The 244,673-nt window shown below is 39.3% G+C and overlaps 2 protein-coding genes across 4 annotated transcripts; one reads left to right on the top strand and one right to left on the bottom strand.

Moving 5' to 3' along the window:
• The first annotated feature begins 2,670 nt into the window (after positions 1-2,670).
• Positions 2,671-63,549, top strand: plppr1 (phospholipid phosphatase related 1). 2 transcript variants are annotated; one of them, XM_074691011.1, is made up of 8 exons: positions 2,671-2,859; positions 24,973-25,082; positions 40,827-41,015; positions 51,194-51,326; positions 55,135-55,385; positions 56,622-56,798; positions 61,399-61,530; positions 61,886-62,124. In XM_074691011.1, exons 2-8 carry the CDS (start codon positions 25,023-25,025, stop codon positions 61,889-61,891), a joined length of 948 nt encoding a protein of 315 aa, XP_074547112.1. In that variant the 5' UTR covers positions 2,671-2,859; positions 24,973-25,022; the 3' UTR covers positions 61,892-62,124. The 2 variants fall into 2 exon arrangements, with proteins under 2 accessions (XP_074547112.1, XP_074547111.1); XM_074691010.1 differs by lacking the exon at positions 61,886-62,124 and adding an exon at positions 62,131-63,549 and having other exon boundaries at positions 2,675-2,859.
• A 5,751-nt stretch (positions 63,550-69,300) lies between these two features.
• grin3a (glutamate receptor, ionotropic, N-methyl-D-aspartate 3A) lies at positions 69,301-202,520 on the bottom strand. Of its 2 annotated transcripts, XM_074691042.1 has the most exons (11): positions 202,476-202,520; positions 198,299-198,358; positions 117,419-118,164; positions 96,922-97,591; positions 95,450-95,833; positions 93,140-93,285; positions 87,499-87,614; positions 86,158-86,309; positions 82,066-82,227; positions 81,711-81,781; positions 69,301-71,152 (listed from the first exon to the last, which is right to left on the bottom strand). In XM_074691042.1, the coding sequence occupies exons 2-11, from the start codon at positions 198,329-198,331 to the stop codon at positions 70,585-70,587; spliced, it is 3,048 nt and encodes a 1,015-aa protein (XP_074547143.1). In that variant the 5' UTR covers positions 198,332-198,358; positions 202,476-202,520; the 3' UTR covers positions 69,301-70,584. The 2 variants fall into 2 exon arrangements, with proteins under 2 accessions (XP_074547143.1, XP_074547142.1); XM_074691041.1 differs by lacking the exons at positions 198,299-198,358; positions 202,476-202,520 and adding an exon at positions 129,046-130,450.
• Positions 202,521-244,673: the final 42,153 nt, after the last annotated feature.

Raw genomic sequence — 244,673 nt, 5'->3', positions numbered from 1 at the left:
TTTTTGAGCTACTGAGACCTGTGCAATAGTATAGGAGGTAATTTTGTTTGAAACATCTTTCAAAACACATTTTTGATAGGTAGTATTTGGCCCTGTTTTTATAAGCTTCAACCTTGCAGACTAAATTTATGTAGGGAAGAAACCAGCTATGAATCAAAAACAACAGAGCACAGTCTGTATTGTTGCATCTATTTCATTTAGCAAACAGCTTCTTCTGAGTGTGTGCAAAACATCTGTAAACCAAAACAGCTCAGGTTCCTCTTCTACAGAACACATTCCTGGAGCAAACCCATGGGAACCTGGACTTTCTAAAGAAGTTTTGGCCCAGACTGGCGAGACTGGGACACTTACAGAGATTTTGCTGGTTGCAACAATAAATGGTTCTCCAAATTTGAAAACTGAAATGTACACCAGAGAGGCAATAAGTGACAAAAATGGTCAGATTTATAACATTATGCACACACAGTGCAGAGGAGATCAAGGAAGCTAATCTTTATGGTATCTTTCCATCATGTTTAGAGCCTGGTTTAAAACACTGATTTGGTCTCATTTCTCTATCCACACGTAATGTACTTTGGGAAATACTTTTTTGAACTCATACTTTCTGAAGAAACTTTTGAGTTTTGCTCATTTACAGGTATGACTTGACTGAAAGTAGAGCACATTGTAGCTGTAAGCAAAGAAGCTAAAGGCCTGCCTCAAATCCAGCTATTTACCTTGTATTAGGTCAACCGAGGGTTAGGCTGAATCAGCATTCCAATATGGCGTGTCCCGACAACAGGGTTCCAAACTCTTCCTCAATAACAAATGGATGATGTCATAAATATGACCTTCCTGTTTCATGAAGTCTTTGATTACAAATAAAACAAAACCTTTAGAAAACATTTAGAAATAAGAAGGAAAAAATGAACCAAACCAACTATGATAGAGGGAAAACACAACACTATGGTAAGGAAATGGTGATGGATTGTACTTGCATGGTGCTTCTTAGTGTTCTGACCACTCAAAGTGTTTTTTGCCCCACACATGCAACAAGATAAAGCACTAACTTTGTTTCCAACACATTTGGAAACTAGTCTTTGATTTGTTCATATTTTGATTTTTTATTAGTTTGGTGAAATAAAAAGCATATTTATTTTTGCCACAGATATTCTACCTGAAATGTGTTTGAATTCATTGACATCCCTCAATTCCACACATTTAACTATATTTTCCTGAGTTTTTCACCTCTTTTTTGTCTCTTGGTCCGTTTCTCTGTCTAATTCTGTGAATTTATATCCCTCAGCCCTGTGGTCACAAGCCTGATATGCCTCAAGGCTACCACTGCCCTTGTTAGGATTCTGTACACCGCACTAAATTCATGGCAAAATAATCCACCCAATCTTCCATAGAAATCAGTGCTATTGTTAATTATAGCTCGTGCTGGCGACACGTCTTGATTTTACAGTATTTCTAAATTTTCTGCACAGTTTGGTTATTGTAACTGAAGGCTTCAGACAAGAGACGAAGGGAGGAGTGAGAGAACTGTGCTGAAACAGCAGAGGACAGGATGGGGGGAGAGCCAGAGCACAGAGTTTAATGTAGCGTGCGCCCTGAATCTAGATCACTGAACACACCAGTGTTTCTTCAGTAAATTCTTGTTGTAGAGATGAGCAGCCAGGTTTCACTTTTTGTCTGTCCCAATTTTGGCAGCAGAGCACTTACAGTGCTAATGCTACAACTAGCCAGGTCACAGAGGTGAAACTGAAAATAAGACCTTCCTTTGAGAACAGAAGCGTTATGCAATAAGGTAGAGCAACAGCCTGATGAGAAGGCAAAATGAAAGATGACAGTTAGCGTCACTCGCACTGAGCCTTTAATTATTTTGCAAGGCTTGGGAAGACAAAGAAAGATAAATCTAATTTTATTTATTTATTTTTGAAACATATTTACATGAACTTGTGCTTTAACATTTACCCATCCACACATGGTTCACACACTGATTGCTGCAACAGTACAGGACCATCAGTACTAGCTCATCTCAAACACATTCACACACCACTGACCAAATGAAGGTGCAATTTTGGGTTCAATAACATCAAACCAACAACCGTAGGACTGAGAGACAAACACCTGTACCTCTACTGCCGCTCCAAGCCGGTAAATTGGTTACCGCTCAAAAAAAAAAAAAAAGCTTATTTGTGTTTGTGAATATCACTGTGCTTTAGGATGTCTATCCATTATATCCCTTATTTGGTCCCTGATGTGAGAAATTATTTGATAGTTTTTATTCACAAAATTATGATTTAAGAGCATGAAACCCCCAACTATTTGGCATCGCACCATGATCGAAAGAAAAAAAAATCACTCCAATAAAACAATTATTTCTTATAATGAAAGTCCCCTGAAAAAATTAATGGATAAAAATAAAATTAAAAAAAAGAACCAGTGAAAATAAATCTTTTGACTCCACACAAGAAATGGGATCAACCACTTGATTAAAAAATTTAACAAACCTCACAAGTAAACATAAGATGTTTCATGCACTCCAAGCCGGGGGATCTGTTGAAGTGCTCCTTTAGGTCCTGGAGGTCTCTGGGGCAGTTCAGATGCCTTACTTGTAACACAAGGTCCCTGCACAGAGTCGAGTACGCTCCAGCAGCCCGAGAACGCGTCTTGGCCCCGCCCCCCGACAAGGCACAGCATCCATCCTCATGCGTTCACACGCTGCGTGATCCTCATCACAAACCGAGCAGTGCTGAGCCGATGGAATAGTAGTACGAATAGTAGTGGGAGTGCACACGGGTTCCTTTCGCCCTTTTCCCCACATACCTTTAATGGATTCGCATTTTCTCTGGAATATTGCTTCATCACACCGCGGTAAGTGTGTGTGTGTATGAGCGTGTGTGTGTGATGCATGTAGACGCTGTATGTGGGGGAGAAGTAAGAGGAAACGGGACTGTGCAGCTATTGTCTGTTGCTGAGGCAAGTTCGGACCTCGATCAAGTCACAGCGCGGTAATCTGATGAGAGGAATCGAGTCAAAGACCGTTTAGAAGCTGTTTTATGAATGAAACGGATTGGAGATTGGTTCTAGTTGATTTTCAAGGGAACCTACTGAAACGATTGTAATGGATCGATATCGGTGTTAGATAGACACCTGTCTCTACCAGTAACAGTGACCGCCCTCTGGCGCTTAGTAGAGCTTGTGTATTTGTGAATTTCGCAGATTTAATCTGCCATTGATGCGCATTCTTAGTAAAAATATTGAAGAGTAACAACAAATCTGTGTAATACGGGTCTCATTCGTTGTCGAGCAAATGTGTCTCGTCCAGCAGGAAAATTTTGGCCCATCTCCCCGCCCCCAAACATCATAGGGTGGATGTTCCTCCTCAACAAGCCCCTTAGACGAGCACAGCGCAGTTGATATGTGCCATCACCTCTTTCTGATTATCTCCTTTTTTATCCTAAAGCCTTTCATACTTAAAACGAAAAGCGTTGGCCTCAGCCAGCCAAGAGAAGTACAGATAGGAGTAGCAGTAACAGTTAACCCATCATTGTCAGCTAAAAAATGCTCATACATTTTGATTCAAACTGAAATGTACCATTTGAGGCTTTATTTTCATTGATTTGTTGGGTCCTTAATTTGTTTTGTCCATTGAGAGGTCACGGAGAGGTTCAGGTTTAAAGATGCATTTAAATGGGACTAATTTAAAACACTGTAAAACTTAGGTGGATATACTGATATGGTCAGCAGGCCTGCAACAAAATGGTTTGGAAACTCTCTATGTTGAGAAAGTCAATGTTGTCATTATTGCTCAAATACACTCAGGAGTGCATGAGTATGAAAGGTCCCATTCTATACTTTTCAAACAGAAGGCCATTTGTTTGTGTTTCATGATTCCTTACAGGATTATGTCACTGACCAATCAGATGACAAAACAAGCTGAGGTCAAATGTGACATCATTATACCAAGAAATGACATACTGTACATCTGCTCACATGTGACATCAGCTCATTAGCATTAGCACCTACTGTTACTAACAAACCACTGCTGTCCTTACCATTCTTCATCCATGTGTGATTCACTGGCATCATTTTGGTTCTACTTTTATTTAAAGTATTTGCCTTTCTAATTCTTTTTTGTTGATTTTTTTTTTTTTTTACTTTTTTTGTTCAACATTGACTGAAGTAATGCAGATGACATAGAAAACTTCAAACGTAATGCTGCTTTATTTATCCAGACCTTAAGATTAATATTGTTGCATATTCTATTGTTGTTTTCAAATTTGACTTTTTGCAGTTATTGAAATCCCATCTTTCATTTGGCTCAGGATCTCCAACATCTATTCCTACAAACCTGTTTAACATGAGAGGCGTACTGATTGAGATGTTGTAGCAGAACTCTGCTTGTATCAACATCCTTCTTTTAAGGAGAGGACTACACGAGTGTTGCTTGAAGCAGAGTGGGGCATCCCATGAGATTTATGTGGAAATTTTGCTGTAGCATATAATTACCCCATCACACAGAGATTGAAAAACCAAAACATACAAGTGATTTGCAAGAGGCCTTGTGAGCTATGGGAAATAAACTTGAAAAATAGAAGAAGGATGTGTCAGTTTTAAAAACATGTTAATAAAAAGTGAATTTTATTAAGTAATTGGCATACATCAGCGCTATGGTGGAGTTATTGCACCAGAAAGAAAATATACTATGGTATGCTGCTGTTTTTAAAAAAGAAAGAAAACACAAGATGGGTTGGGAGTGGCTCTGCAGACAGGTCTGACCTCTGAACCCTTGCCTTGATATCCTACCCTCCCCTACTCACCCCGGAGACTGGTTATTGATCATGTGCACACATACACATTTAAACACATAGATAACCTTTCTATGTTCAAGTGTTAGCAGGTATTTGATTACCAGCAGATGTGGGGGTGGGTTATTGGACCAGAGGGGTTGTCCTGATTGGGCAATAGATCTGTCACTATGATGTCCCAGTGGGAAGGATTACCTCTGAGGTGAGACACTACCACCTCAGAGATTGAATGGCCCTCCTTTATCCCTGAAAAGCAGACACTTGCAGGTGATTTTGCAGCAGTATGATCCAGAAATTATTAGAACTGGCTGCTTTTTCATTGTTTTGCCAGATTCCAAACAATAAAGTTTCTTTAATGTGTCTAAACATTGAAGTTTAAGAGATTTGTTGTTGGCTGGGACGCACAAAAACAATTATTTATGGCACGCCAGAATGCAAGGGAAGCCTCTTAGCTCAGAGTTTTTGTACATAATACTTTTGAATGTGTGCCAACTGAATTGAAAGTAAAACCTCATATCTTTGTTGGCCACATGGAGGGGGCAAAAAACATACACAACCACACCACTATAATGAGTATCCTAGTGAAAAGGCAGGCTTTAACATTTACACATTGACTGGGAAAACCACCTTTCAGTGTACATAACCAACTAGAAAAGCACTCAGAGAGCACAGACCACCACCAAGCATATTGTGATTGTTACCAACACTTTAGTCCTACTTTAATGTTATACTCCCTTTCAGCAGATTGTCTGCTACAATTTGGTGTTAGTTGCAGGTTTGTTCGATAATTTATTACCTGACAGTGTTGAAAATTATGATGACCGCTTACATATTTCATATTCCAGATCTTGGTATCCAGAATGTTGATAGGATCTGGATCGTACTTTTACATCAGTCAGAAATTATGGTGACCTTGTCTTGTATTGTTTTGCAAAGCAATCCAACCATTTATGGTAGTGTTATAAACACATATGGTGAAAACAGCCCTATCTCACAATGATAAAGAATCCTCTAAAAAAATTCTGGATCCAGACGGTGATCCAGATCACCTCCAAAATTTAACTAGGGGGAGTGGTGTAATTAGCAGGGCTCTGATGTCATCTTTGGTCATACATACAGTTTAAAAAAAAGTATCAATAACAGTAACTGTATGTGAACCCTTGGATTTAATTACTGGTTAACCTTTCTTTGGTGGTGATAACGTCAACCAAGAATTCTTGGGACGCCTTGAGGTCATGCCACAGAATCTCAAGTGGGTTGAGGTCAGGACTCTGACTGGACCACTCCAGATGATGTATTTTGTCATGTTGAAGCCATTCTGTGGTTGATTTACTTCTGTGCTTTGGACCATTGGTGTGTTGAGCTTCAACTGGTGGACACATGGCCTTAAGTTCTCCTGCATAATGTCTTCATAAACTTGGGAATTCATTTTTTCATCAATGACAGCAACCTGCGGAGACCCCAAGGTAGCAAAGCAGCCACAAACCTTGATGCCCCCTTCACCATACTTCACAGGTGGTCTAGAAGTAAGCACTGGGATGATTTGAAGGTTTTGTTGTCGATTTGTTGAGGGGACGGATATAGTTTTGTGAGGAAATGAAGACAAGATAGAAAAGATTGAAGTTTCCTTCTGACAGAATGGTTTGTGTTGATTGTTGGACGGAATACGAGGGTTGTACTTATGGTTTTTTATCTGTATTGATGAGAGAGTGACCGCAACTTGATGGGAGGTTTGGTCTTTGTTGGGTTTAAGTGACAGTGAGATTGATCCAGTGTTTATGTTAGACAGGAATTTGGACCTTTGTTTGATGTCTGCCATTAGCCAGTTGCCAAAATGTTCCTCAAGTGTTTCAGAAATTCAGCAGGAAAGCCATGAAGACCAGGGGCATTGTTGTTTTTTATTTATAGAAATCAAAATGTCACTGACCTCAACAGGATTTTTTGGGGGCGTCTGAGTCACAATGTTACTTTGAGTTTAGTTTTGATGTATGTGTGTCATTATTGTGGACTATTTCAGCGATGTATGTTCAGAAAAGTTGGTCAAAGCATTCAGTGATTTACTCCTCAAAGTGTTCCAGGTTGGTCTGTTAGGCATGTCCACTTCTAAGGTGCTGAAATGAAAGTCTGTTTGGTGAAATAGAGTGAAAAGTGCTATTGCCAGAATCTAGCAGTAGGCTGCTATTTTTACTCTTGCATGTTTCTTGCACACACAGCTATCTCAAGAGGCAATAGAGGTTTGCAGTATTAAGAGATGGGTTAAATGAGAAGATAATACCAAGAAGAGGGCTTCATGCAGGTGTTGCTGCTGTTTTCTGCAGCTGTTGAACTCCAACCAAAGAAATGCTAATGCACACTTAACGGTGAATGAATATTTTCTGTTCAAAGGGATTGGGAGCAGTGAAGCAAGATATTTACACTTAACTGTCAATAACTAAAGGGAAGTTAACTTGACTTGTAATCTGACTGATTAATGTGCTGTTGCCATAGAAGCACTACCAACCTTCAGAAAAACTTCTTTTTCACTATGTTAACACATTTTACATGAATAAGATTATCAGCAGATCAACACCTAGCATACCTTCTCTGTATACTGAATTGGCATCCAGTAGGCCTGGACAATATATCGTTTGAACGTCGCCATTGCAATATGCACATGCGCAATAGTCACATTGCGCATGTGATGGGACTATCGCATTTCCCCCATTTATTGGAGAAATGGAAAAAAAGCAACTGAAATTGAAACCTATTCTATTTTGTACAGAGACATGGCCTCCTGGATCCCTTTCATATACAGCAATCTTCATCATTCACAGATAAACCCCCTTAGTCCGGATTAAACGGTATACAAGGAATACAATGGTGTCATTGTGAGTCAACCAAATTCTTCCCAAACAGAGCTATTCAAGTCATCTGGTGAAAATTATTATTTTTTTAATATTGCAATATTTCGCAACCCCCCCAAAAATCGCAATGTCAGTCTTTTCCAATATCGTGCAGCCCTAGTATCCAGGCAGTTAATTTTCTCTTTTCAGGGACGTGACTGACTAGATGGACAGGGGAGCACACTGTGGCTGTTGGGAGATGTTTCTTGTTGTGGTTTTCCCAGCCCTCTGTCCACTATAAGGAGTGTGCTTGTCTGTGTGTGTAAATGCAAGCAAGGGCACGAGGAGAAATGTGACCCTACGATGTACAAATGACATCCCGTCGTGTGAATTAAATAAATAACATAAGGCTGTTTAGTCTGTTAAATTATAAAATGAAAGCGTATACATCTGATTTATGAGAGAGGTAACTCTGAATTACTTCTGCAGTGATCTGGCGCTTTGTGGAAAATGAAATAAACTCGAGTTCTTGGGGGTGGGGGGATGGTGGTGGTGATGGTAGTAGGGGTTGCCTCAGTTGGTGGAGTTGCCCCCCTTCATGTAGTGGTAAGAGGAACACAGGTTAGGCGAAGTTGATATTTCCAATATGGCAACTGATTGGCTTTAAAACTCTGCTCTGGAAATCACTCCGTGACATAAAAAAAAAGTGTTCATGTATTACACAAACTACACTGGCCAACACTAGCCCATGAAATATGCAGGGGGTCAAATCTGTTCATGCTTTGCAACTCTTAAAGCCGACAAATTCCCCCTTGTGTAACTCTTACAAAAATAACAAAATACAAAAAAAAAATATCAAAATGAGCAAACCTTCAAATATTTGGAGAAAACAGAAATAAAAAAAATAAGACAGTATTTCATACTACATTACCTTACATGCTTCATTTAAAAACTCATAAAAGCAGGTTAGGATAGAACTTATTGACTCACCAACAATGCTAAAACCAACCCAAATTGTTGCTTTATGAGTAAAAATAAGCTCCATCTTGACTCAAACTCTTTGTCAGAAGAAAGAAAAAAATACAAACTGAAAACAGCTCCCAGAAATGTTGAATCTACTTTTAATTAAAGTGAATGATTGAAAGGATGAGGGAAGGCAGCACTCGCATGATACTGCAGGAATGTTAAGAAATCTCAGAAGGAAGCAACTTCTCTCCCTGCAGCTGCATCAAGATGACTGTTTTGTGATGGGTCTGATGGATGAAAAATAGCTGAACACTGTGAGATCAAGGGCTCGTTTGATCTTAATATAGACTGAAATCTGGAGATGTTACAAGGCAGCATGGGAAAAACTTGCATAACTTGCATAGCAGCAGAAAGTATTAAACACAAAGACACGAGCACACTCAAACACATTGCACACACGCACACACACCGAAGCCTTAGGGCACTTGGGAAAACACATTTCCCCGACTTAAAAAAATTACATTCATACATATGCAAAAATACATAAAGCAATTGCATTTGTTTTCTATTGGCTGTTTTTGGGGTAGCAAAGTAATGCCCGTAAACTTACAGTGTTGACTTCACCAGTTCTGTTGTTTTTTTTATAATGTATTTAAATTGAGAAGAGATTGGGAAATCAAAAGAAGCCTGAAGCACCTTTTGAAGAAAAAATGCTGCACGTTACACAGAGTTGATTGTATTAAGTTAATGCAAACTCTTGGATATCACTAGATTTACTTTTACTCATCACTAGTGGGATAATTAGAGGTTAAATGTAGGTGGTAGGGCTGCATGATTTGGCGAAATTAAACATTTATGGTTGTATTTCACAATGCTGTGATCTGCGAATGCAGTCTGTGATTTTATTGAATAGTATCTGCATGTATTTATACCAGTGGCAATTGCTCTAAGACTGCAAGGGAAGCTCAGCTTCCCCTTAAATGTCCCCCAAAAAAGTGGTTATATGTACTGCTGTGTGTACATTTCATTGGCAAAATGTGCGCTAGAATTCCTTCATCTTTTGTTCAGAATCAGCTCCTATCACAGGTAACTGGCTCCACCTCCTTCTCATTCATCCCCACAGTGTCTCAGCGCTTTAACACAGTCAGACGCTGAGCGTCTTCTGACTTCAGTGGGGTAGCGTAGAGTGGGTTGTTCCACAGTGGAAACTGGACGGTCATTGGATAAACGCTGGGCTTTGTCCCGCCCATTGGATGCTCAGCATCTCTGGGGGTCTATGAGGCAGTGGGCTGGTCTGGACGCTGGGCTTCTGCATGATGATTGGATGACCTGTCTGAGGCCGAATCCCTTTTTGATTGACAGTGAAATGAGCCAGTCAGCGATCTTGAAGTATAACCCTCCACCGGAGCATCTTCTCACTTGTTCTGGACTGATCCGGAGGCTTTATCGATCCCCAGCAAGTATACCTTTCGTAAAAATGAGAAGTGTTAAGAGAACACTGTTAAAGTCCTTGGAAAAAACACCTGCTTGGTACGACAGGGTCACAGATCATTTTCTTAAAAAGAAACAGAGGGTATGTAGGCTGGAAAAAAAAAAAAAAAAAAAAAAAAAAATATATATATATATATATATATATATATATATATATATATATATATATATATATATATATATATATATATATATATATATATATATAAACAGAATATTAAAGGCAACAGGTTTGAGTTTTACGATAGGAGGTTTGGTTGGCTCTACTGAGATGAGTTTCCATTAGCTCTCATTTACAATAACCAGGCTGCACTCGCACAGAGTCAGAGCGGCTGATTGGTGTTTGGATGGTTGTAACGTTTGTTAACACAAAGGCACAGATTTAGCTTTTTCAATCACAAATGTCAGACTGCTGTGTGGTTAAACAACTGCACATTCTCAAATTGTGATTGTGACTAGTTAATTGTGCAGCACTAGTAGGTGGTAATGCTTTGCTTTCCTTTTCCCAGTTGAGAAATAAGTGTCTGAGATAACTTTGAAACAAAAATAATTTAGGCTGGGGGGACAAACCTCATAGGCTTTTAACAGATTAGCTACAAAATGTGGAGGTGACAATCAGACCAGAGGCCTTGGCAAATGCTTGGTACCTGGAAAACCTTTTGACACTTGATGTTTGAATGTGTATGGTATGCAGTATCTGAAGGAACAGACATTATACATCATGGCAAGCTCTTTTGTACAGCTTCTCTACTTTTCTTACACCCTCCTCCCCCACCTACCCGAGATGTGTCTCAAGGGAATGTGTTTTCTTTTTATTTCCAGTTTTCAGAAGTTCTGGTTCTTTTTAAAGGGTGTTCCTGAATTTGTTCAATACATTTTGTTCTTTTTGCTGTCTCATCTTACTTCTTCTGGTTTAATATTTTAGAAATTTTGGATTACTCATGTGTATATAGACAAATGTTGAATTATCTTTTTGTCCCAAGCTGCTCTCAAAGGGCCCCAAAGTGAGTGAAAGCCAAGCCAACATTTACTTTCATTTAGGAACAAGCTTTACTTGTGTAGAGTTTTGTCTCACTTTGATGGTGTATTTCTTTCTCAGTGTTACCCTCGCTATCCTCACTGCTTGGAATAGCTTCAACTTGCCATCATCGTCACTCAAAATCATTTGTGCACTGGGTGAGCTGTGATAGGCTGGGGTAACTACCCAGAAACATCCCAAGACAATCAAAGCATCAACATACAGGCAGAGGAGAGGGTTGAGGCAGATGCACAAGTATGGAGGCCCATAGGTGACAATTGAGCTGTGTGGAGATGGATCTGGTGCCAATCTGGTGTGACAGTGGAGGTCTGCAGCCAGACCCCTTCTGAGCTGCCACAGGCAAACAGCTTTTGCCAAAGTTTTGTGTTAATTCCTTTAACACCGGGAATACACCAGGTTTGGCTTTGCTCTGTTGTGTATTGACTGTATGCTCTTTCATCCATCAACATCAAGCTGGCTGCCTGTTAAGTTCAGCATATTGCAGGTAGGGATGGGTACCTTTCACATTTTAAACGATACAGCACCGATGCCCGGTACCTGGAAATTGGTACTGGTACTTAACGGTTCCTATTTTCTGTACTGTTTTGTGTTTATGTGTTAAAAAATATCAATTTGTTAAATAAGAAAATTCATGAAAAAATAAATTTAACATAAATATTCAATATATAACCTTGCAATGCTGTGTTCATGTACAGCATGGAAAATTGCCTACTTTTGTACTTCCCAACGACACAAGAATGTGTTTAGGTAGCTTAACATGGCACCTTTTGATTTTACATGAATCGATACCCTGTACTTTTGACAGAATTTGGTCGGTACCTATGAAAGTACCTAATTCGGTACCCTTCCCAATTTCTTTTTTTATCCTCTGTAATGTGTCCTTAAGACCTTAAAGGTGTTTTATGAGAAAAAAAATATTTTTATCATTATTTTTAAGCCTCAAATCAGGCATATCTGGAGTCAGGCCCAGTGTTCATTTTCTAACTCTCATCTTACCTAATTCGGTACCAAGCGGCAACCTCCGGTCTGATAATATAAGACGATGCTGAAGTGCTAAAATCTGCTGTTTCTCGAGTGTTCGCTTGAGGCTGGCTCCGGAAGTCACACACACACACCAAGCCACAAAAAGCCATTTTCAAAGCAGAAATTAACCTATTTACAGCCTGGTTCAAAAAACGTCTCCTGTCTGAGTCGCTAATTTTACTACCGGCTCCCACTGTACGGGGGGTGAGTTTTTTTCTAATGCGGCCGTTCAGATGATATCAAGATTGCGAGCTCCTCCAATCAGAGGCACAGCTGAGGGTCACGTGACGGCCGGCGCCCTATGGCTGTAGGCGAAGCCCTTGCCACTACCAATATGGCCGCTATAGCCAATGTGCTTCATTTTCAGTTTCAGAAACAGGTGGGTGACGTTGGCGAGACTACGTCCATGTTTTATACAGTCTATGTTCGGTACCCATCCCCAATTTCAGGACTGCCAAATGGTTGGAATCGTGAGACTGAGGTGTCTCCTCGATTTTCAGCACAATGATGAACCTCTCCTTGTTCTTGTTTGGCTGAACACCTCAAACCTGAGACTTTTGGCCTGGTTGCTTTCATTGTGTCAGTTTGTTGTTAAAGTCAGGCTAAAAATGACTCTGGGTTTGTTTGATTTTGAAAGTCACTGAATGTTTGCTGGTTGTGGTTTCATCACTCATATCTGTGTCCCATATTTCCCAGGTAAATGTACCTCTATGAGACTATCACAGTGCGAAGGATTTACTTGAGTTCCGAATTTTTGTAGTCTTGTCAATTATGAAAATTTGTTTCATTCACGTGATTAATTTGCACCACTTTGAGTCTTATTTGCTTATCTGGCACAAATTTGCTTTGGCCAAGATGTGCAGCCTGACAGAAATTTGTGTCTTTACATTGACTTTACATGAACTTCACTGGTGTAAATGATTTTATTCGAATTTGGTTTAAAAGCACCACTAGAGCTTATATTGTGTGCAAGCGTTAATTGGATTCAAACAGCGACATTGGTCAGCTGTGTTGAATGAATGGACAAACTGATTGGCGTGTAAGAAAAGACACAGAGCCTCCATCAGTGGTATTTTCAAAAGAAAGGGTCCAAAGAGCTTCACAGAGCTTGTATCGTTTTTTTAGTGACACTCAGAACACTGATTTACTTATTTATGATGATGTGAAAATTAGTTTAAATGATTCAGGAGAAGAGACAGTCCTTTTATTTCAATAGTCTTCATAATTGTCTTTGCCAGAAACACAGTATTTCAGAGAGTCATACAAGGAAAAAGATAGAATATCAATCTGCTTCTGCTAAATGTCAGGTTATTAATACATGTAGCTCACCTTTAGCAGCTTGCAGAAACCTTGCCCTGAATGAGCTTGTTGCATTAGATAATATGAAACTATTTTTCTACTTAATTGTAAGATCAATTTTAAGTCTTGGGCTGCACGGTGGTGCAACGGTTAGCGCTGCAGCCTCACAGCAAGAAGGTCACCGGTTCAAATCCCCACCTCGGCCGGTGGGTCTTTCTGTGTGGAGTTTGCATGTTCTCCCCGTGCATGCGTGGGTTCTCTCCGGGTACTCCGGCTTCCTCCCACAGTCCAAAAACATGCTTACCAGGTTAATTGGTCACACCAAATTGTCCCTAGGTGTGAGTGTGTGCGTGCATGGTTGTCTGTCTATGTGTCAGCCCTGCGATTGACTGGCGACCAGTCCAGGGTGTACCCCGCCTCTCGCCCAATGATTGCTGGGATAGGCTCCAGCCACCCGCGACCCTAAACAGGATAAGCGGTATAGAAAATGGATGGATGGATGGATTTTAAGTCTTGAAACAAGCCTGCCTGTGAGGGTGAATGAGTGCTTAAGCAATGCATCATCACTGTGAAACACAACAAGACAGGTTTAAGTTTTTTCAAAAATTAAACTTTGAATTTCTCCTCCAGACATGTGGAATGGACAACTGCTGTTTGCAAGCGAAAAAAGCCATTAGATCATCAAAATAAATGTACTGTAAACAAAAAACTTATTACAACATTTCATGAGCTCAGATAGTTGGTGTAACTGGAAAATGAGCCAAGACCTGAGGCTGCCAGGAAGAGGAATCATTTATGAATACTTTGCCTGGAACTCCTCCTGAACATGACAGCAGCACGTCCCAGAAGAGGAAGGAATAGTTCCTCTGCCCCAAATGAACCATTCTCTGAAAAACTATTTATGCATCATTTTACCCTTTCGTCCCCTGGGTTTCTCCCTCATATAACACTTTTATCTGTTTTTCACTGTTTTGTTCACTCTGCTTGATTTAGTGTGAGTCACCCTCCTGTCTGTTGCTCAGCTCAGAGGGAAGCAAGAAGAGAACAGATGACACTTCTTATTTCCAAGTTTATTGTACACGTATGTTACTGCACTATAGAAAAAGTTCCAACAGCCTAACCAATGATGACCTGATTATCCATGGGAGATCTTCAGATGTCTGAACAGTAAAATGCATATTGATGAATACAAAACAATAATCAACAAATCCCCATCATTATTGTCAGCTGAAATAATACATTGGTTTCCCATGGATAACTGTGAGACAGCCACAAGGGAAGCATGAAAATAGACTATTTATAGCATTAAAGATGCTTGCTTGGCAAGAGTGGTAGCCATGGGAGAGCTCTTTGTTTGTGTGAGAGAAAATGTGCTGTCCTCTGTGCAGGCAGCAGATAAGGACTTTAAAGGCAGATTCATATGTATAACTTGTTGGAAGTGAACTTTTGCCTCTTGTGATTTCATGAACAAGTTTAACAGATAAAAACTTCATCATCTCAAAGGGTTGCATAACAATATGTGTAAAAAAAACAATTTAGTGACAGCAGGAGTAATTTCAGTATTGAAGTGCTCTGAAGTCAAGTATAAAGGCGCAAATAGAGCGTGGGCAAGGCTTGGACACAGAGTAAAATGCTGACATGGCATAAATCCCAGCCAAACACTTTCCTTTGTTTTTTCCATGAGAACAAGAGAAACTCAAAGTTGTCTAATGTATGAGGCTCTAAATTTGCCTGGAAAAGTAAAAAACAATGATAACATTTACATCAAACGATGGTAAAAGCAAAGCTGATTGTACGATAAGATGATAAGACTCATAAGAAATGCTATATGGCTTGTTCAACACCCGATGAGAGTCTCCCATGTGAACGTCATGTTACAGCCATCAGCTGGATTAAGCACAGAGACTGAAAAGATGGGAAATGAGGAATGTTGTCACACATTGTCTGAGATAAAGGAGATAATGTTTTGCTAGCTCGTGGTTATGCTAGATAGAATCCCTTCAGTTTGGATAGAAGGGCTCGTTGAGTGAGACAAGGTGACCGGGATGTCATGTTGACTGTCTGCTCTCATTAAGCTTGCTTTCTTAGACTCCTTTGGAGTTGACAACCTCTGAAGAACAAAACATACTCCAATTCTCACTTCCTCAAGTTTAAGTTTTCACTTTAAGCGAGAAGAACTTGTTTGTACTCTCCAGTTCATCTGCTGTTACTGATCAGGATCTAAGATACTGTTTGTGTTGTTTAGCCTACTGACTCAGCAATTCTGCTAACAGACTCCAGTGTTGTTGCCACAGTGTTAACCAGTATGATGACAATGGAAAGCTTTGATCTCATACTAAAAAGAATAAATAAAATATGCTTGAACTATTTTCTGTGGAATAATTTAATATGTTGTGTGTGATCTGATGTCTCTGGTGTTATAGTTAAGACTGTTGTCAAGAGATTTTGACTAGAGGTCGACCGATATGGGTTTTTTTGGGGGCTGATGCCGATGCTTTCCAAATTTGGGCAGCCGATGCCGATATGCATAGCCGTTTTTTCCAATTTGATATTCAGGCCGATTGTTAAATAAATATACATTTATCACATTTTTGTGAAACGCAGCAATTTCTGAGTAACTAAAAGAAATCTATTACAATAAGTTGTGTCCAGTCCTCTGAACATTTATTCAGCTTTCAAAACAATGAAATATTTTGTCTGAGTAAACACACAATGTAACAAGCAGTAGTAAACATTCACACTCTTTTTAAAATGTCAAAAAAGAAATTTAAACTTATTAATATAATTTGAACAAAAGTACGTAATGTATCCAAGTGGTTCCACAAGTTTGAGGTGCTCATCTTTTTTGTGCCTGATCAAAAATTGCATCATTTTATACAACGGATCAAAAATCGGCTTTTTAAAATCATTGTGAATGATTAATTTTGTATTCATATTGACTGCAGGGAGGGAGTCGGGTTGCCGATGGGCTACATGGACATCAGTGCTTGGAAAGTTATTCGTCTGTTACCAGGGAAAGTTGAGTTCTGTCTGTCACTGTTGCCCTGTATTCCTTCCAGGGATTGACTAAGGTACTTTTATAGGTACGACCCAATTCTTTCAAAAGTACTGGGTACCGATTCATGCAAAATCGAAAGGTGCCATGTTTAGGTACCTAAATGCATCCTTGTGACCGTGAGAGTGTGGAAGAGTAGGCGATTTTCCATGCTGGACATGAACACAGCATTGCAAGGTTATAAATTGAAGAATAAATGTGTAGAAATTGAAAAAAAAAGTATTTTATTTTCAGACAAATTGATATTTTTTACCTCATAAACACCAAAAATTGGAACCGTTGAGGACGGATACTGATTGCCCAATACTGGGCATCTATACAGTTTCATTTCTAAATGTAAAAGGTACCTATCCCTAATTCCATCAGCCTACGTTCAGTATATAAACATTTGTTGATGAGCAAAGCAACATAACGTACTGGCAACGTGATATGCATTGACAAACAGAAGCGTGACCAGACATTTTAGACTGGGGCGACCTGACCAGAGCACAGACTTATGCTGTGGGGTCAAAAATTAAAGTAGATTGAAACCAAGCATCTAAAAACAGCATGTTAAAAACAAAAATGTAATTGAACAGTACTGTAGTACACCCCAAAACAAGCTTTTTTTAGTTGTATTTTAAAAATCAAAATGTATGAAATTGATGATTTTTAATTTAAAGTACATATTTGACAACTACCAATAATATCTGCATGTTCTTTTATAACTCTATAGCCCCATGATATATTTTTGCCAAATTGCACGGAATTATTTTTGAGACTGTCTCTATTAAATTTAAGTTTAAATTTATTTTCATGCTAAGTGTATGTGAATATTAGTGTGTATGTAGCGTTCAGGCTGTGTCTCTCGCATGTTCACAAAACCTTAAAGCAGTGTGACACCCCTGAGCCAACATTATACCCTGTTCAAAGAAAAAAGCCTTAGTGAAACTTTTCCTAACACTTTTACGGTGTGTGGTGGGCATTTGTCATTGTGACAGTAACGACCCATCCAGACAGTCAGGTAGAGAAAATTATTTGGAGTTAAGGAAGCATAAGATGGTCAATCAGATGATATGCCTGTGCTGAATGTTTTATAGTCCCCTTCTTACAGAGGGAAAAGAGGAGAATAGTTGGTCTAGACAAAGCCAACACCGGCCCGCTGGGTAGACAGGGGATACTGATGAATCTTGACAGCGTCTGTAGGCCACTCACTTGATGAACCAGCCTTAAAAAATCAACTGATCACATTTTTATGCAACTAATTAATTGCTTCTTGAAATTGTTAAAAACAAAAACTGATGATTTTTGAAAATCTTTTGAAACTGAAGATAAAAAAGAAATAATGTTAAGATTTGGCGGTGGTTTGTCAGATTGTTCAGTCCTGTGACTCCTCACAGCTGTGAGGCTATGCTTTAGAGGCAGAAATAAATGAATGGAGTGTAAACTCTTTGACATTTGAATGTTGCCCACTTGAATTTTCTGATTCGAGTCATCTGTCTCAGAGCTGCCAGTCAAAATCATCAAGCTTATAGTTGACTACTGCCAAAACGCCAGTTTTCTTTTTTTCCCTACTCCCTGGGTAACATTGGCGATATAATAGGACAATATGAAAGCAGTGACTGCAAAGCCTTTTTTAAAAATGAAAATATGATACTCAAGCAAAGATACTCTGGATATTTAAACAATGAGAGGGACTGTTTGATTGTAAGACAGACAGCACTTTCCTTTGTTTCTAGGCTAACCAAAAGCCCTCCTTCCTTTCTTCTCCCTCATGATGATACAAAATTAATATCACCTGGAAATGGACTCCTTTAATTCAGGAGTGTCAGACTTCTTTAAGGTCAAACATCTCAAGTGAACCTGACCAGTAAAACTAAAGCTTAATGACCTTTAAATGACAAGAACTACATATTCTTTTGTTTTTGTGCAAAATGTAACAAATACTTTCTGAAAATGTTCAAATGTAGAGAACTGTCTTTGGCATTTATCATTTATACATGTGCATTACAAATTAGAGATCATTGTTTGTCTATAAGAGATGCACTGATCTGACTTTTTGAGTGCTGCTACCAACACCAACACTTAATCTTCAGTATCAGATGATACAGATACTGATGTGATACCAGTATCATTAAAAAAGGATGAAACAGAGAAATATGTTTTGGCAACTTTAGGCTTTTCTAACTTTGTAAACTAAAATGAAATAAGATTTGTTTTTAACTATTTGCAATATTTAGGGATTTTAAATATCTACAGGAATAGCAATTTAATTGTAAACCTCAGCAGTGAGTTTGCGGCTGAGCCACTGTAGTGATCTCCATTTGTGCTACTTTAGCCTTACAGAAGAGCATAAAACTGAATTGAATTGATCCGTCCTTTAGATCAACCCTTTGTAACTGATATTCAGTCTCACTTTTTGAGTCTGTGTTGGAGCTGAAACTCGATGCCAGGATTTGATGTGCCTCATGAGGCTAGCCCTCAGTTGGGCAGCCAATATTTAAATCCAACTTATGGCCCCTTTTCCCTCATGTCAGAACCCAATCTCATCCTTTTTGTTAGATAACACCATACAGATAAAACATTTTTTTTAACTGAGAGAAAAATCAGTTTGACCTGTCAGGTTTTTGTTTTTCTGGTTTAAAAATAATGGCTCAAAGGTGCAAGCTGGAGAAATGATGAATAATTAAACTCAGTAGAAAATATTTGTTAAAATGGGTTATATCTTTAAATATCAGCAGTGTGACAAGGTAAATGTGATTAGTGTGGTCATTTAATTTTGGGGGCTTTTATCACATTACAAGCTTGACTACCTAATTTCCTCTCTGTGGCTGATGTTTCTGCACCTAACCGCCATAATCTGAAGAGCACTGAGTCACTGGGGGCAGATTACACTTTTAATGTGCACTGAGATGGATCATGTGGATGTGTTGTAGTGGAGGTTTTATGTTCTCTGGGATAGAAGTGGGGGAGTACGGTTATTAAAAACTGCAAATGACAGGGGAGACCAGAAACATGCCCCTCATTGAATGTAATGAAATTTACATGGCCTGTATGACTGGTAGGGTGTCGAGTGGACTAGTTTTACAGCTTAACAAGAACAAGGAGATGCTTATCATTGGGGTGGGAATCGAGAAGTCCTTGGTCTCCAGCTGTCTGGTAGTCCAGCAACGTGCCAGACTGAACATGCAGCTGGTGTGAGTCAAAGGATTAGTTTGTTCCCCCTACAGTAGAGATGTGAATGGCAATATCTTGTGATACTGACCTGTGACACAATATGGATATTATAACTCTTAATAGCAATATTTTTATTAAAGTAAAAATTCACATTTTAGGTGAGTTGGAAGTACAATATGTTTTCTGAACCTCCACTGCAGTAGATGGCGCTGCAGAGCTACTCCGCTGTTTGTTGCCCATAAACTGTATAATAAATATAATCTGAAAGTATATTCCAAACTTCACTAAACTTGATGGTGTGGGTTTTGATGCCGTAAATATCAATGTTTTCTCTCTATTCTTGGGTCAGTTAGATTAAAATCATTTGAAGTTTCATTTTTTAAAGTGTAGTAGACTAATAAAATAATAATCATAGTCATGTTTTCTGCAATATTAGATTTTCTATGAGTAACATTGGTTACACCAAGTGACATTTATCAGTTTCACCAACTTAGCATGACTTTCACAAAGTCATTTTATGCAACCTTAGTTGCATGTCTCAGTAATCTAAGTGACAAACTTCATGCACTTTTTGTTTTCAAGATAAGTTTATGTATAAAACACGGCATCTGACTTTCTTTATATCAAACATAAAAGAATAAAAATCTGTTTTTAATCAAATAGTTAACTGTGTAGAATATCACTATACAGAGCAATATTGTGATCTTTTGATGTGTATTGTATCATGAGGTTCTCACCAGTACTCAGCCCTATCCTGTCCTTTGTTATACATAATCAGCTTAGCATGGAGATATGGACAATTATATGAGCCACCAAAACAAATAATGCATCATTTTTTTGGCACCATGTCCAGACTGTAATGGCTTCCAAGACAGAATAATCAAAAGACAATAAATACCTTTACAGAGGGCTTATTAGTAAAAATAAACATGCACTGCAGTAATTTCAAAATCTCATAAGCCAGGGCTCTAAAAATTAGGAAGACTTTGAATATCCCAACATCTACAATTTATAAAATGATCAAAATATTCCTACAATTACTGTGTTCTATTTTGAAGATTTTTTTTTACTTGGGACATAGAAAAAAAGGAAAGGATTTTTGTAAAATGTGCAAAGCATATGGCAGTATGTTTTTAGACGATGAAGCAGAAAGAGCAGAAAATGATTGAGGTGGCACACTTTCTCAATATACACAGTCAAAAAAGAAAGGTTCAGCAGGATAAATTAAATCCTGGATTCAAGGTAGATCTTACCTGGCTGTAAATACTTTAAACGCTGTCTCAACACTGTATCAGCATCACAGAAGCAAAGTAGAAGCAGAGCTTTGTGCAGTCGCCCACTTTCCCATAACAGACGTGTGGTCAAGTTGGACAGCGGAGTCACTCCTGAGCATAACTGTGCGTTAAATCAGTGATGAGTGGGAGTTACACAACTTGCTGTACCTTCAAGAATAATCTTAATGCAGGTTGATAACTCTGAATTATTTTATTTGTTAAATAAAATTCAGCAGTTTTCATTTGAGCTTTATGTGGATTAATATAATATTTATTTAAAGAAAGATGTTTCTGTTTTATCTGTGGACCCACAAGCAACACCCCTGACACTGAAGAAGTTTTAACCATTTATTGTCCAAAGTGAGTGCTCTGAAGATGGAAATGCTGGCAGAGAGGATGGGGGCAGGCAGGTGGAGAAAAAAGGCTCTGGGTGAAAAAACAAAGGCACCGTTAGTTCACTGCCTGACTAACAACGAGACTCAAAATAGACTTGACTTCTGTGTTCAATAGATCGACTCTGAAATACCATGAGTGTATGGCAATCTGGCCAGGAGTAGATGAAGAACTGGTGTTTTGACTTGGGATGGGTATTAATAAGATTTCATTGATACCAGTGCCCTATTGATTCTGGTTATCTATCTGATTCCTTATCAATTCCCTTATTATTTCCTCCTGTGAGTGTTCTGTGTACAAAAGTAGGTTTTACAGGTTTTCTGTCAACAAAATTTTATTGAGTTTATTGACAAATGTTTAACATGTTGGTGGTGTTGCCATGCTCGCATGATATCACAGCGTTGTACGAATTGCACTTTGCGTTTTCAGCATGCTTTTTGGTAAAGTGAAGCCAAACTCCCAACCACTTCCATCATTGTCTTGGAGTTTCTGTTACTGACTGAGGAGCATGATTGTCGTGTGGCATGTCATGTGATATTGATATAAGATCCAGCTGCTTCAGTATAATGTTAAGGATCAATAAGGGAATTGTTAAGCACAATGGCTAATGATGGTGAAAGAATCAAACATTTCTAACCTGTTCTTAACAGGAACCTGTAATTGATACCAATCCCTGGACATGCTTACAGGGACTGATTTGACATGTCTGTATCTCTGTCCGCCGCTGTGCTATTCCCCTGTGTCCAATGAATTATTTAGATTGAAGTGTTATGTCTTAGAGAGTTTAGAAATGTTGGATTCTTTAAGTAGAAGAGATATAGGACAGTATCTTCACACAGGTTAGCTGAGTGGGCACAAAGAGATGAGGTGTCTTTGATTGTAATGATGTGTACTCGCTGGAAGGAAAAAACAAAAATTTACATGAAACTTTTAAATCCATAGTCTTTTGGATGCTAACTGCCACTGAAATATTTTTTCTATCCTTCCTTCCGTTTTGCCATAGCTGGAATGGCTTTTTTGAATCTTGTGCATCTTAGTTCAGACCAGAATCTTACAGCTCATAAAACTCTATGTTAGTACTGGCTTCCTCTTATTAAAGCACTGTTTAACATCTTTAAGTTGAGTAACATAAATATGCCATCCAGCTGATTTCCATGATTCTAAAAAAGAGTCTTGTATGTTAGGTGTAGAATTTTGAAAAATCAGCTTTTTTTTTTCTCTTTGACCGAGCTTGACCACAACTTAAATGCTGCGGTTTGTGATTTTTTAAATTTTCAATGAGATTTTATTCTCATGCTGAGGAAATAGACGTATGTAAAAAATAATGTGCCTGTAGGGCAGAGTTGGACTGTAGCTAACAGGAATGTGTGAGTTGTTACAGAATAAAAGACGCAAGTTAGAGTGAACAGTCAACACCTGAACAAAGTCTGTCAACTGCATAACAGGCAGCCAACTTTTGCCAAAGTGCTGTCACAGTTATTATATCTATGAAACTTTTCTAAGAAAGTACATTTCCTGGATGTTACAAACACATCAGCAAGTGTGTGTTACTTTCAGCCTTACTGATGGTGAACAGAATGTGCCCTGATAGCTGCTATTGGTGGCGAGCCAGGCAACGGGGCTATGCAATTGGTCTAGAAGGTGTTGACTAATAAAAATTTGAACACTCAAAATGTAAAACTGAGCATTAACATTTTAACTATGTACTGAACAAGTTAAACATAATATTATTATGATAATAAGAACAATAGCAACAATGAATATGACGGAGACATGTGTGAAGTGATTGTATTATTTAACTAGAAAAGCACTCAGAGAGCGCAGACTTCCGCCAAGCATATTGTGATTGTCATAGTCCTACTTTAATGTTATACTCCCTTTCAGCAGACTGTCTGCTACTATTTGGTGTTAGTTGCAGGTTTGTACGATAATTTGTTTCCTGACAGTGTTGAAAATTATGATGACCCAGTACACATTTCATATACTGGATGTTAGTATCCAGAATATTGCCAGGGTCTAAATCGTACGTTACATATGTCAGAAATTATGGTGACCTTGTCTTGTATTGTTCTGCAAAGCAATCCAACCATTTATCATGGAGTTAAGTACACATATGGTGAAACTGGCCCTATCTCACAATGATAAAGAATCCTTTAAAAAAAATCCTGGATCCAGATGGTGATCCAGATCACCTCCAAAATTAAATCACTTCTTCCTTATCCCATTTTGATCATTTCCTGAAAATTTCATCAAGATCTGTTCTTTACTTTTTGAGTTATGTTGTTCACAGACAAACACACAAATATTGAGAGTATTATGGATCTCTCAATGGTGTGAGTCTAGTTCTGTTAGCGTCAGGCAGAGGAGCTGATGTTGTAAAGTCTCATTGGAGACGGGAGGAATTATCTGAGGGCACTGAAAGTAGACCCAAGGTCAGGCACAGGAGACCACAAAGGGATTAAATCTTCTGGCAGCTCTGAGAGTTCGTGTGACCCCCCCTAAAGAGAATTTACAAAGGAAAAAGGTCAATTGGGCTTTTCTTCTTGTCCTATGGTAATGAGACCAGGGATAAACAGCTTAAGTCTGAATGGGTGGATGAATGTCCCAAGTAGAGATGTTTTTCAAGGTCTTCCTCTCAAATTTAGAGAATCTGATGCACATTAGTTCTTGCTTTTTTATTTGTCTGCAGGAAAAATGGCTCTGGGTGCTTCTAACATAAAACTAAGCATCAGTATGACACCAGAATTTTAAATTTCCTTTAAGATGTAACTGTGCAGCATAAAGATACTTGATTACTATTGAAGGCATGGCAAAAAACACAATCATTCCCAAAGCTTGCATTAGAATGAAACATGTGGTAAAGGGGGTTTTGTGAGTCCATTAGGAGGTGTGACAAAGCTCCTGGGATGACACTCTTTTGTATGACCCTGGATGCACAAGGAACTTCAAGTTAATGACTGTCAATGAGTGTGGCACTGGGCTTGGATGAATTTTGCAATTTCAAAGAAAATCTGTCACTGTCCATCATGGCAGAAAGAAGGTGTGAGTGACTATTTAAACACCCTAACAAGTGAAGTAGTAGTTGTCAGAAAATTCATTGTACAGATGACATTGTTTAAAATTGAGCTACTGACAGAGATGTTGATACTTTTTTTAACTTAAGTACAACTTCTCCAAGTCCATTTTTATGCTTTCATTAGACTCAAACAGTATAAAAAGATTGATCAAAAGTAGGACGATGAGATGACTTTCACTAACTTTTCTCGTGATGACTTATGAATATGATCTGAAGCTCACTATTCCCATTCCCTCCTGCTGATCCACACGATCAGACAGGCTTTTTTTCATGTTTGCCTGTGAATAATTCTTTTTATGATTTGTTGTATTGGACAGTCTTTTGAGATGTGTTTATTGCACATGATCATGTTCCACTGATGATAAAAATGTGTTTATTTATTCAAGTTTGCCTTGATCTTCATCTCTGTTAAAATCCAAGCAAGCATGAGTCTTAAATGGGTTATTCCTTCCAGTGATCAAACACCTCAAAGTTGTGGTTGATTGTTCATGGTTAAGAATTGATCTCAGTAACAGTGGTGTTGGCATATTTCTGTTATTTAAAGATAATGTATTCTAATGCTTTACTTTCTCCTTTTTGCAGAGTGAGCTGCTGTGAATCCTGCAAGGAGAAGTCTCCTGACAGGAGACAAGATGGCGTCCAACAACACCCTGCGCAGCTACTCCATCATCCCATGTTTTATCTTTGTAGAGGTGAGAGACACTGTGTGGTTGCATGAGACTGGCTAATTTTATGTGATTTTGTACAATAATTACATTTTATGACTATCTGTATGTGTTTATGAATATCAGTCCTGGTTTTGAGGATGGTTCAGGGCAGGAGCTTGTGTGTTGTGACTTAGCTTTTGGCACATGACCACTTTTTGTTCAGCATCAGCTGTTAACTAGAGCTTGAAGTTTTGAAATGAGTGGAAACCCACTTACTGTATGTGTGTGAGAGTGTGTGTGTGTGTGTGTGTGTGTTACAACTCCTCCATATTTAATTACCATGTCAGCTCAAAGTCTTTAATCAGAGAGATGTCTCAGGACACCGTGCATTTCTTTCTCTCTGCTCCTGCTCTTTCTCTTTCTCTCTCACTCTCTCTCTCTCTCTCTCTCTCTCACACATACACACACACTCACACACACAAAAACCTTTTTCAGTCATATTGTAAATGAATCTACTCGTCAGCTAAGCTGGTAAGTTGAGGACCTTACTCACTTTTAATGTAGCCTATGTCGACTGATTACATATATAGCTATAAACAACATCATTAGTGATGTAAATCACACAGAAAAGGCAAAAGTTACCTTCAGTTCTGACAGCATTTCATGGATTCTTCGCAGGGGAATTTTCTGTTTGGAAACTGTAATTTATTCTCTTATGTTGAAGGGAAATTGGATTTTGAAGACCTGGAAGTTTTCTGTAAGGAAAGCCTACGGTAGAGGCCTCTATTATTAGCCCCCTGTTATAAAACCTTTTTTATTCCGTATTGCCTTTCCTGATTAATTTCTGTTGTTTACAATTATTACTGACTGTTTTTACTGTTTTTTTTTATATTTTTATGTTTTTTTTTTAATTTTTTTTATTAATGTTTTTATTGTTTTTATCCTTCCTTCTTGTGCACTTTGAGATTTGCTTCCAAATGTAAAGTGCGATATAAATAAAATTCATTATTATTATTATTATTATTATTAAAATCAGACAAAACTCCTGATTTCTCCATGTAATGACCGTTTAAACAAGTGCTTATAGTGTATCTGTTGTCAAAATTGCAAAGACGTAATTTCCACTAAGTTTTATGGTATTTTATCGATGCACTAAGTTGAAACAAAAAACAGCAAAAATGGGATGTACAATTTAATTAGCCCCCTGGCTATTAATAGTCAATAGTGTAACGTTTCTGGAGTACAGTATTTCTGAGGGTTAAAGTCCTCTTTTTTTTTTTGATAAGATATACAGTTGAGGCCAAAATTATTAGCCCCCCAGAAATTATGGAACATTTTCCTAAAATGCTGTCCAGTGTTTGCAGCATTGATAAAAAACTTGATATAATCAAATATTCACCTGTGCTATGTAGTAGCTTGATGCTGATGAGACTAAACTGGAACTGTTTGGGCACATGGATGTAGCTTACGTATCCCTTAAACCCTATCATGACCGGCTGGAGAGCTGCAACAAAAAGGGAGATGCACATGCACAAATTAAAGTTTTACTGAACATATTTTATTTAATCAAATGTTAAAGAGAGAAGACGTGGGGTGTGAGTGTCAGCATCAGTAGTGTGTGTGAGTGTATGGCCGTAGTGGGTCATGTGTGGTGCATGTTGTCTGTGCAAAAACAAGAAAGAAAGAAAGAAAGAGCAGAGCAATCAGCTGCTGCAGTTGACACCAGGGAGTGGTTGCAAGAAAGAGGGAGCCCTCGGCGCCAAAGCAGGCAGTCCTTAATAACCTGTGCACCAGCCAGGTGCACCTAGTCACTAATCAGCACCTGAAAAAGACAGACTCATGGACAACCAGTAACCAGGGCAACTAAAAACAGACCCAAAGGCACCCCCAAGGCCGTAACAACCCTAAGAACACAGTTCCCACAGTTAAACATGGTGGTGGGAGCATCATGCTGTGCAGCTGTTTTACTGCCTCAGGTACAGGGAGCCTTAATCAGGTGCATGGCATCATGAAAAAAAACCCATTATGTTGAGAATCTGAGGGACGACATGAAGAAATCTGCTCGTAGTCCAGGCTTAGGTCGTCGCTGGGTCTTCCAAAAAGACAATGACCTGAAGCTTACATCAAAATTGGTCCAACAGTTTCTAAAGGACACCAAAACTAAGGTCTTGGAGTGGCCCGCACAGAGCCTAGATCTCAATCCTATTGAGAATCTATGGCAGGTGCACAAAGTGAATGTCCATGTTCTGAAACCACACAGTTAAGACTAGCTGGAACAATTTGCAATGGAAGGATGGGCCCAAATTCCTTCCAGGAGACCTGTGCCAACCTGGTAAAGAACTACTCTAAGAGGTTGCAGTCAGTCGTGGCTCAGAAAGGGTACACTATTGACTATTAATGGCCAGGGGCTATTCATTTTGCACATCTCATTTTTGCTGTTTTTTTTTTTAACTTAGTGCATCAATAAAATATCCTAATTCACCTTAGTGGAAATTTTGTCTTTGTTGTTTTGGAAACAGATACACTATACTAAACTCTTGTTTTAATGGTCATTTCCATGGAGAAATTAGGAGTTTTGTCTGATTTTATAACAGGGGGCTAATCATTTTGGCCTCAACTGTAAGTGCTAGTACTGTTTGCAAAAGACATCTTTATTTTATCCACTTGGATGCATATTGCAGGGTCTACTTCTTTGTATTTGTCTCAGTAACTCAGACATCATCCTTAATATGAATTACTGACAAGAAAATAAGTGTTATTTCAGATGAAACACACATTTCAAGCTCCCTTCTTCTCTATGTTTTTTTTCTTGTTGTAACCCATGACGAATAATCAGACAGTCCTTCAGCTCCTGAAGAAAGTCCTTCTGTTGGACAGCCTGTCATCTCTGTACGGCAATTTGCTCATTTACAGTCTTCAAGTGTCTTGGCTGGAACACAACACAACACGCTCAGCTAATCACAGCTGTGGGGTTTGTTTAATTAGAGTTACTGAGAAGGGTTAATATGCAGATAACAATGTTGGAGACAATGCCCAAGATCGACGTGTTTTTGTAAGACTCTATCTACAGGATGTTTTGGCAGTGGTGGTATGGGGGTCTCTACAACAGACATGAGGTTTTCTTTAAAGAACATTCAACAAAAGTTGTATCATAACCACTTCATGAATAAACTAAATGCTACTGGAATCATTTGAAATAACAACACTTCTAAAAGATTAACTGTTAAGCTGTGATGTTCACTTTCACTTTCATTCTAATTCTTCTCAGACAAAGGTTGGAATAATTTCTCTTTTAAAGAAAGGTGACATATATTAGCCTTAAAGTATGTAGTGGACAGCAAATCAAACTTGGAAAGTTCAGTTTATATTAAGAAGAACTTACAGCACAAGACTATATCTTAAAATGTAATACTTACTGGCCAGTGCCAGTAGGAACATTCACACCTCCAAGTTAGTCAATAACAGGTATTAGGATCACACACCTTGGCCAGCAGCCATTATTGATACCAACAAGTATCCACAAGCTTTATTCTGTCTGATGTTACTTTTGGAGATGACATATTAAAGTTATTGTTTGTCCCACATTCATGGCTTATTTGTAAGACTTTGTTAATTAAAAATGCAGGATATGATGGGAGACTAGAGATGACAGGGTTATTAATAACATGTCTCTTATTCAGGAGATATTAAACCACTATCTCTCCTAACACCATTGTGTGCAGTGTTTTCACTCAAAGTATGAGTTGGTGTAGAGTATTTGGAGAAGGCAGGATGACTGAGCTCGATTTTGAAACAGTGCAGCCAAAAAAGCTCAGCCCTCTTCTCTGGCCTTGTTCCTCTAAGCCTTCAAAAACACCTGCATTTTCCGACAACAGCTGGAGGTCACACTGACAGGAAAAGAAGGCTGTGCTGCATTGTTCATACTATTTGTTCCCAACAAACTCATGTCTCATTCTAAGGTGAGAAAACTAATATGTTAATACACTGCCTGGCAAAAAAAGAAAAAAAAAAGTCACCACCAAAAAAAAGGTCACACACTCTAATATTTAATTGGACCGCCTTTAGCTTAGATTACGGCGCGCATTCGCTGTGGCATTGTTTTGATGAGCTTCTGCAGTGTCACAAGATATTTTTCCATCCAGTGTTGCATTAACATTTCACCAAGATCTTCATTGATGATGGTAGAGTCTGACCGCTGCTAAAAGCCTTCTCCAGCACATCCCAAAGACTCTCTATGGGGTTAAGGTCTGGACTCTGTGGAGGCCAATCCATGTGTGAAAATGATGTCTCATGCTCCCTGAACCACTCTTTCACAATCTGAGCCCGATGAATCCTGGCATTGTCATCTTGGAATATGGCCGTGCCATCAGGGAAGAAAAACTCCATCGATGGACTAACCTGGTCATTCAGTATATTCTGGTAGTCAGCTGACCTCATTCTTTGAGCACAGACTGTTGCTGAACCTAGACCTGACCAACTGCAGCAACCCCAGATCATAGACTGCTCCCACAGGCTTGGACAGTAGGCTCTAGGCATGATGGGTGATCGCTTCATCTGCCTCTCTTCTTACCCTGATGGCCCATCACTCTGGAACAGGGTCAATCTGGACTCATCAGACCACATGACTTTTTTCCATTGCTCCAGAGTCCAATCTTTATGCTTCCTAGCAAGTTGGAGCCTTTTTCCAGTTAGCTTCACAGATGAGTGGTTCTCTTAAGGCAAAACAGCTGTTTTCTCTCAATTTGATTTCACAAAACGTTTAAGTGATCACCAATCATGATCATCCAGGAATTTATTCCAATCACATTTCTACCTGTTAGATGATGGGTCCCCACTATCCTTCCACTTTTTAATAATATGTTGGGCAGTTCTTAACCCAATTTGAGTAGTTTCTGCAATCTCCTTAGATGTTTCCTCTGCCTAATGCATTCCAATGATTTGACCCCTCTCAAACAGACTAACATCTTTTTTCATGACCACGGGGTGTGTCTTTCCACATATTTGTTTAAGAAATGAGAAGTAACTCATTGCACCAGTTGGAGTTAAATAACTTGTCAGCTGAAAGATAATCACCCATGCAGTAATTATCCAATAGGAGGCCTGTACCTATTTGCTTTGTTAAATCCATGTGGTGACTTTTTTTTGGCCAGGCTGTGTACGTTACATCATTAAACACACTCCAATAACATTTCTTGGGCTGCAAGGAAGCGCAATGGTTAGCGCTGCAGCCTCACAACAAGAAGGTCATTGGTTCGATCCCCAGCTAGGCCGGTGGTCTTTTCTGTGTTGAGTTTGCATGTTCTACCCCTGCATGCATGGGTTTTCCCCGGGTACTCCGGCTTCCTCCCACAGTCCAAAAACATGCTCATCAGGTTAATTGATCACTCTAAATTGTCCGTAGGTGTGAGTATGTGCATGAATGGCTGTCTGTCTCTGTGTCAGCCCTGTGATTGGCTGGCGACCAGTCCAGGGTGTACCCCGTCTCTCGCCCAATGACAGTTGGGATAGGCTCCAGCCACCCACAACCCTGAACAGGATAAGCAGTATAGAGAGTGAATGAATAAATGAATGAATACCATTTCTTTTGTTAGTGCACATAGGTTTCAAGCTAACATGTTAGCTCTGCAAAATAGTCACACAAAATTAAACCAAAACAAAACCACAAATGTCAGGAATAACACAGCTACAGTTTTGCCTCCCTCTGCTGTCACCACCACTGAAAGGCAGACCCAGTGTTTACTCGTTTATCCTCTTTCTTTGTCCATTCTCCTTTAAGAGGTAGTGTAGTCTTATCAAATAGTGTATTCACTTTCTAGCTTTGTGTACCAGTGTTACTGAAAGTAGAGCTTAAAACTTATCCTGCCTTTTCCCTGCAGTTGTTTTCCAGCTATAGGAAGAGTTGAACTTGCATTAGGAGTGTGCAATGTTTATACCAGAGTTAAAATGAAGTTCATGCAAAAACTTTTGAGGATGAAACAGTTGCACATTTTTTTTACCAAACGTAAGATAATATGTTTCATTAAAGTTCTGTTTTAATCACTCATTGTAATATCTCTTTAATAATCATAAAGTAAAATACTAAATGCCTATTTACAGCTTGCAGGGTGTTATTTATAAATAGCCAAGATAACAGATAAAAAAAATGTATATTGATTTTGTTCTATTGTACTTGACAAAACACAAAAAGTAAAATATCTTCACTATTGATTTTCAGTGTGAAGTACAAATTAATGTCATACTTCTTAAAGGTCATAATTGGTCAAATAGTGTCAGTCAGGTAAGTAATTTCTAAACTTTTAAAGTTGCTTCAGACAAACATAAATATTAAGAATTTTTTGGACTTCTAAGAATCCAGTGAATTAGAAGACAAGAGAAACAAGATGTTATTGTACTTTCATGCAGCAGAAGTTAAGTTCTCTTCATATTTCAGTTTTGTATCGGCTGTGCTCCGGTGAGAGATAGCCCTCTGTGAAGGCCCTCTGTCTTTAATTTCATTACTCAGTTTTCAGTTAGTCCCTCTTCTCTGCACAAGCAACTCTCAAAGGCATCCTCTCATCTCCTTTTCTTCCTTTTCTTCTCTTTTTGATGTCTTTGTCACATCCACACAGGCCCATTCCTCGCTCCCTCCTCCTCCTCCTCCTCCTTCTTCATCTGCTAAGCTCCTTTCTCCCTCAATCTCTCCTCTCATCTCCTCTCATTTCTCATTGTGTCACATGAAACCGTTCCTTCCCTCACCTTCATTATCCTTTACTGTAAAGCTACGTCTCACAGACTCACCTCACTTTTTCCCTCCATTTTTGATTTTTCTTTCTTCATTTTCCTCTTTCTCACTCACCTTGACAGTCACAAACTCAGCGAGGCAGGGAAACAGTGCAGCCACAGGATGACTACGTATAGTGATTTGTTGATGTAGTCTTGATTTTTTTTGCTTCTCTTTATTAAATTTCTGAACATTGTCTTTATTTGCATTTTTAGAGCAACTGTGGAAGGAAAGGACTATGCTGTGGGAATTATAATCATTATTTTTTAATGAGAGGGACTTAGATTGTGTAGAACAGCAACACGGGACTCAAGAACGGAGACAGATAAGATGAGAAAGAAATGAATCAAAAAGGACAGGGGTGCTGCATAAAGGGAAGGGAGCTGATATATCCTGCTTCTTCCAATGGATAGGATTATGTCACACAGCCCCAGGCATTTGTTAATTTAACTAAGACCGCCAACACTTTCAGATTTCATAAACTCATATAAATCTAGCTGCATTCACTGCTAATGAGAGGTCGTGATGCAATCTCTTTAATGTTGTTTAAGTAAATTTCAACTGTTGACCTTTAAATAACTTTAACTATTATCTATTATATTTTATTTAATTCAATCTACTATAGTGAGATTATAATGTTACCATCAATTCAAAACAAAAAAATCCACCCCACAGCTCTGTTTGACACTGCTCTCTCTCTCTCTTGGCAGTCTTAAGACAATGTGATTTTGACTGGGGAGGATTCCGAACATGTTTTTTTAAATTATTATTATTTCAGCTTAATTAAATGCTGTTTTTATGTTTGAATTTTGCATGGAAACAGAAATGCAGTCTGTAATGGCAATGGTTCTTGGTCCATATCTCTTTGGGAATTATTTAGGTATATCACTCATCAACTCCTGCAACTCCCTCCTCGGAGGCCTCCCTGCATGTACATTTAAACCTCTGCAGATTACCCAGGATGCATCAGCACATCTGATCTTTAACCAGCCCAAAAGAGCACGTCACCTTGCTGTTAATCTCTCTTCACTGGCTTCCAGTGGCAGCTCCAATCAAATCCAAAGCTCTTCCTTTGGCTTACAAAACATTGACAAGAACAGCTCCTGCCTACCTGGGGTCCCTCATCCAGGTCTACATGTTTAGTCTCGCCTGCTACACTCTGCTTTTGAAAGACGCCTGGTGCTCCCAGCCCAGCATGGCTCTAAATCTCTAGCCAGACTCTTCTCCTCTGTTGTTCCCAAATGATGGAATGAATTACCTAACTCTATACGATCCACAGAGTCCCTTTCTACTTTAAGAGATGTCTGAAAACTCATCTGTTCAGGGAACACTTGAGCACTTAGTCTGACCCTTCTCTTTGTCCTCAGGGTAGAATGAGTCTGAAGGTCTCAGACTCAGCTCTTGGTGAATTTCAGCACCAATTACTGAATGATGTTAAAGGTTGAAATATATTGTTGCAGCAATTAATAGTAGTAGCTGGTTAATTCAACAAAGTGATCATATTTAACCATGTACCATAAGGTAAAAATCTTTTACATTGTCCACTTTCAGTAAAATAATTGATTTAGATTTATTTCAGCTGTCTGAATTTATTTGACTGTGTGAACAGTAATAATGTTTAATCAGTCTGCTAGATTTACATCCATGATGATCAGGTACTTTTTGAAAATAATATTCACTCATGCTGGATGCAGTAACACTGGCAAACCGTACTGTGCTTAAGCATGCTTCAACCCCAAAGCCCAGGTCAGTGTGACTGAAAGCTTGCCATGATTGAGCACTGTTCACTTCTCTGCTTTGGCACACTTTGGAGAGGTGGGCTTCAGTGCGGTTCATTTCATGCATGAGCACAAACATGCAGGCGTGAGGTACGATCCATGACATATGATGGTTGTGTCGGACCAAAATGACTTAACATCAGTCAAAAAGTCTCTAAAGTTGTAGCAGTGCTTTCTGTTTCTCATTGTGCTGACTTTGATGAGATCGTGCTTCATGTAAACAGACTCTTCATGATGACGTGGGTGGGCCATGCGTATGCCTTAAGTCTGGTTCATACTGGAGTAGCGTGCTGGCCATGCTCTTCAGCGTGGAAAAAGCGCTGCAGGGAGTAATCGTACCTGAGTACAGCAGTTTGAATGGCCAGTGTGCCTGTGCCCTAAGTCAGCTACCTGGATATTGTTGGCCATGCTGAAAGGCCTCTGCCGCTTACTTCTGTCTGAGTGGTGGGGGGTGGCTGGCTGTGATTCAGGTTCAGGGATTTCTATCTCTATCGGTCTTCTCTGCAGCTTGGACATCTCTTTTGGGTGTTTATTTATTTTTTATTTTTTAGATGTTTTGTGAATTTGTAGTGTTGCCACAGTTCCTTATTTGTTTTTCTGCAAACATTGCAGCTTGCAGTATTTTGGTCTGCAGCTGTAAAAGAACACCAAGCAGCTCTACTCTTCTTCCATGCCATCATGCTGCCAGCAGGGCGCTGCTGAGTGACTGAGCTGCTCGCCAGAAACACTCACAGTGTAGCAGCGGAGGAGGGGGAGGGGCAGAGTGAGCATGAGCAAAATGAGTGAAAGGAGCAATATTTGCACATGCATAACCACAGGAGACTGAAAATAGAGAAGAGAAAACGAAACTTAAGTATCTTACATTAAGCAATCAATGTTTCCTCATCAACGTTGGTCTTAATACATTGGTATTGTGCATTGGCACCCCACCACTAGTTGCAGCATCTTCATTGCAGGCTTTGAGCGTCATGAAATAGATTGAAGGATCTGTGAAAGACAGATTAACTAAAACAAGTTTTGTACACTCAGAACAGAAAGTTCAGATTAAACAAGGTTCATTCATGCAGCAAATGTTGTATTATTAACAGAGACCCAACATGAAGTCAAGATAAGGAGTCTCATCACGTCTGAACCCACCATGAGAAGAGTGGCTAACTCTAATGTTCATGTAGCACGTCCAAAGCTAATGATTGTGTGACTGTTAAAACGACAGACATAGAAATAATATAGAATAGTATAGAAAGCCTTTATCATCATTGCATATCTTGCATACGAAATTAGGAAATAACAATAATAGCTACAACAGATAACATTATTTCCAGCCCTGACAGTGAAGGTACATCACAGTGGAGGTCTGCAGCAAGACTTGCTAGGTTAAGTGTTTGTAATAAATTTAAGCATGTAACTTAATACTTTCTGTACATTTTTGGTGTTGGTGTGACACCACAATTTTCATCTTTTTTTCACAGCTCAAGAAACGTGTTGCTGTTTTTTGTGTCAACCACAGACAGGATGGACATCAGAAGTGTAATATTAAGGTCTAAATCCAGGCAAGCTGGGCCAACATGCCCATATCTGTCAGTCTGTTGTGTCCAGTTCACTAACACAACATGACAGGGAAAGGAAAATCTAGGACTTGGTGTTGGATTATATAACTATATTTTTTCTGGTTGTTTTTGTGGTGTGAGGGTGGAGATGCGTGTAAAAACTGACCGTTAAAAGACTCTGGAGTGAGGGAAAGAAGACATTGGAAGATTTGAAGGAGGATGAATCAGGCTACACTATGATGAAATCAACTGTTATGTGTCTTAATTAGGACACAAAGCTATATTTTATTTACACAAGAGGAAGATGAATCAGAACTCATTTTTAAGCCTTTAAAATTAGACTACATCATGTCACTTGTGCCTTTGATTTGTTCCTTTGATCACAGGTGCTCAGACACAGTTTTACAGGAGTCGTCATCAGCCAAACTGATTATTGTTATATCTTAGCTTTTGAAACCAGCACACTCATGAGTTTTACTTGTAGTTGTTTTGATTCATCTTAGCGTAGATGGATTCCAAAATATTTCTAACCCGTGTTGCCAATGTAGCTGCCAAACGCTAAACTACACTCATCAGTTTGTTACCAAGGTTTTCAGATTTGTGTCTTCTCACAAACAATATTGGCAGGTCTAGACCAGTGAATGTTTTGAGAAAGAGTCTGAGATAACCTCTGTTGTGTTTTGGAGCTATATAAATTAAGAATGATTATTGATTGTTGATGGTTTTAGAGGTGAAAAAGTAGAAGATTTAATCTGCGTATGGGTTCATTTGTAGTTGTGTCTGAAATGGTAACAAGACAAAATTCATGTCTCCTTCTTGGATGCGGTGTATTTGTCGCACAGGCAGTAAAGTGTGGCTTCTGAAAACCCCGGGGTGGATGGCTGAATCAGAATGCCCTGCCAGGATGTTGGGTGAAAGGAGAGAACTGTGCCCTCCAAAGAAGAGTGATAATGGTGTGCTGTTGTAACTTTGTATTACCATTTTACGACAGCCAGTCTCCTCAGTCTGGCCTTCACACAGCTAATGTAGCGTGGCACTGACTGTGGAGTGAATATTATGGAGCCACAAGTTATGCTTTACTGTGAAAGAGACACTTGTCCAAGTGTACGACTGTCACACAAAGAAAGCTCATGAAGAAATCAGAGAAATAGCCTCCAGCCTCTGGAAACCCACTGCATTCCTCTTTTTCATTTATTAGTGTTGTTGGCACTAAGGTATAGACAGACTCAGAGTCAAGCAATGTTTGTGCAGGGGACACAATCAGAAACAGTATGAAGATCAAGCTGTCCATGCTCACTTGTCCTCTGTGGCTTGATCTCCTCAGCTGGATGACTCTCACTGCTCACTGGTTGTCCATGGATTTATTATTTTCATCCTGTAGAGAAGTAGAAGGTGGTTGCACAACAAAAAAAGGGTGTTTTTTTAATCTTTTCAATCAGCTCAGTGATTGCTATCAGTAGGGATGGGTACTGAATGAGGTACTTTTATAGGTACTGACTGAATTCTGTCAAAAGTACCAGGTACTGGTTCACGTAGAATCAAAAGGTACCATGTTTAGGTACCTAAATGCATCCTTGTGACTGTGAGAAAGTGGAAGAGTCGGTGATTTTCCATGCTGGACATGAAGACAGCTTTGCAAGGTTATATATTGAAGAATAAATATATTAAGTTGAAAAAATATGTATTTTAATATCAAACAAATTGATACTTTTTATCACATCAACACAAAAAAGTACCGAAAATTGGTACCGTTGAGGACTGGTACTGATTGCCAAGTACCGGGTATTGGCACCGTATCGTTTCAAATGTGAAAGGTACCCAATCCTAGCTACCAACAACACTAACCTCTGAACTACTGCTGGATACACGCCGCTGAATAATCAGACTTATTTGTTGTTAACCTGCCACTCAGAGTTTGAGATCTCACTTCATATTACAAGACATCAGTGTAGCTGAGGGAACTTAAATATTTTATGGAAGACAAAATGTTTGATTATCTTGCCTAAACTTGTTTGTGACACAGCCCAGCGACCCGCATCAAATATGAAACCTAATGCTCAAAAACCTGCAGTTCATCAAGCATCCACTTGAGGCAGGCTGCAGAAACACCTAAAAACATGACACACCAGTTTCAAAAAACTGCTATGTACTTCAAAATATTAACAAATTTACAGCCTGGTTTTAAAGAGAAAAGCTTATTTCTTTTTCAGCACACTGAAGGTTGATGTTATTTTATTTATTTGTGTTTTCAGTAACTTTCAGACTTATAACTGGTTTTAAAACTCGGCATCACATCACTCCAGTTTTAGCCTCCCTACACTGGCTTCCTGTGAGTTTTGGAATTGATTTTAAGATTATATTGATTACTTTTAAAGCTCTCTTGGACTTGCTCCTAGATACATTTCAGAGCTACTTATACCATACGAGCCACCTGGCAGCCTCAGATCCTCTGGCGTAGGCCTTCTGGTCGTTCCAGAAAGGAAGCTCAAAACCAAAGGTGATGGAGCCTTCTCCATCAGAGCTCCTCGACTTTGGAACAACCTGCCAGAGGAGATATGGTGTGCAGAGTCAGTTGCTTCCTTTAAGTCTCTTTTAAAAACTTACTTTTATAGACTCGCTTTTATGTGATGCTGTCTTTTTGTCCTTTATCTTGTCTTTGTCTTTTATCTCTTTTATTTCTATCTTAACTTGGTTTTACTGTTCTATTTCTTGCTCATTTTTTCATCATCACTTTTTTTTATTATTTCATTGTTTTTTTATTATATTAACACTCTTAACATTGTCCTTTTCAATACCTGCTGTTCTGTTCTCTGCTCCCAACCCCTTTTTGCCTTTTATTTTATCTTATTTTATCTTTATTTTCTTTTTCCCGTTGGTTGATGTTTTTAGCTTTTATCTTGGTCCTCAGGCTCTCATTCTATATTGCATGGTTCTTGTACTGCCTGGGTTCATATGGGTTGAAGCTTGTGTTTATTTTTATGTTCCGGCTGTTAAAGCACTTTGTAAACTTCTATTTTAAAAAGTGCTATACAAATAAATTTATTGTTATTATTGTTAAACTTATAAGTTTTGTCGATTTAAGGGCATGGCTGATTTGACTGACAGGAGAGCACCCTTTAGTAGCCGTCTGCACAGGAGCTAAAGGTCTGCCTCACTGGTACAAAGCCATGCTGAGTCAAGCTATTTTAACCTGCCTAAGAATGGCTTGAAATCTCTCTAACAGAAATGAAGGGGTGTAGTAACAAAGACTGCATCCATGCCAGTATCTAAATAATAAATAATTTATTTCTCTGTTTAAGGGGTTTACTTTATATTGTTGTTGTCCTTTAGTTATGTGAATAACTGTAAAGTGGGTGGGTTTGGTTCGCAGCCAAGTTGCCTGTGTATGGTTATAGCAGCAGTTGTTCATGTCTGTGAACTCTGAGAGAAATGGCCTCCCAGCAGGGTGCCTCTTTAATAGCAGCATAAAGCAAAATATGTCTAACTAGCATAGAGTTATTTAAAAAGATTGGCACAATAACTGGTAAAGCACATGCACACACACAGGCACACACACACACACACACACACACATACACACACACACACACCTGGACATGTCCACATGGCCATCTGTCATTTGGCTGGATCTGCCAACATTTCTCTCCTGTCCTCTGTAAACACAGTTAGTTTCTCTCTGTCTTCTCCCCACTGGCCATATTGTGCAGTCTGGTTTACACTTTACCATGCTCATGGTAGAGGATATTACTGTTCAATCCTGGCATTTTTTAACAACCAATGTGTCACACATCAAAAACCTTTTCTATGGACCATGGAGAAAAAGGTCATATCAGTCGTTAATCACTTGTTCCAGCACTTACCATGGCTTTCAGCAATAGGATATCAACTTATTAAAATATTCATTTTTCTTGCAGATAGTTTTGTTAGCTTAATGAACTCAAAAAGAGGCATAATTAATTTCAGTCTGTTTCATAACAATCAGCAAAGGTCAGCAACTAATGAATTACTAATCCTAACATGAGAGCTTACCATGATACAAACACTAGTAGCCTCCACAAAAAAATGAGACAATCGATCTTTTCAGCCTTATGAACACCCATAAATCCTTCTGTAACTTTTTGTTACAAAGCAAGTCTTACCTGGAATAGTTTCTTAACAGGGTTTTAGTTTTGTTTTTGTTCCATTGCTCAGTGATTGAAATCCATCCTAGTACCAGCTGTGCTATCTGTGTTTCTTGGGCTACATGTAGGTTAAGATTAAAGGAAAGTCTTGCTGTTTATTGACTTTTAAATTGCACTAAATTCAGTATTTTGAAAACAGAGTAATCATCACAGCTGAAATTGCCTGGAAGAAATGTAATGGATAAAACATTATCTCCTCAACAACTTGGACAAAAAAGTATTTGCTTTAAATGTTATCATACAGACTTCAAAACCTCAGGAACTCAATTCATTGTTTCTCTCTTGAGGCAGTGCTGCTCTTTCTGTGTGTGCATGGTGACACCTGGTGTTGTAGAGCAGTATTACAACCGTCTGACATGGTCATTCCCCGGTTGCTATATATATATGTCTACACAGTAGTGAAATAAAAACAGGAAGTTGTCTTCAACAACCAATTGTCAATCCATAATAAGGCTTATTTTCCTGTTACTTGCTCATTCAGTCTGTACCTGATCCAACACTAAGAGATGAATAAAGATTCATACTGGTGTTCCTCCATTCTCCTTAAGCAAAGCAACTGCTGTTATATATGTATCTATATAGATATATTTTTTCCTAGTATAACTTGATACTTTTTTCTGGCGTATATCAGGGCTGCGAAGCTACAGCTTCTGTGCACAGGACGCAACACTGCACTTCAAAGCCAAACCAGGGCCACCTGTTTTTACTGTGATAATAGAAAGCCGAGGAGCTGTTAATTTAATGTTACACCCATGTGACAAATATTGACATTTATGGCAGTGCTGTTGTATGACTAAGATCCACTGCTCCTTTTAGAACGAGTGACGTTGTAGGGCTTCTCTTCCAGCTGGCAGCCTCTGTTGAATCCCATCTCTCTCCTCTGATTTTAAAACCTCAGAGTAGTGACACCTACAGCGGCAGCATTTGCGTATTAGTGACATCATTATACAAATGTAGATGTTTTATAGAAACCAGATGAAAAGCCTTCCTTTGCACTGTCTCACATTTTATATTCCTGTGTTTGTTCCTTATCAGTGACTAAGGATAGCATACGTATAAACAAAATCGCCTGCAGCCATTTCTGGATAGAGAGCGAAAGGAGGCCAGAGACAAAAGATGATGTTAGGAGGATAAAAGGATGAGGGGGTGAGGGAGGAGAGGAGGTGGTAAGTGATGGTGGTGGGGTGGCTGAAGATGACGAGTGAGCAGAGAGAGATAGATAGATAGAGAGAAGGAGGGAGAGAAAGTAAAGAGAATGTTTGGGAGGATTTATGCGGTTGTTTTGTATTAAAACCTGGTACACAAGTCACAGCTGAGATGGGACTGGAGTGATGTTCAGGGAACAGCCAAGGACAAGCCTTTCAAACAAAAGACTTTTTCATACAAAAACTGAGTCTCAGAGGAAAGCCTCTTGTTAACTGGATATACAGCGAACAAGTCCCTGCTTCTGTCTTCTCCGTCTTCTCCTTTTCAACTTTCTCTACACTCTTCATTTATCTTTCTCCGACATGTTTTTCTTCCAGCTCGTCATCATGTCCGGCACGGTGTTGTTGGCCTACTACATGGAGTGCACGGATCTGTTCAGCGTTCATATTCAAGGTTTCTTCTGCAATGATGCTGAGCTGATGAAGCCGTATCCAGGCACAGAGGAGTCCAGCTTCATCCCTCCACTCATCCTCTACTGCGTGGTGGCTGCTGCACCCACTGCTATAGTAAGTACAAGCACATTTGCTCACTGTTTACATCTGCTGTCTACTTCAAGAGGCTGTGAGGAGTTTGAAAGGGATCTTGAAAAAGTCTCACTTCTAGATTTATGCCTGATCATAATCTGCACTTTAAAATGAGATTATCAGCACCAATATTACAGATTATGATTATTTTGAAATGCTACTATTTAGCTTCTGGACTGGGTTGAGCTGGACCACCAGTTGACAAAGTTTAGCAGTAAGAAGATAGAGCCATGTTTTCCTGTGCTGAAAATGATTTCTGTGATTAATTTTGTAGTGATGGTGGACAGAGGAGCCTAATTGTCGGACAGAAAAAGGACGGACGAGAAGAAAAAAGCTAAACAGGAGAGTGATAGAGCACGAGCTAAAGGCTAAAACAGAAGCTAAACTGTTTGTGATATTTATTCCAGCCCACAGTCAGCAGTTATTCTGCAGTGGTCTGATCAAACTTGAGAGTCTATCAATAAAATAAAGAGTGAGGTTACGTTAGCTCTGCTTGGTGGATGACTGGCACGATTCACTCGCATTACACATTATGAGCACCGGGCTGCCAGTAGCGCTAAATATAGACGGCTACTAAACTATGGAACAAACTTAAAACATTTTCTTGTTGTCATGTTTCAAACTGTAGCCCTATGTAGCTGTACTGATCAATACCTTAGCTCGTTGTATCCAGTAAAAAGAAAGAAAGAAAATTTGTTTGATCTGATCTCCATTTAATGTCACAAAAACCACACATGTTGCTAAAGGTCGTGTCTTCGCGACAGTGTGCGTGAGACTCCAGGCCAGGAGGTGGCGAGGCAGTCCAATTAAAACAGATCCTCCTCATAGCGTCTTTGAGTTGGTACCTAACGTACGTACCTCACACCTCTTGTTATGCAGAATTCATATCCTTAACTTCTATTAAAAATTAGTTTTGAGAATAATCTCCCCTACTAAGTGTATATACAAAGAGAAATTAATTATTCAAACTAAGATCAGATATGTAAACATGTTTCCTTTTATATGGCAGCTTCAGTCAGAAACTCCGGTCACTTCATTTTTCCACAGTTTAACATCAGCTTCATCCTTCACCCTAAGTTCACTTGCCTGAAAGGTGATTGAATTTTTTTCCCCTGTTTTTTTCTCAAAGACATACCTGACAAGATTTGAATTTTTATGCCTAAGTCTGCCTGATTGAAGTACCTCTGTCCTAGCTGAACAGAGACCTTGATACTTGAAAAAGATTAACAGGTGCTATAGGGGATGTAATAGACCAAGAAATAACAGAGCTTTTATGTTGCAAACATAGACGCAGAATGGGAAAGAAAGTCTTGGCTGAAAGTGTTTTTCATGACTGCTGGCTACAAATATCTGAAAAGTTTGCATCAGTTTCCAGAGCATGTGTAACCTCTTGTTCTCAGACACTGATAGATGATGATTACTGGTGGAGTCTGAGACAGACTATAAAATAACTGTTACATACCCTGTCCTAACATAACCTTCTTCAGTAAATTCATCTTAGGTTACTCTGATGCAGTGAGCCTCAGAAAATCAACAAGTTTTGAGATACATTATTGAAATATCAAACAAAACACTTTTGTGTTGACACTGAGAGCAGAGTCAGGACCAGAAAAGTGTGTGTTTTTCTTTCATAATATTTGATTTGTCATCACTGCAGTTTTAGAGGTACACTGCCCATCTGCCATTACACCTGCGCAGGTACTTTTTACCTACATAGGGGTTTTGTGACGTCATTCCTAACTGAAATTAGTCGTATGTGAAATCAGATTTCTCTGTTGAATTAAAATGAAATGTCATTAATTTGTTCCAGACCCCCCAAAAATACCACTTTTTGTTACATGTTTTTAAATAATGAAAATATACTTATAAAAACACAGTATTGTATAAAAATAGGATAAAGATAGACTAGAATAGAATGTTCTGCAGTAAACTGGTTTTACTAAGCATAATGTTCAGAATTTACCTTGGAGTTCAGACGACTTGAAGATGCAGACAGGGTTGGAGGAGAAAGGCTGAACTGAATGACCAAATCTTATACGCTGATTTTTTCCCTTTCATTACGCTTCATTCACTTTCATCTGCAGGTGTTTTACAAAAAAAACCTGTCCAATGAGCTCTGTTTTATCCTCCCTTTCGGGATATTTTGAAACAGAGACAGGCAAGTGTCAATAAATTGCGCCACCGCACGCCAAGTTAAAACTTTTTTCTGAAGATTTCTTTTAAATAAAGTTTGAAAGTTTTGGGATTTAACTGCAAGAACAACACTGATGCTTCCATTATGAGCTAACCGCAAGTTATGCAAGTGAACGACCGATGCTGGGCAATCACTGCAGCGTTCACTGTGGTGTTCTGTGCGCCATCTCTCGGCCAATTTTAGCTTTGAACGCAAAGCAAAAAGTTGGCTGAGAGATGGCTGGTACCTTGAAAACTCAGTGGCATTTGGAACTAGACTTGGGACAAATATTGGACTTAATTACCTTTAATCATAGAATAAATAAATAAATAATCCACCTTTGCAGACTTGAAATTAAGCTTTGTATCTCATTTTCCTTCAGAAAAGACCATTTGTTCATTCTTGTTTTTTTCTGATACCTAGATTTGAGTACGGACTGAAATCCAGAATTACTCCCATAAACAAAATTACACACCAGGATTTTTTTGTATATGATAAGATTGTTTTTGCTACGTTAAAGAATCTCTAACCTATAGCTGGCCACAAACTAACTACAAGCCAATGTTTGGCTAGCTCAACTCAAAGCCCCTTCTGAATTCCCAAGTCAGACATATAGATTTATTTTTAATTTATCACATACAAAACATGCTTTTTTATTTCAAACAGCTGAAACTTTCTGAATTACAATAAAAAGTTGAGCTTAGAAGTTTATGATAAAAACACATTGGTAACATTTACTAGCTTTGACAGATGCTTTGATGTTTCACCTCCATGTACATCACATCAAACAGTTTTCAGTCCCTATTGTCAGAAGATACTCTCATGGTTCTTTTAAACTTGTAAAGATAGATTGTAGCAGACTCTAGGCACTGTTTTGAAATATAAGATGTTGAAATTGTCCTGGCAAACGTGTCCAGCTAAGTCAGTTTAATACCTGTATATGTGTCTCCTGCGATATCTGGAATAGCGCTGAAAGGATGAATTCTGTGAGCTCTACATTAGACCTTCTGTGTGATGTCTTTTTAATACCTAACATCCTGCTGCAGGTGTAGTGTATGTGGACTTAATATTACAAGTAAATATGTGACTTGAATGTGTGGCTTCTTACTCCCTGGCTCCCCTGGCCATTAAAGGGAAGAGGATCTCCTTTTACTTACTGTTTCACCATTCATCCATAAATCATTTACTTCTGCTGAAGGATAGCCATGCAACTGTGAGACTTTTTGAGCAAGTCTAGTTCCCTTCAGCCCACTGCTTTTAAAACTGTCCCATCACATCAACCGGTAAAACACAAAGTATCTAAAAGAACAAAATAACCACATGAGTTTTAACAAAACCAGTTGTTTTTTAAGTGCTCTGATGAAGACTTCTCCTCTCCCTTTGTGCAACATACCAGAGAATGAAAGAGCTCATCAAGCTGTAATCATTGCTAATTCATTGTTTGAGAAATGGTGTTAATTTTCAAGACAGTCCTGCCAATGTTTCTGTGAAATTTGATTGTGATGGCAGATATGACATTGCAGGAAGACTACTTAAGATTCATTTGACACTTTTGTACTTGACAAAGCAAAGAAAGCACAAAAATACTGCTAAAGGTGGTTGTTGAGCAAGCAAAAAACATGTTATTTGAGAAGAACTCAGTCACTTTTAAATATATATTTAGTGAAAAGGGTCAGCTTGAAATTATTTATTAACCAATCACTCCAAGGCGTCGAATGCTGAAGCTAAGTGAAAGCTCTAATGCATTTAGAGTGAGAGCTACTTCTTCACTGCTGGTTAAAATTTTCATTAAGGGGCTGCAACATTCAGCCACAAGGTGTCACTTCAGCTCCATGCTGTTGGATGTGTCTCTGGGTCTCTGGCACCGTCCGTTTTTAAACCCATTTCAAATATTTGATGAACTCTCCCTGATGTGTATTTGCAAGAGTGTGTTTTATGTAAAAGATAATCCAAATTTTGAATAAAACATATTTTAAGGAAACGAGGAATCAATTCAAATGCATACAAACAGTCCTAACAGCCTTGGTTTATTTTAGCATTTTTTCATCATGCGGCAATAAATCTAACATACTGCAGGTTCGCACCATGCCAAGGTCTGTTTTGTAGGATAATTAGAACAACTGTTTCTACTCACAACTTCTGGCTTTCGCTTAAAGGAACATCTGGTAATAAGATGCTGAGGAGAACAATCTGTAAAAACCTCACAGAAGATAAATTAAAAAATACATGAATCATGTATTGATGCAACTTGTGTTTTTCTGTCTCTTCTGCTGGGAGTTATCTATCTGTGTTCCCAGTGGAGTATCAGGAGTAATAATGGCTTGATGTCATGACAGAACAGACAGTTTAAAGACTGGTTCATGTTTCATTTCCTATCTTGGTTCAGCACCAACAAGTCATGCTCAATGAATACTTTGAAAGCAAATTTTAAATTTTGTTGTGTCAGTTATTAATTTTCACATTTCATAGCCATTAAATTTCAAGCTGCATTAATTGAGTGAATGGCTTATAGAAAGGCTTTTAGCAGTATTGCGTTTTATTCCCCAGGTGCTAATTTTAAACAGACCACAATGTTTGCCTTGCAGTTTCAAGAAGCACTCCATCAGAGCTTTGATTGTGAAAGAAATCTCTATCTTGAACAGAAGCAGCTACTTTTTGTGTCTCCCAATTTTTGTGTGTATTATTTTGTTCATTGCATTAAGTCTGAATGTGGAGCTGACATGATTAAGTAAAATGTTTATTGTGTTTTTCAGTAAAGAAATGAAGCAGGTCCTGTGCACTCCAGATTTATAAGTTCTATGTTAAAACTCCATTCTTATGCATAAACACACTTAGTTTTACTGTAAGCAACAGTATAAACTGAAGTGGGTAAAATCTTGAAGAGTGCTTCAGTTTGTTGCAGTCCAACAGCTGATGTGGTTTGAGAGTACATGTGGATAGTTTTGTATCTTTTGTACAGTGTACTTCATAAACTGAATGTACATAGTATGAAGATGGTTATGTTTTCTTATTTTTTGTGTGTTTTGGGATAAATATTCAGCTTGCTTCTCTGGAGCATTTTCTTCACAATTCAGCCCCTTATTTTATGGCTTGTTTCACTTCACTTCACCGCATGTTTTAGCAGCAATACTAAAAATGATCAGCTCATTAGGAAGCATTTAAGGGTCATTAACTGTTTTTCCCCAATTAGAGGCAGCATAAATAAGTTCTTGACGTAAAACCTTACATATTATTCAACTGGAGTGCTGTGTCTTGTCTTAGTAATGAGGGTAATTCCAGTATTAAGCATTATGTCTTCAGCTGTGTTTTAGTTTTAATGACTCCAGGGGGTCTCTGGCTTTAACTGTTAAATGTTCCACAGTTTGCTTCAGGCACTATTCAGTGCTGTTATGTAGCTGTATAGTAGGTTTATCACAGCTTGTTAGTCAGCCCTCTGAGAAACAACAATGATAGGAACTGTAAAACCCTTAGACTTTATAATTAATCGACATATCCTCCCCAATGTCACCCGTCTGTTTCTGAAACAGATTTTTGAAGTAAATCGGCCATGTTGAAAGTGATATAAGCTTTGAGTCTCCTCACTAACTAGCATAGGGCGCATGTCAGTCATGTGACCTAAGCTATGCCTCTGATTGGGCGAACTCACAATTTTTATATCTTCTAGAGTGTAGTTAAAAAAAAAGTTCACCCCTTGTACAGTGTGTGCTGATAGAGACATTAGCAATTCAGACAGGAGATGTTTTAGCACCAGGCTGTAAATAGGTTAATATGTAAACAACTTTTTTTGTCTTGGTGTGTATATGGCTTCAGGTACTCCCTGAGCCAGCCTCAAGCAGACACTCGAGAAACAGCAGATTCTAGCACTTAAGCATTATCTTATATTTTTAGACCAGAGGTTGCTGCTTGGTAGAACCTCATACAGGGTTATTGTCCAGAAGAATGGGATGAAAGGTGCTAAAGCTTTGTGTGCTACAACCAGGGATGGCTATTGATAACCAGGTTAATAGATTAGACATGGTTCAATCCATCAACATATTAGCCTTTATGCTTAATGATTCCCTTGATGATTTTTTATATTATGCCAGAGCAGCCAGACCTTACGCCAACATGTCAAACATGCTCATCAGTAAGCAGCAGAATTTCCAAGACAGTGGTGGGGATCGAGAACTTAGCTTCACTTCATCAAAAAGGGCGCGAACAGTGTACAAAGGTTATTTGTTTATTTTTTTAATTTCATTTATGGCTTGTAATCGAGAACCCAGAGACTGTGTGCAAAGATTTTTACATATTTTTAGGTATTCACATCATAGACTAGGGATGGGTACCAAATAAGGTACTTTTATTAGGTACTACCAACCAAATTCTGTCAAAAGTACCGGGTACCGATTCACGTAAAACCAAAAGGTACCATGTTTAGGTACCCAAATGCATCCTTGTGACTGTGAGGGAGTGGAAGGGTAGGTGGTTTTCCATGCTGGACATTATTACAGCATTGCAAGGTTATATATTGAAGAATAAATTTGTCAAATTGAAAAAAGATATATGTTTTATTTTTAAAGAAATTGATGTTTTTACTATAAAACACAAAAAAGTACTGAAAATCTGTACCGTTGAGTGCCAGTATCGATTGCCAGGTGCTAGGCATCTGGACCGTATCGCTTCAAATGTAAAAGGTACCCATCCCTTTCATAGACTGTATAAAACATGGACGTAGCCTCCAGGACATCACCCGTCTGTTCCTGACATATGAGATAAAACCAATCTGTGGACGCAGCACCATTTGACATGACGCCGGCTGTGAGTTTCCTTTCGGACAGCGATGGGGCGCCCACCAGTCACTGAGCTGTGTCTCTGATTGGACAATTAAACGATCTTAATAACTTCTAAACTTCAGAGTTACGAAAAATTCACTCACTGTACGGTATGTGCCGAAAGTGAAATCACCGTTTTAGCCCCAAACTGTTTTTTGTGGCTTCCGGTCTTTCTGCAGCCAGCCTCAAGCAGATTCTTGATGAACAGCAACTTTTTGCACTTCTTCATAGGCTTCATTTTTACTAACCGGTTGTTTCCCCTTGATTTACATCCAGAGATATTCAGATCCAGTGACCAACTCAACAAAGTGTTGCTGAGACAAAAAAAACTGTAAAGCTTACTTTTTGTACACAGAAAATTCAGAGGAAGAAATGATAAGAAATGATAAGAAAATCAAAAATAATCAGATCTATGAATAGAATCGATAACGGTATTGGTGTCGATATATTCATATCAATACCCATCCCTATTCACAACACATATTACCTCAAGGCTCTCTACTAAAAGAAAAGGTCTAGACCACAGGTGTCAAACTCGTGCCATGGAGGGCCAAGAGGCTGCAGGTTTTCGTTCCAACCATAAACTCCACCAGCTGAATTCACTAATTAGTCCCTGCTCTCTGCTTGAAGGTGTGGTAATCAAGAAATCACCTGGCAGGGTTTTTGGTTGGAACGAAAACCTGCAGCCTCTTGGCCCTCCATGGCACGAGTTTGACACCTGTGGTCTAGACAGTATCATATTCTATATTATTAAGATAGGATTAGACCCAGTCTCGTTTTACAAGCATTATTATCTTTCTATAATCCAGCACGAGCAGAACACGTTTTAGTCAGAGACAGTGAAAGAAAAAAACCCTTTCAAAAGGCAGAAACCTTGAGCAGAATCAGACTCATGTTGAATAGCCCTCCAGCCTCAAATGAGTTGGCATTGGAAAAGGGATTAAGGGAGACAGACAGTGAGAGAAGGAGAGAGGAAGAGAGAAGAAGAGGAAGATGGAAAGTGACTAAAAACATCAACAGCAAACACAATAACAGAACGCAGACTTGTGGTTACAGCGCCAATATTCATGATGTGTGTGTGCACTTATAGAAACCAAATGATCAGAGCAGGAGAGTTTTTCTTCAAATGTGCTTTTTTTTTGCTCTGGATAATTATGCTGATTATGGTGCTTGTTACCTGCCTGTTGTTTGTAGTTTCAGCTGAATTTATGCAGAATTGGAGAGTTCATCAAAGACAAAACATTTTTCTCCAGAAGGCATTTTTGATGATTCTGGTCCTGGCTAGTCAATACATTTGCATCGATTCTGATATTTCAAATCATAACTCACTCTGTCTGCCCTGCAAAGCACAATCAACAGCACATTTTCTGCAGCCTCATGTTGCATTCTTGAGCAGGTTCTTGATCAAAAACTGCTTTGTTGTGGCAGTCAATAGAACACAATGAACAAAACTATCAGTCATTCACTGGTTTCTAAACAGAAAAGTTGTCAAAATGGATAAGAGTGTGTGAGCATGATGGAATAACTTCAAAAAGTTGTGCCTCAAAACTTTGGGGATTTACTTACGCCTGTTGAAACCCCAGCTCCTGTTCACGGCCTTCGAGGGTATTTCAGAATTCAAACCCTTCAAATCAGCTGCAGTACTGGATGGGTCAGTGTTATTAAGACGGCAGATGGACCAGAAATGTATTTCCTGACGTTGTTTATGTTAAACAAATTACTCTCAAGAACTTGTCAGCCTTCAGACAGTTTTTATTGCACATTCGTATCTGTGTTCCAGCCTTTTCATCCCCTGCTCAGACACCGGTGTCAGCTGAATGCCAGTCTGCCTGTGTTTCTGACGCGTTATGTCGGAGATGGTTGTTTTCAGTCAGTTAATTTCAGTTTCATGACATTTGTATAAAGGAGAGCTGGTGTTACAGGAGCTGAAATAAGATGATCAGTCAGTGTTAGCTAACCTTTTCAAAGCTGATGCAGACTCTAGTGAGACAAATACCTCAAGGCAATTACTAGTTGCCTGAAAATGTCATCATTTATAGAGAGTACCCAGAAATGGCTCTCTGATTAGCAGCATTTCACAGAATTCAAAGAATTCAAACTGAACTTTATTACCAGCTTTTATAACTCTGATATTCACAGGTCTGATGCTTTATTTTTTAATTTAGATAAACTTTATTTTCAAACAGCCCCATATTTGGCCTGTGGTGAAATCGTGTCAGCTGCTTGCTACGCTAACAGCTTCTTTCCATTTCTGCTTCTTCAAAATGCATTTTGATTTGTCACAACCACTGCTAAATCATTTCCAAACTGCACGACACAAGTTTGGTAGCTTTTGTAGTTTTAGTAACTTTGAACATAAAGGCTTTTTTTTCTGGGATGTGGTTGCGTTTGATGACAGATGTTTCTGGGTCATTATGGATGAGAAGATGAATTTCTCTGTATTATGCATTTGATGATTCTTTCCTTCTGCACTCACATGCTAAGTCAGTCATCAGTCAGAGAAAAAAATAAAAATGTTCAAAAATATTAACTTTTTTTGTGGTGAAACCCCAGACACGTCTGAATCTAGTGCCCAGCTTTAATAACATGTTTCATGTGACTGCTGTCAAATGCTCTTTGTACTGTTCTCCCATGTTTTTAAATGTCACATCATCTGTTTCGTTCGCTAATTTTAGTCACAAAAAGAAAAGTTTAAAGTCCCATTCACAGAAATATGTTGGCAGTATAAAAGTATAGGATGGATAGAGCACAGCTGAGGGATTTTGTTACCTGTCTTGTGCCTCAAAACAAACTCCACTGTGAGCAAACACACACCCGCTCACATCAAAGGCCATCCATGTGTGTGCACAAATATGCTCTGATAATATACACACTTCCCGACTCAGACACACACACGCTTTTTCGAGCAGTCTGCATCACCCAAGGCAGCCAGCAATGACTTTCTTTTTTTGTTTCCAGCAGCAGTTTTTCCATTAGACCTGATGTAATGTCCAGTTTATAATGGACCCAGAGAAAGGCTGCATTAAGAGACAGTGGTTTATGTTCATGGGCAAGAAAGGAGCAAAATGCTCGACCCAAGTGATGCTGTTTTTTTTTTCTCTTGCTTTCGCCCCGATGATTTTGTTTTTATCCTTTCCCGAACTTCTTTTTGTTAACAAATATAATCTATTCCACAGATTTTCATTGGAGAGGTGTCCATGTACGTGATGAAATCAACAAGGGAAGCTCTCCTGGCCCAGGAGAAAACGATTGTGACAGGAGACTGCTGTTATCTCAATCCACTTATCCGCCGCATTATACGATTCATAGGTAAGAAAGTTTCCATGTCTGGTGTTGATGACTGAACCAAGTGGTGCAGATAACAAACAAACTGTGTCTCCAGTTAGAGCCTCTTTAAACCAGAGAGTAGCACGCTTCATGTAATGCATAAGCTGACAGATGAATAAAAGTGCTGTCAGTCTCCTGCGAGGGGAGCTCCAATACTGAAAAGCTGCTTCTTCAAAATGCCGCCCTGATAAGTCAGATGATCTGGTGTCGTGTGAAAATGACGAGCCGTACACTGCGTGTGTATCACACAAAGGGCAAAAGGGGGCGGCTCCATAACTGTTTGCTCCATTAGCTGTGAATAACATGATATATGGCAGTACCACACGCTTTTGTGTCTGAGACGGGCTGCTGCACAGAGAGGGATGAAGTGAGGAACTAAAAAAAGAAGGTTGGAAAGGTTGGCCAAGCGAGGTCAGCGGCAGCTCCTTGTAGTCAAACTCCTGAAGTCTGGGGAATAAAAACAGAAACAAACATCAGAAGAGACTGAGAATAAAAGAAGTGTGATCTGAGGAGAAATAATTCTATTAACGACATTTACACTTCAAAGCATGGCTTAACAGAGTCTGGTTAAGTTCTGTCATTCATTATATATTGACCTGCTTGGATCCAGAGAAGCATGACATTGTGATTTTTAATTTAAATGTCATTTTTGGTGAGGTTTGCAAAGGTAACTAGCTCACTGAGGCATTTCAGTTTAAATACAGCAAACCCCCTGACTGAATGGATTTCAGTAATTCTTCAGTGAAGGGAGCCAATTGGGATCGAGTCCAGCTGTGATGCCTTCACTGCAGCTCCTCTGAAACTGCATCATCCACTGAAACAAATCTTAATCAGAAATGCTGGATCTCATGTTGGGTTATATAAAATAGGTTCTTTCCTACAAAGAGACTGTTTATACCAACATAAGGTGTATCACGCAATGCACTTGTGTCACCATGAAGCTCTATTTTTAGAAGACATTTCAGCAACCTTTGAATCCACATTTTCCGCAATTCTTAAGAGGAACAGGGTAGCCTGACAGACTCTATCTAATACAGGAGATAACCTCCTGGTATAATCCCAACTGCATTGTCCATTTTCAGATAATACCCCTTCAACTTGTACAATTCACATCATAAGTTCCTTTAGTAATGCAGTTTAGTTATTAAAGTCAGCTTCTTAACAATATTTCAAATTTGTAGCATCATTGAGGCTTTTCAGTCCCCACTCTTTCGCTTGTTTTACCCCAATTTCCCTGTCTCTGTTTCCTCTCAATGCCCTTCACACAACTGTGTCCCTGTACCCCTCACAGGCATCCGGAACCCTCCTGTTCCCCCTCTTATCCCTGTGCAGCCCTCCCTGGATGAGAATACAAAGCAGTGTAATTTCATGGCTAAGCAGGCCAGATAATCAGCAGTCATATTTCACAGCAAAAGAATTGATGCAGACACTGGTCAGGGCCTGGTGAGCTGCAAGTGTCAGTGCAATCATTCATATGAGATGCAATTTTTTTCAGTATGTTAATATTAATTAATGTCTTCCTGTTGTCAATTTTTCTATTTCCTCGTGTAAATTTATTTCATTCCAGTCTTCCTGTTCACACGTCTCAATACTTTTAATTAGAGATGAACCGATCTGACGCTGGTGTTGGGTATTAGTCTGATACCAACTCAAAAAGTTAGATCCTACGTATAATATAATATAATATAATATAATATAATATAATATAATATAATATAATATAATATAATATAATTTTATAAAATAGAATAGAACAGAATAAAATAGAATAGAAAACACTTTATTTATCCCCCAAAAGAAATTCAGAAGTCACAGCAGCAATCAAGAAAATAAAAGTAAGAAAGTGTTTAGAAAGTGCAAAAAGGTCCATAAGAAAATAGACGCTGACAGCTTGTCCATCATTCTCCAGTTCAGCCAGCCTCCACCTCCACAGGGTCCAGGACTGAGCTTCTTCAGCAGTCTGTTCAGTCTCTGTCTCCTGGATCCTGTCTACTCACAGCAGTTGAAGGTCTTCTAATGTGGTGTTCATGTCCGATGTTAGCTCTAATAGCTACGCTGTGAATAGCATGATGCTACTCTGCCTTCTGGTATTCCCTCTGTTGCTGGATTAGCACAGCTAGCTTGTCCATCATATTGGAGATAAATCTTAAGCCGCGTTTCCAACGAAGCAGACCAGTTCGGTTCGTCTCGGTACGGTGCGCTTTTAGTGGCGTTTCCACTGACTCATCCCGGGACAAATCCCTAAAAACCGAGACGAGCCGGCCTACTTTTTTGGGACCCTTTCGTATGGGTGCCAGACTGAACCGATCCACTCTCGGAAGGTGGAGCAACACACTGCAGACGGTTGATTGGTCAAAAGAATCGTCACTTACCCCGACACCGGCTGCATTTCTTCTGGCGGCACACAGACGTCTCTGAAACACAGCTTGATTGCACTTTGTAACAGAGAGCTTCTTGACAATCGAAATGCGAGAAGACGAAATGCTGCATGTCTTCCATCCATGCTCTTTGTTTACTGTGTCGCATTTTCTTCTTTGTTGGATTTAATAGCGGGGTCAGCTGCTACGGTGTCACGCTATTGTTTAACAGCTGCGGCTTTCTGCATCCGACTTACACGCCGCCCACCACGAGAGGGCACAGTTTTGCTGTGGAAACGCAAACGGGATCAGGCTTAACTGTACCAAACCGTCCCAAACCGTACTGAACCGACCCGGACTGCTTGGTGGAAACGCAGCATTAGGTTCCCAATAATGATGGATGGAAGGACAGGTCGATGTCATCACTTCTTAGCTCACACCTGAGAACCAGCACATAGCCTTCACTTCTCCTCACCTTGTGGGGAACACCAGGCCTTGCATCAGTTAGCATTAACATGCTACAGGCTACTAACAGCTGATTTCACATGTTTACAATGGAGGATCTCACTGGAGCAAAAATAGTAAAATTGTCACTGAGGGCATAACCAAGTTGGTGTCCGTGACCAACAAATGAGCCATAAAAAGTAATGACCCACTCCAAATGCAAAGATGATGAGAAAGAGATGAAAAAATTACAGGAAACGGACAAAGAAGAGAGAGCTGCCTCAACAGGCTGCCACAACGGGGTGGCACTTTGCAACTGTCTTATATCTGTGAATAAAAGCCAATCTGTAGGGCAACTCAGTACTATGCACTCTTGTGTTTACAACAACCAGGTGAACATACTATGTCATCAGTGCTGTTAAGCAGTTTTGCTTGGCAAAGCTAAAATAGCATGAAGGAGACACAAAAAAGCCTGATTAAGAAATCAGATTAGTAAATAAATAATGTGAACTTAATACTGGCCAAAACTGAGATATCTTTTTTTTTTATTTTATTTTTTTACTGGGGCTAAAAATGTCAGAATGGTGCAAACTCTCAAATTATTCATTTAAGCCTGCAAAAACCAAAAACCATAAAGAGCTGCTTTTCTTTTCTACTTTGATTTGAGATGAAGGCAGCATTAAAGAAAACGCAGGTGCTTAGGCAGCTGCATGTTAATTGGAATATTTCATCAGTACGATTTGCATTCAAGGTTAATGTTTGATTGTTCAAGAAAGATCCACTGGAGACTTATCTCAGTGAGTAGTACTTTTTTCCCCCTGTAGTTTTGCACATAGTCTCAGACAAATTTAACCCCATAATTGACTTAATGTAATGTATGATAGAAATATGGAGTTAGTATCCATGTGCAGACTTGTCTCTGCTGTGAGTGTGTGAGCTATTTGGTGCCATGAGTTCTCATTGTGTTTCTGTTTATCTGTGTGCCCTAGGTGTGTTTGCCTTTGGTCTGTTTGCCACAGACATCTTTGTCAACGCAGGCCAGGTGGTGACGGGAGGTCTGTCGCCCTACTTCCTCTCTGTTTGCAAGCCCAACTACACAGGCACAGAGTGTCGCTTTAATCATCAGTTTATTGTCAACGGCAACATCTGCACTGGGCCCTCTGGTGTCGTGGAAAATGCCCGCCGATCCTTTCCTTCTAAGGATGCTTCACTGAGTGTTTACTCAGCCGTTTACCTGACGGTAAGCAGGCTGTGAAAAAGCACACAGCAACACATTGAGGTGTTTCACAGAAAGAGATGTTTAAACAATGGCACACACACATTTAAGTGGGTTAATAAAGAGGAATTGTTTGACTTCTTTTTCTGGCTTGTGTATTTACCAAACATTTTTTCATCTTCAGACTTTCATGTAAGAAAATGAAACCCTTTAAGAAATAAATGACTGTTTCTAGGGTTGGCTTTGACAAATGTTTGACAGGTTTTTAAAGATACACCAGATACCAAGATTAAGTAAAACACACATAGTGGTGCGATGTATTGTGCTGTGGCCTCACAACAACAGAGTTCCAGGTGGGTATGGGTACCTTTCACAGTTGAAACGATACGGTACCGATATCCGGTACCTGGCAACCAGTACTGGTACTCAACGGTACTCATTTTTGGTACTTCTTTGGGTTTATGTGGTAAAAAAATATATATTTTTTTCAGTCTAACATATTTATTCTTCACTATATAACCTTGCAATGCTGTGATCATGTCCGACATGAAATATTGCCTACTCTTCCACTCTCTCACAGTCACAAGGATGCATTTAGGTACCTAAACATGGTACCTTTTGATTTTATGTAAAACGGTACCTGGTACTTTTTACAGAATTCAGTACCCATAAAAGTACCTAACTCAGTACCCATCCCTAGTTCCAGGTTTTATTTTCCTCCAGCTGATTCTTGTACTTGTGCATGTGAGGGTTATCTATGGCTACTGCGGCCTTCTCCCACAGTCCCACATGCTCATAAGGTTAATTAGGGACTCTAAAATTGTCTGTAAGTGAGTTAATGGTTGTTTGTGTCTCCATTTTAGCCCATGAGTATAAACGTTAAGTTTATCAGCTGCAGGGAATGAAATACAAAGACGTATTGACATAAAGATGATTGAAAGACACGTTTGAAACATTTCAGCTCTGCAGGAGATAAAAGCTCAGCAAGTGTGAACATATGTAGGAATACTAAGTATACATTACGCAGCACTTACAGTCCTCTCACATCTTTCAAACTAATGTTTCCTTATCACGTGAATAGAGAAGTCTTCTGTTGTCATACTGTGCAGATGTTTTTCTCTTCTGAATTTAAAATAGTGCCCAACTCTGTTTTTGTGGGAAGACTTCCAGCTGATTTGCTCTATCATTAAAACTTTAAGAAATAATAACCTGTTATTTCTGGTCTTTAATTGGAGATAAATTATTTGTCCTCTCTTCTAGATGTACATCACCAGCACCATCAAGACCAAGTCCAGCCGCCTGGCCAAGCCTGTACTCTGCCTGGGCACTCTCTGCTCAGCCTTCCTTACAGGCCTCAACCGAGTCTCAGAGTACCGAAACCACTGTTCGGATGTAGTAGCTGGTTTCATACTGGGATCAGCTGTTGCTCTGTTTCTCGTGAGTATGATTGAAGACTGTTGGGCTGGGGATTAGCAGAAAGTTAGATTCTGGTCACAAGTTATTTTTTGATTTTTTTTTTTTTTAACAAATTCTACTTTACCTTTGAAAACAACCCAAATCTTTTAATAAACTAATAACTGAGGCTGCAGACCTTACCAAAACCTCCAGTATTTTCTCAGCCAGAAACCTCTATGAGAAGTTAGGCTTGGGAAATTTGTAGACGTTCTCTACTTGATCTTATGTAGTCCTTGAGTGGTGCCTTTAATGATTTTGTGCTGTGGGCATCATGCACAGTGCATGAAGGGAGTGTGATCTCCATATCCCTGCAGTCAGCAAAGTGCTGCTATGTGGTCAAGGAAAAGCACAAGTAGTCAAGTGACACTGCAGTAAATCTTTTTTAGTCAAAATTATGCTATAATATATGTACTTGAACTAAATTTAAGTTCCTCATTAAAACTTTACAGTTTACTCCAAAAAAATGCTGTGGAAAGTTTCTGACTTTGAAAATTCCTGAACATGTTTGTATCACTTCAGACATGTGTAATAAGTGGCGAAACATTAGTTTGGTAAAGAATTTAAAGAGCAGTTCATGAAGAGGTGATGGGGGGATGTAAAACAGGAAGAAGCATGGTTCAGTCTGAGCTTGGTGAGGGTGTGTTTGGATAGAGGGTAAAGTAAAGGATCCACTGGTTGGGGAAAAGGGGGGAAAAGAAGAAAGGAGAAAACACTGAGGTGGCATGTGGATTTCTACTGAAATCAGCACTGCCGCTGGTTTTGAGAAAAAGCTCAGGAAGGAAGAATTGCGAGAGGCAAAAGAAGCGAAAGAAGTGAGCTTTGGAGGAGGAGGGGGTACACTTCTTGTGACTTTTGTTGTGTCTTATGAAAACAAATGACTCAACAGGGTCCACATTCTGCAGACTGCGCTGGGATTGCTCAACAGGGCAAGTCCCTGCCCTGCTGTTATGATATCACCAGCCTCCTGTGAAGTGTTGCCAAACAGTTGTTTGGCTGTAATTTGAAATGGCTTTGTCAAAATTAGATTTTGCGCTGAGTTAACAGGCGATGTGGTGCTCACAGCTGTATCCTTTTTTGTGAGGAGGTACCCAACAAAACAAAAAGGAAGTGGTTTACCATCTGAGAGGTTTGTTCAGTGTTGCCTCTGGATGTTGAGCTTCAAAGCAGGAAACAGTGAGAGAACAGAAAGGAGGGGGAAGACATGAACTGAACGTAGTTAAAAATAGTTTCAGAGTTTGTTAGGTTTATTTGATGTGGTGGCTTTTTGATTCAAAGAAGAAGAGAAATTATAAAACAAGATTTCTCACAGAAGAACACATCGTATAAGATTCACACCAAGGTCAGAGGAAATCATTTGTGCTGGCAAAAAAAAATGTTTAAAAAACATGGCCTTGAAAAGATATATCTATTTTTGAACTGCAAAATACTGAAAGGTTTTTCTAGTGGGAAACCAAAGTGTTTGACAGATCATCTGTGAAACAAATTATTACAAAGGTTGGACAAAAGAAAATAATCATCAGACACGTAAAATTTCAGAAATAGTTTTACATATGTAACCTATTGTAAGCCTGACATGAGTAGTGTGTCCGGAAATAGTGGGTTGCAGTAAACTTGGCAGTTTTGCAGGACAAGAAAATATGTATCTGATGTTAAAGGTAGGATCTGCAGGAATTTTCATTATTTGTTAGTAAACACAACTTTCAAACTGGGCTCCTCCTCCTTGGCTCAGTGCCAGCGGCAGCACACACCCATAGCCTCCGACCACTCCACTTGCTAATCAGCACTCTAAGTCACTTGCGCAGTGGGCGCGCTGTGATTGGCTGAGGTAACCAGGCCTACTCTTTGTCCAGAAACGCCTCGAAACAACCAAAAAATCAACATACAGGCTGAGGAGGGGGTTCAAGGCAGACGCAGACACTGACACTACAAACTCTATCTTTAAATAAATTAATATTAAATTCATTCAGTGCTAACTATCCCAAAAAGAAAGAAAAGAGAGGGGTTTCTTTTTCTATGCAGATCGTCCACACAGTAAAACATTACACTGCAACAACCCTAGCAAAATGTAAGTGCAAGATGCTATGTTAAAAAACTTTTTTCTGAAAAATGTAGGACGTTAAAGAGTGAAAACAGGGAGCTTTAAAGAAAGCTTAACAGGAGCTTTGGGGTCCAGATTTGTATGAGTGATAATCCATGGACAAAGATAAATATAAAAGTTTGATTGGTTTTAATGAATGAAAGCAGGGTTTACTGGTGAATTGTTTCAATCAGACCTTTTCTTGCATTTGTCTTTGAAGCTAAAAGCATGTTGGGTGTAGTGTGGCTCACTTGGAGAATCTTGTCCTTGGAGCACGAGAGCACACAGCTTGCAATAAAGGATATGAGCTTTTAATGATTGACCCATGAAAACTGACTGACTTTCAGTCATTGGTCTCCAGAGAGAGATGAACACAAGAAAGTCAATCACCACCTCAGCATCTTTGAACCTCCTCATTTCCACCATATTACCAGTAAATCATGAAGCGAGAGTAACTACACATCTGTCTAATGGTCCTGATGAAGCTTATCAAGATCTTGTCACCAAAAACTGAGCCGATGTGATGGACTACTACCCTGAGAGAAATTAATTGGTACAAAGAGAGTAGAAAGCAGGTGTAGCTCAAATCCCTGTGCTATCAGCGCCCACAGAGAGATGATCTGAACGGACTCATCAAACACTGACTGCCTTTGAAGAGGTTTGTCCTCTGCTGGCAGATTGAGGGATCAGTGGTAAGCACTCAGTTGAGGAGCTGCAGGATGATGTTCAAGAGACAGAAGTGCCCACTTGATCCAGGACAAAACAGACAGACACGCTGACCCTCTGACAGGCCTTACAAAAGCAAAGCCACTTGAATATCAAAATGTCTTTTCATCTAAATCCCTAATTCCAGGCTTTCACGATTTTGGTGTTGCAATACAAAATAAATTGCTGACACATTTTTTTGTTTGTACAAAGCATCAGAGTCCAGATCTTGTTGTTTTCTTTTGCAACTGTGACAGGCGAAGGAGAATGGGATTTCCACTTTAACAAGTCTGTCTTAGCACAGATGAGGGGATGCAGCAAAAAGGAAGGAAAGAAAGAAGGATCCTATTGTCTTTTAGATAAACCTCGGCTGGATGAAATCAGAGAAGATGAAACCAAACAAGCAGTACTTTGTAGCTCTGGGAAGTAATACACCAACTTTATTCAATAAACCTCAGGTTTAGTTCATACCCAGACTTTATTACTTTTTTTTAAGAATTCATATGTTTTGGGGAACCTGCAATGATGGCGTCTTGCATTCAGATTGTTGCCCATGAACTCTAACTCATTCATTTGATTGGTCTGGGAGCAATGTGGTCGCCTTCCCCATGAACAGCCTTAAACAAGGAAACCTCACTTCTCCATCAGTGAATCACCCGCTAGATTTTCTCCTTTGCTGATGCCGGAGGGCACGGTTGGCCTGGGGGTGATATTCCCCCGCAGACTGCCTTCTTTGATCAAGGGGTGCAAAAATGGGGCAACCTTGGTGCTGTCTGTACTCTTTAAAGATCCAGACAAACAGACAGAAAAGTGAATTTTTAAGTAAAATTAATTTACAAGATTTATCTGAAATATAAATGTAGGATCAAGGCCTCGGCTATAGTGAGACAAGAAGATGAACACTTTCTCCTTTTAATGTGTTGAATGAGAGCGGAAGCTTTGGACCCACACATAGTTTGATTGAGCATTTACACCCATATAACAGATACTGAAAATCACAGTAATACTATTTAATGAAATTTCTGTATCGTAATTTTTAATGTCTGTAGCCACTGCAGGAGGGTTAGTTTCATACCAGATGATCAACAGCTCACTGGAAAAAAAAAAGCTTTTTGTCTCTTTTTTTCTCAGCTGCAATGTATGGTGATTGATATATTTAAGTGTTTATAGAAAGCAGGATGAGCATTTTTGTCTCAGGTAAGAGAAGGTTAGGGTTAGGAGTTATCACTTGTCCATAGGGGAAGTGGAAATCATCACAAACTGAAAGCCTCTCGCAGGAGCTTCAGAAAGAACCATAGTTTAAACTAGGGATGCAACAATCCGATCCTTGTATCTGGTATCGGCACTGATACCTGATCCAGCCCCTTAAAGCTGGTGGGAAAGGGTTAGTCCAAACTTGACACTAAGGCTTAACTATGATTTAGTCTACAAAGTGTAAAATGTACAATCAAATGGTCATTTCTGTAACCAAACTGCTGTTAAACATTTAAAAACTTATAGTTTAAATAAATAGCAACTTCAGTAATTCCATATATCCTCATTTTTGTCTTTTACTCAAAACAGTCTTATCCCACAGTGGAGCATGCAGGTTATTATTTAACTCTGGTATTGGATCAGAATCAGTATCGGTGGATACCTAAAGCCCACGTATAGGTACCGGTATCGGGACCAGAAAAGTTGGATTGGTGTATCCCTAGTATAAACCAGCCTTTCTGTCCTGATCTACATGGGTTTTTTTTCCCCATATATCTGAGTTTTGAACTTGCATCACTGTTAAAATTACACTGTCTTTGTTTTCAGGGTATATGTGTTGTGAACAACTTCAAAGGCGTCCACAGTGCAGTAGTTAAACAGAAAACTGAAGACTACCGTGGTCTGCCACTGATGACTTTCCCTCGTGTAGAGAGCCCTCTTGAGACCCTCAGCGCACAGGTACCTCAAAACACTTAACCCGGCATTCAAAATGTAATCTTCATGATGCACATTATCTCCCTCCATTAATTTGAAGAAGTCCCTCAAGACTGTGGGCTGAAATGAAGGTCCCTCTTCAGATTTGGACTTCAGTGTACTGTATTTTCCTTTCCAGTGTAATTTTATGTAACTGTAATTCAATTTGTAAGACCCTAAATTGTCTGGAACTCCAACAAAGTATTCAACGTAAATCAACGCACAACTGGAGTATGAGTAACACATTTTCTTTCTTTCTTTCTTTCTTTCTTTCTTTCTTTCTTTCTTTCTTTCTTTCTTTCTTTCTTTCTTTCTTTCTTCTGGTCTTTTTCTCTCAAAGCTATGACATATGTTAAGAAGAACACACAGGCATGCCAATTTGCACCACACCATTGTCTCACCTCCCAAATGCACAGAACAACACAAGGAACACAGAGCACTCCTGAATCTCTTTGACAGTGATTTCCCTCTACTTTCATTCCTTTACCTTCCCCCTATCATGTCTCCTTCCCTTTTATATCCCTTCCTTCCTCTCCCTGTCCTCAAACTGGTGTCTTCATCCCTCCTCCCACATTCATTTTTCAGAACCACTCAGCATCGATGACGGAGGTCACATGACTAAGGGGGCAGCACCGGGTCACGTTTGCGTCTCCACAGCACTTCCAGACACAATGACAAGGACGCATGCCACGTGGCTCCGAATGCTTAACAAAAACACTCCTGATATATCTGTATAATTCACTGGGGGGACAAAATACACCATGTTTCTGGAGGTTCTCATTTAGATGGGCTATGCTCAATCAACCTGCCAAGGCTCACAGATTGCATTAGTGGCAAAATAACCCAAGGCAAACTTAAGCACAGATTGTTTTTCCAGATATCTTGGGCCATTTAGAGCATGGGGCATTTTTTCCCTCCATGGTGTGCTGTTTGTAGTTAGAGGATGCTGTTTTGTACATTTTTTGTATGAGCGAGTGCTGTAGCCTATTCTGATGGTGTTAACCTGCACACTTCCAGTCAGCTGACTCACTCTGTTTCCCATCACATCCTGTAAGGCGACTTGCCTCGTCAATCACCACATCTCTCCCCCTCAGTCTGAAAATATTGCTATTGGAAAACATATTGATGTTGTTGTTCTGTGATGTTTGTCATTTGTACAGAAAAAAGACAGAATCCTTCTTTTTATTATCTCTTTGTGAACAATGATTGACCATGTCGGGTCATATTTTGTAAAGATTTTTGTCAATCTGTAAGACTATTATGATCCATTTGGACCTGTTTGCCTGCTGTAAACCTGGATATGTTTTGGTATCAGTTTAGGTGTTTAGCAGAACAAGCCCTCTCCCTTTTAGAGGAAGTGACGAGGAAGAGTCAGTGACATTCTCTAAGTCAGAAAATGGGTTTGGCACTTAAAGTGCTCTGTTTTCAGCAAGAACAAGAAAGAAATATGTTTGGTTGAGTGCGTATCACCCCCATTTCCTTGTTCTCTGTGATGTTAATAGAAACTTTTCTACAAAGTGGTCTAGTTAGGCTTGCCTGTGTCAAATGTACTTTAACGATTTCTCTGGGATGGCTCTACAGTTTAATTTAAACTGCAATCCCAATGGGAAAAAAAACTTGCAAAATACGTAGGGAAAAGAAAAAAAGGAACTGAAATGCTCTTTTTTTTTGAGTGGAACTAAGTGACTTACTTAAGGTCTGGCTAGCTCTGTTAATGGAACCCAGGCTCCTGCGTCGCTCTTCCTCTCTAAGGCACCCCTCCCCCTTCTCCAGACCTCCAGTGGATTGTGATGCAATGTTGTGAATCCATTTCCCATTGGAAGATACGCCCAGCATGACAAGAAAAGTCAAGATGTTTTATAGATATTCATTATTTGAATTATACTCATTATCATTGTGATTATAAATGTCTTTTACTTTGAGAAACAAAAAAAGCATTTCATTTGAAATGCTACGAATATTTTTTTTTCTTGGTTCGTTCACAAATTAAATAGTGAGTAGCAACTGTGTTCTCTTGTGGTCTTTTAATTTGATGTCCAGTGCTCTGGTTGAAGTGATAACCCTTTTTGTTTTTCATTAAGAAAACTTTAAGCCAGGTACAGAGGGGACATTAGATTAGAGCTGTATAAAGAAAAGCCTCATTACCCATGTTTTGCGTGGCAGAGTAATGAGGAAGGGTACCTTTAACATTTAAACGATTACATTACCAATGCCTGGTACCTAGCAGTTGGTATCAGTACTCAACAACACCAATTACTGGTACTTTTGTGTGTGTTAATGTGGTGATGAATATTAATTTGTTTAATGATAAAATCTCTGATTTTTTCAATTTAACATGTTTATTTCTCAACATATTAACTTTCAATGCTGTGTTCATGTCTATTTGGTTGGTATTTGGTTGGTACCTATAAACGTACCTAATTGAACACCCATCCGTACAAAGCAAAGTGCTAGGCCAGATGCGAGACATCTTTCTAGTCAGTCATGGTGATAACTACTTCGCTGAAAATCCCAAGAACGTGGGCTTCTTGTGTCCACCTTTTTACAGAGCTACTGTTATATGAGAATAATCTCCTCTGCCAAGGAGGTAATGCACTCAGGAGAGTTTGTCCGCCTGTTTGTTTGTGAACAACATAACTCAGAAAGTAACAAACAAATCTTGATAAAATTTTCAGGAAATGTTCAAAATGGGATAAGGAAGAAGTGATTAAATGTTGGAGGTGATCCGGATCATTGTCTGGATCCAGGACTTTTTAAAAGAATTCTTTATCATTGTGAGATAGGGCTGTTTTCACCATATGTGTGTATAACCCCATGATAAATGGTTGGATTGCTTTGCAAAACAATACAAGACAAGGTCATCATAATTTCTGACAGATGTAACAGTAGGATCCAGATCCTGGCAATATTCTGGACACTAAGATCTGGAATATGAACTGGGTCATCATAATTTTCAACACTGTCAGGAAAGAAATTACAGAACAAACCTGCATCTAACACCAAATTGTAGCAGACAGTCTGCTGAAAGGGAGTATAACATTAAAGTAGGACTTAAGGGTTGGTGACAATCACACTATGCTTTGTGGAGGTCTGTGCTCTCTGAGTGCTTTTCTAGTTTAAGATATAATAAAGTGGCTTATTTGCAGTATATAGTAAATCAGTACATCAGTACTCACAAGACTGTGAGCCTGATACTGGGATTGCTTCCTGTCTTGAATAGTCACATAACTCTTTATAACCTAGCCCAAAATGTAATGCAGTTTGTGTTTCGTTGATCATTCCTTTGTTGTAACAATGCTTCTTGGCAATAAATCTTATCCTGTTGGCAAGTTTGTTCATTTTTCTTTCAATGGTGCCACATTTGTGAGGAACATGCACTTGTAGAATAAGTAGCAGAGCTGAGTATGTGGGTTGTGCCCATGAAACTTGCCAAGTCTTGTCATAGCCAAACCAAGTGGTGGCATCTTTTGGACCAAGTCCTATTACCATCTCCAAAGTGAAGGCTAAGTTCCATTCAAGGAGGGATGCCAGAGACAGGCCAGGGAGTGGGCATCCCACGAAGACAACACCCCAAGAAGACTGTTTCCTCGGCCTGTCAGCACTCAAGACCTGTAGTGTGTCTTCTACAGATTTGCTGTCAAGGTTTGCAAGATGATATGAGCAACAACTCTGCTGAGACAACTCAGAGCAGATTGCACGCAGCCAATCACCAGTCTCACAGGGCTGCAAAGACGACTACCACGACTGCCCTTCACCGTCAGGCTTGATCTGGTGTCGGCAAAACGTGCATGGAACTTGAATATGTGAAGCAATGTTCTGTTGAGCGATGAGCCCAGATTCAGCCCAAGGCAGCTGGATCAAAAGGTCACAGTGTGGAGAAGACATGGAGAACGCTATGCTGATTGCTGCAGCTGTACAGTCACATCCTTTGATGAAGGCAGTCTGATGGTATGGGTGTTGTCATCATTCAAGGCAATCTCAGTGCAGAAGTATATCAAGATGAGATTCTGAAACCAGCGGCAATCCCATTTCTCTTCAGTCTGGGGCCAAACTCTGGTACTACAAGATGACAACGTTCGTCCCCACAGAGCAGGATGTCCAGGATTTCTGGGCCACCTCCAGAATATGAGAGTGGATAGGATGTAACAACCTGCCATTGAACTGTTTGTGCCAGAGTAACCAACACAACCATGTTAGCTGAACTAATCGTGGTTGAAGAGTTGGTTCCATCCCACGACAGTGTGACCATGCTGGTGAGGGGTAGAAGGCTGCTGTGGTTGTGTACAGTTCTTTTACACACTACAGAGGCTCCTTTTTGTTAGATAAAGAAACTATTAATTTACCAATTTGTCTTGTTCCTTCAAACTTCTATCTTCTAATGCATCAAGCAAGCAAAGGTCAATGGCTAAATAAGCTATTTAGCATTGCCAATGAGAAAATTTGGCAAATGTATCATAGAAGCAACCCATTCTGCTGCTGATCCTACAAATGCATGTTCCTTACAAATGTGGCATCATTTAAAAGAGAAATATACAAGCTTTCTAATTAAATATTTTTTTGCCAATAAGAATTGTTACAACAAAGAAATAATCCATCAAACAAAATTTCCTCACTTTTTTTCTAGGTGTTGTTAACCACACATTTTTATGCTTACATCATGTTAATGTCTAAGCATTATTATTATTAAAACAGTCTAAAACAATGGGGAAAAAAACTGCTCAGAGATTCTGCAGAGGTACTCCATGCTCAAAATATGCTGAAAATAAAGCATCGCAAACTGAAGCACAGCAAGCAACAGCAGGTGGGCATAATGACCGGAGTTCAACATAACTCAGTTATGCTGAGAAAATGTTGCGCTTAAATTTAGACTGGTAAAAGTTAATTCAACCTCCTGGTGCTTTTATGCACCTTCACACAAAACGATGAACCTTAGGTGTCACAACAACAGATGTATTGTGAAACAAGTACCCTGCATTGGCCATAAATATCTATGTATCTATCTATGTATCTATGTATCTATCTATGTATCTATGTATCTAGTATCCGGTGAGTAATATATATATATATATATATATATATAAAATTTTGAGGCCACCCCTGTCCAACTACTCCTTAACACATATTTCTTATCAATCAATCACATGGCAGCAACTCAATGCATTAAGGCATGTAGACATGGTCAAGACAATCTGCTGCAGTTCAAACCAAGCATCCGAATGGGGAAGAAAGGTGACTTAAGAGACTTTGAATGTGGCATGGTCTAAGTATTTCAGAAACTGCTGATCTACTGGGATTTTAACCCACAACCATCTCTAGGGTTTACAGAGAATGGTCCCAAAAAGAGAAGATATCCAGTGAGCAGCAGTTCTGTGGGCCAAAATGTCTTGTTGATGCCAGAGGTCAGCGGAGAATGGACAGACTGGTTGGAGCTGATAGAAAGACAACAGTAACTCAAATAACCACTGGTTATAACCGAGGTCTGCAGAAGAGCATCTCTGAACACACAACACGTCCAACCTTGAGGCAGATGGGCTACAGCAGCAGAAGACCACACCGGGTGACCCTCCTGTCAGCTAAGAACAGGAAACTGAGGCTACAATTCACACAGCAACACCAAAACTGGACAATAGAAGATTGGAAAAATGTTGCCTGGTCTGATGAGTCTGGATTTCTGCTCCACATTCAGATGGTAGGGTCAGAATTTGGTGTCAACAACATGAAAGTATGGATCCATCCTGCTTTGTATTAACAGTTCAGACTGCTGCTGGTGTAATGGTGTGGGGGATATTTTCTTGGCTCACTTTGGGCCCCTTAGTACCAACTGAGCATGGTTTAAAGTCCACAGCCTACCTGAGTATTGTTGCTGACCATGTCCATCCCTTTATGAGCACAGTGTACCCACCTTCTAATGTCTACTTCCAGCAGGATAATGCTCCATGTCATAAAGCTGGAATCATCTCAGACTGGTTTCTTCAACATGAAAATGACTTCACTGTACTTAAATGGCCTCCACAGTCCCCAGATCTCAATCCAGTAGAGCACCTTTGGGATGTGGTAGAACGGGATATTCTCATCATGGATCTTCAGCTGACAGATCTGCAGCAAATTTTGCCATTTAGTGGTCATCCCCAGGATTGCAGGTTAGTATCACAGAGTTAAGACAACATGGGAATTTCCTCAGAATACAACAGCAGATCATATGCATAGCCTGCACTAACGGGTCACTGAGTCACTAATTAGAGTAATCTCTCAGAGTCAGTCATAGGTCACCAACAACAAAATGAAAAAATGAAGTTTCATACTAAAGACACAAAAAGGAGGCTCCACCTTGTGCCTCTGTTTGTGAAAGCGGCTCTGTCACAACTAGACAGGCTGCGGGTTGAATCACTGACATACTGTCAAAGATCACAGTGTTAATTGCATGGTTGAATTGTGGCATTGAAATGAATTTGCACTGATATGTTATTGAAGAGTTAACTTTGACATCCCTTATTTATTGGGCAGCAAATTAGGCACAGAGGGAACATTTTCTGAGCAGACATTTGATGCAGCTCTTTTTCCAAATAGGTTATTGGTCCTCATAAAAACAACTGTAGCACAGGAGCCAACATAATATATAGAGATGAATTCCTTCACAGGCTAACATCTGAGAAAAAACCCTGTCTTGCTTTTAATCAAGGTATGGTGTGGCAGACTTAACATTTCTGGGTTAATTGCAAAAGTACGTTTTTCAGCTTCAACAAATGCTGCAATGTGCAATTTGAAATGTGACACCTGACACCTCTTAAATTTGCACATCCACCACTCTGAAAAAATGTGACTTTTAGCAAATCTAAGTTTAGACAGGCCCCAAATACTGTAAGTCAGTCTAAGCATTATCCCCATCTGATGGGTAAATCTGAGAGGCAGACTTGCTCGACACTCAGCCCTCGTCAAACACAGATGTTTAAAAAAATTAATTAATCAAGCAAAGAAATTCTTAACCACAGCTCTTATTTACTTTTCTGTTGATTCATCCTGATGCCACTGTAGCACCTTCACTGATGTTTATGTCATAGCATACCAGAGCACACACACACACAGACACAAAGAAAGCTGACAGCTCAGCCAGTGCACTTGCTCTTTTGCTCTGTCAGGCATTCATTTCAGCTGTGACAGCCTGCGCTTACCCTGCAGACACACTGGCTAAATAGATAGGGACTGTTTGTGTGTGTTTGGCAGTATTTGACCATGCCATGTGGTTATAAAATCTTATCCTTGGCTGTTCTTGGTACAATTGCCTGTCCAAGTTGCAGTTTCCTGGCAGTGTGAGGGAAGAAAAAACGCAACAACCAAAAAACTGTTTCAAGACTTGGAGCTTTGAGAGCAAATTGGTGCAGAATTTGATTTGTGTACAGCCACTCACTGATTTTCACTTTTCATGGGCTCAACATTCTCTGTGCCAGAATTGTGTCTCTCATTAATGAATAAAAATGATATTCTGAAAAAAATCTGTGTTGAAATCATACACCAGGATTTTTGATTTGACTCGTTTGTTGGTGTTATTTCCATGCTGAACAATATTAAAGCCAGGATGATAAGAAAGGAGACCCCCAATACAGTTTCAGGATTAAAGAGGCATATAGAATAAAACACTGAGGGACAGCCACAGAAGAGCTCACTCTGTCTCAAATTATAACACAAATTATAACCTCAGTTGTAATTTTTATGGAGGATAAAGAAAAAGATTTCTATTAAACTGTGAAAAGAGGAGAGGTAAAATTTTAATAACAGAACACATTCAAATGCAAACAGAAACGATGCAGGAACATAGGTCTCAGCATAGACGGACTGTTTCAGTGGTTTCAGATGTGAATGATCATCAAATTCAAAGATGTCAGAGTACAGTTGGTGTGAGTCCACGTTACAAAATGAGTTTTTTACCAAAAAACAAAGGTTACCAAAGCACCAGTGTAATCTCAAGAAAGTGGTTGTAGATGTCCTGTTTTGGACTTTGTTATTCCCTGACAAAAAGTGACAACTCTAGGATCAATTATCATTTTATATATCACTTCTTGGGTTTTTAAACCGCAAGCTATTAAGCAGAAGTAAAACCTCACAAATTAAACGATTCTTTGTAGGTGAAGCTTTCTCTTGGGAACTCGAAGTGCAAGGTAAAATGGATTAAGATAATCTTACCGTATCTTATCTTATAATGTTCTGAAGTGTAAATTAAGATTGTGTAATGTCTTTTCAGCCCTCACAATGGTAATATGTGTCTTGTGATATTTTGCATCCTCCCCACTCAGAAAGCATCTCAAATGAACAAAACTTATCTAAGCCAAATTGTGTATTCATTAAAGGTCAAAACATTAGGTCTTTATTGGTTAACAACTAAATTATCAATATATTTCCTCCTCGTTCTTTACCCTCAAAAAGGTACAAGGTTTCTGTGAGACATTAAGACATAACGCCCTCAGCTGGACAAGCTCATTACACTATGAATCAGTTCCAACAAAAGACTCAGGCGAATAACACCATTCAACTCCAATACCAAAGAGTCCTCATTACAATGTTTAAGCTTATCATCATGGCAAGCATATCTGAACCTTTGGAGAGAAAAGACATGGCAGAGAGGGGCTGCAAGGGCTAAGAGGAAGAATTAAAGATAAGTAAGGATGGAAGAAAGAGGCAAAAATTAGGGATCAGAGGAAGAAAAGTAGGTGGAGAAAAAAGGTGTGGTAGGTACGAGGTGGGACATTTGCACAGCTCTCCAGTGACAAGCATGTGAAAACATTTCTGATCTAAGTCTCTGGTTTACCTTAATCCAGTGCTAGTGGTTTGTCTTAATCCAGTGCCTCTAATCTAGGTAAACCCAACAGTTCAGAACCTAAAAAGCTCAGTCGTATCCCTGGAGAACATTTGGGTCCAGCTCCCAGAAATTTGTAAGGATCAAGCTCCAAGTCCAGACAAGTACTCCTGTTTATGAACCTTGTGTTAGTTTTGGAAACTAGTCCCACATCTAAGCATGTGTCTCTTTGCAGGACAAGGTGAAACGTCTCAGAATTCAGGAAGTGTGTTTGTGTGTTGGTTAGTCTGCTGGTGGCACTGGGTATACGGAGCAAACTGGTTAGACTGGTGCATGGGAGGCTGACTGGGTGCAGTCTGGTTTGCCTGCTGGTTTTCTGATTGGTACTTTTCCAGCTCTCTCTTCCGCCTCATCGCTGACTGAAGCTGCTGCTTGATTACTTGGATTTGGCCCTCGAGTTCAGACAGCTCCTGAACCAGGGGATTCCGACCCAGACCCAAGCCCGGTCCACAATCCCCAACACCAAGACCTCGACACTGTCCTGACATAAGGCCTTGCCCAGAGCCTCCTGGTCCAGGCCCTTGTCCCTGGCCCATCACTCGACCTATCAGGTCAGAGCGACCATTGGCGTTGGTCACTATGGGCAGGTGTTTCTCCAGAAGGGGATGAGGCAGGGGTGATGGGGGTGGTGGAGGAGGGAGATCCTGTGAGGTCTGGTGTTCCAGGTCATTTTGCATGTCTTGTGGAAGGACCCTGTGTCTGTTGCAGTTGGACTCTGCAGGATTCCAAGATGCAGACTGGTTGTTACCCTCATTGCACCTGTAGGCAAGATGAGAATAAAAAAACGTGAGAGATTGTTGTGGATCTGACTGCATTTGTGTAAAATCAATAGAAAATAAAACTCTAGGCCTTTAACTTGTCACTTAGACTAAGAAATGCTGCTAGTATCAGTGTTAAGTTTGAGCAAGCTGAACAACAAACTTATAGTAAAGTCATCAACCTATTAAAACAATGGCCTGGGTCATTTTTCAAGTTTTTGGGAAAAAAAAAAAAAAAACTTTACCAAATACAGAGCACATGATATTTATGAATCATTTAAATAAAAAAAGGCCTTCACAGTGGATGATGGTTGGCATACAAAGAACATTGTGTGTCAATTGTGTAATATCAAAGAATAAAGTAACTTAAGCAAATTTTTCTAATATTCTAGTGAGACTTAGGCAACGTTAAACCTGGCTTAAACTGCCCTTTTTATTTATGCTCTTTCTCACTGAGCAAACTAAAAACTGAAAGTACCCTGAGTTAAATTAAACAAATGTCAGGTAAATCAAATTGGTCAGGAGGCAGTCCCTTTCCTCACTTCTCCAGGTCTTCACTGGGTTTTTTATATTGAACTTAGCCCATTTCCAACATCCAGTTTTGACAACTTTTTGAAACCTGGGCCCGTTCTGACTGCAAATAATCGTCCAGTTAACTAATTACACCATGAACGAGACACAGGTGCAGATTACATCATAATTAAGGGGAACCTCCGAGAAAACCCCATCAAACAAAGTCGAACTGGGCATGGCTACCACTCATGAACTGCAATAAACCTGGCGAGTGGTGTGACTGAGGGGAAGACCAAGAAAAGTTTTAAGCTTAAGTTTTAAGCTACAGAAATGGACATTTTATTACAAGAAAACACAAACAACTGTTAACCTTGAGTCAATCATGTAAATAAAGAGAAAGAGAAAGTTTGGAGATCTTGAATAAAGTATGTATGTAAGTATGGCTACACATTGCCACCTTTCCAAAGGCTTGTCCAGTGTCTTTGTATATTTCATCTCAAACTGTAACGTATTGCGTGATGTCTGCCTTTAAACAGCTGGACAGGTGCTGTAATCCTGCCGTTAGCACCTGTAATGGTGGGGTATACCTCCATTAAAGCTAACACCCTTTTGGGCCGTTAACCTGGCTCATGCATACCGCTAATCAATTTTTTTTCGCCGTTGGTACAAACGGTCTGTTTTCTCAGCTAATGGCTTATCATGCATATGGGCCCAGACCATTAACTGTTCAATAAACAAACTCAAAACGTAGATAACGCCAACCTAAATCAAGCAAATATCAGGTCAATCCTACACTGAGTAGGCATACTCATACAGCTCCTACCAAAAAGCAAAAACATTTCTTTAACTCTAAAACTTTAAGGGGTATTATTGTCTTGTGCTCATTTATGTTAGGTTACATAAATCCTAACCAATCCTATCCAAGAGTAGCTGGCTAGCTAGAAGTAGCTAAATCTGTAGTTATACTATACCTTGTGAAATTTAGACTAAATTACCACACAGCATTACACCCTAGCCTTTGTGATAGTGAACCTATTTACTCACCAATAGAAACTGATTCAAGAATCATGTTTACAGCTTCATCTGCACTAAAGTTTCTGTTTCGTCTTAAAGCAGCCGCCACCACGAAAGCTTGTTCTGGAAATAAAATGGCCTAAGTCACCCTCCTGATATGGGCCATTGTCCCTTAGGGCATAGAGAGCATGATCCTTTTAGCTAAAGATTTGAGCGATTTTACCAGAGATGGCCAGCATTATCAAAAGATGATTTAAGCCAAAAACTCATTTTTTGTCAAAAAATGACCCAGGCCATTATTTCAATAGAGTGACAAAGTCCATACATCTTTTCAAAACTTCAGTGATCAGTCTCTTCTAAACATATCAAAAAACTAAACCACTCTTTACCCATGCAAATCACAATCATTTCATAGAAGGAGGTAGAAAATATTTTATTTTTACTTTATGGGTCACAGAGTATATAAAAGTTAGCACCCCTGTAGGGCCTCCCCAATCAAGAAAGCCTGGCACCACTGAGTCATGCACAAGGCACAGCAGTGTAACAGCATCAATAATTTAAAACTCTGAACATGTAAAAACAGTATCAGTCAGTTTCTCTGCTGTCACATCACATGGCTGTGCAACGGGATCCTGTTCAGTCCAAGTGTCTTCACAAATCATTACGTGACTGATGATTTTATACAACCCTCATATCATCCTGTGTTAAGAGAAAACACAAGAGTGTGTCCTTGCTTTAATGCATCAGGAAAAAAAATGAACATTTTCAGGTGAAAGCAAAGCTGATCCAAAAACTGCTAGTTTTGTTTAAATATATATTTTTACATCACCCAAAGGCCTGTGTTTTGGTTTTACTTGACTTACATTGGGTTTGTTGTACTCAATTGCTTTAATAGTATTTAGTTGCTCTTGAAAGGAAACAGTTTAAAAGAACAATACAGGAGCAGTTTGGGGTATGTTGTGCTTAAAACAGTGGTTATTGTAAAGTTAAAACGAACTGATTAGATTGTAGATAAAGAGGAAAATGTGTGAAATTCCCTCGAGATTCTTTTTGTCAGCATTTGTTTTGAGTTCACATAATTCAGAGCTTTTGAGTTACTTGCTTCCCTTAATGGATACAAGAGATAAACTTTAGAGTTAAACCATTCTCACATTATAATGGTAATGTGCACAAGACACTTAGAAAAGAACAACAACAAAAAAATCTTTCTTCTCTCTCATATGAAAAAGTATTTATTGCACCTGATCTGCAAAGTGAGAAAAATATGATTTCATGAAAGAAGTGTTGCAGAGAGTTTCCTGTTATATGAACTCAAGCCTAACCAAAGAACACCCAGAGTCATAGATGCTTTACTAGTGATAAAAGAAATGACAAGAAGACTTTAATGAGATATTCCAGACATCAAAAGAAACCTTCAGGATGAGACGTCAGAATGTGTGAACATAAAAGAGTTTCTACTTTAACCTGAAATAGGCATACTAGACAAGAGGGCACCTGTGCTTACATCACAACTGTAATGGTAGGGAGAATATTTCCAATGTGGTTAACATAATCAGGTCTGTTAGGTCTAAAGACTTATGATAATCACCTCAATTACAGCATCTCAGAAGACATAGCATTTAAGTGTTTTAGAGCCAGAATAGTGCTGACGTTCATGAAGATGATGCTGGATGATCTCATGTGAGACCCTTGTGCTGTATGTGCCTCTGTGTCTAAAATGGGAACACTTTCGAGCAGATCTTTAGTGAATGTTGAAATGTCAAACCCACCTCTGCAGACGTGTTAATGCTTTTATCTGTAAAGTACTCCACTGATGTTTCCTGCTGTGCTTTGTCTGTATTATTTTGCTTTTATAATAACATATATTCTGATCATTTATCTAAAAGCATTTCAAATTGCACTGCCCCTGTTTTTTTCAGGTAATAACTCATCCTGTTATGGACCTGAAATATCATATTCCTTTACTGCTGTACAAGTCAGCACAAGAGATCAAGCTTTGTGGTAAATGACCTCTTTATTCTGACTGTCTGTGACTGGTTAGAAGACTCGGGCCCTGTTTACATGACAGTGTTTCATCTAAAAACGCTGAAACGCAGTGGAGATCTTCACAGAGTTGAGCTGATCATCTGCTGTTTTGGTAAAAACTAAGTATAGAAAAGGAGCAACAGATGCATTTTTTGTATAAAGACAGTCAGCAGATTCAGCGATACATGCACAACACGGTAGTCCGCGACTATTGTAACAATGGTACTGTTGTATGCCCTCATGCTGAGTGGAGCATGACATCGGCGTTTTCACTGAAAACGCCGGCTTACCCCTAAATTCCACCACACCCACCGCGCTGCGCCCTTGAAACGTACTGCGGAGCACTTAGCTTCCATAGTAATCAAGTAGCTGCCTGTTGCAGTAGCTCTCTCTTCTTTGTCCGTTTCTTGTAATTTTTGTCGTCTCTTTTTCGAAATATTTGTATTTGGAGTGGATCATTACTTTGTATGGTTCATTGTTGGTCATGGACACCAAACTTTTTGTGGCTTCGGCGATATTTTTACTACTTTTCTCCTGTGTTTGTCTGGAGATCCTACATGTATCCATGGCTGCATTGTTTACGTGCGAAATTAGCTGTTAGCAGCCTGTAGCATGTCAATGCTAACTAGTGTAGGGCTTGATGATTTCCCTCAAGGTGAGGACAACGTGCTGGTTCTCGGGTGTGAGCTGGGAGGTGACGACATGGACCTGTCCTTCCATCCATCATTGTTGTGAACGTGGGATCTATCTCTGGTTGGATGGACGAGCTAGCCGTGCTAGCCCAGCAGCAGAGAGGCTGCCAGAGGGCAGAGTGGCATCGTGCTGCTCACGGACATGGCTGACGGAGCTGACATCGGACGCCGGCGCCACATTGGAGGAGCCTGCTGTGAGTAGACAGGATCCAGGAGACAGAGACTGAACAGACTGCTGGGGAGGCTCAGTCCTGGACCCTGTGGAGGTGGAGACTGGCTGGGCTGGAGAGTGGTGGACGGGGTGTCGTAACCTATTTTCTTGTGGACATTTTTGCACTTTCTATACACTTTCTTACTTTTGTTTTCTTGATTGCTGCTGTGACTCCTGAATTTCCCCTTGGGGACAAATAAAGTATTTTCTATTCTATTCTATTCTATTCTATTCTATTCTATTCTATTCTATTCTATTCTATTGTATTCTATTTTCTGCGCTGCCGCTTCCAAACCTTGTAAATTCACTGTCGATAAGAAAGCACCAGGAAGTCACCTTGTGAAGTACCTGGAAGTTTCAAAATAAAACACAATGCACAATGAACTCTCGAACTAAAATTTCCCCAATATGTTATAAATACGTCACATCTGGAGGCACGTGCATCAGGTAAACAGTTGTCCAGAGGGTCTCAGATGCAACACGACACCATACATGATAAGAAGCTGATCTTGGAAGTGGAGAAGTTCAACATTCTGTATGATCCCAAACATCCTTTTTATAAGGATACAGGCAGAAAGGACAAGGTTTGGACTGACATATCAAAAGTTATGGGAGTGGATGGTGATCCTCGAAATGTTAGTCTGGAGGCCGTTTTCAAAAATTTGTGTTTTAGGTAATCTAAAACACTGTTTCTGTCTAAACGTGAGGCAACAAAACTTTTGCGTCTCACCCTAAAACCGTTGTCGTGTTAACGGCCCCTTTGTCAGAGTTTTTTTGTCAACCAAACTTCTTTAACTTACTTGTGATGTTTCAGTTTGTGGTTGTAAGCTGTGACTGATGCAGGATATCCAATCAGAGAGAAAGAAAGACAAAGAAAGGTAGCCTTGGTAAGCAGTAACAGAGCTACTAAAACCATCAATAATTTCTTTATGTCTTGCTTGCAGCACTTTAAGAGGAATTTACTTTTACACGCCAGTCTTTGTGTTTTAACTGCCAATGAAATAATCCAAGAATATTGCTGCTTTTTTATTTGCCCCCAGCTGCCTCCTCTTTAAACAGACATTATTTAGCTTCTGTTACACCTCTATGTCCTCTGCTTGCTCAAACGAAGTGAACCCCTCACACACAATGTGGCTCCAACAAATTTTGAACAGAGCAGAGAATAATGACAACCTCCACACCCACAGGAGCACATCTTAAAGACAGGAAGTTGTCTGTGTTTCAAAAAACACGACCTCATTTGTCCTCAGGGGCCACCAAAACCAACACAAAATGCAGTTTCTCTTTACAGTTTTTCTTTGTTTTATAGTTTGCTTCATACAATCCTTAGCATGGAGAAGTCTGTGTGTTACCTTCAGATCAACGGTGGTATGAAAGCTACGGTGATTAAAATGCTTCTTGAATAAATCCTTTTTTCTCCTTGCTTGGTGAAGAGTCCCACAAGAAATAATGATATCAAGGTCAGAAAGGGAACTGTGCACCATGCAGTGCTGGCAGGCGTGATGTTGTGCATGTGGCCTGATAAATACACTTTTTCTGCAATGTCAGGATGTCCTTCACATCCTTTCCATTTCCTCAGATAGTTGTATTTTTCTTTTCTTTTGGGGGAAAAAAAGAAACACATTTACGCTGAAACATCAGTCACTTCACACAAAGGGATCTGTACTGAATGAAAGCCTGATGGTAGAGCTGATTTTTTCTCAAGTATTAGATTGTAGTGTTCATTAGAGTGTTTTGCTTTGACACTAGTAGGTTTCCCTATTCCTAGTTCAAAAACAAACTGACCTCTTTGTTCACATTCTATAGATTTGGGCTTGTAGACAGTTATCAATTATTGTGTTGTTTATCCTGCAGTTTAATGAGAGATCACCTGTTTTCTGCTGAGAGGTCAGAGCCTTCCTCCATATGTTAGCAACTACTCATAGATTCTTCTGGTTAAAATATGATAAATACTTCATTTATATTATCACAAACATCCATCATCCCAGTTTGGCTTCAGAAAGAATAACACCTCTTCCATCGTAATACTTGATCAAACTGAAAAAAATAAATGATGCAGTGAAGAAAGTTGTCTATAGTATTGTAATGTTTGAACTCATACCAAGCATTTGATACTGTTTAGTTTGGCATCTTGATCAATACATCCCAACACAATGGAATCAGAGGCCTAGCTTTAGATTGGTTAATTTGTTAACTTTTTGGAAGACAAACCCGTCAATCATGGGGTTCTGCAGGGTTCCATTTTAGGACCACTTTTCTTTACTCTTCACATAAACAACTGTTAATTCCTCGTCTGTTATCATGTCACATAATTTTTGCCGATTACACAAACTTGTTTCTTTCTCACAAGAATCCACATGAATCAGAGAAAATCATAAATGATGACCTTATGGAGATAGATAATTAGTTCAAGCCCAATAAATGTTTTCTAAATGTCAGCAAAACAACTTTGTCTTTCATTCAAGGAAAGCATTAAACAAATATCTCCTGGAATAAATGGACGCAATATTTAAAGAGTCAACTCAACAACATTTTTGGGAGTTCTCAATGATGATTTCATATTGAAGATTTTACAAAAAAAAAGAAAGAAAAAGAAAACCAATCTAAATATGCTGCTTTTTTGTAAGGTGAGACGTTTGCTTGCACTTTCAGCACTACTCACCCTACACAAAACATTACCTCGATTTCCAACGGTTTAACACATTTCCAACTCACCTAAAAAAAAACCTTGAGATTCTCCAAAAGAAGGTCATAGGTGCCATAGCATGACCTGTCCCACCAGGATACTTTTCAAACATTACAATCTCCTGAGGTCAACTGAGCACAGTTTGAATGCTGGCATAATATACCATACTGTTCACAAAATGAACCACAAACTGTGAAAGCTTGTACCAGTCTTCCTACTTAAACACCCATGCCATCAATATCAAAAACCTAATCACTGGAAATAAAATACAAAGGCTAAAGTGCACTAGGTTTTGCATTGCAGGCCGTAGAAATAGAATGAGTTCAACAATGAGTAAAAAATATCACACTCCATCTTTAACCTTAAGAAAAACTAACTTACTCTTAACAATGTATGTTTCATTTACTGGTTATATCAATGCACCTATTAATCTGATGTAACCACTACACCAGGATAACCTGCTATGCGTTTTTGTTATATCCATGCATGTTGTTGTTGTATCTTGTTTGTTGCCACTCTGTTTGCTGGGATTTGTGCCCCTTGTTAAAATCTTGAAAAAGCTTCCTCAAAGTCACCCTTTCCACACATTCAGCCACTGAGAAATATTTACTGTACATATGTATATGTGTATCTGTGATATATAAGTATTTGTGATGTGTGTGAATAAACAAAGCTACACAATACTATATGTAGTACTTTTATTAAAGTCTTTGCAGCCTCCTGTACAGGTTTAGTAGGTAGTCCAAAGCCATTGCTATTTCTAGCCTCCTGTAAATCACAGAAATGTTCCAGAGCAACCCTCACAGCTTCTGAAAAGAGGACAGCTCATGTTTACCTGCAGCATTAATTTGTGACTTCCTCAGAATTGAATCAGAATGGGATATTTCAACACTGACCACCATTTCCCAACCCATCTGTCAGTACAGATGTCGTGATCAGCAGTGCTGTCCTTTAAGCAAGACGCAGGTGCAGCAGAAAGACGTGAAAATGTCTGAAGTGTCCCTCCAGCAAGACATTAAATCCAAACTCCATCTGCAGCATGTTGCTCCTTTTTGCTCAATACAGATTTTTTTCTTAATCTCTATCCTTTGTAACACTATTACAGGGTCACTCTTGTCTTTTTGATTACACTCCCTGCAAGTCGCCATGGTCGTGTGTCTCACAGGAGCTGAGAAAACAAAGTACAAGCAGTCTTATCACAGAAAAGGCAATGGTTCATAGGGATGGGTACCTTTCACATTGGAAACAATACAGTACCAATGCCAGGTACCTGCAATTAGTATCTGTAGTCAATGGTACCAATTTTCAGTACTTTTTGTGTATGTTTATGTGGTGATAAATATAAATTTTTTCAATAGAAAATCTCAAAGTTTTTCAATTTAACATATTTTTTTCTCATTATATAAACTTGCAATGCTGTGTTCATGTCCAGCATGGAAAATCCCCAACTCTCCCACTCTCTCACAGTCACAAGGATGTGTTTAGGTACCTAAACATGGCACCTAATTTGGTACCTATCCTTATTGGCTCATTCATTGTATTTTCTGTTTCACATGTATGCATACTTTCTTTACGGTGTCAAAAGAAAAAAAAAAAGATGCAGAACTTCAAACAAACAAAAACAGATTAAAAATAGAGTCTGACAATGTGACATTTTATGTTTGATCTGACCTAAATCAGTTTCGAACAGTGTAAAAAACACGCAAGTAAAAGGGGTTGACACACTGGTTTTGCCAGCATCATTTCTCAATTGAGAAAAATGTTCCAACTTAATTGTAGCTGATAATTTGAGGTACCATGGGAGTGAGAAATGACACATAACATCATTCTTAGCATGGATGAGGATGAGGCCCGGGTTTGATACTAAATCAGAAGATCTTAATTGGACATTGCAGACTGTTAAAAAGGTTTTAAACACTGCTGGTAATTCTCCCAGACAGACATTCCTCTGATGCCTTTCAGCAACAACCTTATTAGTACCCTTAAGATAAACCCATAATCTTATTCATTTCCAAAGAAGAAGTTTTAAGCCAATTATTTTCTTTCCCAATATGCTTCATTTAACCATAGCGTCTTCTTGTTGGACACAGAATTGAATACAAGCCTTTTCTGAAGCCCTGGTATGTTCGATATGTACACTTCTAAGATTTCTTTTAGGGAATGTACAAAACAGAAACAGGAGGATCATCTTTTTTTTCCATGTCTGATGACTGATTTTTCTACCGTGCAAGATTTCCGCTGGTCGCTGAGAATTTGACAGTAATAACTCCTGACTTTTAGACAGCGTGCATGCAGGCACAGTGCAGAAGAGCCTGATTGAATGAGTGTAATTATGCAGGAGTAGGTAATCTATCCTCATTACCACAGGCATCCCTCACATGGCCTTGGCTCCATAATTATTAGGTGTGTTTAATCCCCACTCTGAGAGCTTCACCTGAGTGTCCCCTCTGTGTGTGGGGCTACGTAAGGGAGAGATGTGAAATACACCACAGCTGAGTATTTCAAATAGCGAAACGGCATTTGCTCAGCAAAATGCTCCTGAAATGTTTGATCTCCTCTCACAGTCCTTTAAAATGAGTGAAAATATTACCATTTTGCTTATCCTACACCAGATATGCTAATCCAAAGCTCTGCTGCGACATCAAACATCGCAGTGTGAGCAGTGGCCAGTGTGAATGAAGCGGCTACACAAGGACACACAGTGCATTGGTGTCAAAATGACACAGACAGTTTATGTAACTACTCTGGACCATGCAACATTTAGAAACAGACTGAGAGTGACCAAGAAGAAGCTCTGATGATTTACTTAATCTTTCTCTCACCCACTGAGCCAAACAAAACTCTGTGACGTTAGCGTGAGATTATTTTCTCAGTTTCCCTTAGCTATAATTAGCCTTTAATAGACCGGCCATTTTGTTAAGTTTCTGATTAAAAATAGGTCCTTCAGCTGCCACTTTGATTTAAATTGGTGTCATTCATCTGCAGCCTGTTAATCCAACCAATGGCTGTTTCATTTTGGAAAATTAGCTTCCTGCTAACTGTGTATGAATTCGGTATGGCATTCATTTATCCTCGTTAAATTCATTTGTTTCTGCACTGTTTATTTTGCAGTTAAAAGACATGATTCTCATTTATTTTGGTGGTGGGAAAACAAGCTGCATTTGATACAACTTTGCATTTGTATTTCTGATTTGGCTCTGTGTGACTAGAGATTTAATAAACCTAAGTCCTAAGTCAAAACAAACTGAGCTAATTGTGTTATAAAGAACCAATAATAAAGCTGTGGTCAGTTTCAATTCACTTCAGACATTTAGGGATGTGGTTTTCCATAATTTAAGTTATTCTTCTTCAAAAAGAAGTTAGACTGAAAACACATCTATGTGACATGTTTGTGTACCAGATTTTGTCAGTGTCATACCTCTTCTCAGGCTTGGTAACAGTCGGTAGTTTGTCATCACTGAAGACAGAGTTGAGGGCTCGGTGTAATCTCTAGAAAACAAGCAGAAAACTAGTTGTCACATACTGTTCAGTTAATAATTATTATTAAAGACTAAAAATTCAGAGTGTGTTCTGCATTCATCAGTCAAACAGACTGCAGAACAATAAAAAGAGAGCTAAAGAATAAATGACTGAGATAACAAAATGAGTGATACACAAAGACGGCACCTCTTAGTTGCACAAACTTGCGGCCTTCGGTGAAGTGTAATGCATTTCTTCCAAAGTGAGTTTCAAGTTCTGTGTTGCATGAGTGTGTGTAGACCTGTGTTTTTTACCTGACTGGTGTGCAGCCAGTATTTGAAGCGTGGCTCCTTGACTCTTGGGATCACCAGCTTGTACACAATGTGTTCTGCGATTGTGGTCAGTAGAGATAAGGCCACGCCCACACAGAGCATCACAAACAGACCAGAAAAATGCTTTATGCCCATCTGTAGTGTCTGGAGGAACAGAGGGAGACATGGAGAGAAGTTAGCAAGATAGGTAGAAAATAAGACTTCATCAAATGAAGGGTTGAAAGGACATGATGTGCAAATAGAAAAGACAAAAAATATATAAGCCTTATCAGTTCAAAGAGATGCATAAAAAGAGTAGCAGTAGAAGAGTAAAAACAACTTTTAGAGCTTTCTCACTTAATACCATAATTGTAAATGACTTTCAAGAAAAAACATATAATAAGATTTTTGTTTATCACACTCTTGAATTGCACCTTTATATCATGTTAGTTCCTTATGTCATGTAAACATCATCCATCATCAATTCATAATTTTGCAAATAGTACAGTAATTTGAGCTTCATGTAATAATATAAATGACCTAATAAGTGTACATGTGTTTTTAATGTATACACTAGTATATAACTTAAAATGTTTTTCTTTATTTGTCTGGCTTTTGTTGCTATTTAGAATCTAGTGCCGTGTTTTATTTTGTGATGTAAAAATAGGTTTTCAAGGACTCTCATGTGTTTTTGTCAGTTTTATTTTACTCAAGAATGAATACAACTTTCCGGTTCAGGAAAGGTTCGTTGGCACTTTGTTGGTGCTGTCATAATTGTTCCTAACACTTAAAGACAGTCATAATCTGAGTCATTTATTAAATCTAAAATGGACAATATTTGTTCCTATCTCTGTTGTAGAGAGACTGGGCATTTAGAAGTCACCTGCTTACAGACTATAAAAACGTTCATTGAAATTGGCCTGTTAGGGCCTGCTTTGCAACAACGACCTGAATATAATAACTAGTCAATAATGTGACAAAAGTGCTCAGCCCAAAATGGTATAAAACCCAAAATGTGACAAACTGTTACATTTTGGGCAAAGAGTTATTAAATTTGGGGTTTTATTACATTTTTTCAATTACATTTTGAGTCATTAAATTTCAGGGCATTGTTACGTTTCATGCTCTAATAGGGCCAGCATGAGCAAACTCCTGCATTTACATATTTATGTTTCATTACTTCTTTTCTGCCCTTGACTTTTGAGCACAACAATCCTTGTATCTACTGCTGTAACAGCTTCCTGCAAAGAAAATGTAAGGAGAACATTGGTCAGGATTGCCTTTGTGCTTGTCAGAAATAAATAAGCCACAAGAAAGTTCCCAAATTCAGTAATCAACAGAGTAAGAAAAGTGTTAAAGAGAAATCTGTAATGTCTTTGAAAATCATCAGACTGAGTATTGTTCCCTCAGAGAAAAAGTAAAGACTCTCACAGATAATCTAACATCTTACAGAAGATATCACACATCCAAACTGGTACAAGTCTACTCTTGTCCAAACACATTTCCTAATTGAGCATCTGTTTCAGTTATTGCAGACGGACATTTTCATATCAATCTTTTTACTGCTGAGTGTGAATACAGCAGCAGCAGCAGCCGCTGCAATGATTGCATTATAAAGTCATGTTGGAAAAAAAATCTGTGATGGATTAAAATTCTCATTGCAGTACTGGGACTTGGCAGCTGGATATAATGAATTTTTGAAGAGTGGAAGCTCGTTGTAGAATCTGACTGTTACAAAGAAAATTTGCAGGGAATTAACAGGATCAGATCAAATATAGTGTGTTACTACCTTTGAACAATAACACATGATTAATGAGGAAACATGATGTTAATTTAATCTTAATGGTAGAAAGTGCATAAGAAGTGGTGTAATTTAAGGCACCTCAAACATTCCTCATAGTTATAGACAGTCCTCTGATCACACAGCACATAGAGCAGTGGAGATGCACACATTTCATTACACTGACCCTGCAGAACAAGTTCTTTTTAAATTCATAACCCTCCTCCATTATTTTTTACCACTGGTGCATATTTGTGTTACGCTGTCTAATTGTTTTTCTTTTGCAAATCTTATGAGTAACTTCAATAAAGCACATGATCTTCATCAGTTTGACCTCATATTATCGCTTTGTGATGCTGAGTTTGCCCCTCTTAATGTTAGATAATCGAATAATATGTAATTTATTGACATTGGTTTTATTATTTGAAATAGGATCAGATTCTTTGGGCTGACAGAGAGCTGGCTTAGTGCCAGGGAGTTTGGCTGCCTTGTTGAAGCCAATCCATCAGATTTTCCTTTTTTTCATATTCCCAGGCTCGCTGCTGGTGCAGCACTCATGCACCGGAATAAAAGATTACTTAAAAAATGCTGAGCAGGGCTGAACTGATCCAAACTTGTCAGACATTTATTCTGCTTACATCATATGAACTTTCTGATGAAATCTCCTGTGTACCTATTGACAGCTGTGTTAAACCTTTGTTTCATTTTCAAGGTGCTGATGGAAATGTAAAGGAAATTAAGAAACAACAAGTCTTAGCAGCAGTGATAAGTTCCTTACTTATAATCATTAAACCGTAGTTTTTGCATCACAAATAACAGATGTGGTTGCATGATGTGCTGAGATAAAAAGGAAGGAGAAGAACTCGAAGTGGTGAAGCAGATCCCACTGCCTTCACTGTAGGCAGGTGCAGGCGTGACACTGCAGAATGAAATGTACCTGGAGCAATTTCAATGTCTGCAACAGCAGAAAGCATCTATAACATATCTATCTCTTACACAGGGGGAAATGATTCAGCCACACTGAATCATCTGCACTGCGATGCACTGCTCCTGCTATTTAGATCAGCCCAGCAGATGACTACATCTATGAAACAGGTTTCCAGATAAAACTGCCGTTCAAATTTTCCAACCAGTAGTGCTTCTTGATTAGGAAATGATGATGAACAGGCAGCAGAAGTGATGCAACTTTGCAGACGTTAAGGTTATAGAGAGAAGTGTATCTATGGAGAACGTATGAGACAAGGGAGAAACATGTATTCTGTTTGAACGTGAGTTATTTATTCATGCCAGGCATTGGAGGGGGCAACCTGCACTGATGGACTACAAAAGAACCACTTTTGGGTTTTCCAGAGTCACAGCTGGGTGGAGAAACAGCCAGGCCGCTAAGAGTGCTAAGTGCTGGATAATAACAGCACGGAATGGACAACAGAGCCCAGACTGCTCGAGACAGAGCTGAGGGGACACAGCTTGGTTGGCAGCTGGGGGTCAGAGGGGCCTTGGTCTGAATTAGAAGAGAGCAGCTACTGAACATGGAAGCAGTGCAGGGAAAAAGAACAGCACAAATGTACGACAGAAGTCTCTGAAAATCTTAGTAAAAGAGCTTTTTAAGAGTTTTGTAAGAACTGCTGAGCTAACCTCAGAATAATCAGAATAACCTGCAGGAAAACAGTCTTCATTTTAAAATTTACAGTGATGACCGCCACTCCGCTTTCATCCCCAATTACACATTTAAAGATGCAATAAATGATAAGATCTTGGGAGACAGAGCACCACAGTGATGTGTTTTTTTTTTTTTTTTTTTTTTTTTAAATGTTGTACAGATATGTTTTCTTGCCCATCAATACACCCAACAAAGGCTGAGCGTTATTAGAAATCATTAAGGGTTGTGTTTCCGATAAGAAAACATGTTTTCTATCATTCACACTTTGTTCTCCACTTGAGCCTTAGGGTAAAACCTGCAGTTTGTGTTGTCAAGCACCTCATTTCTAACAGGAAATAGTAACTGATGGCAGTTTTTCCACAGGAAAACTACTGCCTGATTCTGGATAACAGAATGATGAAAGCACCAAATAAATAAAAGTTTTTTTTTTTCTCTGGAGAAAAATTATTGAACAATATAAAACAAAGACCCTGTGAAGAACTGAAGAGGACTGCAGAGTTAGTCAATGTTGTTTCTTCATTTTGAGCAATGCTCCACGTCAGTGATAAACAATGAGCTGCATCACTGCGTACCAAACTGCCAAAGCATTGATGTTTATCAGACTAAGCAGTGACAGTAGACTGGTGTCACATTTAACAGGTGGTTTTGCTCCTACCTCAGTCACAGCAAAGCTGCGCTTCCCGCAGGGCACAACCTTGTACCATTTGTCATGCAGCATGTCCATGAAGCCATCTGACTTGTACTGACTAACAAGCTCTGAGAAGTTGGAGGTGAGTGGAGAGTTCTGAGGGAGGCCAATCCCGTAGCCTGCCAGTGGAAAAAGACAGAATCATTATACTTTTTCAGAACAGTGAAATCATTTTCACTTTACTTCTGTGTAATGCAGTTATTTTCAATCTCTGCTTTGTAGCTCTGCACGAGGAGGGGAAAGAGCAGCTGAAAACAGACAGCCTCCTTCCTTTTTTGCTCGTGGTTATTGGAAAGAGCTATTATAACACAAAAATACAGCAGATTCTTGACACAGTAGCTTAATCTCTCTTCGTCTTGTCATGCCAGGAAAGTGTGACAACTTCAGCAAGAGCCAACAAGTACCATGACTTGGTAGGAAGTATACTGAATGATTTGTATCCTGAAGGCTTAAGTGTGCATTAAGTAATTAAAAACAGCAGTGGAATCTGGGACTACAGTGGCCTGTAATGGAAGCAACCACCAGGAGAGTGTTTTCACAGTGGGAGGAAGAGACTGGCTAAATGGAGATTAAAAGACAATGGAGGATCAAAAGCTGCTGAAAGCTTAAAGATTAAACACTTTGCAAAGTTGTGTGTTTAACATTGTTTAAATATAGTTTGTAGTCAGATGAATGGGCCAGTTAGAATCAGACAGAAGCCTTAGAATCTACTGACTGCTCATGGCCAAAACATCCCTGCAAATACTGAACTCCTGTCACTGATTTTTTCTTTGACACCTATGACCCTGGTCATGAACTGCACTAAACAAGAAAAACCTAATGTTTGTATACTGCTAAAAACCTGTGTTTCATCACACACACTCCTCTGTCTTTTTTTTACAAAGCTGTGTCCTAGTCTCTATTCATCCCAAGGACACAGAAGATCTTTACTTATTAATTAATTTATTTATTTACAAAGCCATACCTGGAAAACTAATTTAAACATTTTCACTCAAAAACAACTTTTCTCCTCCATTAACAGACCCTTCTCCAAAGTAACCAGTATTTCTTAAGATTTTAGCTGAAGTATCTCTCAGCTATTTTGTGCCCTGGTCATGAAATAACCCTCAGTTTGCACCACAGCTCGATGATTTTGTCTGTCTGAGAGAGTTCAAAGCTTTCAAATAAAACTGTCTAACTAAAGGGTTCACTTGGTATCCATGCTCCTTTCTTTAACATGCTCAATGCGAAAAGGTTATTTTTACACTTTTACGTAGTTCACCAAGATGAAGCAGATGTGATGTATAATGTTTGAACTTGTCATGTTACCTTCAATGGCAAAGGGTTTCCCAACAGTTAATGTTTTACAGTCTGCATCTATGGAGACTTCGTAGTCTAGAAGAGCTTTGTCCATGATGAATGCATCCAGTTTTTGAGGGTCAGCCCTGTAACACACAAAAAAGGAGATTCATTGAAAAGGCTCTGCAAATGTAGGATGTAGGAAAATAAGTAACATATTTGCTTTCTGTGTTCTAAACAACAACAAAAAGTGTTTCTCCCGCACAGAAAACAGGTAGGATTCTCCAGTTTCTGTTGAGTGTTCAGTGAATCTCAGTCAAAAAAAACACAACAAAACAAAACTTGTTGGACAATATGTGTGTTGACCGGAACAGCTATGCACGGCAGCATGTTGACCTGAGATTTGCCTTTACTGGTCTGGAATAACAAAACTGAAGATGGACCGGATCAGATTCATAGTGACTTTCTAAAATGTCTTGTAGGAGCAAAGTTGTTGGTCAGCCATAACATTAAGACAGGTAAAGGGAGAAACGTCGAATTTTGAATTAAGTTTTGTCCCTGCAGTAGATGTGTTGTATGAAAAACAAGTAAGCTCAGGATGTGAGCAACTATCAAATTGTGATGGCCAAGTATGGGTGGGAAAATCTCCAAAACTTCGTTTCTAGTAGGGTGTTCCTGATCTGCAGTGGTCAGTTCACACCAATGTGATTTAAAGGAGAAAGCTTGTGGACCAACAGGAGGGTCTACGGCTGCAAGGGCTCATCAATGCACATACAGTGTGGCTAATGCTAACAGTGCTAACACCACTAGCCTTTGTCCTCATCCTTGCGGCCTGAGCTAGTTATTCACTGCTCCTATGGTAAATTGGTAAATGGACTTCAACAGCACCATGCAAAGTCTTTTAAACACATTAACACATCCACACATAGCCAGTATTAACTACCTCATTTATACACATTAAAATACTACTTATTTAGAGAAAACTCTAAAACTGAGCCTCAGCTGCCCCTATTGAACAATTATATACTAGTTTAACCTGGTGCAGGACTTCATCGACACTTTCTACTGCCAAACAGTGTAATGCTAAGAGAAACTGTCCGCTGTGCTTGTTTATATTTGGGTAATACAGCATTACAGTGCGACAGCAGTAAAGTAGTGGTTATATAGCTGAGACACAACATATGACTGGCTATTTGGAGCAACAGTGATAGTGCATTTAACCAAAAAACAATTGAAATTTTATGCAGGACAGACGCTTGAGATAAAGTATCTTGTTTCCTCTTGAAATTCAAGTGCTGAGAAAAAGATGACACGTCATTGTTTATCCAACTTAAATGGTACATCCCTAAATAGTGTATACTCCAATTGAACACAAGAAAAATATCACACCTTCCAGCCAGGGCCCTGCCTTAAATAACATCATTTTGAAACGGCCTTCTAAGTTTCAGAAGATCAACCTTTCCCTGACCCTGATGGGGGAAACTGCTACTCTACCTATTTTCTTTAGATTTATCCGCACGTCACATCGCAGACCATTTTGTCTGACATAACAGAGAAAGTGAGATTGATAAAAACAGCGTTGTGTTCTTTTTCCCAATACAAGAGAAAAGTACATTGTCCCATCCTGCTTTGTCTAATAAAGACACTCAAAGTGTCCTTTGGCTTTGGCATGAGATGCATGGGTCTCTTAAATAACTGTAAATTTCCCTGCAGTGGAAAAACAAGCTCATCAGAGCACCAGTTGTTGTTGACAAAGAATAAAAACTAACAATGGGAGGGTCTAGTTTGAGGTGAGTAATGGTCTGACTAGCTTTGGGATTTGATCCAGGAAGTTAGCGCTTGAATCATGTATAAGAACGTGAATGTTGCAAAACCCTGTGAATTTTCCAACCCAGTCGTGGAGGTTCTTGAATCACACAGATGGCATATACTGATTACACAGAAAGAAAATGTATACACTGCAGACAGCACCTTGGTGTCCCAATAATATAATAATGGGAGATAATGACTGAATGGGAATAATGACTGGATGTTGACACTGAAACTTAATCAAAAACAGGCAAATTATATGAACCAAGTCAAACACACTGAATGCTGTTGGAATACATATACTCAACTGTAGAAGATAAAGAGATGGTTTGCTTTGGTGCCTCTGAATACTGCATACAGCTCTTCAGAGGATGATGTACCACAGATTTATAGAGAATATCTCTCAACATTGCCCCATATTTCACAAGATGGTCTTGCACATGATTCTCCTATAATTGGTCTCTTGCCTGCAGAATTATAGCCCGTCTTGCCAGTATCTTTCAATTCTCTCTGACTTTTCACTCCGAGTCTTTTATGCAGAGGTGAGACATTAAGTCACAACACTCTCAACAAGGTTTTAACATATCAACTTGGAATGTCTCTACTGACAGCCAAAACCTAACTGAATACAAAGCCTCTAAAGTCTTTTTCAGAGATAGCCTCTCTGCATTTTTCACTTCTTATCAAGGACAGAGTATGAAAAACACTTCTTTCTTCTAAGCACACACTGGTGGTTCATTATTACTGGCTCAGTCAGACAGCAGCACATGTCCTTGCTCTTTCTACCATTAGCGTATTGTATTTTATGTCTGTATTACCACCATGACACTGATCAATAGCCCCCCTGGTACAAAGCTTACGTTTTTGCATCGTCTTCATGCAGTTGTGCTTGTTCAAGCAGCTGAATCATGTATTCCCATCTCAGTTGCACAAACAGCAAATGCCACTTTGTTACAAGGCTACAAGGGATATAGCAGTTCCAGAAATGTTAAATGCCGCATCAGGATGAAGGACTGGTTGGCACCCAGGCTCAGGATCCCTTAAGCTTTATTTCTTTTCTGTTTTGTAAAATATAAGACTTTATTAAGGCATATACAGCAACAAAAGCACTTCCAATCTGTGCTTAAATGAGCTTCCAAAATTGGAAAACCATTAGCAAGACAACATCATAGAAGACACTTGTCTGATAGCCAATATTTTTTTTTTTGTCAGGGAGGTTGCTGTTGTTTTTTTTTGCTTTTTCAAAGTGTTTTTGTGAAGCATCAAGAGCAAGCTACAGAAATAATGTTCAACAGAACTGACACAAAACTGGTTCACTTCATGGTTTGGGGGCCAACCTTATGCTCCCACAGCCCTGTGTTTCCACATTTCCAAGACTATTTTTTTCCCCACAGACAGGCCCTATGTTCCCACGGCCCACAAATCATCACAATTACAATCATTTAGGGCTGTCACTTTGAGATGTTAATTAGATTAATTAATTAGATTGCAATTTAATGTGTTATAGAAATTAACTACAGATTAACTCATTGGCTGGCAGCCATTTTCAAACCATCTTAAACCATCTTTCATGACCCAAATAATATTGTTTTCAATGACTATGTAAAAACCAAAGCTGCAAAGAAGAGCAGACTCTCTTCTTTTATGTCTCTCTTCCTGTTTTGATCCAAAAACAGACAAAGTGTCATTCATTCATTTATTTTCTATTCCGCTAGTCCTGTTCAGGGTCGCGAGTGGCTGGAGCCTATCCCAGCTGTCATTGGGCGAGAGGCGGGGTACACCTTAGACTGGTCGCCAGTCAATCACAGGGCTGACACAGAGACAGACAACCATTCACTCACACACTCACACCTACGGACAATTTAGAGTGATCAATTAACCTGGTGAGTATGTTGTAGGACTGTGGGGAGAACGGGGAGAACAGGCAAACTCCACACAGAAAGGCCTACCAGCCGAGGTGGGGATTTGAACCGATGACCTTCTTGCTGTGAGGCAGCAGCATTACCCGTTGTGCCACCTTGCAGCCCCAGACACAACGTATATTTTTTTGAAATTGCTTTTATCTGGGGTGCTCCATGCTTTGGTCCTCTCCATGATTTCCATCGTCTTTTGTCATGATCGCGCCGCTCTTTCTCTCTGAACTACTGCAACGCATCCTCAGTTCGAGCGTGAGCTGCATAAACTTTTCTGACTTGCAGCGTTTCACTTTGCTTCTGTCATGTCACATCTTCTCCTCATATCCATGCTGATCTCTCACCCAAAGAGAACACCGCTCTCACCCACAGTAGTTTACAAGCCTGATTTTGATTGACAAGCTCCACCCAGACATCGCCTCCCTCCTACTTCTAAAGATAGAGTAAATGGCTGCAATCGCATTGACATCTATAGACGTCAATGGCAGTGAACACGTTTAATTAGTCATGCACAACCATTTCAATATATCCTCATAATCACACTCATCATTTGGGGACCAGAAGCAGATATGATTTCATAATAGGATTGCTTAGATTTATTAATTACAAAGCCTGTAAATAATTAGATGATTGTTTTTAATTGCCCGACAGCACTACAATCATTAAAAGACAATATAAGAAAGGCTGATTGAAATGGGTTTTGGCTGAAGAAGAGCTTATAGATGCTGAACACTTGTTTTCATTTCCTAAAGCCAAACAAACAAAAACAGATTTGGGGAAAAATTCTAAGAAATATGTGAACTTAGAGCAGTGGAAACACAGACACACTCCAGTACAGGGAAAAAGCCAAGACATATTAACATTTTAATAAACTTTCTGAGCCTTTAAAGATGAAAAATGGTCCAAATATGATTGTGTCAAGCAAAGGAAAAATTTGCAATGGACAAAGAGTTCCATAAATCCTTTCTGGGGAGAAAAGCTTTTTTGTTTTCATAACATGCAGAAATTTTAAACAAAGCCCTTCACTGGGTACTCATTGAACTACTTTGAAATTCAAATTTTCAACCCTTGAGTGTTATGGGAGCCCATGAAAATACTTTATTTTACTTTTTTATTGACATTTTTCTTTTTATTCCATTTTGTAGTGTGTACAAAAAGTTACCAAATAACGTTCTGTGCCTGATAGAGGGTCAAAGCACCTTGAGCACTTCAAAAGTGCTAAAAGCATTTTGAAAAAATCAGTGTGGTAATGACCAGTTCATGCATATGCAGCTCAACTTCCATACGGGGCTGAAAGAACTGCGGATGGTTTTACAGTGTGAGATTATAATGTAAGTTGTGCCTGGTCCTTTTGTGCCAAACTCCATTGTGACAGACTTACATGTTGTCTTATTCTGCAATTTTCTAAGATTACATTTTCTCATGCACCCTCTAATCATCACTTTACAAGCTCAGTTAAAGAGAAAGAAAAAAGAAGAAAATCTTGTTTCATCCAGTGAAATCGTGTCCTCCCCAGCCTGGGCCTGCATTCCAGCTGCCTATTCTCACTATATTCTGCTGTGCTCCATGGGGATGCCAGTTGAATGTTGAAGCAGCTTAGGATGACAGCAATGGCAGGGTAAGGAGGAGTGTGAGATGTGAATGCAAACACGCAGGCTTTCGGTGGAGAATGACAGCATTTTTTTCTTTTTTTCAAATTGTGTCTCCTCCTGCGTGTGCAAAGCTACTTTTCTGTACAGATGTTTTTTTCCCCATATTTCAACATATTTTCACTAAATATAAACAACAACAGACAGGTTTGATGGTAGCTAATTATAAGAGGACAGATGATGGTTGTGTCAGGTTCAGTGATGACTGCAGGAATTTACATACAGAGCATGGCCTCTTATGAGAGCACAACCTGAGTGGATGATGTTGATGTCAAAATTTGTAGTATAACATTGTCTTACTTGAGATTATGTATGCCATCAGGTGTCGCTGGAACATTGTATCTTCTCATATACTCATGCATCTCAGGGAAACTCTTCTTGACATAGTCCTCTGCACTGCTTTCTCTGACTGTGGCAAATCGAAATCCCTGAGAGGGATGGTGCAACTGCAAGAAACAAGACATGAACTCAAAACTTACCTTCAGAATGCATTAAAAGCATAAATATTAAAAACTATACCATTTCATCTATTGTTTGTATTCTCCTACATATTTTTCCTTTTCTATTTCTTTTCTTGTCTGATCTGAAACAGGCTGCCAATACCTCCACCCACCCACCTCTTGTAATTTAAAGAGCTGGTGAGTTGACAAAAACCACTAATTACCTCAGCCTGACTGCTCTTCTAAAGTGGTTTCATTAAAGAATTTATTGGGCGAACTAAAGTGAAAAAAGACCAAAACTTCTGGTCTGCAGTTGAATCAAATCTACATCAGAAACATTTAGGGATAAAAACTACACACCAGCATGTATGTGATTAGAAACCAAATAATGTTTGTCAGTCCCAGCTGACTCTGCTGTTGACTCTTTAAAGCAACATAAAAGTAACAACAAGTCCTCTTCACATCCATCAGTTGTGTCTTTGCCAAACCAAATTAACCATGTTACATATTTATGGAAGACTACTACAACAGATCAGCCAGCTTAGGAAGAATTTACTGCTTTGAATCTTTTGTATGTTATAAGCTGTTTAAGCAGAGGCTGACTTTCATCAATGCTGTTTCAAGTTCTCTTTGTTAGACATAGACCAATCACCTCTTCAATCAGAATTTCTATCTTGATACACCTTTAATGTGGTTTTCCTCACAGTTTTTCCATTGCACACATTTATACTGCTGGATAGGTTCAGGAAACTCCTCTTCCATTTGGGATTATGGATTTTTTTCTCCTTATCTGTGATTTGTAAATCCATAACCCAGTGGACACCTGTGCCTGACTCCACTATGGTAAGACAAAAGCCTTTACTGCTATCTTTTCTTTTAGTTTAAATCAAGATAAGTCATCAGGGACTATAGTATTCTTCGAAGGTAAAGTTTTTTAGACAAATGAGACGAGAATCAAGGCAACTTCTCTGCTCTTTCCTAAGCATGTAAAAAGTGATTAAAAAAAGCTTAAATTCTGTGAAGGTCCAACATCAAAGATCCATTATTCAGTTGTGGTTGTTTGTGTTTTTCTTTAAGTAAAAAAGGTTCATGTGGTTGTAGGCTATCAAGATTGAGGGGCCGTTTACACGACAACAGTTTTAGGATGAACCCCAAAGTATTGTTGCATTTCGGCCTTGTGTTTACAAGGGAATAGGGTTTAAGCCGACCTAAGTTGCAAACTTTTAAAAACGGCCTTCAGAGTGTAATCTTTCAGAAATGCTGCCAACACCTCTGCCGTGTAAACAGTAAGCCGTTTTGGTGGAAACACTTACGTCATGCATCGCGCCAGTGCATTTAACAGTACAAAAGTACCGTTGTTACCGTGTTGTGCTTGAGTTGCTGAATCTGCTGACTGTCTTTCAACAAAATATGCGTCTATTGCTTCACTTTTGCACTAAGCATTCGCCAATACATCAGTTGCTTGGCCCAACTCTACTTCGATGGAGATCTACCAAAAGCTGCTTCAGGACAAGACAGTTATAGTGTCACCTACAGGCCTGGCATGCTTACTACAGCATTTTTATTCCCTTAGCGTTTCCATGGAAATGCATTTCTTTTCATTGCATTGTCACTGCGTTTTAACCAATTGGAGAAAACGTTGTCGTGTAAACAGGGCCTGAATCAAAATGATGCCAAACCCACCAGCTGCCACCAGATTCTAAGGGAAGTGTTGATGGCTGCAAGGAAGTAAATTACCCCAACCATCTGAAGCTATTGACTCAAGTTGTAAAAATATAGAAATACTATCTATTTCTTAATATCAACAAAATAGATCTGGCATTAGTCATCAAGAGTGTTTTTAGATAAAAGATGCTAGCCACTTGTAAGCTGCCAAGAAAATTCTTAAAGCTCTACTTTAACATCAGAGAGCCACTGTGTTGGGCACCGTTTTCCAGACACATGCTCTTCTGCCTGTAGTTTTACTAATAACATAATTAAGACATATACCTTATACAATATTGCCTTAATAAGAACCCTTGTCACTCCCCACTGTCACCCTAATCCCTGCTCTTTCCACTACCCTGTCCTCTTTGAATAAACTCGGAAAAGCCTGAATAATAACTTAAAAAAAAAGAAAAATAATGAACTACATTTTTCACTGTTTAATACTTTTTGTTTTCTTTCATACCTTTGGGTCATGTATCCCTGACAGTTGTTCGTAGGTCTTCTCCCCAACCATGACAGCAGCTAGGTTAGCGGTGTAAGTGGACAAACAGAACAGACAAAAGATGGCCCACAGATTCATCAACAGGCGGCCTGTCCAGCACTTTGGTGGCTTGATGGCTACTGTTCTCCCAAAAAGAATGGCATAGCAAACATTGAGTGCTGATGAGAAGGAGAACACCCGGTCCCGGTTGCGTCCACGTGGTGTCATACCAAATGGGCTATGCCATTCGTATAGGGTGAGGAAAATAGCTGTGACGTGAAGGGAGACAAAGATGCCAAGCCACATGGACCAGTGGAGAGGCCACATGAAGGCACCGATTGGGGCTGCTGTGTCTCGAGTGCGAACCTGTGGAAATATGGATACAGGATTGGAATAATAAGAAAATTGCTCAAACAAATTCCCAATTCTCAAGACCTATCGCCAAACTCCATCAGTGCTCTCAGATCCTATTCTCTCCCATGGTCTGACAAATCAAATGTGTCCTGACTTTGATTTTATCCACCTGTTTGTTTACTGTTACCAGTTTTACAACAGCTGTCAGCCAACTTCCCTGAAAAGTCATCTCAGTTACAAAAAATTACAGGTCTACCCATAATTCTCAGTGCTTGCCACCGCTTCCCTGTATGCTCAGAATAATGTGACAAGAGAAAGGGAGAAAAAAAGCACAAAAGGGCTCAGAAAATATTTCACACCCCATGTACAGCATAACCTTTTTGTCTATCCATACGCTAAATCTGTTTTAGTGTTAGGTTTAAGTGTTTTTGCACAATTGCACTTCTTTTAATGATCATATAACTCAGCAAGAACAGGATGAGAGCCTGCATGCAAAGTCATAAAAGACGAGACTGAATTCTGTAGTTAATGAAAACTCCCTGCACATATGGGCCACAAATCTGCTAGCTTAGCATTAATTGGAGAAAGAATCTGTTTCATGATCCAACAGTAAACTGTTAAACACAAATCTAGTGGTGAATGGGCTGTGTGTGTGATTGTGTCTGGGGTGGAGAAACTGCGAGTGGTGTACAGCGAAAATTACTTTAAATAAGACAGAACATCCATTGGTATATTGGCATGTTGAGATAAAGAGAAGAGAATGGTATTCCTCATCACTTTTCCCATCAGCCAGGGACACTTAAAGGCAGTGTAGTAATGGGGTCACTCTACAATCTATACAATCTCTTGTCCAGGCCCATACAGGGAACTGCAATAGGGCCAAATAATGTAGGGACTGCAGTAATAAAAGTCAGCTATATTGATACTGACCACCAGCATACTAAGAGGAGAGAGTTGAAGTGAGGTCAGTGCCAGAATACAGAAAAAGATGGGCCAACAAGTTAAAAGAGTCAGATCTGTAACAAGTGGAAATCAAAGAAAAAACAAAATCAAAAGATGGAAAGAAAAACAGGAAGAGGAGAGAGAGAAGCAGCTCTTACCAGAATTCCAAGGCTGGTGGAGAAGAAAGGTGAAGTGAAGTCAATAACTTGGCTCCTGGCTGAATTAATGCTGAAAGAAGTCACTGCCAGGTGGGCAGCACCACTGAGCAGGTCTCCCACTAATCCTGTCCATCTCCCATTCTTTAACCCCCCGTATTTCCCGTCTCCTACAATGTAAAGGTCAAAAGTGAAGCCCATGTCCTCTGCCAGCTTTTCCAGGAGATCAATGCAGTAGCCGTAACAACACTTCTTGTATTCTGTAGGAACAGATACGTTGGTTCCTGCAAGGTTCTGAAAAAGTCTCTCCAGTGCTGAAGACTCATTGGTGAGAGGGTCCAGGCACAACTGACCCGCAGGACACAGCCCATCTCCATCCACCTCACGGGTAAACACGAACGGGTGTTCCACCAAAGTCACCACCCGCATGTGCAGCCTTTGGGATCGCCGCCAGTCACCTCCGACCCCAGAACCCTGATGGCTTGGCCAAGCCCCCTGGTCCATTAGAACATTCCCTCTTCGCCAGCGCCCCAAGCGGGTCCAAGTTGGCTGGCCCAGGGGGTCCAGCTGGAGGGACCAGATGTAGTGATGAGACTCTGAGGTGACTTTCTGGCTGTTGCTGTCTCTGGATATAAAGCCACTCTGGCCCTCAAATGATGTGCTGGACAGAAATCTACAGAGAATAAAGAAGAAATGACAGGAGAAAAGAGGGATACAGAGGGATGGAATTATGGAGGGATGATAAGACAAAAAACATTGTGTTAGAAGAGGAAAATAAATATACATTTTTGTCTTTTCACAACTCTTCTGTGGATTTCTAAATCAAACCTTCAATAATTAAAATAGCTTTGAAACTGATCAAATCAACAAAAAAGGCAAACATAAAATAAAAACCTCTTCCCGGACAAGTTGTATAAACACTCTTGGTCTTGCGAAGTTGAGGACTAATGGTGATTGGTATCATCTGTTCAAAATTGTATAAGTTTCAACCATTTAAGCTCTCCAGTAGTTTGACTTTCACATGAATAATTCTTCAAACAAAATAAATGAATGTAACTACATTTAGATCAATTGATTTAACTAAAAAAAATATTTAAAATGTTTCAACCGAGGACGTTTCCAGTTAGTGGCCCGGATCCCCTTAGAGTCTGACTGGCGACCCTAAATTTTTGAACCATGACTATGTAGTAGTCTAGTTAGTGGGACTTCTTAATCAAAATAAACTAATACGCCTACATTGGATGCAGCTAGTAACTTCATTTGTATTGAATGTCAAATTGTTTCCTCATGTTTAAACAGGTTACTTCAAAAAAGCAGTTCCTGCAAACTCCTTAAAAATTTGGACTAAGAAGGTTGTGATATTTCAGCTTTGTTGTGTTACTTTTCAGAGCTGATACAAAAATTCAAAAGAATAAAAAATATATGGGATATTTCATGTTTGTGTGTAAAGCATGAGTGCTAACACACTTAATGCAACTCATGCAAAAGTCAGTGCCCATGGCTGACCACACAGGTCACAAAAGCCTAGCTCTGTCCCTGGTTTACCATCTAGAAGAAGATTTTAAACAGACTATGACAGCATTCAGTCCTGTGCTGGGCCAGTCATGTCATCCTATTAGTCCTCTGCAGGACATTCCTAAAAGAATACAAAGTAAACTTTTACAGGAATCATCCTGTACAGTCGTCTCCTGAATCTTGGCTTAACTTTCACTGACTTAGAGAACAGCACGGAATGAAAAGCAAAGCAAGTTGGTTTTCTGCTAACAAGCTATGTGTCAGATACCCGTGCTAACGGTAGCTTGTGCTAACATGCCAAGTCTGGTGCATGGCTCTCAAGTCTCTCACATGTAGGAATGGGATGCTACAGGTGGTTGCTGGGCTAGTGAGTGCGTTTACGTAGTTGCAGTCCAGTTGCAGAGGTAATGGGTGTGGGCTGCCGCTGGCACTGAGCCAAGAAAGAAGAGCCCAGTTTTAATGTTGTGTTAACTAACAAGGGACAAAAATTCCTGCAGACCCTACCTTTAACCAATTGACAAATCAAAGGAAAATTGGCAGATTTAGAAAGGACAAAAAACTTTTTCTAAAAGCTTTTTCAATTTTCATTTTATGGTTCATCATTCATGTATCAGTATTCAAAAATCAGGAGTATGCATTACTTGCTGTATGTGCTATATGCTATTTTATTTTTATTTATTATTATTATTATTATTTTTAATGTCAAGAAAAACACAATTTGATGCCATTTTGGACTTTGATTGATGCAATAAACAGGCTGAAATGTACAATTACACTCCAAACCTAACAAGGTTATTCAACAATAATAATGATAGTAATAATGGGCAGTTTTCCCAGTGGTATTGGTAGATGTTAAGAGTGAATTCTGTGTGCGTGAGTGCGTGTGTGTGTGTGAGTGTGTGTGTGTGTGTGTGTGTGTATGTGTGTGTGTGTGTGTGTGTGTGTGTGTGTGTGTGTGTGTGTGTGTGTGTGTGTGTGTGTGTGTGTGTGTGTGTGACAGGACAAGGCAGGGTATGGTCCAGTGATCACGCCATCTCCCTCACTGAACCATGCTACTGGCTGTCTGAGAGTGTCAGATACCAGAGCAGATGCACACCCTCACCCACAACCTCACATACACACACACACACACACCTTCACACACACTTGTTTATTGGAAGGAATATGTCTGGACAGAGGAGAGAATGCAGGCATCCGTTCTACGTAGGAAGATGCAGACAGATCTCTTCCACATGCCTTCAGGAGGTTATGATGCAAATGATGTGACCTTTACTGAGAACATATTTTTCTAGTCACCTTACTTACCAGAATATTTTTCTTGTCTACCTCGTCTCCTTTCCTACAGCTTTAACAGGTGTTAAGTCAACCTGACTGCTTCTCTAGTCTGTCTAAAGGTCAGTCTCTGCTCTGTCACTTGTAGATGTTCAGCTACTCAGAAAAGTTGCCTTTTTCCTCACTGAACACAAAGGGAGTTAAATCGTCTTAAACACTCATGACACTGCAGCAAATGTTGGTTATTGAAAATGAAATGTAACATTTGAGTAAAAGGTCACATCTTACGATAGCTGTAATGTTTTTGTGCAGACATTGATAACACCTGAACTTTTTTAACTGTAAGAATCTGAAATAAACTCTAACTGTCTAAAACTAGCAAGGTATGTCAGCAGAGAAGGTTGTATAACCCTTTTCTGTTGACAGAGAGCAACGAAACAAAAACAGGCTGCTGGGGCTACACTGGTTGTGGAGTGTAGAGTGAATATTTCTGCCACTCAACTCACCACCAAAACCCCAAGTTTGTCATTGTAGTGGGTTGACTGACCCTGAGTGGCACCAGTCATTTATGGGCTATAAATACCTCAAATGACCCTAGTTCATGAGTTATCAACAGGGGGTCTGCAGCCCCTGGGAGCCTGTGGAGGAACTGCAGGAGATCCTTGACTTTTTTTGTCCATAAGGCAATTTTTTTGGGGTGTTTTCAAATAATTATTCCCAATATTTAAGTACTTACTCATGTTATTGTTTTTGACACAAATCAATGGAGACAGGGAGGCCAAGATGTTATCTTTTAGTCAGAAACAAACATAATTGGCACCAAAGTAGCTCTCTTAAACTGCACATAGTTTCACTCAACATTCACTTCTAGTTCCTCGAGACAAAGGAAGACAAGCCTCTATAGCTGCTCTGACCTCTATCACTGCTCTGGCCTCTATTGCTGCTCTGGCCTCTATTGCTGCTCTGGCCTCTACTGCTGAGCAGTGCTCTGGCCTCTATTGCTGCTCTGGCCTCCACTGCTGCTCTGGCCTCCACTGCTGCTCTGGCCTCTATTGCTGCTCTGGCCTCTACCGCTGCTCTGGCCTCTATTGCTGCTCTGGCCTCTATCACTGCTCTGGCCTCTATTGCTGCTCTGGCCTCTACCGCTGCTCTGGCCTCTATTGCTGCTCTGGCCTCTATTGCTGCTCTGGCCTCTACCGCTGCTCTGGCCTCCACTGCTGCTCTGGCCTCTATTGCTGCTCTGGCCTCTACCGCTGCTCTGGCCTCTATTGCTGCTCTGGCCTCTATCACTGCTCTGGCCTCTATTGCTGCTCTGGCCTCTACAGCTGCTCTGGCCTCCACTGCTGCTCTGGCCTCTATTGCTGCTCTGGCCTCCACTGCTGCTCTGGCCTCTATTGCTGCTCTGGCCTCCACTGCTGCTCTGGCCTCCATCACTGCTCTGCCAATCATGTGGCCACATGTTTCATACTGGCTCTGTCATGTTCCCCAGAATAGTTTAGTTTTGAATGCACACTAACAGTGCACATTTATATGTAGTTCTAGGCCTGATTAAAACAACACACGTGTTTACAGTTATATATATATATATATATATATATATATATATATATATATATATATAAGGAGTCCCCTGCCTGGTCTCCCCATTAGTTAGGGGGTCCTTGGTCTGAAAAATGTTGAAGACCCCTGCCCTAGTTGGTTATGGATGAATGGATCCATCTACTAGGAAGCTATCCCTGAGATGACTTAGAATGATCCAATGGCTCATGAAGCAGTTATTTATGAAACAGGGCAAACTTCATTAGAATGACTCAAAAAGCCCATTTTGTTGCATTGAGTATGTAAGTTTTTGATTTTCATTGTTCAAACTGCAACCACACAAATTTATGTCAGAGTTAAGCACTCTTAATCTGCATTAAAGGGACTGCAACAAACTATTAGAACATCTATTTACCAAAGTGGACATGTTAAATGTTACTCATTTGTACTGTATATGCCATTATTAAAGCAAGTTAAAAACACTGAATTGGATTTTCAGGGACATGTTAACAAGGCTGGCATGCAACTTCATAATTCCTGGATAAAAATGCATTCAAATAACTGACTATTTCCAAGTTTTCAAAACACAAGCAGCTCTTTTTATTTATTTTTGTCTTATCTTATTTTCCACAAAAATGTTCTCAGCTGATTTGATTTGCACTCTTGTCAAGGTACACCCTTTTTTTTTTTCCTGATTTGGATAACATGTTTTGGTGCTCCCACTGAAAGGAAGGTTTTCAGATATTTTCAGGTGGCAAAACTTCAACATAATCATTAAAATCTACGTTGAACTATGGTTCTTCTACAAAAAGCAGGTTGACCACAGTTTGGTTTTGATTCCAGTTCTAATTTTAATTCAAACGTCAGGGGGTTTGCTCAACAAAAGAAATACACTTCCTTCAGTGATGTTATTGCAGATAAAAATGCCAATTATAAGGGCTGTGTTTACTCTTGTTTTGCACAGGCAATAAATACCAATCAAGCTTAAATGAAGGTCCTTTTAAACATCATTAAAACAGTTCAGCCCCATTACATCAATTGATATTAAATCAAATGTTATGAGATAGTTTGAAAAGCTGAAACATATTTATACCTTTATCAGAAAAGTGACACATAAATGCTACATATAGCAGAACTCTGCAGGATCACATACCATCAAACAAGCCCTTGACTTTCTGTTAATATGAAACTCCCAAACTTTATCTAATAACTATGGTGTTACATTTAATTCAGTGATACATGACTCTTTTCCCCCTTGTGAAATAGAAAATCAAAGTCATCTGAAGCAGTGAAGCCTTTCTGAAATATTAAGAAGAAAAATGAAATCAGTGTGAATCACTTCTATTGCATAACTCTTAACTCTAGGTCATGTCTCCCTGTATTCTTCCATTATTTAATTCCCAGGGAGCGTGTGGCATTTGGTGGGACCACAAAAATCTCTTTACTTTCTCAACACAGCGAACATTTAAACCTGACATACAATACAATATTACTGACATACAGTTCAAAATGAATTGTGATATAAGTGCAAATGCACTTTTGTAAATTATATTTCCTGGTTAAAATTTTTTATCGACTACATATTTTATGTCCAAACAACTTTTTAATAACTAAATGATGCAGAGAATCTAGAGCAGTTTCCTTTTTCTTCTGCCTGAGGAGTTCAAAGTGAAAGTCTGTCACTTACAGCAGTTCAGGGGATGTGATCCTCAAGAGAGCCATTTATTATAAAGCATTTTTCTATCTTTATAGCTCAGCTGGCTGGCACATCAGGGTATTATTCTTGGCTTTGGTGGGCATGCATCACTATAAAATGATTTTATCCAAGAGGGTTATCTCTACTGGGGAAAAAAATGAAGTAGATAGGCTGCTGAAATTTGTGGCTAAATCTTATCTTATAAACACAGGACTGGTGCCTGGTGCAATATATATGTGGCTGCTTCTAAATGTCTTTTTTTGATATTTTTTTTTACAATATTAACTTCAATATCTTTTGGCATTTACCTATTTACCTCCTTGCTGATGTCTTACTTTATTATTCCATCTTTTGCCTCATACCAGGTGATATTCTTTCTTAAATGAGAGAGTGAAGTCTGCCTGTTCTCTTTGAGAGGCTTTTAAAAACAAGACAATCAGAAAAAAAAACATAATTACATCAAACAAACAACTTATGGGTGCAAGTCTAACACTAACAGGGCTGATTCCACAGCCAATAACATAAAATCAAAACATTAAAAAAATAAAAATAAGAGATTGTCTCATTCATAGCCAAATGCAACACACGCATATGCACACACAAACATAAAAAGTCCTTGACAAATTAATTTCACCATCAACATCACTGCGGTAAATGAACAATATATTGCTGAGTATATATATATATATATATATATATATATATATATATATATATATATATATATATATATATATATATATATATATATATATATATATATATATATATTTATATCTTCAAAGCTAAAATATAACTGCTGTTGCCATCCATGAATTATCAAATTTACTTAAAAATAAATAAATAAAAATTAAAAAGATAAAAATAAGAAAAAGGAAATAATAGAGTACCTTATTATTTTTTGATTGCCAAATTACAGTTATTTACTTATTATTTAAGTAAATAAAATGTAAATTAAGTAAATAAAATGTTATTTTCTGCACAGAAACATGCTTTTTAGTGGTTGTTTGTTGTTCATCATTATTTTCTGAGTCTTGGCTTACTGGCTCTACTCTGGGTACAAAAAAAAATAATAATAATAATACAAGCAAAAAAAATCTGGTTTGGAAGTCCTCACTCCTGTTTAAAAAGGTGAAGTGTAGGGAACTCACTGGGAAAGAGTCTGATTGAAAACACTTCATGATGCTGACTGGTTTTCTTATTTTTAAGACAGGTAGTCTAATAAATTTGTTAAGAACTGTCTTTGCTGCTTAACGCTCTCAGGGTCACAGGGGAATGGAGCTAAGACACAAGGCATGTTACGCCCTGGACAGGTTGTCAGCCTGTCACAAGGCTCACACCTCTGAGCAGTTCAGAATGAGCAGTCAACCTGATGAGCATGTTTTAAGCTGTGAAAGGAAGCTGGCGTACCTGGAGAAAACCCACGTGAGCACGAAGACAGCATGCAAACTCCATACAGAAAGGCTCCACCACAGTCAGGGATTCAGACCAGGAACATAATATATGTATGTATGCACTCTTTTTTGGGCGCTAAGCTATTTCTATCATATTTTGTTATTAAGGATATATTTATGATCCCCAGACTTAAAAGGATTCTCTTCTTAGCAGGGTTAAGAGTGCACCACAAGTTCAGCTGGAGGGGTTGAGGGTAGGAACCGCTCCATTCGCTGAGTCACTTGATTTATAAAAAATCATTCTGTATGCATTTCTTATCTCTGTAGTGTTGTACGACCTAAGTTGTAAGTTATGTCTTACCACAGTTGTAAGTGATTACACATTTAGGATGGAAAGTCAATACTAATGAAAGGTCCTGTGCCTGCTCAGAGACAGGGAGATATTGAGCTGTGTGAGCAGCTGAGAAATATGTATTATCCCATGACCTGAAATATTCAATGTTTTCTTGATTGGGGTTGGGGAAGTTGACTGCTCAGGGTTTTATTTAGTATTGATGTGGCTTGGAATAAATATGGTGGAGAAGAGTATGTTCTCCGGAGTGGCTGTTCTCGGTCTGTGATCACTGAACAAATACACATTGTGGTTTTATTAAGTGTTTGCTTTAATCTTTTATCTTTCTATATACTGATATGGCGAGAGAGCCAGATTTTGACTATGGGGTATTGAAAGAAAATGTATCATTGCATTTGTGGCTCTTTTTTAGAGAAAGATAGACTCACCATAATAAATTGGTTCAAGGATTTATGTTATACCATTAATTTAATCCGAACTGGGACATTACGATTGATCCCCTCTGACAGCTCTGGTGAATATAGATGCCTCGCTGTTAAATATCATCCACTGAGAGGTGACAAACTGATGAGAGAGAAGCCACAGCCGTGTGTGGGGCAGTGGTAGACTCAGTGATAGATTCAGTGATTTCTTAATTGGTTGAATCATCAGTAGTTTGATCACAGGTCATACTATTCACATGTAGAAGTGTCCTTGGCCAAGATACTTAACCTCAAAACTGCCTCTAGTGCTGCATCATCAGTGTGTGAATGAGATTAGTTAAAAATGATGAGTGCTTTATACCAGCCTCTGCATTTAATGTATGAGTATGGTGTGAATGGGGGGATCTAGATGTAATATAAAGAAGCACCTTGAGTGACCTGAGAAGGCAGCATGTAGAAACACAGTCCAGTTACCGGTCACCTAGTTGTGAGATGATGAATTCCAACCGACTGATTAGGGTGAGTGCTCAGAGTAGGGTTTTATAACCCTATTGTTAGGGTTCTAAAGGGGGAGTAACACATGGTCAGCATAAAGATTAATCTCCAGCTATGTGGTGAATACAGGGACACTTCTCATAACTGGTTTTACCTTAATGCAGCTGCTTCAGGGTCTATAAATATGACTAAAAGAAACAGAAGGGATATTCTCGCTTGGTACTGTTGTATAGAAAATATTTAGAAATGAACACATTCATAGATGTGGTACTCTATTGATAATGTACACTGCGCTCGTCCAGTATGCAACAAAAACTCTTCAAACCTTAAATTTTGTAAAATGTTTGACATGAATTCCAACTAACCCTGTCCAAATGATAATCAGTAAATACGCAACGGTCTGTTCTGCCAAATCTTTTCTAATCTGGGTGTATCAAAAGTGGAGAGACTTTGCTTATGAGAGGTGGGTTTAGTGTGTTTATGTTTGTGTGAGCATGTGTCAGAATGTATTGGTAAGAAATGGGGTCAAGGAGAAAAGGTAAAATTTAAAAAGGAAATAATCATCTTTTTGACTGATCAGGAGTCAGTAAAATTGTGGTAGAAGACCACAGATGTGTTGGCATTGGCAACCCTGTGGCTAAAATCGAAGCAGTATCTATACATTTTGAGTAGGAAAGCAGATACAGTCCAACAGCCACTTGCAGATGATGGAATACATTTTTTCCAAAGGCACAAGCTATAGAGTAAGAGCTGTGTTCACCATGACTTATTTAAAACATGCCACCGTAAGGGCATTAGAAACGGCTGCTGTCCAAGAGCAACAAACCATTGAATTTGAAAAAAAAAAAGGATAAATCTCAATCCCAGACTAAAAAGGCTAAAAAGTTTACACAGGAGGTGGTTGGAGTCATGGCGACATTAGTAGTGGTTCCAGTAACCGAAAGAAAACTCTTGAGCTGCATGATTTTTGTAACCTAAAGCAGGAAAGCAGGGTTAGGGGTTGTCCTTGCCCACCCACTGAGTGAACTGCCATGGACGCTGGCAAAGGCTGATGGGCCAGCTTTATAAGCTTGAGCCTTTGTAGAATACAACTCCATCTACTCCCAGAGTGTGATGATTTTTTAATGTCTACTTCATGATCAAATATGCTAAATAGTTAAACAGGTGTTCAGACACTGCTTTCTAGTACAAAAACCTTGCAGAGGGGGGACAGTGCATGGAGGACAACCCTAACCTCCTACGGAGACCTATTGCCAAGTGGCAACCCCCAGTCTAAGAATATGAGACAATGCGGAAGAGCTAAAATCTGCTGTTTCTCGAGTGTTCGCTTGAAGCTGGCTCCGGAAGTACCGGAAGTCACATACACACCAAGCCAAAAAAAGCAGTTTTCAAAGCAGAAATTGACCTATTTACAGCCTGGTTCAAAAAATGTCTCCTGTCTGAGTTGCTGATTTTACTACCGGCACCCACTGTACGGGGGTTAATTTTTTTCTAACACTGCCGTTCAGAGGATATTAAGATCATGAGCTCCCCCAAAAGGAGGCACAGCTGAGGGTCACGTGACCGACAGGCGCCCCATAGCTGTATGCCAAGCCCTTGCCACTACCAATATGGCCGCTATAGCCGATCTGCTTCATTTTCTGTTTCAGAAACAGACAGTTGATGTCAGGCAGACTAAGTCCATGTTTTATACAGTCTATGCCTGTTGCACTGGTCTTCAGCAATGTCTGGTGGAAGAGTGGAAAACACCTATGATGAAGACATACACCACATGGCAAGGTGCTGCACATGACCTGTGAGGAAACCTGCCACAAGATGACAGAGGAAGAGTGCAAGGAAATAGCAGAGCTGCAACCCACGCATGAGGAAGCAGCTGACACTCCTCTGCTGCTGCATGCATTGAGTGCATCAAATGTAGACTCAAAGGCAGGTGTCATCACTGCTGAGAACACCAGTATCATGATGCTTTGACTTGTCTTTGTCTTGGGGATACTATCTGTTTAATCCAAAAGTGGATCAGAGAACCTTTCATCGTTTGTTGATATCAACAAACTGGCAAGCTCACTTGGAGACGGTGTCAGCAGCAGCCTAATTGGCTTACATGCTTTTACAGGGGGGAAACACTGTCGGTGCATTTGTGGTCGAGGAGGCATTACAAACAGTCACCTTTGGCAGTCACATCATGTGAGTTCTAAGGTGTTGCAGAAAATTCAGTGACTCTCTGATTTGCATGAACAGAATGATACTGGTGAAGTGAATGAATCACACCGCCAGCTCTTCTGTGCCGAAGGCTAAAGATTGAGGCAAGCCAGCCGCCACCTTGTAGCGGCCGTCTCTTCATGAATGTTCAATAAGGTAACCATCAGGCTGAAATCTGGAAGAGCTGTTTGCAGGCTCACACAGTAGTACCAAGCCTTACCAAGTGATGTTGGATGAATAATGGGGGCTACCTGGCCACACCAGATGAGGTCTTGGAGCATCCACATTTTCCTATGTGTGTAACCAATTATTTGTCCAAATAAGCCCCTATTTTTAAATTGTTTTTTTTTTTTTTTAATGCTGCTGGAATTTTGCAACTGCTTTTTTTGAGGAGCATGTAGTCTGATGAGATTTTAAGTGGGGGGATTGTGGAGTTCCTGGGACTATTTGAGGATAAACAAAGGTAAATCAGGATCAATACTCTCATTATACTGGGAGGGATTTTGGTTGTAACAGTTGCCCTTATGTAAAATAAAGTATGAATATCAGATTAGTAATAACAAGTACGAATAAAATAAGGAATAAATTCAAAATAAAAAATAACAGCAGCATAGTTGGATTACGCTATAAAAACATTCATATCTGATGATGCAGCTACGAGACGCCATACTGGATTCATGGCTCCTGGCTGATCCTGTTAGCTCATCCAACTTATTTACCATAAATCTCATGTTGCCCATAATGAGAGAGGGGAGACACAGCTTATATACCCTCTTCAAAACCCTCCGTCGTCATGCACCAGCTCTCATCCCTCAGTGCTCGTCTCCTCTGAATGACCGTGCATTCTAAACATCCAGCATTCCAAAGGAATCTCCAGTGGCTTGGTCAATAAGCCAGCCTAATTTCAGCGCTACAAGCTGAACACGGGAGTTATCACTGCAGGGTTGCTGGGCAGCAGAATCAACAACACAAACAGCAGTGCATTGTGATTCCAATGTGAGAAACAGTCCACAATCCTCTCCAACTGCACCTCTAGAGAGGACGCAGCTTAAAGAAACCGCCAGAGAGAAATCAGGAGAAAACAAACACTAACAGTAATATCACGGGAAAAAGAATAAAATGCACTGGGGTAACTGAGTTAATGATGTGAATTAAATGTGAAGTAAATCTCTGACTGTTATGGAAAATGATACAGTTGATGAGATTAATGTGTGTTAAATAGCAGAGCACTTATACAGCCCTGGGGCCAAGTGGACTGAAATGCCCTCCAAGAGGCAATATATATATATATTTATATATATATATATATATATATATATAAACATACAGTTTAACATAACATTCAAGTCCATTAATAATGATTATGTTGAATTAACTACGATAACGCAGGAAAAAAGTATTAAATTCCATGAAAAGCCTGTCTACTTTGGCAAGAAAATACACAATACCACCTGAAATCTGTCAGTAATTATTACTTGAACTTCCAATGAGTGCAAACCAACATCAGCTGGGCGAGAGCAAATTAATGTTCCTATAAAAAAAGGTTGTTTTTTCACCAAGCAATTAAATACGACACACCTCATGATAGGTAAAGGCAAAGAGCTCTCTGAAGACACACACTCAGCACCAGAATGGAACTGGTTACAGACTTATATCAAAGCACTTGAATATTCCAGTCAGCACCGTTGGGGCCATTATTCGCAAGTGGAAGAAGCACCACCTTACCATCAACAGGCCACACACAGGAGCTCCTTGCAAGATTTCTGACCAGGGAGTCAGAAAGATAGTCAGAAGAGTACTCAATGAGCCAAGGGCCACCCTGAAAGTGTTCCAGAAAGACTTGGAGGCAGCAGGTACAATTGTTACAGAGAAAACAATAGGCAATGCACTCCACCGCCATGGCCTCTATGGACGCTCAGCCTGCAAGACTCCATTCCTCAAGAAAAGGCATGTTGAAGCTGGTTTAAAGTTTGCTAAAAAGCATCTTGACAAGCCTGTAGAATACTGGGAGAATGTTGTCTGGTCAGATGAGACCAAAATTAAACTTTTCGACTGTCATACTACATACTATGTTTGGAGGAGAAATGACACTGCACATCACCCTAAAAACACTAAACCAACAGTGAAGTTTGGAGGTGGAAGCATCATGGCATGGGGTTGTTTCTCATCTCATGGTATTGGCAAACTTCATATAATTAACTGAGCAATGAATGGAGCCATGTATGGGGAAATTCTTGATCTGAGTCTGCTGCCATCCTCCAGGATAATGAAGATGAGACGTGGCTGGACCTTCCAGCAGGACAACGATTCATATATATATATAAGAGGTTGGAAAAGGCGTTCCTGCATTTTTATTTCCGTAATGGTTTTATATCATTTTGTTTCCACATTATTCAATGTTGTTAAAACATTTTGTAGTGAAGAGATAATCTTTGGAACACATCCAGACATTTCAAATTATGAGAGGCAGAAAAAACATATGAAGTTATTTTCCAGACAGAATATGCAAAAGTAACTGATTTACCACTCTGAAATAAAGTCATAAATTAATTGTTGGATTTCCCCAAATCAAATAAAAATCATTGGGTTAATTAGATTATCCCCCATCCCCATGACTAATTCATAATTCATAAAGTATCTTACATTATTCATGCTGATATTGTCAGTCTGTATATACTTTGAACACAGAGACAAAACTGAACCTAAGGACATTTTCTCACATGGTAAAAATTATAATAAAAAAACCTTTCAGCTATCTTCACTGAGAAACTGGAAGACTCCAATTCAACACACTTAGGCCATTTGTATATGCCAGGCATACATTAAAGCTCAACTAGCTTATAAATTCTTTAGTCCTTAATGCTGTTGAAGCTGAAAGTTTCCTGCAACCTTGATTTATTCATTTACCACACATTTAAAACTATCCTTAACAACCTCTCAACAAATCACTGAATCACGACACAAGTGAGTATTTTGAGGTGAGAAATCTGTAGTAACAGACATTACATGGGGATTGATGTGTTTATTTGGATGGTTGTTGATCAGTCGTAGATTCAGTTGTCTAAAGCTACAAAAGGGTCCTGATTTGATCCCTAGCCCGCGGCAGTCTACATGCTTAAGTGTCCTAAGGCGAGACATTGAATTGCTCCCAGTGGCTTAGCCAGCAGCGTGCGGATGTGAGTAAATGGGATGAGTTAGTGCTGATAGGTACTTTCTATTGCAGCCTCAGCCATCAGAGACTGAATGCCTTGAATGTGATCATGGCGTGTAGTTTAAAGGAGCTTTGAGTGATGTCAGACTAGAGAATCTCTAAAAACAATCCATTTACCATTTCCAATAAACATGATTGGGGTGAAGTATACATGGGTTTACAAAGCCAATATTAACACACGCACACACACATGCACACACATGCACACACACAAAAGAAAAAAAAACATAATCAAATCAGAGTTTGATGTTTCTACCCTTGGCTTTTAACCCAGCATTTCTTAAAGATACACTTGCACAAAGTCAAAAGTCAGGGGTCTGCAGGATTATGAGGTGAGGTGTATGATTAGTTTCACATAGGTTGACACAGTAACAATTGTTGGAGACTTAAAACTGGGTGAGGGACTTCCAAACTCTGCTACCAAGATTAGGTTGTGGAATCCAGCTTCATGTCACAGGTCAGACATCAGGCAGGACTAAGCACAGCCAAAAGACAAAAGGTATTACTACTGCAACAGCAAGGTCTCTTCAGACAACCGTTTCAAAGCAGACTGGGGTTTCCAAGATATTCTCTTCAAGCTCTTTGGAAGAAGTGCAAAGAAACGATCAACATAGAGGATCAGAGTGGTTGGCCAAGGAAACTTAGTGCAGCAGATGAAAAACACATCAAGCTCATTTCGAAGCCCCTTCGAAATCAAAAGATGTCCAGAAGTGACATCAGCTCAGGACTGGCAGAAAGTAGTGGGACCCAAAAACAAAGCAGTTTGTTGCCTGAAGGGCTGGAGAGTGGTACTTTAATGAGTGTCTGCAGGCAGCAGAACAACATTCGCTGCATGTTTGAGGCTGCATCTCTGCAACTGGAGTCAGAGATTTGGTCAAGATTAATGGCGCCCTCAGTGCTGAGAAGTACATATTGATACTTCTCCATCATACTATAATACCATTAGAAATTCTTATGACTTAACAAAAAACGAAAATACTATGTTAAACCATTCGTTAAACTAAATGTTTACAAAAGTAAAAAAAAAAAAAAAAAAAAAAAAAAAAAAAAAATGCAGTAACATATTTTTACCACTGGGGGAGCCCATGGGATGAATTTCAGAGAGGGCATTTTTATCCCAGAAGTGTTTTGGGATCAACTGGTGCAAATACTGCCACTGATTGGTTGACCACCCCAAACAAAGATGGCAGCTGATAGCAGAGAAATGGGGCTCAGTTCATCTCACAAAAGACACCGATCTTTTCTGGGGCATTTAAGATCTTCTTGATATCATAGAAACAAGTTGAGATTATCACCAGAAAGCCACTGCAAAGTCAGCGGGATATTTTTTGAGACAATTCGGTAAACACAACCCATTTATGTTGCAACATTTCTGAAAAGTTTCACCACATCATCAATACTGTATTATTCTAAATACTTGCATTAAACCTCTTGATTTCAACAGATTCAATTTGTATTGTCAGTCATTGGCATTCATTTAAATACTGCACACAGTTGAGATTATTTTAAGTTGCTTTTCCTGAACACAAGGCAAAGGCACAGCCTTCATTTCACCATGCAGTGATCTTAGATGTATGACATGCAAGTCATCAGCTGATAGACGCCTTTATGTGCACAGACTCTTGTAATGGTGATGCAAACCCCAGCTGCACTGATCTACAGTCAAATCAGCTAAACCTGGTTTAAAGCTGCACAGCGACCTAAAGAAATGCACTGCAAGCTAGCATCCAAAACTACTGTTGCTGCTATTTGCAATCAGATACAAGATTTTCTCTCTGAAGAACACAACTCAGCTGGATTGCTGAGCAACAATTCACTTTCACTGACACCTACTTTGACACAGAGAAAAAGCAAAGCTCTTTAGTTAGTAAGCTGTTGCCCTGCTCTGACACCTCAGACAAGCAAGCAGAGGGCTGAAATTCAGCATTGTTGTTTGAAAAATCCAAACTTGTGGTTTGATTTGGATGGTTCAGGCAGTATGGGATGCTGGTGGTGACACGGGTATACCACCCACCCCTATATACAAGATGGAAACGTTGCAGTCTCTCATTCATGTTGTGCAGAGTTCTTCACCTGAGTGTTTAAAAGTGCCAGTGCAGCAGAACAGTCTCTGGAGCAGGACATAAACTGTACTTAACAGCTGTGACATTACTGCCTCCTTTAATAGCTGCTGTCGTAGAGGCAGATGTCTTTACCCCTCGGTCTAACAACAAAATCGTCATTTTTATTGATAATTCCTTTAGGAATAAAACAAGAAGAACAGATGCAATCCCAAATGAGATGTTAATACGGTGTGACATTCAGATTGTTTTAACAACCTCTTAAAAATGACCATATGCATTTTGTCCGTTTTCTACGCTTTCATCCATCTTGGTGACATCCCCAGATCCCAAGCTGACCTGAAACCTAATAAAAAAGCATTATTAAAAAATGCTTTCAAACTTTAATGTACCTGAGCACTTCTCCTGGGTCTAAATGTCAAACTGCCCTGAAGCAAAAAATTATACAAAATTGCCTCCCAAATATATATACTCTGGCTTTCAGCAACTTTCATGTGCAAATATTAGCTTCTTCCTCAGCAGAACTTGAGTGAGGTCAGCTCCAAGCTTTCACCACACCTGCCACTCTTTGATATTTTTCCACAGTCCCTCCAGCCGTCTGCAATCCTTCAGGCCCTAAGCAAGTTTGTGGAATATATAGCCGATTGTTTATCTTGTTTTGTCTCCGGGTTAGCAAAACTAAAAAAAAAAAAAAAAAGCGTGGAAAGAAAACTTAATTTAAAAAACCCATGGTATTACTTGAGATGCTAAAGGCAGGAGGGGAGCACTGACAGTGTTCTGTTCAAGAAGTACTTTCAAGATTTTTCTTTGGCAAAATAAGACAACAAAAATGTTTGTTTCTTTTTTTTTTGGTAAGCAAAAGAAACACTTCAAAAAGCTTTGAAGCTTCAAGGGTTCTTGTTAATTCAGGCTTTGCTGTATTGAATTGTACACAGTGTTACAGGAGAAAAGCAAACTCCAAACTCTGAGTATCAAACTGCTGTGCTACAACAGCAACAGCAATTGGATTACAAATAAGCTTGAATATGAAAAGAAAAACAACCAAAGTTTGAAGGCTGAAAGAATAAACACATCTTACCAAGAGACAGAATAGTTAACAGTACAAAATGACGCTCACAAATGGAGAATATTCCATGTATTACCTCCACCAAGAAGGTTAAGTTTTGGGGGAGTTTGTCTGTGAACAACATAACTCAAAAAGTAAGAAACAGATTTTGATGAAATTTTCAGGAAATGTTCATAATAGGTTAAGAAAGAAGTCATTAAACTTTGGAGGTGATCTCCATCACTGTCTGGATCCAGGACTTTTTTAAAGGATTCTTTATCTTTGTGAGATAGGGCCGTTTTATGTGAATATAACTCTACGATAAATGGTCGGATTGCTTTGCAAAACAATACAAGACAAGGTCACCATCATTTCTGACTGATGTAAAAGTATGATCCAGATCCTGGCAATATCCTTGATACTAAGATCTGGAATATGAAATATGTACTGGGTCATCATAATTTTCAACACTGTCAGGTAACAAATTATTGTACAAACCTGCAACTAACACCAAATTGTAGCAGACAGTCTGCTGAAAGGGAGTATAACATTAAAGTAGGACTAAAGTGTTGGAGACAATCACAATATGCTTGGTGGAGGTCTGTGCTCTCTGAGTGCTTTTCTAGTTGAATCTTTGGAAACTAGAGACACTTGCTGGAATGACTGCTGGTTTGCATTCCTACTGAACATAGAGACAGAATAACTTAGAAACAACATTGTTACTTAATATTTGAGGAACACATGCAAATATCCTTTGATTTCCTGCTGCCCTCATAGAATAGAATAGAATAGAATAGAATAGAATAGAATAGAATAGAATAGAATAGAAAATACTTTATTTATCCCCGAGGGGAAATTCAGGAGTCACCGCAGCATTTAAGAAAACAAAAGTAAGAAAGAGTATAGAAAGTGCAAAAAAGCATAGCATATGTTTCAAACCCACTGATGTCCAGCACAGGGCATACAACCTGGATTAGATCTGATATGCTATCAGCCTTAAAGGTTCAAACATTAGGGCTCTTATCAGACTGTTCTAGTTCATGTGACACCTTCTTCTTGAGTAAAACACTGACTGTTGCAGAACTCTATTAGTAGCTACAAATGAAGCAAAGATTACAAACACTGTCAGCACATAATTTACTTTAGCCATTTCAGGACCAGCTTATTTGAGTAATTGTCTTTCTTAGGGAGTATTTGCTGATTCAGGTGTTTTGAGGAGAATCTTGGAGGGAAAGGTCATGCTCATATTGTAATGCAGTGTGTGATCACACACTCATTATTACTCATACCTTAGCAAAACAGAGTGGCTCAGCCGTAGATTATAGCTCTGCTTCTACATTCATCACGTTATCAAGTGCCACCTTGCTGCAGTTGCTGAGTGTATGGTGTCGAATACTTTGCATGTGCAATCATTTGTCTCTCTGCAAGATCCAGACTGACTGCAGCCGGGCAGTGAGTATCCATATTATGTTAGAGTAGTTGTTACCCTCAGAAATAAAGCAGAGGAGATAAAGGAGAAACAGAACAGTGGAGGCAGAGAATGTGAGGGGTGGGATGTAGCGTGAAGCCTGCTGGCTGGAGATGAAACAGAGTATATTCCCAAATTTATATACTGAAATATCTGGGCTTTGAAGGATTATATGTAGCTGGTTACATTACTCGACAGCTACAGAGTCTTCAGATCATTTTACAGCTTGTTTTTTTGGTCAGCAATTTCTTTTGTTTCCTCTATCACTACTTATCAATGTCAATGTTTAAACAAAATAACTAGTTTTCAACAGTTTCAAAAACACTAACAGATAAAATATTTTCATTATGAATTACCTCCCAAAGATCCATTTTACACCAGGACAGTTTAAACCAAACCAGAATCCTGTGTTGTATAAGTTCACACTACACATGAGCTAACCCAGAATTCAGTTCTCACAGACTAAAGTAAACTAGTTTGTATTCCTGGATGTTGATGTGTTTTGAACTAAGTTTTTGATCCAAAACACTTCAATCCCTAGCCCCTAATTATTGGCACTTCCTCAAAATCAATAATTGCTGTAAAACCATAGACAGATATTTAGTTAAAAAGCCAAGATAATCTCAAACAAACAGGAAAAATACCATTGCTTTTAAACATTTGGAGGCACTTTGTGGAATGAAAATTGAGCCATTCAGTTTGCTGAAACCTAACATTTCTTTTACATCTGCTATGCCAGCCAAAAGAGTTTTTAAGCACTGTGATTGCATCAATTTTCTAAAAAGACTAACAAACAGTAGGTTATTTCACCTGCGTATTGTATCATAAAATCCTCTGAGAGGAAACGCCAAGAACCTCAATGTAGATATTTCTATTTTTTAATCAACATGAAGCCATGCAGTGTGCTCACCAGTGCATGAACAGTAAATTTGTATAGAAGGAAATACTAGATTCAAATGAAAGATGCTACGAGGAGGATCTGTTTTAATTACACTCCATCGCCACCTTGTGGCCTGGAGTCTCTGTACACTGTCACACATCACTTTCAGTGAGGCCTGAGTTTGCTTTGGAATTAAATGGAGATCAGTTAAAAACAAATTTTCTTTGTTCAAGACAATGTTTTACTGGATACAACGCGCTGAGGTAAGGTATTTATCAGTACTGTTATGTAGTGCTACGGTTTGAAACATGGCATCACTTTGTAGCATCCGGCTATATGTTAGTGACATTGTCAGCCCGGTGCTCCGAGGCATCTGTAGGCTAATGTGACAACTAGTAAACACTGTCAGTTTGTATGTTGTTTACTAGTGGTTTATATTTAGCACAGTTGGCAGCCCGGTGCTCTAAGACATGTCTATAATGTGTAACGTCAGATACAGGCTAAAAAGGCTAATTAGCCTTTAGCTCGGGCTGTATCACCCTCCCGTTTAGCTTTCTTCTGCTCTTCTGTTCTTTTTCTGTATGACAGTTAGGCCCCTGTGTCCAATCCAAAAAGCCCTGAATGTTGATCTTTGAGAGGAGGTGAGGATGTCACTTAATGTTGCATGAAACAGGAAAATACATTATCATCAAACACATCTATATGTTTGGCAAAACATGAGCTGTTAGATAAAGTGCTGTAAATTGATCTTAACTTGCAAAAATTCTGACTTAGACTTATCAATTTAATTTCCAGCTCATGTTTCGTCTCCTATCAACCAGTGTCATTTTTAAGATTTCTTTCAACACCATTATTTTGCTTGTCATCATCAGTGTCTTCATCATCATCAGTTATCAACAGTACGAGAAAATGTGAAAGTAATGATCACTTTAGAATCCAAATTATACCCTACCGTGCCAAGTATTCCCCGGAACTGCCATTGCTCTGTTGTACATCCATACAGTTAGTGGTTCCAGGTATAAGTGCCAGGGCAGGATTATCCTGGGCCGCAGTGCCCACCGCCCGTGCAACCAGCTCCAATGAGTCATGGACATAGTGATCCAGAGAAGGGGACCCCATAACCCCATGTGCCAATAACCCCAGGGGCAATCCCTCTGTCCTCAGCTCGGCCACATTCTGGCTGTCCCCCAAAACCCAGTGAAACTCTGGGAGCGTCATCCTAGTGGCCAGTGTCCACAGGCGGCGCACTTCACGAATCTCACATCCAAATGTTACCACTCCTGTGGTGGTCGAGGGTTCTCTTAGTGCCTCTAGCTGCCGCATAAGAGCCTGCTGCTGGTCTGATTTAGAGGAGGAAGTGGCTGAAGAAGCAGGAGACGAGGCAGCGGGGGAGAAATATGGTAAAGAAGACAAAGCTGATGATGCCTCCATTCCTGATGCAACACCTGAAGCCACTCCTGAGTGAGATAATGAAGATGAAGAAGACATCGAGGTTGAGGCAGCAGTTGTCAGGTTGACAAGATTGCCCAAGTGGAAGCGGGTGTTGTTCTTGATGAGGAGGAGAAAGTCACTAATGTCCCATTCCTGACAAAGCAGGACGCTGATGTCCCACCAGCCATTCATCATCAGCAGGGAATAGAGGAGACGGGATGGTGGGGCCTCTACAGTCTGCATCGCCATTTGGAAATGGAGTGGATTCTGTGAGGAGATTATAAACAGGAAACAGGTGTGATGGGAGACGCATGAGCAAGCAGGTGTTAAAACGTTTACTCAAAGGAGGGTAAATAAGTTGTTACGGTTAAAGCAGGGGGAGAAGAAATGGAGAAAAGGAGGATTGAAAAGTATATTTGAAGAGAAAGTAAAAGAGTGTGAGGAAGAGCACGGACAGGAGAACAGTTTGGATGGAGGAAAAATGATTAAAGAGCATCAGACACAAGGTTGGAGAAAGTAAAGAAATGACGTTTGGTTGATGAAACAAGCAGAAAAAAAAGAAACAGGGAATGAAAATTTAAGGAAGATAAAACAGCAGTTTTTGGATTGAAGAAATGTTACAACAGAGAGGAATATCCAAAAATTGCATGTATAAAGGTTGGACAGAAAAAGGTGGAGAAAAGAAGAACAGTTGAGATCAACATAGGGCAACAGTGGGTTATTTTGGGGTAGATAAACGAGGAGAAAAAGATGTAGTTGAGCAAGTAGGAGAAGAAAATAATGTCAGTAAGGTATAAATAAATCCAACAGCAGAATTACTTTCAATTTTAGAATTCAATTAGTTCCTGGAGACCAAACACTGTCTGCTGGATATAATGGATTTTAACCTCCACTAACTGGCTTCCATGAATATCATTACTCACATCATGAGAAATACACTACAAGTATTTTTGTGCGTGATCTGTTTGTATTTTAAGAAATACAGGAGACCTTAAAAACCTAAGAAAGTCCATTTCAATGGGCTTGGAATAAAACCCTCCTGGGTCAGTACCATGTAAATTATTTAACACTTCCAGGATGAAATTCATAAATACATCGGGTGATTGATGAGACCTGTTGGATCAATGGGCGAGTGCATTAATGGTGTGTGATTTTCACCTGGACTAGGAATGGTGGAAGACTGTGAAACCAGCACTACAGTGCTGAAATTAAAACCACCCAGTGAAGAAAGATAGAGTCCACTGGTCTGGAATTTTTATTCTGCTTTACTTCTATACTTCATGATGACAATTTCCCAGAAAATTGCTAGGCGCCGCCCTGTTGGCTATGGCTGCCTTTTGCAGCAGCTCTCTCTCCTTTGTCTGTTTCTTGTAATTTTTTTCGTCTCTTTTTCATAATCTTTGTATTTGGAGTGGATCATTACTTTGTATGAATCATTTGTTGGTCATGGACACCAAACGTTTTGTGGCTTCAGTGATATTTTTACTACTTTTTGCTCCTGTGTTTGTCTGGAGATCCTACATGTAACCATGGCTGCATTGTTTACATGTGAAATCAGCTGTTAGCAGCCTGTAGCATGTCAATGCTAACTGGTGTAAGGCCTGATGTTTCACCACAAGGTGAGGAGAAGGAGATGAGGACGACGTGCTGGTTCTCAGGTGTGAGCTGAGAAGTGACGACATGGACCTGTCCTTCCATCCATCGTTATTGGGAACGTAAGATTGACGAGCTAGCTGTGCTAACCCAGTAACAGAGGGAATACCAGAGGGCAGAGTAGCATCATGCTATTCACAGACATGGCTAACGGAGCTAACATCAGACACCAACACCATGTTGGAAGAGCTTCACCTGCTGTGAGCAGACAGCATCCAGGAGACAGAGACTGAACAGACTGTTGTTGCTGCTGTGACTTCAATTTCGTTGTACTTGTCACAAGGACTATTCTATTCTATTCTATTCTATTCTATTCTATTCTATTCTATTCTATTCTATTCTATTCTAAAATTAACCACCTAGTCGGTAAAGGGACACGCAAACCAATGCAGCCACTAACATCATGTGTCCTTGATTGCATAAGTAAGAAGATCCTGCTTAATTCCTGTTGATTAGCTGGTCGTGTGAGCTACTGCTGCTCATGTTTTATTGTGTATTTAAAACGTGACAGAAGAAACTACCAAATTGTACAGGACATGCAATGCCTGACAGTTATAATCTGTAGCTCTTGTGATGTAGCTTCACAGCCTATTATGGTGGAGCTGCCAAGAGGGTGAGATGACATATAAACCTCCACCCACCATTGAGCCAAAGCGACTGCTGCTATAAAAGAACACATCACTGCGTAAGTGCACATCAATTGCTAATAAGTGATGGAGTCAGCTGAGTTCGAGCAGCCAACGGGAAAACTTTTCCTGATCCAGCTTCACTTTCTCTAAAAGAAGGAGACTGCACTAAGCCGTCACTCAAAGCTGGTTATCAACAGAATGAATCAAACTAGAGCTATCCTGAGCTGGTTTACACACATAAGAGTCACCAATCACAGACACAGATAGTCAGCTGTCAGCAGATTGAAAAAATTTTTGACTCTGGAGTAGTATATGTAAAAGTTAAACTCATAATTCAGACTGAATCAATCCAGCTATGTGTGCAAAAAACAAAGTACAGGCAGATAAGATATAAAAATGCAAGAAAAGAGTGAACATTCAAATTATGTCTCATTTTTTTCACTTTAACATCATTAGTGTGTGATAAAAACTGACTAAAACTCTTGTTGATTTCCTGGCAGTGATGTGTCACTCTAATTTAATCTTGTGGCGTGTGTGTGTGTGTGTAACAGTTTCAAACCTAATATTAAGCGGCCCTGATGATATCAGACCCAGCAAAATGACAACATGATTCAAAGAGATAAGCGGGAGCAATTATACATCCATTGCAGTAACAACTCCAACCAACTAACCTATTTTAGTCTCTCTCAAAGTTTGATATCAGGAAAGCAAAATAAAAAAAGGATTGTGAATTTTTAAATGGAATATCATACACAGAGACGAAGGGTAATGCAGCTTGAGAGTTCAGCATAAAGGTTTTTGTGCACTGAATGCGTTTTTTTCGGAGGCATTTTTTTGGATCCGTAATCTGAAAAAACTGCTACGTCATGCACAGACACCTTGCACACTGAATCCAGTTTATTTTGTATCAACTGCAAAAATTTTCAGTATGAGGAAAATAGTATGTTTGACGTATGGGCACGTGAACACACACACACACAGAGGTACAGGCACACAGACACATTGTCTTACACACACACATACACACACACACACACACACACACAAACACACACACACACACACACACACACACACACACACACACACACACACACACACACACACACACACACACACACACACACACACACACACACACACACACGTTTTCATTCATCATTTAAACATCGCCCAAAATGTGTCGAGAAAGTATGTCAGAAAATGCAAAAATGTGATGTTGCAAGCAGCATACAGTGTCTCTGAATAGTCAAACTACCCAGGAAACTGCTGGGCGGATGCAAAAAAATGCAAAAAAATCATACTTGTTCTGAAAAAGATAATGACGGATGAAAGTTTCGGGGCGAGTGTGCAAAGATGATTGAAATAACATGGGATCGAATTACTTTTTTACATGCGTAAGTTTCAGACGAAACAAAACAGACTCAGTGTGCAAAGGCCGTAACTGTTCCCTCAGAGATCCAAGGTATGAAGTTAACCACCTTCTAAGCATCTAAAATCCAGTATTAACCCTAATGAAGGCTCTTCATGATAATGGTACCTCTCCCCATTATGATAAGCCTAATACAAAATTCAGAGGGTGCAGTCAGCCTCATTGTTGAAGTCCAGTGGAACATGGACTAGGATGGCATTTTCCCCACTGAACAGAGTAAAGAAAATAATCATTTGGTGACAGGGACGCTGCACAGGATGTCAAAAACAACAGTCACTCGGTTTTGCTTGCAAATAGAAAATGCAACATTGCTTCTTGTACCAATAGATCCTTAGTTTAAGAGGACACAAAAATAATTTAAAATGATGCTAAATTAAATGCCATTGTAACTTTTGAAATGCTGCAAAGGTCTTTACTCATGGTGGGTTAAGATACAACTCCTATTAATAATATTACATTAGCAGATCTAGACCTGTTGATGTTTCTGAAAAGGCGTCTTGAGTTATCGTTTTAATATAACTTGGCGTAGCATGATTGATTATGATACCAAAGGTATGAATCCCAAATTAGCTTATCCAAGTGTCATTCCACACAGGTAAGGCACTTGGACCTACTAGCTAATATTAACAGTGATCTCTCTTTGTCCATCTCATGAAGGAAAACCCTTCGAGCACTTGTCAGATCAAGGCACAAGCTTTAAAGGAGGCACTAGGGAACTGCATCAAGCAATTGATGGCATAGAGTCTGCCTCTCATGATAAGCAGGGAGCAAACCAGATGTGGGTTCCCTTTGGTGCCCTTCACTTTGTCAGGTAATGGGAACGAGAAGTGCATTCTGGGTTGTGGATCCTCTTCACCAAAGCAGGAGTTAAGGGTGTGTCTCTGGGGATATGAGGGGCCATCATATTTAAAGACAAGAGCCTCCTTAACCCAATCAAAGATCATAACATAACAAACTGAATCAACTGTACCCACAACAAACCAGCTGGAGTGCTCTGACTGTTCTAACTCACCAGAGCTTTGTAGCCCAGCTCTATCTTTATTCTGCTCCCATCAGTACTTCATTTTTTTCATCCTAAATGTAAAGTCATATTTCCTCAGGTTCAGCCTATTGTCATAAGTCTGCTGAAGATTATAAGTCACCTTTTGTTCTTTGTTCCTGTATGTCATTTATTTGGTGGTTCTGGCTCACTCACATCAGCTCTACGTTTTGATGCAGCTGGGAATAAGTGACAACTGAAAGAGGAATAAAAGGGGAATATTTTGACAGTATATACTGTATACTAAGTGTACATCTACTCATGCTTTGCATAAAGCCTCATGAGACGACTGAATAAAAGTATCCCATATTCATCAGTTCATTTCATCCACTCATAAATATATATTACTGCTGCAAAAAACATCAACAAAAGCATTACTACATATTTTGTATAGTGGATTAAGAAGTCCTGTGTCAGGGAAAAATGGTGATATACTCCACTGGGCATCAGACCCTCACCTCCCCTCATCCCTAAGGAGGATTGAAGGATTTACTCTTTGCTGCATCTCTTCTGCGCTGTGATCACCATAAACTGGAAACCCTTCCTTTCTTCCTCATATAAATAAACAGGGAATACATTTTAACTGTGGCATACAGGAAGAGACTGCTTTCATGTACTATCTGTACAGATATTTATCAGTGATTATCAGTGACTTCCATAGCCCGAGAAACATGTTTATGTCGTCAATCTATACGTCAGTTTTCTGGCATTTCGTTATTTCTGGTAAGGAGAGGTCTCTTTTCAAGATCCTTCCCACATTTTAAGAGTAACACTGTCCTAAATGATTGACAGCTATATATTTTGAAAACAATAAAATATGAATTATCTAAAATCATGGATGATCTGGTCAGTTTAAGTATCGTTCCTTTCACAGGGAACAACAATAACATACCTCTTCATATCTCACTGCTGGCTTTATTTACAGATACATTAGTGCACTGACTTCCTCTTGAAGCAAAGTCATAGCATTTGCCTGTATCTCTGGATGTATGATTGGAACACAAAGTAATTACACCCATATCCTAAGTATCGAAGTGAATTCATTCATAAGCTCATGTGGAAAGAAAATGATAGGTTAATTTTTGAAAATCTCAGCACATGTGTTTTTTTAATCATTTTTCCTTGTAAATTTAAAGACCAAGTATGGAGTCTTTATTGACATAATCGGTTTATTATGATCAAATTACTAATGCAGATTGTTATATTTCAATCTAATAACATTCTGAAAAATCTGGTCCCAGTTTAATCCATCCTCTCCACATCATTTCCAAACCTCAAAAACACAAAGGCTGATTTTCTTTTTTTTTTTTTTTAATATGAATGGGATTTTGCAAACATTGTTATTAAGAGAACAATTTTTAATCCCTAAATTACCAATGAGGGATATCTGTCAAATACTTTGTATGAGCAAGTAAAGAAAATTAGTTTGTGACATTCAATTATTTTGATAAGCGCTTCTAAATTAAGTGGATGGCTGTGATTGTTGACAATAGTTTGACAACTTACGCCAAGTGGTCTTTATTTTTTATGTCTTGCTGGACAGTAACTGTCAGCAGTTGTGTCAAAGCCAGTTTTGTGTTATGAAGAGTAATGGTTGTCCACTTGTTTTAAAACTTATAGTTTGTATCTGACCTGTTAAGACATTTTTGCAGCCTTGGTTACACCAATGTAGTTGTACATTTAACCCATGTAAAATTAAATAATAGTAATAAAAAAAAACTCTAAACCACTAAGGCCTCTGGTTGTTTGAGGAACAGCCCTGTAGGGCACAAGTGCAAAGCACCTTTCAGTGTCACTATATTTTAATTACCCTCACCAGCAGCACAGAGGTCTCACTCTCACATTATACTTATTAGATGCACTCCAGAGACCCGTCACATGTTCTGGACTTCAAAGGGCAACCTCATGGGAGCTCACTGACTTGTTCACCACTGGAGGGGCAGTCTGGAGGGCACTTTATCAAGTTATTGCCTCAGAGAGGAGACACTGGAGGGCACTTTGACATGCCTCCCTGCACACTGGGCTTCAAGAGGGCACTTTTCATGTTTACTTCCCATCATTTCCAAGAGGGGATTTTTTAAACTGCCTTTTATTAGCTTCTAGGGTGACCAGTCAGTTGATCAACAGTTGTCCCACGATATTTATGAAGCTACACTTGATAAGTGATGTGAATATGTATTCAAGATCTCTGCACATTTGTTCAGGTTTTACAGCTGTTTTTAATCAATATGTTGAATACCCCAAACCTCCAATTCTGTTAACATCTACGTTTCTATAAATGCTCTTCAAATCGGATGTGGATACCTACACATTTTTTGTGCAATAGCATGTGTACATAATTGGATTGACTAGCACCTGCACATCTCAGAAAAGTGCTGTTTCTTGACATCTGGCAAGCTCTTAGGGAAAATCATTGATTTACATTTTCATCAAAGATAACTGACCTCTGCTTTAAGAATCCCTTTATTCAACCTGGACTCAAATTAAATTACGATTGTCTTTTGGTGTGGGTGCTCAGTTTTCATGAACAGCTACTCTTTTCTTACACTGACTTAAAACCTGGGCATGTACAGTGTTTTACATATTCATTTTTATGACCATCTGTCATAAAAATTAGTAATAACACCCAGCATCATGGAGTGCTTTAGCTCAGAGTCTTTGTTTTTCAGATATTATTCTTTGCTTTACTATTTTGAACAGAAGTTAGGAGTTTCAAACTAGTTTTATGTTTTTGTTACCAGCCAGGAAACTGTAGTTCTCTGAGAAGTCTGAAATTTATCAAAAATAACATACAACCACTAAAACACACTCCTCTGTTCAGGAACATTAGTAAATGACTTATATTTGTCAATCAAAAGTAATACTGTGCTTTGCTTTTTTCTACTTAAAAAAAAAAAACAGTATATTTGAGAATTTGTGGGTAACAAGGATGATTATATTGTAGCATTAAAAATACAACTTTGATTAAAGAGCTTAACATCCTGGTGGATTAACCATTACAGAAGCATAAAATTTGTTTTGGTAGTCATTTAGACGCTGTTTATTCACAGCAGTGGGGGCAAACACTTTACACTGGATGGTGGTCTAATAAGTTTGTTAAGCACTGTATACAGTGCATCCAGAAAGTAGTTAGAGCACTTCACTTTTTCCACACTTTTATGGATACAGACTCAGTTTTCACATGCCCCCACTTTAATGACAATGTTAGAATTTTTTCTTTTTGTTCAATTTTGCAAATTTATTTAAAAAAGTGTTCATAAGTATTCACAGCCTTTGTCAAGAAGCTCAGAGTTGAGCTCAGGTGCATCCTGTGTTCACTGATTATCCTTGAGATGTTCCTACAGCTTATTGGAGTCCATCTGTGGTAAATTCAGGTGAGTGGACATGATTTGGGAAGGCAAACATTTATAATGTCCAACAGGTGAGGATGCATGCCAGAGGACAAACCAAGCATGAACTCCATGACAGGATTGTTTCGGGGCACAAATCTGGGGAAGGGTCTAGAAGAATTTCTGCTGCTTTGAAGGTCCCAATGAGCACAGTGACCTTCATCATCTGTGAATTGAAGAAGTCCAGAACCACTGGGACTTCCTTCACTTGGCTGCTTTACTAAAGTGAGCAATTCTGGGAGAAGGGCCTCAGTCAGGGAGGTGACCAAGAACCTGATAGCCACTCGTCCACCAGTCCTCTGTGGAGAGAGGAGAATCGTCCAGAAAGACTGTATGGTAAGATCTGTATGGTAAAATGGTCAGTCCTCTGGAACAGGCTCATGGCAGCCCAGCTGGAGTTTTCTAAAAGGCTCCTGAAGGACTCTCAGACCATGAGAAAGTGAATTCTTTGGTCTGATGAGACAAAGACTGAACTCTTTGGCGAGAATGCCAGGCGTCATGTTTGGAGGAAACCAGGCACCGCTCATCACCTGGACAATATCATCCCTACAGTGAAGCATGGTGGTGGCAGCAACATGCTGCGGGGATGCAAGACTGGGAGACAGGTCAGGAATGAGGGAAGGATGAATACAGCGATGTTCAGAGACACCCTGGAGGAAAACGTGCTCAAGAGCGCGTTTGACCTTGGATGCTCCCTATACAATCTGATGGAGTTTGAGAAGTGCTGCAAAGAGGACTGGGCCACACTGCCCAAAGATAGATGTGTATGTGACTGCTGCTAACGGTGCATCTACAAAGTATTGAGCAAAGGTTGTGAATATTTATGTACATGTGATTTCTTTTTGTTTTGTTTTATGTGTAGAATTTTGAGGAAAAGGAAAATAATTTATTCTATTTTGGAACGAGGCTGTTACACAGCATAATGTGGAAAAGGGAAGTGCTGAGGATATTTTCTGGATGCACTGTATATTCTCATCATATGTCCCTCAGTTATTGTCCTTTAAATTGTAGGAGCAAAAGATGAAACAAGGGAAAGGTCAGAAAAGGTGAAATTAAAACTAATAAAATGTAGAAAAGACTTTAAAGAAAGGTTTGACAGCTTGAAAAATATGTGGTAGAGAAATTGCCTCGGGTCTACAGTCAGGATTTACTGGCAAAACTCATCTGAGTCAGGGGGGAGTTAAGCCATTTTCCAAAAGTCACAAATGTGAGCAGCAAATTTTGTTGCATGCATGTCTTTTTTTCTGCCTTTCCATCCATCCATGTTGTTGTCCATCTGTACATCCACCGACATGGTCTTTGTTTTTTAGATTGTCTGCTTCACCTACACTTGTTATTGCATTGCTTTGGACTTTTGACACCTGCTTGCCCTAAATAGCTAAAAGCTTCCTTGTTCACCAAGCAGGAAATTAGATATTACTCTGAACACACACACACACACACACACACACACACACACACACACACACACACACACACACACACACACACACACACACACACACAAATAAGCATAGCTCAGTAGGTGGCAGGAATCCCAGAGCCTGTCAGTCTAACTAATGGTTTGGATGTGTGTGTCTCCGTGAGTTAAAAAGAGAAGAGAAAAAAAACAGTGCTGCTCTTTGCCCCTACCAAAGATGGCTGTGTCTGTTACGTGTGAGATCATGCACACACACTCACACACATTCAGATTGATATGCAGTGCTTGCCCTAATTGTGCCACTTAATTAAAAGGGTTTAAAAGTGTATCGCTACCCTCAGTCATTTTATTTGTCTCTGCGAGTGTCTCCACTCGTCCCTACTTGAGATGTTTCTCTCTGTATACTCTTTCCAACTCCAAACATTCACAGAATTTACACACACACACACACACACACACACACACACACACACACACACACACACACACACACACACACACACACACACACACACACACACACACACACACACACACTCTCTGCAGGCTCCAATCCACGGACAAATTATTGAAAGATAATCACGTCAGTCATTAATTTCAGATGTAAACTTCTTCCCTCTCCATTTCATTTCAGCTGCAAACTCTGCAGATAATCTTCAGTCGGTGTATTTGTGACAAAAGCAGCTTTTCAGCTTTAAGCTGATTGAATCAGACTCTTCTGCCAGCAGTCAAGGTTGATTTCATTAAACAGGAGGGAAATCTTTACCTAAAATGAAAAACCTTGATGTAGCTTTCTAACATTTCTCATTAATACATGTAGAGTTGATCAGGAATGTTTGTTTTAAGAAACAGTCTGGTTTGGTTGGAAGGCCTGAATCTCTGTGAGGAAAATTGTCAAACAAACAAGTATAATGTATTCTTCTTTTTGGTTAGAGCTCTGGCAATTAGCAAACAGGCAGCTGACAAAAGACATAGATGGCACCTATTAGTAGAGTCAGAACAGGTATGGTGAGCTAAGAAAATGCAACTGCCTTAATTTTATATGGAAAGGCCTTTGATATTCTCTATACGAGTGACTTTGGTTGACTCCTTGAAAGTGAAGTGTGCACTCACCCCTGGAGTAGGTCAAATATTTAAAAGTCGTTCTGAATGTAAACAGAGCATGTTTTCATTGATTTGTACAGGTCAAGTTCTTGCTGATGCACAGGGCTTTCCATAAAACAAACTAAAAGATTGGAGGTCCTCTAGCTTCTGTCCTGTACACTTAAAAGTGGATACTGGCACTTTAAGAAGTAGGCCTTACATATCATCATTATTTTTATTATTATTTTATTTTTTTAAGCTGAGATGTATCTTATTCCCTAAATGAATCTTTTCTGTGGTTCTGTAATAAAGCCTGGTGTGCACGTGATGTTTGGTAACCTGATCTTTACTTTAAATAAAGATGAGTCTCTATATCATCCAGTACATCTGGACCAACACGCTTCATTACAGCTGTATGACAAAGTACTCTCACTGACAGTAAACAGCAGGAGGAGTTAAAAAACTGAGTGACCCTTTTCCCTTCATCATCTTTTTCTCTTTACCTCGCTGTGGCGCGTAAACTCCTTCTGCACCACGCTGACGACTGGCACCTGAAGCGCAAGCGAGACGAACTCCAACTTGACTAACTCATCCCGGTTCCGTGGAAAGGCAATCATGGCGGAAACCCCCTGCACGACAACGGTGTGACACACGCTCTCCACAAAAGACAGGGGATCTTCGTCCTCGGGGCTGCCCACAGAGGAGGAGGAGGAGAATGCGGGCAGCTTGCCGAGACCAGACCCCACGGCCATGACGAGCTCCAGGGACAAATTGAATGGCAGCAATCCAGCCCGGTTGAGAGCCTCTACAGCAAGCAGGACCGAGTCTCGGGGTGCGAACACGCGGTTTTCATTTGCTGTGTTCTCCTCCCGCTGCCTTGCCTGGTTTTTACTCCTGCTGGTCCCCCGCTGACTATTAATGGTCCCCCTAGTTCTGAGACTTCCATATCCAGGTGCACTGACACTTGTTTTTACCTGCTTCCCCAACTCCACCCGACGCTCTCCGCTCCCTATCAAACCTCGATCCGTATCCCAATTCTCAGAGCCGCTTCCAGTAAAGGCGGAAAGCAATCGAGGTTGAACGTGCAGAGCCCCGACCCGAAACGTGTGGCCGATCCGTTTTAACACCTGGCACGGCTGAGGGTGCGAGTGAGCGCACGGCGGGAGTACGACTAGAGCGCACAATAATAAACAAACTGGTGGCGAGATCCATGTGCCAGCTCGAGCTGCCGGGCCATTCATCATCATCATCAGCACCGTCTTCACCTTCCGTGCTCCACAGCTGCACCGGATGCCCCGTCCAACCACAAAACGGCCGAACGCCGGGGCCGCCCCGCTGATCCCCCTCTCCAGGTGGCCCTCAGGGTGCGCCACTCAGAACGGCTGCAGCCCCAGCTCCAGCTCCAGCTCGAGGCAAAGTTGTGCGTTCCTCTGCGGACACAGACAACAGGCTGCTGAGGCGCGAGATTAGGCACGAGCCACGCGCTGGCTATGTAGAAATCCTGAAAAGTGCTGTTTTTCATCTCAAAAGATTTTCATCATTCAAGCTTTATGCTGACTAAATAGGTCGTGGAATCAAACAGTTAATATCCCCGAATTCCAGTGGAAGAATGGGAAAGAAAGCGAGCCAAGAGTGGAGTTTGTCGGTAAAGGGGTTAATGCGCATCAAACACATTCCAAAACAGGGAAAATCCACCACTGGAAACATCTGATGGCTTCGAATGAAAATAAATCCATCATCACCCAGCGCAGGTGCCAAGTGAGCGGCACTCCGTCACGTTACTCGAGATGAAGAAAAAGGAGACAAAATGTTTTTTCCCCCTGTTTAACAAGCAAGGTAGAACCTCTCCAGAGCGCGCGCGCTGCTTGGCTCGAGTCAACCCGCGTGAAGACACTTGTACCGGCGAGACCTCCAGCACCACAGTGCGGTCTTCTGCGCACGTTCCAATGAGATTTAACCCTGTCCTCACTGCCCCCCACACCACCCCGTTAATTAAGCAGAGGCAAGAGTTCATACAGAAATACACAAACATAGATAGATAGATAGATAGATAGATAGATAGATAGATAGATAGATAGATAGATAGATAGATAGATAGATAGATAGATAGATAGATGGATCACTTTACCTATTTAAAAACACACCATAAACTTCAAACTGCCTGAATCAAGATTGTCACCCATTTTTAACCGGGTGTGAAAATTTCAGATTATATACTGCTTTTTTTTGTAGTTATTTTTAAAGAGGTGCTTTCATTCAGGTTTACGGTCATTTTTTAACCTGTGCTGATAGTTGCATAACCATGGAAGTTGTCTGATGGAATTATGTTTGCATATAACACCTTTAAGCCTGTTAGTCTAAGGCAATCCAGGACGTCATCCTGGCCTAGAAAACAACCACAGAGACAGATCATCACCTCTGTTGCATGTTTCAGTCACAGCAAAAGCTTAACAACTCCCAGTCTAAAAAAAGAAAAAAAGATTTAGTATTTACAATATAGAGAGGCTAGATTGTTTTAACTCATGTGAATACCACCTGACTTTCTGTGTTGCAAGATAGGCTGTGTACATTGTGTGTGTGTGTATATATATAATATATATATATATATATATATATATATATATATATATATATATATATATATATATATATATATACAGACTAAAACAGAATGCTCTTTGACTTAGATAATTAAAGTAAAGAAGAGCTTATTACACTGCATCAGTTTGAAGTATTAGACTAATTTTTCATGCATCATTCAAATGTGATGCGGTGTGTGTTTATTTAAACCAACATCCAACACTCACTTGCTCTCAATGGGATTGTTTGATTTAATCATATCTGCCTACTCCTGATTAGATCATTAACAACCGCTGAAGGCTGAACCTTTAACTGACGGGCCTCGTGTTGCTGTGGTAACTCACAGGCCAGAGGTCACCATTGACCAAATCAGCAGCCTCAGTTAAAATAGCAACCCAGATTAATGATAGGTTAATTGTCTGATCTAGATTAATGATTGGTAAATGGTCTGTCAAGAAATAAGAGCCTTGCCAGGATATCGGTAGATCAATGACCCCGATTGATCAGATACAGCATGACCTCAAAGGAACATGGACAGGAAGAAAAAAAGAGAGGGGGAGAAATTGAAGAGGGGGAGGAGGGACCAGGGGGAAGGTTAAGAAAGAAGCTGGGGTGATGGAGAGGTAAGAGGAGCACAGAAGCTTAAGATGGCAATAAGGGGAGGGGGTGAAGGGTGGAAGACAGGAGGACAAGGGGGTAGAGGAGAAGCAGGTGTACATGTCAAGAGACGAGGTGTAGAAATCAAAGCTGTGAGAACAGACTGAGGTAAATGAGGACAGAATGTGGTGAATGAAACGTGATCCAACAGAGACAGTCTTTTTGAAGAATCCAGGGTATTACAAATACAAAAGAGACATTTTACTGGTGAAGATGATGAACAAAAGAGCAGTAAATTGCTTTGAGTGTTATGTCAAGGTGAGATTTGATAGGGGATCTCTAACAGAGTCATCATAGTTGTTGGGTAAAAAAGTGCTTCTTTGAGCTGTTCCATATTATTTCTTTAGTCGTCACTTTATCAGTCTTACAGGTAAAAAAAAAAAAAGACATTTTTTGGGGTTGAGTACAAATTTTTAAAGAGAGGGGTTTAGTATTTCTTGTTTTACTGCATCAAAGGTGGTTTGATTTTGGGAGTCTTACTTTGAAACCAACTCTTGTACACATTTTTTGTAAGCTCTCCCTTCAGGTAAATAAATAGATCAAATAATTCACCAGAATAATGGTTTCTTGGTTCAAATGTCATAAGTGACCTTATCATCCTCATTACATTGCACTTATAAAGCTTATATAACATGATGTGTATCAGTAGCCTATAAATATATCCCATAATTCAAAAGAGTTAGGACACAAATAGTGATAAATCAGATTGAAACCTTTAAAATCATTAAAACCCTTATTTTAAATATGCATGTATATTTATAAGTTGGAATTGATTAAACAAATTAGTCAAGTTAGTTAAAGGCTTTGTTATAAATTAAATGCATTTTAATCACACAGCAGTGTTTAACATGAGGAGCAACATTTGTTAAATTCAATCAGATTTGGGTTGATGAACGAATCACTGAATGGACATATACTGAACGCTAGCTTAAACAACAAAACATGATTTTTGTTCAAACATACTTTTAAAATGTGCAGTTTTTAAAACATTACTGCTTTACGAGCAGGCAGTGTTTGCATAGGCTCAGCCTATAAGTCCAACTTTTTAAAGACTTTATGTAAACTTTAAACTTGTACCAGTTTCTCTCCAACTACTACAGCTTCCTGCTACAGTCCAAAAAAATTGCTCGTCAGGTCAGTTTTCAGCTCTAGTTTATTTGTACATGTAAGTAAATGAGTAAATCAGTAAATGAGTGTAAATCGTTGTCTGTTTCTATGTGTAAGTCAAACACCAATTTAAGTTAAAAGTGCTACATGCAAAGAGGAATTAATAAATAAACATAATCAAGAAACATTGAGCCTCTCTTTTCAGTGGCATGGGGGTGCCTAAGGGCCAGCTGACTAAGAAGGCAACATCGATGCTGAGGCCATTTTTTTTCAGAGACTTTGCAAATTTCAGCAAGACAATGCCAAACCACAGTGGCTCCATAAAATAAGAGGCCGCAACCCAACTTGTCCCCTCACTGAAAACATTCGGTACACCACAAACTGAGAAATACAACAAAAAAAGAGCCAAAACTGATGAGCGACTGAATATCTTTGTCAGCCAATAGTCGACATGGCACTTTCAAAACTCAGAAATGTGATAAGATAAGATAAGATAAGATAAGTCATACTTTATTAATCCCCGGAGGGAAATTCAAGTTGTTTGGGCACTCTTCCAAGCAGAGAATTGTACACTCTGATGGCTGCAGGGAGGAATGATCTTCGGAACCTCTCGGTCCTGCAGCGCACAGAGGTAAGGCGTCCCCTGCTGCTGATCCTCTGGACTATGATGTTGTGAAGTGGGTGATCAGAGTGACGGATGATGGCCTCCACTTTCTTCTGTGTATACCTTTCCACCACAGCCTCCAGTGAGTCCAAACTGGATCCAACCACAGAGCTAGCTCTCTTCACCAGTTTTTCCAGTCGCCTCTTGTCCTTCTGCTTTAAACTATTTCCCCAGCAGACTGCACCATAAAACAGAGCACTGGCTACCACGGACTGATAAAACATCTGCAGCAGCTTTCCACAGACATCAATTGATCTGAGCTTCCTTAAGAAAAAGAGACGGCTCTGCCCCTTCTTAAAGAGTGCATCTGTATTAAGGGACCAGTCCAACTTGTTGTCCAGATGTACACCAAGATATTTGTAGGTTGGCACCACCTCCACGTCCACCCCATGGATGTTAACTGGCTGATGGCAGAGCCCAGACTTTCGGAAATCCACAATCATTTCCTTTGTTTTTGAGGTGTTCAGTAGGAGACAATTTCTATGACTCCAGTCACAGAAAGCTTTTATCAGATCCCTGTATTCAGATTCTGTATTCAGATTGTATTTGATGTCTCGAAACAATGTGATATAATGTATTTTATGAAACAAAACATTTTTATTTTGTTTTGTTTCAACAAAAACCCACTTTTTTTTAGTTCTTTTTAACATCAACATCATTTATCAAATGATTTGAAACCATTCAGTTATTATTATTATTATTCTTTTATTTCTTTTTTTTTAAATCTAAATGAAACACAGCCCAATAAATTTTGTGGGATTTGGTGTCGGATAGGTATAATTATATATTAAGGTTAAACTGAAAATGATGATCAAATGAGTTCAATTCTGTGACAAAAAGTCTCTTTGGTTGTTTGGTTACTGAATTCTTAAATCTACTATTAGGATTAGCAGACTGCAGCCATAAATGAAGGCTAAGTCATATTTCAACCTGAGTTCGATAACTTAATTTACCATATTATTAACAATTACCCAACAATATAAACAAGTCCCTTAAAATGAATTCAACATTCTTGTGCTTTTTTAATGCTTTTAGTTAATTATGCTGTATTTTTTTCCTCCGAGAAGTCGGAGAGGCCAAGTCAAGATGTAACATGTAAGATGCCTGTTTTTCTTTTACCCCTTTTTTTGTTTTGTTTTGTTTGACAAACTTACTTCTTTTTTTCTAAATGCTGATGTGTCTGCCTGTGTGTCTGTCTGCCTGGTTTAAACACTGAGAGGTCAACCCTCTTTTGTCCTGGTCTAAATATCCCCCGACCCTTTGTCAAGTTGTGTAACAGTACATGTCCCTGTGTATTTGTTTTGTTTGTCTTATTTGCCGATCGTTCCCTTCACCTGTCTTTTCCCTGCTGATCTTCCCACCTTTCTGTCCTCTTCCTCTGTCAGCATCATCACGTAACAGTCTGTCAGTCTGTGGCCCTGTGTCCCTCCCTCCCTCACAGCCTGTCTGCATGTCTATCAGCTGTCTGCTTGCAGTATAGCCACCCTGCAGAGTCAATGACCCTTACACATGCCAAGCAAATTCTTTCATGGTTCAGTTCTCTCTCCAGCAGCAAGGACAATGAGCGAATGAAATGTGAAGGCAAAAATAAAACATATATCAAGGTTGAAGGCCCCAGACACGCATCTTATCACAGTGATTGAGATGCATCAACTTGAAGAGTATAATTAAAGATTAAGACCTGTGCTGTAGGACTGTGGTAAGATAAAACATTCATGTTCATGCGATGAGTTTGACTTTGTAACTTTGGAACAAGTGAGAAACAATGTTCTGTTTTAAAATGACTGAACACTGACACCTGTTATTCTCTGGTTTGCATGAAAGCTTTGCTACACTCCAGCCAGTTAAGCAAACTTCCTTTTTAATTATTTAATCCCCTCAGCAGTCTGTTGTTACAGCTTCCAGCTGCTGAATTAACTTTTAATGCGATTTTTTTTCTTGCTTTCTGATTGTTTTCTTGAAATTCAGTTACTGTTCAGAAGAACAATATAATTGTTTTCACCAGAAAGATGTATAAATATTTAGTAAGAAATCATGAACACAAACTCACAAATACACTCTTCTTTGCTGTTCTCCTTCCTTGTTAGGCTCAAATAATGTGATTTAGCCAAGCAAGCCAGGCAGGTGGTGGTGATATAAAGCAGCAGAACGAGAGATTTTTGTTGTTTGTCAGAAAATTCATAATTAGACATGCACTGAGCAATGAAGTTCATCCAATAGAAATTACACTTCAGTGCAAAAATGAGCAGTCTGAGATTTTCTGTTACACCCTATCCCCAGAAGTGAACAGACTGAAAGGAATAAATAACAGACTGATGTATTTTCACTCAATCAACCAACCTGTGTCTTCAAATCTAACAGCACTGCTCTGCCAAGGTCACCTGTAACGCTGCACCAGAAATTGGACCCAAAAGACAGGACTCAGGAATCAGGCAGAAGGTTCAAAGTCAGTTTAATCAATCCAAGGTTCGGTCCACAGGTCGGCAATTAAACAGGCAAAGGTATCCAATAAATGTTGGGAAAAGAAGAAGTCTGAAATCTAAGCAGGGTTCAAAAACACAAGAGGGTCACATGAGGGAAAAACTGCTGGGCAGCTGACAAAAATGAACAAGAGGAACTGGCACGGACAGAGGACAAGGCTGGGCTTAAATACACACAAGGAGTGGAGATAACGAGACACAGGTGAGGCACATTATGGGTAATCAGGGAAGTGAAGACACAGAGGGGCAGGAAGTCAATCGACCTGAAATGAAAGACAAGCGTGAGTAACAGGATAAAACACCACAAGACAAAAAACATTAAGGAGAAAATAAAAACAACTCAACCTGGAGACATGATCTCACATGAAAATACAAGAAATGAAATGTTTGTTATTACAAGCTCATCCTTGTGTATTTTTTCAGTTTAATGCTTTTTTCAGCTACAAATTTAATTGGCAGGCATCAGTTAAAGGGGCCGTGAGGAATTTGAAAGTGATCTTGAAAAGTCTCTCTTCTAGATACATTCCTGATAGTAATACACACTTTGAAATGAGATCATCAGTAGCATTATTGCTGGTTACAGGTTAAATTGAATTGCTACTTCTTAGCTTCCAGCTGGGGTTGACCAGGACTGGATTGATTCACGGCACGCCTAGGTCTCTATAGCTGCGTTTCCACCAAGCAGTACGGGTCGGTTCAGTACGGTTTAGGACGGTTTGGGACAGTTAAGTCTCATCCCGTTTGCGTTTCCACAGCAAACTGTGCCCTCTCGTGGTGGGCGGCGTGTAAGCCGCATGCCGGAAGCCACAGCTGGTAAACAATAGCGCGACGCCGTAGCAGCTTACCCCGCGATTAAATCCAACAAAGAAGAAAACGCGACACAGTAAACAAAGAGCACGGATGGAAGACATGCAGCATTTCATCCTCTCTGTGATTTTCATGTAAGTCTCTGTTACAAAGTGCATTCGAGCTTTGTTTCAGAGAAGTCTGTGTGCCACCAGGAGAAATGCAGCCGCTGTCGGGGTAAGTGACGATTCTTTTGACCAATCAACAGTCTGCACTGTTGTAGCTCCACCTCCCGAGAGCGGATCGGTTCAGTCTGGCACCCATACGAAAGGGTCCCAAAAAAGTGGGGCGGCTCGTCTCGGTTTTTAGGGATCCGTCCGGGGATGAGTCTGTGGAAACGCCGCTAAAAGCGCACCGTACCGAGACGAACCGACCCGGACTGCTTGGTGGAAACGCGGCTTATGACAGCACCACTCCAGCTGACGAAGTTTCGTAGTGCGAAGAGATATCTGTGCTGTATCTCTGCTTAAAAACAATTTCTATGACTAATTTTGTAGTGATGGTGGACACAGGAGCCTAACTGTCAGACAGAAAAAGGACAAAAGAGCAGAAGAAAGATAAATTGGAGTGATACAGCCCGAGCTAAAGGCTAATTAGCCAAACATTAGCTAACCAGGATTTACCAACATTACACATTACGGACATGTCTCAGAGGGCGGCCAGCTGCAATAAATATAAACTGCAGCTAAACTACTTACAGAATGAAGGTGTTAACTTGTTGTCACATTAGCCTGCAGATACGTCGGAGCACTGGGCTGCCAATGTCGCCATTCATAGTCAGCTGCTACCATGACTGCACTGGTAAGTCCCTTACCCCAGCGTGTTGTATCCAGTAAAAAGTATAGTCTTGAACAAAGAAAATTTGTTTTGATTCATTTAATTTCAAAACAAGCATACTCCTCACTAAAAGTCATTTACGACAGTGTGCGGAGACTCCAGGCCACAAGGTGGCGAGGGAGCGCAATAAAAACAAATCCTCCTAGTTGTATCTTTTATCACCCAAGGATGTACATTATGTATTGCACATAATGAATCAAATAATAGCATTTGAAAGCATTTAAATGCCTACTACTAAGAAAACATTGTGTAAAAAATAAAATGATGAATTGATAAGGATATGTTGTAACACAAATTTCTGCTTTGACTCTGCTTTAAGACAGCACTATCCAGAGGACTTTTAGAGGACTTCATGGCAGAGTTAAAATCGAAGAACAGTGCAGTAATAAATCAATATGTTTAACCAGATAATTTCAGTGCATTAAATCAATGTGTGCAGAGGTTTGGTGAATGGAAATCACAGTGAATATACAAGTTTAATAAGATTTGATTTAAGATTGGATTTGAATGCTGAGAGAGTAAATGTTAGGGATGTCTGATGGGAGGGAGCTGTAAAAATGGGGGCAGAGCAGCTAAAAGCTCTGGACCCCATGGTGGTGAGGCAAAGAAGAGGTGCAGTGAGGTGAGTATAAGAGGATGACCTGAGAGAGCGGGTGGTTGTGTTGATGTGCAGGAGTTCAGAGAGTCATGGAGGAGCCCTGGACGTGAGGAGAAGAATCTTTAAACTGATACGGTGTTTGAGCAGGAGCCGGTGAAGCTGCTGAAGGACAGGAGTGATGTGATACATGGAGGGGGATTCTGGTGATGATTCAAGATCAATACTTAACGTCACCTTGTTTGTTTATTTAGTGAACTGGGTAATGAGCAGGGTTACGTAGCTTGTGGTAATGTCAACTGGAAGCGGCTCAATGCACCTCTGCTTTGACCGCGGGCTGACCATACATTTCCCCTGAGTGGGTCATGTTTGGTCAAATAAACAATAACATGAGGAAGAAACTACAGTTTTATGTGGATTTCTCATCAGTGTTAAAGTACAACAGCCCTTCCCTTCAAAGCCCTTTTATCCCTCACACAAGCAGCCTGCCTCAATCTCTCTTTGGGCCACTGCCCCAGATTATACAATCCAGATATGGCAGAAGAGAACAATACCCTTATTTTCAGCTGGTCACCCAAAGGACAGCAGGGTGCCACACAGACCCAGGGCTGGGGAGGGAATGAGTCCTGTGGTTGTCATCTGCTCGGTTCTGTTTTGTTTTGACTGTTGCCTCTATTTTAACTCCCACCCCCTAATCCATCTTTAACAGAGTGTTTATTTCAGACAAAGAAACAAAACACAATGTGGGCACAAGAACACTGACAGCAATTATAAAAGCCAGTTGACAGGAAAACTGAACTGCTTCTATACATTTAAGTTCCTGCTGTTAATGACACTGAAAGGTTGAATGGATTCTCTTTTATTGATGTATGCAGCTTGGCAGGAAATGACACCAAACTCTGATCCACAAGACTCAACGGATCTGCTCATTACTGAAGTCATGCTTGGACTTAAAATGCTATCATGTGGGAGAAAAATTAAGTTCAAATCAGCTGTAATATTTTCAGCATATTTTCAAAAACATTAGTATCACTTCTCAGCAGGCTGGGTTGTGAGGGAAGTTAAAAGGCTGGAGGAGATGGTTTAAAGCTCTTTGATTTGACTGCTGCAGGGGCAAAGTGGTAGATTAGGGCTAGACAGAAATGAGCACAATGATTCATTTCCTCATATTCATTTACACTGCAAGGATGTTTGAGAGGCTGAGTGGAGTCAAAGATTGTCTGTGAAAGTAGAATAAGGCCCAGCCGGGCAATTGTGCTGCGACCCATTTCTTGCCCTTGCAATCTTTCCTGCCCTTCCAGATTTCACTGTACCTGAGACACAAGCTCTTCTAAAGGAGGAAACTGCCCTCCACCAAACAATCTGCCAAATACAGTTTTCAGAAAACTTTAGGTTTAGGTAGTTCATTCATAGGTTTATACAAAAGTTGAACATTCAAACACAGAGAACCATATTTAAATCATTTCTGCATTAAGTTTAATAGCAACTGAGAGATACTCCATTGCAATAGTTGTCTTCATATCCTGGACTGTGAAACATTGTTTTTTTTTATTTTTTTATTCCCTGTTAGCTGTAGATTTTCAAAAGTTAATTGCAACCATTGGCACACTTAAACTCAAGGGCGTAGGTTTGGTCTCAACATTGGTAGGGACAATATAACAGCATAACCTGCATGCAACACTTTTTGCTGGGGACGGGACATTAATAAGACCAAACTACATTTCTCTCTAATATGAACCTAATTAATTGGTAGGCTAAATGATCAATGCAAAATAAATCTGTATTGACTTATACTAACTTTCATGTGTATTGGTTCACCTGATACACCTTTCGATTCAAACCTTTATTTTCAAAAACTACTAAAGAAAAATTTTGAAAACTTCCAGAATAAATGTCTGGATTTTATTAGCAAATTTAAATTGCAATATTTGAACATAACTTAAAATTATATTAACATACACAATACAAACGTGTTAATAATCTTTTAACTGAATGCAAAAAAACAACAACATTTGTCTTAAGACCACTCAACATTGTCTGTCTAATAAATAAATTAAAAATAAATGAAAAAATGTCTTAGTCAGAGAATAACAAAAATAGATAAAAATGGAGCCTTCCTTCAGGTAAAACACTACTGCTTTTGACCACAAGCACAGCCAAACTCATAGACAGCACCGCTCCTAAAACTGCATTAATCATCCAAAAACTTGTGTTTTTCACCACTATTCCATCATAGTCCGCTCCGGGTTGATATCGATGATCTGCTGAAGTCTGTGTCACTCCAGACAGCGCTGTGTGGCTGTACTGACCTCTGAACTGACGAAGACTTTGTTTACGCTTGCCTCTCAAAGAAAGGAGTCGGCTCTACGGAGAGTACTGCGCATGCGCAGTATGCTAACTCTGCTGCAGGTCGGACTTTCAGTAGCAAATTTAGTGGTACGTGTTCCCCACCTCCACAACACTGACGTCTTTTTACATTACTTACAGTGTCTGCTGCTAGCCGAAAAAACTTCTAATATCCCTCCTCTTCGAAGGAGGCGGCATGTTGTCGAGTCGACACGTATTTCTGTCGGGGCTGAGTGAGTGTGCGTGTACGTGTGTGTGTGTGTGTGTGTGTGTGTGTCGGGGGCGGAGTCCATAGCCAATCTAATGTGCGTTTGAGGAAAAAAAAATAGACCGGCACATTCAGCGAGTGAAAAGGGGTAAATTTGAGTCTGAACATTATGAAAATAATTCACTTAATAACGGAAGCGTCAATTCTATCCTTACAACATATGGGAAGACAATCTAAATTCCCTATATAACTGAACTCATTATATAATGCAAAAAGTTGCTTAAAATTTGGTGGGGACAATTTGTGCCTCCTGAAAAGTTGGTAGTGTTATGTCCCTACCGTCCCTATGTAAACCTACGCCCTTGCTTAAACTCACTATTACTTGGTGTCAAAACATTTTTAGTCCATGTCAACATGTAAAGTGTTGCCAAGCCAGAAATAAGAAATTAACACATTATAAAGTGATACCTCATTAGTACGTTATTTTTTAATAGTGATTTGTTGCTTTATTTTATAATGTTGAATTTTTTTACAATACTGAATTATAATATCAAAGTAATGAAAAGCTAATACTTTTCACTGTTGCTGCCTTGGCCAGGAAGCTTTTGAAACTGAGATTTTTGATGTCATTGTGGTTTTCTCCTGGTTTAACTAAGGTTAATTATATTGAAAAATAGGAATCTTTGTTGGTTAGTAGTTGCTCAGGGGCCTGAAAATGAAGACGGGATTAACCTTGAAGGAAGCGTCTGTTGATATGATCTGTTGTTCAATCATATATTGAGCCTCCAATATACGTCCATGCTACCTGACAGTTATAACCAGACTAGTGTTTGACAGCGCTGGACTGGTGCCACTCATATGTATGGAGCCTTTCGTGCCCGTCCAGCTTGTTGATGATAAATGAAACTACCTCCAGAGAGTTTACTTCTGTAGAGCACCTAGTATTTCAAAATCCGTCATAGTGTATGCATAATTGTATCATCCACAGTGCTCAATAACAGCAGTCTCCCCTGTCTTAACTCAAGCATTCACTATGATTTAATCAAAATCAACAAATTTAACAATAAAGATAAAAAAAAACAAACCTATAGTTCCCAGTGACAGCAAGACTGATCGAACACTAGATGACTTTTAAATCTGAACCAATTAAAAAAAAAACCTTGGAGATCACATACTTCACTACATCACTCAACCATTCTATGACTGCTTCACCACACACCTAAAGTTTGTTGTAATGATTTCAAAGTAATGAGATCTCACAGAGGGTCTGGTAATAAAACAAGAGTTCAGAAGATAAACACATATGGAGGACAGTTGACATTGTGTCCTATGGTCTGTTTCCACTTTGCTTGGGAAAGACTGGTGTTTACTTTTTGCATGATCCTGAGCAACAAAAGTGTGCAACATCTGGCTGATGACACTTCCCAGTCTGCTTAAAAAGTCAACATGTTATTCATGTACAACCCCAGTTTGGGGAGACTCCAACACTGTTGATAAAGTAGTTTAATGACACCAAACACCGATACTTATACAAGTAGTGTCACTACAAACCCCGAATCAGGTCATGTCTCACAGGTCATTGAGGGTAGCAAATCAGGGACTTCAAGGGGCTGTGAGTGCTATCTGGAAAAGTTAATGTTACTCCAGGACTCCATTTCCCATGAGCACTAGAACCCAGTGTCGTGAGGTTGGGACCTTCTACCAAAGCACAAGTTTGTTTTAAAGCAAATGAAGGGTGCAGATTTTCTTTTTAAGATTACTCAACTTTATTCCAGAAAACTTTTTATTGGGCTACAAAGTGACAAGTAATTAATTCATCAACAGTCATGTAGTGCTTTTGTTTGAAAGATGTCAACAAGCTAACTTTGCCTGACTATATCTAGCGCCACTCACAGTCTAGTGCTCTATGACTTGTCCACGGCTCCTCTTGTCCTTCCAGTGCTCATCTACTAACTCCAACCTCACCAAGCAGGGCTAACATAAACTCACTCTTTATTTTATTGATAGACTCTCAAGTTTGAACAGACCACTGCAGAATAACTGCTGACTGTGGGTTGGAATCAACATTATCACAACAATTTGTTGTTACAGAGACCTCTACTCACCATAATTAATCTAGTCCTAGACAACCCAACCATAGATACTGAGAAATACCACTTGATAATAACTTATATTGGTCTCTATATAATCTCATTTTAGATTGTGGATTACGATCAAGCTTATCTCTAGAAGTGAGACTTTTTCATTTAGAGGGCCCTCACTGGGACTTTGATTTTGCTTAAATTTGTTTAGTGCCGAGCCAGTCCTTGGCCTACGACTGGTCTGAAATGAAAAGCAAGGACACGTCTTCAGTGTTGACTTCTTTGATTCAGTTTCCTCCACAGATCTGTTGCAAAATTGCACACACCAAAAGTGCCCTGCTGACTTTTGTGATGTGGTTGCTTGGTGACATCAGTCTGATAAGCTGCACCTGTGTACTGGGTAGTGGCCCAAAGCCGAAATACTTCAGTGATCTCTAATTCCATCTGTGCATATTACTTTTGACTTGACAACTCAGCCTTTAAAAAAAAGGCAGAGTATCACAATTTGAAGTTTCTGTTAGACTGAACTAAACTTTCTATAAAACTTTTTTTTTTTTGGTTTGAAGTAATAAACGTTTTCTTCTTGATCTTATATAACTGTTGTGTTTTGTTTGTGGTTTTTATCTTATGGTGTGAGAAACGCTATTTACTGTTTATGAAGAGAGGGGATCAAAAGTTGTTGCATCTTTGTCTTCCCCATGACATTAGTGTCACCACTTCACTGCACAGATCCAAAAGAAGGGAGAAGGAAATTTGTTTTGCTGCAACAGTCGACTGCTCCTTTTTAGGGACTGTTTCTCGTTCAGGTTCCTAACACCATGGTTAATCAGACGTTTGTAATGGATTCAAGTCAAGCACTCAGAATCTGCAGTCTCATCCTACATGTCACGCTGTGATCCATACTGTGTTAGGTAATTGCTTCTGCAAACATCATCAATACATAATCAATACCCCTCACTCATCTCAATGAGATGCTTATTATACCAGCTCATGTTCAATTTCATTTATCCAGAGACACCGGCAGAGACAAGAGAATGCTAATATTGACACAGACCAAAAGCTATCATCCCTGTGATGCTAATCTTGTGCTGACGTTTCAAAAATGCCAAAGCTCTACCTTTCAATGGAATGCTAATGACCCCACAAACTAAGAAGGAAACCATATGCAGAGATGCTTGTGTGTAATGTGTTTTTTGGTGAAAAAAACAACAAAATAAAAAACAACCAGACTGTGCATATCTGAAAGTTTTTGTGCATTCTATTTCTAAAAAACAACACTTTTATTGATACAATTTTCTCAAATACAATTTAATAGACAGATCAAAACAAATTCTTCGAAGGCAACAACAGAAGATCAAACATGTTCATTGTAAATAAATAAAATGAGACTGAAAATGAAAGGAATGGAAGAGAGATGGGGAGAGAAAACATGGGACGAGGAAACTCTTTCAAGTAGAAAGTTTGAAATGATCCAACAAACCACAAAGGCTTGGTGGAGTTTCATTGTCAAGAAAGAAGAAATATTTATAAGAATCACTCTCACTGTTGAACCCTTAAACTTGCTGCTCTAAAATCTCTGTAGACCATCACCTGCTGAAAAACAAAACAAATTCTGTATATACCATAGACTTTGTGTCTTTTTTTCTTACTTAAGAAGCAAAATAACCTCTTCAAGATAAAGATGAAACCTTCTCTTTTGCTCTTAGTTTTATGAATTTCAAAAAGACAAAGTGTGAAAAATCAGCTTTCAGGTTTAATGAAAGCAAAGATGAAATAAAAAGCATATACATGGGGATGGGGATGAACCTGGTGAAACCCAGGTGATGGTGCAGATGATAGATTGCTTGTCATAACAGAGAGATGGAGCTGGAGCCAGCTCAGTGCTCAGCTTGAAACACCCAATACTGTCCATGCTAGACACATGGGGTCTGTTATTTTCTCTACTTAGGTTTGTTTTCAGAGCTGTTCAGCCAATATTTTAACTGTAAATGTGTGTCTGTCACTTATTTCATTTAGTTATCTTATTATTGCTTCCTTTAATTATTTGTGATGAATGAGACACATGTGCACACAGTTTGGCAAGCAATCAGGCTTTGTTATGCTATGTTTTATTTTGACCTGCTGACCAAAGAAGGAAGGTCAGTATATCATGAGCAGGCCGAAGAGGTGAAGTCAAAGACAAATCCAGATCACCAGTACCAGGGAACAGAACTGGACCATGGCCTGAGGATGCACAGAAGTCAATCACCTGACAAGGGAGTGTGTCCATGAAAGGAAAGAAACTGGAGATCTCAGACGAAACTGGCACTGGCTGGAGCATTCTGTGTTTACAGATAAGCGAGTAATTTAAAGACATTTTCTATAAAATTAAAGATATTAAGTCACTGTAGCTTGAAGCTAGACCACAAGTACACCTCCTCGGTTTTTGATTAAGAACATCCCAAAGTAAGATTGTGAATGCCTGCGCTGCTAATTAAGCTCTTTTGAATTTGAATACGCTTTAACTGTTTTTCAGCAGTTACGACCTTGAATTAAAAAAGCTCAATAAAACAATATGAGAAGATTGCATACGAGCCAATTTTGCTGGAGGAAAGCACAGACTTTTGATTGATCTTTTTTTTTTAATAACAGCATATAAATTTGTTTTGATATGTTTGCACAAAAACACAGTCATCCAAAAATGTGAAGCAATAGTCCAAGTGTCGTCAAATCGTACAGTGTCGGATTTTAGACCCTGGTTTATTGTTGTATTGACTTTTTGTGAAAGAGGTTTGGATTGGACAGATGTGATGGCATATGTGTCTGAGTAATTGCCATTAGAATGTGCTCTATCAGCAGCACCAGTGTGTTCATGTGAGGTAGCGTGTGTTTGTGTGTGTGTGTGTGTGTGTGTGTGTGTGTGTATGTGTGGGGGAGGGGTCATTTTCTACTACTGCATCTGACCATGACACATGATCTAACTGTTTTAATGATGGGATGTTTATCCAGATGGATTCTCATTGACAATAAGCACTGTCCCATCAGCTAAAAACCAGCACAGCTGTCTGAGATTATGCCCCCATACACAGTGATATGTAATCAGTGGTACACTGAGTAAAACCAAAACATTCACTAAAAATCATTTGAATGTTTTAGGCACCATGTGTGCAATATGTTACATGCTCTCTTTCCTGATAGACAAATGACACAAAAAAAGACTAAATTTACATACTCTGGGACAGTGAGCAACTGCCTTTCTACTTAGATGGATTTAATTTTTTTTCTTTCTCCCTTATCTTAGATGCAGCAAAGAGTTTCTCAGTCACAATCAAGTCTCCATACAGACACAGACAAATGTCATTAGACAGACTCCCCAATCAATAAATCTGAATGATCAAAGCTTTATGGTTTCTCCCATCTGAGTTATTGAGTTTCCTCGGCCATCTCAGTGTCTCAGGTGAATGACTCTAAGCCAATGACACAAAATAAACCGATTTATTCTTCCTCACAGAGGTGCTCTGGAAAGCAGTCAAACCACAAGGTAAACAACAGGAGGGAGCTTTTTGAAAGATAAGCTGCATGTAAGCTGTGTAAGCTGTCTGGAAGGCAACTAAATTACCTTATTCTAATAAGGCAACAGGGAGTGTAACAAACTACATGAGCATGATGTAACTCAAACCTGACCAATAAATAAAGGGCTAAACTGTAATTAGATATCAGTATAAATTCTTTACAGATATTTGACTTAAATCAGAAATGCTGTGGATAGGGCCAAAAACAAGTTATCACCTTTAAAGATTTGGGTGGCTATGACCAAACGAAAACAAAATCAGGCAGAATGATCTAAATATTTGGGATCATACTTGTCTTATTGAAATGCGGATGATCAGGTCTGGGGTGTATCTAGTTTTTTTTTTTTTCTCAGGGGGCCAGGTAGGGGCACAGACTCTAGCAAGGTGGCACACTGAAAAAAAGCTTTTGCTTTAAAATTGCCATACATAGATTTTTTTTTATAAAAACAGAGAGCACAGGTATGATTTACATAGCCAATAAATAAAGAAATAAAATTTAACAGCTTTTATTTGTCACAAGTAATACACATTGGCACTGATCAACTAAAACTTTGCATGTATAAAAACATGCAAACTTGATAGTGTGTGCAAAGATGATTTACTAACCTATCGGTCAAATAAGAAAAGTAGCACTTGCAATTTTAAGACATATTTGCATTCATATGTGGAATATATGCAGATCATCTTAATGCACAAAGTTCTGGGAGGAAATACAAATGTCATAATTTAGTGCCCAGAGTGATAAATCAAACCTGAGACTGTTAACTGCTGTTTTTGCGTCTCTACGTAGAACGTTTGAAAGACAGCTGCAAAATGGCACAGCATTTTACACAAACAGCTGCGGCCATTATGGCATGAAGGACGCAGAAGTGCAATGACAGACAAGGATGAGAGTGAATCTTCCATGCGTGTATCAATTCCTTCTGACTGTCAGAAATAAAAGATAGTAGAGACATATATGCTGCACTGGTCTCCAACTGTGTGTAATAAATGGAGAGCACAGGAGATGAACCTCCCTCTTTATTTGACAGTGGCTCACTTGAAGGACCACTCCCACTGAGTGACCTCCCCCGAATGACTGTTGCCAGGGCATTGATGGTCATGTTCAGCACTAACCAGCCGCCTTGTGTGCGCAACAATGGCTGAGTGTCACAGTGGAGGGCGCGCACCACATTGGACACAGCTCTCACCTCCTGTACTATAGCCTGTAACCTACCCGTTCGATTTCTCCAACTCCATTGCTTTAAATTTCATTGTTCCTTTATGGCCACTCTGCTCTCCTAAACTCTCCATGCTGACAGCAAGTAGCACGCACTAAATCCTCATTTAAAGAGGGCAGCTTGCGCCTGTTATCAATTGCGCAAAAAGTCTTAGTAGATCACTTGCAACGCACCCACTAAAAGCATATGCAATGTTTGAGTTTGTACATGCAATTTACTGCCCGTTTTTGGGGATCTTATTAGATCAGGCCCAACGTACAGGGTAAAATCATCCAGTATGTCTAGTTGGTATTTTTATAGTCTATGAGGTTCAGGTTTTTAAGCGATTGACAGCTCCACTGGGGGTGGCCAGGTAGGGTGGCCCACCAGATTCCAGGGGTAGCTGGTGCCACCCTGGTGGCCACGTCCCTGGATCAAGTACACAGGTATTTCAAAATACATAATGACCTTGAAGCACTAGCTTAAGATAAATCTAATAAGAACATGTTGATTAGGTCCCTGACAAGGTATACACAGTATTGTTAGAGCATCAGTAACTATTCCCTTTGAAAATAAAAGCTCTTTGCCAGGGATATTTGTGAATTTATGATCTTGAAATGGTATGGTAAACCAGACTAATGACAATAAAAAAGGGCTTTTCTGACCACTTGGAATGATTTTACTCTACTCATCAGATTCACTGATCCACACATTTATGACCTGATGGCGGAAGGTGCAGTAATAGGAAACCATCAGTTTTGCATTCAGATTTTTTCCCAAATAACTGATTATGTCACTAAGAGCAATCCAAGGGTTTCAGTGAAAAAAAAAAAAAAATCTAATTAAAATCACGAGCTTCACCACTTATTAGAGTAAAACTGCTCAACATGAGAGAAAAGACAAGTGACATTTACAGATGAGTGAGCTGTTCAAGTGTCAGTCAGCAGGTATGACACAGAAGGATGCTTTGCATAAACCCTTTATTCCACTTTAATACGCACTTAAGTAAATGAAGTTTTGAAAATACCACACAGACGGTAGCAATCTTCTGAACAATGAACACGCTGTCAGATGAGTCATCCATCACTGTCATCTCAACACAGTTAACGACTGCTCCAACCAAACAGCTCTGAGTGTTTGTTTACAATGGTGGCTGATACACGTCCAATTCAGGGTGGAAACCTTTCATTCCAGTTATTGCCTTCCCTGGCCAGAAGAAAAAAAGAAAAAGAAAAACTACTCTCAACACCTGCCTCCTTGCAAGAACTGTTGGAGCCAATTTTACAGCTTCCTTTTTACCGTGTCTCTTTCCATGCCTTTTGTTACTGTTTGTCCTCTAGGTCAGAATTTCACAGTAACGAAGCACGTGCATGGTTATTTTTTTGAAATATGACTCAAATATAAAAGCAGAAAACAGCTTTTTGAATTTCTAAGGTTGATTTTCAGGGACTTATTTTCTTATTTTGGATAAACAACAGGGGAATTCTTTTTTTTATCCAAAACAAGAAAATATTGGCAAAAAAGAAAGAGAAAATATACATAGGTAAACAATATGAAGACACCATTGCCGACAAAGATTTCAGATATTTTTCAGACATCATTCTTTGGCACTGAGCCCTCAGCTTTTTTTTAAGGACTTCAAAAACGATCCTGCAAAAAAATAAACAAAAAAGGATAAATAATGGATAAACAAAAGAAAAAGCAAAAAGCATTTGACAGCACTATAGATCTGTCACATTATTGTTTTCTGTAATCTGATTTACAGTGTAAAAGGATTCCATTTCCCCAATTGCGTTTTATATGAAACATGGAATTGCATGGTTGTAAACATGTTGCTATGCAGGTGTATGATATGTTACATTAAAAATAAGAAACCATGCAGCTTTCTGCTACTCAACTACAGCTGCATTGTGTTGTCATTCATCTGTTTTCGTAATTATAAAAGCATCATAATATCTTCATCTGACTTTCAAAAACTGAAGATTTTGCTCCTCTGGTTACATTGAATTCAACGACTCTGACACTGCCAGCTGTTAACATGGTTCTCAAGGAGGACTGGGATATGGGGAAATCTGCTAAATTGATTAAATAAAAGCTTGATTTACAGAAAATAGGTCTTTGTTGAGCATCAGATCTCTCTTCAAGAATTATAATCTGTTAGACTCCACAGCTGCTCTGCACCCAAAGCTGCTTTGGAGCAATCTTTTATGGTCGTGAGAAAAAGTACACACTGTGCACAGCCACAGTGTGATAGGCCTATTTATCAAAACAGTTGTCATAGTAACACCTGGCATCTGTCTCTCTTCAACTAGGACTCTCTTTATTTTCCTGATTGGTAAGAGATGGGCAGTCACAAGCACATTTTCAAACCATGTGTGTAGGGGAGAGGTTTACTTTCATAAACAGAGTCAGTATGTTGAAATATCTGCCTTTTCTTTCAACTGCCAGTTTATTCAATGCAAAATTTACTGATCAGGGCTGTGCCATGCATACATTTATTTATTTTTTCAATGGTCAAAACTTTCAAATTTTATTTGCTTTTAGGATTTCATGTAAGAAACAGTATCAGGAAAGTGCTTCTTCTTGTGTTTCATCAGGTCCAAGGTTTAAGTAAAAATGCACATGTACTAGAGGTGTTAAAATTATCGATATAACAACATATCATAATACTTCGACCTCTGATACAGTATTGATAATTCAACTCTTAATATCAATATTTTTGTAAAAATAAAAATTCCTATTTTAGCCGAGTTGGACGGAAATCTTGACTTCCGTACTTCGACTGTGGTAGATGGCGCCAAAGAGCTACTACACTGCATGTTGCCAATAGATCGTATAATAAATGTAATCTCAAAGTATATTTAAAATATTTAATTTCTAAACTTGATAATGTGGGGTTTTGTTGCGCTGAGCAAGTGGGTATGCCATAGACATCAATGTTTTCCCTGGTCCTTTAAATTTTCAGTAATTTTTTGAATTCCATAAACAACATCTCTATTTTTTTCTTAGTTAATTGTGTAGAATATCACATTATATCACATTGGGACCTAAGTATCGTCATGTGATTTGTATTGAGAGATGCTTGCCAATACCTACCCCTAACGTATACACAAACTAACAGAACAACATGAAATAAAAAACTTGTCTTTACAAAAACAACAACTAAACAAACTAAGCACCAAAACAACAACCTTGCCTATACAATGGCCATAACAGATGCACTGTTGTTTGATATACAACACTGGTCGTGCTGGATTGACAGGTCACAGTCTTCTTATGAGACCCAACAAAGATCAATACTACATAAGGATGTGTTGATGTGTGGGCATGACACACATTTGGGGAAAATTTGGTCATCCATGAAGAAACCAGCAATCTCCTGTAAGCCCCCGAGCCAGTTCAGGGAAATTACACAGTGAGTTTTTTTCAGCAATCACTTCTCCTTCACCCAACTGTAATTCTCCAGGTGAAGGAGAAGCAAAATGACATAAAATATCCAGAGGATATATAAAAGCCGACAGGAGCTCCTTTAGCTGCTTAATGTCACTCTGTAACAATGATGAAGTGCACTGTGTCCACCCAGTTATGCAAATGACACTGAATTAATTAAGAAAAAAAAAATCTATGCCAAGTTGTTCTCCACTTTATGCATCTTTAAAGTACAGATGTTGCAAGATAGATTTTTTCTACTAATTAATATTTCAGGTTTGTAACCAAGTGCTCTAGTATCTAATCAGGTTACCAAGTGACGGCCTGTGGTGTCAGTAATTAACATATTGTTCTTTAGGTACTGTGTTGAATATTCAGTATAAGTTTGCAGACAGTGCAACATAAAATAACTAAGTGCGAAGCTGCAAAAGCTACATACATGTACAGTAAATGTCTTTGTTGCAATGTACATTATACTTGCAGCTTCTCACCCAGCATCCAAGGGTGAGTGGCTTTGCTGAAAATAGTCAAGCACAATCCCAGTAAGCAGGTCAGAGTGTGCAATGTTCACTGAACAAAACCCTCAGTATCGACCCGTCTCTCTCTGAAATCTGCTAAATAATCCAATAATATTTTGGACTTTCTTATTTCCAAGAGGCGCTGGAGTCAGCATTTAGTTCATTTCTAAAACTTTTCTCTATTTTCTGTTTTGTCGAGGCAGAGGATTATTGGCTCTGCAGGGGGGCTCCCTTGCTGAGGTATTACACTACAAGCTGGCCTGAAATGATCTGCTACTCTCTTACTGCTGCTTTTTTGAATCCCTGTTCCCTATTTCTGTGTGTCACTCTGGCTGTCTGTCTACACACATCTGTGAAATTTATGCTGCCATTTCTCTTCTGCTCCCCATTACTATCTTCTACTGTATACCCTCCCCTCATCATAAATCTCCCTCCCTTCATCCTCACATCACTTACACCTCCCTCTTATGCTCTACTAATCTCCTCTGATTTGGTTATGTGAGTTTCCTGCCATTTGTACCCCATCCATCCATCCATCCATGCACCCACCCACCCATGCAAACATTCATCTGAGCAGGCCAAGCAATGACTGAATTAGAGGAGGTGGGGTTCATCTTCTCTCTCCACTCTGTCACTCTTTGATCGTCCCACTGAGTCTATTTCAGAAATAGACTCATCACAAACTTACAAGGACTTAATAAGGCACCAATTAACCACCAGCCAGAGTAATGTGTCTCCCCGTCTCTCTCTGTCTCTCTGCGTGCATGCATCTGGGTAAGCTGATTTACACTGTGCACATTCGTCTCTGTGTGCTTCTGTATCTTTTAAATACAGTGTGTTGCTTGTCTTGTATGACTGTGTGTGTGTGTGTGTGTGTGTGTGTGTGTGTGTGTGTGTGTGTGTGTGTGTGTGTGTGTGTGTGTGAGTGTGTGTGTGTGTGTGTGTGTGTGTGTGTGTGTGTGTGTGTGTGTGTGTGTGTGTGTGTTGAATCTATCTAAAAAGACTACTTGTTGACCTCATCCATCATATCAACTGTTTAAATCACAAGTATACTTTGTAGACTTAATCTATCACATGTTCTTACATTTTGATATTACTGTTTTTTGGTCAAGTGTTGACTCCAAAACAGGAACGAAACTATTTTCCACAAACATACTATGAGGAGCATCTGTTTCAATAGCACTCCCTCGCCACCTTGTGGCTCGGAGTCTCAACACACTGTCGTAAATTACTTTTAGCGAGGCGTGTGTTTGTTTGGGAATTATATAGAGATCAGTTCGAAAACAAATTTTCTTTGTTCAAGACAACTTTTTACTGGATACAACGCGCTGTGGTAAGGGACTTATCAGTACAGTTACTTAGCTATGGTTTGAAACGTGACATCAATCAAACATTGTAGCAGCCGGCTATATGTTAGTGACATAAGCAGCCCAGTGACATTTCTGTAGACTAATGTGACAAGTAAACACTGTCAGTTTGTAAGTAGTTTAGTAGCCGTTTATATTTAGCTCAGCTAGCAGTCCAGTGCTCTAGACATGTCTGTAATGTGTAATGTTAGTAAATCCTAGTTAGCTGTGTCCTGCCAGTCATCTACCAAGCAGAGTTAACGTAACCTCACTCTTCATTTTACTCTTTTTTACTCACTCTTTTATTTATTGACTCTCAAGTTTAAACAGACCACTGCAGAATAACTGCTGACTGTGGGTTGGAATGAACATTATCAAAAGCAGCTCAATAAACCTTTAGCTCAGGCTGTGTACTTTGCTGTTTAGCTTTCTTCTGCTCCTCTGTTCTTTCTCTGTCTGACAGTTAGGCTCCTGTGTCCATCACTACAAAATTAGTCCTGGAAATCGTTTTTAGTAGAGAAAAACACAGATCTCTGTGTTTTATCTCTTCTCACTACTGAACTTGGTCAGCTAGAGTGGTGTTGTCACAGAGAACTAGACCTAGTAAATCAATCCGGTCCTGGTCGACCTGATCTGGAAGCTAAGAAATAAAAAAACCTGTAACCGGCAATATTGGTGCTGCTAGTCTCATTTATAAGTGTGGACTATAATCAGGCATATATCTAGAAGGGAGACTTTTTCAAGATCACAGCCCCTTTAAAGACACTTCCCCCACCCTTACATTGTGTAACACTCTGTCTCTCAGATTGGTAGCACCATGTCCTACTGTTAACTTTGTACACAGTTTCTTTCACCATTGTAAATTTCTCTGTTCTCAGTGATTCTGCTCAGTTACCCTCCCTCTTCTACTCATTTCCTTTTAAAGCTTGTTGATCCGTAACATATAAGACAACTCCAGGGAGCTCAGGCAGTCATGAACTACATTTGATAAGCTCCCAGCTTTTTTTTTTCACCCTGCCAAACTGTATTCTGGTCTCAGTTCTGAGCTAAATGAACCTCAAGGGGACTTGATGTGGCATCAAGTGGTTTTCAGTTTTCGTTCACTGGTCTCAGCAAAAGTTAGCCTATCACAATTTCTCATTTGCAGCTAGTAGTCACTTTTTCATTCATAAAACTGTTTCTTCCTTTCATAGGATTATTGGGAGACATATTTCTGTCATGTTACACTTCCAGTAAAAGAAAGTTTTTGAAGTTATCTGATACTATTTATTTAAAACACCATCAAACACTGTCTCAAAGATGTGGCTCTTTTATGAAGAACAGCCAGTGTTTAGCATTTGTGACCACTTTTTAACAGGGACTTCTAGTTTGATTGCCCGAGACTGACAATGACCCAATTATAACCCCAAAGACTTTCTTTCTATCTTTTAAAGCTGCAATAAACTGCACATTTGGTGGTTGCAACAAGCCCCAAAACTCACCAAACTTCACTGAAAGTTCAGTCCTAGACAGAGATCTATGAATCCATTGGTTTTGCACTATCAAGTGTCCAGCTACCTTCTTTTTTTATTTTCATTTTCAAAACTATCATGCCAAAACCTGCAAAAAGTAAGCAACAGAAAGCAGTTTTTCAAAGATGATATTTGAAAAAGATGGACATTGTCCTTGTCGGGGTTCAAACTGGGAGTTTTTTTTCCTCTCGCGGGGTGAACCCAATGAACGATTGTTCTGGAGCTTGTGTACAAACAAGGATGGGTGAAACAATGAATTTAAAACGTGTATCTAATGAACCTAGAGAGCCTATTTTTATGAGGATTTATGCTTTATGAGGATAGAGAGTTAAGGCCGTGTCATTAGCTAGGTCAGCCTGTATTTTAAGTCTTCTACTCACGATGCTGGGGCAGAGTGGCAGAGCCTGAGTCTGTAAATGAACTTAATATCATGCAACATGAATAATGTGGAGCACAAGTTGTTCCACTGATTCCCCTCATCTTTCCTCAGTTTTCTGTCCCCTGAACAAGTCCTATAGTTATGCCTCACCAGCACAGTAATAAAGCTTCTTCTTATTTGACTGAGGGCCTATTCTTTAAAAAGCTCTGAGATGCAGGGCAAATATTTGCACATTTCTTATTGCATTGAAATAAATAACAATCCAGAGCCGCTGTCACTGTTTTCTCTTGTGAAGACACTTCAGTGGCAGAAAGCTCTGCTACTGCTCCACAACCTTGGGGCCTAAACTGTAAATACATGGCTGTATGCATATGGAGATCCAGCTGCCTCTTGCCCCAACATACACAGAGTGGTAAGGGCCCATTATCCCTGCTTGCGGCTTTAATTGTGTTTGAATTTTGCACATAAAAAGAGGTAAACAAAGAAACACAAGTGGGGTTTTGCAGTGTCTCCTCATCTGGAAGTGTGCGCTGCCAGCAGGCCCTGGCAGTGTCCTCTCATTCAATGCAAATGCAGCTTCCAACATGCTGCCTGTTGCTGCACTGCTACATTATATTTGCTGTGGCTGGGGTGCCCTGATAACACTGCACTACTCCCTTGCTTACTTCTCCTTTAGTCTTTTCTTTTAGTGATACTCGTGTTTCTATTTCAGATCTTATTAGAGTGAGAGCAGCATACAGTGTGAGAGCTGTACTGGAATCCTAAAGATAATAATTATTAGGGCCTGAGCTCAAACTCAAGGCTGTCAAGGACTCGACTGGAACCCTTAAGATTATTATTATTCATCACCATCTTTCTATGTCCCAAAAAATGATGAGAAGTAAATGATAAGTCTATAATAGGCACAGCCTTACCTACTGCTCAAACTCAGAGCTGCTATGTAGTTAAACATGCATGTATGCTTGATGTAGGGCCCTGGCCTCATCCACGTATTCACATCCACATAGCTATTTACAAAGGCAGATCCTGCCGTACATGCAGCAGCCACAACGTGCCCGTACAGGCGCAAGGGCCTGTTCGTTGCCACTTGCTGATTTAATTATTCATGCTTTCTTCTGTCTTCTCTCTCATACCTGCCATATGCATGCCATGCCCCACTCACTAAATCCTCTCTCAAATCAGGCCTGGTTTGATGTTACATGGGTTCTGCATGTTAGATTGCACACCCATCACTATATGGACACACTTAAAGGGTTTCAGTTTATGGCACAGGGGACACTGGCACAAGTGGCAGCATCTGTAGGCTTGCAGGCTCAGAAAAGCATGAATTGATGGAGTGATGCAATCAAGGAGAATAACTGTTAAATAAAGTAAAATATCAAATATCTGGAACAAGCTGCCAGAAAGTATCAGGTCTGCTGAAACTCTTTGCCCATTTAAATCCAGGTTGAAGACCCACCTTTTTACAGCTGCCTTTTGTTGGAGCATTTTAACAAATTATTTTAATATAATTTTAATATCTAGTCTTTAATTTTGCACTGCAAATTTTATCTTAAAATCTGTTTTTATCTTAAAATCTGTTTTTCAAATCTGTTTTAAAATCTATTTTAATCTTTTGTTTGTTTGTTTTTTGTTGTTGTTTTTTGTTGTTTTTTTCTGTTGTTTTGTTTTATTTTATCTTTTTAATTAATCTAATTTTTAATTGAATTTCAATTGTTTTCTATAATTTGTTCTGCCTGTAAAGCACTTTGAATTGCCTTGCTGAAATGTGCTATAGAAATAAACTTGCCTTGCCTAAAGCTCACTTGGTAAACTAAGTCTATATACCAGACTAGAAAAGCCCTCAGAGAGCACAGACCTCCACCAAGCATATTGTGATTGTCACCAACACTTTAGTCCTACTTTAATGTTATACTCGCTTTCAGCAGACTGTCTGCTACAATTTGGTGTTAGTTGCAGGTTTGTATGATAATTTGTTACATGACAGTGTTGAGAAGTATGATGACCCAGTACATATTTCATATTCTGGATCCTAGTATCCAGAATATTACCAAGATCTGGATCGTACTTTAACATCTGTCAGAAATTATGGTGACCTTGTCTTGTATTGTTTTGCAAAGCAATCTGAACATTCATCATGGAGTTATATACACATATGATGAAAACAGCCCTATCTCACAATGATAAAGAATAGATAAAGATAAAGACAGTGATCCGGATCACTTTCAAAATTAAATCACTTCTTCCTTATCCCATTTTGAACATTTCCTGAAAATTTCATCCAGATCTATTGTAACTTTTTGAGTTTGAGTTGTTCACAGACAAACAAACGGACAAACTCTTCCAAAAACATAACCTCCTCGGTGGCGGTAACAAGATTCCATCATGCAGCACAGAAAAGTCTTTGTTGTTTGTGCTGGATAAATGCAACAGCTCGTTTCAGTTAACACTTGAACAATGCAGCCAGAATAAATACCACTGTACTCATCTGTATAACAAACTTTAAAGTCTGGGGGGCACTGGTGCTCAGCGTGATGGTGTTCGATGTGCTGTTCCCAGTGCAGACTGACAGAGGTCCCTTGGTCAGAAAGTGAACCACCCTATGCAGGAGAGGTGTTAAGGCCCAGCAGACTCGGTGTCTTAGTTGTGAGGAATGTTTGGACTAAATATTGAACTAAAGTCTGTGAACAACATATTTGTGGTGGGTGAGAGCTAGATAGAGGGACGTGATTGGCATCATCTGTGGGGAGGTTGAGACAGTACGCAAACTGCAGTGGGTGACTCATGACTAATCTTTCAGAGAATTTTATGATGATGAGTGCACAATGGATGATAATCATTAAGGCAGGACACAGATGGGTTCTTTAGCACTAGGACGATGGTGGTAGACTCGTTGAAGCAACAACGTCTCTCATACAGTTGATGTACAGTTTATGTCAGCAAGTGTATTAATTAGCTCGTCTGTATGTTGGAGTTAACAAAACAGAGATATGCTGTGAGAAGCATGGATGAGAAGCAAGTTGATTATTAACCCATATATGCCCAAATTTTTTCAGAGTTGTAAGGCATATAGTTTTATCAGTTTAGTACCTCTGAATCATGTTATGTACTTTTTTTTTCCATTTTGTGTTTTGTTTCGAGGAAACTAGGGTTTTTATGATTGCCAACAATTGTTGCTGGTGGTCACACAGCTTGTCACTTGGTCACCTAATTACTATATAGAAATTATAATAATTATAATTCTAATAAAGTTGTAAAAACAATAATGTAGTCATAATTAGGGATGCACTATAACTTTTTTCTTGAACCAATACCGATAACCAATAACTTTCAGCTTCTACAGGCCGATACCGATACCGATAACCGATAACACACACTCTCAAACATTTATATATTAACCTAAGATCATGATGTGAATTCTATAAACAAAACCATAGTACTATTATAATTGCAGCTATAATTGTCTATATCCAGAATGATTTGCATCTGCCATGTCTTCCAATGGAAGGAGCAGGAAGCAGATGATGTCATGTGACAGGAACCACTTGGAAACTATTTCTTATAAACCAAAATCTTTGTCTAAGTTGTCTACTAACATATGAGTGGAAAAAATTGCATTAGTAATGCTGAGTTTTTTGTTGTGAGTAGAAAATGACAGTGATACACTTTGGCAACAATTGTTGCCAGTTGGGCAAAACGGGTTAACTGTTGAATTTGTTTCCCATCTGTCATGAATTAACTCTATGAACACAGCACCCTCTCTGACCAGCTTATCATATATCTCTATAGAAGATAACGCAGTCTGCATGGCTTTGGTCTGCACAGAGTGGAGATGTGTCAGTTTATCACAGTCACAATCAGGTTCACAACTGGAGTTAACTGAAAAACGGCATTTTTGTGCAGCTGTGCTCTTGTATAATAATGCCAATGATGCTATGAGCAGCAACAATAACTCTCAGTGATTGCTTTGTGAATAAGACCTTGAGGCAGAGCAGATAGAGAGGACAAATGATGCTAATCAATGCTAGTAGAAGCCACAATCCATCTTTAGCGAATTTCTCTGAGATAATTTTTATACACCTTTGACAATATAATGAATGCAAACAGCTTTTCTTGGTTCCAGTTACTTGTTGCGACAACTTATGAAGACACCGATGTGATGAAGCAACACTTTTTCAGCAAAATTCTTGCATCTCGAGTCAAAGTAAGTCACTGTGTAAAGCTTCATTCTCCTTTGTTTCAAATACCCAGTTTTTAAAGTTTGATCCCAAGTCCAAAAAGTTTTTATGTCGTGCAAAACAGCGGCAGCTCATAAAGTGGGTTATCAGATTTGCTGCATATTGTTTGATTAACTGCAGCATTTTGAAATGGACTTCTACTTTCCTCATATCTACCAGCAGAAATTCTGTCTACTACACTTACACTTGAGTCACATAACTCTAGCCCTCATCATTGGTATTGCTTGGCATACTACTGAAAGAAAACTAATCATTTTGCGGTGCATTACTCTGTCGGGAGTATGCCTTCTTGTTTGAATTGGCATGCAAAGAATCATAGGATAAGTAGGACCACCAAAGATGCACCCGACACATTGTTTGCGAGGGAGGAAAAGTAGGTCACATTTGTTTGCTCACATTTGTTGGCCACTTTTGAAGGAGCCTTCATATGGGGCAGCCTTTGACGCACTGCTGTGATGCCATCAGTCTTTAAATTTGCCCTTCAAAGGAGGCAGCATCTGAATTGGGACACAGCCACACAATGAGTGGGAAATTGCACAAGAAGTACTGCCATATCTTGATTCTGTCATATTAGTAACACAACACTTTTTATGATGTGCCCTTTTTTTTGGAAGAAAGTTTTGCAGGGGTGAGAATAAAGAGCTTTGCGAGTGACCTTGTTCGCTAGAAAGCTTTCCCTGATGAAAATTCAGAATAAAAGCGTTGGTAAGATAAGGGAAATTTAGGCTTAGAAATTTTTGTCACAAGGCTATTTTCTTTTATTTTTTATCTGCATGCAGCTTATGAGTTAATGCTTCATCTAGAGTAAGCATGACACATGTCTTACAGAGGCAGTCTGAAGGTTTTTGACATACAAGCATATAGACCAAAAGGTAATTTGCTGCCCTCACACACTGCAGAAGCAGCTTGTGGAAGTCAGCTCTAAATGTTGCACCTCTTCTCTCAAAAATAACCTTGAGTGTGTGTGTGTGTGTGTGTGTGTGTGTGTGTGTGTGTGTGTGTGTGTGTGTGTGTGTGTGTGTGTGTGTGTGTGTGTGTGTGTGTGTGTGTCTGCTGATTAAAACAGAAATCTGGGGGGTGCACTTCAAAAATAAAATGTTCTTTGAGCTTGCTCTTCTCAGTAAAATTGATAAGAATAAAAATAAAAAAAAAAAGATTCATCATTTGATTAAAAAATAAGTGTACACAGAAATATTGTTTCTGAGGAATCCTCTGTACTTGTGTCGAGCAGTTCCAAGTTGTATGCCAACCATGACCCTATGTTATTCCGTTAAAAAGCCCAGTGTTTACTCTATGGGTACTCGGTATGTGAAAATATGGTAAAGATAAAGCGAAGTTTAATCCTTCAGAATGTTGGATGTGCACCTTAAAAGCTGAATTGGAACTGTGGTGTGTGATGTAAAGTCATATAAAGTGAGGTCTACATTATTTGGAGTAGTTTTTACGGAAGACAACACAAAGGTACGTTTTCTTTTATTGTGATGGATTCTTCTCTGTCTACAGCTGGGTGCTAGCTCCAAATTAGACCAAAGGAACTTGGACCCTCTGGTCTAAGAGATAAGATAAAATGTCTGCAAGTAGTATATAAGGAGGTGGTCTGTTTAGAATCGGGGCAGTTGTCCTCCCAAACTTCCCAGGTGCTTGTTCGACGCTGGTGTTGCTCTGCGTAATAAACTCATTACTTTACAAGCAAGCACAAAAAGTTCCTTCCACCTCTACACATCACAGACTATCAGATACTTAAGAACATTGCATGTAGAGGATGGACAGCCAGAGAGTGTGGCAGCTATCGCCTCATCCCCAGGAAAGTTAGAGACTCTGTTCCCTCCCAGCAGCACACCAGGACAGGAACAGGTTGATAAGTGCTGCAGTCAGTAAAACAGACACTGGGTTAGATATTCAGCTTCTTTTAGAGGTATCTCATGAATATACCCACTGATGGGGCTGCAGTGCTGACAGGGGAGACCAGTGGACTAACTACAAAACAGAAAAATAAAAAAAAAGTTTCTCTAAATGCAGGCGGTACACAGCCTGATGCACACATTATAGGTGGCATCAAAATATGTGCTAAAATAAGCGGTTGGCTGCTGCAGTCTCTTTCAGTTTGTGGCACATCTGTGGCTCAGAGGTAGTGGGTCTGATCCCAGGCCCCACTGTCCACATGCTGCTGTGTTCTTGGGCAGAACTGCTCCCAGTGCTGTGCCATCACATTTAAAAAAAAGGATGAAGTAATTCTGATGCTGCTTTCCAAAGCAGCCTCTGCCATAGTGTATGAACATGATGTGAATGGATAAAATGTAACTCCCAGTGCAAAAGTGGTCACAGTCTATTTACTGTTTGTTTCAAACTCATATGCGCTAAATCACCAGTCAACCAGAAATGACAGAGGGCTGCCGGAGTACTATTGCGTACGATGGAGCACCCAACCAGCCACATGTGTGGGAAATTTGACTGACATGAGATAAATTTTGCTTAAACTCCAGGTTCAGTTAGTATGTGCCTTCCTCCCAGTAGCCTTAAGTCAAAAAGGCCATTCTCTAGGGGAAAATGTTCCTCTTTGGGCTTTTCACTCTTCCTACATCCATCCCCTCCCCTTGGAAACTCCAGACTTGGAGAAAGTTCAGCTTCTCTCCAGGAACTATAGCTCCCAGATCCTCCCTGACCAGTGAGATGACATCACACATCCCCACATCCCCTTATATGAAGTCCACAGCTGTGTCCCAATTCAGGGGCTGCAGCCTACAAAGGCTGAATTTGAAGACTAATTACATCACAGCGGTGCATCGAAGGCTGTCCCATTTCAAAGGCTCCTCGCCGATGCAGCCAACGAATCCTGCCTCCTTTTCAGGTACCACAAAGGACGTATTCGATGGTCCACTGCACGTAGACGCCGAAGATAATGGACACAGCCGAACTCCAGAAGGAGTCCTGTTTCATCCAGATGTGTCTGGCAACAATTATGTGATTGTATTTCTAAAACACTAAAGAAAATTTTGTTTTACTGTGGAAAATATGTTGTTTGGGATCTTTTTAAGTAATACACTGAGGAAAAACACTCCTTCTTTATAAATCTTCTCATTATGGAAAAATGCCATGTTCATAAATATAAATTCTCTGGGGAAAAATACTTGGTGTTTTTTTATTCTTACTTTTTCAGGGGTTTTAAACAATAAAGTATTCTTTAAAAAAAAGTAATCAAAACTAAAACAACTTGCATTTTATACTTTTTTTAATGTAAGCCTGACAGGCGAGGGCAGTGCTGTGTGACGTCAATGGTGACAAACAAGAAATGCTCCATAGACCAGACCATCTCAATTCAGTTTGGCCTTTGTGGTGAACACTGGGTCCTCTGAAGGCTGCAGCCTTCGTGGGCTGCAGACCCTGAAATGGGGCACGGCTCAGTATTTCAACTTCCCCCTGTGAGTGGTGGGCTCACAAGACGGCTGCTTCATGTTGTTTTTTTCTGGCTGAGCCAAACCAGGCCACCAAATGCTAATCCTCCAGCCCCCCCCCCAACCCCCTTTATCATTTGCATTAGTTCGTCTCTTCTGTTTTTTCCCTGTCTGCTTTATGTGCTATTCCCTTTCTCCAGACCATCTGGTCATGGAAAAAGCCTTCTCGCAAAACAAAGTCTGGTGTTGCTCCAAGTTTCTCTGCATTAAAATAAAGTTATTAGCCAAAGTGCTTATGATGTTTTTATGTAGGATTTACTGATTTTCCTCTGAAGAGCTATGAATAAGAGCTGTTCTGTTATTGTCAAAACATTTGATTAAGCTTACTTTGAACAAAAATGTATTTAACTGTTTTCCAACAGCGCCTCTAATGTGATGCTCCTTGTATCGGTAAGCTGGGAGCTTAACCTGCCGAAGGGTAATGACCAGGGCAAATGTCCCTGTAGTATTGATCACACCACACAGCTTTAAAGTCTTAGCCTCTTTTGAAGGAAGACACACACACACACACACACACACACACACACACACACACACACACACACACACACACACCACACACACACCACACACACACACACACACACACACACACACACACACACACACACACACACACACACACACACACACACACACACACACACACGTTCTGCTACTTTTAAAACTGTCCTTCATCTATATTTCAGTGTCCATCCTCCTAACAGAATAAGCTGATGCTGACTTGGTAGGGGAGTTGTCTATGGTGTAAAGAGAGACAGAGACATGGGGACAGATGAGGAAGCATCTTTGTGTTTTAGGCCTAAAAAAAGTTTCAAACTCCCTTGTATTTTTTTTTAAGTTCTTATAAAGACTGCTGTAAGGTAAAGGTTGTTTTAGGGTCAGAATATCAGGAGTATGTTTAAAGGGTGATGTACCCATCAGAAAAGTCTTCATGCTGACGGTTAAAAGATAAACTTTGTCTTACATATTAAGGATGTATTCTAGTTTTTCAGTTGTGACAGCACAGGTTATTTAGCGCTCACTGTCAGAAGATTGTCTTTTTTATATGTGGTTGATTGGTGATTGGAAAATGGGAAAATTATGGGTGAATAAATTTCCCCAAATAATCTTGTCAGTGTTATGAGCAACCAAGTGAATTTTTAAAGTAGATGTCATAAATCTCAATTCAATTTTAGCTGAGCCAGGACTTACATATGTGCACCTCCTCAGTGGAGCTTAATTTCATGCTCATTTTTACACCTTGACCGCCAGCAGTCAGCTGCTACTTAACAGAGGTAATGATGCAAAGCCCCATCCATTATCACTTAAGAAACATATGGTGTACTCCTCCACCGGAGTTAAAAATGTGTCATAGTCCCTTCATTAGTAATTTCATTTGGCAACTTGTTTAAGCATTAAACCTCAAAGACAGTCATCCAAAATCAACAGCTGGAGCATTAAATAGTAACCAATCAGAGAAATGATCAGCAGTGGAGAAAATAATTCTATGTAAAATTTCTGTCAAGATTATTTAACAACAACTTAATTAACACAGATTTATGCCAAATTTATATATTACCTTTGAGTATATACAGGGCTTTTCAAAATGTTGCTTTGGAATGAACCACAGCAAGTGATGTTTATTCTCAAGTTTAGATGGAAAATTGCTAGCTTATAGAGATAGTACTACAAACTTGCATATGTATGTAAAATGTGAGTGTTGTATTAGCACTGCACAAGATTTTGTACTCCAAAACAGAGAGGTTTGGAGAATCCACATGAGTTAATGGCTCTGTACTACCTGTAATTGACTTCAACTCTTTGTTTCAATTTTTATGCTTCCAAGAAACCAGCAAACAAAACAAAACAAAAAACTTACAAAAACTCCCAAACATAAAACTAATCATGTGGAAAACAATCTTCCACCCCCCCCCTAAATTTCAGGATATTTGGGGGGAAAAAAGTGCCTCTGAAGCAGAGATTTCACTATTAATTCGGGTCACACCTGAAAGATGTGAACTATGGAGCTGGCACCCTCTTGGCTTGGAGCACATCTGAAACCTGGCAGGACCAGCTCCTTGGTCCCTCTTTGAGACGCTGACAGTAATTGAGATTCACCATACGCCTGTGCAGATGCCAGGACTGTGTGTAGCTAAAATAACCTTCATGAAATATTTTCCTTCAAACACTGTTATTTTATTCTAATTATAAGCTCATTTCTTTGTAATATGACATGAATGATGATGAGATAATTCCTTGTTGCCCAACCACTTATTATTTGGATCAAATTTGATTTTCATTAGTGCCAAAAGAGAGTGTCCCTCACAAACCCAGTAATGTAGATGTCAGGGGCAATTGCAAAATAATGTCCAGGGATTGATTTTCAACTATCTAAGTCAATAAAGCCTGACTGACAGCTCCCTGTTTGCAGATTATCTATTATCTGTTCAGTACCCCTTACCCGTGGGCCTGCGGGCTGTTTACTCTGAGCCTCAAGCAAAATAATAAATGATTATCACATTATAGATGTAATTATGCATTGATTTATTTGGGTAGTCTTATCACTGTCCTTTTTCTATTTGTTGCATTCAATTTTGTCATCAAGTAATGAACATACGGTGCAATAACTCATAGAGGGACAGAACTATGCTGCTGGTGACTGTAAAAGCTACACAGACTTCATGACAATGAAAACTCAACAGCTGCTTCGTACAACCAAGAAAATCCTGACTCATGATAAGTCATTGTTGATTTCAGTTTGAATCATATATTTAGTTTGACAATTCCACATTACAGTAAAGAAACTTTGAAATTTGAGGTTTTATGTAAAATGTCCATTCAGCAAAGAAGCTAAATTTAAGCCATAATAAGATTACCATAAAAAATTCAGCTGAATATTTGAATGACAGACTTTTAAACATTTAATACACAATCAAAATGCAATCTTTCTTTGTCAAAAGCCCTGTTTCCACCAAGCTGGACGCCAACAGCTGCATCTAGTGTGACACCAGAGCAGCGCCACACAGTTTACCCTGCTAATAAATCCAACAAAGAAGAAAAATGCAACACAGTAAACAAAGAGCAATGATGGAAGACATCCAGCATTTCATTCTTAGTGATTGGCACGTGGCTCTTTGATGCAAAGTGCAAACAAGCTTTGGTTCAGAAAAAACTGTGTGCCGCCAGGAGAAATGCAGCTGCTGTCGCACGGTAAGTGACCATTCTTTCAACCAATCAATGGTCTGCGAAAGGGTCCCAAAAAGTAGGACAGCTCGTTTCAGTTATTTGGGGATCTGTCCCAGGATAAGTCAGTGGAAACGCCTCAAAATGTGCATCATACTGAGACGAACCGAATTGGACTGCTATCGTGGATGAGGAACGCAACCCCTAAAAAATAGGGAAAGGGTAATGAAGCAATCATCAAGCACAAAAAAATGAATTATTCCCCATTTTAAAAAGCTGAAACTCTAAAACCATACCAGTTTTTGTCTCTTGAATCTGTTCTGGTTTGTTCAAAGAACTCTTTCAGATAGATTCAAAGCAGCTGGATTTACAGGGTCTGCTAAATAGACCTAAATAGCTAGATCCACAGGCCATTCTGAGCGCTCGTGGGTGAGGTAAATCTGACTTTGCCTGCCAGTGAAACCCAGCAGTCTATAACTCTCAGTTCCTCCCAGGATGTGAGACACCATTCACTGTCTCCAAAGTGAACAACATGCATTCCAATTCACAAGTTGCCTAATTAGCCATTCATTTCACAGTTCATATCGGGGCGTTTAATGAATGTGTTCAATTCAGTGCGTTCAGGTAACTTAAGAATGAAAATCTTTATATCAAGATTCAGCAGGAAACATATTCCAATGCAAAGTTGATTTCCATAAAGTCTGACATTCACTGGTGACACTCATGACTGAATACTACACAGAAAATATGTGCTTTAGGCAAATAAAAAATACTTTTTCAACAGTTCTTGGTGCTCATCTATTGTACGTAGATAAGACTTGATATACTATGTTCTGTAGGGATGATGCTGAATTTGTGAAAGGTGGTTGTAACTTAGTTTTCATTTAGTACTGTGCTTTTGTGGGGGTGTCAGGTACTTTGCCGCAGCTCTTCAAGTTGATGATTCATTTTAATTGAGCTTCCATAAACTGCAGTGAAACTGGCCATGAAAAGAGGCCAGCAAAAGTTACAGCTCTATAACAGTGAAAAAAAGTTGACAGAAAAAGAGAGGTGGAGAGATGCACAGGGAGAAAGTAAAGGAAAGAAAGGAGAGTGGTGGGAGTGACGCTCGAGATAGATACCGTCTGATTCCTCTTCTGATGAAGAGGAGGGCCAAAAAGATGGAGCGATAAAATTGGACAGATGAGAAATGTTAGGGATGAAATGCAGATAAGCAGACAATGGAAGATCAAAGACAGAGGTTTAAAGAAAAAGGGAAGCTGACTCATGTCATGCTTTCATGAATAATGGGATGAGGAAATCCAGCTTGGATGTTTATAGTTTATCAAACATTTTCTTTAAGATTTATTGACTATTTTTATGGGCATGTCCTATATCATCATTGTCTGACGTGCCAAGAAAGGTATTAGCTATGTCCTGTACACTGGGCCACTGTATACAATTGCTTCAAGCTTTCTATGTCCTTACACAGACATTGCTGAATGATGCATGTTTATTTTGTGCCGTATCATGGAAATAAAAAAAAAAGAATTAAACAAACAAACAAATTAATAAGTGATCTGTGCATCCACCATTCGCTGACTTGTTTAGCGTGGAAGCTTTCTCACTCCACTTTTCAGAGGTTGCTTATGATAAGTTCCCCAAATACACGAGTATCAGTTTAAAACTACTGGACGTCTAATCCCATGTAATACTAACAAAACATACTCAAAGGTAACACAAGTTCCCAAATCCTCATCTCATGTCGTTTTTTTGTTCTGTTTCTGGAGGTATTTTAGTTTTGAACTTGCACATTACTTGATGGGGATTAAGAGGTCATATGTCTTCATGTGACAGTAAGTGACAAACAGAACACCTCTCACCTCACCTTTCTGTTAAAAAGAGCTGCTAACCTAGAGGACATATAGAACTTAAGCCACCGAGAAGCTCAGTTTGATATGGCCATGACAAGTCAGAAATACCGTCCCGTACTGTACCGTACCATACCGTTTTTTGATACTCTTCTGCTGAAGTGCCAGACATACCGGTCTGACCCCTAGAAGGTGGAGCCACAAACACTGTATTTTTGCTTGTGGCACAAAGCTTTCTCTAAAACAAAGCTTGATTGCACTTTGTAACAGAGAGCAACATGCCAATCAAAAAGAGGACAAATTGCAACAATGTCTGTCATCCTTGCTCTTTGTTTACTGTGTTGTGTTTCTTCTTTGTTGGATTTATTAGCAGGGTACACTGTGTGGTGCTGCCATGGTCTCACGCTTTTACGTAGCTGACACAGGTATTGGCATCCAGCTTGCACGCTGCTTACCAAGAGGTGGCACAGTTGGTTGTGGAAATCCAAACAGGATCAGGCTTTATCGATCGAACCCATACCGAACTGTGTTGTTCCATGCCAGACCACTTGGGGGAAACAGGACTTTAGTTAAAGGTGACCAAGCACTTTGGTGATGACTTTGCTGAATTTTTATCCTACCACTACTAATACTTTTATCCCTTAGACCTTTTAGGGAGCAGTATCATATATGCTGGTAGCACACACCAAAAGGAATAATAATAATAATAATAATAATAATAATAATAATAATAATAATAATAATAATAATAATAATAATAATAATAATAAAAAGTAATTAAATATATTATTATTAAATGAATAAATAAAGAATGACAAAATGGCAATTGAAAGAAACTATCTCAGAAGTAATTCATTAATAATAATATTTATATTAATTTATAAATTAATATAATAATATGAATAATATTAATTTTTCTAAATGACTTATTAAAACAGACACCTCCTTCGTGATTACATTTCTGCTGAATGGGGAATCTGCTGGCTGGGGACAGTATTTTTGCTGTCAGTCAAATTATTTTTGTCAGTTTAAAGATTTTCTTCTTTTAAACTAACCCTGCCACACAAGGCTCTCAAACACAGCCAAAGTAGCATGGAACAACTCATTTAAGACTAGTTATCATGATGGTATTTCAGAGGAATCTGTTGGCAGATTTTAGATAGAAAAACTTCCCAAGGAACTGAAACAGAAAAACAGATGGGCTGCAAAATAACCTCAAATAATACTGGCTAACATCTGACCATGGTTTACCTCTGATTTACTTCAGGAAATAAATATCTGCATATGATGAAGATAAAAATAAAAGTGTAGATTTCATTTCTTATTTCCAAGTTGGACTACAGACTTTGATAAAGAAGTAATGAGTGAGATTTTCTTTGCATCATACTTAAGGAAACTTATTATCACACAGAGAATCATGTTTTCTTTTCAAGTGGTGATTAAGCAGACTTTTTTCCCCTTTTCTATGTCACAAATGTACAGTCGTACTTGGTAAGATTTCTGCTTTGTGGGCTGTTCCTTTCTGTCAAGTCGTGTGAATGAAAGTCAACCATATAAATGAAATGCATTGCATCAGGCTGTTGAAAGGGAAATGGAAGAATTGCAAGTGCCCCTGCCCACCAAGCCAGCCATCTGTTCCGAATGCTTCCCCTTTGGCACAGTGTGCCAGCATGTTGAATTGAAGACAACTTTTTTTTTCCACCCTCAAGGTGGTAACCTGTTACACAGCCAACCAGCTCCTGCACAGCCGTACAATAACCTACTTTGACTTTCACACAAAATAACTGCATGCATCCCTGCTATTCACAGGCAATATACCATAGCATCAGTCAAGTCTTACTACATGCACTTTGTATTAAGTCTGAGGGTCTTTTATCTCAAATTCCCCCTTTAATGTTTCACGACCCCCAGTTTGGGAACAGCTGATCTAACAAGACAATGACTCTTAAAGCATTGTGACAGCACAATACACCTACTACAACTACAACTAGAACTTGTAGTTATTCACTTAATAGTAAATAACTACAAGTGTGCTGTAGCTGATCTGCCTCTTATACAACAGCTGTACCTGTGCTGTTTCCCCCTGGGCCATTTACAGGAGTACACTGTGCAACAGAGCCTAAAAAGCAATCACCATTGCAGTGTGAACATAGTATCAGATTTATGGCCATTCAAAACTTGAATGCACTCTACCTGTGAGTGTGCCATTGTTCTTAAATAAAGTACACTGTCATCAGTCTTCTCAATATTCTATGATGTAAGGATGAGTAGCTCAAACATTTGAAGATGTTTTGGATCAAAGCTTTGGCTCCGTCCAGTGAAAAGAGGCTTGGACATTGCATTAGAATGAACTTCCCTTCAGAAGTTTTCTGGCCATACACAGCTGTGAGGCAACCCCAGGGCAGACTCGGAGCTCCCTGTAGGGATCAGAAAGCAGCTATGTATCTGAGTAGGGATTGAAAATCAGGCTTGGGGGAGGAATGTTCTCAAACTGTAAAGTTCAGATGTACCAATTGGATATCAATACGGCAGCATTTCAGAAGGTCACCCATAATGACAGACAGCAACAACATATATCAGCACATTCCATAGTGGTAAAGACTTGTCTTTATATAAATGTTTCACAGGGGTCATGATGTGTTCATCTGCTCACCTGGCTACCAAGAAAAAAACACCATCATAGGTAGTAAAGGCATCAAAGTGGCAGAGTGAGATCCTTTTACACTTGATGAGTAGGCAGGTTGAAGTGGAGTGGGAAAAACAGGCCAAATTCACAATATTTCAAAAGGTACAATTTCTTTCCAAAAGTATCAGGACACCCCTTAAAAACATTTAATTTTGGGGTCTAATCAATAAAATTGAGCATCTAGGCCTGCAGATTGCTTCTACAAACATTTATGAAAGAGTGGGTCACTCTCAGGTGCTCCCAGAATTCAAGAGTGGTGATAGGCTGCCACCTGTGCACCTGTTGCTACCTCAAAATGGGGCTACCCTGGAGGGGACTCCCATATTTTAAAGTAATTGACCTCTTTAATTCATGGCACGAAATTAGTTAAAATTAGGCTACTTCTTATATGGGAAGAGTAGCCAAAATTTATTTCTAATACAGCCCATATTTACCTCCGGCAAGGAAGTTATGTTTTGGGAGAGTTTGTCTGTCTGTCTGTCAATGAACAACATAACTCAAAAGGAACAAATCTTGATGAAATTTTAGGAAATGCTCAAAATGGGATAAGGAAGAAGTTATTAAATTTTGGAGGTGATCTGGATCTTTTTTTTAAAAAAAAAAAGATTCTTTATCATTGTGAGATAGAGCTGTTTTCACCATAACAATACAAGACAAGGTCACAATAATTTCTGACAAATGTAAAAGTACGATCCAGATCCTGGCAATATTCTGGATACTAAGATCCAGAATATGAAATATGTACTGGTTCATCATAATTTTTAACACTGTCAGGTAAAAAACTGTCGCACAAACCTGCACCTAACACCAAATTGTAGCAGACAGTCTGCTGAAAGGGAGTATAACATTAAAGTAGGACTAAAATGTTGGTGAAAGTTGCAATATGCTTGGCAGAGGTCTGTGCTCTCTGGGTGCCATTCTCGTCAACTCTTTATTTTGAGCTTCTTTTAAAATTTTGAAAAGCTGCCAAAATTAACCTCTTTAGTACTTTAGAAGTGAATAGTTAAATTCGGGCTACAAATTCCGTTTTAAAATCATCCCAAATGTACCTCTTCAATGCATTGCACTGTGTGAGTGAACAGGTAAATTTGGGCTATTTTCAAAATAAGGAAGTAGCCAAAATGTACCTCTTCATTCCAGGATTCCTTTTAAATTGGCCCAAATCTACCTCTTTTGTACCTCGTTTTGTAAACTTTTGGGTTCTTTTTAAAGAAGCTCAAATTTATTCCCTCCATTTTGGAGTACTTTTTTTTATAAGAAGCTAAAACTAACCACTTTATTTTGGGATAGCTTTTTAATTTTGAAAATTAGCCCAATTGTTGTTTCTAATTTTCAGCTACTTCCTTCATTAACCAAGAAACCCAAATTTACCCCTTCACTTTTTACCCCTAGTGAAGAAGCCCAAGTAAAGCAGGTATGAGTCAAATACCCATGATTACCTTGTGCTAACATGCCAAGTCAGGTGCATGGCTCTCGAGTCTCTCCCACACAAAAATGCTATGCTACAGGTGGCTGCTAGTGTGTTCACGAAGCTTGGTTCAGAGGCAGTGGGAGTGCCCTGAGCACTGAGCCAAAGGAGGAGGAGCCAAGTTTGAATGTTGTGTTTACTAACAAATAATCGGAAATTCCTACAGACCCTTTACACACCATGTTAATCCAGTTTTTCATTATTTAGTTCTGTAAAATAAACTCAACATCACAATCTTTCCAATTCTTTCAAAACCTTTTAACATCACTGAGGGTTTTCCATTAAGTAAGTGAGATGAATGATATCAGTCCTGGAAGCACAGCACAATTCCACTGCTGGCTTTATGGTGTAAAACATTTCTATTTCTGCTCTTTAGCGCTATGGGAGGTTGTGCAGGGACAGACCATAGATCTAAGTATATGTCAACGCTATCCGTGCATGTGGTTAATCGTGTAGGTGTGTGTGTGAGTGTGTGTGTGTGTGTGTGTGTGTGTGTGTGTGGGTGTGTGTATATGTACTGTGGAGATGGGCCAACTTACTTGGCAAGATTGTGTTCAGTGTCAGCTTTTATTGGAAATCATGCAGTGTGGAGAAAGAGCTGCCTTTAGTGGCCTTTATTAATTGTGGATATAAAACACTATCTCAGGGGCTGCTGGGAGTTGTCTTTTGATGACCTGTTTTATGGCTGTGTAAAAATGTAGCGGTGTGGTGTGAGACAGAGACCAGGCTTATGACTTATGCATGTCTATTTTAGTAATAAGTAATATGACCAAATTGGTTGACATATCAATTATAAATAAATGATAAAAGTAAAGGAGTGTTAAGCATTCAGATACTGGAGAAAAATTGTAATTAATTACCCTTAAAGTGCTCAAATTATTGCTCAAAATGCCACTTAAAATGATAACAGCATGGGAAGTAAGTACCCGCAGTATTTACTCTCTTTGGGCACATACAGACAGTTTCAATACTCGTTGCTGCAGCATCAGGTCAACTTTTAGCAAATTGTTTGTGTAAATTAAAATCTAACACCAACTTTAAACCACTTACTGTGCTATTTTTTGGCCATAGAAAGGCTGTCCAAAATAAAAGCAAGCTAAATTTATGCTCTACCCCTTCATATAAAAATGGGGAATCTGTTTCATTCAGCCTTAAGATATAGGTTTGTACAAATGAAGAGCAAAGACATTGAAAATATGCTTGATCTATCCTTTTAAAGCATGCACATTTATCTGCGTCAAACAGGAGCAAAATAAGATCAGATGTTACATGAGGTTTCATCAGTGACAGGCAGCATGCTTATGGATTTATGGAAGAAATAGATCATATTTTATTTCCTCAGCAAATGTTCCTCACTCTGACTCAACACTGGAAGAACACGCGTTAAGCCAATTCTACTTCCTGTATGTGTGTGTCTGTGTGTTCATATGTTGGATTTCAAGCGGTGTGTGTTTTTGTGTTTAATGGTGGTAGACTGTTAGGGACAGGGAGCCAGAGGGACATGAGAAGGCTGTTTGATGTCATCACCATGTGTCCTTTCTAGTTACCCTTGGCTCTAATCTATGGTGAGCTGCTGTCTAAGGCCCTTATTAGTTACTAGTAAGTGTCTTTAGTGTAATATCAACCTCCAGAGGCAAGGTTGTCTCGTGGACTGAGTATCACAGTGAACAGACGTGTGCTGGAGATAAAGAGTCAGAAGTATTACTCCGATAAAAGAAAAGAATGTGGATTCATAGATGTTAATTCAAGTCTTATAGTCACATTATTATAAATATAAGTATCATCCTTTCTACTATATCATTGCAACAGCAGCAAAAAGATTTCACTTAAAACAAAGGTTTTTCATTACATTCCTCCATAGTTCTGTTTTTGTGAGGGGAATGGCCCAGTTTTTTTTTTTTTACGATAATGCTCTCTAATTGAATTGTTGAGGCCACAAAACCAGAGATTTCTGACCTTGCATCTTGTGGGGTTGTAACCCTCTCCTATAAGCTGGTGTTTCTCTGCACCTGAGGGCTTTGTAATCAAGCTCAAGTCAAGTGGGATTTGACCTGCCAACCTGACAGATGCAAGCCCTTCTTTCAACAGAATAGAGGTGCACGCTGAGGTCACCCTTTCCTCACAAACACATGTGCCCTCAGAAAGCTCAGTCACATGCACAGATAGAAATAAGACACTAAATTGGTACGCATGTAAGTATATCTTTTTCTCTTTTTTATGAAAAAGAACAGGTTCAGGATATCCACAGAGTACATGAATAGTCCTTACTATCTATGAAATGCATGAAAACACATCCAGCAGGTAATGGTCTTTTTTATATAGCACTGTAGAATGAATACAATGACCTTGTGCAGTAAAAGGGTAATTGTGCTGCAAGCAGATTTCTTTCTGCTCGTGTGGTTTTCAGTGGTGCAGCTTTTGCCAGAATATGTGGTTGGTTTACAGAAAAAGGTTTACTAATAAAAATGGAATGCTTAGTGCAGTTGTTATTGAAGTCCAACATTCAGATCCAAAAAAATCAGTGAAAAACTAAAATTTATATATAAAAAAAAACAACAAAAAACCACAACACTGACAATATTTTTCTGTTGTCTTTATGTTTTTCATTTCATTTATTTAGGATAGCCCCTTGAAATGGACAAATGGACCATCTCATTTTCAAGGGTGTCCTAACAAGACATAGAACACACACACACACACACACACACACACACACACACACACACACACACACACACACACACACACACACACACACACACACACACACACACACACACACACACACACACACACATACACACACACACACACACAAATACAGTACTAAACAACCTAACCAAGTACAAATGCACTGAAAGACACACTTACCCACCCATACAGTGCTCTTATATGCTGAGTAAGTCACAGTTGCAGTAACCAAGTAATGTTTTAAAAACAGACAAAAGTAAATAAACAAAGAGATAATTAGGACAATTGTAACAACAAAAAGGGCAAAATTAAAAACAGGAGCAAGGAATTTGTTACTTAGTAAACAAATGAGATTTAACAACAGTAAAGGATGTAATCGACCTTAGTGACTCAGGGAGCTTGTCCCAGTCAGTCAGCTGGGGCTTTATACTTAAATGCACAATGGCCAATTTCTTTGGTGATTCTGGGGGTAACAAAAAAAAAGGTTGCTTGTATAGCGGAGTCTATAATGGGATGTTAATGGTATTAAGAACTGCTTCAAATAAAAAGGAAAACTAAAACAACAGCATTTAAAAATAAACTGGATCCAGTGAAACTGTCTTCTAAAATTGAGTGATAACCAGTTGAGGGACTCGTACAGTAGACACTGGTGAGTTTCATATGGACATCTGATAATAAATCAACAGAGACTGTGATAAACTACATTAAGAGGATGAACATTTGTTTCTGATGTGTTATGATAAACAATGTCAGCATAGTCAAGTATTGGCAGGATCTTCTGCGTTACAATTTCCTCTCTAATGTGACAGTAATTCCAAGACAAAGAAGCTTAGGCCCTGATTGAAATTTTACATATTTTCATGAAAATCTGAAATCGGGAAAAGATTGTAATTGGCAGAAATATTTGGCTAACAGCAAAGAAACAGTGTGTTTTAGAGATAAACAGCCAATGTAAACATTAATGTGTTTACATTAAAACTCCACAGGGTACCTTTAAATGCTGCATGCAGCTAGTTCACTCAAAGCAGAGTCTGTGCTGGCCTTCCCTCTACTTTACAAATCTGTTGGTCCAGCAAGGTGTGCACAGCATTTAAAAAGGGATGAAAGTATAGTTGATCTGATTGGCCCTGATTGATGCCAGCTGCTATCACACGCACTGATAATTTAATCCTCTTAATCCGACCACTTTCACAACGGTGCTGCAGGTGCTCTGGTCATGGAAATCTGTTGGACACACACAAGAGAGCTGATGCCACCTCCTGCACTTTGAGTGATAAGAACAAGGACTGAGCTTGTGCACACAACATGTCATAAAGAGAAAAGGAGGGAAATACAAGCCATACCACAAGGGCACAGTAAATGTCATTTAGAGAGAAGCTGGTATCAAAGGAAAAGCAGCGATTTCAGTTGTCGAATAAAATAACTGTGTCACCAGCTGAGAAGCAAATTAAGACTCTGTTTGGACTAAAGTCTCCATAAAAAGCACTCTTACTCCAGATCTTTACGAATGCCTTGTGTACTATAAAGTTGGTAAATACGTACAGACATATAACACTCTAACATTATAGGTATCACTGGAAATAGTGTCACTTATATAGCTCAAAACAAGGTGAGGTAGAGGAGAGTTTGATGCTGTCCCGTGGCAATGCAGCAGAGGACGAAAGTGCAATGGCCAGGGTCCTGCTGCTAGAAAATCCCGGGGCTGACACAAAGTACTAAAGTCCATGTCAAAGTTGGATGTGAACTTCTGAGAACATGGGGCTGTATATAATTACAAGCTGTAGAAAAGTCAATAAATAACAATCTGGCATGGTTCTTCGTGCGACCTTGTTCTTTCCACACTATGTTTCAGACCAAGCTCTGGGAGAGTCCCAGTCTATGAAAATTTGAAGGCTTACTACTGCAAACCCTTATCACAAACAGTATCTATTCATTTTAACATCAAAGGGAGCAAAGTATTATTATTATTATTATTATTATTATTATTATTATTATTGTAAGTATGGATGATTTGCAAATTTTTAGATTTTAGTCGATGTGTTAAAGAGGGTCAGGGTTAGGTTTACCCTTGTATGGTACTGGGTGTCCATAAAGTCTCTCTACAGTTTAAAATAATGTATTACAAAGGCAATTAATGAGATATATTGATTAGATTTTTTCTATGTACTCAATATACTCAGTAGGAATTAAAATTTGCATTGCTTTACAAATTGCTTTGTGTATTTCAGGCATCTTGTTAATAAAAGAGGTACTGTTACCTTTGTTAACCATGTGTCGTACTTTACTGAAACAGAATTGGGTATGCAGACTCAGCAAAACTACAGAACTAAGAATGGCAGAGATCCACTGTCATGTCTGTCAATTTGTGCATGGCACAAGAAATGTATGAAAACAGGGACAGTGTTGGATGAATGGGGGAGTAGATAAACAAGAACATTTGAGGACGACGTCTACTGTGTAAAACAAGCCTCTCAGCATTCTCCAACAAAATCAGTTCTCCTATTAAGTTAGTCAGAAAAAAAAGAGAATGTAAGATTCATTTTGTGACAATGTCCACCTATTTGTCTGTTTATTTGCTTTTTCAATAATTTCTTTGAAATGTAAAGAGACTCTTGGAAAAATAGACAGAGACCTTCAATCTTTGTCCCTTTTTACAGTATAAAGTAAGTCTGAATCAAGAGGAACAAAGAAGGAAGAATACAGAAATAAATGAGGAAAAAGGAAATAAGGCAAAGCTGTGACAGAAAGAAGAGAGCAGTGCTGGTCAGAAACTGATTGGTCTGATGTGAAGCAATATGTAAATTTAGTCAGTGAAATTTATTATGCATTCAACATTGATGAATATTTGAAATATGGATCAAGTGATTCACACATGAGCTGAGTTGAACTTCAATGTCATCTACAGGATTTACTTAAACTTAACGTTATACTCTGGAATGATATGTTTAATTTGACTTAAGAGGTGTTCATTTACTCTCACTGTATTATCATATCCTGACAAGATTTCTGTCTGGTAGGAGACATCCAGAAGTAGTCGCACGCAAATAAGGTGACGTAGGATGTCCCCTTGGAACATTTTGCCCGCTCCATCCATCCTTGTTCCTGTCACTGAAATCACTGCAACACAGACAGTTTCTCTCCTCTCTGATATGGCAGACAGTTGTCTGAGTCGAGAGGCGCACTACATGGAGCTGGGAAATTAGTGTTCAAAGGGTGACACAGCACTTTGAAAGATCCAAATAAAAGCAAATTCAGCTTAAACAAAGATCCCTGCCACCCAGCCCCACCTCTCCCGTAAACAAGCCTAAGCATCAGTGCAGCAGTGAGCCAACACAGCAACACAACTGTCTGTCTTCCTTTAAAACTAAAACAAAAGTACACAAAGCATGTTGTGTGGCGAGTCAATGATGACCGTTTCCTGTCTGCACAATGTGCATGGCCTTATGAGACTAATTCAAAGTTGCGTAATGACCAATCAAGTTTCAACAGATAAAACAACAGATATTGTAAAAACTGCATGCCTGCTAAGATGTTTGCTGATTTCAGCACTGCTGTCTTTCAGCTAAAGCTAACAGATGGAGTTATAAATATGCAAGAAACCACAGGAGACACCTCTACTCCATAAATTAAAAATGTTTTTATTTTCCGGCAGCATTAAAATCATTATTTTCATATTGCAAGAGGAAATAGCCATGGTGCAACTTTCCTCTGTTAAAAGTAAAATGATAATTAAATTACAAAATAAAGAGAACAGTTATTTAGATAAAAAAATAAATGAAGCTGCACTAACAATATCAAACTTCAACATTCTAAATGTCACGTCTTATTGCCCCGGCATTGTATAATGTGTTGTGGTAGAGCTGACATAATAATGGGTATAACTGGTGTGAATGGTTTGGTTCTGATGTCATTTATTTAAAACAAACAACAAAGGATGAAAAGAGAATATTTAACAGGAGAGGTAGGGTCTGCAGGAATAGATAAATGAATAAATAAATAAATAAAAAAGGCAATTTCTACAGGAATTATCCTGCCCAATCATCACTTCTTGGGCTCTATACACGTGTGTCACTATCTGTGTCTGCCTCAAACCATGTATGTTGATATTTTGGTTGTATGGGACATTTCTGGGCAGAGACTAAGCATGGTTACATCAGCCAATCACAGCATACCCAGCGCACAAGTGACTTTGAGTGTCAATTAGCCAGTGGGAGAAGCTATTCTGAGCTGCTACATACTGGACGATGCACGAAAAACACAACTTAAGCAAAACGAAATGCCAAACAGATAAAGCTTTTTTACCAAAAGAGGGTGAAGCTTGGCTCGACTTCATTCTCTACCAGGAACTTGGATAGCAGCACGGGACAAAGAGCAGCGCAGGTTGGCTCTTTACTGAGTAGGTATGTGCCAAATGACCCAGTGATTAGTTTGTGCTAACATGCTAAATATGGTGCCCGGCTCTCGGGTGTCTCCCACGAAGTAATGCGATGCTGCAGTTGTTTGCTAGGCTAGTGAGTGTGTTCACATAGTTATGGTCAGAGGCTGAGGGGGTGCGCTGCAGCTGGCACTGAGCCAGAGGAGGAGCCCAGTTTGAATTTTTGTTTACTAACAAGTGTCAAAATTCCTGGAGGTCCTACCTTTAGTTTAGGAGGGGAAAAAAATCATGTATAGTTACACTGCTTTAAGAGTCCAATGAGTTTTGATGTACTAATGATAAATAATAATAACAACAATAATAACAATAATAATAATAACAATAATAATAATAATAATAATAATAATAATAATAATAATAATAATACAATTTATTTTGTATGTGATTAATTAACACAAAAAAATTAAATGATTCTTGAATCAGAGACCTGAAAAATGCATACATCTTTTTACCCCCCCACCCCACCCCACATATACATACATACACACACACACACACACAAGCATACCACATACTCACTCCTTTTCTCCTCTCTCTCTTCCCCTCTTTTTGGTTCTGTTTTGCACACACACACACACACACACACACACACACACACACACACACACACACACACACACACACACACACACACACACACACACACACACACACACACACACACAGAGTCAGTAAAGCATGAAGACAAGGTCTATTCTGACTGTGGTCAAATGAGTCACCTGGGAATCAGACGACATCAATCCCGCTGTCAATACAAGACAGCTGAGCAATTCATCCTGCCCACCCACAAGGCGAGTGTGTCCGTGCGCCTGTAAACACATGCAGTTTGAGTATAAAGCTGAAGTGTATTTATCCAGTAATAGGCGGTGGCTGGTTGCTAATATGGAGACATGAAAAAGTGAATGCCTCAGAGAGAGCCTTTTCAGTGACAAAGCAGAACCACGCACATACTTTTATTTTGTTGGGAAACGCCTGTGAATACAGAGGGTGGTTTTACATTCTATGCGTGCCTTCTAACTTGTTTGTTTTGCAATGCTTGAAGGCATCACTGAACAGATATTTAACCATGTGAATACTTCATCACCCCATTATCAGCCTACTGCAGATTGTATACGCACAGAAACCAGGCAAGGAGTCAGTGATGATGCTACAGCTTCAAGTATCTTGTTTCACATTGACTCCTCTTATCCCCCACTCTTATAGAAGCAAGTATTAGCTATATGATAACCCTGATCAAATTCTCCTATGCCTTACTTTCTGTGGTTCTCATATATCTTAAACAAAGACAGTTAATACTGCAGGGCATCTGCCTATCTGCCTATGTGCCTCGGTCTCTGATATCTCTGCTATCTTTGTCACCATGCCATGCCCTCTACTGTCTTCTATGAGCTTAACATCCATCCTCTGGTCTCTTTGCCATGTGTGACTGATGGCATTGATGTTCTGTGCATATAAATGTGGATATCTTTTGCTATCAGTAATGCCTTTACTTCCTTTGTTTATAAAAAAAAAAAAAAAAAAAAACCCTTGGAAGTTAGTTTGGGACATGTACCATGACACACAGAGTAATGCTAACTGATTACAATGTAATTGCAGTTTAACAGCAGAGTGACTAGAGGTTCGGCAGCCCAAAACGGTTCTCCTAACAACTACATGCTGTGTTGGCTGCTTGGATTAAACAGCACTCAAAAAGACTGAAAATGTTTAATGTTTTATAAAGGTTGAAAGTGTGAAAAGTCATGATGAATAAAATCAAAGAAGACATAAATTGAACCAACAAGTCAGTTAAATGAAGACGCCACAATAGTCAGCAGTAATTGGAGGGTTTTTAGATTACTGCTGTTTAAGATTGATGGATACACCTTTTATGTGATGTTGTTTTTTTTAAGACTTTCAGGAGCAAGTCTCAGTAAAAGACTCTAAGAGCTGTTTTACATACCACATAACAATTAAACTGAAAAAAAGAGAAAGCACTCTGAGTACACACCAAATAGATAGTAAACATAAAAATGATGGTGTAATGTCAAAACCCGAAAGATTTAAAACAGCTACTTGGTCATTGTCCTAATGCCACAATACAATGGTCCTTTAGTGCTGTGTATTTAGTGTGAGTAATGTGCTGCTTGACACAAGAATGGATGAGGAAAGAACATAATGTCAACAGTGGGTGCTGGCCGGGAAGTGTTTTTTCATTGCTAGCTGTCATAACAGAAGTGTTTGGTCATGCATCTCCCTATGACTCAATGCAGCACATCACTCAGCACTGTAAACACATGCACCAGAGAGGACACACACACACACACACACACACACACACACACATCCACACACCCAAGTGTCAGTCCCCGACTCAGGTGGAAGTAAACACTTGCAGCATCCTTCAGCAGGAGAACGCATTATATTCAGTAACACTCGTCACGTCAATAAGTGTTGCTATGAATACCGAGCAGTTAACCAAACACAGAAAGGATCTTATGCTAGCAGACGAAAACACAGAGTGAGACAGACTGATAAAAGACAAAAAAGCTACAATTAGAGAAATCAGAGAAGGCACACTGGCATGTCTGCAGAGGAATAGAATAGATTCATGTGAAAGGACAAAGCAAGGTGTGATTGTGACAAGGCTGGAATTAAGGTCCTGTGGTGCTAGGCCCTGTTCTACGAAGCAGGATTACTGCCTAGTGAGGTAGCTTTGAGGATTCCCTGTTCTACAACACGGGATCACTTATCAGCGAGGCGAGTCTCCATGGCAACATACTCTGAACGGCTAACCTGCTCCGGGGCAGGTTAGGATCCAGATTGAACTCCCTGACTGTAAAAACCCCGCCCACTGACCAATGAGCCCTCACGAAAAAATGGCTTGTCAGTTCTTAGAGGATCCCGTGGACATCGGAGCTCGCAATGTCCGAGGAGCACTCCGGCGCAAGAGTTTTCAGGGACCGCACCGACCCGCTCTCTCTAAATCATCAGATTTAGAGTCACTACACAGTACATGACACTTTCAGGTAGTTAAAGGGAATGAAGAACTCTCATTGCCGTAATAAGATCTTCAATGCCAACACTTCTGTTCCATGACAATATTTTATCGCCCGTATTAAAATTGTGACAGGAATTCATGTTGGGCTCATGTGGGCTACATACCACACAAAAAATGTAAACATGATAGGAATGAACAAATGAATAAATTCATCTAAGAAATAAATTAGGTATGTGCATGTTACAGTAAAAGTGCATGGTGAACAGTGCCATTTCAGGATGATAATGGCACAAAATATTTTTTTTTGCACTACGATTACGCATTTAGACTGTGAGCAATTTTCTGCCAGCACTCCTTCCGTGCTTTAACAGCGGCGACGGTGTTGCTTTTAACGTTAATTACATGTTTCACCTCGTCATACTTCCTCATGATCACCTCCTGCTCTTCCTGTGTGAAGTATGCGGTCGTTCTCTCTCCGGCCTGCTCTGACGCTCCAGACTGCTCCATGTTCACGATTGGTCAGATGCAGCGGGCTCCGCCTTATATGCGTGCAAGCGCTCATTGCCTAGCTGGATCCACTTATGAGGTTGATAACCAGCGTCGTAAAACCGTGTAGCAAGACCGCCGGCTACCACGCTCAGTTCAGTGAGGTAGCTCCAAGGCTATCTTGCTGGGTTGGACTTGCTTCGTAGAACAGGGCCATGGTCAGGGTTGGGAGGTGTTACTTTAGAAATGTACTCAGATACAGTTACTTGTTATTGTTATGTTATCTGTAAAGCAGTGGTGAACCGTGAGCACTACAGCTGGGCCTTCACCTCAGCCCTCACAGCCCAGAAAAGAAATCATCGCGGAATAAAAACAGTATGATGATATGAAAGCGTTTAACAGCTACAATCCTTTAATCAAAGATGACAAGGATGTAAACAAATAGATCATAACATCAATAACATTCTCATCAACAAAAAACATTCTCAACGAGGGTTCAACACGAGCTTTTTCACTGGTAGCACTGGTGCATCCAACTTTCTCAGTTGGTCGCACTGGCACATGATTTGGTCGCACCATTGATTTAATTATCTGTGTGTAGTAACCGTAGCTCTGATTTTGCTCAATATTTTACTGTAAATATGAAGTTTGTCTGCAACAAGCTCTGGCTGAAAAAACAGGTTATTTCTTTTATGTAATTTTAAAAGAAGACAATAAAAATGCTTAAATAAAAGCAAATAAAAACAGACATGCATGCGTGTACATATCAGGGTTATTATAGTTAACAAAAAAAAATCATTGATTGAATAATATTAAAAAAAAAAATAAAAAAGAGGCTTTACATAAATCAATGATTAACATAATTAAGTTAGTTATAACACTTTCTCAAATAACCTAAAAAGATTAAGAAAATGTCTTTGGTTTTCATCTTTGTTAATCTGTGTCATAGAGAGTGCTGGCAGGCTGCCAACACTCCTGAATATGGAGGGAGTCTCCCATTTGTTAAACCCTTTCTCCAGCTGTTCTCCTGGCTTGTGTTTTCTCCTGATTGTCCCCTACCTTTAGGTATGCTTCTGTGATCTATAATATTTCATGCAATTTCAGCCAAAACTGGAAAGTCCAAATTTGGCTCCAAATTTCAGGCCCGGCCCTTACATTCTGAGCTCAATTTGGGAAAAGCCGAAACAGAGGTTTTAGCCCTCAGACTTGATTCAGGATGCATTTTTCTCACCTGGGATGGCATGGGCTTCAATGGGGGACACATATTTCATGCAATTTCAGCCAAAACTGGAAAGTCCAAATTTGGCTCCAAATTTCAGGCCCGGCCCTTACGTTCTGAGCTCAATTTGGGAAAAGGCGAAACAGAGGTTTTAGCCCTCATACTTGATTCAGGATGCATTTTTCTCACCTGGGATGGCATGGGCTTCGACGGGGGACACATATTTCATGCAATTTCAGCCAAAACTGGAAAGTCCAAATTTGGCTCCAAATTTCAGGTCCGGCCCTTACATTCTGAGCTCAATTTAGGAAAAGGCAAAACAGAGGTTTTGGCTCTCAGACTTGATTCAGGATGCATTTTTCTCACCTGGGATGGCATGGGCTTCAACGGGGGACACATATTTCATGCAATTTCAGCCAAAACTGGAAAGTCCAAATTTGGCTCCAAATTTCAGGTCCGGCCCATACGTTCTGAGCTCAATTTGGGAAAAAGAGAAACAGAGGTTTTAGCCCTCAGACTTGATTCAGGATGCATTTTTCTCAATTGGGATGGCATGGGCTTCAACGGGGGACACATATTTCATGCAATTTCAGCCAAAACTGGAAAGTCAAAATTTGGCTCCAAATTTCAGGTCCAGCCCTTACGTTCTGAGCTCAATTTGGGAAAAGGAGAAACAGAGGTTTTAGCCCTCAGACTTGATTCAGGATGCATTTTTCTCACCTGGGATGGCATGGGCTTCGACGGGGGACACATATTTCATGCAATTTCAGCCAAAACTGGAAAGTCCAAATTTGGCTCCAAATTTCAGGTCCGGCCCTTACGTTCTGAGCTCAATTTGGGAAAAAGAGAAACAGAGGTTTTAGCCCTCATACTTGATTCAGGATGCATTTTTCTCACCTGGGATGGCATGGGCTTCGACGGGGGACACATATTTCATGCAATTTCAGCCAAAACTGGGAAGTCGAAATTTGGCTCCAAATTTCAGGTCCAGCCCTTACGTTCTGAGCTCAATTTGGGAAAAGCCGAAACAGAGGTTTTAGCCCTCAGACTTGATTCAGGATGCATTTTTCTCAACTGGGATGGCATGGGCTTCAACGGGGGACACATATTTCATGCAATTTCAGCCAAAACTGGAAAGTTGAAATTTGGCTCCAAATTTCAGGTCCGGCCCTTACGTTCTGAGCTCAATTTGGAAAAACCGAAACAGAAATATAACACAAAAATATATGCAACACTTTTCGCTTTTGCTCCCATTTTCATGAGATGGACTCAGAGCTCCATAATTCATTCCAGATAAACAATATGACCATGTTTTTTTAAGGTTGTTCACAAAGCTGTCTTAATTTTTGATAGCGAGCACTTTTGCTTTGATGAGATAATCCATCCCTCCTCACAGGTGTGTGACACATCAAGATGCTCATCAGACACCATGATTAGTGCACAGGTGTGCCTTAGACTGTCCAAAATAAAAGTCTACCCTAAAATTTACAGTTTTGTCTCATAGCAAAATGCCACAGATGACGCAAGCATTGAGGGAGCATGCAATTGGCATGCTGACAGCAGTAATTTCAACTAGATCGGTTGCTTGTGCATTGAATGTTCATTTCTGCACCATAAGCCGTCACCATCAGAGAATATGGCAGTACATCCAACCGGCCTCACAACCGCAGACCACTTGTAACCACACCAGCCCAGGACCTCCACATCCACCAGGTTCACCTCCAAGATCGTCTTAGATCAGCCACTCAGACAGCTGCTGAAACAATTGGTTTGCATAACTTAAGGATTTCTGCACAAACTGTCAGAAACTATCTCAGGGAAGCTCAACTGCATGCTCGTCGTCCTCATCGGGGTCTTAACCTGACTCCAGATTGTCGCCCTAAGAGACTTGAGTGGGCAAATTCTCACATTCGATGGCATCTGGCATGAATCTTGCTTTGAATTGTTCAGGGCAGATGGCAGACAGCGTGTGTGGCGTCGTCTGGGTGAACACTTTGCTGATGTCAGTGTCGTGGATCGGGTGGCCCATGGTGGTGATGGGGTTATGGTAGGGCAGGAATCTGTTAAGGACGAAGAACACAGGTGTATTTTATTGATGGCATTTTGAATGCACAGAGATACCGTGATGAGATCCTGAGGCTCATTGTTGTGCCATATATCCATGAACATCACGTCATGTTTCAGCAAGATAATGCATGGCCCTATGTTGCAAGGATCTGTACACAATTCTTGGAAGCTTAAAATGTCCCAGTTCTTGCATGTCCAGCATACTCACCAGACATGTCACCCATTGAGCATGTTTGGGATGTGCTTGACCGGCGTAAACAACATCTTGTACCAAATCCCACCAACATCCTGCAACTGCACACAGCCATTGAAGAGGCCATAATTGACAATCTGATTAACTGCATGAGGCAAATGGTGGTCACGCCAGATACTGACTGGTTCTGAGTCCCCAGACCCCCAATAAAGCCCCAAAAAACTGCACGATTCAGGGTGGGCTTTTATTGTGGCCACTCTAAGGTACACCTGTGCACTAATCATGATGTCTAATGAGCATCTTGATGTGGCACACCTGTGAGGTGGGATAGATTATCTCAGCAAAGCAGAAGTGCTCACTGTTACACATTTAGACAGATTTGTGAACAATATTTGGGAGAAATGGTAATATTGTGTATCTGGAATGAATCTAAGATCTAAAAGTCCATCTCATGAAAAATGGGAGCGAAAACAAGTGTTATATATATATATATATATATATATATATATATATATATATATATATATATATATATATATATATATATATATATATATATATATATAAACAACTTTTATCACATATTTATATTGTGTTTTTATTCTTTCGTTACTGTCGTTGAAAACACTTTATTTTTCTTGTATCCTCGTCAAGTAATGCCATTTCATATATTCCAATACTCGCCAAGCTTAGTGCTGGCATGCTATCTCATCCAGTTACAGTTAAAACTTAATCCATTTTTCCCACCTGACACCTCCTGTGCCTTCCTTCACCTCTGTTCCCTTCATTCCCTCTGTCCTCTCTGTCCCTTCTGGCTCAGATCTCAACCCCCCAGGAGCTGTGCCTCATTGTTGACTCCCTTGACATCCTCAACCAAAGGAGTGTGAAGGCATGCAAAGAAAACACAAACGCACAAAGACAACAAACAATACATCCATACAGCTTTATGCTAACATCTTCCAGATGTCTGCGACAATCACTGGCTGCGTAGATTTACCAGTGTGAGTGTTTGCATGTGACTATATGGGACAATGACCTACACACACACCATTGCCATTTTTCTGATCAAATTCCTTTTTATTTTCAGGTTATAATTGTTTGACTTTTTAGGCATAATGTGTTTTAATTTGTGGCAACACATTAATATAGATATAAAAGTTAATCTGTGGATTCTCATGCTTTTATGCAACTTCGAGTTAAAGTGAATGAACTGTAGCCATAAAATTGAAGCATAAAATGTGTCTATGACTGATCAGGTGAAAAAAATGGTTTCATCTTCTTGTGGATAATAGATTATCATCATTTTCTTTTTTCAAATCAAAGGTGGGTGTGAATCCACTTCTCTGTGTACCCATGCGTTTTATAGCCATAACAAAGTTAAGAGTTTTATTGATTTGGACTCAGTCCTGACTCACTGCCATCAGCTTCATCTCTACACAGACTCGTATCGACTGCATTAATTCCAATGGACAATAAAACTTAAACTGTTCCACTGATCACCTCTCCAAGACTCTAAACTGATTGTTCGGCACTATTAGTATGGGGGAGGAGGAGGAGAGGCCAAAGGACTTGAGGGACGATGAAGCACCGGGAAGGACAGGGAAGCCTTGGGATAAAATGATGGCGTATTTATAAGAAAGGTGGAGAACAGAAAATTACAACTAAAAGCTAAACGTTTTGGTCATCACTTCCTCGAGCTGTCTGAGCTGATTATCTTGCAGTTTTCACAATGCCAAATGTGTATGAGTTGTCAATGGAGAAGGATGATGTAGAGAGGGAAACCAAGGAGGAGATTAAAGTGGGGAAATAATGGTACCATCATAAAAAATGTAAAAGACTCTTCCAAGCTGCATAATAGTTTAAACCAAAAGCCTCCTTCGAAAATTGAAAGATGAATGAATATCAAGTGGAGAGAGAAGTGGGTGCAAGGTTGGAAAAATGGCGGTTAAGTGGTTGAAGTAGGAGTGACTTGGATTGAGGGAGGACAGGATGATAAGGACATTGAAATTGGCATTGATGAAACATTAAACATCTTCATGCCACTGGCTGAAATTGTAAATCTAGATATTGCAGGAAAGCCAAAGGTGAAAGGGGATGAATAATGGCAAAGATGAACACTTGAAAAAGTAAAATAAGACTATAAATACTGATAAATACTTTAACTGACATATTCACCATGAGCAGGATAAGAAGAGGACAAAAGCGTCATACAGGAGGGTTAATCTTAAAACATCCACAAAATTAAGCCGAGCCAATTCATCAGCTCAATCTACTGATGTTGAAACACGGAACCATTCTCTGTGTTTATTATCAAACACAAAAACAACAGCAATACTTTAATAAAAGTATTTTTGTAGTGCCAGCTGAACATTTATTTATACATTTATTTATTTATTTTATTATTATTATCTATCTAGGAGCAATTGTATTGTATCTTACTTTTGCTAAATTCTACATTTGCTGTATTTATTTCCATATTTTTGAGCTAAAGGCTAATTAGCCTTTAGCTCAGGGTGTATCACTCTCCCGTTTAGCTTTCTTGTGCTCTTCTGTCCTTTTTCTGTCCGACAGTTAGACTCTTGTGTCCACCATCACCACAAAATTAGTCATAGAAATCGTCTTTAGCAGAGATGAACGCAGATCTCTGTGTTTTATCTCTTCTTACTGCTAAACTTTGTCAGCCCTGGTGGTGTTGTCATAGAAACCTAGACGTGCCATAAATCAATCTGGTCCTGGTCGACCAAAACTGGAAGCTAAGAAAAATTAATTTAAAATAACCTGTAACCAACAATATTAGCGCTGATAATCTTATTTTAAAGTATGGATTACGATCAGGCATATATCTAGAAGGGAGACTTTTTCAAGATCACTTTAAAATTCCTTACAGCCCCTTTAATGAATTTAAAGTGCAACTTCACTCCTAGTTTAGGCACACTGGGGTGGCCTTGAATCTTTTGGGACCAAAAGATTTTGCTTGTTCCAGAGATGTTTAGACTTTATCTAGATCTTTCCCATCATGGTTAGCATCAGGGGTGTGTGAGACCTAATCTTACATGGTAGTCAGTTCTGTCTTGTAAGGGTCAAATGTGACTGTGATTTCCCTCCTGCTTAATATCTTTTCACTTTTTTGCATCCTCTGATTATCACACTTAGTCAGTGAAGTAGAGGCAAAAAAGAGACTAATGACCTTACAAGGCCATTTTTTTAACCAACCACCAGCAAGCAGCAGTCAAATAAAGAAAACAAAAATGTGAATGCAGATCGATATCAGATTTTTTCGGTGGGAGTCTGTTTATTTGTGTTTTTGGTCAAGTAAAAAATGGCCCCCGTCTGAGTGCAGAGGAAACCGGCAGACAAGCAGGGAGGGGGTGTTTGGTGCGTGCGCTCTGGGCTTCTGCTGCACAAAAACACTGCTGTAGAGGTAATTTCTGTCCTAAACGTTGTGATGGGACCCAACTTGTTCCATCCCGGAGTATCACTTTAAGGGGACAAATCAAAAATACCCCCCAAAATAACAGTTGCAACACATAATAACAATACAATAGGATAACAAACCATGAAAGAGAAAGGATTAAACAAGGTAAAAAAGAGTTCACATGGAAAAACATTCATGATAAACTGAGAACAGCCCCTGATAGAAAGAAAGGACAGAAAGGAAAATGGTCAAATTCTAAAAAGCTGCACTCAACTTCTCATGAGTTTAATCCGACAGTTGCCGGGAGAAAAATGATATTAGAAACAAGGAACTTGACATAACGGGAAGTAGAACGAAAAGTTAACAAAAAAGATGGACCAGAGGGTGAAATAAGGATGCTGCAGAAAAAAAAGCCTTGTTAGACAGAGAGGATAAAAAGAAGTCAGCATGAAGAGAGCAGCATGGAAAAAGAAGGAAGAAAGGGACCATGTGAGGCTAAAATAATATATTTCAAATGCTTTCACTTGTTGGGTCAGGAGACTAAATCATTCCCTGCTCGACTGCATCAGAGGCAGGACAGAGAGGAGGGTGGGCGAAACTAGGTTAGACTAAGAGCTGAAGTCCAGCTTCTCAAAAAAGGAACATTTTGCACTTTTTGGGTGTAAAATTGTTTTTTGGACCAAAAAAAAAAAATAAAAAAAAAGATGTCTGAAGAAGCATTTCAGTTTTATGGTGTCTGGTGTTCCTGGTATTACAGTTCTGCAGATTATCTTTGTATTCAAATGAGTCCACAGAAGTCTGGAGTCTCTGATTGCAGAATGAAAAACAAACAGATCAACGTCACTGCCACACATCCTCTGTGTATCTAATAACCATGCTGCATGAATGAACTCTGATAATTGTTTGTTGTTTAGCTCTCTGTGCTTCATTTGCAGCATGTGGAGGCACTCTTCATTCCTTATATCAGGGTGTGCAGTAAAATCTGCTCATTTCCTCTCATTAACAATAAACATTATATAACAGACTCCTCTCTGATCACATCTGTTACTTTCATCTCTGTCTCATACTCTATCCACTTTCATATGGCATAGTCCTATATTGAAGATTTAAACCCAGTCATCCTGAAAGGACACATATTATTTGATCACTCCATCATTTTTACAGTCAGCTCTGAGACATTTGTGTCTACCATGTTGGCATGACAAAAGCAATTATGATTTTTTTTTTTCTGAAGAGCAGAGACATAAAAATCAGTCATGGGGAAGGGAGAGGGAAGCAGAATTGTATGGGTCAATTGTCCTCATGTCATTTGTTTGTGTATTTAAGTGGTCTGTTCAAGGGGAAAACTGGACAGATTGTGTCCTTAATGTCAGGATAGAGCACGACAGACTGATGTGTGTCTTATTTTGGCGTCCATCATCAGTATCTTCACTGCGCTGTGTTGTGTTTTAACAAACTCAGCTTGTGGATCATAAATTGTGTAAAGATCTCCCTCTCCTATATCATCATCTTGGGTTTGTTAGGTATTTACAGTTTTTCTCAGTTGCTTTGGTTCATTTTTCAGATTGGAATTGAAATTCTCATAACTACTTGTTCAGTCTTCACATCATTGTGTCACTTGTGTACATCAAAACAGCAGTTTCTCATTCGTTAACGTACAATCCTCTGCTGTGTCCTACATTATCAATCGCTTAAGTCATGTGGATAAAATGGATTATCATGGGTCTCTGTTGATTAGTCTCAACCCCTGACAACATGAGTCAATGGCATAAGTCTGTACATGCAAAAGGTTGAACAAGTTATCGCAATATGTCAAGCATCTTTCCGCACCATCCCATTCAACCTGCCTTTTTTTTCTGAATCTGTCTGGATTGGTCGCTGCACGGTGACGCAATGTGTAACACTACAGCCTCACAGCAGTGTGGCCAGTGGGCCTTTCTGTGTGGAGTTTGCATGCTCTCCCCGTGGGTCCCCACCGGGTACTCCGGCTTCCTCCCACAGTCCAAAAACATGCTCATCAGGTTAATTGAGCACTCTGAATTGCCCATAGGTGTAAGTGTGTGTGTGAATGGTTGTCTGTCTATATGTCAGCCCTGCGATTGACTGGTGACCAGTCCAGGGTGTACCCCTCCTCTCGTCCAATGACAGCTGGGATAGGCTCCAGCCACCTGCGACCCTGAACAGCATAAGCGGTTCAAAAATGAATGAATGAATGTCTGGATTGGTAAATTGCTCCCTGGTCAATCTTGACTTTCTATAACAAATGGAAATGTGTGAAGCATCAGATCAACCAATGTTCAACCAGTTTTCTGAAATAGCTCAAAGATGAATCTAATGAACCATCAACTGGTAAGTATGTCTGTGTACTTCCTCTGTACAGACAGTGGTAACAAAATTCCTGTAAAAGGACATAAAGATCTATCACACCTTTGGACCGTGTTCTCAATCATAAGCTTACAATGTCTCAGGTTGGTTGAAGGATGCAGCCAAAAGCTGGGAAAACAACTTTGTCCTCCATCGTTCAGACTTTTTGTGGACAGAGAAGATCTTTGTTGTGATGTGGATGAAACTTTGTGGCCCAGCATACAGGAACATAAGGAGGTGTAGGGGGACTGCACTCCTCTGTAATTCCCACAGCACTGCATGAACAGTTTTCCCTATAGAGACTGTCCTATGCTCACATTTCTACTTTTTTTTTTGTGCTATGCAGTGCCTTCTTCTCCTTTCTATATCAATCCCTTGTGATCAATCCTCCACACACACTCAGATCTAACTTACAATTTACGGTAACTTTAATCAAAACTTTAGCCAGAGTTTACATCAGAACGTCCTTTCAGAGTAAACTGTTATACTGAAAACATGACTCAGCACTTTGACTGTCCTATCCATACACAGTGACACGAAGGCTCATCATTCTGATGCACTGACACGTTCACTGACACAGATATTTACTTTTGAGAGATGAACTAAGAATTTTGAGAACGAAACCGGCTTTTGCAGGTAACCCAAGGTGTTTTGCTGTTTGTACAAACTGTTTTGAGAAATGTACTGATTGTTTTGCAAATAGCAAGGATTATTCAAGAAATGTACCAAAGCAACTGAGAAAAACAGAAACACAGTATTTCTCCCTGAACAGATATGGACATGATATATCCAGTGTTTTCACATACTTTGCTTGAATGTATTACATGTGCTTGCACGTGTTGAAATAAAATGAGAGAACTAGGAGTAAAGATGGAGACATGATGGAAAAACATTGATTTTGTTACTCTGTGTGGTCATTACCCTAGATAAGGGGGATGGGTGGTCCTTAGTGCAGCCCACTGCACATTCGTAGCTTACACACTACCAGATCACCTCTTGATGTGACCTCAGTGATTGAATCCCAGAATCGATGAGCATTCCTGCTGTAGTTATAGGGACATTTCAGTGCATTTGAGGTAGAGGTGTAATAGGCTGCCTGTCATTGCACAAGTGTACTAGCCACAAAATACATATGTCAGTCTGATGAAGAGGATTATCGGGTAATTCAACTTATTTTGAGACTTCCATCTGAGCACTCATCTGTTTAACTGTGTGCTTTACTGAAATATTTTTTCAGTGCTTCATTTTGCCATCAGAAAGTCCATTTGTTTCCTCATTATTTGCAGAGGCAACAAAATGTGCTCTTCTGCTTACCATGCACTGATCAGCTGTTTGGGTCTTCAAGCTTTAAAAAGACTACAATACAACAAAAACTACCTGGACTGCAACTGACATCCCTTTAGCTAAAATATTCAGATTCACCTGAGCCTGGGTCCAAGGGCTGAGAATTTGAATCATCATCATGGTAAATCCTGTGATTTAAGACTGTCTAGAAAATCCCTGTCACGAGTTTAATCCAGTGACCTCTGGAGTATACACACAGCTTTTAGGTTTGCTGTGCATAGGTGAGTGTTTATAATCACTGAAAGCAGTCTCTTTAGTTTATAAGTAAATCAATGAAGAAAAGACACATTAGTTATATGAAGCAATCAGTCAGGAGCCTGTTCTGCTCAAAGTAAGTCCATAGATAGATAGATAGATAGATAGATAGATAGATAGATAGATAGATAGATAGATAGATAGATAGATAGATAGATAAAAAATACATAAAATGGCACTGCACTGATACCCTATGATTCTCTCCATCCACATTGAAAAATGATGATTGGAATGAGCATACACCCATTTTTGGTCAGACAAAAGTTGGACAAATAAGGACCATTGACTCTAAAGCACATACTCAAACCCTGGCTTATGCAACTCCACCAGGTCATGTGAGTGGAGAGAAGTGACGATAATTTCCGCTCCTCCTTATAACGTCACCGCAAATTCAAAAGGCTGCTACGGGTAAGCCGTGTGTGTGTCAGTCTGTGTGTGTCAGCCTGTGTGTGTGGGTGTCTGTCAGATGTCATGACTGGGGCAGATTTGGTGAGTAAATCTCTAATGACCTTTCATCATCGTGATGTTTGTGAACTTGAGTTTGTGCATTGAAGCTAAAGGGTGACTTTTTTATATGAGTGTGTGTGTGTGCGTGTGGGTGGGTGGTGGTGGTGGTGGGGTGGGGATACTACTAGGGGCTGGCCATTGTGAAGGTTAACATCACATCAGATAACCAGCCTGCTATGACTGAAACATCCTAGTGGTCATTTAAAATAACAAAAGCGGTATCACTCAGAGGACAAGTGGCTGTAGAATTATGATTTGCAACCTTAGGATTTCCTGAGCTGCTCTTCATTATGAAGCAACAAAAACCTCATAGCTATATAGCACAACTCATATAATTTAGACATTTTAGACTTCTGTTATTTTGCATGGTTTAGATTCAAAACACCGATCCAGTAGCTCAAGTTGACAGGAATTTGTCCATATTTTGTACAATATATGTTGACACACCAATGAGAGAACAGTTGAATACTAAATTGACTGTCTGAAATACTTTAGAAAAGCAAAGTGTATAATTCTAGGTGTTGGAGAAGGGACTGTAGAATAAAAGAAAAAGCTTAAGTCCCATTTGGTTACATAGTAGCTCTTCCAACTTCCACAATTAATTAATTAATTAATTCATTCATTCATTCATTCATTCATTCTATGTAAAATTTCAGTCACTGTTTAATAGGTGACATTTTGTGAAGATATAGTAAACTTTTTTTTTGTCATTTAGCATCTACCAGCTTTCATTCCAGATCAATACTGTGCAAAACAGATTATATATAATTGCAAAAAAAAAAAAAAAAGTGTACACATGAAAAAAAAAAATCTAAATACTTAATTTAAATCAAAATACTAAAACAAAATTGTAAATCTAAATATAAATAATAAATCTAAATTTAATATCTAAGTCTTAAATCGCTTTTTAAGTCTAAAGCTTAATGTTTAGAAGTTACGCAAATTAGACAGTTCTGAGCCTGTCTTCCACATCACCTGCAATTTTCCCCACGCAACCCCACCCACACCATTCATTTAACAGTGACTGAAATTTTTACATTTGGTGCCACATATCATTAATTCATTCATTATTATCACATTGGTAGTTAGTTTCCTGATTTCGAGAGCTGCTCCAACATAGCTTTGTGTAGCTAAGAAAAGAATGTAAACAGTGAAGAAAGAGGACTGAACTCTCCAGAATGTGTTTTATACACTGAATAAAAATATAAACGCAACACCTTGGTTTTTGCTTCCATTTTTCCTGAACTGAACTCAAAGATATAAGAGTTTTTGTAACAACACAAAAGGCTCAATCCTCTTAAATACTTTCCACAAATTTGTCTAAATCTGAGTTTGTGAGCACCTCTCTTTTGCCAAGATAATCCTTCCACCTCACAGGTGTGGCATATCAAGATGCTGAAAAGACTGTATGATCATTGCAATAAAAGGACACTGTAAAATGTGTAGTTTTATCACACAGCATAATGCTACAGCACAGATGTCGCAAGTTTTGAGGGAGTGTGCAATTAGCATGCTGACCACAAGAATGTCAGTGAGCATGTTTGGGATGCTCTGGATACAACAGCGTGGTCCAGTTCCTGCCAATATCCAGCAACTTGGCACCAACCATCCACAGTTCATAATCAACTAACTGATCAACTCTATGCCAAGGAGATATGTTACACCGCGAAAGACAAACGATGGTCACACCAGATACTGACTGGTTTTCTGAAGACGGACACGTGGTGCATTTTTGCTAGAGTTCACTGGGAAATACACTTTTTTACAAGTTTTGTGACTCTGGCCTGTCTTTGAGGATTACTGTGAGAGACAGACAAGAGACAAGACAGCTCTTGAATGGGCCGTTGCAGTTGGGGAAACTTGTTCCCAGGATTGTTCCCTCATCATCCTGTGATACAATTAATATTTGTAGTTACATAAGCAGTCTGGTACAAAATGCTACTCCGGAGGCAGAAAAACTGAAGTAATCTGGTTGGTTGAATGAAACATCTGCTTGTGGGGCTGAAAAAACACAGTCCAGTGAAGAACTTTTTTTTTTTCCTTTTTGTCCAAATCATACTTAAAACATAAAAAAGCTAAAGCTGATCTTGTGAAAAAATCCTTACACTGATATAACAAAAAGTTTCCACCTAACTTTCCTGTCTGTGTGATCCTTTTGACTTAGAATAAGCTTGCTAAGATTCAGCGACTGAGAGGTCATTGCTTCCTCAGAAAATGGAAGTTGAAAGCATGCTGTAACAATACTACCAAATGAGATATGTTAAAATTACTCTGTAAAAAGTTGCAATGGAATATGTAAAGAATATCAACATTATTGCCTCAGCACCACTGTAATTATTATAACTTTTGCATGGCAAAAGATGCCAATATGAAATGAAATCTGATCTAAATCAGTTTCATTGGCGAGTGATGTGCTGAGTTTGTATCATATTTTCATCGATGGCTTAAACTCCATGTGCCTGTCGCTGTACACAGCGCACAGAGGCAACAGAGCAGCAGAGCAGCAGAGCTGCAGAGCGGAACAGTCATCACTGCGTGTCTGTCTGCCAGTGTTTGTGCCTCTGTGAGATTATGTAAGGAAGAGATTATGTAAGTCAGGAAATTCACATTAACACCTGACCTGTTGTGATACCCTGCTGGTGCAGCAGGTAGCAGAGGCTGAGCGAGAGCCAGGCTCTTCACAGGGAAAGACTGATCACAGAAAAGAGACGCTTGATCACAAAGGAGAGAAAAGCAAAGAAACTAAAAACAGATTAAGAAAAGAAAGTAGGGCAAAAAAAGGGGTTGAGTTACACCATTAATAAAAACATTTTTCATACTGGAAATTCTTTGAAGAACATTTAAATCATGTCATGAACTTATGTCACAGAAAGTGTGATTTTTTTTATTTTTACAAATCTGTGTAAATAGCTTACAGAAATTCCCAAGAAATAAAAAGTGACTAAGTGAGGAAGTTAAAAGCAACATGTCTGTTCTTCACAAATACTACCAACACCCTTTTCAGAACCGCTACAGAGAAGCTGAGAAGGATTGTCAGAAACAGAGCTTCAGTGTTTTTTCAGGGTTCAACCCCCTCTGATTATGTGCCTTGAAGAATTTCTGGTTCACCAATCCAAAGCCATCCTGGACTCATGAAGAGCCGGTGGCTTTCCTCCGTGGGACCCAGACAGGCTTAGTCTAGGAAACACCACTGGTAAACAACAGAGGCTCCTGTCTGAGAGGTTTTAACTTCCTCCTTTAGAGAGATTCCTAATGCATCCCAAGGTAGGCCAGAGACATCAAATCCAGCTGAGCCATGTTGAAAGCTTTCACAGTGAAAGCAGCTGCCAGAGGTCACGCTGGGAACTCTAGGAAACACTAGCAGGGACCAGGAGTGAAAGAAGTTTTAAGACTGATGAAATAGACTTTTCTGGCCATCCAGTTCAAGATTCTCTTAAAGCAGATATCTTGTATTGTATGGCCAGGAAGGCTGTGGACTTCTGGGTAGTTTCAAGGAAGTCCTGTCAAGCAGTTAGGCTCAGACAAAATGGGGGAAAGAGGAGGCAAATTGGGGGAAACCATGGCTATTTTCAAAACAGCTTCCTACATACTATATATCAGGTGAGGCCGACCAGTCAGAGACCAAGAGCTGCAAAAATTATCTCAGTACTACAAAGAGCCACATCACACATGTGGTCTTACAAACACACTTCCTCTCACACAAAATGGCATAAAATGAAAATCAAAACATTTCCAATTTTTAAAGTGAGATTTATTGTTTGTAAGTGTGTTTAAATTCATACTTGGAGCTGTGTCAAAGACAAATTACTGTTTTTAATGCAGAGGAGACAAAGTTCCATCTACCTATCTATCAATCTATCTATGAGCATATAAGCACATGAGCAATGAAAGGAGTACATAGAGAGAAGAGAAAGTGAAACTTAAGTATCAATCTCGTTTCCCAAGTACTGGTTAATACTGATCCCAGTTTGTGTGTGTGTGTGTGTGTGTGTGTGTGTGTGTGTGTGTGTGTGTGTGTGTGTGTGTGTGTGTGTGTAGTATGACTGTTCTGTTGGGTCTGTTTTTCAGTTTCAGAAAGAGCTGTTTTATTCATATGGAGTGGCAGACAAGGTCTGGTTCACATTTAGTAAAAGAGGGACTAGTGAGTGTACCTCAACTGTCAGGGTATCACACCACTCAGCCTTCAGAAAAGAAAGAAAAATGTTAGTCAGAGATGCTGGGGAGACTGGTTGATCATTAGATCAATGCACTGCAGATTTTTACCTCCCTGTGGTACAGTGGACCAAGGTTTTACTCTTGCAGAGTTCTGAAGGGGCAGAGGAGTTTGTCAGTTAAGTCTACTTGTGTTATCTAGACTTATTACTCATCACCTAGCTGTGTTAGACAGTGGATTCTGATTGGCAAGTATTGACAACTTGAAAAGCCCTTGCCATTAGACCTGAAATACATGAGAAATGCCAGAATCAGCTTGATCACCAGCCATATCTAATCCATCCACAAGTCCCAACACTTTTTTTCTTCTGCTTGTTTACACCACAGACCTGATCTGAATTTTTCTCTCTTTTTTTAACACCTTATCACTGAAAAAGGAAATACAATATTTCACTCACCAGTCTATTTTCAACAGGGTCCACTCGCAGCATGTGTCAATAGGAACAGAGAAGATCGGCCTGGACAAGAAATCAGATGCACAAAGGATACATCTCATCAGATCATTTTCAAAATAAAGCAGTAAACAGAGTCTCAACCATTCATCAGATCATTTAAAAGACTTATACTCTTTGGTCACATACAAAATTGTTAACAGTACAACACGGAAACATATCTGCGATCTATGAGCAGAACTTGTAGTTGATAACTTTTTCAGACAGTCACAGTATGACATGGAAGAACAGATCTTTGAATATAAATAGACGATGATTTTTTACCTAAGGGAAGAACTATGCCATATTATTAAGATATCTATTTACCCGGTGCAACTTTTAAAAACAGTGAACTGCTTCAGATAAGTTAAACACTTTTACAAAATTTTAAAATTCAAAGATTCAGCTTATTTTTCATTCTACAATTTCAGATAACTACGATTCAAAAACCACAGCTATGAAATCTTTGACAGTCTCTACAACTACAGCAAACTGGCTTTGATGCCAATAAAAGATGTAGCTACACGCTAACCAGGGTTAACAAAAGTCACATTTCAAACCTTTCTTCAACAAAAGTGAAAGAGCCGAAGAAGAGAAATACATGCTTAAAAAAGCAAAAAAACAAACTGCTGAAAAAGCTGATAATTACACGAAGGGACAGACGCCTGTCTCGTTGTGTGGAAACAGTGTAATAAGCCTTGTGCAGCAATTTGCAGAGTGTCCTCATAGTTCATCTTCATGGCCTTTAATGTGCCCATGTGTGCGTGCTCCCCCATGGTAAGCTGAAGGGGCAGCAGACAGGATGACAGAGGAGAAGATAAGCTGGAGTGACCTCCCTTCCTCTCAGCCTGTTTAACCTTGCTGTCTGACCCAGGGGACTGATGCTTGCTATGCTGTGCACTCTACAGTAAGAGTGTGAAAACAAATTTAAGCTGTAGCTGTGGCAGGTTGAACTCAGACTTTTGGCAGTGTGGGCTTTGTGGTGACAGATGTGTTTTTTTTCCTCTACCAGTGATCTCATTGAAAAACAACAATGACAAATATTTCATTTCACTGTTTCTTTCTTGTATACAAAATAAGCCAATGCTTTTTCATCAAAAGATTTCAGTAAGGCTGAGCTCAACCTTTATTACTGAGGTGAAATGAGGAGACAGTTTGTTCATTCTAACATTTTGTCAGATGTGTTTGAGATACTAGGCTGATTACAGGCCCAACAAACTAGTCCCATCTTTAATTATGAATTTAAACATTATCTTGCCAAATAACAATTAACTCTAGTTTCGGGCAGGAGCATATTTACGACATGGAAACATGGGGCTGACCTCAGACCAAACTTGTAGGGCAGTCTAGGGGGATCCAGACCATATCTGTGTGGGGGGCACAACAACTGGAGAAATCCTGGAAGAATTTAACGAAGCGTTTATCAAAGCGTGTTTCTTTTAGAGCGAGCGACGTCACTGGTGATGTTTAAAGCTTTGCTGATTCAGAAAGTGTTGCTATAATTTGTAACATTCCACGATGGATCTGCTCACACTTTGTGGACAAGCGTTGGCAATTTGTTGCTTTTTCTGTGACACTGAGGTTCATTTTGTTAACCTGCTGCTACATCACTAGCTGCCACTTCCTGCGAGTAGAACTTAAAATTAAAAGCCCCCTGATTTTTTAAACATGGGAAGTGTGTTTCATCCCTCCGTCTGTTTGATGGTAAAAGAGAGGGTTGTAACCCCTCAACTGATGGCCTCAAGAGCCAATGAAATTTGGGGTGACACAGGGGGGGGGGGCAATCAGGTTGGGGGGGGAGTGGCGAACCGAGAGTACTACAGCTGGGCCTTCACCTCAGCCCTCACAGCCCAGGAAAGAAATCATCGCGGAAAAAAGTAGTTAACAAAAAACATTTTAATTGAATAAATAAAATAAAAATAAAAAAGAGGCTTTACATAAAACAATGACTAACATCATTAAGTGAGTTTACAAAACTTACTTAAATAACCTAAAATGATGAAGAAAATGTCTTTAGTTATTAAAGAGTTAGTTAGTTATATTATCTTTGTCAATCTGTGTCACACATAAACTCGTTACTTTTACCCATCGAGAGTACTGGCAGGCTGCCAACACTCCTGAATATGGAGGGAGTCTCCCATTTTTAAAACCCCTTCTCTGGCTGTTCTCCTGGCTTGTGATTTCTCCTGATTGTCCCTCCACTTAAAGCATGCTCCTGTGATTGCTAATATTTTTTGAAAGTGAATCAAGTCCCGTACTTGGGCGTTATATCGAAAACTCAAAAACCATCCACCCCCTCTCTCTTAGTTGGTTTGATCCAAAGACGCTGCAGGAGACCTCAGAGACAGAGACGGATAAGTGTGCTGCACTTGTTGATGAAGAGTTGAACAGAGCCTTAGCTGTTTTCTATCTTTCTTTTTTGGTGTTGACATGTCATGTCGTGAGTTAAACTAACGTAGCTCTGCTCTTACGCAGCATCCTCTTCAATTAGGAGAGTTTAGAGCAGCGTGAATCATATAGTGAGAAGGCTGACTCTGGAATAGTGAAACGTGTGTCGTTGTGAAGTTCTGTCTGTCTCTGGTGTGTGATGCACATACGAGCTGCGTGTGTACGCGACAGCGCTCTCTCTGTAGAACAGAGGAGTGTTCAGGTGGAGGAGACTGACTGAGCCAGTGGAAGAGAGGAAGAATTCAAACCACAATGTCCCTTACAGTGCCCGTGATAGATGAAGTATTAAGACATATCCACTCGCACGGGCACGACCAGATGAAATTTTTACTCGCACACGCTGAATAAATGCTAACAAGCTAGCCACAACTCCGCTCTTGTCTTCTGCCATTCCTCTCACCGCTCTCACCGCTCTCACCACTGTTCGGACTTCACGAAGGCCTGTGCTCTTCAGTTTTTGCCCCGCCCCCCCAAAATCAAAATCGTGATTGGTCAATTTTTCTGTCTTTCTCCAAACCAAAACACAGCCTGGCCTTCGTGAAGTCCTACCCACTAAACGAGCCAGCAAACTGGGCTACCGACAGAGATAACATGTTTCAAGATAGTAACCCTTTCATTGCTGAAGTGAACTTTGCAGTACACTTAATTTTAAAACTTACATGATGTATTAAATGTATTTTATTCAACTAAATGAGAAATTATATATATAGAGATATATGATACGTATATTTTTTGGTCCAGATTTTTTTAAGGCCTTCTCTGAAGGCCTAGAAGTCCCTGAAGGTTTCCCACTGGGCTATATATTTTAATTGTGTACCTGTTGTTTTACACTTTTTATTTAAAGCAAATAAATGCAGCAAAAGAAAATTGATGTGTTTTAGGCTAAGGCTTTTATCAGTGTGTCCACAACACCTGTGAATGTGATACATATAAACAACAAACACCAGGTAGCAACCCCTCACCCAGGAAAGATCCCCCTCAAGGTCTGGGGGCAGCCAGGGTCTGTCTTGCCGCCAAGGTCTCCCTTCTCTACAATTGATCCTCGTAGGCTGAGGTAAATAACCTCAGGTCAGCTTCAACAGCCGTTTGAGTCTGAAGAGGAATCCCATTGACTGACTGGATTCAAAGTAGTGGGCTGGTGTGAAGGCGATACCATTTACTCACTGCTACAAATCGATTGTTTACAACATGATGTGACCTCAAGCTACTTCTTGCAATAATTGTTCCATGTTTTGTTTTTTTGTGTGTTTTGTTTGTTTATTTTCTGTATATATTTGGCTGGTGTAGTCACAAAAAAAAAAAAAATAGATCAGCACATTAAGAAACTAAGGGCTTTTATCCTTCAAAAGAAATTCATGTATGTAAAAGAAATCTCAGTACATGGACTAAAATACTGGGAAACGGGGATTCATTTTCATTTGATGCAAACATCAAACAGACAGCTGTCCTTTCCAGAGAGGATGAATAAAAATACTGCTAACCGTAATTTACACTTAGCTGTACTAGCTAGCTAAGGCTAAGCCTCTCTCATTTGAAAATCAAGCTGGCTGAGACACCTGTGTTAAACTTAGCCTAAAGTGCCTCCACCACAGGGTCTGTGTGGGTGAAGGTTATTTACAACACTAAATACAAAAGCTATATGTGGTATTTGAAGAAACATATTGAACATTTTACATAAACATTTTTTTTCTTTTACCTGTCCTCTCATGCCATGCTGAGCTTCCACTGGAAAACCAGGAACTTGCAAACAGGCCTGCAGCCTGTCATTGGCTTATGAGGAGGTGTGCCAACTGGAAGGTGCCATGTGTAAAGAAGGGGCAGGGGGGGGGATCACAGACATGGACCCACAAATACTCTTTTGAGGTCCATTTGAGCATTAGTTTTGTTTAAATTTATATTTATATTGGTTTGCCAAACCTAAATGTATATGTCTTGTGCATTATGGATCAGAAAAGAGACTGTGGTAAGTTAATTGATTTCTAAATATTAACCCCTCATTCTTTGTAGGATCCAGCAACCATATAAGAGAGGAAGTCCTTGGGGAAATGAGTGCTCAATTTATTTTTATTATTTTTATTTATTTGTTTATTTTTTAAATTATGTTATTTTGGTTATTTAGTAGTTAATTTCCATTTATTTACGTAGGACAAAAAAGAAGTAGGTAGGGTCATTGGAGCCTGGCCCACTCCGGGGCCAGAAGGTGGCGGTAATGCCAGTTCTAAGGTGGCCAACCGCCGTTAAACACCACAAAGAAGAAGAAGAAGACATGAGTGCTCAGGAGTCAAATAAAAACCTGTTGCTGAAGTGCTGTTGTGCTTTTTTTTACTTTCTTTCTTTACTTTTCTTTTTTTTTTTACAAGTCTTTCTGTTAATTTTTTCCTTGTGTGCCGGGCCTGCACTGTAAATAAAGTTGCACTTTTGTTTTCCTTGAAGTGGAGATGGGATTTTTGTCTCCTTTCGAAGCCACCTCAACCAGCCCAACCTCACAGTAAGAAACTTCACTTAATGTTTTTTTGTTGTTGTGTTTTTCAATGTCTGACGTCACTGAGATCATAACCTTACAATAAGGAGTAATACTGGGAATTTTCTTGTGTCTTATTATCTCACAAATTAACTACAGAGTTAACTTGTGAAATCAACACCCTGATCTGATGAAAATGACATTCACAATAGCTCTTCCACTCTTCTCCCCATTCTTTAAGTAGTCTGAGGTGATTGCAGAAACTCAGAGCACCTGGGCCAGGTGCACTAAGTACTTAAGAAGGCTTTCAGTCAGTCATTCCCTCTCTGCTGCTCTGCTGCCCAAGCCTCTCTGCTGCTGCTCTTTTTGGCTCCCTGCGTCTCCCTCTAAGCACTCAGTTTGGTTGGGTTTGGTTTGGTTATGTGATCTTAGTTGTTAGTCTTTGTTAATGCATCTTTCAACACACACACAGACACACACACACACCCATCACTTCAACCTCACACAATACTGACGATACTGAATTTCACACTTCATGCTTTACTTAATTCATCCCATTTTCAGGAATTAATTTGGAGCTAAATCGGTTTAACCTAGTTTCTTCTAACGTAAAGTCTTTTTTGTAAATTGTTTATAATGGTGTGGTCTTCTTTTTCCTGTGACTCTTGAGCCAGGTCATGACATAATAATTGTTCATCCAGAAAAGCACTCAGAGAGCACAGACCTCCACCAAGCATATTGTGATTGTCACCAACACTTTAGTCCTACTTAATTGTAATACTTCCTTTCAGCAGACTGTCTGTTACAATTTGGTGTTAGTTGCAGGTTTGTACAATAATTTGTTTCCTGATAGTGTTGAAAATTATGATGACCCAGTACATATTTCATATTCTGGATCTTAGTATCCAGAATATTGCCAGGATCTGGATCGTACTTTTACATCTGTCAGAAATGATGATGACCTTGTCTTGTATTGTTTTGCAAAGCAATCCAACCATATATCATGGAGTTATATACACATATGGTGAAAACAGCCCTATCTCACAGTGATAAAGAATCCTTCAAAGAAATCCTGGATCTAGTAACTTTTTGAGTTATGTTGTTCACAGACAAACAAACAGACAAACTCTCCCAAAAACATAACCTCCTTTGCGGAGGTAAGAAATCATTAGTTGATTATTGTTTATTTAGAAAACTCATCCTATTTTTGCATTTGGTTTGGTTGTGACTTAGATTTGTGTACCATGTTCAAGTTATGTGTACTTGACATCTGAGAGGACAGAGATTTCTTAATCAGGTGTTAGAGCGCTTTCCTCCAGGGATTGTGTCTGTTGGCTTTTTTATTTTTTGAGTGTGGTGAAAAAAAGGCTTGAGCGGTGATCCTTGGAACTCTTTCAGAGTTGTCTAGGTGAGAATGAACTTCCTGGGGCTTAAACGGGTCACCGGATTCAGTGTTAAGATAATTCATCACTGGTACCTCATGAAGACTGGGGCTGAGTTAACTGGTTTGGGAGTGAAGTTAGACCACCTCTCTGCCAGAGAGACCCTGGGTAGGTCACGCTGGTTAAGGCCACGTCCACATGTAGCTGGAAATCTGGTAGAGATATATATTTATACATTTAAGCCAAATGGTTCCCAAAGGGAAGAGTTTGGAAATATTCTGGTTTCATGGTTTTGCGTAGATGCTGTGAAACAGAGTTTTTGGTTCTCAAACGTCACAGTTGAATGATGGAGGCTCACTCTGATTGGCTGGCATGAGTTTCAGTCTGTAAAACACTGCCAAAGATGGGTTGGGCATGCTTTAAGCCGCACTTATTGGTGGGGTTTCTCATTTTGTGAGGATTAAATTATTTTCAAAAATGAATGAGGAGGAAATATTCATTTTTGAAAATGCCTGGCTACGTGTGTCCAAGGCCTAAGAGATGTGCTTCCTCCCTTAATTATGTCATACAGGAAAAATCTCAGTATAGCTTGTTTGAATATATTGGACCATCGTAGAACACTATGCTCACTCAGGGCACTCACTTGACTCATGCTGGGTCAAGGGTCGATCAGCGTCAAAGTGTGCAGAAGATGCTGAGAACGCTAACGATAGCTGCACTGATACAGCACCATCTTTTGGTGGAAGTAGTTTCATGGTGTTGGGCAGCATCTGACCTCAATCCCGATGAGCACTTGTGGAATCAGCTTGGGTATCCTGTTCATGCGAGAGTGACCAGCACAACCGTATGAGATAGCTTGCAACATATTGATTAAAGAACTAGATACCATCTCACAGCAGAGCAGCACATATACTCAGCTCTGCTATTCATCCCTCAAATACATGCTCCTTACAAATGTGACACCATTTCAAAGGAAAATAAACAGTTTAATCTGTGTTGCTTAAAAAAAAGAAGGGAAATTTTCACGCTTCTATGGAGCCACAAAATACACGCAGGCTGACATACTCACTCTATAATACTGTTGACAGCTCTTTTTTTTGTCTTTGGCATATAATCAATGGTTTGAATTTTTCTTGTATGTAAAATTGCAAAGGAGACCTCATTATTACTTTTCACTCCGAGAAGCACAAGTGCTTGGACTGGTTCTGCCACCAGTAATCCATATAATGATGTATCTGCAGACAGCAAAGACACAAGACAGACCAGCAGCCTACAACTCATCAAGCTCTACACAATCCAAAAGTAACACTCAGTGGCTTTCAGTGACAGAAATGAATCAAAGTCTCACACATGGGCGTATGAATAATACAGTCTCATTTTTACCATCTCTACAGGATGAAATTGGAGAAAAAGAACATGTCAGTACACGTTTGCTATTTATCAAAAGCTTGTATTGGAGATACACTACATTTAATGTTTGTAAGAAATGAGAGACAGGAGATCAAAAGCAATTTACTGCTGTTACCTCTCTATTTAACAACTGCAGTACCAAGCAGCATGCTTTGGATCCTTTAAGCCAACCAATCTTACTTTCACCCACACCCTCAAAATCCTATCGTCATCGCCGTGAGGAGGAAGCAAAAAGAGGAAGTTATGTGAATTGCCTGAAGCTACACTTTTTGAATTCAGTGGGAGTTTCTTTCTAAACGCTATCATGCAGGGATGCTTTCTTCCCTCACTTCAGTCAGGAACACTTTCGTCATAGATTTTAACCATTTATTACAAAATGAAACTACAGTTATAGTTGGCGTTACAGGCTCTGCTTTTCAGAGTGCTCCCTGGGTGAGCCGAGCAGCCACCCTATTCCACTCCACCTTCTGGAAATCATCCAGGCTGCATTGGCTTTTTTTCCCCCAGTGCTTTTGCTGTTATCCTTAAATAGATGCTTTATAAACTTGCGATTTTTATCACTTCAACACTGGTGTCATGTTTTAAATTTAATGTAGCAGCATCTCTGGTTCTCTGCATGTTTTTATTCCCCCTGAGCCACCAACTGACCTGTTCAAGGAAAGAATAAAACATTTGACCTTTGTCATCCCCTAACTTTTTATCCACCTGGGTACAACTTTGTTTCATTGTCCTGTCAAACACTATTCTGCACTGTGTTGCATGGAGCACTTTGAGTTTTAGCAGTGATTTTTCCAACTCCAGATTGTTTGAATTTCCTTAAGTACATGTCTTTGTGCGTGTTGGTGTGTGTCCTACTTGACCATTAAATTGTGAGTCAGAAAAAAAGCAAAACGCTTGTCAAGGAAAGGCAAGATACGTCAGATTAGACGCAGTGGGTTTCCCAGCAGGAGAAAAGTAGCAAAGTTCAGCGCCCTGTGCAGACACCCCACACTCTTTCTGTCTGGCTCTGTCTCACTTGCATGCACACGTGCACACACTTTGGAATGAAGATTTACCATCAACTTAATCTGTGCATGTTGAAGGAGCTGCTCAGGATTTTTGGTTAATCACACACTCTGAACAATTCTCTGATTTAAAATGTAAAACTGATGTTCTTATCGAATAATGTTGATCAACCATAGTTGTTCCATCATGAGTAAATGGACTGTGTTTTTACTCTTTCATCTATTTGTACACACATGGCTGGGGCTGCTTGAGGTTAAATGTCTTCCCCAGGGAAACTTCGACATGTGGACAGAGGGACCTTGGATCAAATCTCAACCTTCTAATTGAGAGGCGACTAACCCCACTACAATGTCAGAGCCGCCCCACCTGGGTAGTTTTATCAGTTGATGTCTGTGCTGCTTCACACTATTTCCAAGTGATTTAGGAAAGATAAGGTATAAAGTTGGAGCTGCTTATTCTTATGTAAATGGACTGTCTAAAATTAAAAGCACAAACATGTTAAAATCAACTGTCAACAGAAAAAAAAGACAAAAAACAAATGAGTTGATTGATTATGCAGTTGTAAAGTATTTACAATAATTTAATGTTTACAGAGTTTTATTTATTATTCAAATCAATTGATATTGTTTGGAATTAATATTTGCCTGTTTAACCTCTCAAGACCCAGCTTCCACGCATGTGGACATTACATTTCTGCCTCTCAGACCAATGATACTTCATTTTTTAAACTTTGACCTATTGGCTACATTTAGGTACACTGCCCACATAATCTCTTTGTGAAATCACAGCAATACACCCATTTTAGTTAGAAAAACAACATATTTAAGTACAATAACATGACTAACAAACAACTAATAGAGAACTCAAAACAGAAATAGTCAAACTTCCTGTACAATGACCAAGTTTAGTTTTCATATGTATTAGGTCCTACTTGTTCTAAATCGCAAGGAGAATTAAAAACTGCCCACCAGACAAAAGCTCGAATCTTAAGAGGTTAAAGAGAAATAAATGTTATGTTTTCTTTCAGGTACTTACAGCATGAGTAAATATTGAGGTGGTGGTTTATTACATCATTTTATTGGAATGTATGCACCAACATTATCAATAGCTACAGCATTTTCAGTGATATCATTAACCTGTTTTATTTCAGTAGTGACACTGTGCAGTAATGGTATGATTTCTCTTGGTGAATTCATGCTGTCATACATCATGAATTAATGATCAAGTGACTTTGACTTCAGGTTATGAATACATGTTTAATCTATCATGAGTTAAAGTATGTTAATTAACAGTTACTCCATACAGCAACTGATATGTGAACAAATTTGCTGGACATATTAAACCAATGAAGTAGACCAGAGCCGAGCTTCTGTGTGAGTTAACTTTAACAGTGCGAGAGATGAAAAGTTGTAACCCAAGGGAACGTTATGGACCAAGAATTGATGGTGTTATTTTTGAAACATGTCTGAAAGGGCGTATTCCCTTTTTCTCTTGATCTGAACACAGGGTCACATCTTCAGTTACTGATGGGACTGCAAGCCATGCATTAATGTGAAAGGTGGGCTGAGCTGGAAATCTTTTACCACCAATCAATGAAGTAAATTACACTTACTAGCAAATTACTCTTGCTCACTTAAAAAAAAATGTGATGGTTAAAGATAAAAACAAAACAAACAACCCCAATTTTAGTTGTGGACACCACTTTATTTTGTTACTTACAAAATAAAGTGGTGGTTCCTTTATCCTTGAGCTCAATTTCTTATTTAAAATGGTGCAAAAACAACATTACACACATTAAACACACATTAAAACTGGAAATGTTGCTGTTTTGAGAATATAAGCTCATTTTAAACGTGATGCACATTTTAAAAGAACAAACAAGAACAATTCAATGCATTACTTTTAATTTGAATTTGTGGCCGAATTCACATGGAGCATCATGAATTTTCATTGCTCATCATGAATCAATGACCAAGTTATCAAGATTCAGAGTAATGTCTCTGGGTTTAATCAATTCCTACTTCAGGTAAATTAACAGTTACTTTATACAATAATTTGCATGTGACCAAAGTGGCTGCGCAGTCTCTCAGATTTAATTCCTAAATGTCATATTCAACTAAAAAAGAAAGTTCAAAAAGTTTTTTTTTTTTTTTTTTTTTTTTTTTTTTTTAAATTGGTATGGCGATGCATAGAAAGAGAAAAAGAGGAAGGATGCATGAGACATATCGTGAGACATAGAGACTTGGTGAGAGACCAACAAAGGGATAAAGAGAAAGACACAGAATGAGATTGATAAAATTATGAAAAATCCAAATATACAGACATCCATGAATAGATAAACATCTATAGAGAGAGATCAATAGATGGATGAAGCTATTGGTAGAGATATACTGTATGGATCAATGGGTAGGGGCGCACACACAAGCACAAACACACCATCAGTTTTTTCCAGCGGCTGTGCACGTGCATGATCCCAAAATTAACTTTGCATGTCCAGTCGATTTGGTCACCACTTAATTAATGTATGAAGTAAGTGTTAATTTACAAACCATAACTAATGACAGATTTAATACTTAGGCATTACCTGCAGTCAAAGCTTGACATAGCTTGATCAATAATTCATGATGAGTGGCAGAAATTAATGATGCATCCTACATTAATTTGACCATAAAATCTATCATCAGTCATAATTAACTAGAGAATGAATATAGCTTTAGTTCACTTCAACATTTGTACCATTGTTGTAAAGTATTACAAATTGATATAGGTTGGAAGAAGTCCCTTACATGTTTCCTTTGAACATTGTGCAACTTCAGCTTGTCCTCGTATTGTTAAAGTGTGTCTCTGGCATCACGTTTGAAAAGGAGTAAACAAAACCACTTTCAGTCTCTTGTTTGATTATTTGCACAATTTTCAACCATGCATTGGATACAAACCATTTAAGAAATTGTTTTCTTATCAACATTTTACACAGTGTCCTAGCTGAAACTGTGGCTGTTTGTTCTGTTTTATCTTTCACTGTCACACTTTTAGCAAGCTGGAGTATTTTGCAAGTGTGCAATGTAAACGGCTCAATTAGCTCCATTGATAAGTGCTAAAAGATTTCCAACTCATTTCATTCACATAGATGCACTGCTTACAGTCAGCAGCTTAAGATGTGATCCTGTGTTCAGATCAAAAGTTGAGGGAAATGTGCCCTTTAACATATGTTTGCAAAGGTGGGACTGCTGTAGATGTTAACTCGTCACTCAGGCTTTATCCTTTGGTTTAATTTCTTTCAGACCCCTTTGTCTTAAGTTTACCTACTTTTCCATGGTACAGATGTGTAAATGAGAGCCAAAGCCAATAAGTCGAAAGAGCTAACTGTTGTCACCATCATGAAATACTGTCACAACAATGTTTCAAGATTGGAGTTTTCAGCTGCTCATGAATGTAAATCTGCAGGCTCCATCACTCACCAACAAGAACTCTTGGTGACTATTTTACCCACATTCTTCAGTTTGTGAACTTTAACCCAAAGGAAGTATAAATTAGTTAAGTTAGTTTTCATCTCACATTTTCTACAAATTCAGAATAACACAAATTGCTTTATGTAAATACTCAGTGCTAGCTGTTGAAGGGGAAGCATGGGCAGAAATAACAAACATTACAACCATGACTGTGTCAAGGTGTTGTACAACGCTTGCTGCAGAGCATTATGTCAAACTGAGATACAAACAAAACCAAGAATGTATCTAAATTCACAATGTGAGTGTACTTGGCAAAACTCAGTTTGACTTGTTGTGGGTTTCCTGGTTTCACTGTCACATTTTCAAGCCCTGTCCTGAGTCCCAACAAGTATTTATATAACACTCAAATGCCCTAGTTTTGAACAGTCCCACTGGTGTTTCCAACCAAATGAAATACCAAACAGTACATTATACTTGCAGCATACAGTATGTCAATCAGTGTCACTGTCAAGGCTGTTGCTGTTGTGGATGCGTCAGTCAAAATCAGAGTGTGGCTGCAGCGCAGCTTATCTGACAGGACCTGCTGACAAATGTCAGGAAGGCTCGTTGTCAGGCAGGAAAGGGAATCTGTGTTTTCCAAAGAGAGTTTTGGTCAAAGAGCACAAATAAAATGCATAATGTTGTCCATTTTCAGTCCCCCACCGTTGAAATTCCAACAAATCAATACAAACAAAAAAGTTCAGAAGTGGTGCTCTGACAAATACCATAAGCTCATACAAGAAGGAAGTCTGAAAATGTGGCTACCAAACTCATACATCACTGACTCGACTGAGAGAGCAGCACACAACAGGGTGATGAGCCTGTATGAGAAGTGATCTCTCTTCACTGGCTTCCAGTAGCAGCTTTAATCAAATTCAAAGCTCTACTTCAGGCTTACAAAACATTGACAGGAACGGCTCCTTCCCACCTGGGTTCCCTCATCCAGGTCTACACTCCTTCTCGCCCACTACGCTCTGCTTGTGAAAGATGCCTGGTGCTTCCAGCCTGGCACAGCTCTTAATCTCTAGCCAGACTCTTCTCTTCTGTTTTGCCCAAATGGAGGAATGAATTTCCTAACTCTATACAATCCACAAAGTCCCTTTCTACTTTTAAGAGATGTCTGAAGACACATCTGTTCAGGGAACACATAGGCCCTTAATCTGACCCTTCTCCCCTTTGTCCTCCAGGGTAGAATGAGTCTGAAAGTCTCAGACCCAGGTCTTAGTGAATTATCAGCCTTATTTATTGTATATCGTATATTGTATATAAGTACATTTTTCGAAGCAATTAATTGTGGTCTGTTGGCTAGATTATTCTACATTATTTAAAAAATAAATTTGTGCACTTAATGGCAGCAACTTCAGCCAAATAAGTTGTTGCACTGTTGTTACATGAACTAAGGTTTTCCTTCTGTCTAAATACCTCTTGTGTTGTACTTCGCTTTTGACAAAAGCGTCTGCTAAATGAAACTGTAGAACTGTAGACTAGCCTCCACGAAAAGGTAAAGTAATAATAGTTTTCTGACATCAATGTGATATTTGTAAATAGAGCGCACATTAATGTTTGGGTCAGAGTTTCTTAGAGTTATTTACATCTAGTATGCAGCTATTAATAGCTGAGGGTATAGCTAAACTAGCATCTCTAGTGGGCAATGCACTTACCTATAAAAACAAACAAAATCAAATGAAACACATATTTTCAATGTTCCTTTCTGAAAATACACCGAAGGAAAAGTCACAGAGTACAGTTATAATGATATTACCATTAGTTTACTATTATCAGCAGGAGGTAATAATACATCTTACTTTCAGTCATGCATTAAAAAGGTGACTCGTGCATCACATGCATTGAATACACAGTAATTTATGATATAATAGTCACGATAATACAATACAATACAATAATAACCACACTGACTTATCAGATGAAGAAATGTAAAAAGATCAGTCATGACTGAGTTTAAAATTTGCAAATGCTGCAAGTTCTTGTTAGAGGGACAATTTTAAAAAGAAGCATGACTCGCACTGCCCGGGGCTGTGCTTTGTGCAGCACATTGTTAACACATCACTCTGTTGTGACACATCTTTAACACAAATTGGCGGGTTTCAGGGACACAGGAGCAAGAAGGTGGAGCTGGACCAGTCAATAACTGTGTTGGATCAAACAGAGCTGGGCAGAAAGCCTTTTTGGAATTCAAACACAGAGGTTGGGAGCTGATGGATGTTATGAGTGGTTTATTTATTTATTTTTCTGTCTTTTCTGTTTACATCCAAGAACCTTTTATAAAAATGTGTTAAGGCTACAAATGTCTTATTGAATGTTCAGACATTTAAAGGGTAATTTTAACTTGTACTTTTGTCACTATGGCGTTTGATAAAATAAGGTAATTCTAACATTAAAAGGTAACCTGCTTTTCTTCCATCTCATCATCTAGTCTAAATTTGACTCCTCCCTCCTCAGTGAGTCCTGTCGTACGTCAATCCTCCTGTCCTCAACTTGCTTAGACATGTCTTCCTGTCCTCTGATTCCCTTTTCCATCTTGAGCGTACCGATCTTAATTTGCTTTTGTTTGCTTTCCGGACCATCCCTCACCCATCCCTCACCCATCCCCCCGCCTCTCGCTCCCGCTCTCTCTTAGTTAATCATTTTGATTGGATCGATCAATATCACAAAGTGGGATTGCTAAACAAAGCATTGGATTCTAATAATTTAGGCTCACTGCCTCAGCATATATGCAAAACACCTCTATATTGACATTTTGATTGTAGACATGTTTTAGAGTAATTACTAAATTACTGAGGCAGATCTAATCTTGTGCTGATTTCAAAAAATTGCTAAGAAAAAAAAGGATACAGATTGGGTTATTTGACATACAGTCCTGAAAACACAAGAAGAGGGAGAGTGCGTGAAAGTCATCAGGAGAGTGGAACCCTGCAAGCTCATCAAACACACATTTGCAATGTCAGCTACAGGTATATATTTTATCAGGGCTATTGACTGCTGGGTTTTATATGTAACAGGCTACACATAATTAACAAGACTCCCACTCGGGAGAGTGACATGATTGTACCATGGTGTCTCACGGGAATTTTAGTCCTTTAAAACAATCTGGTCAGGCTAGTTTTACATGACCAGTATATTATAAAGAAAACAACAAACAAACCAACAAATGTTAAAGAGCTGCCACTGTCTCAAAAAGGTTCATTTCTTCTGAGGTGTTTTTTTATTAGTCTAAAATGCTTAGGTTACCAAATGTGGTGAAGATGTGGTGTTATTTATTATCTGATAAGCTGCAGTCAATGCAGTCTGACTTAGTAACTAACTTTTCTCTACTTCCCTTTTTCACTTCAGCATGTATGCTTTGCCGTGCTATGCTCTTCTGTTCTTTTTTCAATCACCATACGTTTTTTGGTTGTTGCAATATTTCTTTTTAATTTTCACTTATCTGCCAATTTATTAAGTAAACCTGGTTAACTACTTGTTAACGCAAATATCTAAACATCCAATTACATGGCAGCAACTCAGTGCATTTAGTCAGGAATACATAGTGAAGATGACCTGCTGAAGTCCAAACAGAGCATCAGAATGAGGAATAATGGGGATTTAAAAGACTTCAAACACAGCATGGTTATTAGTACCATACAGGCCGGCCTTGGAATTTCACAAACTGCTGATCTACTGGGATTTTCACACACAACCAACTCCAGGGTTTACAGAGAATGGTCCCAAGAAGAGTGGGTAGTTGTTCTCTGGGTCAGAATGCCTTGTTAATGCCAGGAGTCAGAGAAAAATGGGGAAGGCTGGTTGGAGACGATAGACAGACAACAATATTGAAAAATCAAAAACAAAACAAAACAAAACAAAAAAGGTGCTTGTTACAAACAAGACATGCAGAAGACCATCTCTGAACAAATACCTTGAAGCAGACAGGCTACAGCAGCAGAAGACCACACCAGTCAACCTAAAACAGGAAACTGAGGCTCCAACTCATGTGAGCTCCCTAAAACTGGACTATTGAAATGTGAAAAGTGTCGCCTGGTTTGATGAGTCTGGATTTCTGCTGCCACATTCAGGTGATAGGTTCAGAATCTGGTGTGGAAAAAAAAAAAAATCAAGCATGGATCCATCCTGCCTTGTATCAACGTTTAGGCTGCTGGTGGTGTAATGGTGTGGGGGATATTTTCTTGGCTCACTCTGGGCCCCTTAGAAATAATTGAGTATGGTTTAAAGGCCACAGCCTGCCTGAGCAGTTTTGCTGGCCAGGTCCATCACTTTATCACCATAGTGAACCCATCTATTGATGATGCTCCAACTCCAATTCTTTGAGTTTTTGCCAAAATTCACTTATTTTGTTCTCTGGCACAACAATTTCCCTTGGGAAAGATAAAGTGTATCTTATCTTATCTTGGATGTGAATGAGTGTGAAGGGAAAGACACAAGTCGCCTCATTTTGTGTTGTGTTAACATTCTCATTATACCTGGATAGAATACCTTTCAGAGGGTAGGAGGGGGGTCAAAGGCCAGAGGGAGACGAAGGATAGAGAGATTATCAATGAGAGGGCCGGAAATTGAGCTACAAGAGGAGAAGAGAGGCAGAGATACAGAGGGACAGAACGAGGCTGAGCACTAACTGAAGGAGAGCACAGGTTGTTGGCCAGGATCCAATGTGCTCATTGAAGAAGACCCTGCTGTCAGCTTGTATCAATGTGACTGACAGAGGGCTTGCTACTTGGGGGCCTGCTTAGATGTAAACACAGATGCAGAAGCAGGGATACACATGCGTGTGTGCAAACGTGTGCATGTACACACACACACACACACACACACACACACACACACATGCACACGCACACGCACACGCACACGCACACGCACACACACACACACGCACACACACACACACACACACACACACACACACACACACACACACACACACACACACACACACACACACACCTAGCCCATGCCCTAGTTGTAATCTGCGTTAATTTAGCCGTTATTGGTTTATGTTCATATGAGCCCCTCACTCAGAGATTTGAGTGGAAAGTGAGGGTACTGAAAACCAAAACAAAGTCTTTGGCCATAGTCAAATGTAGCAAAGTCTCTGAGAAACCGTATATGTTTGCAGAATCAAGTATCGTTTTTTTTTGTTTTTTTTAATTTAATTTTATGCTATGCTATTATTGTTTTATATATATATATATATATATATATATATATATATATATATATATATATATATATATATATATATATATATATATATATAACCTTTTTCTATATTCTATCTGCATTTTCATTTCTTCTTGTTAATTGTTGCATCAACTCAAGAGAAATTCCTTGTACATACAAGTGTACTTAGCAATAAAACTTGATTTTGATTCTGAAAAATGTATGAGGTGGATATTCAGTTTTGTGAATTCCTTGCTAAATGTGTACAAGGCCTAAGTATTTTGTTGAAAAAAAAAAGGAGAATGTCAAGCAAAAAGTTGTAAGTTTATTTGAACCCACAACTAGAGGGAAACTTTTGGTATTTCACAAGCTGTGTAGGTAATAAATGTGGCAAAGCAGACAAACAGCAGCACATATCCTCTAATTGATAGTTTTCCCTGTCTCACTGGCTTGGTTCCTGTTCAAATGCTGTATGCTTGAGGTCTGCTAGTTTAGTTGTGTTTTAGTGTAACAGGGATCAAACCACTCAGAGCATTGCCTCTTCATAATACAGGAGCTGTACTTTGTGACCCTGATAAAGCCTTGTGATATTGTGAACTGTTTGTCTTCTGGCTTCTTTTTGGGTAGCAGGAAGATGTCGTGCCATTGCTCAAGTAGATTTTTTTAGTTTTTAGAGTTTTTCATTGTTTTTCATTGTTGGCTTTTGCTGCTTTCAGACATGCATAGTTCACCACTGGCTGGATTCCATCTCATTTTAATCAGGGGCAAGGACAGAAGCAAATATAATTTCCTGTTACACAACATGGGAGCTGATGGGGAAAGTCACAACTGTATCAGTCACTAACTGGCAGTGACAACTGTGCTGAACTGTGTGGCACTTTCTGCCAGTTGTGATGTTGGATTAATACATTCATAAAGACACATTCAAGCAGGCGTGTGAGGCCACTTGCAAATGACTGGATTAATTTACAAACCAAAAAACTTGTGTAGTCATTGAAAGGCATACACCCACACACCAATTACCACTTGTCAATTGAGGAAGTAATAGTAAGCAGCTCAAATACCCAAATATTAAGAAAGTCAAGAAAAGTTGTTAATAAAGAATCAGCTTGGACCACTCTGGGATATCCTCTTGATAGCTTACGGATGCACAGTGCTCCTACATTATCCCTCTGTATGATGGATGCCAAAGAGCGATTGATCTGCAGTCTTTGTATCCATTTCTCGTTCTGTCTTCCTACATTGTTTCTGATAATGATGACACCTCTGACCCAACAGTCCTGTGTCCCCTAGGACCTTCTACCCAATCAATCTTGAGTTCTACTCTGAGGGAAATCCTGTTAAAACCATTACAAAGTTATTAGAAAGCCCCGTTGGAACCCTGGAGGAGTAAGATAGGATCCTGATAACTTCTCTAGAATGTCTGAGGCTGAAATAGTTTCTGTGTGACTGTGACCAAGCGTGTTTTAGACACAGGGTCACTGTGTTTGCTTTGGTGTGTGTGTGGTCACCAGAGTGAACGGTTAAATGGAGACAGCAAAGCAGAAAGGTAAGGAATCCAAAATCATGGCTTAGGAGCTGCCAGTGCTTAAGTAGCTTTTAAAAGATCCTAGCCGCCTAAGATTTTCCCTAGCAACAAATTATGTTCTGTGTGACCATAAACCCTTTTTATGAGTGTAAATGACCATTGTCCGCACTTAAGTTAAGGGACTTGATATCCATACAACAGCATTTCATGTAAAAAAGACAATTTTCAGCTTCCCATTACCCTACACTTAGTTTTTAATGTTTTTGGCTAAAACCTACAGCAGTCATTCTTGGTTTGAATTCCACTTTTCATCTAGAATTGTTATTTTCTTTTTGTGTCCTTTTTCTTTTTAATTTCATCCTCAAAACTATACAACTTCACCCATCCCTGAAGAGCTAGTCTTAGATGCACACCTTACCCTGGTTTTCAATTTTTCTGGTCGTTGATACTGTATCACAGGTTTGACATCACCGGACATAATTTTTGGAACGTATTCAACTGTGGACCTCTCATCTTACGTTATTTTCTATGGTTGCTGTCTTCTTTCATTCTTCCAGCTTGGGTGTTAAATTAATTGGACAGAGCTATATGTGCTTTCTTTTGAGCTATAGCACAAAACCAAATATACCCACAGTAACAAAGTAGTCCTCATCTCCTTTCACACTCATGTCATCTCATCTTATCACATCTCAGTATCATAGTATTGTACACACAAAATGCACCACTTGTCTCAGTTTTATCTTATTTTATAGATACAACAATATGACAGATCAGAAAAGGCTCAAGGAAAAAAAAAATACAGATACAGAAATGTGACACAGAGAAAGAAAGTTGTAATATCTAGACTGTGAGTGGAGTGTACAGGGATTTAAAACATCACTTTAACCATATTCTGTTGTTGCTCCAGAGGCCAATCACTAATGACTAACCAGTCTCAGGCTGTGCATTGTTTTGGGGAAGAACATCTGCTCCAACGATAATTGGGTTGTTCTACCAATAGTTGTGCTCCCCTGTGTCTAATTGGAAATCCAGCCTGTCAAAAAAATCAACTTTAGTAGACTGAACACAAACTGGTGTGTGTGTGTCCTTTATATTTCTCTTGCCTTTTCTCTTAATTTTGCTTCCGTTTTTCTTTGTTGTACTGTCTCTTCACTGTAAACAAAAAATGGACAAGAAAAGCCAAAACCTTATAATGTACACTGAGTTGTTCAGTAATCTCTTTTGAAATCTACAAGGATTCAATTTGTCTATACTTGTTCATTTAGGTTTTATTTTTCCATTAAGGTATAGTGGACAATGGTTAGTTTAACAGTGGTACATAAAAGGTGAAGTTCATGAAACATGAAGTAACTTAAGAACATGAATTGAATTTCTAATGTTTAATGTTAATTCAACCAAAATATGGACAAGACCTTTTTACTACGAAGTGGGACCAAGGCTCAACATGTCAAGATTTGTTTCAACCAAACAATCAATCAGTCACTTAATCAAACAATCAATCAATCAAAGTGAGGCAGTTTGTGTTTGATAGACTATTTCTTCTTGGGGTGGCTGTGGCTCTGTGGTAGAGTTGTGGCCTCTCAATCCCAATGTCTTGGATTTCATTCCAGCTCCTGCAGTCAAATGCTGAAGTGTCCTTAAACAAGACTCTGAAAATTGAACTGCTCCCACTGTTGGTCAGTGGTGTAGTGATGGGTGTGAATGTGTTAGTTAAAAACTGATGGTTTCTATAACTGAAACCTCTGCCATCCGTGTGTGGATGGGTGAATGTGACTGGCAGTGTGAAGCGCTTTGAGGTGTCAGAGTGACTAGAAAAGCACTATATAAGTACAGGTCCATTTACAATTTGGTCCATTACTTCATATAATGTTTTAGACTATTGTAAAGCTTGCTTTAGGCCCCACTTAACCGACGTTTCATCTGAAAATGCTAAAACGCAGTGAAAAAAAAAAATCTGCGTTTACATGGAAATGTAGACAGACTGAAAACTCGGTAGTAAGCATGCCAGGTCTATGGTTGGCGCTGCAACTGTCTTGTCCGGACGCCGCTATGGGAAGCTCTCTAACAAAGTAGAGTTAAGCCGATCATCTGGTGTATTTGGGAATGCTAAGTGCAGAAGTGGAGCAGCAGATGCACATTGTGTATGACGACAGTTAGCAGATTTAGCAGATTGAGCAGCACAAGCACAACACTGTAGTTCGCGACGATCGTAACAACGGGACTGTTGTCCTATTGTATGTGCTTGCTTGAAGTGCAGCGTGATGTCAGCATTTCTGTGTAAACGCAACAAAACTTTTGCGTTTCACCCTCAAACTGTTGTTGTGTAAACGGCCTCTTACACTTGCTACTGACTCTAGTTTGGTATTCTTTGATGTATTGGAGGATTGTACATAAAAATTAAAAAAAGATTTAGCTGTGTTTTTTACTCTTGATGATACACTGACTTCTCAGGGAATTTTAGTATGCTGGCTCAAATTTGGATATAAAATGTAAATTCAGTTTGAAGTACCTCACCTCTGTTCAAAAAGGTGAAGCTTAGAGAGCTCAACAAGAAAGAGAGTTTGAATAAAAGCACTTCATAATGCTGGATAGTTTTCTCACTTCAATGACAGATGGTCTAATACATTTGTTAAAAGTTGTAAAATTGCAAGTGCCTTCCTTTTTAATTTTTTTTTTTCTCACAGTGAATGACATGGATGGACTGGATCTGTGTTCAAGACACATTGAAAGTGTGTCAACTCTGAGAGAGAGTGTCTTTCTTTGCAGTTCTTGAACATTTTCATTTTTCATCCCAAAGGCTTCTTTAGTTCTGATCTATTACATATTGCAGCACATTGTGGAGCACTGTGATAATCAAAAGTGTTGCAGACACATTCCAACCTTGACACGGTCAAGGCAGAATGCTTTTTATCAAAAGTCAGGTTTCAGTGTATTCAGAAGAAGTTTTGGTAATCACCGTCAGGGGCTCTACTTATGGTGGATTAAGACAAGATAAGACAGTCTTGTTTAAATGATGTGACTAGATCGCCTGTCTTGATATTATTATTGTAACTTATAGCATGGTCTAATTATAAAGACAGGTTAATTGAATGGTTTATTGAATATAATATTGTGACTTCATTCTCAATATAAGTGAACATTTATTTTTACATTAGTATGGCCCATACACTCTGTCTTGAAGCATAAATAAATAAAGGCATCTCCATTATGTGATGTTGCTTCATATAGGCGACTGACCATGCCACATAAAAGTGGTCATGATGGTAAAAAGGGGAATACGAATGCCTCTGAGTATTTATTAGAAATGGCTTAAGGTCACTGAAAAGCAGCGGACTGTTCATGCATGCAGACATTAGATCATCATGGATGGTACATATAAGGTACAGTAAGCATGCTTATCTATAATGTACCTTTGAACATTTTCAAAAGATGCTCAGTATTTCTGAAAGCAAATAGCACAACTGACATGATTCAATGCAAACAGGAATAGCATCCGGTGACCTCTTAGTCATCCCAGCACGTCTGTCTGCACGTAGTTTTTGCATCTCTCCAGTATGCTTTCATGTTGATATATCTAAAAGCTTAAATCACCTCAAAAGCCCTAAAGCTTTTGACTGACGAGTCTCCTCACTCTTCACTCCTCATCAGCAAAGTAATGCACCAGCTCTTGTTTTTCAGGCTTTTTGCTGCACAATCTCCTCCTCCATGTTGCCCACAGGGTTGAACTTGTCCTTTTTTTTTCCTTCTTTTTTTTTTTTTTTGTACACAGCACGTCAACTCTACTTCACCGTTAACATCTGCACAGTGCAGTTCTCCCAGCCCCCTCCTCGTGTCCCATCCCTTTCTCCTGCTCAGCTGGCATCAAAGGCTGAGCGGGAGTGGGGGAGAGAGAGTGCACTACCCTAAGTGCCAAGGCAGTTGGATAGTGATGAGTGATACAGGATGTGTTCAGCATACTAAACACTTAAACAGTGAATTCTAATTCTACATCTGGCTCTTGTTCAGAAGCCATGATTTTTTTCTTTGCTATGTCTAATTTTTTACCTCCATTGCCAATATATTCAATACTCTGCTTTTCTAAGCCTTGTTTGTCTCTATAGTGGCCTTTCTGTCAAGTTGGAACAGCATACATAAGGATGGAAACTGTTTAAAAAGCACTTTTCAAATCAGACTTAAAGAGTTCAGTTCTTAAAGCTGATTGATTGATGTTAAACATTTAAACATAGAAAAAAAAATCAGTCACATGGTTGGATGAGTAAAAAAAAAACAAGTAAAACAAATGGAAATGTTGCAATAAAATGGCACAAACAAAGTAAAGAAAAAATAACATTTACTTTTGGAACACTTTTTTGGTCAATACCAATTTTATCACTAATGACAAGAAGTGGAACTCAGTTCATATCTTACCTAAAGGTGTGTGTGAGTGTGTGTGTGTGTGTGTGTGTGTGTGTGTGTGTGTGTGTGTGTGTGTGTGTGTGTGTGTGTGTGTGCGTGTGTGTGTGTGTGTGTGTGTGTGTGTGTGTAAAACTGAAGACACAGTTTAGCATTTGTAGCCTCAATAATTTAATGAAACTGATTTTAATGTTTAACTTTTATGAACTAATGTAAAAAAATATACATATTGTTGAATATTAGTGGTGAGACTGATTCCACAAGACATCAGGAGCTTCATAACCAACCTAACCATGTGTTACAAAATACGATCTGCTGTTGTTCTTTGACACAAATACTCGGCTTTGTCTTAGCCATGTATGAAATAACATTTTGTTGGAAAAATGCTTGAAAAGTAAGCCAGTGACTGCTAAGATTTAACATGTGATGCTGCTATTGCAACAAACGCTGTGTATGTGATATGGGCACAGGAATTTATAATTGAATGTTGACTCCGCTTAACACTTTGGTGATTAACTGCAGAACATCGCCTCTGCACCACAAGAGGAAAACCAGATGTATAATGTGAAACTGCTGCAGTCTTCATAGTAGCGCCCAGCTGTTGTGACTGAGAGAAGAAGTCCAGAGACAGAGAGAGGGGGCAAAAGAGGTAAGGTTATTTACATGAAAATCAAAATGGCTTTATTTTGCAGCACTAAAGTCATCAGCTGATGTATCTGCCTCACTGCACAAGACAGCTTGAGTGTTAAGGGTTGGCAGATGTTGGTCTTTTTCCCAGATAAAATATAAATAAATATATATTTTTTCAAAGATGCAGTTAAAATAAAGCTCTTGGCTTGGCACCAGCATGTCCATTATCTTCAAAATGACTAGGAAATAAAAAGGAAAAGAAGCAAGAGCAGCAGTTAGATGGTCCCAGGGAACTAGTTGTAAGTGGATGAAGACAAAGTAGCTAATGGAGGTGCAGAGGGGGGATTGTAGAAATGAAACCACTTCTTTGTTAGTTTTTTTTTTTTTTAAACACTTTTGACACAACTGCACATTTATTTTTTAAGACAGAAAATAACTCCATCAGTGGCTCCAAATACCAAGTAAACTGAACTCTTACAAATAGCATTGTGAAGTGACAATGACAAAGTTGTGGCTCCTTGAAAACCAAACACTTGGCAGCCAAAGATACCTTCAGAGCATAAACAATAGCTCTTTCTTCTTCTTTTTATACTTTTGTTCATGTGTTAACAAATTAGCAGCCAATCAAAAGTTTTTTCCAAAATGATTCTCAGATACAGCCTTATTTGGAGTGTGTTTGGCTTTTTTAAAGTTCCAGGAGTGGTGGTGAATCTGGTCAAGGTATGCTTCGTAGATAACAGAATTTGTGTTAGATTAGTAGATTTCACAACAGATTAGTGGAGACTAGGAAGAGTGGAGACTGTGGAAGAGTGTGCCACTTCTCCATTAGTGTTCAGAATGGCATGTGGCTTCCACCTACATGGATGACATGACATGATGTGACAGGACACTAGTGACCACCACATTTCCATCTTCTTAAGGATCATTAGAAAAGTTAAACGAGTTAAATGAGAATCTTAAATTGGGCAAGATGAAGATTAAACTAGGGAGTCAATAAGTATCTCAATATCCTGGGGAATTAACAGACATGAAGTTTGCAAGGAAATTTCACCTTATTGGGGAAAGTCATTTACGAGTTTTGGTTGGTGGTAGAGTGAGGACCTAAAGGATTGTGATCAGATAGGTCAGTTCAGGAAAGATGTTGCAGAGGAATACAAATAAAAAGTCTGGACCTCCAGGTTTGTTGAAGCCCTGGTGTTTGGTTCATTCCCTTAGACCAATGTGGTCCAAGCCAGATGATGAAGTTGGTGGTTGAGTCACACATTGGGAAATGGTCAAGATTACCTCTGAGTCTTAGTAGTGCGGCACTGTAAGGAAAGAGTGTACTTCAGTTACCAATAGCCAGTTAACAGAGGAGTTCAAGTGCCTGAAGGTCAGGTCAGACGTTGCTCACTGGGGGTAAAGACACTGTAATCTGTAGGTTGGTTCCAAGTCAGACAAGAGGTAGGAAGTGGGATCCTGAATATGCTGTACAGAAGGCAAAAGCAGGTCTTAGGCACTCAGAAATTATAAGGAACGTGCAGCAAGGTCACGGGGGCCTTGTTCAAGTAGGCAAGTGTCGGACAATGCGGGTCCTACAGACACAAGGAAGCTGGTCGTGGAGCTTTCTGCTAGAGGAAGTTGTTAAGTGTACAATGGCAATGGCTCAAGATCAGCAGGTTTAATTGGGAGACTGTATAAAAGAGTAAGCTTAGCTGAAAGAACTGTGGGGAATGGAGGATAACCACATCAGATTTCTGCTGGGGTCAACTTACGATGTGCCAATTTCACCCTTGAACGTAAAAAATCTGGTAACAGGGACCTCTCACGCCGACTGTGTGCACATTCTGTCAGTTAACTAAGAGCTTCGTAGGTCAGAAGAAATGCTATTCAAGATTTTATAGGTAGCCAGTGTAAAGAAGCTAACACTGGAGAGATGTGCTTTCTCCTTCTAATCTCAGTTAGTACTTCAGCTGCAATGTTTTGGACCAGCTGTAAAGTCTCTATGGACTTCTGGATAAAAAAAGAGTTACAGTTACTCAACCTACAGGTTACAAGAGCATGGACTAGTTATTTGTGTTGCTCTAAAACAGGATGTGTCTAAGTTTTTTGATATGGCAAAGGTGAAATAAGACTGTCCTTGAAATAGGTTGGATGGACCAAGGCAGATATATCTTAAGAACAAGCTTCTCTGAGGTGTTCAGGTCCAAGAACAATGGTTTTGGTTTTAAATTGTTGGCACTAAAAACATCTGCTCATCCAGGTTTTTGTAGTAAAACAATCATTCTGACAACAGCTTGTGCTGTAAATAGCAAAAGTTTTCCACCCTGGCAGATGTAAATCACAGCAATGTAAAAATTCATGTACTGTAAGTTAGATTGTTTTTACCACATTATCTATGGAAACCCAATAATGGAGCATTGCTAATGTGTTTCTAGCTGTGGATTATTAAGAATTGTTGATGAGGCTTAATGTGTAGGGCTTGGGGACACGTATATAACTCATACACAACAAATATGATTCAAGCTGTAACATAAGCATAAATTGAGCCTTATGTGACATGTTAAATTAATGTTGTGTGTTTTCTGCTGTAGGTTGTAAAAATGACATCAATAATACATCAAACACTCATTTAATACATTATTCAAGCCTCACACTAAGTTTCATGTTCTACACAGATAGATCTGTGACCATGATTTTTTCATGTCTCCAAGAAAACATGTGCACAGTGGCAGCGCTGCAGCAGACTCTTCTCTCTATTCAACAAAATGAATGTAAACAATCCATTAAATTGTATTTGTTTGTTGTTTTTGTGAGTGTGTGTGAAAGATAACGTGCTGGTATGCTTGCATTGCCGGGGAAATTTAACTTGAGTTAGTGTTGTAACAGTGAACAACCAAGAGGCAGGACATAGACAAACCCAAGAAGAACCCAAGGAGAGTACAAGAGGACCACTTCCAATGCTTGCAGTACTTAAGTAAAAGTATTCAGTTACTCTCAACTGTTGAATCAGAAAACATCAAAACAACTCATGCTAGTTTGTTTAATGAAAATAACATCAAGCCTTTGTCAATAAACAGTTTATAGGTGATTAATTTTGTATTGCTCTGTTATGTAGTTAATGCTGAGTCACAGCTTCTGGGTTGATGTGTTTGACATTTATGAGCTGATTCTAGAAAACATGTGTCCCAATGATCAGGATCAACAAGTGATCAAACCTTACTTGATTCAAACGCTGTCATGTTGTGGGTTGTTTTTCTCCAGTAGTTTACTTTAGTCAGAGTAAATCAAAGCTCTCACAAGAACAACGTCTACAAACACAATAGGTACACTGATGTTAGCTCCCTTGATATATATCCAAATGTCTTGCTATACAGTGAGCATTGAATGTGTTAACTGAGCATCTACAGACATCAAAAATATGATGTGACTCGACATGTGATCAAGAAAACCGACAAGGAGAGGATTAGATTAGTCAAAGTCTCATCTAGATCTTAAGACTTCTCTGTAGCCAGTTTGAGACATTGGATTTTATTATCCCATTGAATCCAAGACTGCTGGAGACCTTAGGAACTGCAGGAACCCTTTTCACATCCCAGTGAGTGCCATTTATCAGCTCAGCATCGTCTCTGGTCAGGGACTGGTAGCAGCTGATGTCAGCCTGACTGGACCTGATCATTGATTTGCTGGATCAATCAAAGTCAGGGAGTCCAGCTGCTAATGCCATGAAGAGAAGGCCATTCATACACCAGAAATGCTGAGGGTCAGCAGGATTAAGATGATCTACACTAAAAAAAAATAGAAAAAGGGTAAAACTGAATGTATGTATATATAGGATGAATTAAATTTTGAATTTTAATTTTGTTAGTATGTGCATAAGAGTGTACCATTTTTTTCAATTGGTTCATCAGGCCTATAGTCGGCGTTGGTGCCTCATGCATGGTCGTTGGCGATTGCTACAGTGAGCACCTTGCAGCACTAAGACTGATGCTCCACGAGTGCAACCCATAGTATTGATTGGTGACTGGCACAGCAAATCCAGGAACTGTGACTGCAGACTTATAACCAGATCCTGCATTAGTAACGTTTATTTTCAGAAAGGCATTAATTGGTATGTGCTGAAGGTGACATGCTGTTTCTCCTTGGGTGGCCACTTGATCTAAACACTTTTTCCTCTTGTGAACTGATTGAATATTTGTACTTCCTGCTTTGTATGTTTTGATTTACCTGTGGCTGTCAAAAAATGCAATTATTTCAGTTAATTAACTGCAGAGCCTGATATGAAGCTTGACTTACTACAGTAATTCGATCCCCTAATAGGAGTGATCTAATTACATTGTGAATATGAACTGCTGCTACCTTGGCTGGGTATCTCTATGAAAAGAGATATTGATCTTCATAGTCTTTTCTGGTAAACTAAGAAAAGATAAATACACGATTATTATTTATTCTTCAGTCATGGCATTAAAATTTTATCTAGATTGCCTTGATTGACTTTTTTTTAACTGTTTATGATACTGATACAGCATTTGGTAGTTTATTTCTTAGAAAAGAAAATGATTAAAAAATGATGTGTTTCCTCATTTTCATTCATGCTTGCTGGCAACTCTGGACACAGTTTTAAAGTTACACTCAAAGTTAGAGTAAAAGCATCAGTGTTATCTCTGTGAATGTTTACACTGTGTTTTGATATAAAACATGAAAACTTAAAACTAATGTTGTGAGATGACTTTAAGCAGACTATGTTCAATGATTGCTGTGGCTAAGATGAAAATCAGAACACATTTTGGACCTTTTGGATTTCTGCACAATTTCTTTAAGACTATATCTTGCAACTGTATTATATGGTGTATATGTGTGTATTATAAACATACTTTTTCAGGTTTCTACTCAAAAAAAATCTTAACCTCGCAACGAATTTAGATGTGAATATTTGAATCCCAAAACAACACATGGTTAATAAAGAGAATAACCAATTGTTGTGATTTGGTATAAATTATATGTGACTCGCAGTTATCTAGATATGAACTGCTTGCAGAAAGCATTCACTTGATGAATTATCTCATATGCTGTGTTGCTTTTTCAGCAAAAGAGATGCCCGTGGTAACATTTTCATCATCCTTAAAATTTAATGCATTTTTTAATGCTCTTTTTCTGTAAATGAATGCCAGTTAATTTGCTTAATCAATGAAAATTGATGCAGAAGATGGCAATGAAAGGCAGAGAGACTTCTGAGAAGAAAACTGTGGATTATGAAACTCTTGGCCAAGACAAATATTTCCTTGAGGGAATATTTATTAACACATTTAATTTACCATTGTTTTGATGTTTCTGACAAAGTCACATCACAAGGGCACTGGTTCACGCTTTTTTATTTATACAAAGAAAAAGATCAAAACAAAACAAAAATAGACATCAACATACAAATTGCACAGGTGAGATGAAAGAAGCCCCTGAAGGCTTGTGAGGAAAAACCCACCTAACACTGAAATTAAAGCAGCTCCACAGTCCTGTCACAATAATAAAAGCAGATCTTGGTGTTCATCAAAGTCTCAAATCAGGCAGAGAAGACATTTTACAGCCTGTTATGTTTCATTTCTCTTTGAAATATTGAAGTAAACAAGACTCAGAATTCAAGTCAACCCTTTTGATATCTTTTTCAAGGACAAATTAAGAAGAGAAGCTGTTCATGGAGGCCCTGTCCACAAGCTTGTTGATATCTTTTAAACATCCTTTTTTTTTTTTTTTTTTTTTTTTCAATCTTACCATGTGTCTACAGATAAACTGAGTTGAGGATCACTGAAAACTGTGGATTCAAAAATGCCTTCCTGGGAGAAGATGTTAGAAAACAGTTTTGTTTTCATGTAGACAGCAAAAACAAAGGTTTTGGAAAACAACACATTAAAGCACAGATACTGTTGTTAATATGAGCTGCAAATGCACCACCATGGCTGCTAGTAAACTAAACATTTGAAACGATACAGTCCCAATGTCTACTACCTGACAATCAGTACTCAACGATACCAATTTTCGGTACTTGTTTGTGTTTATATGGTAAAGAAATATCCATTTGGTTAATAATGAAATGTAATTTTTTTCAGTTCAACCAATTTGTTCTTCAGTATATAATCTTATAATGATGTGTTCATATCCAGCATGGAAAATCACCCACTTTTCCCCTTTTTCACAGTCACAAGGAGTTACCTAAACATGGTACCTTTCGATTTTTCATGAATCGGTACTCGATACTTTTGACAGAATTCGGTCGGTACCTATAAAAGTACCTAATTTGGTACCCATCCCTAATACTAAATGGTTTGTATTTGCTTCTAACGGTTAGGTTTCATCATATGTATAAACAAACACCTCACTTTTCTACATCATACTTCTGCAATGGGGTAGATTATTAAACCAAACCCAGTAATGAACTGCTTGATCTTGGGGACACTTGCTACCAGCAGCATAACACGGTGGTGGTTGGCCCCAATGCAAATATTTTTTTTGTGCCCCCACCCCAGCCCTAAACACAAGCACACACACACACACACACACACACACACACACACACACACACACACACACACACACACACACACACACACACACACACACACACACACACACACGTACAGCCACTCAAGAGAACAGCTAGAACACTCATCCTGCAGAAGCAGCCTTTCAGCACCATGGACAGCGACTGACGCTCAGTATCAACACTTCTCTCGCAGCCTGGGCTCAAACTACCACAGCCTGTTGATTTCTCCAAACTAGCAAGCATTCCTGGGTCCCTGACAGTGCCTGGCAGTTTTCTGCTGGTGTTTGACTGATAACACTGATTTTAAAGCTTACAGGCAAGGTGACAATGCGAAATATAGACAGTGTTTTTTTTCATGCGTGGCAGATGAAAATGTGTATGATGAAATTATCACAGTCCTCTTTACTTCAGAATCACATGAGGGAAATGATGAGGCAGGCTGTGCATGACTGATGAAAACCTATGGTGGACTGGACTGCGAATGACAGACCCAGACCAGAGGGAGACCAGAGAACAGATGCTGAAACAGTGTACAGCTGCACCCTCACAGGCTACCACAGGTACAATGAGCGAGTATCTCCAGATTGAAATATTTCCCTGTAAAACAAGCAGGAAAGTGATCCAATAGAATAGATATATCAGAAAGTAAGGAGGGAATAGACAAACTGCTGCTGAGCCTGAGGAAAAAAGACCCAATATTTGTTTTAAAAAGACAAAGCTTCTCTATAAAAAGTTCCTGGTAATGATAAGGTGAAGCTTGCTTACCACACACCAGGTCTTGCTCTAAAATTAAGACCCTGTCTCAGTAAAACGCTGATGACATTATTCTCTGCAGGGCCACTGCACAAAAGAAACCTGTTGCTCTGTGAGTCAAACCATCGCTATCGCTTTGTTAGGGTCCTGTGCCAAGCAGTAAGGAGAGATGTGGCCTCTGCCTGGTCTGGACAACATGCAGCCAACCCTGCTGGACAGCCTTCACATCCTGCTTCTCTGTAGGATGAAGTGTTTCACGGCAAGACATCATTTGCAAAACCATATTAAGAATGGCTTTTTAAGAATCCATACCACTGAGCACAGATCCTTAGATATGACTGTTTGACATCAAAATGATGTGATGTCTGTTTAAATAACAGGAGTCAAAAGTCAAAGAACAAAAATATGGGATGCATTTAAGAAAACATGAAGCATCTCATGTTAAACCATTAGCAAGAATGATTCCATCTGGGATTGTTACAGCTGTTCACACTTTGTAGATTTTGGTATTGACTGGCAACAGATTTTTTAGTAAAAAAAAAAAAAAAAAGCAATATACATTTTATTTTAAACAGGATGAAGATCCTTTATTTAGCAGATACTATGGAAACAATGACATGTTTGAACTCTCGACCAATGTTAGAGGACTGGTGAGGGTACCTGGACTGTCTGAATGGGGGAAAGGCAAAAATAAGTGATAAGAAACCTGGCTCATTTCTGACAAACACTGTTGGCCAAAGAACCTTGTTTGAAAGGTATGCTCTGTCCTCTGGATACCCGTCTTTCCCTGGTCACTCCACTGCTCGTCTACCTCAGTTTACAAAAGGCCCAGACGGATGGTAGTTATGTATTTCAGTTTTTAAACTGACCCAGTTGTAGCCTCTTCCTCATGCTCAATCTGTCTTTCTCATTCATGTGTGCATCCCAGAGGTTCCTATTTTATTCAGGTTGTTTCATCTGATAAAAAAGCAGTAAATCACTGATAGGAGGCAAGTAAATTCAGTATTAGCCCGCTACAGTTGTAATAACAGCAAACTTTGACACAGATCAATTGACAGAAAAAAACAAACACAAATTTGCTGAACTTTTATACTTTTCTGAAAAACTTTCTTTACTTTCATGAAGTCCGTCGGCTCCCTTGCAGGATTTCTGTCCTGAACTGGAAACTGTCAACAGGATTGACTTCCCATCCTCCCATCAAGCGAATCTTTTGTTAAAGTTGGATTGTTGACCTCATGGGATGATGTGTTGGATGCAAATTTGTATCAGTCTCTCTGAGTGTTGCTTTGTTCAAGTTGCCAAACACAAATCTGAGTCTTCCCATTGACTTTCAAAGTAAATTGCAACAAAACAAGTAGAAAAAAGAAAGAAAAAAAGAGTTTGACACCTTTAATGGTGAAGTGTGGAGTGAGGGCAATTCAATATTATCTGACAATGCAAGCCCACGTGAGGTAATTGTTTTGTAATTGTAGTAATTGTGTTCCATTTTCTTTGTTATGCTGAGAGGACTCCAGCATGTTTGCTAAAATATCTCTGTTGTTGTTGTTTTGTTGTTTCCTTCACCCCTTGCATCCTGATGCCTTCTTTCTCTTTCCGATTAACTTCTCCCTCACGCTAGCTGACACCACACCTGAACTGCTCTTTTTTCCTGCTAACCTTTCTCCAGTCTTTCTTCGCTGGGAGTCCCAAGTGATCCTTCTCGACAGGATCCTGCCTCAGAATCCTCCCCAACAAGGTATCATTGTCCTTTCCTCCTTCCCCCTTTGACCTCCTTGACTTTTTTTCTTTCCTTCTCAAATCCTATAACAGAGGTATTTTGCCATTCTTCCTCTTTTCTTCTTATAAAAACTATCAGTACTGTAAGGAAATCTCTAGAACCAAATAATTAAAAAATGCCCATGCAAGGTACACTCAGGAACATAGCAGCACATTTTACAACTACACTAACACACACCTAAACACTACACAGAAATAACTCAGAGAAAGACAGAGGAAGAGAGAGAACAGAAAACACACAATGTCTTTTCACCTGTGTTGTACTCTGTTAAATTTAGTGTAACTGATTAAAAAAATGTATAATACAACTAAAATATCCTCTTTGTGTATTTAGTGCTTGTCTTTGCAGGAGTCCTTGGATTCTGCAAACTTTGTACTCTGCCTTGTCATCAAACTGACGTCTCCCTTGGCTTAAGAGAGCTGAGCAATGCTCAAGGGGGATCAAATAGTCATTTTTGCCATTCCAAATTTTTGCATTTTTGTTGATGGAGCACACAGAACAGCATCAGCTGAGATCCTCATGTTCCCAAAGCCTCTCCTGTCTGACACAGTCATTTATAGTCATTTTGGCCTGACTGCATCATGATAGAGTTCAGATTAGTTGTATTTTGACAAGTGTTGAAGGTAATATCTAAGCACTTTAGCTCACATACATGGTAACCAGGGGACAACAAACTAAATGTGGGATATGTGTAAGTTTTTAAGACAATGTGGGACTGCAGTGCTACGGGGTAGTTCAGATGTGGATATTTTGATATTGCACTGTATACAAGTTGTGCATTGGGCTTTCATTTAACATTGGAGGGTCTAAACATACATAGAAAATACAATTATATCTGTAGACGTCACAGTTTTTGAAATCTAGGAAATCAAATGAAATCGTCAAAAGACGCTAAGGTCTTATGGGGTTGTGACAGCCTTCAGGCCGCTCTGCCTGTGTCTGTGTTGTAGGTTGTGTGTCCTGGCACGCAGTCATCGGATAGAGGAGCTGAACCTGGGCCCTTACAGCCTGGCTAGAGATCTACCGTAGTTCCCATTTTGACTCTCTGGCTGTGGTTCTGGCTCTGGCTTCCTGGCATTAGCCGACTGGTTGCTTCTGTTACATTTGAAACACACACTCTGACATGCACACATACACACCAAACATTACTGACATTTTAATTCGGCTTGTCTTTTTCTGTAACTAAATAATTCATTTTTTGTTTGCCAACTCGCAACTGCGTCCCTTAATTGTCACAACCCCTGAGTCAGGGTGTAACAAATGGAGGCTCATTTCAACAGTGTTTACACTATTCGGTGTAGCTCAGGCAGGAAGCAGTTCTGATTAGCTGACAGGTGAGACTGGACAGTTAAGTTAAAAGTTGTCTGTCATGGCAGTGTATTGTTTTCAAAGGACAGTACACTTTTATGTGTGTAGACAGTTGAGTTGGTGAGTATTTTGTGTTGTTGGCTTGGGTGGTCAATTAAGATTTGTTAGGCCGCCTACGACATACTACATGTGAATGTAATATGTAGCAGACACTGCATACTGCCAACTGCTTTTGCATGTAGTATGTAGTATGACGGTTCTGTTGGGTCTGCTTTGTAGTATACTACAGCAGATGGAAAAAAAAAACACTTCGATATAATCCATGTAGATTAATAAAAGGTAATTGGTTTATATGGGCTTTAATGAATTTGTAGACGTGAACACCTCTTTTACAACTAGAAGTGACAAGATTTACCAGTGTTTCTTTCTCATCACTTCACTTCTATCTCACGGATGTCAAATGTTAGTGTTGTTATATTGTAGTTATAATACCGACTCATTCCAGTAGATGGCTGTAATTTACAGAAAGCCGCGACCGGCATCGACAAAACCCGTTTGCGCTGTGCATTGTGGGAAACAGTATGCCAGCTAGACTGGTCCGTTGCGTACTGAAACATTTTCCGGATGAGTAGGGCATCTGGGGATTTTTTTATTTTTATATTATATATAATAATATATAATAATATATAATAATATATAATAATATATTTTTGGCAGATTTTTGCATACTACCCACTACATACTGAATTTTGGCCAAATTAGTAGGCACTACTATTGGAGGAGGTGGTTTGGAAAACAGCCCATGTTATGTTCTTTACTGAACTGTGATCAATCGTGTTTTCCATCTGTGGCCACGATCAAAGAGTTTTTTTCAGAAATCTCTTGGAGGATTTTCTGGACCACTATTGGTTAAAACATCTGATCATTTTGGTTGTAAAGTTGGTGGTAGGAAAAAAGATAACCCAATTTGATAGGGGTTAATTTAAAAGCCAAACTACTGCCACTAGTTTGGTTCCTTTGGAGGCGGCTGCTGAGATTAAAAGGCTTGAGTTAGAGAGGCTATATTTGAGTACTTCTTTTGGTAGCTCTCCCCCACCCAAATTCTTTTGATGTCTCCAGAAACTTGCGTCTGGCTCCACAGTTCAGCAAGCATGGGGCAGACATGTTTTTCTTGCGTTTTCCTGCGTAGTTCAGACAAGAGAATGGTCAGACGCTGAGCGTGCTTTGCTGCTTCAGTGTGCACTGACTGGAAGGCCACAGGAGGCGTGCACTGCTCTCAGTTTGGTGGATTAAAGTTTATGAGCTGGTAAAAGCTGCATTATTAAAGCACATCATTTCTCATTCCTCCATAGCTTTCAGTCAAACCTCTGTGATATAAGCACTGCTACAAGGTTAATGAGTAGCATTTAGGAAGACATGTAACATGTAGGAATGCTTTTCTTCTTGGTTTTCAGTTGAAAGAGCAGTAACTATGAAGCAGGACACTGTGGCACATGAAGTGCGCCAGCTGTCCATTCAGTTTTGAGCACTCGCTCCATCTTTCCAATTTGCAGTAAGTCAAGGGGATGGGGAATCCAGCACTACATATATTATTTGAATTATTTGAACTATTTGCCATACTAACTTTCCCACTCACAGATAATACATAAATTCAAGGTATGAGGATAAGACAGAGCCAAAACAATTTACAGCAGTAACCCCAACCCTTTTATTTATGTATGACATATGACACTATCCATATTTACATACTCTTCTGCTTGTCCACTTGAGCTCTCTCCCACTCCCGGTGGCTTGTCTAAATAATCATATTTATTAGATGTTTGTTTTTTATTTTACCATGAAAATGATTAACCTTTCATTCTGCGTAATGAGTGGGGTGCTGAGATCCATCATGAGTGGTCACTTCAGACACAAGTGGAGATGCATTTTAATGTCAGACAGCTTCCGCCACTCTCCACTTAATAATAACATGCAGGATGCACTTTGATAATAGGGCTAAACAGGGACTGATCACTGGTGGCACCCTCTGAATTTGAATCGACGGTAGTCCTCTGTAAAAGTGGAATTTGCACACTGTAACAGCTCAAAAAACTTTCCCTTCCTATACCTTCTGTGTTGATCTGAATCTTTAAATATAGTAAATAAATAAATAAATAATTAAAAAAAACTAAGACTGAGTAATATAAAATATCCATGTCTGTTTCCAGGTCAGAATTTACACGAAGAAAGTGGAGCAGGTGTTTAGATTTGTAAGATGTCCTTTTTCTGTCAAAGTGCTGGGACACTAGAGTAAAAACAAGGACATGAGGGCTATGATGGGTAACATGTAGTCGTTGTAATTGGTCAGCTTTTGCAAGTGTACTTACAGTAATAACTTAGAGACTGCCATTACCTCATCCCTCTGCACCCTGCAGAAAGTTGCATTAAAGAAAGAGCAGTAGCATTGTCACAGCTAAGAAACTACAGCATGGTCGTTTCCCTGTTGTTGATGCAAAATCTCAACCAACAACAACAATTTCAACAGGTTTTTCATAGGTTGTGCAACTATCAGTCATGATATAATTTAGATCAGGGGTCACTGGAGGGCGTCCTCAAAATGAGTGGCTACTTGTCTGATATAACTTTCTTTTCAAAATTGCACAGATCACTTTGAAGCCTATGTGGAAGTGCTAAAAGTCGCTGTTTGTCGAGAATCTGCTTGAGGCTGGCTGCAGAAAGACTGGAAGTCACGTACACACCCAGCCATTAAAACAGACTTTTATGGCATTTAAAAGCATATTTACAGCCTGGCTCAAAATGGGTCTAAAATGCTGATTTCACTATCGGCACACACTGCACTGTGGTGAATTTTTTCTATCTCTGCCGTTTAGAAGTTATTAGGATCATTTGATTGTCCAATGAGAGACACAGCCCAGGTCACGTGACCTCCGGGCGCCCTGTAGCAGCTCAAAGAAAAACTCCCGGCCAGCAGTATAGCTATTGTGGCTATGTCCGCAGATTGGCTTCATTTTACGGTTTCAGGAACAGATGGGTGACATAACAGATGCCTCATCCACGTTTTATACAGTCAATGATTTAGATCTTCTAACTCCCTCAGTAATATGTACAGAGCAGAATAACAGGATCCAGTTGGTCATGTGCTAAGACAACATTAAAACAAGATCACTTGGGTCAAAAGTGTGAGTCACTGCTCTCTTAATGTGCCTGGCCTTCATGTAGCCCTTTGCTGTCCTTATCAGGACAAGGCAAAGCAACGAAAACTGTCTGTGTTGAAGAGTAGTTTCCATTCTGGACTAATAGATTATATAGAGTACTGCAGACTTTTTATCTTTTCTTCTGTTAAATTATGTCAAGTAGTCTCAGTTTGTATTAAATCATTCCATCCTACTGAGGTGGGGATGGACCAGATGGCCATTACTGCAAGGTCAGCCTCTTGGGGAAAAGACATTTAGTACGAGTCATGAAGACAAATAAGACTTTTTGGAAGAGAGGTTTTGAAAAATGAGAGGCTGCTGAAGGACAGATGTCACCATTTTATCTGTAATTCTCATGAAGGCTGTAGTCAAAGCGGAGAGAAGTTCATCAGTGAAGCCCATTTATCCTTGCACCTCTCGCCAAAACATTACTCAAAAATGTCCTAACGCCCAGTCACTGTTCTACAATTTTCTGCACCACAAAAACATGACGGGAGACGGAGCAGCACTTAGCAACATTTTCACTGAAATGTGGCTGATCTTTATCTCCCAGCATCTTGGTAGCTTGTTCATTCTGGTTGGGGTCATGATTAGGATGGAAAAAAAGAAATAGCTACATTTTTACTGAGCTCATCACTGTCTCACCTCCAATATAGAAATGCAGAAGGCCTCCCAGAGTTAGGTTAAACTAACTGATAAGTTTACAGGACTCAAAATTAATCTAGACAATCTTTGATTATTCTTTTGAAAAGCAAAAGAAAATAATAAAGATTTAAAAGACAAAAAAAATTAGCCAACCTGTGTTTGATTGGACATTGAAGCTCAAAAGTTAACAGACTTCTGTGGAAATTGTTTTTATTTCTTGCTTCACTGAAAACCCTTTTTATTAGGGTGGCTCAAATACATTTACGGACCAAAATATTTAAAGAAATATAACAAAATAACACAAAACTCCTAAAAAAATAAAACAATATCACTGTTTGTAAAGAAGAACTTAAATGGTGTCAAAGAGGTGTTATGCCTGAGAGGAGATGTCACTACATTTGGTACAGGAGTGTGTTCATTAACAGAAGACCGCAGCACATCAAAATTAGAGCATTCCCTCAAATTTGTTATAAGTCATTTTGGATGCACTCCCTCCCATGCTGTGTCATTTTCATTGCCAGAGAAGCTTAGACAAAGTTTAGTTTGGGTATTGTGGACATGATCCCCTTTCAACGATATGTTGACTGCACCCCATGTGCAGTAATGTTACACCGACGACTGATAAGCCTTTAAATTCCACAGTTCTCACAAATTTTGAGCTGATTCCAGAATCAAACCAGTTGTCCGTACCTAAACCTTGGCATAACCATTGGCTAACTATTTAACTATTATCCCCTACAAAATGATGGAATGTCAATATGTTGATTACTGCCAGCAAACTTCTATCTAGAATCCGTAACCTTGCAGGTGGATTAAAAAAAAAAGGATACAAGAACATTGGATGTGTGAATGTGAGCGTGTGAAAGTCTTAAAGCATTGGGAGGTTGGAAAGAGTCATTGTCCTGATAACTGTAATCAAAAAGTGACCTTGCCAGGCGAAATCTTATTAGTACTAATACCATGAAGGATGTGTGTAAACAGCATCATTTTATTCTGTCTTCTGAATCTCGAGAAAACAGACCCACACCACACTACACTACACTACACTACACTACACTACACAACACAACACAACACAACACAACACAACACAACACAACACAACACAACACAACACAACACAACGTGAAAAAAATGGTACACAAAGTGTGTATTTATCAGTGAAACCTGAAATTGACTGTTTGCTTAGGGATCAGGCTATACTCATATTTATATGGCTGTATTTACTACTGCTGTCAGGCGATTAAAAAAATAATCTAATTGATTACAGGATTTGTAACTAATTAATCTAATTAATCACACTTTAATCTCATATCTGTGTAAGGTCCCCATTGTAGTGCATGACAAATCAAATGAATACATGAAGAAGAGAAGATTTGTAAATCCATAATTTTTTTCATCTGGCCGATACTAAAATGTCCGTATTCGCTGCCTTTGACGTCTATAGAGGCAGGGTCTTAACCTGACACACCAGACGAACAGTTTCATATACCCGCCACGGAAATATTTCACTAGTCCATCTGAGTAGCAGCTCTCCGGATTTGTTTTCAGAGGTGGGACCTTCAAAAAAATCAGCAGCTGGTGATTGGACAAACTTTCTGATTGACACACTCACTATAAACTAATCCACATCAAGCCACGGTGTGGCGTAGCTTATGTGCGCCGCTGCTGAGAAACAATAGATGAACGACTACAGGAACACGAGAAACAGTTGTGATAGTGGCGTTAGACGACTGCTGCCGTTTTTGCAAAGTTAACTTAAGAATCAAAGGAACGCTGACAAGTATGAAAGTCTGCTGACGTCACGTCTGCTCGTCACTTCCCCTGCTCCTGCAGCTCTCGCCTCCCGCCTCTCTTCCCTGATTGGGCCGGTCAGAATTCAGCCAAGTGAAATCGTTGGTCAGTGCAGCCTGGCAAGATGGATCAGGGTTTCAGAAACTGAATCAGGCAGGTCCATCTGCTCTGCAAGGTTAGCAGGGTCTGGCGGTCAATCAAAACCATGCTCATAAACTACTGTGGGTGAGAGCGGTGCTTTCTTTGGATGAGAGCTCAGCATGGATATAAGGAGAAGATGTAAGATGACAGAGGCATAACAAGAAACTGCAAGTCAGAAAAGTTCATGCAGCTCACGCTCCAACTGAGGATGTGTCATGGTAGATCAGAGAGGAAGAGTGGTGCGATCGTGAGATTAATTTACCTAAAAATTTGAATGTGGTTGAATTATAACCTTTGGCACAAAGCTCCTAGGCTGTAAATACTCTCAAACTGCTTGTTGTTAGCCTTGGTCATATTCCAAAGCGATCAACTGACAACTCCCCCCCTGCCCCTCTCCAAACCATGTCATGGCAAAGGATCAGAGGAGGAAAACAAGTCTAAACTGTTGGCAGTCCCAAAACTGCTTCAAACATTTATTTGGTCCCCTGATTCCTTTTTTTAATTCAACTGAGCTTTTTCCCCTACTTCTCTCTGACATTTAAATCCATGAAAGAGCAGATGACACCTCAGTAAAGGACTTTGTATTTGACATACTGCGTCTTTATGACCGACTCGTTTTGTTGAACATTTGGCTCTGGTGGCAGTGCTAGTTAAAAGTAGTGGGGCTTTTTAAGACATCGTTGTGGGAAAATATCAGAACGACGACACTGTCAGCATGGAGCTCAGTCACCATGTTCAGGAGAAAAAGCATTATTGACTGGCGCGGTTATGTGTTTGGGTCACAGCTTATATGCAGGAGAGTGAAAATGATTACACTGAATCCTCTAAAAAAAAGAGAACCAAAGGGAGAGAAAAAAAGACAAAATGATTAAAAAGCCGGAATTTTTTTGTTGATGTATCATAACCCATATGTCCCTAGTAAAACCCAGCCCATCCTGGATTAAGCCCGAGGGCCAAAGCATTTGTTTTTGTTTTTTTTTGGAAATTGGGCCCAAAATGTAAGGGCTGGCTTGTAGGTTTCGGGGCAAAATTTTGACTTTCAGTTTTTGGCTGAATTTCCATGAAGTATTTGTCCCCTGTTGAAGCCCAGCCCATCTGGGGTGACAAAAAAAATGCATCGTAGACCAAGTCAAGGGCCGAAGCCTTTGTTTTGGGTTTTTGGAATTTGGGCCTTAAACACAAGGGCTGGTGTAAAGGCTGTGGTCCTCGGGCTTTATTCAGGATGTCTTTTTGTCACTTTGGATGATCTGGGCTTTGACAGGGGACAAATATTTCATTAATATCAGCCAAAAATTGGAAGTCAAACTTTAGCCCAAAATTTGGGCCAAATTTTGACCTCCCATTTTCTGTGGAAATTCCATGAAATATGATCCCATGTTCTCCCAAACAGTGAACACTGACTGAACCAAATAACCATGAGGTTTGATTTTAAAATAACTTGGCTATCGAGCAGGTAGTATAACATCCTCAGTAAGTGAAAGAGGAGTTAAAAAGTGTTGTTTACCATAAGTTATGACTCATTACTCTTTATTGCTCACCTAACCTGCCTGGCTGACAAAGGCCTGACCAAGGCAAGCACCTTTGGCCCTTTTCAGCCACTGTAGTTTTGTCTGTGCTGAGGAAATATCCTGTTGTATTAATTTAATCTCAGAAACAGTCAAAAAAATCACCTCCCCCTGAACTCCCTTTTCCAACCTAATTTAATATTTCAAATCTCTGTCAAGAATATTGTCGCTAAGGGTTCATGCTTTTCAGAAAATGCTATGCCCTGAATGACCCTGAAAGGTGCTCTAGATGTGATAAGATGAACAGTAAATCCATCTCATCTTGGAAACTTGTCACCTGAGAGAGCAACATGATGACTTAAGAAACTTAAGTTTCTTGAAATATAAAAGAAAATGTGCTTTAACAGCTCACCCTGAAGTTTGTGTCCATCATAACTTAATACAGAGTGTCATAAAAATCTACCAAGTTGACATCAGAGAATAACAAGTGACGGGCAGCATAGTGACTTAAACGTATTCTTCTATTTGAGCTCCCTAAATCAGCACGAAGGGTTGAATAAGTGTTTAAAGCAACAACTTCTTGCTTTGTGCTATCTACATACCTTTGACATAACTTTCCCTCTCTCCGACCAGCTCTTCATCTAGTTCCTGGACATATTTTTTAAGAATGATGAAAATGTGAGAAAAGAATAGAGAAAAGAATAAAAAGAGGAAGACATTGGGGTATCTTAAATAAAGAGTGCTGATACAGCTTTAGTGTCACAGTTGAGCTATCACTACATTTTATGAAAAGAGGACTTGACCAGTGATTATTCAGTCCCCTGCAAAGCATGAAGCAATAAAGGCAATGATCAAAAAATCAATGAAAGTCAATTGCAGTAAAAAGCTTGATGCACATCCAAGAGAGCAGTAAAAAGACAGTAAGTTTTTAGACGAACATCTTCTCCTCGTTCTTTTCAATTCAAAGTGTGTAATACAAACCTTGGCAGCTGTTATATATATATATATATATATATATATATATATATATATATATATATATATATATATATATATATATATATATATATAATTTATTTTTTGAGGGGGGGTGGGGGGCATTCCCTATTACCACCTCCTTATATTAATGTGGGAGCTCATTTAAATAAACTATTAACTGAGTGACTATTTCCACTTTCTATTTGAAGACTCACAGTAATGACCTTGTGCTCATTACCCCACAGTTTCAGAGTAAAGGGTAAGTGCATTAGGAGATGATATTAACCATTTGAGGTCAACGGCTTCTGAATAATTATGGAAGTGACAAATAGTAGCAGGTCAAGCACAGTTTATCACATGTGCAAGTCTGCAAGCAAAGTCATAGCATATAGGAAATGACTGAATGTACATTTCTAGTTGATGACACTCTGAAAAAAAGAAGCATTCAGTGTAACATTTACCATAATGCATTTTGTGAAACCTAGAAGATTTAAGTGGTCACGTGGAGTTTTTAAGTTTTAATGGAAACACCTCACAGAGAAAATGTGCCACACCTGAGGCATGAGAGGCATGTCTCCAGAAGTGACTACTGTGTCAGAGGCCCTGTAATGAGCTTTGCATGCATCACCACTGGAGAACCAATTAGCTTAAAAGGGGTCTTGTGTGAGCCTGACTGTATGGGATGGATTGCTGCTGTACTGTATGTACGCCTGAGTGTGTAAGTGTGTATTAGGGTTAAGGTCACGTGTGCACCTTGTGTGTTTCATTCTATTCCTGTGTGCGGGGCAGGAGCTGTTGTGTCAGCAGAGTTATATTACCTAGATTTATAAGCACTTGACGCACACACACACACTCACATACACACACATACACCTTCCCCCCTTTCTCCTGTATTCTTCAGCCCTGTGCTTGTTCTGTTATTGTCATGGAATCTGAAAATGTAGGCCTCTATACCTTTCAGATTGGTTTATTTGTTTGAACCTCAAATCTACAAATTAATTTTAAAGAGAAATTAAGGGAAAATAAAAACAAAAGACATGTTGGCTGTATTGTTTAATTTGATATATTCACGGAAATAATAATTATATAGAAAAGTTTGAAAACAATATTTTATCTAAATTGTATGATCTCCTATCCATGGCTTTGTTCTCTTTTTGATTATTATGAACTAAGGAATTTTTGCTCACACCATTTGCCATAAATCAAAATAATGCAAATGTAATATAGACAAAAAAAAATGTTGTGATGGCAGATGTTATTCACACCAAATGAGGAGAATATAATATGTACCTAATATATGTACACTCTCTAACTCTGGGGTGATGTTAGGATAAAACTGTAAAGTAAAGTAGAAAAAAAGAGTCACTGTTTTTCTCTACTGTCTGTAAAGGATTAGAATCTGTTTTTCTCTTTTATGTCAGCCTCACCCTGTTCCTTAAACTTCAGTATACATAGGAAATCAGTTTGGTCAGGCATCTGCTATCTTGCACATTTATTTTCTCCTTTACCCTTTTACCTGTCCTTTTCCTTTTGATTCCCCTCAGACCACCTTTTCTTCTCTATTCATGTTCCCAAATGAAGAGTTTTTCTTCTCTGGGAGCTGTTTTTGTTTTTTTCAACTTTAAACTCTCCGTGCAACATACGAATAAATCATAAAGTCTCACTAATAAATCCAGCATTCTTCTTTTTTTATATTAAAAATAAAAAAAATCATAGGAGGAATTTACAGGGTAGAATAAAAACCCCTTTAACCTTCTGTGTTCTCCGGTCTGTCCTCAACTCACACCTCCCTGTTTGCTTCCAACTTAATCCTCCCCTTCTTCACCCGTCTCACTATACCGCCTCTCTCCCCTTTTTTGCATGCCTCTGCCTCCTTTTCCCTCCTCCTTCCTCCTTTTCTGCCGCTAGCATTATAATGTGACTTCCTCAATGTCAAAAAAAAAAAAAAACTTCTTTCCTGTTCTTAACATCTTCACCCTTCATTTCTGGTTTGTTACATTTAAACTGAAAAAAAGAGCAATCACACCATTTTTTTTTTTTTTTTTTTTTTCAGAAAACTGCAAATCTATTCTGTGTACACAAACATATTAAAGACAGTTTCCTTCTTCTTTTTTTTTTGTTAGCATGATACTACAATAGGCAGTAGGTGTCAGTCAATTTGCAAACACCACAACTCGAATGCAAAAGCCACAACAGACACAACAGAAGTAAAGCCACAAGAGAAGTTTAGAGGACAGTTATCCTAACTGGTACAGAAAGGTAAGTAAATCAATGTTTTCTTTTTTTTTTTACCTTCAGCTATGATAAATATAGCTTTAATGCTAATGTTATTGATTGATAAAGCTAAATAGAAGATGACATATTTTTCTGGTAAATAAAGAAGTATAAGTACACCCCTCCTAAGCTACATTTATCATAAATGCAGTTAAAAACAGAAAATTACTTACTAACTTTTACAACTCTCCTGTGTCCATTGGGATTACTAACCTCTAAACTTCTGTTGTGGATTTACTTCCGTTTTCTTGTGGCATTTGCATTACTGTTGTTGCTTTTGCATTTGTGTTGTCCCTCTTGCATTCTTGTAGTGGCTTTTGCGAATCGTCTGACACACTGGCTACTTTATGAAACAGGGGCATTCATCTTAAGACAGGTTGGTTAAGCACTGTAGACACAGATCTTTCTGGTGCTATTCAAGAGGATGAGGCGACATCACGTTTTGAACGCTGTTTGTTTTGCTTCCATGAATTAAATGCTGAACTAAAATCTTGTTGTTGGAAAGTACAGCAATGCTCCTTACATCCCTGTTAGCCTCAGCTGGTCGACTGCTAAACTCTTATCACAAGACTTAATTTTAGGCCATGTTCATGTGTACACCTAACTCTACAAGCTAACCATCTTGTCTTAACATGATATATTCACATGCTTTTAGCATGAACATCTTTTTTATTTTCAGTTTTCCCTTTCTCTACAATCTAATCATTGGGTGCAAAGTCATGACTAGTCTGTAATACTTTGTTGGATGTTTTTTTGTTTTTTAATGCACAGAAGCTTAAAAGGTTATTTTTCTTTCCTGAGGTAAATATTTTCAGCCCATTTCAGAAAACCTCATCACATTCATTGTACTGTTTCTGCCTAAGTGAGCATTACTGAAGAGTTTACTGATGGAGCAAAAAAGACCCAAACCAGACACCTGTTTCTTCTCAGTTTGTTGAAAAAGATGACACTCTGTTCCTCTTTTAGCTGACTTTACATAATTGCAGATAATTGCAAAAGAAAAAAAAAAATCTTTGCATCTGTATGTCTGCAGGTCACACAGCAGCTGCAGCTTGTGACACGTTTGTATCTTATGTGCATATAGTAAAGATTAGATTAATGTAATTTCATGTTATGATCTTTATGATTTATTTCACCCTAAGTAGGGGGGTAGCATACACATTTTCAGAAAATTAATAGATTTTCATCAAGAATTATATTTTTTTGCAGATTTCTTGAAGAGGGTATGTGTCACTCTTTATATATTGACTTAAGGTAGGCAGCGGTGGAGTAAATTGTCCCCCAATTTAAATATTCAAATTCCTATCCTAGACTCTTGCATTTTAAAGTGTCCTTGGAGGAGAGGCTAAAGACCACAACGCTCCCTGAGGCACAGCCATCATTCTGTGAATGCGACCGCTCCCTGATAAGATCCGAAAGAGCCGACTGGCACTTTGCATTGCAGCCTTTGCTGTAAGTGTATGAGTATTTGTGCACAGTGGTGAGAGCTTTCATATACTATAAATGGCTGTTATTGTTAACCAAGCACAATATACAGCTC

The sequence above is a fragment of the Halichoeres trimaculatus genome, unplaced genomic scaffold (genome assembly GCF_033239565.1).
Source record: "Halichoeres trimaculatus isolate MK-OKI-2021-1 unplaced genomic scaffold, fHalTri1.1 fHalTri1_scaffold_16, whole genome shotgun sequence".
Taxonomy (NCBI): Eukaryota; Metazoa; Chordata; class Actinopteri; order Labriformes; family Labridae; genus Halichoeres; species Halichoeres trimaculatus.
Note: the sequence above shows the minus strand (reverse complement) of the source record. Positions and strands in the feature narration are given on the sequence as shown.

Bases quoted from the DNA above. Each gene is read 5' to 3' on its own strand.
- plppr1 (XM_074691010.1), top strand. From the start codon at position 25,023: ATGGCGTCCAACAACACCCTGCGCAGCTACTCCATCATCCCATGTTTT. The intron at 41,016-51,193 runs GTAAGTACAAGC...TCTATTCCACAG, and splicing joins CTGCTGCACCCACTGCTATA to ATTTTCATTGGAGAGGTGTC. The intron at 56,799-61,398 runs GTGAGTATGATT...CTTTGTTTTCAG, and splicing joins CAGCTGTTGCTCTGTTTCTC to GGTATATGTGTTGTGAACAA.
- grin3a (XM_074691041.1), bottom strand. From the start codon at position 129,792: ATGATGATGATGAATGGCCCGGCAGCTCGAGCTGGCACATGGATCTCG. The intron at 86,310-87,498 runs GTAACATGACAA...TTCCACTGGCAG, and splicing joins GAAACCCTTTGCCATTGAAG to GCTACGGGATTGGCCTCCCT. The intron at 71,153-81,710 runs GTATGACACTGA...TCTTGCCTACAG, and splicing joins GTTACCAAGCCTGAGAAGAG to GTGCAATGAGGGTAACAACC.